Raw genomic sequence first — 288,358 nt, 5'->3', positions numbered from 1 at the left:
GAGAAAAAAAAGAAGAAAAAAAAAAAAGAAGCTAGAGGCAAAGTGTCCTGTTTGAAGTCACACGGATACTTGATGACCAGGTTAAAACTACAGATGGAGTCAATAGACAAGCAGTCCATAGTTCTTCTCACAGAATATATATCTAACATTTCTGTGTGTTTTAGAAATGCTTCTAACAACGTTCTTGTATTAACATTTTACTTTAAGTGTACAATGGTTTTTTATGACATTTTCATACATATGTATCATTATGCTTATGTACATTCACCCCTATGATCACCTTCCCATGTCCCGTCTGCCCTTCCCACTGGACTCTCTTCTCTTCCTAAATAGCCTCTTCTCTGCTTTTTGTGTCTCATACATCTGTGCCACATCTGGGAGAAGATATGCAATGTGTTTTTTCAAGATTCTAACTGAAATGAGAACTTCATTCACTCTTCCTCCAGGATAGAAGGGAAAGCAGGATGGATGACTGAGAGAAATTACTCAGACACTGGTATGGGGAAATACCTTTGCTATGTTTTGGTGTGTTTGTGCAGGACGTGCTGCCTGGAAAGTTGCTAACTGGGAGTGGAACCAGAAGAAGAAAAAAAAGTGTGTTGCAGTCAGCAAAGCTGAAGATCTGATCTAAAGAGTGTTTATCAGACATGGAGATGCAGAATTTGCAGTTTGCCTAACTGGTTTTTAGTCTTGTTTTGGTTCAGTGTGGTGGTCTGAATGAAAATGGTCCCCAGAGGCTCATGAGGAGTGGCACGTTTAGGAGGTGTGGGCTTGATGGAATAGATATGGCCTTGTTGGAGGAAGTGTATCGCTAGGGGTAGGCTTGAGGTTTAAGAAGCTCAGGCCAGGCCCATTGTTCCTCTCTCTTCTTGCTGCCTGCTGACCCAGATGTGGAACTTTTAGCTACTTCTCCAGTACCACATCTACCTGTATGCTGCTATACTTCCCACCATGATGATAAGGGACTAAACCTCTGAACTGCAAGCCAGCCCCACTTAAGTGTTTTCCTTTATAAGAGTTGCTGTGGTCGTGACATATATTCACAGCAATAAAACCCTAAGGCATCCAGTATTTCCCTACTATGCTCTCTTTCCTTCCTTTAGGAATGGTAATGCATATCCTATGGCATTATATGTTGGAAGTATGTGATCTTTTCTATTTTGATTTTATAGGGGATTACAATTAAGAGATTCCCATGTCTCAGAACAGACTTTGGACTTTGAACTTTTAAACAGGGTTGAGAACTTTAGTAGGCTATAGGGACTTTTGAAGTGAGACAAAATGCATTTCTGCATTATGATATGGCTACAAGCCCATGAGGGCCAGGGAGTAAAATGTGGTGGTTTGAATGGAAACAGTCACCATAGGCTCACAGGGAATGACATTATTGATAGGTGTGGCCTTATTGGAGTAGGTATGCCATTGTGGGTGGGCTTTGCAGTTTCAGAAGCCCAAGCCAGGCCCAGTTGTCATTCTGTCTTCCTGCCGCCTGCTGATCAATATATAGAACTCTCAGCTCCTCTCCAGCACCATGCCTTCCTGTATGCCACCATGTTTCTTGCCATGACAATAATGGACTACACCTCTGAACCTGTAAATCAGCCCCAGTTAAGTAACCTGCATGGTTGACAGTATTTTCCAGCTACTGAGTTAACTTCAGATCTGTTGATTTCCTGTCCTCTGATGTGTTGGTGACTGTGGTGAGAAATGATTGAGCATTTCTCCCCAGTTCTATTCAGTAATTTAAGAGCTTTTAATCATCTAGTGGGCATATATACTTACTGGAAATGGCAAATATTACATGTACCAGTGTCTTAGGTTTTCTATTGCTGTGAAGAGACACTATGACCATGACAACTCTTACAAAGAAAAACATTTCATTGGGTGACTTACCGTTTAGAGGATTGGTCAATTATCATCATGTTGGGACATGGTGGCATGCAGGCAGACATGGTGCTGGAGCAGGAACTGAGAGTCCTACATCTTGACTTGAAAGCAACAGGAAGTAGTCTGTCTCACTGGGAGTGGCTTGAGCATATGAGACCTCAAAGCCCACCTCCACAGTGATACACTTCTTCCAATAAGACCACACCTACCCCAACAAGGCCACACCTCCTCATAGTGCCACTCTCTTTGGGGGCTTTTTTCTTTCAAACCACCACAACCAGTGTTCAACTGGATATAACTCATTTTTAAGATTAAGGCACACTGAGTTGTATAGTCTGACACTTGGAGCTGAGAGCATTAATTGCTTTTGTAGCCTGGCCTTGGTGTACTAAAATACTGTACTTAACTACAGCTCAAATAGTGGCAAAGAGAGAGTCATACTTAAAATCTAGATAGCTGCTGCTATGGCACACATTTAAAATAAGAACAGGCCACATATTGCTATCAAGAAAACATGTATAGTTATCTCTTTCCATTGGGACCTTCCACTCTCTATTGGCCTGATGACTTAAGATTTTTGGGACAGATCTTTTGACAAATACCTCATTATGTCTTTGGTGGATGTGTAACAAGATAACAAGAGAAGGGAAGTATGCTGGAAAGAGCTCCTTAGGCTCAGTGGCATCCAGACAGCAAGGTTTCTAGAAGTAGGACACTAAGGAAGACAAAGTTCAAGAGTCATCAGTTCTCAGAGTAAAATCCAAAGCATCCGAAGAGTCCTCCGTGGCTGGGCCAATGTACAAATCACACTGGCTTTCGGCTCCCAGTGCACAGACTGCATTGTGCTTCTCTCACTCTGTGAGATTTGTAAATGACAGTGAACACAGGAAGGGACCTGGAAAATGAAACAGAGAGGGTAAGAGTGAGACACAGCTTCAGTAAAGAATTCTCTCATTTATCTTGCCCTATGTGGCTCATTTCAGTTCCTGGTTTGTTTCCTGTATTTTAAAATAAAAGTGGTAGACTAGCATTTAAAATTATCCTTGTATTTGTGAAGATGTATCACAGAGACAATATTCATGGGATTCCATAAAGAAACTTGTTCATTCATTGCTTCAGTGATTATATAGTGAATACATTGATTGCATAATATATATCATGATTTCCATATGTTTAAGATATGTGATCATGAGAACAGCACTGACCTACCAAGTATCTGTGACCTCATTTGGTCTTAATAATATAAAGAAATGAGTGAGTGATAAGATTGTTTCTCATATTTTTGTTACAAAATTCTGTAAAGGTGATTATTAACAGTATTGCTGCCAGAACTCATGGAGACTATCAGTCATTTGGGGAATATCATCTATACTTATCCCTCATATTTTTATGTAAAGTTTGCTTCTTACCTTATGGCAAGAACTCTCTATTGCCATGTGTGCCTAAATGGATGGTAGTTATTGGTACCAGATAAAGATCACCACCTAGTCCTTCTGCCTAACTTGTGGAATCCAATGGAGTTTGGCTGGCCAAATATCCTGTTCAGAGGGATGTCTTACTATTTAGAAATTGACCCAAGGTAGTTGTATGCTGTATGTTGACCCAAGGTAGTTGTATGTACTTGGTGCTACTGTGACTAAGAGCAACATCTTAAAGGAAGAAATCCTTATTATGGCTCATGGATTTAGAGAGGTTTCAGTCCATCATGGTAGAGCAAGTATGGTGGGGGAAGCATATGGCAGAAGAGCCTCACAGCACCACTCCAGTATATCAGAGAACAAGGGCAGAACCAGGGACAAGTACAACCTTCAAAGGTCCACCCCAAGTACCTGCTTTTTCTTATTAGGTCTAACCTTCCAAAGGCTGTATGATCTCCCAAAGCAGTGCCACCAGTGAAAATATATTTCATGATGTAGAAGGTAACATTTCAGATTCCAAGCACAACAGAAGTAGTGGACGCGTAGAGGTGTGGCCTCTGGGGCATGTATAGGATCTTCTCCCTGTCCTGCATCCAGGACTGTGGTTCCTTGTATTTTCTGTCTAAAGCTCCTCTACTTCTAAATTTTTCTTCAGTTATAGTTGGTGTCAACTCAAGGGATAAAAGATTTTAAGGTTCACATGACTGTTCCCTCCCCAAATAAGCTATGGCAATTTACCTTGAAATTTTTATGTCTACCTAACTTTAGAAATAAAATAGATGCTGCAAAAAGACGAACAGGAAATTGATGGAGACAGTGAGTGGGACTAATAATGAAAGCATGAGATTAGTTCTGCATATACCATTAGCACAGGGTGCTTCAGTTTATAAAACAAGTGGGTAGAGACAGAAGACAAACTGTCTTTGCCAGACTCCTGTACAGGAATTACTAATAGACCATGGTGGATGTGAGGTTTTAAAACTTAGGGCACCTAAGTACAGAGTTTGAATTCTGACCTGTGATTCTTGCAGAGGGGACTTTTGTCCTATCCTTTATCGCCAAAATGAGTCATCTGTCCTTCCTAAGTGTGTTTGATTCATTGGTTATTTAATATCATTTACTAAAAAACAAATTGTTCTAGAATGGCATTTTGTATTGATTTTTCAGTGTAAAAGACAGTGCTATTTATTCATGGACAGCATGGGCAAACAATATTTACTTTCACATTATTTATTTCTGACTTTTCTCTATCTTTTTAAAGTTTGAGAAGGATTTGTGCTGCCTGAGAGTGGAATCAGGTAGTTGTCATCCTCATGTGAATAGCAAACCCTCCTTTTATGGATCTTCTCAGAATAATAATATCAAAAGAAAAGCACATTTACAAAGCACTACATATGAGGTGGTCATTCTGACCACTGTGACTTAGCTTGTTATGACAACAGCTCTGTGAATTTGGCATGATTTTAATCTAAAGCTTACGAGATGAATGAGTAAAATGTGGAAAGATCAAGAGGTCCTTTCACTGTCAGTCTCTAAGTAATGTTAGTTAGGTTCAATTTCTCCCAAAACTATGCTCTAACACACTGGTGGTCAGTGCCCGCCTATTACTTCACACTTTTGTGAGTGCGAATAGTGATTAATTTGGCTGTAGGAAACTTCATTGTAAATGTGACTGCTCATTTCTAGGGACCAGTGTTGTTCTTTCCTTTAGCAATTTCATACAGGAATACAATATATCTTATTCCTATCTGAACTAATCCCTTCTTTCAGCCTTCCCAAAACCCTAATCCTTCATTCCCACCTTCATGTCCTCATTGTTTTCATAAGTTCCTGAGTCCAGGACATGCTGTCAGAAGGTTCATGGGTGTGAGAAAATCCAAACAGTCTGGGCAACATGCAGGAGCCACACTGCAGAAAAAAAATTACTCTCTCCTCCTTAGCAGTCATTATTTGTCAATAGCTCTGAAGCTTAGGGTAGTGTCTCATTAGCTTCTCTGTCCTTACTAAATGGCTGATGGTTTTGATAAATGTAGGGCTCTAGCAGCTGCTCTGAGTTCATGAGTCCAATGGCCATGCCATGTCCTGAAGAGAGCTCTTCACAGCATCCTTTGCATCTTCCAACTCATACATTCTTTCTGTCCCCTCTTGTTTCCTATTCCCTGGACCTTTCAGGAGTTCATATAAATATCCTATTTAGGGCTAAACACTCAACAGTTATTTATGCTCAGCACTTTGAGCTGTTGTAAGTCTTAGGTGCAAAGCTTTCTTATTGCAGGCCCAGGGAGCCAGCCCCAGACTGCACCAGGGCTCAAAGAGAATGCTCAATGTAACAAAACTAGACTTTTTTCTGTCTGGGGGATTTCTAGGGGAAGGGGAAAACTCATACATACTCTTGGTGGCTACTTGTCTTTATTTAGCCTTGACTAGTCAGAATTTATTTCCACAATTTGAGGTCAGGGATTGGTGCAAGGAATTAATCATTTGCCAGCTAGTAATAATTGGACTGTCTTTGTATTTACAACCTAGCCAGATAGTACACCTGTATGACCTTGCTTGAATAAAATTGGGAATGCTTATCTAAAAAAAAAACAAACCATTAGCAAGGTACCTGGTCTAATCTAAAGCTCTTTTGAAGCTTTGTTTCTGCTAAGAATGTACAAAAAGCCTGTTACTGTAATTCTCAGGATAAAGATGAAAAGATTTTGAGCCAGTCTGGCTCCTGGACTCAAATGTTTTCCTAAATCATAAATCTAAGCTGTGATTAAAGCAGCTCTTTAGTAGAACTAAATAGGACCTGACTATGTAAAAAATTATTCAGCATTATTACTGAAAATCCATAGATATAAATATGCCCAGTAGATCAAAATTTATTCATGAGATAAACACACTACAATACAGGCAGTGGGAGACCCCCCCACACCATATACATAGTAGCAGCAAGCATGCAGGGACACAACAGAAGCAAAATACATTCTGGAGTCTGGATTCTTGCAAGCCTTGCCTGAGTGAGACATATCCACCAGAGAGATATTTTTCTGGTGGGCTGACACCCGAACTTCAATTGCCATCTGCTGCACCTCTGATATGGGCATTGCTACCAGCACTTTCTAATGACTGTTCTCGCTTTAACAATCTATGGTTAGAGGGAACAGAGAGAGCAGGGATCTTTTAAAGGCCTGCCCCTCCCTCCTGCAGCTTCACTGCACAGAGTGACATCAAAGGATAAGCCCTATACGAGGTTACCACTGGAAATTCATGAGGCATAGTGTGAGAAGGGGTCTGAAAAGCTCTGTAGAAAATGCCTGATTTTTCCTTATACTGCTTTCTCCTAGATTTTTCACTATGTGACCCATGATCAGTTATAGTACTTACTAAAGAATACTAATGACCAGTAATACATACCTTTACCTAGCCACTTGATAGGAAGTGTAGAGCCAGAAAGCACATGGGGAAAACTAGTGTTTTAATTTCTCTAGTGTTGCTTTTATTTATAGACAAGGTAATTCATGCCAGTTACACATCTGGCCTACATATGCCACTATAGCATTTTAAAAATGATGGCTATATTGTGATATAATCATATACCAAAAATTCTTCATTTATTTGCTTATTTAGTTACTTATTTTGAGCCAAGGTCTCACTATGTAGCCCTATATGGCTGAAACTGGCTTTGTAGAGTAGGCTGACCTTGAACTTATATAGATCTGCCTGCCTTTGTCTCCCAAATACTGGGATTAAGGATGTGTGCAACCACATCCAGCCCCAAGTTCATTTATTCATATCCTATCTCTCTCTCTCTTTTATTAAAATACTGAGTTTGTTTTACACATATACTTTTGTCTCCCCATAACTTCCAAGTCTGACCATTGCTATTACTGCATCATATCATGATATTCTTCTATATGTACCTAAAACCAAGAAAAAAGTGGAGTTCCATTCTTGAACACTAAACAGGCATTTAGACAGCACATTCTTGGCTATGGAACCTGTACAATATTTATCAAACACAGTATGGAAAGGTCTTACTTATGTAATAAAAAGAAGCATCTCTGATGATGGTTTATATACCAGTCAATGGTATAATGATAAGCCTTTAGGGCTTGGTTTAATATTGTGTACATTTAGTACATTTAGAATAATAGCAATAAATTTTCCCCTAAGGCCTATGACATGTTGATTCATAGAATATTGGCCTGATAGTGGTGCCAGATATAGATTGGGGCTTAGATCCTGTGGTGATATTTGTAATTTAAGAAATAAAGCTTGTCTGAAGATCAGAAGACAGCCAGCCACAAAGTTAAACATAGAGGTCAGGCAGTGGTGGCACATACCTTTAATACTAGCACTCGGGAGGCAGAGATCCATCTGGATCTCTGTGAGTTCAAGGCCACACTGGGCTACATGAGGTTGATCCAGTCTAGGAGAGAAACAGAGCCAGACAGTGGTGGCACAACTTTAACCCCAGTATTTGGGAAGAACACACACCATTAATCCCAGCACTAGGAAGGCTGAGGTTAGGAAGTGAAATGGCTGGGCAAAGAAAGGAATGTAAGCTCTGAGGAGATAGGAACTAGAGCCTGTTGGCTGAGGATTCAGAGGCATTCAGTCTGAGGATTTGTGGAGACAGAATCTTGTCTCCCTTAAGCCTGAGGATTCAGTAGTGGTGAGAAGTTTCTCTAGTGGCTTATTCATCTGTCCTTCTGATCTTTCAGCATTTATCTGGCTCTGGTTTTTATTAAAGGACCATTTAGAATTCATGCAACAAGTTCAATCAAAAAGTGGTTGGTTACTTCCATGATACCTGTGCCACTGCTGTACCAGTGGGCATGTCGTGCTAGGCCAGTCATTACTGTAGCTTGCAGAGTTCATGATTAGGTATGACTGCTGATTATTCTTTTCCTCTGGTAGTATACACAGAACCTTCCAGCACTATGAAGGCTAGCCACTAGAGATAAGGTTTCAAGGTCAGTGCCATCTTGATTCTCCATGATCTGTGGTTCAAATATGCCATATCTCCAGCAATATAAAGTCTTGCTGTCAAGTTCTAGATGGTAACCAATAGCATTGGCAATAGCCTGTTATGGTTTGAGGGAGGGAGTACCTCATTTGACAAGGATTCCAAAAGAGGAAGAAAACCCATAGCTGGCACTGAGAATCTGGTTTGCTGGGGGTGTTACTGCTGTTATAACTCCATTAAAACTCTTTACACATACACACACTTATACATATATATGGAAGCTTCCACAGTAGTAGATTTCCACATGACGTTTTGAAAGGTCTGTTATTTCTCTCTAACCCACATTCTTTCCTTTACCCTGCCCTCTGCCCCTCTGATCCCTCATCATCGTTTAGCCTTACTCTTCTATTATCCATTTACCTTTTATACCAGTGATCTTCCATTCATCCCCTGGACCCTTTAGCAATCCTTTGACCTGTAAAGAAATTTCTAAATGGTCTTAATAAGTAAAAAACATGGAGCCAGAAATTTGAGTTAAAGCCCAAGAGAAAGATCAGCTGACTAGGACAAACCATGAGCTAACATCACCTCACCAACTCTGCAGCTTCCAAAGAGAGTGACTTCCTGTCTACCCAGGCTTACATGCTTTGCTGTTCTGCCATCTGATTTGCTCTCTGTCTAGCTACATTACTTCCTCTTCCTGGCCATCTCTAAACTTCCTGTCTGTATAGGCCTCCAGAACTCTATGGTTGGTACTGGGATTAAAAGCATGTGTCACCATGCTTGGCTCTGTTCCGTAGTGTGGCCTTGAGCACACAGAGATACTGCCTGGTAAGTGATAGGATTAAGGGCATGTGCTACTGCTGCTGCCTGACTTCTTTATTTACTTAAAATGGCTTGCTATTTCCTCTGATCTCCAGGACAACTTTATTTATTAAAGCACAAATAAAATATTACCACATTTCAGCACAAATAAAATATTACCATGCTGACCTCTATGGATATTCCAATGAAACACAACTATCTGAAGATTCAAAGTTAACATCCACAGATGAGAGAAAACATTTGATGTTTGTCTCTCTGGGTCTGGATTACCTCACTAAGAATGATTATTTTCAGCTCCATCTATTTATCTGCAAATTTATTTTTCAAATAATATTCCATTATGTAAACATGCCTCATTTTCATTGTCTATTCATCAGCTGATGGACATCTAAGCTGTTTCTATTTCATGGCTATTATGAATATAGCGACAATGAACATGGATGAGCAAGTATCTGTATTGCAGGAAACAGAGTCATTTGGCTACATACCAATGTATGGAATAGCTGAATCATGTGGTAGATCTAATTTTAGCTTTATGTTGAACCTCCACATTGACTGTCATATTGCCTACACCAGTTTTCACTTCCTCCAGCAGTGAATTCATGTTCCCCTCCCACCAGATTCAAATCAAACTGAAAGAAATAGCTGAGAAACATTTAAAGAAATGTTCAATACCTTCAGTCATCGGGGAAATGCAAATTAGAATTACTTACAGTTTTATCTCACTCAAGTTAGAAGGTCAGATAAAATATGATGACCAATGCTGCTGTGGACATGTTTTTTATTCTTCTGAATACCATTAGGAGTAAATTTTATGGGCCATGTGGCAACATGATTTTTACTGTTTGTAGAGATGCCAAACTGTTTTCCAAAATGACTACAGTATTTCACCCCCCAACCTGTAGGATAAGAATTCGAGTGTTTGCACATTTACCCAGTGCCTCTACTGTTGATGCCCACTCTTACCTACTTCTCTTTTCCCTTGTGCCATTGATTTGCATATCCCAAAAAACTAATGACTTTAAGCACCCTTCACGCATCCTGTACTTGTTTTCTTATAACTTTTTTTTTTGAAGGAAGGTCTACTCAAATTGTCTTCAGATATTAGGAATTATGATGTCTTTTATGCTTGGCTTGTAAAATATGTATGTGTGTGCATACACCCGTGTGCATGCACATGCATATGTTTCTGTGTGTACATGATGAGAATTCCTTACCATGACCTGTAAAGATTCTCGGTTCTTCACTTTCATATCCTTGAAGATATTTTTGAAGACAGATTTCAGCTTTGAAATTTTGCTGAAGGTGCTCTGCCTCTTGTACTTTTTATTTCATAGAAAAGAAAGTTACTTATTTTGAGGTCACAAATGTTTATGCTTTCTGCTATGGGATTAATAACTTTACATCTTTGATAACTTTAATGCATGTCTAAGATCAATTTTTAATTAATTTTTATATATGGGGTGAGGTAAGACCCAGTTTTGTTCTTTTACATACAGTTATCCAAATATTTCAAATAGTTATTAAAGCACACTTTCTAAATAGATTTGTATTTATTTCCTAAGACTACCATATCAAAATGACCCAAAATATATGACTTACCATCACAGAAGTATGCCCTTCTGCAGTTCCAGAAGTTAGAAGTCTTGGAGGAAGTATACTCCTTGAGATTCTTAGAACCACTTATTCCAGAGTTCATTTTCCATGAGTACTTGTCTCTACCTGTGAGGACACCATCATACCCAAGAGCCCACTGTATACTGGCATGTCTTTCATATGGAGTAATTACATGTTCCATGACACAACTTGCAAATAAGCTAACATTACAAGTATTGTGTCAGGATATCAACATGTACTGTTTTAGGGTACACAGTTCAACCATTAATTGTCCTTACTCTAGCTTTCCACATTTTGTGTTATTGCCGAAGAAGAAGAGACACTCCCAAGAATATTAAATATTCTAGTATCAAATCTAAATTAAAGCTAGTTATCATATTTCATTTAAGTCATCTAAGTCATTTATGGGTGATCCTCATGATGGGACTTATTTCTGGTACAAAATTCCTCTCCAGCTGTAAGTACGTTAAATCAGGCCAAACATTCTTGGCTTTTGAAGTAGAATGATAATGGTGGTTGAGGGTAGGCATTCCAATTCAGAATATCGAGAAAAGGAAAAGGTGTCATGTAACCAGTTTTGAAGCCTATCACAGGGTAAATGAAAGGATGCTAACATCTGAGAATGACCATTCAGCTGCAGGGGTGGTATCCTTCCCTCTTGACTCATGAGGTGACAGTCCTACCCTCTCCACCCAGGAGACCCCTTCATAAAGGATGCTTTGGTTCTTCTCTTGGAACAGTTATTCATTCATTTCATGCTGACTCTTTCAGGCCAGCAGCATTTCTGCTACCATACAAACCTAAGACACTTGGATGTTGTTTAAGCAATGCATGAGTTGAAGCCATTATGCAAAAAAGTTCTCTGCATACTCTCTCAGGTACCCACATGTTTCCTTCTGGCCTCACCTGAGATTCCTAAGACACACCCTGGTCCTAGATTACATTCTCTGGTAAAAATTTCCCAATCATCAAGTATTGTTCCTACTCACCTAACAATGTATCCTTAGTTTATCTCTTCCCTCTCATGTTGTGCGCTGAGCAGAAAGGAGACAGAGATCAGATTCACCTCAGTTTGTTTAGATCTCTCTACTAAACTTTCAAATTCATCATGTTACAAATTCCACTGTCTCCTCCACAGAAAAGCATGATGCTGCCAAATCCTTTGTTATTTTATAATAAAGATAACCTTTCTTTTGGTGTTCCATAATTTGTATACCTGTCTAAGATACAACGAAGAGCATTTTAAATAGTCATGTTTTCTAGGATGATAAATGCTTCTAGGTTATCTCTTTGTGTTTGGCTTTCAAATCTGACTAATGTTTCTAGGTATAGATATTTTTATGTCCTTGCTTCAAAATCAGGGTCACACACCACATGGATCCTAAGCTGTCCTTGAATTCATGATAGCACTGACTCTGCCTCCTCAATACTGGAATTACAGGTGTGCCTTCATGTCTGAATTAGGTGTGGATATTTTTGAGTTCTACTTAGAGTTCATTGAGTATATGTGCGTGCATGCATGCGTGCGTGCGTGCGTGCGTGCGTGCATGTGTGTGCGTGTATGTGTGCGTGCACATGCTTTATTGAGTTTTTCAAAATAATTTTGGGAAAAGTTTTTATCATATTTTTTTTAATTGTTTGAAGATGTCAAACAGTGTGTTTTGATCATCTCTAGCTCCCCAACTTCTCTCAGCTTGACCCCCACCTCCCTACTCACCCAACTTCACATTCTGCTTCCCACTCCTCTCTCACTAAATCCAATTTGTGTTGCCTCACTACTCCCCAGTGTGGGGCCGGCCCTCAAGCATGGACAGCCTACCAAGGTTGCATGCTTAAGGAAAACCGATTCTTCTCCCAGCCGCTATCAAATACCAACAACTCCTCAGGTAGTGATGGGGCTTTGTGCCCACCTCCTCTTGTCCACGATGAGACTTGAGCTACCTGGGTTTTATGCTTGCTGTTATGGTCTCTGTGGGTTCATATGTTCAGTTGCCAGATTGTATCTGGAAATTCTTGTTTCTTTATGGTCATCCACCCCTTCTGGCTCTCACTGTCTTTCCATGCCTTTTGCTGTGAAGACCCTTCAGCTTTGAGGGTAGGTGTGTGACATAGACATTCATTTAGGGCTGAGAATTCTAAGATCTCTCTGCACCTTGTTTAGCTGTAGGTCACTGTTAACCACCAAATAATGCAAATATAAGTTTCTCTACTGAGGATTAAAAAATGTATTAATCTATGCATAAATTGATAAGTCATTAGGAGTCAGTTTAATATGTATATTTATCATCATAGGAGTAGCTTCCCCATTTGGGCCTAGAACCTGTCTAATCACAGCTTCTTGGCTGATAATGATTTCAGGTATGGTGTGGAACTTAAAATCCAATCAGAAAGTAGCAGGAAGAGTTGCATTTTTTTTTTTTTTTTTGCCCATGGGGTCCCATCGACCTTCCTTCAAATTACTCCTGTAAATACTGTTTCTAGCATCTACGATCTTCTTCACTTTTGACTCTGTACCTCTAAATATGCCCAATATCCCACAGATTAATTTTCTTCTTTCTTCAGGTCCTCAAGTTGAGTATTGTCTTAGTTAGTTTTTTATTACTGTGAAGAGACACCATGACCTTGGCAACTCCTATAAATGAAAACACTTAATTGAGGTCACTCACTCAGTTTCAGAGCTTCAATCCATTACCATCATGGTGGGAAGCATGGTGATGTGTAGACAGACTTGGTGCTGGAGCTGAGAGTCCTACATCTTGACTCAGAGGCAACAGGAAGTCAACTGACTCACTGGATGGTATTCTGAGCATAGGAAACCTCAAAGCTCACCTCTACAGTGACATATTTCCTCCAACAAGGTCGTACAAACTCCAATAAAGCCACACCTCCTAAAAGTGGCACTCTCTATGAGCTTATTAGGGCCAAATGCATTCAAACTACCAAAGTATTAAATGAACCTAGCTGTCTACTGCCTTTCCTTTTTCTTCTATTTTGCCTGCTTTAATTTTCTTTTACACCAGGCTGGCAATTCTTTTCTTTAATCTCAGTTACATTTTGACCCATAGGATTTCTGTTTGGTTGTCTTAAAATGTCTTCTCTCTTTTGACCCTGTTACATATGGGTAGTATAGTATCCTTGAGCCATTTTGTTATCCCTGTTTGGTTCACTGGCTATATGAGCTGATGTAGAGACTTGGTTCAATAAGTCCAAGTAGCTGCTTCCTTAGAGATATTTCCTATTTTCTACATTTTCTTTTTTTTTCCATTTCATGTGTTTGTTGTTAAAAAAACCTGACAATTAATAATATCATGTGACAAACCCAGAGACTAAATTTCCCTCTTCCCATCTTAGAGCATGCTGCTTCATTGTTTTTATTATAATTTTTTCAGTCTTGTTTTATGGTTAGGCTTACTTTGTATGTAAATATATGAATTTTGGTTTTTTTCTTGTTATGAATATTTTTGTTTTTAATGGGGATAGCACTCAGTTCATAGACCACTTTAGGTAATATAGCCATTTTCACTATATTAATTCTGACCAGCAAGCATGAGAGATATTTCCATCTTTTAGAGATCTTTTACTTCTTTAGTTAGGTTTATTCGTAGACATTGTATGTTTTGAAGCCATTTTGTATTGTATTACCTTGCAGACAGTGTTTATCAGATTAAAGTGAATGGGTGGGTCTTAAAGTCTTTTAGAATGGGATCATTCTACTAGTAAATAGGGATAAGTAGATTTCTTCCTTTCCCATTTATATCCCTCCCTCCCTTCCTTCCCTCCTTCCTTCCTTTTGTCATACTGCTCTAGCTAAGAGTTTAAGTTTGCTAAACAGTCATTATTATATTGAGTGATAGTCCTATTTCTAGTTTTTTGGGGGAGGGAACTTTTATTATGAAGAAATATTAATAAAAAATCTTTTTCTGGATCTATTCAGATGACCATGTGATTTTTGTACTAAAGTCTACTTGTGGTATGTTTATGATGCATATGTGTATATCTAACCATCTTTGCATCCCTGGAATGAAATGGACCTGGTGATGGTGTATGGTCTTAATGTGTTCTCACATTTGATTTTCAAGAATTTTTGGGGTGTACTTTTTTCATTTTATCCTTATTCAGTTTTGATATCAAGGTAGTGATGATTGCTTTTGTAGAGGGACTTTCCTTCTCTGTTTTATGAAGTATATGAGAAGACCTGGCCTTAGTTCTTTTTTTTTTTTTTTTTTTTTTTTAAGACTGATGGAGTATCAGCACAGGGTCTCTCACACCTGGGCTTTTCTCTGTAGGGAGACTTCAGTACTGCTTCAGTGTTACTGCTTGTTATGGATGTGTTAAATGATTTATGCCTTTGATTTAATTTTGGTAGCTGTTATGTGAATGTGAAATGGAATTTATCTTCTAAATTTCTCAGTGTTTCAGAATATAAATTTTTCAGAGTGATCCTCCTGCATTTCATTGAAACTTTATGTAACCTTCCCTTTTATCTGTAATTATATTGTGGCTTCTCTTTGCTTTGGTTAGGTTGTATGAGAGTTTGTTGACATGGTTTATTTCTCCAATTCTTTGATTTTTTAAAAATCTTCATTTTGTTAATTTCTGCTGTGACATTTCTGGACATCTATTGCTTGAGGAATAAAATTACTTTAATTTTTTTCTAAGACCTTGGAAATTATCGTTATTTTAAATATTTGAGATACTTTTAATCTAAGTGGCATAAGGCATGCCTTACCTGTGTTCCAAACATTCTAGTAAGTTGTGTTCTCATTGTTTTTTTTTTTAATTTTTCTGGAGCTAAGGACTGAACCCAGGGCCTTGCACTTGCTAGGCAAGTGCTCTATCACTGAGCTAAATCCCCAACCCCTATGTTCTAATTTTTATATGATTCCAGGACTTTAAAATTTTCCTCCTTATTGCTTTTTATGATTTACTTATCATTCAAGAGTATATTATTTGGTATATAATTCAATCTATAAATATTTATGCATTTTCTGTTTCTCTGGTTATTGACCTAATGGTGTTATACTGTGGGTTGATAAGATATAAAAAATTACTTGAGATTCTTGGTTAAGACTTGATTTGTGAGCTGTGACAGTATATGTTTTGTGGAAGTATTCAATGAGTGCTGAAAGCATTTGTTGGGTATATATTCTGTCAAGTCCACTTGATTAGTGCTATAGTTTTACTTTGAAATTTCTTTGATTTTTTTTTTAGGATGCTGTATTTGTCTATATAAAGCTGAGAATGGGACAATTATTGTATTGGAATCTGTCTGACTTTTCATGTATTATGTTGGGAGCACCAACATTCAGTGTTTATACATTTGCAATTATTAAATTTCTTTATGGATTGTTCCCTTTACTAATGTCATTATCATTTTAATCTGTTTTGACTAACTTCTGTTTAGAGCTTAATTTATCTAATATCAGAATAGCTATACCTTTGGGTTTGGGTTTCCATTTACTTGGTAAATTGGTATCCTATGAATTTCAGTCTCTGGGATTTGAAAATGAGGTGTGTTTCTTGGAGATAACAAGCAGCTAGATGTGCTTTTTTCAACATATTTATCACTCTTGTCTTTTTTGTTGCTGAGTTCAGGCCTTTCTTTGGGAGAGGGGTATTGTTGACATGCTGAGATAGTCTACTAATTTTTGTTGTTTTTCTGGTTGGGTAGACTTTTGTTGTTTATCTCTTATGAGTATTTGGGCTTCCTAGATTCCTCTTGAAACATAATGGATTCCTTTTACCTTTTTTTTCTGTTCCATTCCTTCTTGAAATTTACATTTACTTGCTGACATGCCTGAGCCTTTCTTTCTTCTTTCTCTCTACATAGAACTGCACATCCTCTGCCTGCTGACATGGTAATCATGAATACCTTAGTCTGTTCTTCAATCAAAAGTTCTTTATTTTCTGTTAACTCTAACACATAGCTTTGCTAGATCCAGCCATCTTAGTCTGCTGTTATTTACAGTGAGGGGTGGAGACTGCTCTCTTTTCCAATTGTTCTACTAAATTCTGAGATCTGATTTGCAACCTCAACTAATCATCATGGCCATGGGAATACAGTGCTCTGATTGACCAAGTCTCTGTCTCAGGTCCTGCCCTGGAGATGAAGGGAACATAATTCATGTTGGAATCATATAAACAAAAGGAAAAAAAATATATTCTGGTCTTTAAATGAAATGATAGATATTCACTCTCTGTTACAAATATCATGATCTATTTTGCTTATCACTACAGCATGTTCCAAAAACCACAGCCTTCTCTATATATAATAATACTATATTTTAAATGCTTGATTTACATACACATACATAGTTGTATTAACAAGGCAGTTAAATTTTGTTAAATATTGATATGCATATTTTTGTATCATTATCAAATGATACTATAACATCTTTGATTTATTGAATCCTTGTAATGTGCAATCTACTGTTTTCTAGTGAGGATCTTAGGTGCTAACATTTGCTTTGGTTTTACACTAAGTTTGTGTTATACCTGGTCATTGCCACTTGACCTTCTGACCTGATTTTACCTGTGCTTCATTCATTCCAATGTGTCCTGTTAATAATTCCATTTTGATGAAAGAAAAATATTTCCTGAATGTGAAGCTTGCTTTCTCCTTGTTTCATCCCTTCATATTCTTAGTGCCATCACAATGATACATTTTAGGCTTTATTCCTCATCTATCTCCTATGTTGTGCAGCTTAAATTATAAAGAAATCATTCTTATTAGAGAAGTTGCTACTAAATTTTCTTTGAAAACTATTACTGTACAGTTTTTGGTTTTTTTGACTGGGAGGTACACAGTCAACACTCTGTGAAATGACTTAGCACAAACTTTGGTGGTCATGTCCTTTGTAGTGTGAATTATAAATGGGAGTCCTTGTTTATTGTAAAGTGTGAAACACTGAATCTTGACATTCTCTGTAGAGGGCAAAAAGGCCTTGTGCACATAGATGAGCACTGGAGAATCCAGGAGGGTTCAACACACAACTTACCTCTTCAATGAAATGAGGTGCTTGGCTGTTTTTCTGGAAGGCCAGGGGGAAAAATGTAGATTACAATCTGATGATCCTTTGCTATCTGATGAGACAGGCTCTGCCCATATCTTCCAGCATCATGTTTTACTTATCTCAGACACTGAAGACTTGAGCATTATTTGTAGGCCATAAAACTCATCCTCGTGAGAGATGTCATTTGTACTTTCCAACAGCCTGAGTGACATCTATGTTACCCTGGAGCCATGCATCATGTTTATCTCAGGCAATCTCCCTAGACTCTAAATCTTGGGCACTATCTCTGAGTCAATGGTACCCATTCTTGTGAATGAAGTAAAATGTACTTTGTAAAAAATCTCAGTGGAAACATGTCTTAAGCTTTGGTGTACTCACAAAGCTAAGTTAATTGTTATCTGAATACTTTTTTTCCCAAAAATTGTGCTGTGTTTAAATATGGCTAAAGTAAAGTGATCTTGGTCAGACTTCAAGAAGTCTTGGCCCAGGACTGGTTACCCAAATGGGCTGATTGAGTTTCCTTCTCACCTCACTCTTAGTATCTTTCCCTGCCTGCCATAAAGCCTGCTGACCCCCCCCCGCCATAATTCCCTATATCTAGGATAATACATTTATATTTCAAAATGGTAGTTTATTACTAGACTATCATTAGATTTGAGCCTGACAGTTTAATTGTCCACTGTCTCTGAAAGTAGAAAAGTTCAGTGTGAGATGCTGCTTTTCTAAAGATGATATTTTTATTAAAAATTATTCAGAGACTCCTGCGGTCTAGGGAAGCATTAAAGGTTAATGTCAATAGTGAACCTCGTCTTTCTAATGTGTTTGGGGTAGCATAAATAACTCTCATTCCAAGTTAATTTACATACCCGTTACATGGTTTATTGTTATATATATTTATATCCTCTAAAGACATCAGGATTCAAAACAATAAGGAAACAGACTTAAGGAATACAAACTGACATGAGTTGAATTATACATTCTCCACTAAAAGTAGTTTGAAGTTCTAATTCTCGAGACCCAAGAGTGTGCTTTTGTTGTGAATAGGGGTATTGTAGATGTAATGAATTTACACTAAGGTTAAGCTCGTGTAGTGTGGACTTAAAAGCCGGCATGCAGCTGCAAGCGAAGGAGACCACAGATTTCTGACAAACAGGCATTAAGAAGTGTCAAGGATTACACTAAAAATTTCAGAAGGAACACGACCCTGTCAGCACCTTGATCTTCTAACCTCTAGAACTAAGAGAAAATAAATTGCTTTAGATCTAAGCTACTTACTTTGGGGACCCTGTTACAGGAGCTGTATTAAAGGAATGTAAAAAGGTTTGTTTATTGTTTACTAAGGGATTTCATTATTGTACCTTACTGGTATCTGAAAATTTATGTCTACTCTTTACACATTTCTAACTACAAATAAAATTGACCACTGGTTTACCAAGACCCACGATATATTGTTATTTGCATTGAACACTCAATTACTTTTCAGGGAGATTCAGGGATGGAAAAAACACATTTATAAATGCCCACAGAATTGTTAGAGGTGCTCATTATTTCTTCTTGTAAAAACAGACTTCATCCTGGTATCATACTTTTCGTCTTAACTATTTTATTTTAAATATACCCGGTGGTGTGGTCTACTAGTGATAAATATTTTATGCTTTATGAGCAGCTTTTTATTTTATCTTCATTTTTGAAAGATACTTCCATGGGTTATAGACTTAGGCTGAAATTTCTTATTCTGTCTGGATCTATACATATGTATGTGAGTTTAAATACTTAACTTCAGTACCATTTTTTTAAATTTTTATTACCATATACTCATTGTACATAGTACTAATGATCAGTGGGACATTTTTCTTTTATATAGGGTGTGCTGATTAAATCCAGTCTCCTCTTAGAGTCGTCCCATTGATCATAATTATTCTTCAGTCAACTCAGCAAACTTTTGCCTATGAAACAGAACAGGTGGTAATTGCTTTTGTGTGTGTCTATTTTTTTAAAATTTAAAGTCCCCAGTCATCCATTTTTGCTACAAAAATCCCAAAATTCCCTCCTTTATTATATACAGAATGTTATTTAACTATATGTAGTGCATTACAGATGTTCTTTTTTATTCTGTAAGTTAGCTATTGTGAACAGTGCCACAATGGTCATGTGGAGAGTGCAGGCATCACATTTGGAAACTCATTTCAGTTTATTTGGATAAGCACTCACGAATGGGGCAGCAGGGCAATGTTTCCTAGGAACCCCTGCACTGCTTTGCATAATGACGGCAATATGTACTCCTACCACATATGGGCATGGCTTCTTTCCTTTTTCTTTTGTCAGGTTTGCTTTTTGTGCAGTAGCCATCCTAACTGGGGTGAGATACCATCTATCTCATAGTAGTTGTTGTTTTCTCCTCTCTCTCTCTCTCTCTCTCTCTCTCTCTCTCTATATATATATATATATATATATATATATATATATATATATATGAATTTATGTGAGAAAAATTAGAGTCATCAAGTCAGTAATTTCATGAACATTTCCTTTTCATGTTGTAATTGTTATTGGTTATTTGCAAACTGAATTACCTTTCTGCAACTCAGAATAAAATATAGATAAAAAGGTAAGCATTTTTCTGTGTGAATGCATATAAATTAATGCTATAATGCTAATGTATGATACTATTCTTTATTGTTATTGACTTTATTGGCATATAGCCATTGTACAAAGAGATGTTTCATAATGATATTTTCATACAGATATAGCATGTACTTCAATAATATCCTCCCCTACATCTTGTTTTCTCTCCTAGTATTTTATTACCCCCCCATAATCTTGCATCTACTTTTATGTCCTCTATTACTTACTCTGATTTTATATATCTACATATAAAATCTACAATCCATAATGAATATGTGATAATTGTCTTTCTTAATCTGACTTATTTCATTAAGTTAGATGCTTTGCAATTGCATCCAGTTTTCTGCAAATGGAGTAATTTCTTTCTTTATAGCTGAATTAAAATTACCTGAGGACATACATCAGGCTTTCTTTATCCGTTCACCTGCTGATGGACACCCAGACTGATTCCCTAGCTTGGCTATTGTGAGCAGTGCAAACCAAACAGGCGAGTCAGCATTTCTGTAGTGTGCTGATGTAGCATCTGTTGGGTATATACCCAAAAGTATTAGAGATGGGTCACATGGCACACCTTAGTTTTTAAAGGATTCTCCATACTGAGTTCCACAATGCTTTGACTAGTGTACATCCTCTCCAGAAGTTTAGATTCCTTTTCCCTTGCATCTCTGCCAGTAATTTTTTTCTAGTTGTTTTCATAATTATAGCCTTTCTGGCTGGGTTGATGGAGTCTCAATATTGCTTTAATTCACATTGCCCTGATAGCTGAAGATGTTGAAAATTTATTGCAATGATTCATAGTTTGAGAACTATTTTCTCAGCCAATTTATTGATTGGATTATTTGGTTTCTTGGTATGTAGTCTTCTAAATTTTTATGTATTCTGGATATTGCTCTTTTGTCTGATGTGTAGTTAGCAGAGGTTTTCTCCCATTCTGTAGGCTTTCCTTTCACTGTTTTTTTTTTTCTTTGCTGTGTGGAAGCTTTTCAATTTCATGCATTCCTATCTGTGAATTCTTAGTTTTGTTTCCTGAGCTGTTGGAATCATTTTCAGAAGGTCCTAGCCCATGCTGATATTCTTGACATGTTCCCTTTGACAGTTTCAGACTGTGGTGTATTACATTAAGGCCTTTGATCCAGTTAAAATTAATTTTAAACAGGATGAGAAATAGAGAAATTCCTTTATTATTCTACATGTAAATATCCATTTTTGTAGCATCACTTATTGAAGGGGCTGTCTTTTCTCCAATATATGTTTTTGGTATCTTTGTCAAAAAACTCAGGTGGTGGCATCTGTGTGGGCTTTTATCTGTGTCCTTTGTCTACTCCATTTCTCTATAGTTCTGATTTTGTGCCAGTTCCATTCTGTTTATCCTGAAAAAAGATATGGTGATATCCCTAGCATTGACTGTTTTGTTCAAGATTGCTCTGATAGTTGATTGTAATTGTCAACCTGAAACAATGTAGAGTCACCTGGGAAGACAGTCTTCATGAGGGGTTCACTACATCAGGTTGGCTGGCAGGCAGGCCTGTGAGGGATTTTCTTAATTGCATTAATTAAAGACACACACCGAATATGGGTAATCCCATTTTCTGGGCTGGGGCCTGGACTGAATAGCAAGGAAAGAGCAAGCTGAGTATTAGCATTACATGTACGCATTCATTTTCACTCTGCTCTTGAGCATTGGTGTGACTAGATGCTTTAAAGCCTGGTCCTTTTGGCTTCTCCACAATGATGGGCTATAACCTGGAATTGAATTGTTTGGAATTTGGTTAGTTTAATTAAGCATTTGTCAGTTTTGTCTTTTCAAAGAACCAACTTTTTTTTGCCCTGTTTTTAATTACCTGCCGCCCCTCTTCTACTGATTTTGAACTTGGCTTGTATTTGTTTCATAGAGACCTGAGATGCATCATCAAGGTATTTGTGATCTAGCATGCCGGGGGATGTGTGCATGTTGAGGCCAGATGATGACATTGGGACTCTTTCTCAGTCATTCTTCACCTTACATTTTGAGATAGGGTCTTTTACTGAACCCAGAGTTCACTGATTGACTAAACTATCTGTCCGGTAAACTCCAGAGACCATTCCTCCTGTCTTCTCACCCCAAACCCTGGGGTCACAGATGCATGCTGCCATGTCTGGCTTTTGTGTGGGTGCTAGAGATCTGAACTCAGATCCTTGTGCTTGTGTGGTGGACACTTCACTGACTGAGCCACCTCTGCAGCCCCAATATTGTCCTAAGTTTTCCATGTATGCATTTCATAGTTATGAACTTTTATAAGTGTATCCATTATTTTCCCACAGGATCTAATATGTTATGTTTCCAGCCTCCTGCATTGCTCAGAACTCTTCTATTTCACTACTGCTGTTTCTTGATGATAAATTGATAATCCAATAGTGTATTGTTACATTACACCTCCATGAGATTGCATATTTTATGTCAATTTTCTTCAGCTAAATTCTAGTTTTAATTCATTGTGATCAAATAGAATACAGGAAATCATTTGAATTTTATTGTAGTTGTTAAAATTTGTTTTGTGTCCTATAATATGGAGTAATTCAGAGATGTTCCATGAGTTGCTGCAGGGTTTGAGTGGAACTTTCTGTAGATATCTAATGTCACTTCTTGTATCCTTTAGATACTTTAGAACCAGAACCACATGTTTGAAGTTGCCAAGTTCTGCTGCTTGATGGGGCTGGGACTTGGCCCCTGTCCAATTATATTTGCATCAGCTTTCTGTTTTTCGTGATTTCCTTCGATTCTTAAGCTTTTCTTTAATTCCTTTTCACTAGTGAAAAGCTTAGTTGGATGGGGTCTTGCCCTGAGGTCATCATTCCCTTTATTCTACTTAATATCAGGTTTTTCTTTAAACTTTTTATCTTCTTGAGTACTGGACTTACCCTTTTTGGGTTGGTTTGTAATCTCACTGATTTAAAAAAAAAGAGTCAGCAGGAAGGTCAAGGACTTCTTTAGAGTTTGAGAGAAAAACAACTGTATGGGCAAGAGGAAATCCCAGCAGCTACCAGGAGGAGGAGAGGTGGGAGAGAGTCATGACTTTTATATTAATGGTGAGATAAAAGAAACAATGTAAAAAAATATGTGCATAGGAGTGTCCAGCCATAGATCTGAGTTTAGAGGACAGGATACATAAGCAACACAAAAACCAAGTAGTTTTCCATGCCAAAAAAACAAATCAATAAATAATAAGTGTGGTGCCATTCACAATAGTTCTTACCAAATAAAATAAATACAAAAAATACCAAAATAATATAAAACACTGATGGAAAAATGAAGTATTGATATTCAGGGATCTTTTTTAAATGAAAATATGTTGATTGATATGCATTTTTGCATCTATTGAGATGATCATAAGTTTTTCATCATTCATTGCTTTGTGAAGATGGAAAGTCTTACATAATCATTTAGATGTGTCTGGTGAAGTTGATTTGCTAGTATTTTTGTTGGGAATCTTTGCAACTATGTTGTGTGACTGCTGCTAGGGAAGGGACAAGCAAGTATCTATTCACCCAAAATAGAGCACTGTGTACAGACCAAGAGACATTCCCCTCAAGTCTAGCTTAGTGACCAGGTCCACTGGGGCTACCTGAGAGGGTCCAGGGTAACTGCATCATGGAAAAGCCCTTCTTACCATTGGTTATGACTCACAAGCACAAGCACTGTAGCCCTAGAGCTCTCTGCAAGATCTGTAGGCAGCTGCATTAAAAGGCCTTTGCTTCTCCAGCAATTCCTTACTACTTACATAACACCGGGCCCTTTGTATCTTATACTTTCCTAACTTCTGAGTTTTTAAATATCATGGGTTTTGGTCCATCCTTAAGGAGGGAATGTTTTAGTTTGGAGGAAAAAAAAACTATGCTACATGTATTATCTGAAGCACTGATCTGTATTTATTAGTAGGAAGCATATCTTAGTCTTGTTTTTTTATCAGTCTGTATCATTTAATTGAAAAATTTAGTCCATTAACATTCAAGGTTACTCTTGATACATAGAAAATGACACTAAGAGGTTCCTGTTTGATCTGAACATTCCTTGCTCTTCTTCCTCTCTTCTGTGTTTGTGGTTTGATGGTTTATCTACTGATGGGTTTGGTTCTTCTTTGTGTATTTGTTCTTCTAATGAGGTTTAAGTTTTCACATGATTGTGGTTAACTTTATTTCTGGATAATAGAACACCCTAAAGCATGTGTGAATATGTAGCTGATCTAGTGATCATAAATTCCTCAATTTAAAAAAATGTTGAAAAGTCATCATTTCTCCAACAAAGATAAGCTTGTAGTAATTTTGGTTGAGAGTTCAGGACTTGAGCTATATTATTTCCTTCTTTCCTGACCTGCAGGGTTCCCATGGAGAAATTTTCTGTCCATCTGGTGGAGCTGCTATGAAACATGACTTGGTGCTTTTCTACTGTAAAGTTTTAGAAGTCTTTCTTTACCATGTAGATTTTACAATTAGTTTGTGGTATGCTGTGGTGTAGCTCTTTCAGAGTCATGTCAATTTGGGGTCCCATGAGTTTTATGTACTTGGATAATGCATATCTGAAGATTAGGGGAAGGCTTATGCTATTATTTCATTGAGCAGATTTTTTGTAATTCTCACTTTTCTTTTTTGAGTATTTAAAAAATGGGAAATTTGTTCAATTAATCATGTCCCATGGGTCTTGAATGCAGTCTTCATTCTTGTGTTCTTTTGGAATTAACAAATTACCTTTTCCCCAAATTAATTGGTGCCTCTGATGGCTCATATAATTCTACCATTTTGTAGGGAGATCTTTTTAGTAAAGCAAGTTTCCCCTGAAGATGTGTCTTAAGGAGCCTGTTTGTTTTGTAGTATTGGCTTTGTTTCTAGCGGACACTACAGTATCATCTCCTTATCCTATCCCTTCCCTGGCTATGACTAATGCCTTGTCACAGGACACACTGTGGTGGCGCTGAAGATGCCCACTGGAGGCCATGAAACAGTGTCAGACCAGAGGCTCACACAGGTGTTATGCGGACAGCAGTGGGAATGAAGTACTCACTATGTGGCTAGTACCATAAGGGGAGTGGTGGCCGTGAAGATTTTCTTGCACACCTCTGTTGCTTCTTTTCGAGGCCTGTAGAATGAACAGCCATGGCCATGCAGGGAGCTGCAGTGTCTAGCTGGGGATGAAGTGGCAGCCAGTTTTATGTCAATGCCCTTTAAAACATTTGTTTTCTTAAAATTAATTTTAAAACACTGTATAAATGTGTAAAGTTTGTGTGTGTGTGTGTGTGTGTGTGTGTGTGTGTGTGTGTGTGTTACCTGCATCTTAGTCTGTATACCACAGTCATGCTTGGTATCCTAAGACCCCAGAAATGGGAGTGAAATTTATTGGAATTAGAGTTGCAGGTGGTTGTAAGCCACCATGTGGGTGCTGGGAATCAAACCTGGGTCCTCTGGGAGAGCATCTGGTGGCTGTCACCTTTGAGCCATCTCTCTCTGGCCCTATTTAAATATTCTTTTCTTGTCCTCCTCCCTGCAGCAAGCCTCTAGTGATAGAATTACATGTATATTTAGCCACTTGAAATTGAATTCACTACTCCTGTGTTCATTTTTATGGAGCCATTTTTTTTCCTCTGTACTTTCTTTGTATCATTTCTCTTGGTATATTCTTGTTTATCTAACTATTCTCTAATATAGAATTTTCAGATTCTAAATTTGGGTCCCTGTAATAGCTTCTGTGTTACAATTTAACATCCTCTTGAACATATTGAAATTAATTGATTTCCCACCTACCAGGTCTACCAGCTGTGTCGTGTCTGGGTTACTTTCTGCTGATTGATGGCTTTTAATCCTCATAGGGGTTGCATTTTTGTACTTTTCTGTAAGCCTGGAAATTTTAATTTAGCGAGGGGCAGATAAAATGAGATTTATCTTGTTTAGTGCTAGATTTCTTTTATTCTTGGAATTAGTTTTGATCATTGCTCTTGATATGATTTAGTTATTTGGGAAACTCCCGTCTTATGGGTACTACTTTTAGACTTTATTAGACAAGATTTGAGCTACATCTGGGGTTCATCTTTCCCACTGAGGCGCTCCCATCCTGAGTACTTTGCTCAGTGAATAACAGCCCTGCAGACCCTAGCACAGTTGATACCATGTTAGAATCACCATTCTGACCTTCAAACACAGCATGCCTCCCAATAACCACAAAAATGAGAACAAAGACTTAGTCCATAGTTCAAGGAAAGTCCCAGATGTACTAACCTTGCTTTTTGGTTTCTGTTTCTTGCTAACTAAAGTGTGACAGCCAAAACATAGCTTTTGTGCATAAAAGACAAAGGGACATAAGGCTTGGGGCTGCATGATTTGGGCAAGTTCACTGTGCAGCCCTCAGACAGCAATAAAGTCTATCTGTATGTCTGTAAGAGTGTCAATGTCATTGGTGTTCTCTGGTGGACTTACCTCACAGCAAGTAACCCCTAGGGAATGATGCTTTCCATTCCAGTTAATTAGAGCAATAAATATTCCTTTCCCTCAGTAACCTGTAGACAGTTTTAGTTATTGTCATTTTTTGTTTAATCATAGGTTCGGATGCTTTCCTCACATGGATGCATTATTCCTTTCCTTAGGAATACTCCATGTGGACCCTCTACAGACATTCGGAGTGCAATCATTATGTGTGTCTATGTCTCTTTTTTTCCTCTCCCTCCCCTGGCAATGCTGGCTATTCTCTCAATGATGGAGACCAGGGGCCTATGCCTGGTTCCTTATCCCTGTTGCACACAGTTTTAGAAATTCACCCAGGCAGAAAGTACTCTTGCAGAATGAATGCTCCTTGTTTCCCACTTTTCGGGTATAACCATACTAGAGTGACTGATAACTATTTTTTTTTTTAAAAAAAAACTTAAGAAAGTACCTATTTTTTCCAACAGATTAATATATGACCCTTGATATTTCCCTTTGCTTTGTTTTTGACTTAAATCCATGAACTTTTACTCTTCATTTAAGAAGATACTAGTCATAAATAATCACAGTTTCCTAGAGGGTTCTAGTTCCTGTAAGCTGGGGTGATGAAGTGTATGGACTATTCAATGAGGACCACCAAATGGTGTTGGGAACTCTCAAGAGAAAAAATAACAGATCCCAAAACCCCTGGAATGTGATGTATCAGAGCAAATAAGGGAAATCTTTTCATTTCTTCCCAGGTAGCAGAGTATTTTGAATCACATAAATCCTTCTATAGAAACACACCCTAAAAAATGGACTGTTGGAAAGAAAAGCTGTTTATTTTAGTCAAGGGAATAGAAAAATAACCACATAAAAATTAAGCAATGTCATATTGAGGTGATTATGACTTATAACAGATGTGTTCAGGTAAAAGGGTTCCCGTGGGAATGAATTTATAGAGGGAGAAAAATGGTGAAGGAAAGCAAAGAAAAACAAACTCATGCCAGATGAAACAATGTCAGATTCAGAGAAGATGGGGCTTCAAGAATGGATTGTTGTCAGCAATATGTTGGGAATATTAGGGGAAAATTTCACAGCCTGGAAACAGATTCACACCTACTTCCTGAATCCATAGCAACCAGGATTGAACCATAAGGACATCCTCTTCAGGTGGGTCCCTGTACATCCTCACAGTGCTACCTAAATTAGTTATCCAAGTTTGCAAGAAAAGCTACAAGAGGCCAATAATTCTTAAGTTAGGGACTCTGACTTTCTTTTTTTTTTTTAAATTTATTTATTTATTTAATTTTTATTATTATTTTACAACACCATTCAGTTCAACATAATAGCCACAGATTCCCCTGTTCTCCCCCTCTCGCCCCCCCTCCCCCCAGCCCACCCCCTATTCCCACCAAGTTGAACTTGGAAGAGTGGTTTTCTTTCTCTTAGGGTAAGTGAATTCACACTAACATCTTACAGAGTATATTTTTGGTGAATTTCTCTCTCATTGGCAACTAGACAATAATCTTGACCCCTTGGAGTATATAGTATAGCAATTCTTGACCGTTTTATAGATAATCCGAAGCTGAACTGTTGCCACAATAACAGGTTTTTGCATTTCATACAGCTTCGGAATGGCTAGGTCAAAGTGAACAAATGTGCCACGACAGTGTACTATTTCAGTTGAATTGATTTATCATGTCCAAAGAAGAATTCTATGTTTTCATTTCATTCCTTCACTCTTACCCTGGATTCTGTAACTCAGGTAAGGCAGGACTGCTGTTTAGAAGTCTACTTGGGAAAAAAATACTGTATCACTCATTGTACATTTTTCAGAATATATAGTTTAGGTTTCATAACAGCTCTAAGGTTAATGTTATCTCAATTTATGCATGGAGGAATCAAAGCTAACAGAGCTAAAAAAAAATACCTAAGATGAAATGGGGGAGTGCTGGAACTCTGAACACTATATTGTGATAAATGTCTATTGTGTGTTTCCTAGGGTCCACCTCTCTTCCTAGAATGTCCACCAGCCATTCATTTATCGTGTTAGTCACTCTTCTGATAATTAATTCAATCTGAATACTGCCCTTATAAGGACCACATAGATAAATATCAGAGCTTTCTGGGAGTTTGTGTTCTCCACAGTGTCCCAGACTAAGACACAATCACCTTGAACACTCATTCCTTAACTGAAAAGTCTTTCTTGATCTTGGAGTCAAAAGCTTCTGGCACTTAGTCCTTGACCTTAGGCTTACTCACTTGAGACTTTGTGTCTTGGGGACATGACAGAAGGAAAGAATCCAGAGTACACCATGCCGTTTAGCAGTCTGCTCATTGCTGGCATGAAAATGTGCTCATTTCACTGGTGCAAGTTTTGTCTCTTCAGGGTAGCGTCTGGGCAAAATGACAATGCGTGGATGGTTGTCATCACCATCTGCATTTTGCCTTGTAGACAATCTTAGAGTACCACCAGCTGTTCTGTATAACTGTGTGAAACTCCAAGTCCTCCAGGGGAAGAAAAGCATAAGGACACAGCCCTATTTGCTGTGAAGGAAATGCAAGCGTATGGAACCTGGGGGTGGAGAGAAAGGCAGAGAGAGCCCTGCATTTGTTACAGCTAGAGTTTGCTTTTGTGTGCTGGCAAGACAAGAGAAATGTATGCAAATTCAGAACAGAAAGTCATGGAACTTGTATTTGTGTTTGGCCGGTTGAAAAATGCCATCACATCGAGTACTCAAACATCCCACCCACGTTGCAGAAGAGAAGTATAAACACAGCTCTCTAGGGTGCTGGGTATAGCCTGAAAGAGGTACATGTATTTTTAGATTCTAGATTTATCATAAGAAAATCATGATGCACTTGTATGAGTTTAAATATAAAACCAAACTTTCCCACCAAACTTCTAGAAAAATAGATGGCCTTGTTTAGAGAGAGCATTAATACCCTGAAATGCAGGTATTTGAGGGATCAAATTAAGAGTGGGGGCACATATCTTTAAACTTAGTACTTAATAGGTAAAAGCTGAAGATTGGGAGCCCAAGATCACCTAAGCTATGTAAGAGCCTGTCTCAAAAAACACGCAAACCTAAAATCCGGCTCAGCTTTCCTGATAGAAGTTGAAGGATGTAAAACACAGCCATCATTTAACATGCTGTTGCTCTAGGCTTCCCAAGGGCAAATGGCCCTGCAGAGGACACAGAACTGCTGAGGCTTGCTTCAACCCAGGCTTTAGCTATTGAGAAGTTTTTTGGCTTCTGTATCGTGAGTGGGCAGGCTCTGAGAATGCTATTGTACATGGCAAAGGAATCTCCTGAGTTACCCTCATTTGGAAGAAACTCCTCTATAGTCCTTTGGATTATTTCAATGTCTCTGGGCCTTCGTAAGCCTAATAAAAATGTTTTTTTAATTAAATAGGGTCTTATAATTATAAATCTTCAGATTTATATCTGTAATAGAAATTGTCTTGAAATCAACAAAGGTACTAATAGAAGTCTAATCAGTTAATAAGTTGTCATTTTCAGAGGTTCTCATGTTAACTTTACTATTAATTGTACATATGGATAATTAAAGACATTCCCTTTATCTGTTTGTATAGTGCTAGATGATGACAATAAAATAACTTGGGTAGTTGAGATCAAACACCTTCCCTTAGATCATGGCTCTCAGCACATGAACTTGGGTTAACACACTCAAACCTCTTTTGGTCTTTACCCAGTATTAAAGAATTTTTTAAGGCCATAATTCATCTGATATATCTTGCCTCTATTTAGTGATTAACACACATATGATTATGAGTTGAGTATGAAAAGGCATAAGAGTGTCCCAACACCAAAGGAATTACAGGTTTATGAAGTCAGAGACATATTCATTATCTCCACACTCAGAGTTGTATGTTTATTGATTTTTTTTTATCTGAGTGTTCCAATGTCTGAATGAAGTGGGAATAAAACCTCACTCTGTCTTTTAAATTGCCCATAGCATTTTGTTTGTATGTGTGTTAAAGTATTTACATTTGCATTACATTTTTCAGTTAGAGGTAAGTCATGGCTCCTACATGCCAAGATTGTATTTTGACAATAAGCAAAGCATTGCCAGCCACCACCATTTATGAAGAGCTTTGCATGCGTCAAATATTGCATCTCATTTATTTTTTAAATAATGCCATTATATAGATGCTGCAACAGTTATTTCAAATTTGAGATAATGGATGACTAGTGATACTATGTACCCTGACCAAAGTTACAGAGTTAGAAAGAGGAAGCAATGGATTTCAAACTCAGGCCATTAGGCTTCAAGGCACATATACTTAACTTTGTACCAACTGTACAATGCCAGACTGTTTTATTTTCCCTGTGCCTTTACCTCTGGAGTTACCAGAATACTCTGATAAATTCCTGTGCTCATTTAGTTGAATGAAAGTAGAAGTGACTCAGTGGAGTTTTGTGTACCAAAGTCGGTATACAGTAGTCTCATTTGTAATAAAGGGGAGAGGGATGTGCAAGAACACAATTCTGATCTCTTAGAATAATACATTTACTGCAGACTGGGTAATGTATAATGATTAGAAATTTATTGACTCATAGTTCAGGGACTTTGAAATCCAAGATCCAGGAGCTGTAATGTAATGAAGAGGCGTCTTACATCATCCCATGGTGGAAAGACAAGGAAAGGGTGAAAGATACAGTAGCATTAATCCATTCATGAGGGCAATGTCTCCATGACCCAAAGTTGGCATGACATATTCAAGCTATAACACTTAACCTTCCTTCTTAGGGGGAAAAAGCCCTGTATTCTTCTCTGGTTACATAAATCCTTCCAACATCGTCATCCTGTGAGAGTTTTTACTTTTCCGACTCCCCAGTCGTGATCCCAGCCCTAGCTATGATCTTCAAGCCTTTAATCCAGGCATTGGGTTAGGTCTGAGGAATTAACTTAAGTAAACTTAAGGATAAGACTCTTGCTTCTCCCTCTCAGAAGAAGAATTAACCTCTCAAAATTATAATGTTAGAAAACTAATTAATTCTATTTATTCATCTACTTAATCAACTCTCATTCTTTCAACAACTCATTGTTTTGATTTTATACAGTTTCAACCTTCAAGGTGTTCACAGTCAATGACAACCAGCAGGCAACTCAATGATTAATGCAAACACTGGCTGTCCCAGTTTGCCTCAGCTCTGGGATCTCCTACGATGTGGGACTTACCTGGCCCAAACCGGGACAGCCACTGACAGTTGGGACAGTCGGTTATTTGAAACCCGTGACTCAAACTGTAAAGCCAAGGTGACATATCCCAGCAGACAGATGTGGAGCTCAGTCTCATAGTATGCGACTCCACATTGTTTATGAAATTGATGAATCTAAACACAGGGACACATGTGAAGAGAGAGAACGAATACAGCCACAGCCACAGAGCTTTGACCTTTCTGAGTGAACACTAAACTGGCTTTAGAAATGAGCTCCTTTTGTTTTCTAGAGACCCATCTTCCACATCCCACTCTTTTCTGCATCCACAGCCTGATCCCGATTGCAGGGCACGTGGAGCAGAAAGCACTGTAGAATTTTAAGTTGGCTACAATCACCCTGCGGATATCAAAGGATGAAGAACTCTCTGGAGCAGCAAAGCGTGGCTAAGTATGCAACAGCTTCGTTGGCTGAGTGACACTTAGCCACTGGGGATGCCTCTTCGGTATGGTGGAGACAGTACTGAAGCTTTCTCAGTTGACCTGGGCAGGAGCACAGGTTGGAACCTCTGCTGAGGACAGACACTCTCTGTTCCCAAGGAAGAACTTGATCTCTGGAGGCTTGCGATGAAAGACTATTGCAGAACTGCCAGAAAACATAATAATTGCTGTGATTATGATTATGAGCGCCTTATAATTGCTGCTCCATCATGCCAACTATCTTGGGAAGGAAAGAGGAAGGCTTTATAAATAAATGATCACTTAAATATTTAAACAGATGATTATAATATACAACTTGAAATTTGCTGCTTTTATAGACCCTTAAAGGCAAGTGCTACTTACAAGTCTGGGTGATTTGAATAGGCTTCCTAGTTCAGATGTTTGGTAGTCTGAGATATGTATTTGTGTGGAAGGACCTTGTACAAAGTCTGGGTGATAGATAAATGCTGTGGATATCACTCTATATAAATAAAACACTGATGGCCAGTGACCAGGCAGGAAGTATAGGTGGGACAAAGAGAGAGGAGAATTGGGGAAACAGGAAGAAGGGGAGAGAGACACTGCAGCCACCGCCAGGACAAGCAACATGTAAAGACGCCGGTAAGCCACCAGCCACGTGGCAAGGTATAGATTTATAGAAATGGGTTAATTTAAGATATAAGAACAGTTAGCAAGAAGCCTGCCATGGCCATACAGTTTGTAAGCAATATAAGCATCTGAGTGATTATTTTATATGTGGATTGTGGGACTGCGGGCCTTGGTGGAACCTGGAGAGAAGCCCTCCAGCAACAAATGGCGCCCAACGGCTCGAGTTTCCACCTTAAACCTGATAATATTTAATAACCAATTCTAAATAGAGCCAAAACCAGGTTCCTGCTTCATGTCTCATACGAGCAGCTAGACACCACAAAACGCGGGTTTGAACACTGGCGGGTTCCTGGCATTTGCGTTTGACCGGCAGTATGGCAGTAATGAGGTGTCTGCCAGCGGCACATTACGCTGTGTGGTAGATTTAGTTTTTACTAGTAATAAAAAAAAAAAAAAAAGGTTTCCAGGCTACACACTGCTTTGATAAAAGCTTAGACCCACTATTTCTGAGACTTGATGACTCACAGAACTGGCGGAAAATGCCATGTTGGTAAGCTGAAATGGGCGGAGCCAGCAGCCACAGCACCGTTTCAGTCTTAAAATACTACAGTTTAAAGCAATAGCTTCACAATACATAGGCTTCAAAGAGACAAAAAAAGATAAATTAATATAAAAAAGCCACGTAAAGATGAACATTACACAGACAATCTGGATTGTGTTGTCTTTGGGATTTTTCAGGTTTTTTTTTTTTTTTTTTTTTTTTTTGGTTTTTCGAGACAGGGTTTCTCTGTGTAGCTTTGCGCCTTTCCTGGAGCTCACTTGGTAGCCCAGGCTGGCCTCGAACTCACAGAGATCCGCCTGGCTCTGCCTCCCAAGTGCTGGGATTAAAGGCGTGCGCCACCAACGCCCGGCGTCTTTGGGATTTTTAACTACAAAAAAACATTTGATTGAAAAAGATGTTGAATTAAACCAATATGTATATTTTAAAGGTACCTTGACTTAAAAATTTGGATTTAAGGATATGTTGCTTTGGAAAAGAGGTTCTGTTTTTGTTTCCACAGAAAGTCAGAGGCTGTGGATTTGTTCCAGATTAAGATACATCAGGTTTCACCAGCCAAGACCCCCTGAAAAGTCTCTGATGACACCATGGCCCAGATGATCCAACATCCAGAGTGGTTTCAAGGCAACTGGTTCACACAATACAGCCTCACAGACTACCCCATAGACCTAAAATTTTCTTTGCTTCCCCATAAGATACAGTGCCCCCTTCCAGCAGGAAGTAGTAAGAGATGCTACGCCCAAATTCCCAAATATACCAAGCTCTAGAGGTGGCTTTAGAGGTGGAATTGGCTCACTCGCACTCTAAACCCAGACATATTGCTTTAAAAAAATGGTTAAGAGATTCTTGTGTCCCAAATCAGAAGAGCCCTCTGGTGTGGGACAGAGAAAAAACAATATTTTTATTTAAAACAGGTTGATTATAAATGTGATCTCTTTCTAAAAAAGAAAAGGGGATATGAAATAGATATATAGGAGGATATAGAGATGATAAGATAAAAGGGTAGATTAATAAACCTACTTTTAAAGAACAACTTGTTTAAAATGTTTTACATTGGTAGAGATTTTAGTTTATGTTTAAAATGTTTTACATTGGTATAAATTTTAGTTTATTGATACAAACTTGAAGTTAATTTTGTTATACTGAATATATATATTTCTATTTTTGTTTGAGGTATTATGTTTATGTAACTCATTTAAAATTGAAATGGATAATTAAAAATAGATTAATAATTAGTCATCTATGATAATCATATTTGTAGCCATGTTAGTTAAGTCTTCTAGGTATACATAGATATATTTCAGATAGATAGGTAATCTTCAAACACTTCATAGACCTAGAGAATATGGCATTTAAATAACTTAGAATTCTGTTAACATGAGACACAATTGCTCCTGGCTGCACCAATTTGATCCAGAAAGAATGCTGGGCTTCTAAGACATTTCCATTTGGAAGTTTGTCTTCTTGGCACAAAATGGCCTACTGGGCAAAGAACTGCCCATGCCTTCATGGCTGACAGTACAAATACAATGCTGTCATTTCTGGACAAGCGGGACACAAGGAAAGCAACCACTGACCACTGTACTCTGCCAAGACAGGATAAGATGGTCTTTCAAAATTCCTGCTTCTAAAAATGGTCTGTCAGATACTCTAGGCCTGTAGCCAATTTGAATGCACCAGCAATGCTGAGAAACATTAGGTGACTGTCCAGGCTGCCAGCTGTCTTGGTCTACTCTTGCAAGATTCCCAAAAGTTGTTTGCATCCATCTACCATTTCTCAGGTCTTTGATGTGGTTAAAGACTAGATAGTTATAATTTCCTCAGTTATGATAAAAGATAAGTTAGATATAAAACCTTAAACTCACAAATATAAGATAGATAGGACATCTACTTTAATATTGTAACTGTAATTCGTGCTCGATAATTGTTTTGTTATATGTAATTTTACCATGTTAAAGTTAAAACCTTCCTTTTAAAAAAAGAAAAGGGGAAGTGTTGTGAATATCACTCTATATAAATAAAACACTGATGGCCAGTGACCAGGCAGGAAGTATTGGCGGGACAAAGAGAGAGGAGAATTGGGGAAACAGGAAGAAGGGGAGAGAGAGACTGCAGCCACCGCCAGGACAAGCAGGATGTAAAGACGCCGGTAAGCCACCAGCCACGTGGCAAGGTATAGATTTATAGAAATGTGTTAATTTAAGATATAAGAACAGTTATCAAAAAGCCTGCCACGTCCATACAGTTTGTAAGTAATATAAGCGTCTGAGTGATTATTTTATATGTGGATTGTGGGACTGCGGGTCTTGGTGGAACCTGGAGAGAAGCCCTCCAGCAACAGATAAATTAGAAGGTATTTATATAACATAGATATTTAGGTTGCATATTTAAGAAATGTGCTAGAAAATATATTGAATAATGTTCTATCTTTAACCTAGTTCCAACAGAAAATAGCACTTCACAGAGAAACCAAGCCCATTGGAGGAAGAGGGCATTTCCTCATGTCTCAGACCTCCTGTCATATGACAAGACATGTCTAGTAAAATACTATGGAAACATTCCATAAAGCGTAGTTTTAAAAAGACAGAAACAGCCTCTATTTGAGAGGAAAACACAAATTGAAGGCACAAGCTGCATGGTGTGTTCTTAAAATCAGGTACCCACTCCCACTGTCACCTCAAATGATCCAGAGAGAAAGCCAGCTAGGTGAGAGGGAAGAACCTGTGAACTGTTGCTCTGTTTCTGGATGGACATGGTTCAGGCACAGTAAAGCTCTAGCAGGCATGCATAGCCTGTAGCCATGAGCTGCATGCATCCAAGGACATCCATGATTGTGACCCAAATGCAAAATTGCAAACTTATTGAAACTCCATGAAATTAAAGAAAAGCAAATAATAACATAAAAAGAAGAAAACACAACAAGAGAGGGGGAGACTATGTGACAAAGACAATCTGTACTCTGCAGAACCTAAACTATATCCTCCCCTTCCATTTAGAGTCTCTCAACTAAAGCAGATCACAGTGACCACAGACTGCAGCATCCTGACCTGCTACGAGGACCAGTCCACCTGACAGTAGAAGCAGTCTGGTGAGGATTATCATAGAGATGAGGAAGGAAAACCATGTATCAGAGGCTTCTCCTCATAAGATAGGTGAGGCTAAAGATGTTTGTTCTGAAGCCAGACACACTTTGCAGGCATAGGAGGAAGGAAGACTGTTGCTGGAGAGCTTCTCTCCAGGTTCCCCAAGCCCCGCAGTCCCACGATCCAAGTATAAAATAATCACTCAGACGCTTATATCACTTATAAACTATAAGGCCGTGGCAGGCTTCTTGCTAACTGTTCTTTTATCTTAAATTAACCCATTTTTATAAATCTATACCTTGCCACGTGGCTGGTGGCTTACCAGAGTCTCTACATGCTGCTTGTCCTGGCGGTGGCTGCAGTGTCTCCCCCCCCAGCCTTCCGCTTCCCAGAATTCTCCTCTCTCCTTGTCCCACCTACTTCCTGCCTGGCAACCTACTTCCTGCCTGGTCACTGGCCATCAGTGTTTTATTTATATAGAACAATATCCACAGCAGAAGACCATTTGAACAGAGTGCACACGGGGCTGAATTAGCCTAACGATGATCTTTTCAGTCTTATTCAGGTATTTTGTCTTTGGAAATTGCAATGGACTCCAAGGAAAAGGAAAAGTAGTTATGAGCAGCACATCTCTCTTACTTGCAAATGTCTATTGTTTACACTCTGAATTAGTCAGTCTAGTCGAGGTTGTACTGTGGCAACTAAAGAGCCTGGTGGTCTTGTTGGCTTAAAAAAAGCAAAGGTCTATTTCTCTTTTAGTCCCAATTTTTCAAAAGATAAAATATAATTACATAATTTCACCCAAATCCCTTTCATAGCCCCCTCACTCCCTTTCAAATTCATAGCCTGTTTTTCCTTAATTACAGTTAAAGATATAGACAGTTATGTTATATGTATATATAAATGCAACATGCTGAATTTGCTTAATGTTGCTTGTATGTATATGTTTTCAGGGCTGACCATGTGATTCTGGAAAGATTGCAGGAGCCAGAGAACCAAAGGCATATTTCCTACTCATATAACTTACTTCATGTGAATGGGCAGAGGACCGAACTCAGCAACCCTCTTAAAGACCCAGGTAAATGGAGCCTGCATCATTTTGTAGACAGATCAGATGAATCTTATAACCATTGAGGTCATTGCAGAAGGGAAAAATGGATGGTGGGGAAACATTAGCTCATGTTTGTTTATCTTGAGTGAATGTTGAAAGTCCATTAAATAAAGATATCCATCACAGAAAAGCAATTCATATCTGTTTTCAAATCTTAGAAGTTAAGCCTGGGACTCCTGAATGTGGGATGAGTGGGTATGTGATTCTTGTGCTTGCTCTTGGGGATCTTTTCCTTGGGTTGCCTTGTTCAGCCTCAATGTGATGGTTTTTGCTTTATCTTATTATATTTTATTTTGTCATGTTTGTTATCTCTTAGAAGCTTATTCTTTTCTAGTGAGAGACAGAAAGTGAGTGGATCTGGAGGGGAGGTGAGATGAACTAGGAAGAGTAGAGGGAGGGGAAACTATAATCAGGATATACAGTATGAGAAAAGATTATTTTCAATAAAAGGAAAAACTGGAAAAAATAAACCATGACTAAAGAAATTTCCTAACTGGATGATCATGCAACACTTTTATTAAAACAGCAATTGTTATGTTCATAGTAATATGAACTTAATAGTAATAGTTTGAAAATAAAAGTAATCATATAAAAAGTATGTGATGAAACTCAACATTTTTACATGATACAAAAACTTTGTATAGAAGGGAGGGCCTTCAATTTCATACAAACTCATAGAGGGTATCATATCTACAAGGAAGGTAAGAATTTTCTCATAAGATCAGGAATAAGAGAAGTGTTCTTGCTGAAAATCTTAACTGGAGCAATAAGAGGAAAGAAAAATGTCTGTATCAATGGTACAAGATTATATACAGGAAAACATATACCTATTGGAAACAAAAAGAACAGTTAATAAATTAAGGGATTAAAAAATAACGTTTCTATGTGCTGAGAAAGAACTATCCGAAAAACAAGTAATAGCATAAGCATGATTAGGCAGAAATATAATCAAGGAGGTAAATGACACAAGATGGTGCACTGACGATATGACAGACTACACAATGGAGAAACAAGTAAATGGAACAAATAGCCAATATTCACAGGCGTGAAGACATTAATAGTGTTGAAATATCTATACTAATTAAAAAATATGCCACTGTGGTGAGATCCTTATCAGAACAACTCCAGTGATAATTTTCACAAAAAAGGGAATTTTTACACTTCTCATCTAAAGAATTTTAATATCCAAAGGACTCAGGAAGAATGATATACCAAAGATGTCACACACCTAACTTCAAAATATACTACTGAATTGGAGTGACTAACAAAGCATAAACTGCTATGAAAACACAAAGATGGACCCATGGAACAGGTTGGACAGCCTGGAAACCAATCTCTACATTTACATCTGACATAGGTACCCAGACTGTACAATAGAGAAGGAATAATCTCTACAATAAATGATGGTAAGAAAATTTGATCACATATATGAAAGAATAAAGCTGATCTCAAAACATATGCAAAAGTCATTCAAAATTGATTACTGAATTCTAAAATAAGATCTGAAAATATGGTAGTGATATAAGAAAAACTAGGGGAAAATTTTTGACAGTGTTTTGGGCAATGATTTATTAATTATAGGTCCTATGAACAAAGATAGAAAAGGCCAAAGTAGAAAATACGATTAAATCATATTAAAAAGCCAACAGAGAGAATAAAGAGACAATCCCTGGAACAAGAGAAAATGTTTACAAACCACACATCTAATAAGGAGCTAATATCCCAAATACATACTTTCTGGCAGCATGCATACTATTTACTTGGTGAGTCATCTCTCTGGCCCATATATATGTGTGTATGTATGTGTGTATATGTATATATATATATGTGTTAATAAATAACTATTTTCTGATTTTATTACATTTTTTATTTGAATGATTTTATTTTTTTAAAGCTAAAATTAATTTTAAACTTTTACTTCTTTTACTTACTTTTCCCAAATGCACTTTTAAAAAATTTATTTAAATAACATTTTTTCACTCATTCCTAGGAAAACTTACATGAAAGTACTTACATACATCAAAAAATTTGGCCAAGTGGTGGTAGCACATGCCTTTAATCCCAGCACTCGGGAGGCAGAGTCAGGCAGGTCTACCAAGCTAGTTCCAGCACAACTAGAGCTACACAGAGAAACCCTGTCTTCAAAACAAACAAACAGACAAAATTTGAGAGAGCTCAACTTACTGATAAACTTGAAGGCTTTGGAAAAACAAGAGTAAAACAAAACAAAAACCCTAAAAAATATATATGGGAAGAGATAATCAAAGTCAGAATCAAAGATGAAATAAAAATGTAAAAATGATAAAAAGAACCAATGAAACAAAGAATTGGTTCTATGAGAAGATTAATATGATTGACAAACCTTTAGCCAAATTAACCAAAAAATAGAAAAGATCAAAATTGATAAAGTTAGAAATGAAAAAAGGAGATATTGCAATAGACACTGATGAAATTCAGGGAATCATAAGGACATACATTAAAAATTTATATTCCATTTAATTAGAAAACCTAAAAATTTAAACAGACCCATAAGAGCCATTGAGACATAAAATGTATTGAAAACTCATGCAACTAAAAGGACCTAGGGCCAGATGGATTCAGTACAGATTTCTACCACATCATCAAAGAAGAATGAACACCAGTAATCCTCAAATAAGTCTGTAAAACAAAAAAGATCTCAAGTTGTTTTTATGAAGCCATTATCCCTTGATACAAAACAAATAAACAAGCAAACTAAAAAAAGAAACAAAACAAAACAGGTAAAGACATGACATGCCAACAAAAGATCTGAGTAAAACAGAGATACAAATGTTTGGCACAGTATACCTGGGAACTGAACTCAAGGACACATCCAAAAGACTGTCCACCATGATAAAGTAGACTTCATCCTACAGATGCAGAGATGGCTCAATATATGTAAATCAACAAGTGTAATCAACCATAAAGAGATTCAAATACAGAAAGCACAAGACCATCTCATTAGATGTAGAAGAATCTTTAACAAAATCCAATATCCACTCATCATAAGACTCTTGGAGAGTCTACAGACACAGGGAGCCTATTTCAACACTTAAGGCAATATGCAATAACCCCACAGCCAATATTGTGTTAAATGAATAGAAACTCAAGAACAAGGCAAGGATGTTCACCTGATCCAGTCCTGCCCAATATAGTGCTTTAAGCCTTAACTTGAGTAATAAGACAAGAGAAGACAAGATAAAGAGGATGCCAGTAGGAAGAAAGAAGTTAAAGAATCCTTGTTTGTAGATCATATGGTTCAATACATGAAAGACTTTAAAGACTCTACCATAAAATCACAGCTTATAAACACATTCAGCAAAGCAGCCAGAAACAGTAAATACTCAAAAATCAGAAGCATTTCTATAGACCAACAACAGACATACTGAGAACATCTAATGGTTCCTTGTTCATATATAAGAAATTCTTGCATTTTATATGAATCTTATATATTGACATTTCATCAGCTGCTTATTAGTTCAAGAGTATATTGTAATTTTTTATTGTTTTAATAATCATGTATATTCATAGGATTTTCTTTTTTTCTAGGCTACCCAATGCATAGACATAATCATTTGTAGTAGTACTTTATGACATTTTATATTTCTGTGACATCAGTGGCCTTTCATTGATATTTTGTATCTCCCAAATTTTTGTTTGTTTTTTTCCCTAGGTTTTGTTTTCAGTGTAAAAATGAAAGGAAAACCTATAAAAGGAAATATCTATATCATGTTTTTTATAAAAATGTAAACTTGTATTCTACAGAAGACCCAAAGAATTTAAAAACACATGGCAGGGACCGGGGGAGAATATTTGAAATTCTTATAATCATATTAGCTGAAAAAGTACTTGCATCCAGAATATATAGTTCTAAAAGTTAAAGGATAATGAACCCCATTTAGAAATAAATAAGACATCTTAACATAGAGTTTATGGACAAGAGATAAATCAATAAAAACATAGAAATGCTTGATGCCACTCGAGTAAATCCAGATGAAAACCACAATTATGTGTACCTGGATACATGTTGTAATTTCTCTACTTAAAACATAAAAGTGGTGTTATAAAATCTTGCCAAGAATATAGACAGCTCAAACATCACACATTGTTGACAAGAATGAAGGAGGATTTAGCGACTATGCAAAAGCAATCAGGCAGTCTCTTACAAATTTAAACAAAGGCTTATTATGTGGCCCAGCAATCACACTCTTAAGCATTTACCCAAAATAAATGAGAACAGCTCTTACAAAACACTGCATGGAAGTCTGGTCATAATTGTCCTCAACTGGAGCTGAGGATATGCTCAATTATTAATATGCGGGCTCTGCAAACACGAGGACCTGAGTTCAATCCTCAGCACCCACCTAATAGGTCCAGTGTGGCAGCACACACCTCTACTCTCACCGTGAGAGAGGCAGACTCACTGACCAGTCAGAGTAGGCAGATCAGTGAACCCCAGACCTCAATGACAGAGCTGTCTGGGGAAACAAGGTGGATGTCAATACCTGAGGCTGAACTCTAACCTCCACACACATGTGCACATATGTGCATCTGAACATACGCACACACACTCACCCCCAAACTGGAAACAAATGTCTCTATTAACAAGGTTGACTTTCAAATATATATTGAAAAGTTTGGAAAGCTCACAGGAGACATGTCACATGAGTCAATTTCTGTGACTCTCTTAGAAAAATGAAACTCTGCAGTCTAAAAGCAAGTCAGTGCTCTTCAGTGAAAACAGGATAGAGGAATTTTGAGGGTAATTAATTTTTTTCTGTCATGGTGGAAATGGATTATATGACTCTATAGATATGAATTAACAACCATAGAATTATATACAGTGTAGAAGTCCAATTTTACTGCATAAATAATTTAAAATATCTTAAAATGTTATAAAAGAAGTTAGAATAACATCAAAATATTTTCCATGCCATAGGAGGAAAAGAACATTTGGTGCCACTGCTTTCTGAAAAGCCAAGGAAAGCTATTTATTTGTAACAAAAAAATGTGAAATTAAAAGCTCGTAAAATTAATTGCCTCCAGAATAATATCATAAAAACTTGTAAGTAGTTTTTGGCCAAAGGTAATGAGCTCAGACTAAAAGATCTGGAGAGAGAAATCACATGCCCATAAACCACATAGTGGATAAATTATGGGATGGACACTCAATGGGTACAGAGCGATGTTGTGGACTATTAGTTTAAGATGTACTACACATTCGTTTATGCAATGGAATATTTGTTTAATGATGCAAAGATATGTCGCATTTTTATTTTACTTTTAAATTTGCTTATTTTTTATTTACTTATTTTTGTTTCTTTATTAAGAAATTTTTATTCATTTTACATACCTACTACATAACCCCTTCTCTTCTTTCTGCTCCCTGCCCAAACTCTCCTCCAAGCCACACCCCCATTTCCTTCTCCAGAAAGGTAAGACCTCCCATGGGGAGTCAGCAAAGCCTTGTAAAGTCTGTTGAGGCAGGTCCAGTCCCCCTGGCATCAAGGCTGGGTAAAGTATCCCACCATAGGTAATGGGCTCCAAAAAGCCAGCTCATGCCCCAGGGATAGATCCTGATCCTACTGCTGGGGGGCCCTTAAGCAGATAAAGCTACATAAGTGTCTCACTTGTGCAGAAGGCCTAGTCCAGTCCCATGCAGGCTCCACAGATGTTGGTCTAAAGTTCATGAGTTCACACTAGTTCAGTTTGGTTGTCTCTGTAGGTTTCTCCATCATGATCTTGATGCCCTTTACTCATAGAATCCCTCTTTCCTGTCTTTGGATTCCTGGAGCTCAGCCTGGTGCTTGGCTGTGGATTTTTGCACCTACCTCTATCCCTTACTGGATGAAGGCTCTATGATGACAGTTAGGGTATTCACCAATCTGATTACTGGGGTAGGTCAGCTCAGGCACCCTCTCCACTACTGCTAGTAGTATAAGCGGGGGTCATCCTTGTGGATTCCTGGGAACTACCCTAGTACCAGGTTTCTCCCTATCCCCATGATGTCTTCCTTTATCAAGATATCTCTTTCATTGCTCTCCCATTCTGTCCCTACTCCTAAATTGTTGGTGGGAAAGCAAACTTGTACAGCCACTTTTGAAATCAGTATGGCGGTTTCTCAGAAAATTGGGAATCAATCTACCTCAAGACCCAATGATACCAGTCTTAGGCATATAGCCAAGGAATGCCCAATCATACCACAATGACACTTGCTCATCTATGTTCATAGCAGCATTATTTGTAATAGCCAGAACCTGGAAACAATATAGATATCCCTCAACCAAAGAATGGATAAAGAAAATTGGTATACATACACAATGGAGTACTACTCAATAGAAAAAAAACCACCACAACAACAATGACATCATGAAATTTGCAGGCAAATGGATGGAATTAGAAAATATCATCCTGAGTGAGGTAACCCAGACTTATAAAGACAAACATGGTATATACTCACTCATAAGTGGATACTAGATGTAAAGCAAAGAATAACCAGATTACCACCTACAGCTCCAGGGAAGCTAGCTAACAAGGAAGATACCAAGAGGGACTCATGGATCACCCTGGGAAGGAAAAATAGATGACATCTCCTGAGTAAACTGGGGGAGAGGGGGGCAATAGATGGTAAGAGATGGGGGATGAGAACATAAGGGAATAGGATAATCATGTTGCATTCTTTTATGTTGCATTTATTTAACTCTGTAAAGCTGTGTTACTTTGTCTGCCTAAAATACCTGATTGGTCTAATAAAGAGCGGAATGGCTAATAGCTGGGCAGGAGAAAGGATAAGCAGGGCTGCTGGTCATAGAGAATAAATAGAAGGAGAGAGGAGGAGCAAGAATAGGAGAAGGAGGGAGGACACCAGGGTCCAGCCACCCAGCCATACAACCAGCCACAGAGTAAGAAGGAAAATAAGGTATATAGAATAGAGAAAGGTAAAAGCCCAGAGGCAAAAAGTAGATGGGATAATGAAGGAAAGCTGGCTCGAAATAAGTCAAGATAAGGTCAGGCATTCATAAGTAAGAATAAGTCTCCATGTATTTATTTGGGAACTGGGAGGTAGTCCCCCAAAGACTTTAAAAAAAAAACAGAGTGATGTAAACAAAACTTTGCTGTAGTATAGTCAAAAGCCTTGACAAACCTCACAGACACTGCATGATCCCATTTACGGAGTGTCGGCACTAGGTATTTTTGTGTTGCTGTGACCAAAGATGGGGGAAGACTTATTTTCACTCAGCTTCACAGGCTTCAGTCCAGCATTTCTTGCCTTTGTGCATTGGATAAAACAATATGGCAGCAGGGATATGTCATGGAGGATGGCTGTTCATGGCTAGCTAGGGAGCAGAGAACATGACAGACACATCAAATAGATCCAAGGATTCCTAGGACAACAGACTTCCACCAGCTAAACTCTATAACATCCCCCCAAAAAATCGAATAGAAAATAAAATGTGAGTGTGTGGGGGACTGTGTTAAAATTCATTCCCAGCTTGAGAGGGTTTAGAATCACCTAGAAATAATGAAAGGAACTAAAAGAGATTTCACACTCAACTCACAGTAGTGTCTTCTTGTCCAGCTTGTAGTGCTGAAGATCCAGGTCATATGGAACCCCCCAGACCAAGACAGCCTCATCTCAAATCTAGCCACACAATCATACAACCATAACCAAGACAAGAGGCTGCTTACTGCTGGTTCACAGTTTGAGTTTAAACAGGGCGAGAAAAAAAATCTTTATTGAACCCCGACACATAAAAGGGGAGCAAGAAATTTTGCAGTGTGGAAATTCTTTCTTGAGCTAAAATCTGTGCGTAAAGATTCCTCAGCTACACATCGAAAGGTAACTGAGTTATATATCTGCCTTATGAATATTACGCCCCAAAGAAATTTCAAACCTAAAGCTATCTCTTCTACTTATTGACTGACTACATGGCCTTGTCTGTTTCTTCAAATGGTTTGAGCTGAGCTTTCTCACACGTGTAAGGAAAGTCAAGGCAGTAATTTCCATGAGTGAGGGTGATCCGGGTAAGGTGCCCAGCATGTAGTAGATACATAACTAGTTTTGTGTCACATCTCAACAAACCTGAGGGGAATTTTCTGTCAGTGGAATTTCACTTACTAGACTGAGTGCTGTGTAAACTTGTGGGTCCTTTCCTTCCCCTGTTCTTGGCAAGCACCACCTATTATAAAAAAAAAACAAAGCAGGCAGCTGCAACCCACAGGGATGGGAAGGATAATGGCCAGCAATCTTTTGAGTATATTGCGTTGAGGTAATGTATGGACCTACTTCATCCCCTTACTTTTGTGCCCGATGGAATAAAATGTTCAGACCTCTTTTAAGTCCAATTTCCTGAGCACCTAGAAACATCTGTGAACCTGACTAGGGATTCTTGTGACTTCTGAAAGCTTATGGCAAAGGGCCAGGGATTCTGTGGATGCCCACACTGACACAGTACAGTGTTCTTGGTTCTCCACACGCAAATCTTTGCATCATTTCTGGGAAAAGTTTATATCATAATTAAATATACAAAAGTATATTCTTTATAGAATAATTCTAAATTGAATTCTGTAAGCATTAAGATTAATCAGGGGAGATTTAAAAATCAGTGGTTTATTAACAGCTTAATTTTATTTCAACCAACATATACAAATCAGAAAAATTATATTATTTATGGAGTACTATGATGTGTGTTACAATATACATATACATTGTGTAGTGTTCAAGCTGGGGTAAGCATATAAACCTTGGTCATTTGGCATTTTTTTATGGTTGAAACATCTAAATATTTCTTTGTAAATATATAAATGCAGTGTGAAGTGCTATCATCAGCTATGGTAACCCAAGTATACCATAGCACACCAGAAGCTCTTGATCCCATCTGAACATACCTTTCTCCATTGCCCCCACTCTGCCTAGCCTTTGCTAACCCCACGCTGTCGAGTTCTTTATGTTCTACATGAGTAAGCTGAGGCAATGCTACTCTCTCTATAGATTCTATAGAATCTTCATTTCTATCTGTGTCACATATGATAGGATCTCATTGTGCTGTGAGATGTGTCTATGATAGCTTCTTTGTGTTTTTACAATGCCAGTTGCCACATAAGGTAAACGTAGAACTTAGAATCTGATTTGGTTCTAATTCTAGCTCTACTCTATAAAACTCTAATCTGTCCAGGTAATATAACTTTCCTTTATCTGATCACTGGGAATCAATTATACTTAAAAATCCCTAGATATTCATGAAGATGTGTCCCCCACAAAGGTAATCAACATCTCTTCCATAGTCCTTGTGTCACCTATGGAAGGCTTATGCTTTCTTCCTCACTCCAGTGCTCTGAGAAGCTATTCAACAGTGCTCACCTTGAGTTGAGATAGAGAAGCCATGGGTAAAGTGGTAATAGCCTTACCTCATCCTCTTCAACCAGTCCAGACACATACGCATGTCTGGGGCCCATGCTAATGTTCCACTTTGCTCCTGTGCTTTGGCCTTGATACAGGGCTTTACCACTGGGAAGGGCTGTGCACATTCAGTGCATGAGCCCTTGAGAAATGCTAAATAGCAGAGCCATTAATTGCCTCAAGGAATTAGCCGATGCTTGCTTGCTTCTGGGAAAATCAATAGGTTCTTGCCAGGTTTCCGAAATGAAGCAACTGAGCCTTATAGAGCACTGAAGATTAAGAACTGACATTTCTTTGCCCCCGCTGCTTTTGTATCGTTATGTCTCAAAAAAGGAATGAGTACATATTACAGACCCTGGTTCAGAGCAAGACAGGCCAGTGTATTATATTAAAATGAATTTGATTCACTGCATACAGAGACATAGTCACATGCTTTAGTAATTGGAATTCCATTTGTGACATTTAATCTACTGATTTGATGCTGGAAGTAACAGAAACTTTAGCTTTTTTGAAATGTGTGGCTTGAATTGAAAGCACTGGGGCTTTTACAACCTCTGTCAACTTCTTAGTTGTTTTAAAATGCTTGATTCAGTCAATTATTTAGAACACCCACTAGGAAAATAGTTTTAGTGGTCAGCACCATTGTTCAGCTCCCCCATTTCTGGATGTTGAGAGGGTGGTAGATAATTTAGAGCTAAGGAAATACATTTTGTGATATGATGCTGTATCCTCTGCAATGCCCAGAACTCCATTTCCTCACCTAAGACCTTCCATCCTGATAACAAAGTAACTCTGACTCGTTGCCCCCTCTGTTCTGTCCTCAATGCCAGAGTTATGATTTAAACATGATAAGCTCCCCCACCTGTTCCTATGGGTTGCACATCTACGGGTATTCAAGAGGCTGTAGAACTTTTAGGAGGCCAGGTCTCTTAGGTTATAACCTGGCTCTGGTTTGGGTCTGAATTCAATCCCTGATTCCTGACTTGTCCAGATGTGATTATGATTCTGTCACCACACCTTTCCCTCCATGGTAGAGTATATTACCATGAGGGGGGTGGGTGCATCATCATGGTTAAGCATATTACCACAATGGAGTGCATCACCATGATGGAGTGCATCAGCATAGTGAAGTATATGTATTACCATGATAGAGTGCATCACCATGATAGAGAGGCAAATAGAGATTTCTTCCTTAAGCTGTTTCTTGTCAGGTTCTTAGTTACTTTTCTCTTTGCTGTCACCAATATAACCTGAGGGCCCTCTCTTCTCATGCATGCTAATGTTAGGAGAGCAATCACAGATCAAGATGCCATAACACCATGCTTTCCTTTCTAAGTAGAAGTTCTCAGCATTGTTCAGTAGCATTAGTCCCCTGGGTAGTTCTGGGAGGGATTGATCATTTTATATGCCAGTCATATTCTCTTCCATGTATATTTTAGGAGTGAACTGCTCACTATACTCTTGTCAATGGAGCACCCCTGACTTCAGGTGCCAGTTCCATTTACTCTTCATGGTAACACTATCATCAATTAGGGGCTGTCCTTCCACGGGTCAGACAGTGGTCTATGCACAAGGCAGGTGCAATCAAAACCTTTACCACCACTGAGTCAGATTTCTGTCACTCTCACAGGTTTATTACAAGGGCACAAATGATATCATGGCCCTGCCTATTTTGTTTCTTAGATTGACCTGGCTCTCTCCTTGGGATTTTATTACTTGTGAGGTGTCACTGAAAATTACTCATGTCCTTTGATTTCTTGAGATTGCCATGCTTGGCTTTTTATCCACTGAACCACATTCCCCTTTGACAATTCTATTCTTCCTTGTTCTCTAGTAACTCTGTGAGACTTTGGTAGTCACAATGTAAATAGAAATAGGGGATACATTTGTTATGAATAATTGCAAATAGACTTATCAGAGAAGATTTTGCATAATCCTTACTGTGTTATGAGTTAAAGGTTGACTGAATTAGTATTATGACCTCAGGAGGTAGGTCTGGAGAGAAAATTGTAGTCTGAGACCAACACTGAAGACTGGATATATTGAAAAACTGGAATATTAAATATCTAGAGAAGTTTAAAGTCCATTAAAACTTTCTCCTGAATTTTTAATTGTTATTTCTTTGACAATAATATATCTTTATCTATCTATCTATCTATTGACTAAATATCAAATATAGGTGACTAATGAGAGGTTAAGACAAAATTAAATTTTAAGTAGGCAGTGCTAACAGAACAGGGATGAAACTCCTGTGGTATTTTTCTAGAAAATTAACCATTAGTACTTGCTATCATGGTTAGGGTAAATTATGTTCATAGCTGTATGGAGAGGGCTTGGACCTAAGATTCTATTCTATCCTTGAGCACCAATAGTTCTTTTTAAAGGGACACAAGCTTTGCCAAAGAGCAGTATAGCACATGAATGCTATGGAGATGAGTACTTGCAGGTTTAACTTCTGCAGATCAAGTAGGTCGATTTGATGTTTCCAAGGAACCTACATGGAGTTTCTATTAAAAATGTTCCTCATCCTATTTGAGTTCTCAGGGACATTTGTTTTAAATGAGGCATCTTTAGATACCCCTAAAAATCAGTGCAGGCCTAAGATTGCATGGGATCTCAAACAATCACAGACTGGCCTACATAATGCCACAGATTTTCCAGCTGCTTCAGTGATGCTGAGGAATTCAAAATGATTATATGAGTGTTCCATAAAATCAAAGATGACACCAGTTCCTGAGTAAATTGAAAGAGGATACAAATGAACAGCTTGTTGACAAGTACAATACTATACAGGACCTAAATAGACTAGAGGACAAGGAGGAGAAATTCAATGAAGAGACTGAAATAAAGAAAATAGAAAATTGAGAGCAAAATGAAATGAAACCTTCAATTAAGTTAAAGAAAAAACTCACCAATAGCCTCAAGAACAGAGTGGATCAAGGAGAAGACAGACTATCAGAGTTTGAAGACAAAGTAGATGATTAGAACATTCAGACAGCAAAGACAAAACACTCGGAGTTTGACCAGAAAATGTGAGATGTACAGAACTCCATTAAAAGACAGAACTTATGGATCACAATTGAAATACAAGCTAATGGCATGGAAAAGCTCAAATAAAACCATAATAGAAAGTTCTGCAAATCTAGGGTGAGGGGCATCTAAATACAGGAGACCTATAGAATGGCAGACTGAGACAAACTGCACTAGCAACAACCACCACCATCTCCCCAAAACTAGACAAAAACGATGAGACAAGAACCTGCACACATTTTACTGTTTAAACAGGAAGTAAATAAAACAGTTACAAAAGCCACAAGAGAGAAGCACAAAATCACATATAAAGGCAAATCTGTGGTGATATTTGTATGTTAATAAATAAAGTTTGCCTGGAGACCAGAGGTCATAGCCAGCCATAAACAGAAGTCAGGCAGTGTTAGCACATGCCCTTAATCCGATCACATGGCAGGCCGAGTCTCTGTGTGGTCAAGGACACAGCCAAGAGTGGTGACACATGCCTTTAATCCCAGTACCAACCATAGAGACCTGGAGGTCTGCATAGACAGGCATTGACAAGGAAGTGATGTGGCTGGGCTTAGAGCCAATGAGAAGGCAGAACAGCAAGGCAATAAAGTCACAGGTTAGACAGAAAGAAGCTGGTTCAGTTCTCTTGGGAAGCTATGGTGGCGTGGTAAGCTAAGTTTAGTTTGGTGGCTATCACTATCACTCTGATCTCTATGGCTTTAACCCCTATATTTGGCTCTGTATTTCTTATTTAGTAAGACTGTTTAGAAATTCGTCTACACAAATCCATCAAAATAATAACAGAGTCACCAACAGATAGCCTAAAATGCAGGAAACCATAGAATAATGTATTTTAATCTTTGAAACACAACTTTCAATATGGAATACTGTGTCCATCATGAAATATAAAGAAAAACATTATACAATAAACACAAAATAAAGAAACTCATAACCACTGAGCGAGCACTGCATAACACTTGAAAGAATCTCCCATACTAAACAGGTCAGGAAGAGGAATAAACCACAGCAGAACAGTACATTAGCAAGCAAGCATTAAAGAAGTACCAAACACCATAAAATAAACTGTAGTTGGTTGGTTGTTTTTACTCTCAGTTCGTTTGGTGGCCCACCACCCGTTCCCAAATAAATCTCACACATAGGCTTATGCTTAATTATAAGGGCCTGGCTTTAGCTTGGCTTATTTCTAGCCAGCTTTTCTTAACTAATTATTTCATCTACCCTTTGCCTCTGGGTTTTTACCTTTCTCTTACTTCTGTATATCTTACTTTCACTCTTACTCCGTGGCTTACTGTGTGGCTGTGTGGCTGGCCCCTAGCATCCTCCTCTCCTTATTCTCTTGCTCCTTGCTTCTTTTCCTCTCAGATTTCTCCTTCTATGTATTCTCTCTGCCTGCCAGTCCCACCTATCCTTTTTCCTGCCTTACTATTGGCCATTCACGTCTTTGTTAGGTCATCAGATGTTTTAAACACACAAAGTAACACAGCTTCACAGAGTTAAACAAATGCAACATAAAAGAATGCAACACATCTTTTCATCATTATACAAATATTGCACAGAACAAACAAACGTAACACATCTTAAAATAATATTGTACAACAATAAACCCCCTCAAATGATAGGAATTAATACATACCTTTCAATAATAACTATGAATATAAATGACTCAATTCTTCAATTAAGACACAGAAGACCAGATTGAACTTAAAAACCTAGGACTCATCTACTCATCTATAAAATAATAAATAGACAATAAATGAATAAATACTGTACCTCACTGGCCAAGACAAAATAGCTTTCAGGTATGGGAAACCATATTCCCAAGCACACAGAATTAGAAACAGACAGAACAATACTAATAATAAGAAAGAAAAGATTTCAAACCAAAACTAATCAGAGGAGAGATAAGGAAAGTAACTTCATACTGATTAAGAGGATAGTAACAATTCTAAAAATACAGGCATTGAAGTTGGCTCAACTAATCTCATGAAACAAACTGAATGACTGTAGGTAAGGCACAGATTAGCCACAACCCAGGAACAGAAAAAGGCTCTAGGTCCTTTGTCTCATTAGTATATAAGTCATTCAGAGAAGGAGTCAACAAATAGCCATCAGAATTAAATGACACAACAGATCAAATGGACTTTACAGACATTTAGGGAATAGTCTACTTGCCAACTATAGAATACACATTTTTCAGAAACCTATGGAATGTTCTCCAAATGATCCACATTAAAACAAAACAATGAAAATAACTCCTTATATTCCATTTGATCACAATGAAATAAAACCAGACATCAACATCAAGAAAAGCTATACAACACGCACAAACACAAATGTCTGGATCATTGAGGAAACTGGAAGGTAAATTTAGAAATTCCTAGAACTGAATGAAAATGATAGTACAACATACCAGAATCCATAGGACACAATGAGAGCAATTTTAAGAGCAGATTTTATAGCTATAAATGTTTATATTAAAAAGAATTGAGGTGGGAGCTGGAAAAATGGTTCAACAGTTAAGAGCACTTATTGCTCTTGTTGAGGACCCAGGTATGGTTTCCAGCACCCACATGGTGATTTACAACCACAAAACTCCAGTTCTAGGGGACCTGGTACCCTCTTCTGGTCTCTGTGGGTACCAGGCACATATGAGGTATACATACATACATGTAGGAAAAGACTCATACACATGAAATAAAAATCTAAACATCAACAAGTTCTGGTGAAGGTGTAGAGAAAACACAGTTGCTTGGAATGTAAATATGGAGAATATGATGCGTTTTGAAAAACTAAAAACACCTATTTTATGATCCAGTAATACAACTCTGGAATATATATTGAGAGGAAATGAAATTGATATGAGCAAGAGACATCTGCATGCTCCTCCTTAATTGGAGCACTATTCAGTAAAGCCAAGGAATGGGAATAAATTGGAGAGTTCTGCAACCAATGAATGAGTAAAGACAATACAGTGCATATATGTTGGAATAGAATTCAGCAACAAAAAGTGAAACCCTGTCAAGTCTATCAACATGGATGGAACTCTAGCCTGTGGGAACACAGTCCAAGGATGGAGTTGGATGAGAAGAATTCTGAGTGCTTGTGAGAAAACTCCAAGAAGAGGTAAGAGCCTTGTGACCCAAGTTTCTTCAAAACATGGAAATGTTCTTGGAATGTGTTTTCCATGCTCCTGCCAGGTGTAGCGGGTAAGAGTGAGTTTACTTCAGATTATTGATTATTTGCTGTTGTTATTCAATTATGTCTCTATGGAAAAATATGTTTTGGCCATATGTGGCTTATCCTTGTCTTAACCACTGAGCCATGTTTCCAGACAGAGATTTTTTGTTAATTTTATTTTATGTATACGAGTATTTTCCCTGAATGTGTATCTGTGCACCATGTGTGTGCCTGATGCCTGTGGAGGTCTGAAGAGGGTGTCAGATTCCCTGGTACTCTAGTGTCAGATGGTTGTAAGCCACCATGTGTGTGGGTTGAGGGAATTGAACCTGGGTTCTAAGGAAGAGTGGCCATAGCTCCTAACCACTGAGCTATTTTTCGAACCTTGTATACTTTACTCATGTGATTCTGTTTAACCCTCAGAGTATAAATTGTCTGATGATCTGAATAAAGAAGGCCTTTGCATGAAACTCTAGTCTGCCTCAGTTATTGGCTCCATTCTCCCAAGTCCCACTTCCTCTGGAGCAATAAACAGAGCTCAATTTGTTATAAGTGAAATATGACAGGCACCAAAATTTCTACATGGTCTCCCTCATATGTTGAACTGAACAATGTTGGTCTAGACAGTGGTTCTTAACCTGTGGTCTGAGACCCCTTTGGGGTCAAATGACCCATTCACAGGAGTTGCCTAAGACCATCTGAATATCAGATATTTACATTGAAATTCATAACAGTGGCACAATTACAGTATGAAGTAGCAATGAAAAGAATTTTATGGTTGGGGGTCACCACAACATGTAGAACTGTGTTAAGGGGTCACAGCCTTAGGAAGGTTGAGAACCACTAGTCTAGAAAATAAGAATAGAGTGGGACTCTTGAGGACTAAGGGGTGGAGGAGATAAAGGGAACACATGGGAAAGGTTAATGATAAGCATTAAATTATAGCTAAATAATAAGGAGGTATGTGTTGGGCCAGCCACCTCTGAAAACACATTTTATATGTTCTTTTCTCACTGAAATAGAAAGACTGTCAACTCAAAATGGTAGTGAAAAGGAGATACTGGGCAGGAAGGAGAAAAAAAATAGTGAACTAGAGGTTGAGAAATGTGAGCCAAAGGAAAACCTGGGAAACTAAGGAGGCACCTAGTGACAACTGAAAGGAACAATCATGAATGTAAGCAGATGATCCTGGGTCCCACTCTAGCCTTGATAACTCACTGGGGAAGTAGAGTTGAAGATGTCATGGGTTAATGGTGAATGGAGAATGAAGTTGAAATGCCAATAGATTAAAAGTTTGGGAAGCATAAAAATGTGAGGGGTAGTGTCTAGGAAAGATTTGTAAGCCAGAAAGGGAGCATGCCATCTTCGGAGAACTGAAAAGCTCCAAGTGAACTACTCAAGGCTTTGGTCTTATTCATAACGAAAATATCTAACATAGAGAAGTGGGAATGGGACTGAGACTCTGTAGAACATAATTTCAATTTAAGAGGTTAGGAAACTCAGAGGGTAGGACAACAGAACAAGTGGCCTTCCACATAGTTAAAAAAAAAAAAAAGACAATCCAGAGTTATAATAGGGGTTATTTAGTACAAGATGATAGTCTGGGACTGTGAGACTGGGAAAGACAGATTTGAAATGGAGTTATGGTGACAGCTGGATTTAGAAAGAAAAAGAAGAGCCAGAGCTTTGTGTTCAGGGTTAGCTTGTATCAAGGACAGAATTCTAGGGCATACAGAGTTTTGAGAGAGTCAGACAGGAACCCGGCTTTGGGAAAGAATAAGCGCAGCCAGAGGAATTGGAGGAGACCCAACCGGTAGAGATTGTGTAATTTTCTTTCGATATATTTACTCCTTTCCCTTCCAATCATGCCTCCTTTCTATCATGCTCAAGGATGAAGCTTGCTCAAGCCAATAGAATCTTAGCAGGTATGACGCATGCCACATCTAAGCAAAAGCTTTAATTAGCACGCACAGAGTGGCCCTGTTCCTTTTGTTCCCGTCCTCCACTATGAGAACAGCCTGGTCCAGACAGTGTCTAGTCCTTTGTCATGGGTTTCAAAATGGGAAGTCATGTGGAGTCCTGCCAAAGCTGTAGCAAGGACTAAATATTGGTTTGGTAAGCCACTGATTGGGGAGGTTGTTTGCAGCTGTTGCAAAAGTTAACTAATTCTGTGTTTGGAAGGGGGTTATAGGGACAAGACACTAAAAGAAAGAAGCTATAAAACACAGGAATGTCATGTAACATGGGAACTGAAAAGAATGGAAGCTTCAGGTTTGTGAGCATTATGAAATTTCTGGTATGTGTACAAGTTCAGGGTTACTGTGAGCTTGGGAATGACCTATCCATTGGACAAGTACCCTCTCTTTGTTACCCATTCCTTTATTTTCTCATCCTGCTTCTGTATGGAAACAGGAATCAGAATACTGTCCTCACTTAATTACCTGTTCTACATATGGGGTCCTTTGGAGACTCAAGAGATTTTAAGACTAAAAGAAGTTCATAAACCAGGAGCAACATGCTGGTGTGCACACACAATTTACCTAGAAGGAAAGATGGCTAGCACCTTGGCTTCTTCGGCCTTTTTCTAAGTTGACTTTAAAACAGTACAAAATATGAAGGATAAACAACTGTCTACACATAATTCATAGACACATAAAATGGAGTGAGTGCTGAAAGTCATCAAGTAGAACTTACTGTCTTGAATGTCTCTGCATTGTCTCACAGGAAACGCTGTGAGCTCTGGGGTTCATACTCAGGCTCAGCATTTTTACAGGTCTGCAAACTTGGACAGGTGACTTACTTCACTAACCTTAGTTTTCTTTCTTTTTTTTTTAACACAGAAAAAGGATAATATCTTTTACATCTTTACATTATTCAAGTCAAAAATGCTGACGAAGCTCTTGGCTTCCATAAATGCTAATTGTTATTGTACTTACAATGTTACGACTACTATTTCACTTCTTAAATTCCTTTGCACACACAATAGAAATCTAAACTCCTTAACTGGGATTTAGATGTGTTTGAACACAAACTAGGAGACTGCTACTAAAATCAAATTTTAAGGAGGGCTTGGAGTGAAAGGAGATGAGAGATCACATATCTGAGCTGACACTGGATTAAGGAAAGGCAGTTTGGTGTCCCTCTGAGAGAGGAGGTATCCACACAGGTCCAGCTCAGCCAGGTCCAGCTGACTCAGCTCTAATAACACAAACAGAAAACTATGGAGCAGAGAATGCACTGCACATCTGTATTGATTCTACAAAGTACCACTTCTCCAGTTCTTCTCCAGGCAATGGGGGTAAAGCACTGTTCACTTGAAAACCCAATTCACGGAGTCAGGCAGTCTTTCCATTCCTCTAGTGGAACACAGGACTGGGAGAGGACACTAGGTGTTTGCTGCACTCCAGGCACTTGGTCAGCATTCTTGTCATGAATCCTCAAGTTTTCAGAATGACTGTGGCTAGAGCTAGTTGTGTCTCAAATGGGCTCTTAACCAACAGACATCAGTGATGAGAGACTCAAAATGGAAGAACATGGGAAGCCCACTAGAGAATTTTTATGAGTTTCTTTCTGGATACCTGGAGACGATTTTCAGAGATTTAAGAAAAGGTGTTAGGTGTGGCTGAGAGTGAATAGAATGTGCATGTATGTCATTACTGTGTGACTCACTTAATTCCTTGTCTGGTATTATGTGGCATCAAAGGACAGTCTTAGAGCCATATAGTTGCAGCGAGGGCTCATATTTCAAGATCACTCTGCACTCTCCTGGTAATTTGACTAATTCTCAAATGCCCATTCATATTCTCCTTCTCTCTCTCTGCATGTGTGTAAAATCTCACATAACTGCTTTACATCCCTTCACTCATGAGATTCAAAAGCATTTACCCCTGAAAAGGAAGCATTATAATTTCTTTAGTAATGCAGATAATAAAGAAGTTAGTAAAAGAAGGTCCTGGAACAGTAGCAAATGTGCAGAGCTTGACGGCATGAGTTTTAGTTTTTGGAGTTAGGTTTTGAGAGCAGTTGAGAGCAGGAAGGTGGGAAAGAGGCAGAAAGAAGATTGAAGCCATGGACACAAATTTTATCAACTTTACAGCTCAGTTTGGGATCTGTACTAGCTCTCAATTTAATCTAACACAAAAGCACATAATTTTTTTTTTTTGTTGAGCGTATCTGAAGATTGTGGAGAGAGGGAGAGAGGGAGGAAGGGAGAATCAGCACACACAATACTGGCTCCTATACAGGTAAACCATGAACACACTATACAAATCACAAAAATTATATTATTTATGGAGTACTATGATGTGTGTTACAATATACATATACATTGTGTAGTGTTCAAGCTGGGGTAAGCACATAAACCTTGGTCATTTGGCATTTCTTTATGGTTGAAACATCTAAATATTTCTTTGTAAATATATAAATGCAGTGTGAAGTACTATCATCAGCTTTGGTAACCCAAGTATACCATAGCACACCAGAAGCTCTTGATCCCATCTGAACATACCAACCTTTATCCTCTTACATCCAACCTTTCAGGTAAACCATGAACACACTATGTTTACCTGTAATAGAAATTCTCTGGTGGACCTAGATTTGTTTAACCTTGATGTTTGAGGATGCCCTGTATATGAGATTCCTCTTCCAATAAGCTGAGGCCCAGCTGTCAATCATGCCTTCAGAGGTCATCTATTCTAGGTATTCTCTTTCTAGAGAGAAGCCTCATCTATGGTCCCTTCCTAGAGTAGCCATCCAGCGACTAACTAAAACATGCATAGGAGCTACTTTGACTCAACCTAAGCTAGCTGTGATAGAATGTTTTGAGTTAGTTCATGAGCAGCCTATGTGGCAACCAAGGTTGTCATCAGGCCTGCTTTCCTAGCAGTTTGTCCATTGGTCCAATCGTGATCTTTGCCTCATTTGGTGGATTTATCTCAATGACTCCTTAATAAACATCCAGCCATTAGTCAGCTTAGAATATAACTTAACAGAAACAGAATTGCAGATAACAATGGGAAAAGATAGAGAGGGTCACCCATGGAAAGCTTTGTTCTGGAAGAACACACCATTGTTAGTGCAGTGTTTGCTAGAACTCAGTCTACTCCAAACCTCCAGCTCCTCCTCTTAGGAAGACTCAAGATACCTAGAAACACTGCATACCTTACCCAAGCTTGTATGTTCTACGTAAAAATTCAAGTGATTTATTGCCCTCCTGAGGAAATCATACAATTTTATCTTTCACTTCAGGTCAACAGAACTGTTAAACTGTCCATCTCTTTCTCTCACTATTTTTGGGGGTAGGGACTTTGTCTTAAGAAACCTCAGAAAAATACTAGCAATAAATTACAGCCAAGTATATAAGCCCTTAAAATTTTCTTGCTGACATCACCTAATCTTTCACCTAATCTTTTAATTTGTCATTGCTCTGGGAACTCTTGTTTACCTTTTCATTTATATTTTATCATGTTATTGTGTTTCTGCTGCAAATCACTTCACATCCTTTCCTAGGATGAGTCAGAAAATATGCAAATCAGTCATTAAACAAGCAAGTGGAATCAGAATTCAGTATTTCTTGTGCCATAGCATCCTATTAGAAACCCTCACATTATGGTGTATGCCATTATGAGAGTACATCCATCTGATTAGAGAACAAACTGACCAAAACATCCAAGATGTAAATGACATGCAAGGCACCTGTTCATAACTACTGACTGGTATAACTTCTGATTTCCAGACAGGAAATGGTAATGTAATTTATGATCTATAAAACATTTTTAAAGGATAAGCACCTATTTAGCAGATAAAATGTCATCATTCTCCAAAGAACTGTCTCCTACCGTCAGTCCTGACTCATCTGTTATAATTGTGTTTTATAGTTGACAACACTTGGGTTTGAAGGGGTCATAGCTCACAGTTACATGAAGTAGGGAACAGCAGCACCAGCCTTCTGGGAGGATTTTTTCCATTAAATTCTTTATTGAATGTAGAACAACAGCTTCAATATAAGATTTCAGGGTTTTCTTACAGGATTACAGATAAATGTTCTGTCTTTTCCTGTTTATTTTGTCATGGTAATTTTGTCATGCACTGCATAGAGTTACCATTATTACTCAATACCTGATAATAGTGTTTTTTTCCTCATTGCTCTTGCTTTTCAGAATGTTTCTGTCCACTCATTTTATTGATATCTTCAAATGAGTTAAGTTACAGTTGCTTTATCTAATTGCAGGAACAAAATCCTGTAGGTATGCACAGTGAAAGCATGTTAGAGATAGAGATTGATTTTGGAGGAATTACACGTTCTGATATTTCATATTATTATTTCCACTTGCCTTCGACTGATTTTGCCCTTCTAAAAGGAGTTCAATTTTCATTCTATAGGATTAATACATTTCTTGTTTTTCAGTTAATTTCTCTGGGCTTCTCAGAGCATTTCCTGTCATCTCTCATTAGCAACAAATATACATCCTCTTTAAATTATCTACTCAGAGATGTCATCGTGCTAGAGATGAAAGAGGAAACTGTGGTAGTGACAGAAACTGTCACCAGAGGGAAGAAACAGCCAGTAGAACAGGAAACAAATCTAGGCCACTCATATATCATATACAGGTTGGATATCTAAAATACATAAAGAACTGTAAAATTCAAATGACAAAACCCAAGTCAATGTAATCAATAAGTAGGCATGTTGTTAGGAATTTGAGGCAACTGATCACATGCCACCTGTAGTCAAGAAGCAGAGAGACATGAATGCTGATGTTCCATGTGCTTCCTCGCTTGTCTAAGATGCTAGCCCACAGAATGGGGATGTCCACATTTAGCATGTGTTTTCCCACCTCAGCTAACCCATTCTAGGAGCACCCTCACAGACATGCTCAGAACTTTGTCTACCAGGTGAGTCTAGATCTTATCAGATTGACAATATTAACCATCACAGAAGAGGACCAGCAAGAGAGGAGATGGGAAGGTGAAGAGGGTCCTTAGGGAGGGGATAAGTAAGCACAAAAATAGTTTCATATATGTATGAAGATGCCATGGTCAATTACATTATTTCCAATGCTAACTTAAAGTAATTAAAAAAAAAAAGCCAGCCAGTGCTATCCTATATTCCTTGCTGTGACTAGCTTCATTTTGTTCCTATTCTTTTATACTGGGGATCGAACCTAGGGCCTTGTACTTGTTAAGTGAGCACTGTACCACTAAGCTACATTCCTAGCCTTTGTGTTTTTAAATACACTGAAATTCTCCAAATTAGCACCTTGCCTCTGCTGTTTCCTTTCCTGGTGATGCTCTCTCATGAAGGGTTATCTTACTGCCATCTTCTTGTCATTTAGGTGTCAGCTTAAGCACAATGTCTCTAGACAGTCTTCCTGTATGAACCCGGGAAGGACTGTCTGGAGACATTGTGCTTATAACTTCTTCTAACTCCTGACATTTTAAAAATAGATCTGATCATAGTGGTTTTTATGTAATAACGTACTGATAAATCTCGCTAGTGTCTAGGAAACTCCAGTTTGTTAGATGTCAATGACAGTTGTTCCTTTTATCTCTTGTGAATTTGTCTTCATCTCTGATTCCTGATGTCACATCTGGCTACCGTCTCCTCGATTTAGTGCAGTCTAAGCCTCCCGAGATGTCAGGGCTTCCCTGGCTTACAGGAAGAGATAGAAGCTGCTGTGCAAAGCCCTAGTGAAGCTGCCCAGTCTTCCTGCCTGGAGTCTGATGTTGTTTGGATGCAGGAGAAATGAGTGAATGCACACGCGGAAAGTGTATGTCAACGTTCCCCACAGGCAGGTGTTCAGTGTTAGAACTGAAGACTTTTCTGTTATTTTCATATTCTTTGAGCCATTCCATATATTAATTCTGAATTACATAGGAATATACTCAAGTAATAGTTGCAGTTCACATTTTGATATGCTTGTCTTCATTTTAGCACCTTTCATTTCTATATTCATGGTGTTTTGAGGATTTGATGAAGAATATTTTGCTTTTCCATCTTTATTCAAATATTTGTCATTGTTATTATAGTTACAAAATGTTCAATGCATTTGTTAGCTTCCTGGAGGGACTGGTTCTGTATATGGATCAAGTCTTGTGACCAATCCTTTGGTCATTAGGAACTCTTGAGACTCTCATAGGGTGGGTTGTTGGCATATGGTGTGATAGTGGCCTGTGTTGTGGAGCAGAGCCATGTTATCATTCTCAGTTCTTAAATTCCAGCCTCAGTACCAAATTACACAGGGAGATTGACATAAAATTTCTGATACGCTATTCAGAGAAACACTTGGAAAGGCTCTACTGAAGATTCCACCTGTTTTCTGCAAAACTTTGGGAAAGCATATAAACTCATCAGAACCTTAGATTATCTTTGTCTAATGAAGAGTTTCTATGTAAATTTCATAGAACTGGAGGAATTATTTATATGCAGGTCTACTCACAAACTTAAAGTACTGAAGAGTGATATTTTTAATGACAATATTCAAGTTACCTTAAATCTGTCAAGAAACAAACCAGGATATGTTTAAACCCACTATCATGGACACATAGAGTTCTACAGAACATCATCTTCTAATAGGGTCAGAGACACTTCATACATTGTTGTCTCAGATCTAGTTCTGTTAGGAAAAAAACAACATATACAATTTGAATAAATGAAGCAGAGTACCTCCTAGGTGCCTTGTAATGTGTGAGGAAATGTTATAGAGTTAAGTCACGGGGTCAGTGAGTGAGGATTGAAGTCATAGAGGAGGAGAGTCCAGGGAACAGAAGTGATAGTGGAGTCTTCAGGTCTTGAGGGCCATGAAGGCTAAGTCTGAATGCAGGTTTCAACAGGATGTCAGAGTCCAAACAGAATCTGGAACCAGTTCCACCATGCACCCGTTGCCTCCAGAGTTAGCAGATCACAAGCAAACACACAGAACTGGGCAAGGAAGGGCCGAGTTGGAACTGGGAAGGTGCCACCATCTCAGGTGCGCCTGGCCGATCAACTGCTTCCAGACTTTTCTAGGTTGAATTTGTTTCCCATGTACACTGTAACAACCATAGACTGAATGAATTAAAACAAAATGAATTTATTACCTGTGATTGTCAAACATCCAAAGTTGGTCTAAGCAGGCTAAAATCATGGTGCTGGAAGAAGTGGTTCCTTCTGGAGGCTGCACATTCTTCAGCCTCACATATTTTAGAACTTTTTTCTATTGCCTTACTAAAACTATATATATCATCTTCCTAACCCCTACTCAGCCTCTACCATTCTACTCCATGTTTATATGAAGTTGGATTTAAAAGAATAATTCACATGATATCATGTGGGATTTCTTTCTGTGCCTAGTTTATTTCACTTAAAATAATTATCTTCATTTCCATCCATGCTTTTACAAGTGACAGTTAATGGTCACTTTGGCTGGTTCTATTTCTGGGCTATTATACAGAAGACTCCATTAGATAGCAGTATGTAGCTTGAGTTTTTCTGCCTTGCCCACAGTCAGGACAAATCTTTGTCACCCGCCAATCCCACAGCCGCTCAGACCCAACCAAGTAAACACAGAGACTTATATTGCATACAAACTGTATGGCCGTGGCAGGCTTCTTGCTAACTGTTCTTATAGCTTAAATTAATCCATTTCCATAAATCTATACCTTGCCACGTGGCTGGTGGCTTACCGGCATCTTCACATGCTGCTGGTCATGGCGGTGGCTGCAGTGTCTCTCTCCTCCACCTTCTGCTTCCCAGAATTCTCCTCTCTCCTTGTCCCACCTACTTCCTGCCTGGCCACTGGCCAACCAGTGTTTTATTTATTGACCAATCAGAGCAATTTGACATATAGACCGTCCCACAGCAGCAGTAGAATGTTCGAATGCATGTATAAGAGTCTTGAGTATGCATGAGATATTATCTGGCATAGAGCAGATGTTAAGCTAAAAACAAGCCTTAATACTTGAAGACAGAAATAATTTCAAATATCTTTTCTAACTACAATGGTATGCAACTAGAAAATAAATGTCAGGAGATATTCTGGAATATTAATTGTTATATGAAAATTCCAAATCCCTGTTAATTTTTTAAGGGGGCAGATAAACCAATTTACTTGTTTCTCAAGGTTTGAGAAAGGAAGATTGGCTAAGGGAGTCAGAAAAAAAAAGAATCCATTGCTCTTACTCAGATTCCTTCAGAAACCTCCTTGACAGATGGTCTTCTGATCCTTTCTAACAGAAGCTGATAGTTGAGTATTTCATTTCCTATCATGAGACCCGCAAAAAATAAAAACAGACTCTAAAAGGCACTGAGCAATTTCTGGCAACAGATGCTGCACTAGGTATATTTAGTAGGTGGATTTGTTTTTCATGTTGTCTTGTTAAATGTGGTGTTGTTGTTAATACCACCCGTGAGTTTCAATAACGGATACTGGCTATGCCAGTTTGACTAAAGACAGAACAAAGAATACTTAATGTGTTGCTACAGCAATGGATTCTCCTGAAAGAAGAAACCGAGAATAGATAGCAAGGTTTTTCTTCCACTACTGTATTCTCATTTGCTATGCACTCGTTTCTTTCATCCCATTGTGCCGGCCTTATTTGTTTACTGGTCATGACATGAAGCTTTAATTGCAGGGTGGCTGGCTGTGTCTATATCAAAGAGCCATAAAAACAGACCTCGGAGCAATCAGCCAGAAACTGCTTTCTGCGGTGATGGCCAGTAAAGCAAAACACAGGTGCTAAGCAATTACCTGGTGAGTAAGATCAATGTAGACAGCTAAACCAGATAATGTACTCTCTGTTCCCCAGTCTTCCTTTCCATTTATAGACCAGAATCACCAGTGAAAGCTGAAAAGTTTGGCTCGATGTTATTCTTCCTGCTTGTGTGCTGGCCAGGCCCACGCACACCCATATATCTGCCTTTGTTATATTTACTATGACACATCTCAGCATTAATGCCCAAAGGGGTCTTTTAGTCAGGAGCAGCTGAGTATTTTGACTGTAAACTATTTAGGATTTGTCAAAATTACTATTAAACATGCAATAGAACATTCCATCAGAACACCTATTACAGCTAAGTCCCCAAACTGAATAAAAGGAGGAATGAGACCATCGGTCAGATAGCCAGTAGCAATGGAAGTCAACTTGCTGTTATGGGATAGGTTTTTTGTTTATTTGTTTTTTTAATACTACAAAGATGTATTGTTCTCATTGCTTTAAGAAAGAGCGAATGGCCAATAGCCAGGCAGGAAGAGGTTAGATGGATGGGACTTGCAGACAGAGAAAAAGAGAACATGGGGATGAAGAAGGGCAGAGTTGTGAGGAGACTTGGAGAGAAGCAAGATGAACTTGCCATGATGAAAAAAGGTACTGACATATGGTAGAATGTAAATAAGAAATATGGGTTAATTTAAGATGTAAGAGCTAGTTAGTAAAAAGCCTAAGCTCTTGACCAAACATGTATCATTAATAATAAGTCTGTGTGTGGTTATTTGGGAACTGACTGGCAGGACAGAAGAGTTTGCCTACAACTCACAGCAAACCAAGATGGTAAAACATTTAGAGAAGGAGAGCAGTGTGGAATGGGAAGACTGTTAGTGAAACAATTATTGCCTAGAGTATCAAGAAAGAAGAAAACATGAGGGGACATTGGGCAAATGACTTACAGAGGCTTGGGCTTACTGAAAGGGGAAATGGGTATTATATTCTGTTTCCTTATTAGCCTCTCAAAGTACTGCCTACTGCTGGGGGATGTCTTTCTGTACGCTGTGAATATATGTTTTTCCCATTGGTTAATAAATAAGCTCCTTTGGCCTATGGCAAGGCAGGCAAGAAAGAGAAAAGCAGAGGCAGGAGAGACACCAGCTTGCTGCCCCAAGGAGCAACATGCCAGCAGACCGGTAACACCACAGAACACATGGCAAAACACAGATTAATAGCAATGGGTTAATTTAAGATAAAAGAACTAGCTAGCAAGAGGCCTGCCATAGGCCATACAGTTTGTAAATAATATTAAGCCTCTGAGTGATTATTTTATAAGCAGCTATGGGACTGCAGGGCCGGGCAGGACCAGAGAAACCCTTCCAGCTACATCCTACACTTACACTGTCACCTGGCGCCCAACGTGTTGGCAAGAGTTTCCACCTAAAACTTGAGAGAAAAGATTCTAAAATGGAACTAAAAACAGCTTCTTAATTGTCTCTCTCAAATGAGCAGCAGCTGCGGGTTTGAGTTACTGGCGGGTTCCTGGCGTGTGCGCTTGACCTGCAGTATGGCGGGAATGAGGCCTCTGCAAATGGAACATTAAGCTGCGTGGCGGATTTAGCCTTTGCTAGTACAAAAAAAAAAAAAAAAGAGGTTTCTGGGCTACACGCTGCTTGGATAAAAGTGTAGACCCACTATTTCTGAGACTTGATGGCTCCCAGAGCTGGTAGAAAACGTACCACCGCCAAGTTGGGAAATTGAAGGGGGCAGAGCCAGCAGCCACAGAGCCGTTTCAGGCTTAGAAGGCTACAGTTTAAAGCAATAAGTTCGCAATAAGACAGATTCAGATGGAACAAGACTTTAAATGCTTTACAATGTGTGTAAAAATGTACATAGGCTTGGAAGATAGACAGTTATATAAAGAAATAGAAAGTTTAAAAAAATTAAGTCTTTAAAGAGAAAGTAAAAGTTATAAAAAATAAGCCACATAAAGATGGCTATCACACAGAGAATCTGGATTATGTTCTCTTTGATATTTGTAGCTGAAGAAAAACATTTGATTGCAAAGGCTGTTGAGTTATGCCAAAATGTATACTTTAAAGGTACCTTGACTTCAAAATTTAGATGTAAGGATATGTTGCTTTGGAAAAGAGGCTCTGTTTTTGTCTCTACAGAAAGCCAGAGGCTATGGATTTGTTCCAGATTAAGATACATCAGGTTTGACCAGCCAAGACCCCCTGAAAGGTCTCCGATGACACCATGGCCCAGATGATCCAACATCCAGAATCTTTTCAAGGCAACTGGCTCAGACGATACAGTCTCACGGACTACTCCATGAACCTAAAATTTTCTTTGTATCCCCATAAGATACTGCACCCCCCTCCAGCAGGAAGTAGTAAGAGAAGCTACGCCCAAATTCCCAAATATACCAAGCTGGCTTTAAAGATGTGTAAAAGTTAAAACCTTCCTTTTTTTTAAAAAAAAAAAAAAAGGGGGAAGTGCTGTGGGATGTTCTGTATGTCCTGTGGGAGCCCTTCTTGGGTTCTTTGTGGCGTTACCCAGCAGGTCCGCATAGAGGATGATTAGGACCATGGGCCTGAGTGCAGGTGTCTGAGATGGTCTGCACTTGGCTGTGCTGGGGGATGGTCTGTATGTCAAGTTCTGATTGATCAATAAATAAAACCTGATCGGCTGTGGCTAGGCAGGAAGGATAGGCGGGACTAACAGAGAGGAGAAATAAAAGGACAGGAAGGCAGAAGGACTGATGGCCAGCCGCCACCATGACCAGCAGCATGTGAAGATGCCGGTAAGCCACCAGCCACGTGGTAAGGTATAGATTTATGGAAATGGACTAATTTAAGCTATAAGCACAGTTAGCAAGAAGCCTGCCACGGCCATACAATTTGTAAGCAATATAAGTCTCTGTGTTTACTTGGTTGGGTCTGAGCGGCTGTGGGACTGGCAGGTGACAAAGATTTGTCCTGACTGTGGGCAAGGCGGAAAACTCTAGCAACAGTCACCTAAGCAGAACCTGGTGGGGAGCATCAGGGAGAATGTCATAGGACATAGACAATGCAGTTAAAGGAGCTTGTGGGGAGCATAACTGCAGGTCCTCAGTTGCACCTCACACTGGAGATAGGTAGGAGTGAAACATTCTCTTGTGGAAGTCAACACTCCAACAGAGCCAAGATATCCTTCTAGACCTCAAGTAGTGGGTAGTTGTTAGACTCAGTCATAAGCTTCTCCTTGTCACTGGGCAAGATGAAGCTCTTAGATGAGAATGAAGTGATATTGAAATTCAAAGAGAAAACCAATAATATATGTACAGGCCCTCATCACAAAACTCTAAACTAAGAATAGGACTAACTCTAGGGAATTAAGCAAACACATTTGAATTAATATTTGAAATAATATAACTGGGTCTCCTCAAACACCTGAAAATGACAAAGAAAGCTTTGGACTTGGTACAACATACCTTAAGGTGTTTACTTAGCAGGCAAATGGAATAGGAGGAGTCAATAGAACACTAAGAAGTGCTGGCCAGGTACAGTAGTTTCAATGAGAATGGCATCCATGAGTTCATATGTTTGAAGCTTTGGTTCCCAGTTGGTAGAACCATTTGGAAAGTATTAGGAAGTGTGAACTTGTTGGAGGAGATGTGTCATTGCAGATGACTTTGACATTTCAAAAGCCCATACCAGGCCCAGTCTCATTCAATTTCTGTCTCCTCTTGGTTGATTATATATAAGCTCATGGCTACTGTTCCAGCACCATGTTTGCCTGCCACCACACTTTCCACCATGATGGTCATGGACTAACCCTCTGAAACTGTAAGCAAGATGCCAATTAAATGCTTTCTGATATAAGTTGCCTTGGTTATGGTGTCTCTTCATAGCAATAGAACAGAAACTAAGATATCAATGTTCTCCAGAAAATGATATAGGTGTGTACAAATTTAATACTATATGACCAAATATATATGTATATATCATCTAAAGTATACATTTGTGTGTCACATCTAAATGTAACAGAAACATTTAGGCTAGTGTATGATTAAAGTCAAGCTGACATAAAATTAAGCATAAGAGTTATATTGGAAAAACAAAGATACCTTAAAACCAACCTTTGAGCTGTGATTACTTTACAAACTAGTCATACTTCTGAAATGAGAAGTAAAAAAAAATGAAAAGACTCAAAATATCAGCTCTTTGAGTTGTTCCCTTTAGTTGTGCTTATTAGCACATATAGTTTGTCTATTTGTATATTCATGAAACAAAAAGTATAACGAATAATTATATTTTTTTCATGTGACTATCTCCTTAAGAAACGTGAAGCTACAGGAAACTGTGGCAATACAGAAACTCTTAGTTGTTTTATGTTTCCATGAGCACAACTGAACACACTTGGATGTAGGGTAAAGCACCAGGAGTGGGGGAATAGGTTGCTACAGGTCACTGCAAACCTAGAAATTTTGTGATGGAGATGATGGTGGTGATGGTGATGATGATGGTGGTGGTGGTGGTGCTGATGAGGACAGGATGAGGAGGAGGAAGGAGAATGGGAAGAAGAAAGGAGGTAGAGGAAACAGCAACAACAGACTGACAAACAGTAATAAGAAAAGACTACTTGAACGAACTCAGTTCCAGTAGGGTTTCAATAATGAATAAAGAGCCCCAAATAGCAGAAGACTTTTAATCCTAATACTGAGAGAAAAACACCTAATTAAATAGTGGACATATTTTTATGACTCCAGTGTATCTATGAGGACAGCAGTATATGAGAGCACAAGTGTGTGTGTGTGTGTGTGTGTGTGTGTGTGTGTGTGTGTGTGTGTGTGTGTGTAGCTGAGAAAAAGAAGCACAGCTGACAGGCTAGTCAGATAGTTGCTCTAAGCTGGTAGCCTGCCTCTTATGAACTTAGATCGAGACACCCTTTATAAGCACTCTTGCCAATAAAAGCTTTAGTGATCACCTGCCTGCCTATCATCTTTATAACCACCAATGTCCAAGTGCCATCCCATTCTATGTGAATGTAATATCTTCTTTGTTCATAGGCTTTAGTAACTATTGAAAAAATGGTTACTTGCAAAGCAGTCCCTATATCTGTAGATCCCAGAGTCCAAATTTAGTGAACTGTTAAATAATTCCTAAATTTATCTATCACATGGGAGAATGAACACGTTATTTCTTTAAATCAAAGACCATTCCACAAGGAGGCTGTGTCAAAATTGTCTTTTCTCAATGTATTTTCACCAAAGCATACCATTACTCTATCATTCCAAAATCATTCTGGAGCTTCTATTATGCAGCTAACAATCATTAAGCAGATAGCAACAACAGAACATAAAGCAGACTCATAACTGATTCAATTAAAGCAGTATTTAAAATATATTTCATATTTAAAACCAAACATTCAGAGATGTATCACCAGTAACATTGTCTGACCACCTCTTTTTTGTATTGGGTAAGTAATAGAAAGAATTTCAGGTTTTGTCTTCCTAGAGAAAAGTTCAGATGAGTTGCAAACATCTTATAGGTATTGATTAACTTCTTGTACCTATTTCATTGAGAATAAAATCAGTAAGACTTAGTGAGTATGAGTGTGTGTGTGTGTGTGTGTGTGTGTGTGTGTGTGTGTGTGTCTGTGTCTGTGTCTGTCTGTCTGTCTGTCTGTGTATATGTAAACCATTCATGGGTATGTAAACCATCTGTGTGCAGGTGCGTGCTGAAGACAGTAGTGGAAATTAGATTTTCTGGAGGTAGAGTTGCAAGTAGTTGTGAGATGCCCAATATGGGGTAAGAATCCAACTCAGGTTCTTGGGAAGAGAAGCAAATGAGCCATCTTTCCTGTCCCAGTTGTGAAGAAAATTTGTTTGGGTGAGGAAGAGGCATAAAAGATGAAAGAAAAGTGAGCTGAGAGAAAGGACTTAAAATATTGTTTGAAGTGAGTATCCCACTATGCCACAGAAATACAGTAACAGGATAAAGTACGACATGTAAACCACAAGAACAGTGGGAGTTTGAAGAGAAAGACTGTGGTAGTTTGCATGAAAACAGCCTCCATGGGCTCATATATCTGAAGGTTTGGTCCTCACTTGGTAGAACTGTCCAACTTGTGCACAAGGATGTAAGCTCTCAGCTATGGCACCAGTATCACGCCTGTCTGCCATGATGCTCCCTACTGTGATGGTCATGGACTCTAACCCTCTGGAGCTACAAGCCTCAATGAACTCTTTCTTCTATAAGTTACCCAGGTCATGGTGTTTCTTCACAGCAACAGAAAAATAACAAAGACAGAGAGCCATACCAGATAAGAATGGGAAAGAATTCACGAAAGAGTCACGAAGCCTGAATTGGGATTTGTAAGCTAAAACAGAAGAAAGATACAGGATGAGAGACAAGGGCTAGAATTCCAAGCAGGGTCAAGTATCATAGCACAATGGTGAACAGGTGACTGGGATGGCAGCCTTGTTGTCAGACAAAATGTGCCTTGGCTAATTGAAGGTTCCTGCCTGAAAAAAAGGAGAAGAGTAGGTTTGCTGGATGGTGTGAATGTTAAACTGAGACTCTGGTTCCTTACAGAAGGAAAACAGCTGGCAGTGAATAGTGGCTCATGCACCCAGAAACAGAAATTGCTTTTAAGACTGCCTGATTCATGCAGTTGCAAAGGATCTGGGCAGCATGAGTCACCCTGACACTGCATGATCTGGGGACATGCTCACCAGCTTGGAATCAGAAGGTATGGACTCCCAGCTTGCTTACAAGCTGTGTGATCTTAAGAAAACTATATAACCCAAGCAAGCACCTGCCTCCTGAAAGGAGGTATGAGCTCTTCTGTTGACAGGGAAAAAGAACATGTTAAAGCCATCTGTATGACTGAGTGCTATGCAAATGCCAAGGTGTTCTTTTTGGGTTGCCTGTTTGCACCACATTACTATCAGAAAGAATTTGAGACATCTTACAAGTGTATAAAGGATAGAAAGATAAAATAAACATAGAACAAAAATGGAAGTTTCTTATACTCTATCACTCACGATGTGCTTTGACTGTGGCATGCACATGTGTGTGTGTGTGTGTGTGTGTGTGTGTGTGTGTGTGTGTGTGACTTTATAATAACAAAAGGGAGGAGATTTAGAAGTTCATAAAGCAATAATAAAGCAGAATATAAACCCACTATGTGCTCTCTACTGCAAAGATTTAGTTCTCATTACATCATATTGCTTTTCAGAACCATAGAAAATTCAAAGACAGACAGGAATGAAAAGAAAGTGGTATCAGGTATGGCATCCTGTATGCTTGCTATCAGCAAAGTACAAATTAGACTGAGTTTCATACAGAAAAGAGAATATGATCAGTTACATGATTTATAGTGGAAAGATAAAATTAAACAGATTGCTGAAGAAAAGTAGGTTTGTTTTTTTCTAATAATAACCCTAGAAAGGAATGTCTCCCAGGGGTGGTTTCTCACCACTTTCAATATAGTGTACATCTTTATCACCAATGTCCTTATTATAGACATGGTGAGGGATATCAGACATTGCATTATTATTAGTGCATATGTAACAGAATGTTAAAGTTAGTTCTAACCAAGATAGAAGTGCAGTGGCCTAGAATTTCAAAATCTAGATTAGTATGTACACATATGCCATCGCCTTCAATTCTCAGCCAGATCAATTACATAAACACTCGGCAGAGTACAAGACATATGGATGGGTCTGTTGGGAAGGGTGGTTGTAATGCTGGATGCCACCTCCAATCCACCAGATGGGCTAGGTTGCTAAGGTCCTGGTAGAATGATGTCACCTCCTCTACCTTAGGCCTACTGAGAAAGTGGTATTTAGTGTAATCAGGTACATCCTTATGTGACCTTTTCTCTCTAGGACTTTGATTAAAAAAAAAATAAAAACCTATGAGGAAGAAAAATCACATTTGCTGTGTTCCATCAAGGTGGCAGTCAGAACAGAAATGGTGGTGAATTGAAATCACAACAAAACATCAGAATAAAACCAGCCACTCCAGTGAAGGACAGTCTAGGAGCCCAGAATCCTTCACATCACTTTCAGGAATTAAAGAGGAAAAAGGTACAGGGACCTGGCCAGAGTGACAGTAGTGACTCATGTTCTAAAGCTCTGTCTGCTTGTTGCCAAAGTCTAAGTGGAAGATGGTGTTCTGAGTGACCAGGAGAGCCTTGGGGAAGACACCAGATGATGCCTGGCCAGGCAGAGCTGTGCGATGGGGACTTGGCTGAGAAGATGCTAGGGCACAACTGTGTACTGGGAGAGGTTGCTTTCCACATACCCCTCTCAAGGAGGGATTTTAAGCAGGTCATAAGCACTTCTTGCTTACTATGTAATGGGCTCGAGCTCCTGATAGGGGAGAAGACAGCACATGTTTCAATTCTAAATGGAGAACATCCAAGTAAAGAGAAGGACCATGTGTCAAAGGACCAGCACTGCTTTACAGTCTTCCCTTAGAAGGTCTGTGTGATGGTTTCTTCTAGAGAGGACCTCGGGGCCTTCAAAAAATGTGTATTTCAAGTGTTAGGTAAGCTGGGGCACACTAGAATTTGTAGAGTTTATTTGAACAAAAAATAATTCATGAATTAGGGTGCTCAGAACTGAAAAGGGTTCAGGCACTCCTCTGAAGAAACATAGGTATGTTTTACAAAAAGAATGTGGAAGCTATAGAGAGAAAATTCCTGGTGCACTCCAGGTTTAAGTTTGCCTTATTTGCTCTATTCCTCTGGAAAGGAAAGTCCCCAGTCGCAATTATAAGTTTGCTGGCTGCCTTTGCTAGGTGGAAGTTTGGTTCTCTTTTTATTTAATGTAAGCATTTACATGGAATAGTCTAAGTTAAGTGTACCTTATGTTTGCAAGTCAAAATTAAGGTCATCTGTGAGGCTGAAATGGTGTTGTCTACTCTAGGCTTCCTTAAGTTTGGTTTTCAGCTTAATTTTATTTAACACACACAATCAGGCCTAGCTTATTCGGAGAGGCTCTGTTCTTGACTGAGGAAGTTCTTTTCTCTGACATGGGAAAAAGAGAGATACCACTATGAGCTCATATGAAGGTCTCAAGCAGTGCCCTTTGGCATTCCTTCAAGAGTCTCTAGAGTTCCCAGCTTTCATTTTCCCCCTTAGAATGCAGGGTCTGCATCTTCCTTTATAGGTTATAGAATCCTGTTCTTGATTTTCCATTCACTTCTGCAAAGCCTTCACTGTGATTATTTTGACCTTTGTAATGGTTAGTAATTGAATTGTTGGCTGGTATGTTTCCATTAATGTCTGCCGTGGAAAGCAGAGCATTCTGCGGGGCCAAATGAGACCTGAGAGCCCCAGGAAAGCAGCACTCTGAAACTCATTAATTTGTCTCTCAATTTTAAGTCTTCTGCTCTTTTTGCTGAGCTAGGAAGAAAAAGAAGAACTTCTGTGAAAGGCACTCAGCGCTGTGTTATCCAGGGCCACAGGCAGGAACCATGCCAGAGCTGTCTGCGAATTCCTTCACTTCGGCCCAACTTGAATGCCGAGTTTGCATGAGCTACCCCATATTTTCAGGAGACTGCTCTTCTAATGTGGTCTTCCCCTAATCCAGACTTCCTGGACACTGGGTATTCTGCCCATCTCCTGATCTCTTTCTTACCCCGAGTTAGTGGCTTACTAACAAAATTCATCACCAATCAAACAACCCTCTTTCATCCTGGCCTATACTTGAGAGGACACTATAATTCTTAAGAAGGTAGGTTTTAATCACGGCCAAGTGCCACTCACGTACTAACACTAGGACTCTTTCTGTGTCATTCTTTGTCTCCCCCTACCCCCCAGGGACACCAAGGACTTTACCTTCTTGCTTTCCTGAGTCACGCTATCAAAACAATCAAAGGAAAGCCAGTGAAGTCTTACTATAGAGAAGCCATGGGGCGATTGCTGTTGAATAAGCAGCAAATTCTGGAAGGTAGGTCACCTTGTTCTTTACCCAGGGAAAGAATTTAAAATGTCCTGCTTTCCTAGATTCTCTTTTGACTATACAAAGCCTATATTAGATATCCTGTATTAGCTATGTATTTGGGTAATGTGACAAAATACTTGTCAGAATCAATTTAAGAAATGAAAGATGTATTCTGGACCATGGTTTAGGGCATGCAGCCAAAAGGAAGACATGACAACTGGGGCCCATCCTTGGTGGCTGGAGCTTGGAGCATTCTTGTTTTATTTTAGACCAGGAAGCAAAGGAAGAGAAAGTCCCCCAGTGCTGACCTATGATTCTGCTTCTTCCCTATACCCTATGCCCAAAAGATTCCACAATTTGCCAAAGCAGTGGCATTCAGCGATTCAGCGGGAGGCTAAGGGTTCTAATACATGAGCCTCTGGGGGATATTTCATAGACAAAGTGCTCAGAGAAATTTTGTGAGACTGAAAATGAGACAACAGAATAGACACCTGGAAGTTCAGGTTGTTTCTAATGAAAAAGTTGGGATAGGAATTCCTTCCTTAATCCTTAGGCATGTTTGTTTGTTTGGTGTGGGCATTGGAACTCAGGGCCTCACATGTGCTACACTGGTGCCCTACCATTGAGCTACATCCCTAGCACAAAGTTACTGAATTGGTAGCCCCGTGCTTAATTCTCTACATCATTTCTTTACATTGTATTTGCAGGTTAATACTTATGTCTCATTATTATGATGGATTAAAATAAAAACAAAAATCATCCCCCACACATATTATTTCATCACACAAATTAAAATAAGGGATACACATAAATTGAAACAAGAGTTAAAAGCACAAAATACTTAGGTATAATCTGGTAACTTTTTCCTTAATTTTTCATGGTTCTTATTAATTACTGCTAAATTTAACTGTAGTCTTCTGTATCCCAATTTTTAAAAGGAACATTTACATTTCTCAGGTGATTAACAAATGTTCGCTGGTGTTCCCATTTGCTTGCTGCAGCTTGCTTAGCTGGAGCTTACTTCGTCTCAAAAGCTCTGCCCCCATCCTTAACTGCCTGCTTTAAATTTAGCAAAAAGAAAACATTAAGTTCATCTTCAATGTTCTCAGTCTCTCAAGGCACCGATTTCCCACCTACCTGTGCATCATCAGCCCTCTGAGGAAAGTCCCTGCTCAACCTCCCCAGATCCTCAGTGCCAGCATGCCTGATGAGGCAACAAGCCACAAACAGAGACAGGTAAACAGACTGTGATCATGTCTGGAAAGGAGACTCTCCTTGGCAGCATCCTCCCGGTTCTCGGAACAAACATGCACATTGAGCATTTAACATGAATTTAGTGATTATAATCGGTGTGTATGAGAATCACGGAGGGACTAATGAAAACAGAGGAGCAAGCTGAATCCCAGAGATACCGATCCCAGAGCTCCCTGGAAAAGCAAGGGGTAGCACTGGACGGTGCTAGGCATATCATTCTAATGCCAGTGCTCTGAATGAACCTCAGAAACACAGAGCATTTTACACTTTGATTTTTCTCTACTAGTAAATGATGCGGAATGCATTTGTGTAGATATCAGACATCAGAACTATTAAGAAGGACTAAATAGTACAGTAGGTACTGATGGAAAAGTGGAGCTGCTCCTATCAGGCTTTCACATGTTTCTCCTGTAACTTCTCTGAGCATTATTGTTATGTAAGATAGTTTCTAATTAGCTTTTAGTAATATAGACTTGTGTTTTTAACTTTTCCTGTTCTCTGTCTTTCCTCCCCCATCTTTCCTTGTTATGATATGAGAGGTCGCAGAATGCCAGCACTCCTGTTAGGTAACTCCATGCATACTTGGATTAATATTCATTGAAAACAATAAAAACACAACATTAGTCCACACATACTAAAAAAATGAGGTTTTATTCCTTAATCCTTAATTCTACTTGCCAGTGTCAATTGATAGACTTTGTATAGATTTATTATGTATGCATATTTAGTATTACTAATCAAGGAGATAAGAGGAACTTGGGAGAAACAGGAACTATTAGAAGACAAAGGGACTATTGGATGAAAGAATCCAACTGTCCAAAATATCCTCCTGGGATGATCCAGGAGAGTCTTCCATTGTCACTGGTTGTCTTGGGGATACACGCAGTGCACTTAGCATCTGCTGGTCTTGTCTCTGGGATGGGGCTGTGTGCTGTGGACATCACTCTGTATGCTGTGAATGTGTTGCTCTGATTGGTTAATAAATAAAGTGCTGATTGGCCAGGAGCCAGGCAGGAAGTATAGGCAGGATAAACCGAGAAAGGAATTCTGGGAAGAGGAAGGCTGAGTCAGGAGTCCCCAGCCAGACACAGAGGAAGCAAGATGTGAAGGCAGAACTGAGAAAAGGTACCAAGCCATGTGGCTAAACATAAATAAGAATTATGGGTTAGTTTAAGTGTAAGAGCTAGTCAGTAATAAGTCTGAGCTAATGGTTGAACAATTTTAATTAATGTAAGTTTCTGAGTGATTATTTTATAAGTGGCTGTGGGGTCCTTGGTGCTGGGTGAGCACAGGAAAACCTTCAGCTACAGCTGTGAAATGATCTTTGCTTTAATACAGGGTGACAAGCCAGTGACAAGAGACTGTCTGCTTCCTCAAAGACTGCTTCTTGAATCACTCTATTTAACCCCACTTTACACTGCTAAATATACCAAGAATATCAACCAGTGCCATGTCAAGCTATATCTTTTGGCTAAATATATTGTATAAAACAAGTACTTTAGTAACAGAAAAAGTTAGGAATTTTTGTATTTTGAAATTAATTAGAACAATTGACAGATTTTTTTTCTTATAATTTAGGCAGGTCTACAAACACTCCCAATGTGCATTGTGATGTCTTTCCTAAAGGAGACATGCCACAGTGGGCTGAAAGACATCCTGTGCTGTGTCTCACTCATGGTGGCCCCAAATTAGTAATTTCTTCATTAATTCTATTATTCACAATGATCATAATACTCTTTAACATTTTAAAATTAATTATGTGTATGTATGTGTGTCTGTGTATGGGTATGTGTACCTGAGTATAGTACCCACATAAGCCAGAAGTAGATGTCAGATCCCCTGAAAGTAGAGTTACAGGCAACTGTGAGTCTGAATGTTGGAAACCAAACTTGGGTCCAATCCAAGAGCAATATACACTCTTAACTGCTGAGCCTTTTCCCCAGCCCTGACATTATCAAAATGTTTTATTTGAGGGTTTTATACTTTTGTAAACCAACTGTTCCCTCAGCCTAAGGAAAGCCTTGTTCTAGCTGTTTCTCAAAGAAAGTCTGAGAAGCTACTTGTGAAATTCATCATCTCTAAAAATTATCCAGAATTCATTGATCATGATCTTTTTAGATGGGGCCCAGGAATCTGCATGTGTATTACATTTTCCAGATTCAGGCACTATTGAAAATTCTGTGCTGAGCACACTATCTTCTGTTCCACACATGGCTGCTTTCTCCAACCCATTTTACTGGAACGTTCTCTCAATACCTATTTGTAGTGGTTTAAATGAGAACAGCTCCTATAAACATATATGTCTGAATACTTGGTCTCCAGTTAGTGGAATTATTTGTGAAAGAGTATGAGGTGTGGCCTTGTTGGAGGAGGTGTGTCACTTGGAATGGGCCTTAAGATTTCCAATGACTGCCACCATTTCCAGTGTTCTCTTTTTGTCTGTTTCCGTTTCTCTCTCTCTCTCTCTCTCTCTCTCTCTCTCTCTCTCTCTCTCTCTCTCTTTCTTCCCTCCTACCATCTCTTTCTCTCCGTGTGTGTGTGTGTGTGTGTGTGTGTGTGTGTGTGTGCGTGTGTTCCTCTTAGTTGCAGTTTAAGATGTGAGCTCTCAGCTGTTCCTGCAACCATACCTCCACACCACCATCATTGACTCTCTGAAACCATTAGCCCCATTAAATGCTATCTTTTATAAGTTGCCTCAGTCATGGTGTTTAAGCACAGAAATAGAAAAGGAACTAATATATCATTACTTAAAAATTCTGTGGTAAATACTTATGCCAAAATGAAGGTAAGTGTGAAGCTACCCATAATGTCCTCATTCTTGTTCCCCCACAATAATACATTTAGAATGCCCAGCACCATGAAACAGTAACCCCTCTTGGCTCCCTCCAGAATCTCATCATTGTAGATTAATTTGCCCATTTTAAAACAAATTGAACCATCTGTCCGACTCTGACCCTGGCTTCTCCTTTGGCTCATCAAATATCTCCTATGGACGGAGAGTCCCCAAGTGCTGGGGTTACTTCTTTGCACCTCTTTTCCTCTGACTTTGCCCATTTGTCCCAGCTACTTTGACTTCCAACTTTTATTTCTTTGGCTGCAATCCTTCCCAGCAGTTCTGCTAGTTCTCTTTCATTTTCACTGCAACACCTCTGTCTGATTTTCTTCTCTCACTCCAGGACGTGAGGCACAAAGACCATCAAAGGACATGCAGCTCAAGAAATATTAGCTTTCTTCTCTTTGGTTCCCTGATTTCCTAAGTCTTAGCTGGACCAGTTTTGCTAACTCCAGCTCTCTGCTCTTAAAACAGATAGGCCAGTGGGCTTTTTAAGAAAAAAACTATCTGAATCTTGTCATTGCTATGGATGCCAACTTTTGATATAACTATTTCATCACAGTCTTAAACACAGACAAATATGTAGGTTAATAGTACCAAAATAAAATCATAAATAAAATACTAATGGCTATGATTCTGTAGTTCAAAACATAAGACCAGTCATTTAGTTATTAGTTTATCTATTGCTACATCACAAAATAAGTGATTTAAAACAAATACAATGATTTATCTTGTCTCCCAAATCTGTAAGTTGGGGGAGCACTTGGAAGGGACCATTCGTCTCTGCCACATGCAGCATCAGGTAAGAAAATTTGAAGCATGAGTGTGATTGAGTGGTAGGGAACTGGCCATTCACATTTGGAAGATACTTACTGGCTGTTGACTAGAACTACAGATGGGCCAATGGAGAGATTGGCCGATTTATCCTACCAGGATTTATTCTTGGGGCTATCTTATCAAGGATAGTGACTGTGTTCTATGAGTACTCTATAAGATGAGAAATATAGGCCACTAGTTTTTGAAGGTATAGGCACCAAAACTGGCATAGCATCCCTTCAGCTATAGGTTTCCATGTTCAAGGACAGGGCCCACAGAGCCCATGCCCTCAAATGGACTATTAAAGATTTTAGAGTCATGTTTTAAATTTTCTATATCAGTATGCAATCCTAAATATTCCAGGGCTCTTAGGTGCTGGGAATATAATCATGAATAATGTAATCAAGTTTCTTCCCTTAAAGTGGAGACAAAATAAAATGGGGAAGTGGGAAAATTTGGAAGGACGTCTCTAATTGGAGACAGGATAGGGAGATGAAGAAAGAAAGAGAGGAGGGACAAATGAGAGTATTTTAAAAATCCCTAAGGAACCATATCATTTTATTAAATGATTTACTTAAAATCATATATAGTACATATTAAATATATGTACACACATATCTTAAATGAAATTATACCACTTGGTTGACAATGCTCTCCACAAGAGCTATAGATTATCTAACATGAACCAAGCAGAAACCTACTTTTGAGTTGTAGGTCAGGGTGGTCCAAACAAATCCCAAAACAATATAGCCTACTGCTGTTGTGTTTGGTTGCCCCCCAGAAGCCCCTATTCCTAAAGATACCACAGATTTCAGGCATGGGACTTGCAAGACTGGAACTGGATCTGACCTGAAAGGCTACTTCTTGAGGTCGATCATTCGTAGTATCAGATGGGGCTACACAAGTAGCCAATAGTCATATCCAGCTATGATGCCCATGAATCCCAATGATGACAAGCATGGCAAGAGGTTCCTAAAGGTGCACTTATAGTACTCATATTTTGGCAATGGCCAATAGCTGTCTAATAGTACTTAAGGGGAATCATGCTGTATACTGGAAACCTAGACAACCATCTAGGGGTAGGGAAGTCTCTTAGTGGAGAACCTACTACTCCCACTTTACTTGACCAACATAATTCCTAACTACATTCTAAAAACCCATTCTTATACCCACAGGTAAGTGCAGCTCTCACCCCGCAAGAAAGAAGTTTCCCTTTGCAGCAGATAAAGATCATTACAGAATGCTACAACTGGTCAAAATGTACAGATCTACTGATCATGGGGTGCTCAGCACCAGTGAATACATCTAAAACACAGCTCCTCCATCCAAGGCTGAAGGAACATTATAGAATAGGAGCTAGAAAGATTTTAAGAGTCAGAGGACAAGGAAATCTACTGTGAGGTTATGTCTCCTAGAAATGACAGGGAAGGTCACAATGCCTCATCAATATTGCTGCCTAAATAAACCTGGAATACTAATAATACTAATAGACATACTGACATAGAAGAGGGAAACCTCACAGAACTGTACCCGTAGACATACAAAGGTGACTGAAAGTGAGAGAGAATGAGTCTTTCCCAGAGATGAACTCCATAATTGGTTATACAATACCAAGTGGTCAGCCTAGAAATCATATGTACACAAGCAACACTAAGTGAACTCTGTGTGTTATATTTGTATATATGCTTGGGGTGTGTTTGTGTGTGTGTGCGGGGGGGGGGGTAAGACTTGGTTGTACTATCTTAAAGGTTTTATTAAGGAATTAGGGGTTTATTTTGTGCCTTGTGGGATGATATGGGTAGGTTTTAGGCAGAAGAGTAAAGGATTCTTGCTTGTGCTTTTAAAAGATCATTCTAGTTACTGTGTAGATTAAATAAAAGCTGAGCATGAACTTGAGAGACAATAACTAAGTTGTTGCACCCAGAATCCTTTCTGAAGGCAAGGCATGGGCTGACTAGGAGAAGGAATGTACACTCTGACAAAAACAGGGAATAAAACTGTTCACAATTTTTATTTCAGCAACAAAATGGATTGTAGCAACTTTCAGTAAGATGGAAAAGGGGAAGGAAGGGAAGGCAAGAGGAAGTACAATTTCCGAGTTACCAAATATTAATTTAAACTTCCTATCAAGAACCCATATACTTCAAAAGTAAATGGGTACATAAGCATAAAGAATTTAGAGAGAAGTCAATAGCAGTATTAATTTGGGAGTTCTTAACGTATAAATGTTAATATAATTGCACTGGATAAGAATATAGGGTAGTATACATAGAAAAGAGGGAAAAATAAACATCATAAACGTTTTTTAGTTCAATAAAGAACAATTAATTTAGGGGCCAGTGAAATGGTTCAGTGGGTAAGGGTTCTTGCCACCAAGCCTGATGACCTGAGTTTGATCCCTGGAACTCACATGTTAGAGGGGGAGAACTGACTCACAAGCTGTCCTCAGACCTCCACACATGTACAAGCATGTGTGTACATACACATGTAAACACACCCACAATGAATAAATGTTAAAAATCTATTTTAGATCACAGTGGTACTTTGAGAATCTTCAAAGGAAAGACTCCAGATGATGTAAATACTATAGATTCTCAAAACAGGTGACTGTTTATTCTCTTTAACTGGTAAGAGAAACAGGCAGAAAAGATTACTAAGCTGCACATGAGCAAAAACAAAGAGTGCTGTAAGAGTTGACATCACAGAGCAAAAGTGTCCCTTCCATTTTAGTAGTCTCTGTCTCTTGCATATTTATTCGAACAAAGTAGGAAGCTTACCAAGATAGACCATTTCTGGGGAATTTAGCCTTCTACCTTGACTGGAATGCCTACTATGTCATTAATTTACTCTATAACATACACTTATAAAATAGTATCTATTTCTTCCACCTCAGTAATATACAACTCAGAAAGGGGAATGAAAGGTCTAGTAAGTATCCCCCCAAATAATCAGCTTAAGGTATAATCAAGAAACTCAGAACAAATCATGATACCATGTCACCTTCAGTTCATTGGAATAAATAAAAGTATGTTATTTTCTGGTGATCACGGGGAAACAGAAAGCAGACATGTTTGTGGGAGTGAACCTGATTTAACCATAGCGAAAACAAAAGCACAGTATTTCATATAACCAGAAATATACACCCCATCCTTCACCAATCCCACTGTTGGAGGCATCCTCTAAAAGACATTTTCACACACACACACACACACACACACACACACACACACACACACACAGAAAGAATGTTCAAGGCAGCATTACTCATAATCAAACAAACTGGAAACAACATAATTGTGCTGATGAAAACAGTTGCAGACACTGGTGAGATGGCTCAGCAGTTACAGGCTCAGCTCACAACCCAAACAGATGCATGAAATGTGGAATATCCAAGTGACAGAGGAAGAGGCACACTGAGAGAAGGAGAGAGTACCAACATATGGATTTGAAAAGTATAACTTTGTATTAAAAACACAGGAGACAGGGAGTTATACATAATTTAACATTTGTTAAAATAAATGTATAACACATTAGTGTGTAGATATCTATAGAAATATAAAGACACTACTCATGAACGCAACAATATTCAGACTCAATCTACCATAGGAGATGCCCCTCTGAAGGCAGTTGTGAACATATAAAGCACTTAAGCTCATTTCATTCATTTGCAAAAGTAAAGATCATATGGACATTGAATGGAACATATAGGAAGGTTGACTGCATCTATGTTCAATATTATTGATATTTTCCTTTATGTTCTGTTTCTTCAAAAGCAAAGGAAAAGGAGAAGATAGATGAAGACAAGAACACGACCAAACAAACATTTCTGTGCATTAACAAGTTACAAATGCTGAAAAATTAAAATCTAGTTAATTGGGGCTCTGTGTTTTAGAAATTGAGTTCCAAATTCATTTTTACTTCATTTCCATTCCCCTTTGTTTTACAATTCAAAGCACCTTTAAATCTAAATGTACTTATCTACTAAAAAACATGTTTAATTCATTAAAATGAAAATTAACATGTATACCACAGAGACTGTTTGAGAATAAAGCTTGGGAAAGAATTTTGATGATATAAGTACCTTACTGGGATGGCTTTCTTTTATCTTAATGTAATGTTTTCCTTTCTCTGGTTGACAACTTTTAAGTGTGTAACTGTAAAATTTATCAAAGATAATAGTCCAAATAAGGGACAGTACACCACCTCAATTCCCTGGTCCATAGGCATCATACGATCCAGGTATTTGAAGATAACTTTCACTGCCTCAAATCCTGTACATATCAGCATCCCAAAAACCTCCAGGAAGAAGATAGACTGACTCAATTAAATGTCTCCAAAGGCTAGGGAAACTGAGAGGCACATGTGTGTTTTGAAGAATCTTCCTTTTTTTTAAATTTTCCTCCTTTTCCCCCTTGGTCTCAGGAAATAGAGTATTGCTAAGCCAAATAGTCTACAAGACCACCATTCATGTAAGGTATGTCCTCTCAAAGCACCAAAGCAGAATAGCAAACCCAAATGGCTTCTGACCTCCCACTACAGTTTATAGTCTGGGAGAGATGAAACTTCAGACTCCATCTGGTCTGTCAGTGCAGAGAAGCCATGTTGACCAGCACCATGTCATGTAGAGCCACTCAGAGTCAGTCACTTGGCCTGTGGGAATTCACTCTGATTTGGTCCAGAAATACAGGTGCAGAGGAGAGGAGGGACAATGGCAGAGAGGGATGTAGGGAGGGAAGAAGGGAGGGAACGAGGGAAGAATGGAAGAGGAGAGGAAGAAGGCTGACAAAAGGGAGGGAGGGAGGAAGGGAGAGAGTGTAGCATGAATCCTAATTGGTCTTAATATAATAAAAACCCAGAGCCTGATATAGGGGTAAATGCTGAAAGATCAGAGAGAAAAGAACAAACCACAGCCACTTCTCACCTCACTATTCCTCAGGCAAAAGGACTGAGCTCCTGTCTCCTCCCCCCTTATATTTCTTTCTCTGTCTCAACCTCCCTAGTGCTGGGATTAAAGGTAGGTGTGCCTCCCAAACACTGGGAGCAAAGGCATGGGATTAAAGGTAATGGGATTAAAGGTGTGTGCCACCACTGCCCGGCTTCTACAGCTAACTAGTGGCTGGCTTTGCCCTCTGATCTTCTGTTTATTTGTTAGAGCATACACAAAATATCATCACAAAGGATGGAAAAGGATAAAAAGAAGGAAAGAAAGAGAGCGAGCTTTGATTGCTTTCTGAAAGAGATGCCAAAGAGGGGAAATCCTTACATTCCTGACTCTGCCAACCATGAGTTTGTATAGCAGTCAGAATTGAATCCTGAAGTGTGACATATGGCCATGGGTAAAATAGGAGGTTTAGCAGAGACAAGGCCAGGCTTCACATACAGTTTGTTTGCACAAGAGGAAAGAATGGTAGTCCCTCTGCTCCACCTCATAATACTGCAGAAATATAATTCCCCTGACGTGTACAGCTTCCTGTAATGGAAATCTTGCTGTTCCCCCAGAACATCATTGAACCCCTCACCTCAAATATTGCAAAACTACAGCTTCCCTCAGGACACTCAGAGGTCAAGGTGCTCTCAGTAAAAGGGTTCTGAACTTTTATCTTAGAAGGCACCTAAGGAAGCAATGTCCAAGTGTTAGAAGACTAGGTTCCTGATTTTAACACCTCAGAGTCATAGCCACCCTTCTGGCTTTACATATCTTTTGTTTGTTATCGTGAGGAAATTAACTCAAATTTCTGTTCTCACTCCTCTTTAAACTAAGGAGAAGCACAAGCTGGCTTGCTGTCTCCCACCCTTAACAAGCTGACTATCTTGTATTGCTGTGCATATGCATATATGAAAATAAAAATATGCACATGTATGTGCATTTCTGTGTGCATACATGCAGAAGCATGTGTATAGGCATTTGAGTATGTGTGTTTTTCTTATATGTCCATGTTCCATGTTTTCGTGTCTGTGTGATGATGTTTTTTTAGCAAGAATTAGATGCTACTGTGGAATGCAGAGTTATAATAATCATCTAGTTTACTTAACATGATGAGCCTTAGACTCGCTCCAGGGGCCTTCTAGGTAGATGCTGGTTATGGCTATTCTCCCTACAACTGCAAATGCCTCCTGGGAGGACATCTAATATATGTTGTGCTCACTGAAGTCTCATTGACTTAAGGGAAATTGGTTGTGCTGGAAAACATGGAAGAGCCGTAACTAGGGAAACTAAATTCTATAGAAATTAGAGTTAATACTTGCATATTATAGCTTATTAATTTCCTTCCACTTAGCTTAATTCATTTATTCAAAACAATTATATCCTTACATTAAAGGAAAAATAATACCCCTCTTATGTAAGAGAAAATGAATATCTAGAAATAAATTATTTCCTTAACTCTGTACAGTTATAGGTAGCAAGACAACCAAGTCCTAGCCAGTGGCATTCAAGCCATGAATGATATTAAGATAATGGTCCTCCATTGTAGCAGAGGGACATAGAAGAAAGTGACGCTAACCACAGGAAGATCTTGTACTGTGTGCATTTTTTTTTTTTTTTGATAAATGGAGGCCTTACTGCATAGTCTATTTGGACTTTCAGCTTTTAACATAAAAGTCACAAAACCACCAGTGGATCATTGCAAACTCTATGCTGTTCCAAACTGTAGAGGTTTAGATGTGGGCCTTTAGAATAGGTAGGTTTTGAGAAGTGTTCTGTGAATGCAAGTTGATATACCTTGCAGGACACAAGACAAGTCTGACTAGGGGACTGCCAATAGAGAAAAGTTTGGACTATAGTAACAAATGACTTGGATATCCCCATACCTCTCTATACAGAGACTTGTTTCTCCCTAGCGTGGTATCCCTATTACTCTGTTCCTGAGAGCTATTGCAGATTGTCACCTACCTGATGTGACTGTGGGTAGACAGTCATAATCTGGGATATGATGGGTCTCATGGAAGAAGATTAAAGGGAAATGAATCTACAACTGCTCTTCCAACTTGTCCTTGGAAACAAGTATGCAATTATTGTCACTGTTCATTGATCAGAGAAGGACCTGGGAGCCAAGTCTTGTGTGGGTGGTAGGTACAAATCTCACTTAAGAAGGAACAGAGAACATTTATGAAAACTATCCATGATTGTTTTCAGAATTGCAATTTTTTCTTGTCGTTATTTACCCTGTTTTATCACCTACATTTGCCTATATAGCAGTATTTTTAAAAAAAAAAAAACAACAGATGGAAAATAAAAAGATAGCCATTTTCCATATGGTAGAATATTATTTATCAGAACCATTAGCCCATCCAGTACTGTTACCCAAAAGGAATGAATAATCTTTGAAATTATATCTGATGCTGAAGCTGCATGAGCCCTCACCACGATTGAGGGCTGGGGTACCAAACACAACTTGGCAGCAGAAACTGGCATTCATGGGACAATTGCCCAGTGAGCTCTGCCAGTTGTACATTTAGTTCATTTACTCCCCATACCAAGCAGTAAGAGCAGCTCTTATCCTGTCTATGCAGGATCAAGGAGTGAAAGTGTAAGACCCAGTGTGAAATGCCACAGCATCAGAATGTCTATTCGAACTGTTCAGACCTTCATTGAGACGTGGAAACTTCAGGTCTGGTTAACTTTGCCATGTGATGTTTTTATTTAAAAAGGTCTTTCTATTCAAGTTTTAATAAATTTTAAAGGGGATTTTATGCAACATATTTCAAGACCATAGGGGTAGTGAATGTCAGACATGACAAAATTCAGATTACCAAATTGAAAGACATGTTTTTTATATTACACTATATTTTAATTTCAAAGAACAGTACCAAAACTGCTGCCTTTGAATAATATCAGAAAGAAAATCTCCATTCTATTGGCACACTTGTACTTTAAGATTTCTAATTATTCTTGTCTCCAATCTACATTATTACTTTCTAATCATATAACTTTAACACAAATATTATTTATCATCCATCCATGTACACAAATTTCTAAACAGTTTTATTAAATAAGAAACACAGAGGCAATAGTGAAAGAGATCAGAGAACTAGCAAAGAGCCACAACCACCTCGCCACCATCGCTTCCCCAGAGAGAGCTTCTTCCTGTGTGACTTGTGTTTTTATTGTTTTCTGGTTCTGCCTTCTCATTGGCTCTAAGCCCAGTCACATGACTTCCTCGTCACTGCCTGTCTATACAGACCTCTAGGCCTCTATGGTTGATACTGGGATTAAAGGCATGTGTCACCATGCTTGGCTGTGTCCTTAAATACACAGAGACTCTGCCTGCCATGTGATCGGGATTAAGGGCGTGTGCTACCACTGCCTGACTTTTGTTCCTGGCTCTCTATAACCTCTGATCTCCAGGCAAACTTTATTTATTAACATACAAATAAAATCACATTTCAGCACAATGAAAATATCACCACACACCCATTCCTATGGAGATGGATTTTAAACCAAGTAAGAAAAGAACATATTTAAAAGCTCAGTACTTGCAACTAATGGAGCTATAACTGGGAATTGTCACATACATATGGTCAGTCTGCAGGGTCTATAAGTGGAGAGATATCTAAAAGTTCTGCATGCTTCATGCCTCCCTCTGTTAAAAAAGTATTCTTTCATGTTATAACTTCTTAAGAATATTTCCTCTGTGTGTACCAGCATACAGAGGCCCAAATAAAAAGCCTGTGGAGTTTTCTCGTTAATCATCAACAGCAGATGTCCAAGAAGGCTTCCTAAACAGAGAGTATATGTACATTCCTGGTCAATAAAGCATTAAACAAGGACAAGATACTAGCTTGACAATGAACAGTCCTAATTATCTATAACCCTCAAAAAGAAACACAGTATAGAATATTTTCAAATGGAAGTTTTAATCACCCTGAGCTAATCTTGACACATCCTCAGGCATGGCCAACTGGTAAGCTGGACCTTCTGGCCAGTGCGGGACTCAAAGTGGACATAAGGGGCAGCCTCCACTGTAACAACAGGCCAATATACTGGTAATAGGAATAGCAATGTCTAATAATTGTAATTTGTAAGTGTTAAGTATGTGTTAACTGATTTAGCTTTCAAAATGACTATATGGCATATTATTATTATTATTAAAAAAGGAAATGAAGGCTCAAGGGTGTTAAATAGCATCTCCAAGGTTTGAAGTCTACTTTCAACAACACTATTACACTGTGTCTGAAAAGGAGGTGGATTTGTACCTTTTGGGAGTGAAGAGGAAAATGAGGTAATGGTTTTGCACTGGTTGCTAGAGGTTTGATGCAGAAGCAGGTGTGGGACACCAGTTCATGCAAGAATATGCCTTTAAATACTATTTTAAATTACTTTAAAAAAGTAAATTAAATACATTTAAGTACTACTTTCCAGACATATTAAATAGTCTTTCTATGCTTCTGTATTTAAAAATATATATACACAGATGCTGGTATCATTACTAAAACATAAGTTCATTTCATTCAAATCATCTTTACAATTAAAAATTTTTTTGAAAACAAAGCATCATCCTATCATGACATGCACTTAACAGCTGTGTCTTGTCTTGAATGCTTATTTTTGGATATGAATATGCTATTTTTAAATGAAACAAGGAGTAAATAAAAATAAATCACAGTTTTCAGGATATCCAGTAACTTATAACAGTTACCAAACAAAAAAAAAGTCTCATACCTCAAAGCTTTGGAAAGATAAGACCCCTTACGTTTGGGGGCCCTGAACTGTTTCTGTCATCAGTTGCCATACTGGGTGATGCTACTGGCCTACTCGTAGATTGTAATGTGTAAGAGTTTGAGCGCTACATATGGAATATGTATAGATTTAACCTTCATATATTTGTGTGATAGAAATGGTCTTTTTTAAAATACAAAGACCATAAAATGCAGGTTGTAATACTAGACCCCCACTGGCATAGAGAAGTATTAACTGGGTACTGACCTTGATTTCTGTACAGCTTTGATATCTGTCTCTGAGATGCAGCTTCCTTACTTATGGACATGCTAACACAGAGCTGGGTAGGGATGTAAGCCATTTAGAATTACATAATGAGCCACGGATGGTATGTGAACATTTGGAAGGAAGCATGACTTTCTAGATATAGTTAACCAAATAATCTCAGTCAGTCTGCATACAGTATGTCAACTTGGAACAGGTCCTAATGCAGACTCCTCAGTCTAACACCGAGTTAATTTTCCCCTGCCTATTTCTGTTTTCTTCTTAAGTACAGTTATGTCAGGCAGGATGACTTCAGTATGAACTTGACATTCTCCTATTAAGTCAGCAAAGTAATTAGGGAAAAAAAATCACATACCAAAAATATCAGTATATAGATGGAAGGGGTAATATTTCAAGAATCTCCTTGTCAAGCTACAGGTCATCGCCTCAGCTAGAGTAAGTAAAAAACACTGCAGTGGTTCCTTCTAATATCCATGTGGTCACCTTCAGCCCAGGGTCCCAGAGGCCTGACACTCAACACAGAAACAAAAGCACATACTGATCTTTGTAAATTAAGACTGATCTGAGGCTACCTGTCACTGGCAAGTGTCTCCTAAAGCAAAGAATTTAAATACTAAACTTGTCTTAGAGTTCATGAAATTCTCAGGCAAACCACAGGAAATTTTAAAGCATTAATTGCTTTGTTGTATTCTGATTGTATTCTTTTTAATTCTTTTGAATGTTAAACTTGTTTGACAATTCCTGACACATTCTGTAATACATTCTGATGGTTGTTGCCTCTATCCCCTCCCATTCCCCTCCCTTCCATTTCCACCTCCCTTTTCCTACTAACCTCTTCCCCCATTCATACCTTTCTCTTTTGTGCCCCTTTAGGTTTGTGTAGGGCACTCTGTGGCCACAGGTAGCTGGTAGGTACACCGAGTAAAACTGAAATAAAACTCCTTTCCCCCAGAGTCCATCAGCAATAAGGGACAGGGTCCTGGGAGGCCCTCTGCTACCCATGGCTAACTGTTGAGGGGCCTATCTTAAGTAGGCTCAGTGCAAGTAATTACAGTTGCTTTAAGTTCCGGATTACACTGATTGTGTCATGTCTAGAAGCTAGAATTCTGATATCCTTTTCTAGTTTCTGGCTTTTGTGTACTTTTCAGTCCCTCCTTCTTCAATGTTACCTGAGCCTTAGAGGGGTAGCTGAGAACTGAGTCCTCATCTGTCACTTATTTGTAGCATCTTGGACAGCTATAAGTCCACATTCCCTGCCATTCTCTGTGAAACAGAAGCATCTCTGATTAGGGTTGAGAGCAACGTTGTCTAGAGGTATAACTATAGAAATCTAAAAGGTAGATTGGCATTATATTCATTTAACTAAACATCAGTAATATTTTTCTTAATAAAGCTTTATGTCTTTCCAAGATCTTGTTTTTAAAGTCAGGCTTACATATCTGGGTACCAGATCACTTCTGTACTGCCAGCCTTAAATACAACCAGAGAGTGGCTGGTTACCAACATTATAGCTGTGCAATCATTTCCCACATAGACATATCTTGCCTGGCAAGTTAGTGTTGTAGTTTGTATAATTCATTACTAGGTAAGGCTGTTGGTGCCTTTATTCTCCCAATAGCCTACACAGCAACTTTTGTACTTTGAAAGCTAGCCAGCAGGGAGAAAGTTTCCAGATAAGTCTTGGGTTGATTCTTATATATCTTATAATCATGTTATGCATCATGTTCTGCAACAGGGCCTTATCCTATAGTTCTAGTGGACAACCAAGTAGAAAGACAAGCATCCATATTATTTTGAGGGTGTCTGGAGCCTGCATGGCTAATGACCCTTATGGAGGTATCTCACGCCTGGCACTGGGGATTTCGCCACATTCTTGCATGCACTTTCACACTTCACTTCACTTTCTCTCTGAAATAACGCCCTAGGCAATGCGGGACAGTTATTACACTCTTCATCACCCGCATCCGATTACATATGGAGAATTAATACCCACATAGGCTTAGTATTATTTTCTCAAGTAGGAGGAAAATACGCATTGGGATATTTCTAAATTTGCAAATCCAAAGAAATGGTTTTCCATATCTTTATCTGACTTCCTTTCCCTTTCCTTATCTTTCTTTTTTGAAAAAAAAAATACACAATATATTCTAATCACAGTTTTTCCTTTCCCAAAACTACCCAGATTCTCACTACCTCCTAAACCACCAACTCCCCTTCTTTCTCTCTCCCTCTTTAGGAAAAAAAAAAAAAACAAAGAAAAAAGAAACAAATAATTTTTAAATGAAGAAATGCACATACTTTTTAAAAAAGAATACACACACACACACACACACACACACACACACACACACACACACACACACACACACCACAAACTCAGATACCGTAATATAGAAACAAAAGACCAGTTAGACAAAAAATGCCAAAACAAGAGCCAGGCAGTGGTGGCACATGCCTTTAATCCCAGCACTCTGAAAGCAGAGGCAGGCAGATCTCTGTGAGTTCGAGGCCAGCCTAGGCTACAGGGTGAATTCCAGGAAAGGTGCAAAGCTACACAGAGAAACCCTGTCTCAATAAAAAAAAATGCCCAAACAAGCAATATGAAACAAAAAGTTTCCAAAGATACCATTCATTTTGTGTTGGCCCTCTACTGATGGGCATAGGGGATGCCCTTAAGTGTGGTTTATATACCAGTAAAATTCTATTAGTGAAACCTAAGTTGTCAATTGCAGACAGCTTCTTGGTAGGGGTGGGTACCCGTGTCCACTTCCGCCCTTTCAGCACTCAGATCCTGTCTGGTTTGAACCCATGCATGCTGCCACAGCCTCTGTGAGTTGACATATGGCACAAAGATTGCTGTTTAGCATCTTGCTGCTTTTAGGAGCAGCACAATCTAGCCATACTGGGTACTTTCTTTTAAACTCTTATTTTTAAATTTCTTTAATTGGGTTAGAAGATAGGTTTCCATATGGCTGTTTCATAGCCTTCCTTCTGTTTTTGCTAACCCTTCCCCACCACCTGCTCTCTCATCCTCCTCATGCCTCTAACCCCATCCCAGTATAACCCTTTCCTCCCACATGCTCCTTCTTCATCCTTTAATTTCACCTATGTTCCTTTATCCCCTAACCCTTAAGCACCCTCCCCAAGTGACCGCTTTCTAGTTGCATGGCTTCTATGAGTCCTTTAAGTTAAATATATATATAAAAAAACAACAACTAAGAGTCAAAGCCAGGATCTACACATGAAAGAGAACATGTGGCATCTTTCTTTTCAGCCTGAGTGACTCAGTATAATTTTTCCCAGCTTCATTTATTTACCTGCCAACTTCATTTCCCCTTACTATTGACTAAAATTCCATTGTGGATGTGTTCTGTATATTCATTACCCTTTCCTCTGTTGATGGGTGTCTATGCCGATTCTGGTTCCTAACTGTCATGAATAAAGCATCATTGACGATGGCTGTGCAACTGGCTCTTTAGTAAGATGTAGATTCATTTGGCTACATGCACAGTGTGGCATAGCTAAGTCATATTGTAGTTTTATTTCTAGTCCTTTGGAGGATCTTCCAGATTGATTTCCATAGTATCTGTGCTAGTTTATCCCTGTCCCCACAACCATGTTAATGTTTACATTATCATCTGTCTTCTCGATGATGGACAGTCTGACTGCAGTGAGATACATTTTAAGGTAATTTTAATCTACATTTCCTTGATGATGTTTTTATTAGCATGTCTCTATCATAACTTGAAATCAGGAATGGTGACATTTCCTATTCTCTCCTTTTTTGTTTGAGATTGCTTGGCTATTCTTAGTGTTCTGTGCTTTCATACAATATTTTTTATTGTTTCTTTTATTTTTTTAGATTATTACATAATCACATCATTTCCTGTTTCCTTTCCTCCCTCCAAGTCCTGCTATACACCCATCCATGCTCTCTTTCAAATTCATGGACCCTTTTTCATTTATGTTGTTGCAGGAATATGTGTATATGTATACAGATATATATTCCTAAATACAACCTGCTCTGTTTTGTATAATGTCATACATTATACAATGTTGTGTATAATGTTACTTGTATATATTTTGTCAGGGCTTGACATTTGACATTGGATAATGAATTGGTGTACTCTTCCCTAGGATAAAGACTATTTCTCCTGCTCTCAGAACTCCTTAGTTGCCTGTAGTTCTTTGCGTAGGGTTGAGGCCTCATAGTCTCCATCCTCCCCACTTTTGCTCCCCATACAAATTTTAAGTTTGTTTTCTGTTGCTGTGAAAAACATACTTAGAATTTTGATTGTGGTTGCATTGAATTTGCAGATTGCTTTTGGTTAGGGTGGTCATTTTATAATATCAGTTTTTCCAATCTATAAATATAGATGATCTCCCTGTCTTCCAATGTCTCCCTCAATTTCTTCAGCATCTTTAATCTTTTACTGTAGAAATCTTTCATTTCCATGCCTAGGTGACTTGCCTCCCAAGTATTTCAGGTTTAAAAGCTCTCATAGATGGGATTGCTCCCCTGATTGTTCTTAATATACTTGTCACTGGTATATAAGATGGCTGGTGTGTGTGTGTGTGTGTGTGTGTGTGTGTGTGTGTGTGTGTGTGTGTGTGTACACACGCACATGCATGTGTGCATGTGTGTTAATTTTTCATTCTAACACTGCTGGAAATTGTTTATTAATTAAAAGACTTTTAGTGGAGTCTCTAGGGTCTCTTATGTACAAAATCTCATCAATGGCAAATACTTTGATATCTTCCTTTTGAAGATACTGAGATCAAGATACTTTGATATCTTCTTTTTCTATTTGCATCTCTTTGTTTTGTTTTGTTTATCACTCCAGTTAAGGCTTCAATCACTAAATTCAATAAACATGGAAAGAGTGGACACCCTTGTCTTATCCTTGGACTTGCCAAAATACCCTAGTTTTATTCCATTTTGTATGATGTTAGCTGTAGGTTTGCCATGGCCTTTGTAAGGCTGGAGTATATTCCCTCTGACCCTAGTTTCTCCAAGACTTTTTATCATGAAAGGATGTTGAATTTTTGTCAAATACTTTTTATGAATCTATTGAGATGATCATGTGAGTTCTGATTTTTAGTACATTTGTGTGATGGATTACATGTATGTATATATGTATGTGTGTGTGTATATATATATATATATATATATATATATATATATATATAGAGAGAGAGAGAGAGAGAGAGAGAGAGAGAGAGAATCATCTTTATAGCTCTATAATGAAATAAACTTGGTCATGAGGAATGATCTCTTTGATGAGATCTTGAATTCAATTTTCATTTTATTGAGATTTTCTGCCTCTGTGCTCTCACCAGCGAGACCTCTCTGAAATTTCCTTTTGTTATTGTTTCTTTTTTTTTTTAATGTGCACTGGTGTTTTGCCTGCCTGCATCTCTGTGTGAGGGTGTCAGATCTTGGAGTTACAGACATTTGTTAGCCATGTGGGTGCTCGGGATTGAACCCAGGTCCTCTGGAAGAGCAGTCAGTGCTCTTAAGTACTTTCTCTCTCTTTTTTCTTTCCTTCCTGCCTTCCTACCTTCATTCTTTTCTTTCTTTCTCTTCTTTTTTCTTTCTTTCTTTCCTTTTTTCCTTCCTTCTTTTTTCTTTTGTATCAGGGTACTACTATTTCCATAAAAAAGTTTAAGTAACTTCTGTTCTTTTAAATTTTATCTTATAGTATTAGCATTAGTTAGTTATTCTTTGAAGGTGTGATAGAATTCTGTAGTTAATCTACCAACTCCTGTTTTTGAAGATTTTTTTAATTATAGCTTCAATGCCATTTTATAGATGTGTTTAAATTATCTACTCATTTTAGTTTAATTTTAGTAGGTCATATATATTTGTAAATTTACTATTTTTTTTACACTTTCCAATTTAGATAAATCTGAGTTTTCAAAGCATGTACTTACCATTTTCTGAATTTTACCCTTATTTGTAATAATGCTTCCTTTTTAATCTCTAAGTTAAAAAATAGTTCAATATGGCTAAGGATTTGTCAATCTTATTCTTTCAAAGAACCAATTCTTTATTTCACTGATCCTTTGTATTTTTTAAGTTTTCTATTTTGGGGACTAGAGAGATGTTAATAGCACTTGCTGTTTTTTCCAGAGGGCCTAGCTTCAATCCCCAACACCCGCTTGCTAATCATCTGTAGCCCCAGTTCCATGGGATACAATGCCTTCCTTTAGCCTCAGCAGGTAGGCATGTGGTGCACAGACATACATGCAGGAAAATCAACCATACACGCAAACTTCCTTAGAATGTATGATTTTCTATTTTATTTATTTCTGCCCTTATCTTAATTATTTCTCCCTATCTACTTCTTCAGAGTTTTGTTTGTTCATATTTTTCAAGGCTTTAGTTGGATCATTAAATCATCTATTTGGGAATACTCAATGTTTTGACATAGGCATTAGGGCCATAAACTTCCTCTTAGAGCTGCCTTCATTGTATCTCATTTCTTTAGTATCTCGTGGTTAGTTTTTGTTGTTGTTGTTTTTGTTTTCAGTTCCAAGATTTAAAAATGTTCCTTCTTGATTTCTTCATTAACCCAATTATCATTCAGTAGTCAATTGTTTAGTTTCTGTGAACTTGTGTACTTTTTGCTATTACTATTGCTGGTGATATCCAGCTTTATTCTATAGTGGTCAGATAGAATACAGGGCTTTTTTTTCAATTTTCCTCAATTTATTAAGACGTGTTTTTTATCTTGATATGTAATTGATTTTGGAGAAAGTTTCACCAAATGCTGAAAAAAATGTGTATTCTTTAGTGTTTAGATGGCATATTCTGTAGATGTCTATTAAGGCCACTCAATTTATGGTGTCATTTATCTCTAGTGTTTCTGTATTTATTTTTTCCAGATGATCTGTCGGTTGGTGAGAGTAGGGTGCTGAGGTCAACCACTCTGTGTTGGAGTTGACCTGTAACTTTAAATCTATTAGCGTGCGTTTCATGAAATTGGGAGGACCTGTATTTGGTGCCTGTTTAGGACTTTTGCCCTCTCATTGGCTTGCCCTCTAAGTATGAAGTGATGTCCGTTAGCACTTCTGACGACACTGAGTCTGAAGTCTATATTATCAGACATTAGAATAGCTATGCAGTCCTGTTTCCTAGTTTCATTTGTTTCATTTGCTTTTATTACCTTTCCCCACCTCTTTTTCTCTAACTTAGTATTGATACTTCACAGTGAAATGGGTTTCTTGGAGGGGTCATATTTTCTAATACAGTCTGCTAGTCTGTGGGTTTTTGTCTGTTTATTTGTGTTTTTTTTTTTTTTTAGAAATTGAGATCATCAATATTCATAGATATTATTTACAGATTTGTGTTGATTTTGTCGATTTTGCGTTGTTTCCTTTGAGCCCTTTGGTAACATCACCATCCATGGCCTCATTTTTACCTTTCTCTTTAGTCTGAAGAAGTTCTCTTAGTATCCTTTGTAGACCTGGATTGAGGCTCATAAATTCTTTCCATTTGTTTTTATGGTGAAAGTTGTTATTTCTCCTTATAAGAGAAAGATTTGCTAGGTAAAATAATCTGAGTTGTCAGTAGTGATCTTTCAGAATTTTGAATACATTTTCTGGCTTGAAAGGCTTAAAAGAGTAATCAGCTATAAGTCTGAGGGCCTACCTTTACATGTAAACTGGCTCTTCTCTCTTGATGCTTTTAATATCCTTGTTTTTAGTTCATCTTTTTACTCTCACATGTCATCGAGATTTTCTTTTCTGGTTCTCTGTACTTGGTGTTCTTTTTGCCTGCTCTACTTGGATGGGTTTCTCTTCCTCTAGATTTAGATAGTTCCTTCTGTGTTTTTATTGAATCTGTTTCTTATGTCTATGACCTGGATTTATACTTCTATGCCCACAATCCATTAAGGTGGTCTTTTCATGTTATCTCAACGATCCTGCATGTTCCCTTTATATGTTTTTGAACATTTATCATTTGATTTGATTGAATTATCCAATTCCTCTACCCTCTTTTCACATACTGGGCACCTACCCTGGTGTGTGCACAAGTGATATATATAGAGGTAGGATATGTCGAGGCAGTTGTCCTCTGATCTCCACACTTTGCACAAACTATATTACAGATAGCACTAATCCTGAGCTTCTAGGACATATTACATGTTACTTTTCTTTAAATTTAAATGCTATGCTTATTTCAAATAAGTGCAGATATTTCACAATGAGAATCATACTCACTGCCTGTATTTTCAGCTCCATTACTCTGCTATTTTCTAAAGCTATTTATTTCAAATTTCTTTTCCTTTCATTGAAAATAGCATTTTTCTCACATAACATATCCAGATTAGTTCCCCTCCCTCTATTCCTTCCAGCCCTTCTCTATGTCCCTTCTCAGCTGGATCTATCCCATTTCTGTCTCTCCTTAGAAGATAAACAGGCTTATGTGAGATAATAATAAAATAAAATAAGATAAAAACAAAAACATACTAGAATTGGACAAAACAAACAATAGAAGGAAAATAGCACAAAAAAACAGAGACTCAATCATTTGTACACTCAGAAATTCAATATAAACACTAAACTAGAAGCCACAATGTATATGTGAAAAGCTTGTAGGATAAAACTGAAAAGATTTTATGTATATTAAAAATTATTATATATATGCACATATATTAAAAATGATAAGATAAAATTTAATTAGAAGAAAGACTCCTGACACAACCTTATGAGACAAGGAACCTCCAAATTCTCATTTTAACTAAGAAAACGTAATTGTGGCAGTAAGTTCCATGTATTACACATACAAGAAACAATGATAGCTCATGGAGGAATTTCTATCAGTGAGAATTCTAGGACTAGAATGGAACACTAAGAGACTCCTGATAAAATCTGGTGATCAGGTCAGCCATTACTCATATCCAATACCTCTACCCTGATAATAAAACCAGATCAACAACAAAAAAAATTCTCCCTGTTGAAAATGCAAAAGATACTAATAAAATACTTACCTATGAAATTCAAGAACAGATCAATGGCTGAAGAGAGAGCTCAGCAGTTAAGAATTCATACTGGCCTTGCAGAGGACCTGAATTTAATACCCAAAACTCATGTCCAGTGGTTCACTCCTGCCTTTAACTCCTGCTCCAGGGTGTCTGACACTTTTCCTGGCCTCTGTGAGTATCTGCACTCATGCATGCATGTGTGTGTGTGCATGCACACACACTTAAAAATAAAATCTTTAAACTAAAAGCAAAATTCATCAAAAACATAAGTCTATTTACCATGATTGAGTTGACTTTATTCTATGGGACATCAGCATAGTTCAGCATACACAAATCAACAAATGTAAGATAGCACATAAATGAATTTAAGAACTATGAATTACAGGATCATCTAAATAGATAAAGGTCTTTGACAGAGTTCAACATCCCCTCAAATGATAAAATCTCTAAGAAGACTTGGAACAAAATGAATGTATCTCAATATAAGAAAGTCTATTTATACCAAATGGAGGAAAAACTCAAATCATTTCTATAAGATGAGGAATAAGGCAAGTTGTTCACTGTGTCCATTCCTATCAATACAGGAAGTCTTATCTAAGGCAATGAGAAGAGAAGGAAATGAAAAGAAAGACATGTGCAGGCAGTCATAGCTGCTGTAAATTCAAGAGGGCAACAGCCACGCCCAGAACCAGAATCCTACAGTACTTTTTCTCAGAACCAGAATCCTACAGTACTTCTTCTCACGGTTCCTAAGTTCAGATGTGTGAGTGCATGTTCAGATACATATGTTCATATGCATATTTGTTCATCAACACACACACACACACACACACACACACACACACACACACACACACACACCTTCATCTCCTTTCTGCTGCCTAAACTTCATAGTGTCTCAGATGCTATCTATGTAAGCTGCTGGGGTAGAATTGTCAACAGACCACTGACATCCAGGGAAGATGTGTCTGCTGGTAGTAGCAAGTTTGTTATAAGGGTTACTGGTTGATTTCTTATCAGATCCAAGGCCTAGTACACAAAAGAATTCACTTCTCCCAGAGCTGGGGAAATCATGACTCCTACCTGAGAATCTCTTGCTATTGTTATGTCAAGTACACATGATATGACCATCAAATTATCTTCTAAGTAATTGTGTTTATGCTCACAGATTAGCGCTGATATTAGTTTTGATCAGTTTCATTTTGTTGCAGTCAACAGTAACTGCAGAGACTCATAACTGATAAAACTATAGAGAATAAAATTGGCCACCAATTGAGGGTTACCTGCGTAGAAGACCCACAAGACTGGGCTTGCCAACATCCTGCCAGGGAGTAAGGAGGGGGTCCTGAGGCCTCACCCTTCCCTGAAGACTTTATAGGCAATTAATGGTTGCTTGGGAAGGAAGAGACATTTCCTTCAGTGGTGTAACCAATGGTAAAGTGCCCATGAGCCTTTAAAGAATAGTTCACTCATGGCCTATGCAGCTCTAATTAAAATCATGGGACACAAAGAAATAGACATGGAGGTACAAGGGACAAATGGGAATGGGGAAGAGAACATCAGGAATGCAGGGCATAAAAGAAGGTGAAGGTAGATGAACATGTTGAAAATACATCATAGACATGTATGAAATGTCATAGTGAAACCATTAGTATAGTATATGCTAATAACAAAATGTAAAAATCCGAAATCTACTTAGTTAGGAAAGTGAAGCAAAAGTCAAAGGGATTTTAACTCATTAATTTCCTTTTAAGACAACAGCCCAAGGAGTCATATGCCTACTATAAATGCACATATAATAATAAAATAAAATAAAATAAAATAAAATAAAATATAATTAATATAATATAATATAATATAATTAATATAATATAATATAATTAATATAATATATTCTATATAATAATAGTTCTGCCTCATTACGAGTTCCTTCTGGTCCTTCTAAGGTATTTCCCACTCCCTTGTTCCAGATGAACCACCTCAAAATGTCAGTCACATGATAGGTGCGTTAACATTATAGGCTGCTTGGAGGGAATTACTAGATAAAGTAGGGCCCATTTTGACAAATAGTCTATACTCTGGACACTTTTAAAAGATACTCTTAAGATATAGCTACTTTCCCTTTGTATATTTATTTTGTATCTTATATTACAGTTTACTTGGACAAGTTTCAGCCATTTATCTCATCGATAATTGTACTAACTGTGGGAAAATGGTAAAAAGGGAGAGAAGATAAGTAAAAATAGCAGCATTATTGGTAATAGCCAGAACCTGGAAACAACCTAGATGCTCCTCAACTGAAGGATGGATAAAGAAAATGTGGTACATATACACAATGAAGTACTATTCAGCCATAAAAAGAATGACATCAGCTGGGCAGCAGTGGCGCACACCTTTAATCCCAGCACTCAGAAGGCAGAGCCAGGTGGATCTCTGTGAGTCTGAGGCCAGCCTAGTGTACAGAGTGAGATCCAGGACACGCACCAAAACTACATAAAGAAACCCTGTCTCCCCCAAAAAAAAAAAATCATGAAATTTGCAGGCAAATGGATAGAACTAGAAAATATCAAATATCATCCTGAGTGAGATAACCCAGACTCAGGACAAACATGAACCTTCATATAGTAACTGATGGAAGCAGATGTAGAGATCCACAGCCAAGCACCAGGCTGAGCTCCAGGAGTCAATTCAAAGAGAGGGAAGAGGGATTCTATGAGCAAGAGGCATCAAGATCCTGATGGGGAAACCTACAGAGACAACCAAACCAAGCTAGTGGGAACTCATGAACTTTAGACCAACATCTGTGGAGCCTGCATGGGACTGCACTAGGCCCTCTGTACAAATGAGACATTTATGTAGCTTGGTCTGTTTAAGGGGCCCTGGCAGTAGGATCGGGATCTATCCCTGGTGCATGGCTTTTTGGAGCTCATTACCTATGGTGGGACACTTTGCATAGCCTTGATGCAGGGGGAGGGACTTGAACCTGCCTTTACTGAATGTACTAGGCTCTGCTGACTCCCAGTAGGAGGTCATACCTTGTTGGAGGAGGGAATGGGATGTGGGTTGTGGGGGAGTGGAGGAGTGGGAGGAGGGAAGAGAGGGGGATCTGTGGTTGGTATATAAAATGATACAAAATTCCTTAATAATAAATAAATAAATAAATAAATAAATAAATAAATAAATAAATAAATAAATAAATAAATAAATAAATGAGGGAGAAGAACAGAGAGAGTGGGGAGAAAAGGAGACAGGATAATTGGATCTTGAACTTGAGACCTGTGAACAGAAACTGCTACTAGGAAGCAAGGTAGCTCCTATACACAGCACAGAAGCCAAGTGTACTGCATGGAGTATAGGACTGAGGCTTCACAGGACTTCCTTGTTCCCCACAGTACCTCAGCAGTGACTCCCAACAAGTTTGTTTGGGATGCCCAGTATCCTTTCTGCTTGTTAGTCTGGCTTCTTGTTGCAAACAAGAGAGTTTAATCAACACAAGGGAGATAAGAGAAATGTATCTTTCCTATAAATATGGCAATTACCAGAGTGGATTCCCAGCTCCATCCTATCATTCACTACCATTAGGTTCTCCTTGATATTATAAAGAAAAAATATTTTATTATTGTTATTATAATTTCATTGCTACTTTAAGTATTGAATGGTAATATTTACTGTTACAGAGCACTTTGAAGTTTACTCAAAGACCTTCAGCTTTAGTTATTGAGTAAAACATATAAACTCTACTATCAACTAAGTATACATAAGTGTTTCAATGATGGGATCCAGAATAAAATTTAAGCTTGATCTAAGAGGACACAAAGATATAACTGAGGTAATAATTTCTCTAATTTCTAAATTGTCTTCCTCACTCAATATGTTTTCCTCTTTTATCAAAACCATCAACAAAACCTGAAGGCATCATCTTATCTAGTTGGTTTTAAAGGAGATTCTATGGAATACTGAATGAAGAAGAAATTGTTTTACCAGGTAAAGAATCTCTAACACCAGCCTGACCACCCTCTATTCCAACACTCTATCATGATAATGACATTTTACTGGAAACATTTAAGATAACACTTGAAAGGGTTCAGGCTTAGGAATCTAAGTCTGACTGATGTGAAGCATCTGAAATGAAGATAGAAACATAATTAATAAAAGAGGAAGTCATAATAGGAAAGCTGGACATGGTACCTTACACCCTACTTAGACCCCTAATGAATATCCAGCCATACAAAGTTGTGGTGATTTGAAAGAAAATAGCCCCCAAAGGAAATGGCACTATTAGAAGGTATGGCCTTGTTTGAGTAGGTGTGGCCTTGTTGGAGGAAATGTGTCACAATGGAGGCAGACTTTGAGGTCTCATACATGCTCAAAATACTGCCCAGGATCTCAAACCACTTTCTGTTGCCTGCAAGTCAAGATATAAGAACTCTCAGCTCCTTCTCTATCACCATGTTTGCCTGCATGCTGCCTTGCATTATTGCATGACAATAATGCACTAAACTTCTGAAAATGTAAGCCACCCCAATTAAATGTTTTTCCTTTATAAGAGTTGCTGTCGTCATGGTGTCTCTTCACAGCAATAGAAACCCTAACTAAGACAGAAGTCAAGAGAAAATGAAGGCGAAATCCTGGTCCCACATGTACTACAGTAGCTACTAGATGAAAGCATTTCCCCTCCCTCCCTCCCTCCCTCCCTCCCTCCTTCCCTCCCTTCCTCCCTTCCTTTCCTTCCTTCCTTCCTTTCCATAATCTGGCCTCCAGATTAAGGCTTTTGGACAGGTTAAAGTCAGGTCAAAACTGCTGCTCCCATAGCCACATTATAATACTATCATGTATTTACCTGTATTCAATTATTTATCCCTTAGAAATAGGGCTACTTAAGCCAAGGTCAAGATTACACTTACCAGTACCTTTGTTGGCTCTACTGATGATTCCTAACAGGAACAATCTGATTTAATGTTCGAATATATGACTTATATCAAGCAGCTCGCTGATAGTTCACATTTGGATCTTAGACCATTTCCACAGGTATGTCTCAAGTATGACATGTCTTGATGCTGCTAGGCTTAATGAAAGCCCTGTTAAATATTCATGAGTCATTGAGCTGTCTCCTGGCCTCTTAATTATATTTTTTCTTAACTGGCCTAAGTATCAGGATGTCTGTTAAGAGCTTTGAAAAATATTCTCTTCCTATGACATTGAGTTTTGCAGAGTAAAATGATGCATTGAGTGTTTCTTTTGATCTGTGTCTTTTCTATACATTACAAACAAGTTCCTAACTGCTGGGAAAATTAACTGGGAGACAGGAGAGGTACTCTTAAGCAATTAGAGATATTGTTAATTGCTAAAAAGGAGATATCCCATTCAAGTAAGACAAGCTGGAAATCAAATTTAATCCAAGAACTGAGCCAAAAACTTGGGCTTAACAATCTTGAGAATAAAGCATTGAGTACCAACTGATTAAAATTAATTAGCTAACAGATATCTTTGGTTCATTAATGATTCTAGAACAATCAATAAGATACCAGCATAAAGAAACCTTGTTCTGGAAAGCGCATATCAAGGAAGTAATTAAAAGATAGCTTCTCATGTTTAAATTAGATTCATATTCACAGATCATCCACATTGTGACTCAGGACTCAAAAGAAACAAGAAGCAAATCTAGAAGATCCAAACATTGTGAAAGAAATGATAGATAATATAGCATTTATCTATGGGTCCATAGAACTAAGGATTAGTAAACAAGTAGAAAAGGCAGTGACAGCATATTCTAGATGGAAGGACTGACATAATGGCTTTGATAGCTAAAAGTCTGAGAAATATTTGGAATGTGGCATAATTGTGAGCCAATAGATATTAGTGAAGACAGAAAAGAGTTCAGGTCAAATTTGCAGAACATCATCATGACTAGAGTCTAGACTGATAGCCTTTTGATAAGGTATTAGACTTTTTCAATGGGGCTCTGTAATCAAAACTATGGCTCTAAAAGTAGCTGGGGGCAGTATGGACAAACTGGAGGGGAAACTTTGGTCTTTGCCAAAATCTAAAAGCTTTGTGAAATGGTGTTTTATTACAAATCATTTTCTGTTGAAAAATATTGCATACAATATATTCTGAACACAGTTTCCCTTTCCCCAATTCCTTCCAGATCCTCCCCATGTCCCTACCCATTCAACTCTATACCCTTTACAAAACAGACAAATAAAAAATGGTAAACAAACCAGAATAAAAAGAAAAGCAAAATAAATACATACTTGAAATCCATAGAAACAAAAAAATTGAAGCTATAATATAGAAGCAAAAGATCAATAAGGCAAAAAAAAAGTTCAAACAAAGCAATTGAAGATGAAAGGGTCTACAAAAATACTATTGAGTTCCTTTTATGTTGATCATCTATTGCTGAGCTTGGAGGCTACCCTTAAGTATGGTTAATGAACCCAATGAGACTCCATTTAGAGAAAACTAATTTTTACTTTGCAATTGGATGTCAGTTGGAGATAACTTCTTGGTTAGGGATTGGAACCCATGTCCACTTCACCCTCTCATAACTGAGACCCTGTCTGACTTGAACCTGTGCAGGCAGTGTGTGTGCTACCACTATTTCTGTGAGTTGTTATGTTTGCCAGTGCTAGTGTGTCTGGAAGATAATGCTTCCCTGTAAATGAAGGCAGAGGTTTTCTGTCCTGACTGCTTGGTCCCAAATAAACACACAAAAGCTTGTATTAATTACAAAATGCTCGCTGATAGCTCAGGCTTATTACTAACTAGCTCTTACATTTAAATTAACCTATTTCTATTAATCTATGTATTGCCACATGATCCATGGCTTTGCTGGTTTTCTGGCATCTTGCTTCTTGGGTGGCTCACTTGCATCTCTTGGCTCAGTCCTTCTTCATCCCAGTTAGATTGTCCTGCCTAACTTTATACTGCCTTGCAATTGGCCAAACAGCTTTATTATTAACCAATGAAAGCAATACATTTTCACAGAGTACAGAAGGATCATCCCACAGCTTCCCTAGTATCATCCATCCCCTCTGGCTCTTAGAATCTTTCTGCCTACTCTTCTGCATAGCTCACTGAGCCCTAGTGAGAGGGGTTTAAATGTAATGTAATGAAGACATTACATTTAGGACTGAGTGCTTTAAAGTCTCCCATTATCTGAGCATTGTACAGTTGTGGGTCCCTCTGTAAGTTCCCATCTACTGCAAGAGAAGCTTTTTTGATAATGGCTGAATGAGGCACTGATCTGTCAGTATATCAAAATGACCACAGAAGTAATTTCATTGGTATGTTGCTATATTCCTTTACCCGAACAATAATGTTTTGGTTTCCCCCCAGGCATATAACTTATACAGTCTCAGGTTCTTGGCTATCTGAGCAGTGCCAGGTATGGATGCCTGAAGATCAGAGAGACAAAGGAACAAGCCACAGCTACCATCTCTTACCTCACCAACTCCTCAGCCTGAAAAAGCCCCTAGTTCCTGTCTCCTCATGCCTTCTGTACCTTTCTCTGCCCAGCCAGCACTTCCTAGGATTAACGGCATGTGTGCTTCCTAAGCAAAGGCATAAGATCTCAAGTGCTGGGATTAAAGATGTGTGCTACCACTGCCTGGCTGTTCTTGCCTAGACTGAATCAATCTCATGTAGTCCAGGGTGGCTTTGAACTTACAGAGATCCAGATGGATCTCTGCCTCTAGAGTGCTAGGATTAAAGGTGTGTGCAACCACTGCCTGGACCCCTATGTTTAATCTAATGGCTTGTTCTGTTCTCTGATCTTCAGGCAAATTTTATTAGGTTCCACAATATATCACCACACATGGGTTTCAGCCTACGAAGTGGGCTTTAAATCTAATCAGAGAGTGACTGGTGACTTCCACAACATCTGTGTCACTGCTGTGCCAGCATGCTCTGCAGGCAGGTCACTGCTGTGGATTGCACTGTTTGGAGCTGAATCTGTGGTTACCTTTCTCCTCTGATAGCATGCGGACTATTCCGTGAAGGTATTCCAGAACCATGAGCACTCTTCAGTAGGGGTGCTCAACCTTCTCATGGTTAGTAAGGTATGTAAGTGTTGCCTTCAGCAACAAGGCCTTACCTTAGCTGATTAATTTACCCAGTAGATCTAAATGCAGCCTTTAACAGTGTAGAAGTATCCAGCTGGAATATTCAGCACTCTTGGCAGAACAGAATATATTCATTTAGTTTATCTTTTGTTCCACCTGGATTAAAATGATTAGTGTTTCATTTAGCCTGAGCTTCATGAATGGTCTAACTTATTTACATTTACACCAAAGGCCTATTTGGCTTGCCATGATCTAAATTCTATACTTTCCCCAGGGGAAAATGTATGTTGATAGTTTAAATATATTGTTCACAGCGAGCATAGACTCTAATAAATAGAAGCTGCAGAACAAATACTTTTGGTTATTTAAATTTCATAACTAAAATCATTGCATTTATTTTATAACATACTGTATCTTCACACATAATAAGAGTTATGTAGGTATAGGTCTATAAAATTACTTTTTAATTAAAAAAAAAGATAGTCTACTTTGACCAGCAGGGGGGAAATGAGTTTTTTTTTCCCTACTAATCTTCAATTTTAGATTGGTGACAAGTTTTATAATGAGACTGAATGTAATAATGAGCCTGCAAATACAACATGGAAGGTTGCTGACTGACATGTGAAGCTTTTGAATTTTGAAAGAATTTGCTTGTCTTTTCCACTTACAGTTTTTCAATTAAATAATAAAATGTTTTCTTGGATTGTGATGTGTTAAAAAGGATGATTTCCAATATCTGCAGGTGTGTGTGTGTGTGTGTGTGTGTGTGTGTGTGTGTGTGTGTGTGTGAGTTTCACATCCAAGTTCAGGTTTTGCTATACTAGTACATCTTGGAGAATTAACCTCACAGAGGGGATGGCACACTTGATGGGGAAAAGTACAGTAGAAACTGATGGCCAGTCCCTGTCTGACATCAAAGGTGGAATTTTTTCATCTCATCCTCAGGAGTCTGTCTCTCGGGAAAAAGGAAAAGAAAATGCAATCAGAATTTACTGTGGTGGTCTATAGCACAGTAGAGTAACTGTAGACTACAATAGCTTATGATGAATTTCAAAATAACCTGAAGGGCCTCAAAACTCTCAACACATAGGAATGATTATGTTTGTAAGGATGCAGATACATATTACAAAACACTGGTCATCCAGATGACTATAAATAAGCTTACAGTACTTATTTAGCTCATCTCCAGTATGAACTGAAATTTAAATATTCTTCTGCATTTTCGTGGATCACTGATTTACAAAAAAAAAAAAGTTTTAATAAACTCTGTGCTTGAACTATTCAATGTTCTTAGTTCCCTTATGGTTCTAGAGTCACATAAACAGTTAAGTTGTTCTTGGCCTCTTATTGTTTGTTTGTTTCTGTGTTTGTGTGTGCATGTGCATGCTGTGGCATACATGTGGAGCTTAGAAGACAGCTAGCAATTGGTTCTCTTCATTCATCATGTGGGTTCTAGGGATTGAATTCAGGTGGTTAGTTAGACACGGAGGTGTAGTTGAAGTTTTCCTGTGTCCTGCCTTGCCCACAATCAGGACAAATCTCTCACCTGCCAATCCTGCTGCAGCTTAGACCCAAATAAACACACACAGGCTTATATTATTTTTAAACTAGGGCCACAGCAGGCTTCTTGCTAGCCAGTTTTATCTTAATTAACCCATTTCTATAAATCTCTAAGTTGCCACATGACTTACCAGTTGGCTGGCATGTTGTTCCTTCAGGGTGGCTGGCATCTGCTTTGCTCTGTCTTTCTCCTCCTTCTCTGTTTGAATCCTGCCCACCTCTAAACTGCCTTGCCATAGGCTAAATGGCTTTATTTATCAACCAATCAGAGCAACATATTTTCATAGCATACAGAAAGACATTCTCCCATCGTGGAGGCAAGTGACTTTACTCACTGAACCATCCTACCAGACCTGAATTTCTTTCTGATTCAGTCTTCTGGATCAACACCTAGACAAAAGCCCCTCAGGATCATATCCTCAAACACATGTACTGATATTCTCAGGACCAAATTTCCAAGTTAAGTTCTTCCTGAGACGTCTTGAAATTACTTGGAAGAAAAATGGTCACCCTCTATGCTTCAATTCTCCTTTTTCAGGGCCAACAACCTACATCAGGATCAATTAGATGATTATGAATTGTTAGAATATGGGCCATAACAGCATAGAAGTTCTCACATCTCCTTCTTGAAACCAGGAGAAATGAGGAAGAAATGAGAAAAATTAAACTGGAACTAAGACAGTTTGTGTTAGATCATATATTCCAGATTAAGATATTTGTTCATTTTTAAAGGGTGAAAGACTAGCAGGTTGTAGGGAAGGATACAAGTTTGCTTATGAATTTGCTTTGGAGATGATATAAAATAATTTGGCTTGTATTTTAGAAAAGTAAAACTGGAAGAATTTTTCTGATTCATGGGTAGCCAACTAATATTATCACTCTGTGGTCATTATAAGCACAGCCAAATATTTTCTATATTATAAAAATGTGATTGAAATGCTTTCCACAGAGGAGTAATCATCCCAGTCTTGCTGTGGGATGTCTTTCTGTATGCTGCAAATATATGTTGCTCTGATTGGTTGATAAATAAAGTTCTATTGGCCTATGGCAAGGCAGCTTAGAGGCAGGTGGGAAATCCAAGCAGAGATACAGAGAGAAGGAAGGAGAGAGAGAAGCAAGTCACCACAGAAGGAGCAGCAAGATGCCAGCAGACTGTAATGCCATGGCCATGTGGCAGCTTACAGATTAACAGAAATGGGTTAAGTTATAAGAGCTAGCTAGCAAGAAGTCTGCCATAGGTCATGCCATTGGTAATTAATTAATATTAAGCCTCTGAATGATTATTTTATAAGAGGCTGTGGGACTGCGGGTGAGAGAGATTTGTCCTAACCACAGGCTGGGAGGGACACAGGAAATCTTCCAGCTACACAGTCTTGATGCCCTATGTTCTAAGAATTTCACCATGAGCATTTTTATCTCTGAAAATGACAAATAACCTATAGATATAAACATCAATATGAGAATGATGTAAATGATAAGAGAGGAGGGTGCACTGTAAGGAAGGCCATATAGATATATGAGAGCCAACAAAAAAACGGGAGTGGTGACCCTTCCCACTCCTTGGTACTTTCTAGTGACTGAAACATGTGGTCTCAGGCCGAGTGGCTTATTCTTGCTTCTCACAATATATCTTGTGCAGCAGAACTCAAATCATCTTTACTTCATCTTTAGAAAGTAAAGGATGGTGGAGATAACAGAAAAGGAGAAAGGTCAATTATGCGTTTGCTTTTTTGTTTTCTGTGTTACGGGAGAAAAATAGTAACAGTCCACATATATCATCAAAACATTTTCAGGGTTGCAGAGAAATTATTTTCTTTGTTTGAACTTCATTTGGACTATTTCTAGAACTAGCATGTTACCAGCATCGATATGACTATAAAAGCTTAACTCAAACAATGGGCCAGGAGGGAAGTCTGACTAGTTTATGGGAATGGAGGAACTTCAGTCTCACCACTATTGAAATACCCAGTCTAGTAACAAGCTTGACTGTTTATTGTAGGGTAGTTAGCAGCACTCTTGACTGCTAATTTTTACATGCCACTCTCAACCTCCTTTCTCAATGAATGATAATAGTCAAAAGAATTTCCAGGTTAGGGATTTAGCTTAGTGGTAGAGCGTTTGCCTAGCAAGCACAAGGCCCTGGGTTTGGTTCTCAGCTCTAAGGGAAAAAAAAATTCCAGACATAACCAGATATCCCAAAGAACAAAATGCTCCATGACTGAGAACCTGTGTGTTTTACACGTCTCCTTCAGAGGGAGATTTCACCTAGAACTGAGAAGCCAAGAAATGCTTCAGAAAATGTCAGCTGGAGAATGGACTACATTAGAACAGGGACCTTCTGCCTTCTACACTGAGTGCCTTCTACATGCTTTCCCCGAGTTCTTGCAACAATGCTCAGTAGTTACTCCCTGAATAAATGAGCAACACATCTCAAGATGTCAGGGATCACATACAAATACAAAGTTGTTAGCAAGGCTGTTACTGCCACATGTAAATACTTTGAAAAAAAATCTGATGCCGAATCTGGGTGTGATGGCTCATATCTGTCATCCTAACTACTCAGGTGACTTATGAAGGAGAATCTTCAGTTCAAGGCCTGCCTAGGCTAAATAGGGAGTTCAAGGCCACATTGTAGAACTTAGGGGTGCCTTATTTCAAAAGGCTATGGGTTTGGATTGTACTTCTGTGACGAAGCACCCACCTTACATATACAGGGCCTGTGTTTCAAGCCTCAACTTAAGCTAACACACACACACACACACACACACACACACACACACACCAATTATGCACAGAGACAAACTAATTAGAAGTTTAAATTGATAAAAGCATCTTCAAGCAAAGTTTCAAGAGTAAAGTTTCAGTAATCTTATATTGAAAAGCTAGGCAATGCCCATTAATCTTCAAATACCCATAGACTGCTAAAGAATAGGGTAAATCACTAGCTCCTCTTTCTTGACCCTAAAGGATCTGTCCCTATACTCAGACAATGATTGACAAATAATGTACGGAGATAAAAGAAACCCAATGAGTTTCTTTACTTATAAAGGCTCACCCACATACAGCCTTTACACCATTCCAGCATTAGTAATAAATTAAGGGAAGTAGGATGTCCAAAATATAGTACTTAAAAAAAAATTGGCCTTTTGGAAATTTTCTTTTGTTCTTTTGCTTGTTTACTTAGAGACAGGGTCTTTGCTACAATACAAGCTGACTTTGAAACTGTAATCCTCGGTGCTACCTCCCAACTTCTGGGATTGCAAGTGTGTGTCACCATCTCTGACTTAATTTTTTGTTGAAAAAAAATCAAGTTGTCTGTCCCTATGACTTAGATTGTTGTCTATGTGAAATATTATGATACCACTGAAGTAAAGGTTAAAGTAACATATAAAGCTGCCATGGGGTACATCTGGTATTCAGATATATTTATAGACATGAAGGCTTTTTGTAATTTTCTTCTTTGTAAAGAAAGAAAAACGTAACAGTTTAAAATGAACTACTTCTTTCTTGGAAGTTGTTTCCAATCTTGAATTTCTCAATTAATTGCATACATTTCCTTTAGATGAATGTCCTTCCAATAGTTTGGAATGAATGTTGTAGTTCAAACATACATGTAGTTCAGTTCAAATGTATAGTTTTAGATATTGTAAATTATGGTATTATACTCTTCAAGGCAACAACACTGAATCAGATAAACTATGAAGTATCCAGAATAAATTCTAACATGAGATTGGTGTTATAAAACCAAAGTTTATTAGTATATCTAGCTAATATTTGTAGGTGCCCCTGTCTATGCCAATTTACTTTTATATGCTCAGAAGGTATCATGAAGAAAGAAGACAATTCTTGCTTCCTTTTGCCAAAATTCTAAACTAAAGCAAACAGCTTGCAACCAGATTAGATAGTACAGAATAGGCATGGAGGGCACAGGCATGAAAAGCCTCACTGTGGGTAGACAGGGAAACTGTAAGATGGCCTAGGAAAATATGCTGGAGCAGTGGGTATCTTAGAAGAGATACAGCTGTGAACTGATTTTTACATGCTTCTTCAGGCAGAACACATTTGGGGATTCAGAGGGCATTAGTGCTAAGGTGAGATGATGCATGGCATGCATAAGTATAACAAGAAGGCTATGAGGCTGGAGCAGAAACAGGAAAGCAAAAGATGTTGTGGATAAAACCACACAGGGATGATTCAGGGGAAGAATTGATCATTTAGGGACAAGTAGGACACTGGAAAGCATTTGATTTTTCGTTCAAGCAAAATCTTGGAGTCATTGAATAGCCTTGAGCAAAGTAACTTAATTTAAATCAAGAAGTAATCTATCTATATGTTTCTATGTTGAAGAAAGTGGATTGGGGGGGGTGCATGTGCATGTGCGTGTGCGTGTGCATGTGTGTGTATACAGAGACAAGAAGACCAGTTAGGTTTTATAGTGATCCAACTGATAGGTGATGTAGGAATTTTGTTTTATGATGATAATCTTTTATTTTCTTCTGTGGTAGTGGAGAAAGCAAAAAAAAATGAATAAAGACAGTCTTGAGAAAGGTTGCTTGGTTCTGATGGCTGAGTGTGATGAATTTGTGTTTTTCTGGGAGGGAGAATTATTTGAAAAGTGTCCCTTTCAGTCATGCTTGGATGATGAATCACACAGCACATCTTACATGCCTCAGTGCTACTATTTCCAAGTTAGAAAACACAAAAATAAATGAATGAATAAGCAATTTCTCAAGTTTTTCATATACTTCAGTGTGCTAGGTAAAACAAATACACATTTCACAGGAAAGGAGATGTATTAGTTTTCCCACTCCTGATACCAATTTCTATATTACTTTACTGTTGCTGTGATAAAATATCATAAAATCAACTTAAGAAAGAAAGGTTTTATTATGGTTTCCAAATCCTGAAGAATAAAGTCAATCATGGCAGGAAAAGCATGGCAACATGAGCAGGAAGCTAGCTGACCATATTTTCACCGCCACACCGGAAGTAGAGAGGGAGAAACACAAAGAATAAAGCTGGAAAAGCTCAAAGCCTGCCCCTAGTAACACACTTCCACCATTGATGTTCCAGCTCCTAAAGGTTTCATAACTTCTCCTTACAGCCAACTGGAACCAAGTGTTCTTAAATACATGAGCCTATGAGACAATTTCCCACTCAAGCTATCATAGGAAACAAACTGAGACTTGAACATTTTCCTCATGGATACACAACCAGTAAGGGTGGGCTGGTTGGAACAGTGATACCCTGACTCCAGGGCCTTATAAATTTCTGCCTGTCATTCAAAATACTTAAATGCAAATGAGTAAAAACTGTTTAGTTTAGGAGTGTTGCCTCCTTTGTTTGCAAACAAAGATCAAGAGAAGTAAACAGCATCATAGAACTCTATGTGTCTCCTCTATTTGTAAAGAAACACAGATTTCTTCAGGAGGGAGAAGGGTCCCAAAAGACTAGCTGAGAAAAGGAGGAGTTAAGTCTTTAGATCCACAAGTCAGAGTTTTGGGCAGCGTCTGGAGGGTGAGTGGATTGCCACCTGTACTCAAGTGAGTGCAATATTAGCAGTTCCCAGGATGGGCGCTTTCATTAATCACCACTCATAGACTCAGCCCCTACCAAAATGCAAAAACACCGTATGAAGAATTTTTACCTTTAGTTTGTTAGCTCCTATTGTATAGCAGACACTTTTTAAGGTGTTAGGGATAAAAATAAAGTCACATTAGTAACCTATCTCTAAATGTTTCTGGAAATATTTTCTCATGTATATTTTTAATAAAATTTTTGGAAGAAGTATGATTTTTTGAGTTTACTTTTTCTTCTGTCTTGTGCAGCATGGCAGAGAAGAGGCACTAAGGGTTTTGTTTTTGTTTTGTTTTCTAATAACATGCTTTCTAATATCTTTTGTTAGGAATATGACTATGTGGTGAGTATACAAACAACACACAGTATGACTACTATTTGCCCTGGCAAAGCACAATAGGATTCAAGTTGTTTAACCCACAAAAGGACATGACTGTCACTGCCCAGTTCCTGATAATACATTTCCATCTAGATTCTCCCACCTAAGCTTCTCAATGCCTACTGTCATCAATAACGTTTGCAAGCGATGGCATCTGGAAATGAAAAGCCATAGAGACATCAGTTAACACACACAGGAGAGTTAATGAAAATATACTGTCACAGAAACCAAAAATTAGAGTGCACAAAGATTTGTGTTAGAAGTTGACTTCATCTAAAAAGCAATTTCCTTTTTACTTTCATTTACTACCCTTGAAGTTTGCCAAAATTTCAGGGGCCTAGGTCAAGGGTCTGGGTGTTAACTGATTATTTGGTTCAGTTTCAGACTCACTCATAAAGTATCTATTATGATCCAAGAACTTCTGCACACATTCCAACTATTCACTCTCAAACCATGCTTTACATGAAAGGATACTTAAATTTTCCATGTTCAACTCCATGTTTGCATCCTACTTTCCTACCTGAAATTGACAAGACAATCAAAACCTGCTGAGATTATATGAAATAAGACACCGTGTCTTGCCACAGTCTTGTTACAGCACATGAGCCACATGTCCCTCAATTTTATTAGTGACTGCCTTTCCAGTGTCCACCAAGTGATCCAGTAGACTCACAGGTGGCAATAACAAAGATCAAGCTGGCAATGGGCAAAGTATTGCTATTATTACTGAAGACCATTTAACCAGATGACTAATCATTAAAAGTACACCAGTGCCAATAGTAAGCAATAGAAAGCATCTATATAATCTCTCTTAGCTTCTCTCTTTTTGAGAAAGGAGCACAAGTACTAATATTTCCTTATTTTTCACAACTGAAGAATTTCAAGTTTCTTTAATAACAAAATGAGGAACCAATAACTTGATTGGATACCCTATTAGAAGACTGGAAGAAAATATCCTTGTTTCCTTTAAAGTGTAATATCTTTATATATTGGGCTTTGAACTATGATATAATAGTAAATTTCTTTGCCTAAGCCCTCCCCCACAGTTAAGGCTTCTGGGAGTTTAGTGAACATTACAATTTCCACTTGAACCATATGAATGAAGGATGACAATCTCTTCATGCTTATTTGCGGGAAAAGGCTACAGAAGTTATGCTTGATTCTAAGTAGAATATCTCATACTATCTCCTTTCAAATTACCAGTATTAGCTATCAAAAGATGGCAATTTATTTTCTAATCCAGTTTTAGTCTCCCTGAGTATTAAAAGAAAAGTTTTCCCACAAATATAAAGAGTGCTTAGCCACTGAGAATGAAAGCAGCGTTACATTTTGACTCTATGCTTAACCAGTGTTCTTGTACAACCAGCTAAGAAAAATAGAACACTAAAGATCCTCTTTCTACTAAGGGCAATTATGCATTTACTATCAACTAAAATGAGTAGGTCTCTGACACTTGTGCCTGATTTGGGGACTCTTTCCCTGCTGTTGGGTAGCTTTGTTCAACTTCAAAATGATGGTTTCTGCTTTATGTTATTACATTTTATTTTGTCATGTTGGGCTGTTATCTCTTAGAAGCCTGTTTGGTTCTGGAGGGGAGGGCAAGTGGGGAGGAAATGGGAGGAGTAGAGGGAGGGGAAACTATAATCAGGATGTATTATGTGAGAAAATAATCTGTTTTCAATAAAAGTGAGGGGAAAGAACATGCAAATGACACAAAGCAAAGAAACACCACTAAAGGTACTGGGGATGCAGCTTAGTGGCCAAGTGCTTACCCAGCACATCCAAGGCCCTCGCATCCATTCCTCCCACTTCTCTAATTTACAGGACAATGTCTCATGGGCAAGAAAAGGGGTAATATTGGATAGTTACTGGTATAGTACTAGGAGACTAACTCGTATTTAGATAAATATTTTATTTAGATAAAAATGGTCCCAGGTCCCCAGTAAGAGACTCCTTCCCTCTCTTTGTACCACAACCTCTGAGCATGTGTGTGAAGGAGAGATAAGGAGCTCTAGAAAGGGGTATGGGGGGTGAATCAGGAAGGGGGATGTGAGGACAGTATAGAGTAAGAGGGAGGAAAGAGAGATAATAACACTAGGGATATTTGAAAAATCCCTAAGAAAACATTATTTTATGTTTACTTTAATTGTATAATACATTACAGATATATGTAATGCATTGTGTGTGTGTATGCATGTGTGTGTGTGCTCGTGTGTGTGCTCGTGTGTGTGTGTGTGTGTGTGTGTGTGTGTGTGTGTGTGTGTGTGTAGGTGTAATTTACATGAAGCTACACATTACTTGTAGCAATAATGCTTCTTCCAAGTACCATACACTATCTAACAAAAACCTCGGTTCCAGGTATGGGAAATGTCCCTTGTAGTTGCTAACCAAGATAATCCAAGAAACTCCCAAAATATTATATGTTATTATCTTTGCCTTTGGTTGCCTCCAAGACTTTGAAGGTAATACCCTCTTGGTGAAGACTTCACATGCTTTAGACACAGAACTTGGAAGAATTAAGAGATAACTAACCTACAAGTCTTCTCACTAAGGACTAGTTTTCATAGTATCTGTCAGTTAATCAATAGTCCTACCTAGCTGTAAACTAAAACAAAGACCAGCACAGCAAAATACCCCCAAAGGTGTAATAGTAGCACTTAGATCTTGGAAGAAAGCAACAGCCATCTGATTGGATATAAGACCTGTGAAATAGGAAAGAGTCCGTGTCTGCTACTATAAACCCAGCAAACTACCCACCACTGGCAAGTTCACTCACCCTAGAAAAGAACCACTATTTCCACTTTCCTAAACCAGTATAATTTCTAACTGCATTCTAAATACTTATCCTTATACCCACATATAAGTGTAGCTCTCATTCCTCATCAAAGACTTTTATTTTTGCAGCATGTGGAGACCAATACAGAAATCTGCAACCGCTCAAAATATAGGGAACAAATGACCATGAGCTGTCCAATGCCAACTGATACATCGATAACAAAACCCTTATACCTAAGGCTCAGGGAACATCAAATAAAGAGGGATGGAAACATTTTAAGAGCCAGAGGAAGGATGTTTACAGTGGAATGATATCTTCTATATATGACATGGAAGCTATACCCATGGAATCTAAAAAAATACAACCACCTTAAAAAAAAAGACTCACACAGTAACAACATGCCAATGTGGGTGAAGAAAATATCAAAAGCCCTCCCCCTAGATGATTCACTCTAGGCAAGTAATGGATGCTGAGAGAGGAAGAATCAGTATTCTGCAAGAATGCACCCCCTGATGTTATTCATTCTCAAGTGGTCAACCCAAAACACATATACATAAAAGAACACCACTTTGGATCATGAATCTGACAGGAAGTATGGGTGTGTGGTGTTTTGAATGAGAATGGTCCATTTTGTGGAACTCTCTGGGAAGGATTAGGAAGTGTGGTCTTGTTAAAGGATGTGTGTTAGTGAGGTGGGCTTTTAGGTTTCAAAAGCCTGTGTCATACCTATTTAGCTGTCTCTCTGCCTCCTGTTTGTAGATAAGGATGTAAACTCTAAGCTTACAAATTAAGTGCTTTCTTTTATAAGTTGTCTTGGTCATGGCATTTTGTCACAGCAATTGAAAAGTGACTAAGACAGGGCATGGGAGGAGTTTGTGGGCAAGCGGAAGCAATTGAAATAATATACAGCTGCATGAAATTCTTAAGAAAATTAAAATTTTAAATTAAAAACATACTCATTAGTAAGCTGACAGCCATTGTTCTGAGTAAATTAGGATGCCAAGAATTGATTAACAAGCTGGCATGGAAGTATTACCCAAACTGCTAGAGTAGAAAGGAAACTTGGTAAAAATCAAAGTCTATAAACATCCTGAAGCAGGTGCAGCAATAGACTACACAGCCTGAGGAAACCTGTAGGACAGAAATCACATCACCGAATTATCCACATGAAAAGGTGTAAGCAAACAGAGTTTTGGAAGTTGTAAGGAACTGTGAGACAGAAGAGTAAACGAGCAATCAGAGCTCTGCTGGTACAAGAGATGTCAGTGAGTGAAAAAGATAGAGTGCATGCTAGTCTTGCGGGGACCTAAATCCAGAACCTGGCCCCCTGTGAGGTGGCTCACAACGTCCTGTAACTCCAGCACCAGGGCATCCAACTTCCTTTTCTAGGTTCCTGGCACCCTTACACTCCACATGTATTCACACAGACATATACCGTGAATGCAATTAAAAATAAAATAAACCTTAGCTTTCTGTTAAGTAGCTTTTAAGAGTCATTTTTTAAATGAATAAGAAAAAGAAATGGTAATACAGAAAAATATAAATGATGATAAATTATATGGAATATTGTCCTAGAGGTTCCAGACATGCAGAATTCTATTAAAACAATGTCATATATATATATAGATATATATATAGAGATATAAAATTAAGCCAAGAAGCTAAGCAATTAAGAAGAAATGGATAAATTCCTTAAAAGCTACAATGCACAATATATTCTAGGAATCTTAACGTGAAGGAATGTGTTCTGGTATATTTTATGAGTTCAGCATTATGCTGGCATCAAGCCTGGACAAGGTAGTTTAAGAAGAGAAAACTAAATCTTAAGAATCTTTTTTTAATAAAACTTTTTGTTGATACTATAGAAAATACTCAGATATAAAAATTAATGTTATAAATTAGTAAGCTGGAAATAATTTCTGACTAAATTTTCTTTCCTCCAGGAAAAAAAAAAAAGAGAAAACTACAGGCACACACCCTCCTGAACAGAAATACAAGATTCCTTAACAAATTATGAGCAAGTTGGTTGGATCTGAAAAAAAAAATGATATGCCACCATGATCAAGAAGGGTTTGTCCTAAGTATGCAAAATTATTAAAAAAATTAATTAGTATGTTTACACGTTAACAAGGGTAAAAATAAATCAGTTAAATAGCTAAAGCAAAACATTTATAAAACTCAACATCCATTTGTGACTAATAAACATACTAATTAATTTAAAAGAAACTATGTATTTTTAGGTGTGAGAGAGACAGAGATGAAGACAGAGATAAACCACTCATTTAAAAAAAATGGGCTGGGCCTTTACCCTGAGCTTCCCAAACATAATATTACAGAATGGTACTTATTCACAATCATGGAAGTAGAATTTAATATCACAGTGAATTATATACACTTATCAGGATGGTTATAATTAAAAACTAACAGTTAATATTTCCACTGTACAAATTAGGACCCTATACAACATAAATACATATCCAAAAAGGTTTTAGTCTCCTTGCCAATCACCCAGTAATATTTCCAGAAGGTACACAGATATTCCCCAAAAGCATGTACACATTTTCAATTAATATGAAACTTACAATAGCCTTGTGGTGGCTTTAATCTGAACACAGCCTGGCTGTAGGTGCAAATGCACAGTGCCGTACTTATAGAATAAAAATGACACAGCAATGGGGAAGGAGGAGCTATTGATGGTGATGGATGATTTCACTAATAGACACTGAGCAAGGGACAGCACAGAGCGGCACAGTGCACAGTTCCATTCCTATGAAGTTTAGCCACAGGCCAAAATAACGGATGATGAGAGAAGAGAGAGTGGGATCTGCTTTTGCTGGACAGAAGCTGGATGGAGTCAGTGCACAGTGCGTTGCCTCGGGTGCTCTCAATGTTCCATTTTGTCTGGGAGGGGGTGGCAGTGGCAGGAATAGATTCACTGAATACTCACTCTAGCCGTTTCCCATTATTATACTTTCTCGCACACATGTCCTGCCTGGCAAAGCCTGACCTTCTTTTAGGGAATGTCAGGGCAGCTGGGGGAAGGACATAACAAAGGCACCCATTTGGTTTCTTCCACCCCAGTCAAGAGAGATGCTGGAATATAGATTTAGGAGCATTGTACCTCAATCCTTGGAAGCATGTTCAGAATTTCTTTCCCAGAAGTTAAAGCGTGTGCTGGTATCAAGAGCACACTTGTTTGGCTGGTTCACATTTCTTACTCTGAGAAAGTAATAATAACAACTAAGGAGAGTGTGAGGGCCAAAATCAGTCCTTAGTCTGATTATTCATACTGTGAGCATGCTCCTACATAGAAAATCTCTGACAACCCTTGTGTCCTGCCCACCCTAGAGAGCTCTCTTCGGGCTCTTGAAAGATCCAATTTACTTTCTTATTTTCTCCCCCCATTCCCACTCCAGGTTTCTGCAAGAAATCTTCATATCCTTCCCTGCTATTGTAGGAGACAGTTCTTCCTTTTGCTAAAGCATTCTATCAGTGTTTAAAAATTAAGCAGATCTTATTAACGTAAAGCTTGTGAAGACTGACATGTACAAAGCTATAAATATTTAGAGTGCATAACCTGAGAAACCTGGACCTGCATACCTATGGAAGCATTTTTAATACATTATAACCCTATGCATTACCTAATATCCTTTCTCACCATCTTTATTCATTATACTTCTAAAGTAGCAAGAACATAACAAAAATCTGCCTCCATGGCAAAATTGTAACTGGAGGCATTCTGTAGCATTGTAGGTCTCTAGAGGCCAATCCTCTTACATAGTTGAAACTGTACCTCCATGACTCATATGTCTCCATTTCCTTCTGCCCTATAGTCCTTGGCAACCATCATTCTACTCTCTGCTTCTAGGAGTTTGCTTTTATATTTTTTATATTTTTCCTGTGAGTGGCATTAAAGTAAAGCCTATCCTTTTGTGAAATTACCATTTGAAAAAAAAAGGTTTGGGTATTATTGTCTGTTTTACAGAAGAGAGGAAGCAAGAGGTTGAAACCGGTTTGTGGAATTTTTATTTTGGTTATAGTTGATCGACCTGGTAATGCTAAATGTCCTCTACCTGCTGTTCTGTGAGTGGAGACCAAGTTCAATAGTAAGAACATCTCTGGATAGAAGATGCCTTTTCTCTTCTTTCTCCTTCCCTGCCTCCTCTTTTCTCCTTCTCATTTGATTTCCTTCTTCCTGGCTTGCCAAGGAAACGAATGTCTAATTCAGACTCTCATATATCTCTGAGTAAATCAAGGAATTGAATGGCCAAAGAAATAAATTTGAGCAAGTGTCGTGTTTGCAGGCTATTCATCTGATTTTGAGGTGAGGCCTGGGGTCCTGTAATAAGGATGTGAAGGATTTGCTTTATTCATAACTGAATTGGAAAAGAAGAGATTCAATTCAATTATCTGAAGAATCCATTAGCTGATTAATGGTTTCATCGGGGTTCCCAGAAAAGTTTGGCTTGAATGTTTTTGTAGACTGTGGTTCAGTTTAGAAGAGACCACAGGAGAGGAGTGACCTGCGGAAATGTATGTTGTAATCAGAATGTATCATTCTGTGGTGAGTCAACATCCCAGAGTCATAAATTGAAGTCATAAATTGTCTTCCTTGAGCAACAAGGTATCTCAAAAATGTAAGTCTTTGCTTCAAAAGCTGAAGGACTGAATTCCCAAAGAATTTCTGTAAGTTATATGCTTCGAGAATAAGGAAGTGATTGGTGGATGAAGGTCCACTAAGATGGAAGCATTCACATCATAAACCCAGTACAAGTTTATATATGCTGTTTATTACAGGTTCAAATCATAGTTCATACCTAAAGATGCCATTCGTAACCCTTTGGCGCATGCAGCCATTCTCCTTTGCTGCCCTTTCTCATGGTTGCTGTCTGTCTGCCTCCACTAGAATGAAAGTTCATTCAGCTGGATCAGTAGGAACTCAGCTTTCCTTGAGTCTCAGCAACTTCCAGTAGGATCCAGCAGACATGAGTTATTTAATTCTTTCTTAAATGTCTAACATGCCAACTAATTACTGGACATGCTCATGGTGATGCCTGTAAATGTGCTTTTTGTTTTGTTTTGTTTTGTTTTGTTTTGTTTTGAGTAAGGGTTTCTCTGTGTAGTTTTGGTGATTGTCCTGGATCTCACTCTGTAGACCAGGCTGCCCTTGAACTCACAGAGATCTGCCTGGCTCTGCCCCCCCCCCAGCCCAGTGATGGGATTAAAGGTGTGCACCACCGCTGCGCAGTCTATAAATGTGCATTTTAAAGACCCAAAAGAGAGCTCATCAGGTGAAAGAACTTGCTGTCAAGCCTGAAAACCCAAGTTAAATCCCTGGAATCCACAAAACTCCCTCTGACCTTCATACCAAGTTCTGAGTTTCTATGAAGGGACAGTGTCACACTCCGGGAATGTTTTGCTTTGTTACTTTTGATAAGTACATTTTGGATACCTGAAGTTCTAAGCCAAAGAATTAAAGTAACCTAAAATTCTTAGTCCCTTCATTACTATCCACTGTTCTTGGAGACTCCTCAGGTGGCCCCCATATTTTCTAATTGAGTATGTACCAAGTAAATTTTCCACATACCTGTTCACACTGTATATTGCTTTGTCATTCATCTTTTTCAAATTCTTAGAATACTTTAACAGTCATTTGTTTGTGTTATCATCATCCCAGGTACTACACAAACCATCATCACATCTTTCTATGTGACAGATAAGTACATTGTGATAGATACCTGGAAGATCCACACTGTGGGAACTAAAATAAGAACCTTCTAAAATAGCAGTTCTCAATCTGTGGGTCACAACCCCTTTGGGGCATTGAATAACGCTTTCACATGGGTGACCTAAGACCATCTACATATCAGATGTTTACATTATGATTCATATCAGTAGCAAAATTATAGCTATGAAGTAGCATCAAACAATTTTATGGCTGTGGGGTGACCAGAACATGAGGAACTATATTAAGGGGTTGCAGAATTAGGAAGGTTGAGACCCACTGTTAAAATGTCCACATCCCAGTCTTACACAGGAAAAAAATTCTGAAGATGTGATTAAATGAAGCCTTTTGAGATGCAGATAGTATCCCTGTTGACTCAACTGCAATGACCAGAGTTCCCACTTGCAAGAAGCAGAAGAGTCAGAGTCAGAGGAGTGGACAGAACAGAAGCAAAGGCTGAAGTGATACAGGACCATGAGCCAGGCTGGAATGGCAGAAGACCAGATTCCACTCTTGACCCTCCAGATGTCAGCTTAGGAAAAACTCACTTCAGACTTTCAACCTTCACAACTAATGTGTGTGGCTGAAAGTTGCCAAGCTGGCCATAAGTTGTCATCATAGTAACAAGAAACCCATTCAGAAACATGATATAAAGCCCTTTATCAACACACATACAGAATAATGGGTCCTTGTCCTTTAATTATGACCATTCCCATATAGTTAGTTTAGGGCCCTGCATGTTTCCTATGCTCTCCCTACAGCTTTCCACATATCCCTTAAGAGGAGGTTATCTAGGTCTTCACCCTTATATCAATTACTGTGCTGTTGTTGCAATAAAATGACAAAAAGTAACTTAGAGCATGAAGAGTTTACTTTGGCTTGTGATTCCAGAGAGGCATATCATGGTACATCATGGCAAGGAATCATGGCAACAAGAGGAAGATATGGCGACAGGAGGGGGAAGCTGAAGGCTCACATCCCAACTATGAGCATGAAGCAGACAACAAGCTAGAAGGGGCTTGAGGTTTTTAATATTAAAGCTCATCCACAGTGCTGTCCTTTCCCCAGCAAGAATTTACCACCTACACCTCCCCCAAAGAGTGCCACCACCTGGGGACCAAGTATTCAAATGCCCAAGACTATGGGGGACATTTCTCATTCAAACCACTACAGCCCTTCATTCTCAGCTAGTGACTTTTTTTTTATTGTTATTTCACAACTTAGCAGATGAAAACACCTCCTGATTCTCTATGTCTAATTTTATATCCTCCATGGACCTGTGAAATTAATTTCCTTATAAAGCTACTTGACCATGGAGTGAGAGTCTCAGAGTATTATAGGCTATCAAACAACTATCAAAGCAAGTCAGCCGAATTTCACATCTGTATAGAAATGTTCACCTTCTCCGCATTCCCACAGCACATGGCTGATGTGTCAGAACTGCACAAACAAAATACATAGGTTTTAAATGCCAAATGAATATATACTACCTTATATTAATGTCTATCCCAGGTTTTAACGAGGCTTCTTACATGTTATCTACTCACTTTCAGGCAAAGGCTGATGGGAGGTTGAGATTTATTTACAAGCTACCAATGTCTCCACTCTGGGGATGAGGAGCTTGTGGGCAACATTCACAAACTGTGATTGCACAATTTGTATGTGACATGATCACCAATTAAAAAAAAAAAGCATCTGAAATCTGCTCCACCATTCATAACACCTCTTCTGTCCTCTGAAGTGGACGAGGTGGAGACAAATGCTCATAGTATAAAGAAGAAATCCAGGTCACAGGTCTTGGGACACCATCATTCTCTTGGGAGAAAAAGACAAAGTGGACAATCAGAAGTGAATGGGGCTTGGGGCCAAGAGGGAGACAGGCCGAGTAGGAATGGAGCCATCAGAAGACTGAACAATGCTGAGTGGACATGGGAAAGAAACCAGCTGGAAAGGCAAAAGGTATAATGAGTTGCTACTGCTGCCAAGTTAGTGTGACATTGAAGTGGACCGAGTGAGTAACTGACAGACGAAACTTTCTTCCAGGAAAAGAACGCATGTCTCAAACCTACCGGTAACAATACCCAAGGGTAGCAGGTTCTAACAGACGACTAAGTGCATTCATACCTATCTACACCATGGCAAGTCAAGTTTAAGAGGGAAAAAAATATTCTCCCTAACGTGCATCAACCAAAACCTATCAAAATGCCAATACACACTGTGATAGTAAAAATTCACATAGAAATATAATGGACACAGAACAGAGAACACTTCTGTTTGAAAAGCAATAAATTTGGGGTATTAATTTTCAATTTCAGTTTGTTATAAAGCTATGGAATTTAAACAGTATGCTGCTGGCATAAGAATGGGTATATAGATCAATACAATAACACTGAGAATCCAGAAACAAATGCCTATTTTTCTTCAAATGTGTCAAAGCAATTTGTTGGGACAATGGATACTCTTTTCAATAGACAGTACTAGGATAATTACACATCCAAATGCAAACAGATTAACTTGGATTCTTACTTTACACCATACACATAAATGCTATTTCAAGTTATCAAAGGCTCGAATATAATAGATAATCAGGAAGATTTTTTTTGAGAAGAGGAGATCAGTTTATGATCCTGAGATCAATATATTTGATGTGCCATCAAAACACAATCCTAACATGGAAATAAAATGATAAAATGGACTTTGCCTCATACTGTTACAGGCACTTAGACCCCCAAACCCACCATACCAGTTCCCTGTATTACATAGACACTGATTAAGGAAAATGGATTTATTTACAGTTTGATGAAAGGGATGGAATCTACCCACCATTCCTTGACTACCTTTCAACATACTCAAAGTCATGAAGCAGGAAAGAATACATACAAATTTAATCATGAGACAGGCTAACTTATCCCTTACTAGGGACAAGAGGATCTAGGCACTAGATTGTGTCCAGGACAGTATTTTAGTTAAACCCCAGGGCACAGAGGAAAACGCAATCTTGAAGAAGCCCCATTTAGAAGGGAAAAAGGCAGAGTTTATGGATGTAGGATCGTTACCTATCTGGTACTGGTAGAGTTCTTTGTAGGTAAGTCCACTGAAGAGTGGAAATCTTTTAAATTTCTTCTTACACTGACTTCAACCTCTAGAGTCCTACTTTTCTATTAGACATACTATCTTTGCCAGTGAAATGGGGTGATGTTCTCTGAGAGCCAAGGAGAAAAGGATAAGATTCTAAATAAGGTGAAGCTTGCAGACAAGCCACTGAAGAGGATGAGGGAGGAGGATCTCAAGTTCAAGGCCATTCTGGGCTCCACCTTTAAGCCAGACACTGTCAGCAAACGCCTATCATCTTAGCACTTGATAAGCTGAGGCAGGAGAAATGCCATTACTTGATACCAGCATGGGCTACAAAATAAGTACCAGGCTAGCCAATGGCACATTACAATATCCCATCTCAAAACACCCAACCCAAATAATGGAAAATAGTATCTTGTGGCATGAAGATAGCTCAGCAGTTAAAAGTGCTTACTGTATTATCTTGATTATCTGAGTTCAATCCGGAGAGCCCAAATAATGTGGAAGGAGAGAATTGACTCCGTAAGGCTGTTCAGTGTCTCCACACAGTAGCTCTGACACATGCATGTGTCCCCCTCCCCTTACTCCACTACATACACAAAAAATGGTAACAAACAAATTTAAATCAAAGAATACCTTTTCTCCCATGTTTAGCATAGGATCGTGATCACAGTAACTCAGAGTACATGTACTTGAACTATTCAATAATATCCAACAAAGACACAGTATCCATTGAGTGGACAGAAGCCTCCTATGTCAGTAAACCTACTAGGCATCTCCTACTCTACTTGGGTTCGTTAAGCAGTAGCAAAATATTGCAAATAACAGTGGCTTAATATGACATAAGTTTATTATCTTACACTTCTAATGGGCCCCACTGTACTGACATCAAAGCATCACCAAAGGCTGGGGACGGGAATATATTTCCTTGTCTCTCCCAGCTTTTAGAAGCTACCTACCATGATTGGCCCATGGCCCATCCTCTGGATTCAACTCCAGCAGTGTGCACTTTCAAATTCTCTCTCATCTCTCTGATTCTTCTGATTCCCTCTAATAAGAACTTTGCTCATCACATGGGGTCCAGCTATATAATCCAGGAAAATCATTCCATGTCAAATACTTATTTTAGTTGAGTTTTCAAAGCACTTTTGTGATGTAAGCTAGCAAATTTACAAACTGCAGGGATTAGAATCCAGGCATTTCTGGGAGGTTCTTTTTTCAGCCTACTAGGGTAAATAATAACATTACTAAACAGTATTAATTTTGAAGTTACACACTTGTATTAATCAGATATGTGTAATAATATTTTGATACAGACAATCCAATCCATTTTGTAAGATTTTGTAATTTGAAGGAAGTTTGGGGTATGTGTATTAATTACTTTACTGTTGCTGTGATAAAAATCCATGACCAAACACAATTTAAAGGTGAGTTTATTAGAGCTTATGATTTCAAAATGCTGAGCCTATCACAGTACAAAAGTATGACAGCAAGTGGCAGACAGGCAGGAAGCTGAAAGTTCTTATCTTCAAAAACAAAACACAAAGCGAAGCGAGTGAACTGGAAGTAAATCGAGGTTAGATAATCTTAAAGCTTGCCCCAGAGACATACTCCTGCCTGCAAGGCTACACCACTTAAATCTCCCCAAACATGGCCACCAACTAGATGTCAAGTGTTCAAATACCTAAACCTATGGGGGACATTTCCCATTCAAACTACTGTGCTGCACATGCATGGGAAGACTGTTAGATCTGAAGGCTGATTTTGCATTTTTACTTTGATAATAAGTGACTAAAAATACCACTAAATGCAAATTACAGATGTAGGGATCATGGTGTGAACAGACTATCACATTTCCAGCTTGGAGAAAGGAGTGTGCTTTTGGATAATTGTAGGACGCCAGCTGGTGAAGTGTTTACAGTGATGTTATATATTTATTTTTTGGTTTTCTTAAACATCTGTTCTCTTCCAGCAGGTCTTTGTGTTAGAATACTTTAATTTTCTCTTGAGTTCTCAAAATAATCATTCATGTCATACTTTTGAAATTTCTTCTTCTTCTCCTCCACTAAGTTTTATTTTAAATCTCGATGCTGCATTTTGTGACTCTCTAATCTGATAGCACAAGAACGCTTTGATCACCTTTTCCCCAGGTTAGCAATTTCATAGTGTCTTAGTGGGAAAACACTATCCATCTTGCACAAGTGACAAATCTCAAGGTTTAAGAAGTGTGATGCAGTCAACATCTGGTATCTAACTCTATACTTAAGGGTAATTGCTCCCCAAGGAAAAATAAATTCATCTATTGATTTTTATTTATACCTTTGCTTTGCTCTAAGAGAGATTTACGAAGGTTGGTGTTGGTGTTGTTGTTCATTTGAAAACACAAATGAACAAGATGACTTGAATGAATATAAATATCTCAGTAGCATCTTCAAACTTGCTAAAATTCTCCCATCTTAAAGTCAAAAGGCTTCTAGGGCTCACTGGAACCATATTTTGGACCTAGGGGACTACAACCTATTTCAAAGGTGGACTGGAATTGGCATGCCCACACTGGTTAATCCTGTAGAGTGCTTACCTGGACACATGCCTGGGACTGTGTGGACTCTGTCCACTGCTCTAAAATCTGCTACATGTCCAGCTGGACCCCATCACACTTGGTGTTTAGGGTGGAATACCTGTGCTGGGGGAGGCCTGTCTAGAAGAGGGCAATCACTCATGATTCAAGGTTAAATATGAGCTCAAGATGGAGTGCTTGAAGGCATTTTCTTGGTTAGTATGGTTATGTGGAGTAGCTCTGTGGTTCTCCCTTCATTACACAGGACATCCCTGAGAGAGAAAGAAGGAGGAGGAAAAAGAGGAGGAGAAAATTTCTCCATCCTCCCAATTCTTTCACATTTTTGTTGTCCTGCTTCAAGGTAGCCCTTAAGGTGTGGGTGGGAGGTCTGCCCTCACTAGGGATCAATGCTGGCCTGGACATTTGCTACTCATAAATTGGAGTCAGTTACTTAATTTCCCTTCCCTGGTTTCCCCATCTGAAAAATACAGAATCACCAAGGATTGCTACAAGCATTCCTGAGACAGAGCATGCAGGTTATTTGGAATAACTCCTGGTACACAGCAGAGATGAACTAAATCTCAGTTCTTTTCATTTTCTCTTTGTTTAATTTTATCTTGCGTCTAGTTTGTTTCCCATTAGAAATCAGCTCCCTGAAGAAAATGATTCTTCCTTCCTCCACACAAAGCAGTCTTTCAGTATCTGTTTGTACCATGGAACGGCAGTTCTATCTATACTCATAAATTAGCACGGACTGGACTAAGCAGGAATGTGTGCTGGTCCCCACGGCTGATGGGAACGGACCCCATGGACAGAGGTACTGCCCATCTGGTGATGTTATCTTACTGGCAGCCGCTCCCTACACTTCCCTTGCTTAATGAGTTTTCACTAATTATACCTGAAGAAATTTTTCCCTAGCTGTTATTTCACTAATTGACACAGAACTCTGTCCTAAGCAAAACAAAGTAGGGTTTGGTGAAGCTGCGATATAATTAAGGTTTTGCTTGAACAGCTTGTGACCAGAAGCAGAACACTTACAGAGGATACAGAATTCCATATTACCACACATAAATGGCAAGTACCAAAAAAGCCGGGTGGGTTAACTTGTCAGTTATCAAGTTATTAATAGTTGGTTTCTAAAGTCAACAGAAAATTGGAAACACACTTGAAAATTTGAAACAAATGAAAAAATAAAAAATAATTAAAAAAAATATTAACTGCTCCCCAGAAAGAAAAACTTTATCTGGATGATAGCTTCAGTATATGATGCCTTTGGGGACTTTTCCTCTGCTGTATAAGTTGGAATGGTATCAAATGTGGCGGTTCATTTGGTGGTGGTGCTTTACTAACGGGCTTTCGGCCTTTGAGACAAAACATTATTATTACTAGAAGTCATCAGCATGCAGCTTCCAGTAATGTATCTAATGTACCCTAGGGCATACTGGTTATAACTATTGTTTGACAGCATGCACACATGTAGATATGTATGTGAGGTCATATAACAATTTGGGAGAGTCAGTTTTCCCTTTCCACTTTTGTGCAGGTTCCAGGGATTGAACTCAGGTCTCCCAGCTTGTACAACAAGCACCTGTACCCACTGAGCCTTCTCATCTGTCTGAGGCATATTGCTTATATAGAAAAGAGTTACAGGATCATGTTCTTTTTTTTTTTTAATCATTTGTGAGTCTGGAACTCATGGACCTATAATAATTGCAATGGTCATTTGTAAATTTTTCTTACTGTTCCCTTTATATTTTTATATCTAACTTAATACCGATAGAATATCTGTAAATATGATTTCCATATTGCAGGTAACAAGATAGAGGTTCAGTGGCTTCCTTTAAAACACACAGCTCACAAGAGGTCTATTCCTCTTAGAGGCTCAAATCCATGTCTTATCAACTTCAGGATCTTACTCTTCAAATGCTTCAGAGATCCCAACTACCCTGATTTTACTCTATGGATCCGAACCCCTCTGTACTTCTCATATATTTTCTTTACTTTCAGTCCCATATCTTAATATTTTACAGGAACATCAGAGTGAGTGGAATAACCTAAGTTTTATAAAAGGATGGTAAGTATGATGATATGGTAAAACCTCAGTAATACCAGCGTCAGCTCAGAACACTCAAAGGTGATTTGGAGAACATAAATGCTTTGTTCTCACAGTAACTGAATCTTGATGGGTGACAGAAAAGTTCCATCTAACATATTCAGTGTGACAGCTATTTGCCACCTTGTTATTGTGTTAAGATACAATCCTATCTTTCTCATCTCAAAATAGATCAATAAGTATAGCCTTATTTCTTATTTTTCTAATAAAATATTGATATCTAAAATCAGTATTTAAAGGAACCTAAAAGCTCATGAATGGTCTTCTAAATTTTGTATTTGATCTTAACAAAAAGCCTTACAAAAAATCTTAATTCATTTTTTAAAGGTGAGAATCAGAAGAGTCACAACATGTCCAAGATCGTAGAGACAGCAGACTGGGATGTTCATGTGTACCTCTATCAGATGAACACAGTCACATTATAACCCCTATTCATATTATTGTATTCATCACTTATGGAAGAAATAAGGCTAAAAGTCTGCATAGTTCCCGAGAGTCACACTCTTTCCCTAAACAAATCACACTAGAGAATGGGTACTGGCAGGAAATCAAAGTAAAACCTGGTGTTAAGTGGTAAGCAGGGAGGTTAGGGTATTTGTGAGCAGAGAACATGGACTTGGGTAAGGAACAGTCATTGGACAGGTTCCCAGGAATGAGCTGCATCATTCACTTGCAGATGAGTCGTCTTGCAGAAATGACTCCTTTGCAGATTACAGGAACCCTGCTTGGATTACTTGGTAGAGTTAATTCCTTCCCTAGGCTAACTTGTCGGGATTGATTCAAGCACTCAAAAATGAGAATGAGACTTGTACCACGAGACACTTGAACGGTCTTTGTTGGAGTGAGCCTTTCTTCATTGGCACACTGTCATAGTGAATGTGCTTGCTGGCTAATTGCATGTGTGCCCTCAAATACTGATAGATTCTCAGCACAAGGACATCAGCAGAATGAACTTTGCAGTTTCTCCTTTAATTCCACAAAAGAGAATCATTGCCCAGTGATAAAAGGATGGGAAAAGATGAGATTTAGAGCATTTTCCCTTCACTTCTACCCAGCTTTGTTTTGTGGGTTTCTTTATGAGTAGTGCCTGCTGGCAATCTTCCTTCAAGGCTGTGATTCCCACTGGGATATATGGACACTCTTTCCTCCCACTGCCCCACCAGCCTCAGACTTAGTAATAGCTTCCTGGGGTTGTTTGTCTCTGATGAAGGAACATTTACCCCTCTAGCTTGTTCACACCTCTGTTGCTAGTACTTCATTAAAGTCTTCTTTCTGCTAGGACCCCAGCTGAGAGAGTGACTCAACACTGTTATCTCTGCTTTCTATTTTATTTTAAAGACATGGGATCATGTTGTTCATGTGAAGAGATCCAATATCTTTTGTGATATTTAGCAAAACAATTCAGTCTGACTCCAAGTGTAGTCTTCTAGAAGCCAAGAAATGTAAAGGTTGACCTTTCCACCAGTGTTATGTGTATATTGCATCTGCCTTGCAGTTCAGCACTGAAAATTAACATATTAATTTAAATATATAAATAATGTTAAGATTTTGCTTAGTCATAGATAGAGATGGGATTTGTAAGTGCATCTGTTAGACTCCACGTCTGACCTGAGCTGCCCCTGTGTAACCCACAACCCTACTCTAATGTGAATTCTTTTCCTTGCTTTTGCTTCCCACAGGTAGGCATTTCCTCGTGGCCTCAACATCAACTCTCCCTCTGGTGTCTTTCCTCTTTCCCAACATCCAAACCCAGCAGCTTTTCTGTGTCCTGTTTGTGCATTTCATGAGTCCAGAAGCTCAGGGATTCTAATTTGATATCCTACCAGTTAGTTGTGAAGGCATAAGCTATCCAAGGAAGGTGTCAGTTTGGCTCCTGTCGACAGTGACTCAGATGCACTTTCCTATTTCATCTACCATGTTCTCTTTCCATGGTGGTTTATAATTTAAATATGCCTAGACACTAAAAAGACCCTTGTTTATCCCTCCTTCTCTTTCTCCTACTTCACACATTCTCAATAGTGACCCATTTCCTATGCTGTGCTCCCCCTGTGCCCTTGGCTATTCCTCAGGCAAGCCAGGCAGTCTGTTTCTCGCTTTCTCTGCCTCCCACCTTCTAGGTATTATTTTCTTCACAGAATCAGAAGAACATTCTTCAAATACACATGGAACATTCTTCAATAGAGATGACATTAGATTATAAGAGCAGTCTTGAGAAAGTCAAGAGGACCAAAATCATAACAAGTATCTTTTATGAAAATGTACTAAAACTGGGAAAATCATCAGAAAGAAAACTAGAATGTTGATAGGTGTGTGGAAATGAACCATCACAACCTGGAACAGCCAATGAGTCTGAGAGGAAGTCAAAAGGGAAACTTGGAAATATCCTAGAAAAGCAAAATGAAAACATACCAGACCAGAACTTATGGGCTACAGCAAAAGCAGTTCTAAGAAAGACAATCATCTAAGGTTTTTCAAAAGGCCTTGAGTGTAAGTTGTCCCTCTCCATACATCCTTCTTCCCTACCCTTTCATTCCTCTCCATTTAATCCTCCTAATCTAGTTTCTCCATTATTTCTTTATAATGCTATACTTGGAAGATCCCTCCTCCCCACTGGGTTCCGTATTAGCTAACTAACCTCTGTGGTTGTTTAGACTGAAACACATGTATCTAAAAATCCCCATATAAAAGAAACATGCAATGTTTGTCCCTTTGAGTCTATGTCACTTCACTCAGTATTACTGTTCCTAGTTCTATTCTAAAATATATACATACAGTAAAAGGAATTTAAATGAAGTTTCCATATAGTAGGGAGCATGATAACCCAACTGGTCATCTTATGCCACCAAGTAAAATCTTCAGTGCCAGAATGAGTTCTATTTTATTGAGCCAAATTGAGCCAAAGGGGTACCAAAAAACTCCCCAAACATTAGTGGACATTGCCAAGTCTATCAGTTATTCTCCACAATCTGAAAGTAAGGCCCTACTTCTGAAGACACTACTTAACCTATGTCATCAAACATGGAGACATTGTGCTGGTATCCAGCTGGAAGCTAATGATGCAGGACAGCACTATGAACTCTACCAGAGAAGAAAAGTAATCATCAGTCATCCCATAGCTGCAAATCCTGAGAACCACAACAGAGACCTGCCTATAAAATACACTGGTGTGATAGTAGCACAAACACAGGAGTAAACAACCACTTCATTAGATTTAAGGTCTACTCCATGAGATGGAACCTACACCTGACACTGTTCAAGGGGCCAATAACCAGAGATTAGATAGTTCATGAACCTTAGGGGAAAACCTACCACTGTTGTTCTGCTAAAGGAATATAGCAAAAAAGGGATCCTAATAACATGCTGCTCTACCAATGGATCAGTGCCCATCTCAACTCTCATCAGAGAAATTATCATCTTCTTGTGGTAGATGATGATGAACACAGAAACCCACAACTGGACAATGTGCAGAAAGTGAAGACTTCAGTGCACTCAATCCTAAATGGGATGTCTTCATCAAATCCTCAATGCTCAGGGGTCTCTGCAGAATAGGAAGTGGAAAGATTTTAAGATCTAGAGGTGATAGATGACACCAAGGAAACATTGTTTTCTGAACACAACAGGGATGATACAAATATGAACTCATAGAGACTGTGACAGCATATACAAGACCTGCACGAGTTCACACCAGGCAAAATCCCAGCATGGAGAATGGGATGCACACAATGTTCTACTGATAGGAAACAGAAAATCAGTCTTCTCCAAGGAAGAGACACTGTGTATATAAACCATACTCCAGGCCAAGCCCCATGCCCAAAGGTGGCTGGCCAACACAAAATACACTCCATGTTTTTTTGGTTTGGTTTTGCATTATTTATTTATTTATTTATTTAATTTTTTACTTTTTTCCTTTTATTTTACTTTACAATACCATTCAGTTCTACATAACAGCCACAGATTCCCTTGTTCTCCCCCTTCCTGCCCCCTCCCCTTCCCCCAAGCCCACCCCCCATTCCCACCTCCTCCAGGGCAAAGGCTCCCCCAAGGACTGAGATCAACCTGGTAGATTCAGTCCAGGCAGGTCCAGTCCCCTCCTCCCAGATTGAGCCAAGCGTCCCTGCATAAGTCCCAGGTTTCAAACAGCCAACTCATGCAATGAGCACAGGACCTGGTACCACTGCCTAGATGCCTCCCAAACAGATCAAGCCAATCAACTGTCTCACCTATTCAGAGGGCCTGATCCAGTTGGGGGCCCCTCAGCCTTTGGTTCATAGTTCATGTGTTTCCATTCATTTGGCTATTTGTCCCTGTGCTTTATTCAACCTTGGTTTCAACAACTCTCGCTCATATAAACCCTCCTCTTTCTCGCTAATTAGACTCCTGGCGTTTCACCTGGGGCCTAGCCATGGATCTCTGCATCCAGATTCCTCAGTCCTTGGATGGGGTTTCTGGCACAGCTATTAGGGTGATTGGCCATCCCAAAATTGTATTAGTTTTATTTGATTTTTACTATTGTTTTGATTTTTATTATTTTGAGAGGAAGAGAGAAAAAGAACATGAGGTTGGGTGGGTATGTTGGGAAGGATCTAGGAAGAATTGAGGGAGGGAAAAAAATAATAGAAAAGATGAGATTGACTTTTTTTTTTAAAGAAAAATTGAATAAAATCTTTACCCAAATAAGGAAAATGAAGACTGAAAAAATAAAATGAGACACTAAAAATGATACCATGAAAATACAAATGAATTTAAGAAAATACTGTGAAAAATTAAATGTTAAAAAATTAGGTAACTTGGAAGAAATTAACAAATTCCAAGAACCACATGATTTATTAAGACTGATTCAAAAAAATAGAGAAAATTGAAACAGACAACAATAAACAAACAGATTGAATGACTAGTGAGAAGGATAAAATAAAAGTAAGGCCAGTACCTCAGGCATTAACAGTGAGGTCTACAAGATATTTAAAGAAAAATCAAATATCAGATCTCTAAAAGACTCTCATAAAAGAGGAGGGGACTTAATATCTCCAGGTATGAGATTTATGAGACTGCTTAGGGAACATATATATTCTGGGCTCTATATTGTGCTCCATTGGTTCTCTAACTATGGACTAGGACATACGTAGTAGCAGAAATAAATATGTAATTATATGTAATCCAAAATGTGTTTGGAGCCTCAAAAACCCCTGAATGACCAAATCTATCCTAAGAAGATCAAAGTTGCAAATTCCTCATTAACAGACTTCAAAATACAGTATAGGGCTGTAATAATTTAACCCACATGGTACTGAAATATATATATATATATATATATGATTATATATGTGCATATATATATATATCAGAGCTGATTAAACTTTTTACAATTATAATTCTTCTCATCTGAGAATTTTTTAAATATCCAGTGTACAAAGGTATGTAAAATGTAAAACAGGTATATAAATCAAACATTTGTTGACCATAAATCATAAACCAGATAATTCTAAATTTTGGTATAATTTTACCATTTGTTATTAAGTTAAATGTGCATATTAATGATATAGGTGTGCTTGTTTTTTACATAAAAAATTAAATCTTAGCTTGATCTTTGATACTACAATATTGCATTCTTCAACCTTTTTCAGATTTGACTGATTTTTTTTATTCATAGCAGTCAATGCTGAAACTGCTTCATTGCATAAATATGCAGTATAAACCAAGAGAAATAGGTTTAGAGCCATTTCAGAAATTGTTGAGAATTCTGTCATAATCTCAAATCAAAATTCATTCAATGATTTTAATGAAACTCACAGTGAGCAGCTCAAATGTTGTAGCAATAGTTTGAAGCTTGCATGCTGAGGAAGGATGACAGGAAGATCCTGAAAGTATCTGTTTTGCATAATTAAACCATTATGTTTTCCTAAGAGAACCAAATTTTGTTGGATAGTAAAAATACTGCAGTTCATAATATGAATAATCTCAAATCCCAGCAGAGTCATCTCAAGTGGTATTCACTGGCACCACATAGCTTGATGCATAAACAATTCAAAGGGTGCTTTGAATTATTGTGTGTTCAGTCCGAAGGCTGCAAAGAGGTCACTGCCCAAAACACCTCAGATTCATTACACATTTGATTTTGAATTAATGTGTGTTTATTCTGTGTTCAGAAACCTTTTACTGCTGCCAATATCTGTCAATTCATTGACTTGGGCCACTGTACAGCATCTTGCCCCATAGTTTATGAACCAATGGAATGCAGTGGAGGGCCTAGAAAAAAATATCAATGACACTGAGGTTAACAGAACACACCGTGAGGAAACACAATCTCTGGATAGTCACATGAAGAGGAATAAAATTCTGAACATGAATTCAAAATCAATTCAAGATGTATTACAGATTAAACATAAGGCTTGGAGGTTTGAAACATCTAGAAGAAAATAAATGTTCCTAGACACTGATTTGGCAAAGCACCAGCAACAGAACCAAAAGTGAGAACATATCAGGATAGTAAACTCAAAAGCTTTTATACAGCCAACTAAAAATCAGAGTGAAAAATAATTTATGCAATGGCAGGAGCTATATGTAAGCCATGTACATATAAGGGGATAACATACAAAATATATAAGGAACTCAATAGCAAGAAAAGAACTGAGCCTATTGTAAAAGGGGGCAAGAATCTATATAGGTATTTCTCAAAAGAAGATATACAAATGGCCAAGTATGTGAAAAATTATCAACATCAACTTTGTGACTTGAATAAGAGTGGCCCACTCCAGGCTCATATATTTGAATGCTTAGACATCAGGGAGTGGCACTGCTTGAGAAGGAATAGGAAATGTGGCCTTGTTGGAATAGGTGTGGCTTTGTGCAAAGAAGTGAATCACTGGAGGTGGGCTATGAGGTTTACCAGCCAGGCCCGGTGACTCGCTGGTGCCTGTGGACTAGGATGTAGAACTCTCAGCTACTTCTCAAGTACCACATCTGCTGTGTAGCTTGCTTCCATCATGATAATAGAGTCTGAAATTGTTAGCAAGCCCCAATTAAATGCTTTATTTTATAAAAGTTGACTTGGCCACGGGTGTCTCTTCACAGCAGGAGAATGGTGACTAAGATAATCACTAATCATTAGAGAAGTACAAATTAAAAGAACAGTGAGATATTAGCCTATACTTGTAGAATTATAAAGATGAAAGGTAACTAGAGTGGGAAAAAAATGATCCTTTCCATACTGTTACTGGGAAAGCAGATTTATAGAATGGTAAAAGAAAATCATGTGACCATTCCTCAAAAAGTTAAAAATAAAGTTACCATATAATTCAGCAATCTTGAAATAAGGAATCTATATGAAGGAAATGAAATCAATAAATTGATAGATTAAAACACTCATGTTTACTGAAGCATTTTTCACAATATACAAGACATGAAGTCAACTTAAGTGTTCAAGAAATGAAAGTCAAGATAATGTCATACACACACACACACACACACACACACACACGCATGCATACACGTGTACATGTATGTATACACATACTATTTAACTATAAAAAAAGAAGGAAATTCTATCCTTTTGGAAATGAGCGATGGAATAGGAGAACATCATATTAAATGAAATAGTCCTCTTAGAAGGACAAAAGTCCATGACTTATTTGTATGTAGAATATAGAAAACTCAAACTTTTAGAACTTTTAGAAAAGAGTAAAACAGTCATTTGAGAAGTTGGGAAGGGTGGAGAGATTTGGTGGACATTGATCAAAGGACCCAAAATTCCAGTTCAATAAGAGAAGTAAATTCAAACATTTTATTATATACTGTGGTTATTATACTTAGTGACATCATGGTGTACACTTTAAGATTGCTTTTAAAAAGCAAGTAGACAGATGTTTAAGCTTATTTAGTAAAAAGTACATGAGATAATATATCCTAAATAGCTTGATATAGCCATCTTACAATATATACAAATACTAAAATAGCCTATTGCTCATTATAAATATATAGTATTTCACTTATCAATTAAAAAATGTTCTTCTGCTGGGATCTTGAAGGACACTACAGTGGTATAAAGGGCTGAAAGATAAAGAACTATGATGTGTTTGAGGGGCTGAGATTAGTCCTGACCAATAACAAAAAAAAAATATGGAGATCAGACCTACAATCCAGATAAGTGAACTCTACAAACAGTGGAAAGGATTTTGAAACAGATCTTTCCCCTACTAAGTCTGTCCATGAGGACCAAGCACTAGCTGATGCCCAGCTGCCTTCAGGAGATCTTACCTGAGCTGTGCCCTGCCTAGTCATTCAGAAAATATTAGGGACACCTTTTTTTCCAGGAATGTGCTGGAACATCTCTGTTTAACTCCTGGATTCCTATATTCTGTCTTCCCCAGCCTTTCTAACATATGAGCTGCCAGGGCTAGAAGATTTCTAGGGAGAATCCCACAACACCCTGGAATTCACTCAGGAAATAATTGAGCGGAAATAAAAGAAACTACTGCTCCAGTAGTTTCAAAAATATATCAAACTAGGCTACGAAGACATGACAGGAGGCAAGACACACATGGATGGAGAGATGGCTGTAGTAGACAAGGCTCTGCAGATGGGCACAAAAGTATGGTGCAGTGTAGTAGAAAACCAGAGGCTACGGCTATTTTAGCTAAGGTTATCTTAGCTTCAGGTTTTATACCAGTGTCTTGCAGTTAATAGTCCTGACAAAGAACTGCCTTAACCACTTCCTGAGTGAGCCACAACACGAGGAACACAAGATATTTGCTAAAGAATTTCCCCTGTGGGCATGAGTAAACCAGCACTTTAGAAGAGAACACCTAACAAGGAAATGCTTTATTGTCCTGTCTGTAAGCCTTATTAGGGACACGGTAAAGTTCCCAAGTGTCCAGCACAGCTATCCAATTACCATATCTGTTATTTTAGTCTGTTATTTCAGTCAGATTTTCCCACTGGATAGTACTGGTAAACATAAACCCAAATGGAAAGTTTATAGCTGCAAATGCCTGAATTAAAAATTAGAGAAATTTCAAATAAAGAGCCTAATAATGCACTTAAGGGTCTTACAGAACAAGACCAATCCAAACTGAAATGCAATAGATAACAAGAAATAAGATTAGAGAAGATATTAAAAATCACACAGTCAACAAAAGAGTCAGTTCTCTCTAAACAAGACTGAAAACCCCCAGTGAAATTAGCCTAAAAAATAGAGATTTAAATCAACAGAATTGGTAATAAAAGAGATGTTACCATAGACACCAATGAAATACAGAAGAATATTAGAGAATATTTTTGAAAACTTGTATACAAAAAAGTAGAAAAATTGAGAGGAAATGTGTGAATTCTTAAACACACATGACTTAAGCCATTACACTAAGAAGATATAAATAGTGTAAACAGGCTCAAAGTGAGAACCAAGATTAAGTTTCTCCACAAAGCAAAGCCAAGAGCATGGCAGCTTCACTGCTGAATTCTACCTAATTTTTAGGCAAAGGATTAACCTATTTCTGGAATTCTTCCCTAAGACAGAAAAGGAAGAAAGCTCACTAAATTAATTCATTCCACAAAGGTAGAATGACTCTAATACCCAAACCAGATAAAATGCAACTAAAACAGAAGGCAACAGACAAATTTCTCCAAAAAAAATGTAGACTCAAAAAGACCCAACTACATACTTGCAAACCAAATTAAGATCTTATATTAAGAACATCATGATCAAGTTGGCTTTATCACAAGGATTTAAGTTTGGTTTAAGATTCACACATCAATAAATGTAATACAACATGAATGGACACAAGGGTAGATGCAGAAAAGGCATCTATCAAGGTTCAACTTCATCAAACCTGGAAAAAACATAAAAATAAAGAACACGCCCCAGCATAACACAAGCCACATATGCCAAACCTCTAGCAAATGTTTTATTAAGTGGGAAACCCAACTCAGAACTGCCTTTCAGAATCAGATGAAGGCACATAACTCTGCTAGTTTTATTCAACTGTGCTCCAGTATTAATGAAAGCAAAACAGTGGCAGGAAAAGTTTTAAAAGGGTATGATAGTAAAGGAAAAGACAGATGACATGATCCTTAAAAGTCTAAAGATTCCAGAAAAAAATTAAAATGCTTTAGAGATGAAAAACACTTTTAGCAAACTCAAGCACACAAAATCAATATAAAAATAGCAGTCTCTTTTGCATATGCCAATAACAGATTTGATGAGAAAGAAATTAGAATAATTTTTTCATTCACAATAGCATCAAAAAATATCTGGGAATAAATATAACTAAGGAAAAACATTTTCTACAATGAAAACTTAAAGACATTAGGAAATAAATTGAATATGACACCAGAAAGATATGCCACATTCATGGATCAGCAGAATTACATAGTTATATTACTGAAAGTAGCCTGCAGATTCTACACAATTCCCACCAAAATTCCAATAACATTCTTTACAGAACTAGAAAAAAATCCTGAAATTTATTTTTAAACATATAAACCCACAAATAACTAAAGCCATTCCAGGCTGAAAGAACATTGCTAGATATCCTAGAACATCTGACCATAAATTACACTACATTACTTTAGTAGCCCAAACAGCATGCTACTGGCACCCAAATAGATACATAAGCCAATAGAATAGGAAAGAAAACTCAGAAATAAACCTACCCACTTACATCAACCTAATTTTTGACAGTTAAAGGTATCAAAATGTCTTGGGGGAAAAAACAGAGTGTTAACAGCTGTTCCTGAAAAAATTGGATGTCTAAGATATAAGAAAATAAAACTCGATCCATCCCTCTCATCTTGCACAAAAGTCAATTCAAAATGGAGCAAAGACCTGAAAGTTTGCAACTGTTGGAGGCAAACATCTGAAAAGACACTAAAGACCCAGCTGCAGCTGGGAACATGGAAAGGACTCCTGGAGTACAGGAAGGAAAACCAAGGGTTATCAAATGGAATGAAATGCTCTGTGAAGCCTAGAAAAAGGTCAACTGAGTGAAGAGATAACACACAGAATGGGAGAAAATGAGATGGGGAGTCAATATATATGAAGAACCACAAAACTTAAAACACCAAAAAGGCAAATATTTTAATCAATAAATAGACTAATGATCTTAACAGACAGTTCTTAAAAAGAGAAACATAGGTGGACAAATACTTGGAAAAGTGTTCGGTATCATGGCCCTTGGGAAAATGAAAATTAAAACTCATTTGAAATTCTATCTCATCTTAGTTAGAATGGCCATCACCATGAAAGCAAGTGACAATAAATGATGAGGATATGGGAAGAAAGGAACCCTTACATGTTTCTGGTAGGGATGTAAACCTATACAGTTACTATGAAAATCAGTTATGATTTCATGATGGGAGGAGGGGTAGGAGGGTGGGTGAATTGATCATGTGACCTAGCTATACCACTTGGATATATGCAAGAGATTCCAAATCAACATACCACAGAGGCACCAGCACACACATGCTATTTACTGCAGTATTCACAGTATCTGGAAATGGAACCAGCCTAGACATCTATCACCACACAGAATGAATAAAGAATTCATGGCCCAAGTTCACAATGGAACCTTAGTCAGCCAAGAATACAAAGGAAATCAGAACAGTTGCAAGAAGATGGTAGAACTGGATATTATTGTGATAAGGAAAATAAGGTAGACTCAGAAGAACAAACATCGTGTGCTCTCTCTCACCCATGGTGTTTTAGGTGTGTGTGTGTGTGTGTGTGTGTGTGTGTGTGTGTGTGTGTGTGTGTGTGTGTTATGTTAAGTGTGTTCACATGTGCGTGCAGGTGTGCATTGTGCATATATAGGTATGTGTATGCATGTGGAGGCCAGAGATCACCAGCACCTGTCTACCTCAATTACTCTCCACCTCACTCTTTGAGACAATCTCTCACTGAAAGAGAATCTCAACATTTCCTGGCTGGCTAATGAGCATCATGGATCTGCCTCTCTCTCTTCTCCATACCCCATCCTCTGTGCTAGAGTTAAAGATGAGTGTCATAGAACCCAGTGTTACGTGTGTGCCAGACAGCCCACCTTAGGTACTCATGTTTGCATGACGTGTACTTTACTAATTAAGAGATCTTAAATTTGAAAAAATTTAAAAAATGACAATATAAACCTTTAAAAAGAATATAGGCTATATATTATGCTCATACTCTTCTGGTTGGAATGTAAGTGGCACAATCATTTGGGGGAAAAAGCATTTTCTTATAGTGTTAAACCTGCTGATGTATTACAACCTAGCACTTCCACTCCTAAACATTTACCCAAGAGAAAGACACCTTATTGCCATAGTGAAATTGGAATATGACTTTCCTTACATAACCGATCATTCAAAATAATTACAATTCTATCCACAGGAAATGTATGAGCAAGCTATGCTATCATACTGAAATTCTACTTACCAATAAATAGGAAAAATAATTAATGAAACTACACGGATACATTTCCAAAATACTATATTGAGCTCACGAAATCATAATAAAACAGTTAATGGATTTGATGTACACCAACTCCAAGAACAAGTCAGTTTAATCCAAGTGATAACCATACACCCAATGGTTAACTCTGGAACATGTGGGAAGGGGATAAGTTGAGTCTTAGATGTTAACCTATTGTCCCAGTTGGCTGATGGCTATAGTCATCAGGCTATTTATATAAGATCCATGGAAAAATCCAAAATAACAACAAGGATTTTATTTATTTAAAAATGTTAAAATTTTTAAAAATTATTATTAATTGTCACTGAATTATCTATTGACAGAAAATAAGAAGTACAGAAGAACCAGTATAATGCCAGTCAACCACACACTGGCATTGTGAGCTAAGCTGCTCTGTACTATTGTCAGTGGTATGCTGGTCTGAGTGTTTGGTATTTTTCCGTGAATCCATATACTGAAATCCCAACCCCCAAAGTGACAGTGTTAGGAGACTCTGTGAATGAGAGATCTCTCACCTCTCCTACCAAGAAGGACACAGAGAAAAAGAACTAGAAAAAAACATATAGGCAGAACCTCACTAGATACCAAACTTCTTGTGTCTTGATCTTGAACTTCAGGCTTTGAAAGGTGTGAAAAGGGAAATTTTGTTGTTTTTAGATTACCCAGTTTATGAAATTTTGTTACAGGTGCCTGAATCAAAATTTAATATATGTTAATGAGCAATCACAGTAGTAGCAGAAAAAAAGAAATTATTCTGTTTCTCATTCTAGAAATATTAGATTATATATATGTACCTTAGATTTTTGCAGCAATGTGGTTCTTATTTATTTTAATGTATTCAGTATCTTTAAAAGTTATCAAATGATACATCATTAAAATGTACATTCAAGGTTTGCTCATTAGCAGAGTGTTAGTTGTGAATGAGTTCTGATGATCACAAATAACATATTTATATATGTATATGCTACAGTATGTGTTAACTAGTCTATAAAATATATGATAATAAAATGTGATGCATAATATAAATGTTATATGCATCATATGTACTTACATATGTGTGAAATACATATAAATACAAATATATATAAACTGTTTTAAACTAAAGTTTAATGCAGTTGAAGTTTTAAAAAAGCGACTGTATTTAAGTCCTTACTAATTAATGAAACATTCTACTAGATTTCAACATTTTATATCATATGAAGCCAGGATTTTCAATTTAATCAGTCTTAAAACTTTATTTGCATTTTTATATTTGTTTATAATTTTTGGCTACATAGAGTTAAGAAGAAAATAGCGATTTATATTTTGTAAATTTACATGATAGTGCAATTAACATAATCCCAGTGTTTCCTAAAATAATCTTGGAGTCCCTTAGGTCATTCAAATATAAAAAACACTGTGTGTTTCTATTATCTATTTAGCTTTCTATCTATCTATCATATATCAACTATCTATCCACCTATCTACAATCTACCTTATCTCTATTGCATATGTATGTATATATAGGTTCTACATAAACACATAGACACACACACATATAATATATATAAAATACACATATGAGGGTTGGAGATTTAGCTTAGTGGTAGAGCACTTGCCTAGCAAATGCAAGGCCCTGTGTTCAATCCTCAGCTCCAAAAAAAAAAAAAATACACATACATAGTATGTAAAATGGCTTTAAATGTTGGAAATGAAAAGAATATAAAATAGCACACCAATCCCAGTGGTGACCACTGCTAAGAATCTTCTCTTTCTAGGTATCATTTATGACTTTTCCAATTTTGAGCACTCCACACTATGAACATTCTTGCTCAATTTCTTTTTGTTTAGCATATTTGGCCTATCATTGTGCTTATGTTGTAAAGTACTAAGAAATAAATTTTCATTTTAACAACATATTAAATATACGCTTATTTATACAGTATATGTGTTGTTTAATGCTCAAATTGGGGAAAGAATACAAACACACAAATTCATTGCCTCAGGATAAAAGCATTCAACATCCTATCCCTAGGTTTTTCTGAAATGCATTATCTATTATCTTACCCACATTCATCTTACTATGGAATATAACACCAGAATTTATTTCTCCTATCTGAGCATAACTTAGTAGAGATTGGCCAATCTCTTCCCATAAGGAACATGATTATAATTGTCATTTGATCCACCATGACATAAAGTTATTTTATAGGTTCATTCTATTAATAAAATGCTGAACTATGTGACCACACTATATACAAATAGTTGTTGTAATTCTCAAGTCAACTAGAATCTTTTCAGTCTATTAAAAGCACAGCCCATTTTCCCTTTTCAGAACAATCAGAATGTAGCAACCCTTTGTAGTTATTGGAAGACAAAGCCAGTAAAGAGATCACGGTTGACATGGTGGCTCACAACCATCTCTAACTCCAGTTCCAGGGGATCTGATGCCTTTTGGGGGCTCCATGGGTGCACCATGCACATGATGCACAAACAAACATTCATGCAAAACACACACATAAAATGAAAATATGCAATCCTACCTGATGTTTTTTCCAAACTGACTAGAAATGACCAATCACCAAATGTTTCTTGAGCATTTACTATAACCCAGCCCCTGTACAAGGCTCCCCTTTAGGTAGTGAACAAATAGCATTATAGAGACTTTTGCAAAGTGTTCAAACTCATGGCCAAGGCTAAGCTAAACACAGATCACATTAGTAAGTCTGTTCATATGAAAAGAAAGGAAATCAATTCTAGAATACAAACGAGGGAGAGGAAACTATCTAGAGAAATGCCACTGAAGTGGAACTTGAAAGGCTGCAACAGAGCTGACAGTAGACCATGCCGATGACAAGGGGAAGGAATAGCTGTCATGGGACCAAATGATTCCATCTACACACAACTTTCACAGACTGTAAAATTGATTCATCAGGGCTCTGGGTGCTGAGTGTGGACACTCATAATTAAGATATGGTTGTCATCATTTAGACAGTGCAGCCAGATATGGTAAGCACCATCCCCTGATCATCACCTCTATTATGTCTGCAGTCCTTCAGCTACCAGCACACTTTTACTGTTGACAATATATGCAGATTCTCTTCTGTTGCACACAGCCATGCCCAGGACACAGCATTCTTCCACACATGTGAGGTGGGCCAGTAAGTCACCAAATCACAGACATTATGTTTTGTCTTATTCCAAACAAAGGTTTCAGCATTTCTAGCCAGGATAGCTACTGGATAGAGATGTCTTCAATCTGGGAAAGTGGCATCTGGGGTTTTAAGTACATCTACTCTGCTTGAAACAGAGGGAGTCATGTACCATCACTCCTACAGAGAAAATGCTCCCTGTGATGGAGTCCTATTTACCCACATGGAAGCCAAGCTATCAAGTACAGCATAATAAAACCTTCTAGGGGTGTGATTAATATGAATAGAGCTGTATAGAAAAACAAAGTCTATTTTAATACTATGCCAATGGGTAAAATTCACCTTAACACCACCAAGTTATTGTCCTCTAAGCAGGCACAAGGAAATTGTACTCTATTCTCCATAAAGCCAACAAAAGAAGACTATTTCTCTGAATTCCAGAATTACAAATAAAGGCAGAGTTGACCTGTTTCTCTAGCTTTGGACTCATCCATCTTGACAGAGAGGAACAGCACTGGAGCTGGGGGTATGAAAATCAAAAGTGCAAGATGGCCCTAGTTGAATACATCAGCATTATCTTGCTGGACCTGAACCTGCAGCCTTTTTAAGGAAACAAAAACACAGATTATTCCCACGTATGGGCCCCAGAGACTCAGTGCTCTGTGCCTATTCTGAGGGGAGCCGTAGATAAAAGATTAAGATGCTTGGGCCATGGTTTTCACTGAGGAGATTATGCTGTACTTTCTATTTTATGCCTGAAATGATGAGCCAAAGAAATGAACTAATATGATGGCTATTGTTTCAATGCTGGCAAAATGTTTATATTTTTCTATAGCATCATTAAAATGTGGGTAATTGCCACATCTTTCTCAGCTCATGAATTTTCTCATACAAATTGTCTTAAAAAGTTTAATGGCCTTATCAGCAACCTCCTTGTCTCTGAAAGGATATAAGCAGATTAATAAACATTCTTTATTTCCTTCTAAGCCCTTTAGAAGGAAAGTGTGCACCAAGGATGCAAGTGCTGTGGGTTTACATGAGTAATTGCAAAAATGAGATGATAAACTGGGACAAAGATAACTTGGCTTTGAACATTTTATTAAATCATATCCCAGCTCTTAGAGTTTTTTAGTTGACTATGCTGTGTTGATAGAAGTATGACGATCTTCTCATGCGTGAAAAATGCCAGTGGATTATAAGGGCCCAAAACACCAGAGTAAACTGTTCATTAACCTGTTAAATTACATAGCCACAAACAGGCCAAGATATTAGACTGAAGTGTTGTACTTTAGCTCCTGTGCGTCACAGGGGATTATGTACTAAGTACCACAATTTAGAAACACATCCCTATATCACAGAATCCCTGGCTTAATCTCAATGACAGAAAAGAAAGGATATTACTGACTTACTTCACATAGAACTAAAGTCAACAATCCTCCCCTCCCCTCCTCCTAGAACTTCTGCAGAGAGCACTGGTTTTGCTTGCTCAGCCTACCCTGTTCTGGCATTAGCATTGTGAGTTCTCTAGGGATAAGTACCACTTTGCATTCAATGTTGATGGAACTATAATTATCTTTTTCGCTTACTGGATGTAAGCATGGGGCATAAGCCTCCACTTACTGAGAAAGACAGTTGAGAGACATGCTCTTCCAAACAGCCTGGTCATGTGTCCTTTCTGTAACGTCACTCTGCTCCTCTGTTCAAGGCCTCCCTCAGCTGTGTAGGGAGACCCTGTCTCAAAACACTCAGCACCACAGAGTGAGGTACAGCTCAATGTACTTCCTTGACTGGCACACTGAAGGGCCTGGGTTCAAACGCCAGCACTGTGAAGGGAGCTGGCTAGATTTTGTTTAAATTAAAAAGAACCTGTTTCTGTGGCTTACAAAGCCCACAGACATATCAAAGCATAAGCCTGTACTATAGGCAGGGCCTTTGCATGGAAAAACACAGGGCAGCCCAAGTAACTTTGGAAACACAGAAGAGAATGAAAGCAATGTTTGAGCTAAAGTACTTGGCTAGATCCAAGGAAGCTTCAACAGAAAAGGAAGGGAGCCTGAAAGACAGTGTAGGTACATGCTTTGCCACAGGAATCAACAGCCTGACTTTAATTTATTTGTTTCACAAGTACAATCACTGGAGATCCAAGAGTGGATATTTACAGAATGTGTGAAAAGCTGACCCGGAATTCAGATGTCAAATTCAGTTCTGCTGATGCTGGCACCCTATTCCACATTCACTGTTCTTTTTCTTTCATTCTTTTTAGACTATTAACATGTATAAATATACAGCTGCTGCAATAATAATTACACTGCTTAAGTAATGGTTATGTATTTCCCAAAAGCTGAGCTTGAGAATGAATACAAGGAGAGATGGCCCTCTGCACTTGGTGTGCATCTCCTAGGCCTCTGGACCACTGCAATCTCTTCACTTTCACCTTCCTACTGAAACTCCATCTCACATCTTTAAATTTTATCAATGTTACATCTTTCCAAAGAAGAACAAATGGACCAGTATAGAAAAGCACACCTGTGATTCCAGCATTCAGGGACTGAGGTAAAATCTGCAGTTCAAGGTTTATCTGAGCTACACACACACACACACACACACACACACACACACACACACACACACACGCACACGCACACGCACACGCACACGCGCGCGTGCGCACGCGCGCACACACACACACAAGAGAGGGAGAGAGAGAGAGAGAGAGGGAGGGAGGGAGGGAGGGAGGGAGGGAGGGAGGGAGGGAGGGAGAGAGAGAGAGAGAGAGAGAGAGAGAGAGAGAGAGAGAGAGAGAGAGAGAGAGAGAGAGAGAGATCTTCAAGGGCATCAGTTCAAACCTTTGCATCACAAAATAGGGATGAATTATTAGCCTTGTCTTCAGGCAGGGAAGCCAGTTCACTCCTGTGGATGGAGCCAAGCTCAGTGTCAAAGAAGGGAGAAACAACATTTCTTTTAGTGTTGTAGCTGAATTTCAAATGAAATGTAGACAGTAAATGTGTGCTTCTAAGCCAAATCCAGCTTTCTAGCATTATTTCAAGTTTTCTAAGAAAAATAAAGCTATTCTTCAATAAAATGCTAAAAAAATATACCTTTATGATCATACAGGCTATATGGTTTCTCACAAGCCACTTATTTTTCAAATCTACTGACCTCAAATTCCAGCTACATAATAAAGATCATTGAAAATCAAACCTAGTAATTCTCTAGTACATATGAATTCTAACTATTGGATAGGAAACTTTCAGAACCAAAACACAACTTTGAAAACTACAGACATAATTTCCTTCTTTAAACTCTCACATCTACTGAGAGATAAATTGTTATTTTTCCAATCAATTTCTCTTTGTATTGACCTTCTTTAAAATATAACTCTAAACTTACATTTTAAAAAATTTCTTAGAGTTAGAAATGGAATAAAGGCAAATGGTGGCTTGAGAAGTATATGACAAGGCATAATTAATCAGCATTTTATCAAGGGCCTTGAGGAACTTGGTGGGAAGAGTTGAGATGTCAGTATATGCTTCCTGCCCACCTGAGTGTGGACCCCGTCTAAGGAGGACCATGAAGAAAAAGGCAGAACTCTCCTGAGGCAAATCTCATTCACTTGCTCAACTGCAGACATGTCATTCTAGAAGGAACATAGGCAGAGCACTAGGCAGCAACACATCTTAGTGAAGAACCAAATACATCAAGTATCCAAACTTGATTCCGCAGCTGGCTTGATGCATGATCTTAGACAAATGATTTCATTTCCACAGCTGTAAGATTCTGAGGGCCCATTTCTGATGGTGTGCAGAATGAAACACTCACCATTCCAACTACAAGGCAGGGTATACATTTAATATGGAATTAAATATACATTTTAAATATTGTATAAAAAGCATTGTGCTGTTGGCTAAGTAAGAGGTCTTTCTTTGAGATGGGAAAATAAAGTCAAGTAACATTCTCCACAGAGTTGAATGAACCTTAAATTTTACCTTTAATGCTACAAAGATTCTAGAAAGTAGAGAAGTCAGAGATCCCCCCATGTGATGAATTTCTTTGGCTTTGATTATTGTTTTCCAGGTTTATCAGTGGATAGGTAATATTTAATTTTCTGGATTATATATGTATATATGTATATATGTATGTATATATAATCCTCATACATTTCAGATGTGCCCACTTTTGACTTTACAGATTTTCCCCTATTCTGGAGGTTGCCTCATTACTATATGATGCTTTGTGTTCATCGGATACAGGTTTGCCAAAGCCAGCACAGTTGTAGTTGGCACAGCGACCTAGAAAAGAGGGCAATGGTATACACAGACACAGGACTCTGGTCTCATTCAGGAGTAAATATTTTTTGTTTATCCCCAGCTGCTTATATAGCATTTATTTGGCCAGTAAAAACAGCACTGATAACAAGGCTTGAACAAACAGTCTTTGTGAACTTTTGTCCCTTCCCCAATTTCCATCCCCTGTGTATCCCTGCTGTTATGGTCTCATTTGCACCAACGGACAATCCTCCTAGACATCATCTCATGTTTACAGTGCTCTGCAGTCAGGTAGCCACCTCTCCATCAGGGTTTGTGCCTGAGAAAGAAATCCCAGACCATCTGGACCCTAAGACGATTTGTGGAATGTTTTCCCCTTTTCTGTCACATATTATATTTTAAAAAACAACTTCTTAATCTAAGACCACAAACCTCTGTTTTGTCCTGAGAATTTTAAGTTTCATGGTGATTTTTGAATTACGTTTTATTTAAAAAAAAAAAGTGTTCAACGGGGATTCAAAAACCATCCCTTTGCATAAGAACATCCCGTCGCTTCAGAAGCAAGCCTACTCCTTCCAACTTGTATAGTCTTGACAACTTGGGTGGAAGCAATTAACTATAAATAAAAGGGTTTACTTCTAAACTCTAACTTGTATTTTTTGATCAATGTGTCTGTGTTGGACCAGCACCACACCATCATGATTAGTACTGTCAGTATGGAAACTGCAAAGTATAAATCCAACTTTGATTTATGTTTTCCTCACTTGCTTTTAACTCTCCTAGATCACTTGTATTCAGTGGGTTCTAGTGCACTATATACACAGGTAAAGAGGCTGTAAGAGTTCTGAAAAGTACCAGATTCATCCTAAAGATTAGAGGAGCAATCCCACCTTTACACTACTGACTGCGCTGCATGAACGCAAAGCTCTGGAACAGTGCTTCTCAACCTGTGGGTTGTGACCCCTTTGAGAGTCAAATACCCTTTCACGGGGTCACCTTAGACCATTGGAAAACATAGATGTTTACAATTCAGAGTAGTAGGAAAATTACAGTTATGAAGCAGAAATGAGAATAATTTTATGGTCGAGGGATCTCCACAACATGAGGAAGTGTATTAAAAGGCCCCAGCACTAGGAAGGTTGAGGACCACTGCTCTAGAAGTACAGATGCCCTTTGTCTTCCTTCAATGGTACATAGTAACTGAAAGCTCATCTTCTTCGTGATGAATCGTGCACGGAATTGTTTCCTAAGCTCTACTTTGCAGTTATTCATTGATCATCCATAAAATGCAGCTGGAGTTTGTGTGTATATTTCTTATTTCTTACCCTTGCTCAATCTATTAAAACCATTTTATCTGGTATCTACAGGATTTTGCACAGACAAGATCATTCCACCTGCAGGAAATATCAGTGTTGCCTTTTCCTTTCCCATTTGGATGCTTTTCCCTTCTTTTACTTGTCTAGCAAGGGCCTTTACTTAATACTGAATAGAATTCATGAGAAGCACCTTTGTCTTGCTGGTGGTATTGGAGAAGACATTTCAGTGACTCACCAACAAATACATTAGCTCTGGATGTCCCATTAAGGACTGAGCATCCTGCAGTCACACATTCTCAGTGTTCTGACTAGCTGTGAATCTCGGCACTAATTGCTGTTCCCTGCAAACAGAACTTCTCTGAGCAAAGCTGAGAGCAGAAGTCCATAGGTATAAATGTACATAGTTAGGAGTCACTGTGACTGAAATGCATGTATTGTACATGCATATGTATGAAAAATTCAAAGTATATACATAAATATTTATCCAGTTATGTGCTTTACATAGGCATCTCTAGTCAGTTGAATAAAGTTCTTTGTTCTTCTTGGTTTCATCATGAGAGACATTGGTATTACCAAAAAAAATTGTCTCTGCAAATAATCCTGTGGTTTCTGTTACATATTTTATAAATGCAGAATACTGTTTTGCTTTTCCCATGAGGTTTTACTTTATTTCTAAATCACTTTATTAAGGAATGATTGATATATAAAAATGTAAACACATTTAGTATGAACATCTCAAATTTGAAGATAAGTTTGTATATTTGAAGATGTACACTACATTGTCACCTCCACTAGGGCAGTCAGCATGACTCATTTCCCAGGTACCTCCTACCTACTTATTAGCTACTGTTTTCTGTGCTTGGTAGGAACACTGAAGCTAAAAGCTAGTGTTTTTGGTGAATTTAAGTATACAATACTATATGGTTGACTTTAAGTTTTATGTTATATAGCAGGTGACCAGAATTTATATATCTGGAGTAACCAAAGCACAGTACCTACCAATAGCTCCATCTCTAGCTTCTTCCCCTCCCTCTAACTGTTGGCAACTATCACTCTACAGAGTTCCTGTGCCTATCTCAGACCCCATGTGTAAATGAGACCATCCTGCATTTGTATGTGTTAGGCACATGACATAATAAAATGGGAGATGGTGCTTGGCTTTATGTTGAATTATCATCAAACCTGCATTCCTACAAGAAACCATCATATTTACCTGTTCCTGGATTTAGTTTAGTTTAGGGCCAGGGTAACCATTTTCAAAAGGGTAACAGCCTAGTTTATTTTGTTTTGCTAGAGTTGTATTTGGTTTTGGTATTAGGAAAATTCTGAATTCATTGAATGAATGAGGATCTATTTCCTTTATCAGTGTTTGAAGAGTTGTATAGTACTGGTGTCCATTCTCCAACATAGAGGAACTGATTAGCCCAGCCATGAGGATAGGATTGTCTTTGTGGGAGCTGCTACAAATACTAGAAAAATCATTTTAATAGATCTGTTTAAATTTTCTAATTCTTTTTTAGTCAGTTTAGGATTTTTTTTGTCATTCTAGGAAATTTTCTATGTCATCTATGTTATATAAGTTATTAATGTAAAATTATTAATAATAATCTTGTAATTCTCCATAGAACTATAAGGCCATTTGTAGTAATGTCAGCTTGCATCCCTTCTTTTAGCAAATTTGAGTCTTTATTGCTCAGTATGAGTTATTCCAAATGAAAATTTTGTCAATTTTGTCCATTTTTTTAAAATGACTTATATTTTTGGTGTGGGGAAGTTTCATGGTGTGGTTAAGGCTGGCCTTAATCTTGTGATTCTCCTGTCTCATTGTTAGTGAGGCAATTACAAGTATGCACCACCATATCTTCTTCCAACTTCTGTTTTTCTGAATTCATTGTTTTTCAGTATTCCATGTATTTCCACTTTAATATTTTTTTTTCAGTTAACTCTTGACTTAGCTTGTTTTTCCATGAATTAGGAAAATCATGTTTTCATTTTCATCCATCTCAAAGTAATTTCTAATTTGCTTCTTTGTGGTGAATTGGCTGTTCCCTTTTAATTTCATTCAGTGATGGGAAGAAATCCTACCAGGATAGTCTCTAGCATGACGGTCTCTAAAGATGGCTTTACAGTTTCCCGTGAGATCTGGCCTGAGCACTTCATGTGAATTCAAGAGGAACATCCTGTACTAAAGGATGCAGTCATCCATCTAAAGCTGTTGGCTCCAGATGGTGGGTAGTACGATTCCTGTCTTCTGTGTCCTTTGCTTATCTTCTCTTTAACTGCTCTAGTCATTATTGATGAGTACTGAAGCATGTAAACACCACTGCTAATCATTCTTCTGCATCATCTTGTGGTACATATAAATTTTGCTTCATATCTTTTGAAACTATTTAGTTAGGTGTACAGGTAATTATAATTTTTCCCCTTTATTTTTGTCTCTGGTGTTGGGAATCAAACCCAGGCTAGGCAAACGTCTCCCATTTAACTACATCCTTTGTTCTGAATTTTTATTTTTTATTTTAAAATGTCTTTATTTGTTCCTACTATCATGCTTGTCTTAATAGCTGTTTTTTCTGAAATTGATGTAATTTCTTTTGGTTATAGTCTTCATAGTGTAACGACCTGTTAGTTTCTGATTTTGTGTATTTGAGTCTAACATCTTTCCCCTACACACACCATATGGTTGCTCCTTTATCCACTCTATCGATATGTGCGTTTTTTCACAGGAGTAATCTATACAGAAGGTAACTGTTAGTATGCCAGGATGGACGCTGACACTTTACTATTTGTTTTCACCCCTTTTGGCATTTTTTATTCTTTCACTACTACTTCATTTTCAAGAGAAACGTATTGTTCTTTTAGTTGCAGAGCCTTTAATGACTGAGCCATCTCAGCCCATGGAGTTGATAAGCAATTTTTTTCATTTATCTTTTGAAACATAGTCTCACTATGTAGTCCTAGCTGGCCTGGAATTTACTATGTAGACCAGGCTGGCTTCAAATTCACAGGGGTCTGCCTGTCTCTGCCTCAAGTGCTGGGATTAAAAGTTTGTAGTGGCATACCTAGCTACATAAGGCAAAAATGGAAGAATGGAACAGAAAAGGTTAAATTGGTATCTGGCAGGAGAGACAGGTTAGAGAAGTGAGTAAAAAGAGTTATACAAAACACCAAAGACCTTTCAACATTCATGTGGAAACCTACTATTGTAGAAACTTCTTGAAATATGCACATGCATACACATAAAAGGAGTTAAACTAGAGTTACCCTATAGCAGGATAGCAATGCCACTACCAAACATCACAGCCTAATAAAATAAAATAAGGCCTAGGGCCAGAAATTATCTCTTTTTGAGTTGTTGGCCAGTGACTTCCCAAAGACACATAAGCATTATAGGTTATCACTATTGCTCTTGGTTACTCTCCAGAATTTGATTGATGTTAAACCTAAATTGGTAAGACTTCATGCTGAGTCACAGATCATGGAGAAATCAAGCTGCACTGACCTAGACACCTCATTCCTATAGGCTGGCTTTCATGGTGCTGGAAGCACTATGCATGCTACCAGAGTAGAAAGGAAACTGAACCCTGCTGTGAACCATGCAAGCTATAATAATGAGTAACCAAACAACATCTACCCACTGGTGCAATAGTGACATCATAAACATAACTAACCACTTCAGTGACATCATAGACGTAGCTAACCACCTTCAGTGACATCATAGACGTAGCTAACCACTTTAATGACATCATAGACATAATTAACCACTTCAGTGACATCATAGATGTAGCTAACCACTTCAGTGACATCATAGACGTAACTAACCACTTTAGTGACATCATAGACATAATTAACCACTTCAGTGACATCATAGATGTAGCTAACCACTTCAGTGACATCATAGACGTAACTAACCACTTTAGTGACATCAGAGACATAACTAACCACTTCAGTGACATCATAGACGTAGCTAACCACCTTCAGTGACATCATAGACGTAGCTAACCACTTTAGTGACATCAGAGACATAACTAACCACTTCAGTGACATCAGAGACTTAACTAACCACCCACTTTCTTTTTGGATTTAAGTCCAAATTCACAAAAGGAAGCCCATACCGGCCACCAAAATTGAGTCAAGAACCTATAGCTAGACAAATGGGCACTAGGGGAGAACCTATTAGCATTATTCTGTTAAATAAACATAAGTATTAAACAGACTCCTAGAGACTTACCATCATACTCATAGATTAATGTACCTCTTAGTTCTCATTAGAGAAGCTTTATTTTGTAATAAACGGTGACTCACACAAAGACCCACAACTAGCCAAGGTACAGAGAATAAAAAGTGGCAGAATGCCCCAAATAGAACATGCATACTCCACCTCCATGTTCTCAAGGTTCAGGGATCATTATGTACAGGGACAGAAAGAGTGTAGAAGCCAACCACTGTGGGTGATTATGTGGAAACAGTGTCTTCTGGACATAGCAGGACAGCCACATATACAAACTCATGACAGTTGTGATATCATCTGTAAGATCTGTGCAAGCCCAGGCCAGACCAAACATCAACATGGAGAGAGTAGGTGGACATGACATCCTACCTCTAGCTGGGGATCCACTGGCAGTTGATTGATAGCTGCTGGGAGAGAGAGAATCACATTTCCCTGAGAGTGTAGTCACTGGTAAATTGACAACACTCTAGTAGAAGGTTGATAGCAGCTGTGGGGAGAGAGAGAATCAGATTTCCCTGAGTATAGTCATTTGTAAGTTGACAATACTCTAGTAGAAGGTCATATACACATCTAAGAATATTTGGGCAACACAAATTGGTCCGGATTTATGACAAAATAACACAAAGTCAGGTGGGTAGGGAAGAAGGGTGGATCTGGGAATATGATTAAATATATGTTCTATGAAACTTTCAAAGAACTAATATTTTTAAAATAAACATTTCTCAATATGTATTATGTAGTATACTATTTTATTTTTCTTATGTCTTTCATTTATACTTTTTAATAATGTTAATGGCTGAGATAGCAATGTCTTCATTTTCAAATATTTAGTTCAAATTAAATCAATGTGATATTAATTGAGCAATGTGCTGCTGATATTTTACAACTTTCTATCTCTGCCCTTTCCCCTCCTTGTGCTATTATATTTCCATTTAAATTAAAGCTATATATGTTGTATGCCCAGGAACACATAATATTTCTACAATTACTTTTAAATCAGACAAAACAAAAATACACTGCCTATATTTTTTTTTTTACTTTACTGGTGTAGTTACAATTCCTATACTGTATTTTTATACACATTTAAATTACTCTTTAATGGTCTTTCATTTCACCCTTAAATCCCCCTTTGTAGTATCCACAGTATCTATAAAATTCCTTTACTATTTTCAGACATGTGTGGAAGTAGTGAACCCTGCTTTGTTAATCTGGTAATTTTTTGCTTTTCTTTATTTTATAGGGGTACTGTCATTGGATACCGAATTATCAGCTGCCTAGCCTATTTGGTAATCTCAAGGCCAAAGAAGTATCTCAATAAACAAAGTAGACAGTGCCTCAGATTGACCCCTCAGGTCATCTTTTTGCCTCCATATACATCTACACACACACACACACACACACACACACACACACACACACACACTATTGATTGTAAATTCTTTTTTTAAAAATGTGGCACAATTATGGCCCTTTCATCTTGGTCACTAAAAACTTGCATCCTAGGATTTTTCATCTTAGAGGATGAGTGTTCTCAGGCATGCTGACTTCCTGTGTCTGCTCTAAGTACCTGGAGACATTATCTGATTTATTCCTGGTTTTGTTTCCCTCCATTTTGATGACAACAATTGGATTCTATTGCTATAGAGCTAAATATTAAGCATCCTTTATTCCACTGTTTTTATTATAGACTAATAATCACTATTAATTAGAAGCATTTCCCATCTGGAAGCTGTCTCTTCTATAGTAAAACAGCTAAACCACTAAGTTTAGTATCTTTTGAAATTTTAGAAGTTATACCCTCAGAATACAAAGTAACCGGAAAATAATCCTTTACATAGCAAACATACAAAATGGTTTGGTATGGTATACTAAAGAATGACTTGTATTTTATTTAAGTTTTCTAATTATTTAACAAATAAAACAATCTAAACCTTTGCCATCTCTATCTATGTAGTTTGGTAGCAAAGTAGGGTCCCCAGAAAGCCATCATGATGAAACAACAGTCTACTATTGTTCCCTCAGAAACCATTCCTGAGAACTAACTGCTCCTGATAAGTTCTTCAGGGGAATGAACTGCAATTTTGATGACAGTGGCTTCGTTCTGTTCTTTCTGGAAGTCTACTATGCACAGAGGAGGTATTCTCACACCTTTTTGAAATCCTGTCTCCTTTGCATACCTCTGGTTCATCCTGGAGCTTCTTTCTCTTCCCTTCTTCATGTCTCTGCCTTTTCTCATCTTCAATTCTTTGATTCACAGCTTTTCATTGGCATATATTCCTGCTATGTCCTGAGTAATCTTGTGTAGCTTTTATGATTTGAATTACTACCTATCTGTGGGTGGGACCCAAAAGGTACATTATCTACTTAACCCTCCTCCAGAGCACTTCAGGATCCTATATACAAATGTATCTTGAATGTCCCATAACAATCTCAAATTCAATGTATCCCAAACTACGTTCAGTTCTCTATCTCAACTCATTTTCTTCCAGATGGCTCTATTTCAGGACAACCATCACTTAACTAGTACTTCAAGCTCCATGCTTAAGGTCATCTATAATTTCCATCTTTTCACCTTATATACCACATCATTATTTGGCCAATTTGGCCTCATCTGCAAGTCTCAAAACACCTCTTTCAACTCAAACTTGACCCCATTCATAAACCATATTATAGACCATCATCTCTTGTCTAAATGTAACGTTGATCTCATACTTCCTTTCCTGCTTTATTACCTCTTCTAAGCTTCCAGAAGAGCCTGTAACACATGATTCTCCTCCCACATTTTGCCATCCCCCACAGAGAAGCAAATTTCCCCTGCTGTGCATTTGTCTGCCTTCCTACTTTTCCTTTCTTCTTCTGTGTGTGTGCACGCATGCATGCGCATGTGCATGCATAAGAGAATATGAGAGAAATCCATATATGCATATGTGCACATATATGCAAGGTATGAGAAGTCATGCGTGCATGTAATTCCTAAGCATGTAAATTCCCAGTGTCTTTCCCAGTTGCCTCTCCATTTTATTTTTCTCAGACAAGGTGAGACTCAGTTACCTTCTCATTGCTGTGATGAAGCTTCCTAACAAACGCAACTTAATGGAAAGGGGGCTTGCTTTGTGTTACAGTTCTAGTGGGGGGCACAGCACATCATAGTGGTTAAAACCCAGCACTGGACAGTGAAAGCATAACGGAAGAGCAAGATGTCAGCTGGTCACATTGGGAACACACTCAAGAATTGGAGAGTGAATAGGAAGTAGGTCATAGAGCTTCAAGGCCCACCCCCAGAGACCCACCTCTTCCACTAAGGTGCCTAAAATTTTCACAGCTTTTCCAAACAGCTCTAACAGCTGTGAACTGAGTGTTGAAGCACAAAGCCAATGGAGGATATCGCACATTCAAATCACAACAGGGTTTCTCACTCAATCCTATTTCAGTTAGTCTGGTTGTCAGCATGCCTCTAGAATCTTCCTGTCTCCACCTTCCCCAGTGCTGGGTTACAAGCATATGTTGCCATGCTTGGCCTTTACTTGAGTGTTGACAAACTCAAGGTCTCATGCTTGAATAGCAAACAATGGCCACTAAACCACTTCCTCAGTCTCCAACCTTCTTTGTCATGTGAATGGCATGTATACTCTGAGCTCTCCATGCTGACTTTGTCCCTGGGAGAAGCTAAAATATGTCATTAAATTCAGTGGGCTAACCCTTCTCTACCTCTTTTACATTCTGTTAAATTATCTGTGAAAATGCCCTACTCTGACACTAGCTAGTGTTAAGCTCTAGTCCTCTGGGTTCCTACAAATAAGTGTCTTGTATCCTGCCTTCCATGACAAACACAGAAGCCATTTCCCCTCTCTCCATTTTTTTCGACTTTGAGGGCAGTGGTTGCATAACCCTCCCATTTGTACTTTTGGTACCCAGCATATGTTAAGTTCTCAGTAATTATTTACTAAAAAGAATATTGGTTCTGGATTCTACCATATTAAGCATATTCTCCTCCACAAGATAGCATTTCTTTTTCCATCTGAGTACAATTTTCCATCCTAAAACTTGTAAAAATAAATGATCTTACCATAGTCAAAAGAAGATAGTCATAATACCAGTTGCAGTTTATTTACTAGATGCTGAGCAATGAGCTAAGAACTTTGCAAGCATCTTCTCATTAACCCTAAAATGCTATAACATGGTTTCTGTTGTTACCCTCACCTTATTTATACAGGGTTAGAATCTTAGATAGATTAAATTTCCCAAAATCAGATAATAAAAAGGAAGTGAGTTACAGTGTGAAACCACATCATTGGACTCTAAGATCTCTTCAGGAATTAAAAATAAAACAGAGCCTGAGTGACTGAATAGGAGTTCATGAGACACCATAAAGGTCTTTGGAGAACAGACTTTGTGTTTTAAGCCTTAAAGAATAAATAGATTAATATTTAAATTTGTATAGGTATTTAATAATTGTATGTATGTCTCTCCATTTGGGATTCTAATGCCAGTGCACATCAAGATGTCACCAAATGATCTAATGTTATCTGCCAACATTATCGTGCTTATTCATTCACCAAGCACTTATGTGACATCTATTTTGTACATGAAAAGACTTAAATAATGAGCCGCTCCTTCTCTGTGTTTATAGTGTACAGGAAGGGACAATACTCTCACTAAAATGATGATATAGCATATGGTGAATGCTGCATCTAGATATCGACAGAGTTCAAAGTGGGTACCTACAACCAGTAGGAGTGCCAGAGGAAGCTACCTGGAAGACGACCAAAGTGAGCAGGATGCTTAGACAAACCTCATTGCTCTTAGAATTTAAGATTTTCTATTATATCACTTACAGATCTTTACATAGTCATGTCAAATGATTGCTTAATTGCAATGTAATGTTTCTTTTATATTTCTTGTTTAACTATTCTATTTTTATTTTAACATAAAAATCAATAAGAAAGAGTTCAGTGAGGCCCATTTTTCAAACCTCTGATATCTAAACATGAGTGAGATATAATTCCCACAATGAAGATACTAAAACACATAAACAAACCAAAAGACTCTCTTAATTAATTAGTAATCATTAAACAGTTTGTAGGGTGTGAGAACAAGCCTATATAAACCTGAAGCATCCCAGATTGGGAATAAGCCTAAGGAGAGTTCCATGTAGGAGCCAACAGTTGGGTCGAGTAGGAGGACACCAGAGAGAAGGAATATTCTAGAAAGAGGAGGTGGAATATGCAAAATCATGAAGGTGAGAAACATCACAGAGTTAAATAGGAAAAAAAGGCGTGTGGTGGCAATTCCAGGAGGTGTTGTATTTAGGAGAATTTAAAGCACACAAATATAAAATAGCAAGGAATTAGGCTGCATTGTAGGGGAAGCATAGATCTGAAAGGGTTTTATAAATCATAAGGTCATCCTTAAGTAGCAAGCAACCTTCATGCATCATTAACTTGAAGTAATAAAAGTTCATTACTTATGGCATATACCAGCCCTGGGTCCATTGTAGCTCTGCTCAAGGTATCTTCTTCACTCTAGGATCCAGGAGGAATAGCACTTCCCATATAGGGCACTGCTTATGTGAGAATAAAAAGCTAAGGCAGAACTACAATACAGCCCACAAACCTATTGCCTCAGTGTGGTAGGTAGCACCTCTGTTCTCAGCTTATTTGCCAAAGCAAGTCACCACTTGAGGCCTGATGGCAATGGGTAGGTAGCAGGGAAGTCTACTTCTATCTCAGGACAGAAAGACAAGTTGTCACAAACAAAAATAAACTATACCACATCGCCTTGGAAGCACAGACATTAAGCTGTGGCTGGTGAATGGCCAGTAAAGTGTTTAAAATGTTCTAGCTAACTTTGCATCATAGACATGACAGATTAATTTCTATGTGAGGGCCTAGTCCGGAAAGAGTGCAAAGGCCAGACGCAAGTATATAAACATTCATCACTAGGGCATTTTGTAGTTGGAAGATTTCCTGTGTCCTACATGGCCCGAGGTAGGGACAAATCTCTCCCACTAGCTTCTCACACACTGACTGTGCATCCTAACTTTAGTGTTTGCAATGTCTACAGATGAAGGTATGCAACCAGGCACGCAGTGATGGGCAACTACTCCATCCCAAGAACGTAAAATTTCAACCACATTTCTAAAAAACAGAGTGACAGTCTGAACTAAATTTTAAAGTCTGAGATGATACTGGCGAGATGTGAGAGGAAAGGAGGAGACATTCAAAATTAAATGAGCTATGAGGGACCATGGAGGTATTAACTATTTTAAAGAAAATGTTACGTTATCCCTAATTTAACAGTTACTCAACTCTATCTAGGCAATGAACCTTATAGAGCAACACTGCTAACTTCTAAGACAAGGGTATTCAATTTATTTTTCTGTCACTGTGATGAAACACTATGACCAAAGCAACTGAGCTCATGGTTTCAGAGGAAGATACCATAAGGGTGGGAGAAACATGGCAGCAAGCAAGTGTAGCAGGGAGCTGATACACCACATCTTCACACACAAACACAAGCAGAAAGGGCCTACTAGAAGAGAGGTAAGGCTATAACATTCAAAGCCTGCCCCCAGTGGCATGCTTCTCCAACAAGGATGCACCTCTTAAAAGTTTCATGACATCCCTAAACAGCAAAACCAACTATGGACCAAGTTTTCAAATACTTGAACCTATGGGGACATTTCTCATTAAGCTACCATACAAGGATATATATATACACACATATATATGTGTGTGTGCACAAGTATATAATATTGAAGTCTGAGATATTAGCTAGGTCTATAAGAAAGGCTGTTTCAAAACAAATGATGTATGAATAAAAGCATTGGTATGTCTATTATATGTATGTATACATATACATGTATGCATATAAATATGTGCACACATACAAAAGGTGGCAGATAGCAACTAAATGAAGACTGAAGGGGAAGAGAGAGAGGGAAACAGAGAATGATGAGAACCCACACCTAGGCTGTAGCTAAGTTTGAGTCTAGATACAGATCAAACATTTCTTTCCAATACCATTATTTTAAAATTTTCTGGTTAGATTTTTCTTTCTTCTTTAAATACACAGCCTTTAAGTGAATTTTAACATTTTTCTTGGATTTGTCAAATTCATTTCTGCTTCACTGTATTGAGATTGGAAACTATTATTTGTATATTTTCTGCTTGGTCACTTAACACATTTTGTGATGTGATTATTTTATAAATGTGCCATATACACTTGAAAACAAGATGTTGGAAATTTATTGTGAGGCTCGGCCTGGTATTTGGCTGTGGATCTCTGCATCTGCTTCCATCAGTTACTGGATGGAGGCTCATGTTTGTCCTTCTGAGTCTGTGTTACCTCACTCAAGATGATATTTTCTAGTTTCATCCATTTGTCTGCAAATGTCATGATGTCATTGTTTTTTTTACTGCTGAGTGGTACTTGTGTATATGTACCTCATTTTCTTAATCCATTCTTCAGTTGAGGGGCATCTAGGTTGTTTCCAGGTTCTGATCTCATTGATCAGGTTCTCGCTGTTACTAATAATGCTGCTATGCATAGTTGAGCATGCAGGAGTCCAGTCGAAGAGACAGAAAAGGGATTCTATGAACAAGGGGCATCAAGATCGTGACAGGGAAACCTACAGAGACAACCAAACCAAACTAGTGAGAACTCGTGAAATTTCTGCTTCATTGTATTGAGATTGGAAACTATCTCCACGGAACTGGACTAGGCCTTCTGCATAAGCAAGACAGCTGTGTAGCTTGATCTGCTTGAGGGGCCCCCTGGCAGTAGGATCAGGATACATCCCTGGTACATGAGCTGGCTTTTTGGAGCCCATACCTATGGTGGGACACCTTGTACAGCCTTGAGGCAGGGGGAAGGGCTTAAACCTGCCTCTACTGAATGTACCAGGCTCTGCTGACTCCACATGGGAGGCCTTACCTTCTTGTAGGAGAGAATGGGGTGGGGGGTTGAGGGAAAAGGCTCAAGGGGAGGGAGGAGGGAAGAGGGGTATCTGTGATTGGTATGTAAAACGAATAAAAATTTTCTTAATTAAAAAAAGGAAATTTATCGTGAACCAAGTTTGCTTAGACTAGTTAATTAAAGCATGCTACTATTCTAGACTGCAGGTTAGGCTAGAACATCATCAAATTCAAGATTGTAAGGGTCGTTGATGGGGTAATTATTACTTGGTCTTGATGTTAGAAATCACGTATCTCCATTTTATTCAATGGTTTTTAACTAGAATTCCATTTTGCCTGATAATAAAATCCTCACCCCCTATTTTCAAAATAGGCTAGTTTTGCCTATTTTTTTAAAAAAATTGTCATATTTTTACTTCTGTCTCCTGTACATAGTATACGTAAACCTGCTTTGATTAAAGGAGTCAAACTGGGTGTCATTCTCAGGAGTTCCCTTTATCCAGACACCCCTGCCTTATTCCCATCACTATTAGACCCCAGGACCAACCCAGAAACAAGCCTATTGCTATGAAGGCAGAATCCAGTGAAGTCAGTAGATGATGCCATAGCACAGTAAAAGGCATGTGTAAACGAGCGGTCCATATCACAAACAGAGCAGGGGTGCGGGGGTGGGGTGGGGAGAGCATTTGGACCAGCCTTGCTCTTTTACAACAACCTTCTTGCAAGAATTCCTGAAGGAATTAATTGAGAAATGCCTCCCATACGAAATAACCTAAGCCTCTCACTGAAGCCCTATACCCCAAGATGCTACGTTACTTACCAACACCCTTTCAGTGAACGACTCAATCCTAACGTACATGTCAGGGGCATGAACCCTTCTTAGACCATAGCTCGCTTTCATCATTTCAAACATTCAACGTTCTCTGTGGCCTGGCCTCTTTATCTCTCTACCATTCCTGCCCTGCTCTGTTACCATAAGGACTTGTGTGTTTTGAATCAATATTCAATATCTAGGGTCTAGTCTATTTTTAAGCAAGTCCTCTACAAACATTTATCAAGTTGGAAAATAGTGAATTATATATGAAGAAACAGCCTCTGAGAATTTACATAGCTTTCCCTGAGCACTAAAACTCTGAGGTTATCATACTATATTTCAGCTCTAGTGGAATCTTAAAAGGATTTTTGAGAATGTTTCATTACCTATCCATAAAGGTTAAAATAAAATCAAACACTGTATTATTCTCCAAGCCCCAGCTGGATACTTCTGAGAGAGTCTATCCAGTTCTTTAGTGTTCATTGTATGGATTTCCATCCTCCTAAGGTAGCTACATATAGGCTGGGGTAACTATGCTCACCCCTGCCCTGCCGCTGGTGCATGAACAAAGCCTCAGACTGGAAGCCATCCTCTGAAGCCGCCACCCCTGTGTGTTCACCAATACCCACCACTGGATTACTCAGTCTACCCAGAACCCACTGATCCTAAGAAAGTATCAAGGAAGACCCGCTCCACGAAATTTAGCATCAATGTGAAAAATATTGCTGTATGTGACCATAAGAGCTTCTTTAATGGAGGCAGAGACGTTAAAAAAAAAAATTCTCAAAACAAACTGGTATTTTAAAAAAGACTCCATCTTTTTTAGAACAGGAAGTAGGACAGAAAAAAAATGTAAAGGAAGTTAAAAGAGCAGACTTCCAAATGATTTATCATCTTGAAGGGAAAGGAAAAAAAAAATGTCCCTGGGAACAACTTTCTCAATATAAGAAGTGTAGATATTCTTGGCCTAATTCCTGTCTAGCACATCTTTGCACTGTTCCTCTCTCTGCCACACCTCCCCCAGCCCCTATGCTAAGGAGTGCTCATTTGCATAATTAAACTGCTTGACAGGGATGCTGAGGGAGAAGGTAGTCACTGAGCCAAGTGCTCTTCAAATGCCATCCTTACCCACATCCCCCTAGACAAGAGAATTTGCTAGGATGGGGGAAGCTGTGTGCTGGTATTCAAAATGCCTGTGACACATTTCATCAAATCAAAAGTTTATCACGGGGAGACTGGCCCGCAGACAGAAAAAGGATGGCACACAGTCAAGCGAGAAATGTACGGGTGAAGGAGAACTGAAATGGGGAATTTTAATGTTTTGAGCGGCTTCTGGTACCGGCTGAGGCTGTCTACGACAGGACACAGACAGTGGACACCAGATACCATATTAACCAAATTATCTTTAGGTTTCTTCCAAGATGCCTTCAAATGTTCTAGTGTTTGATGATTTATCTCTAAATACACACACTTGTGAGATTTTTTTTTCTACCTCAAAGCACTGAGGAGTAAGACTATGGATGAATGATACTGATTAAGGAGAAACTTCAGGGGGGAAAATGTGGGACCTCAGTTTGGTGAGGTTTCACATTAAATATCTCTGTAACCCCCATTGAGGCTTCTGTAATGGTCACGCCTACAAGGTGGGGCTGAGAGAGGACGCTGAAGACCTGAGATCCGGATGTGCAGGCTCTCTTGGTTCCTGGACCCTGCTCTCTGTAGCTAGACCGAACAGAGTTCTCCAGAGAACACTGCCGGACTGCGCCACACCTTCCCCAGACCCTGTAGCCTATCCTTTCACTTGTAAGTTACCCCACAAAATAAACCTCACTTTTAACTACGTGGAGTGGCCTTAATAATTTCACCAATACCACAGTGACACACTTCCTCCAACAAGACCACACCTACAAGGCCATACCTCCTAATAGTGCCACTCACTATGAGCCAAGCACTCAAACTCATGAGTCTATGGGGCCATTCCTATTCAAACCACCACAGGAAGAGATCAAGAACTTTGCCTTAGGCTAACTCAGTGAATGTTTTAGTCCCTTCACATTTAACTCTTAATGATGTTAACCATGAAAACTGGTTAAAGCATTAACAAATAAGACATGTGGATTTTGGTATGTCTTTTTTTTTAAGATTTATTTATTTATTATGTATACAGAAGAGGGTGCCAGATCTCATTGCAGATGGTTGTGAGCCACCATGTGGGTGCTGGGAATTGAACTCAGGTCCTCTGGAAGAGCATTCAGTGCTCTTAACCTCTGAGCATCTCTCCAGCCCCCTGGTATGTCTTAACTAATGACTGGATTTGGGTTTTAGCCAGAACACAGGGCAAAAGGGTATTCCTTCTTCCAAATTACCTAGCCTTATCTTACAGCACAGATCCAACCTTAAGTACATTCTGTATCTCTCCAAGCAATGTTTGTCAAGCAATGGTCTTCACACACCTTCCATGGTGGGCTCTAACATTAGTAGTGCTGCCTAGCATTGGCTTTAAGACCCATGGGCATGAGTTAAGCTAATGCTTCTCTTGAACAATGTTACATGACAGCAGATGTCTGGTCTGACTAGCTAATGCCTATTATATTGGTATATTCCCAATACCTAAATCGAGGTCTACTATATGGTCAGCACTGAATGAATATCTACTCAACACATAGATGACTGATAAAACAACAAGCTGAATTGGAACACTCAAACCAGAATGGGCCCTAGAGAAATCCAGGATGGTTAATGATGCTAATGACTAAACAACCAAGTGGCTAAGACTTAGGACATGATCATGAGAGTTTATCCATCCAATAACTACTTCTTGACTACCTAATAGAACCTATGTTCTCAGACTCTGGCAATTAAAATACACAGTAAACATTTATTCAAACAGAACTTACCTTCTGGAGTGGCATCACCACACACCTAGAATAAGGTGAAGACATAGAGTCTAGGAATAGAGAAATGGTACCAAAAAAAATTCTACTGGGATGAAGTTGCTCTGTTTTGAATGTGGTGCTCAGCAGGGATCTCCCTGATTTGAGAAATGAATGACGTCAGGAAGAGAACACTGGGGAGGATTGTTGGATATGATTGTACTCAAGCACACAGGCCTATCAGAGAAATTAAACACTGTTATGGTATGAAGGGCCTTCCGGGGTTTCAGGCCTATAGGAAAATCAGCCTGCATGTCTCCATTGGTTCACTTCTTTATTCATTATTTCATAAGCATCTGGCTAAGTGGACACAAGGATCAATCATGTACTGGCATACAAAAATGCCATTCTCCTTTTTATTTTTCCTGTCACCCCCCTTTCATAAGGAGTAGCAAAACTCACTGATATCCAGGAAGCATCTGAGGTTATGGTCCACATGATTTCTGGATTATTTAAAGCACCTTGGAAGACTGAATTACTTCTCTCACTGACGATGCTTTCCATTTTCACTCTCAGGTCCCATCCATGAGATTTGTCACCACAGCAAGCACACTGGGCAGCCTCATACAACTCATTATGCCACATTCTTCTAAGGCTTTACTAGAGGCAAGGATGTAGTACTAAAAGATTTAGAAGCAAATGCCATAGAATTCTGACTTCCAGGTGGAATCCCTGGGGTCTTCTCCTATAAGTGTGGTGCATGTGGCTAAGGTTAAATTTAGAACTAGTTAAATTATGGGCAAATCATAAAGCTATTAGTTTTCAGTAAGCAAAGAGGAGAAGTCACTTTAAAGTACCTTCACTGGGGTTTTGAGCCTTCATCACCAAGTTATAAATCACTAGTAACTGCTTTTCGTTGTTATTTTAGCTAAAAATCAGAATTTGGCCCTGCAGAGAAACATTACACTGCCACATAGAAGATGTACCCCACTTCACTCTTTTGCTTAAAGCTCCACACCTCAGTCAGGTTTACTCTGGCTCCCATTTCCATCTCTAGTTCACAGTGGATTGCCAACATTCTGCACTCTCAGCCTCCTGGAGCCTTCGTCACTGATTGCAGCTGCTCTCAACACTACACTAAACTGGAAAAAAGTGGCATTCTGTGCACGCCCATCCTATTCATCTAGCTCAGGTGTGTGAACTGAAATAAATGTGTCAACTGATCACCCCTGAATGTGTAGCTCCTGCCAATACATCTCACTTTGCACTTGGTAGTTCTGCTTAAAAAATCTAGTAGATATCCCAAACTTCATGGATTCCATACAAGGCACTTCTTGGGAAATCCATCCAGTTATATACCCACCATCAGGAGGGATGCATTCCTGATTCAAGACTTTTGCTTACATTCTGCATGCAAGCATGACCCAGTGGACTGGCTTAAAAAGTTAACTTACAAAATGACTGACGTTTCGACCCTAACATGCTGCTTGCTAGGGCTTTATTTGCATAATGTACAAAATAAGGTGAGTGGGAGGGTTGGGTCAGCATGGGAATGTTTGAGAACTTACTTCCACAGAAGTGGAAGTGAAAATTGTGATGCTCAGGAATAGGGACCACACAAAAGAACTCAGCGAGGAAGCGGTGGACCTTGAAGGGTCAGGAAGCAGAGATGTTTAGTGTCAAATAGAAAGCATTCTGAATCACTAGTGACAGGAAAACTTTCACATTACAGCTGCATCAGCTTCAGACAGGAAGTCAGTGACGCCATTCCTAATGGGAAAACAGCAAAAGGAATTAGGCCATTCAGGACTAATAAAAGGGAGCAAAGATAATCAAACTACCTAAAGTAAGGGTGAGGAGAGTTACGGAGAGGGCAGACTCTGACATAGGAAAGCAGAAGGTGTGTGTTCTATGGTGGAGACAGATAGGATCCAATCAGAAAGAAAGTGGTTCCTTAATGTCAGAGATGAGCAGAAAGTTCTACTTACATAAGAGAATTGTTGAAAGAAATCTTTTCTGTTTTGATCAGGACTTTTGGATTGTAATAAAGGTTTACTAAATCTGGCTTCAAGATACAAATGACATCAAAACCCCCAAACAGTAAAAACACCCATGTATTTGCACTAGGGTCCACAGTGGATATAGAAAGTGGAGTTCTTATATGAAATGCATGTCATGAGTAGTTCCTAAATAAGTGCTTCCTGTCTTCATATTAAAAACACCACTGAAGTTTATGCTTAGGATAGCCAAGGCAGTGCAGTTGGATGAAGATAAAGATAAAGATACTACAGTGTAGTCTGAGTATACTCACATTTTAAAATGCTTATTGTAGAATTAGAAGTGGGTGTCTGGATACTATAGCATTACAGAAATGGAAATATCTGCCAGTCATAGACTTCTACAAGTGTAGGTGTGCTGATGAAGAAACTGCCAATAGAAAAAAAAAAAACCTGAATTGGTGTCTACCTATATTTGTATTATTGATTTATTAGAAAGTGAATACTAATCAATGAGAAAACCCATTAAACCCGACTCCCTAAAACAGAAAATCATTAATGCTACATTAGACATGATTCAAGTAAAATACTACCACCTCTTTTGACTAGACCCTGACTAAAAATGTAGTCTTTCCATGCACAAGAACATGACATAGGCCATGAAAAAGCTTTAAATATGTCTTGACAACATGACTGAAAATATATTTTAAAAAATGTTCTCACGCCGGGCGGTGGTGGCGCACGCCTTTAATCCCAGCACTCGGGAGGCAGAGGCAGGCGGATCTCTGTGAGTTCGAGGCCAGCCTGGGCTACCAAGTGAGTTCCAGGAAAGGCGCAAAGCTACACAGAGAAACCCTGTCTCGAAAAAACCAAAAAAAAAAAAAAAATGTTCTCCTGAGTCATGAGAACCATCTGATGATGCTAAGTCTAATCATTTCACATCAATCTCAGAGTACATATTGACCCCAAGCAAAATAGAACAGGCAGAGAGTTAAGCTGAAAAGGCCAGCGTGGTAGAGGATTCTTTTACATGTAAACTCTTCCAAGTGTCTACTTCTCAGCTCTTGAGTTGAGAAATTCCTTAATGTTTGAGTTAAAGGGGATTAAAAGAAAACAAAACAAAAACATGACTATGTAAATTGCTAAGCAATGTGTGTTCATCATATTGGATAAACTCTTAGAGAAATGAAGGGGGGAAAGGTATAGTCACTAACATTGTTAACTATAAAGTAAGATCCTTCCCCAGAACTGTTCTTATTTGCCTTTGAGCATCAAGTGCTTTCAGATTTCTTCCAGAGGATGTGGAGTCAGTGTTTCTCCATCTTAGATTGAGTCCACATGTAAAATCCCAAAGTGCAACAGAGAAGCAAAGCCTTTCTGGTACAGAATTCAGAACTTCATTCAGTCAGTCAAGAAATAACCTGCTAATTAATGCACACATTCTTATCAGCTGCCCCTTCTTCAAAAAGTCCACAGAGGAAAAATGATTCCAACAGAAACTAAAGAGAGTAATACTCTCTCTACAATTTCAAAGGAGCCTAGCCTGGAGTGTGTCTCAGTGGGTAGAGCAATCTCTAGATTATTCAAGGCTCCAGGTTATATCACTAGGTCAGCACGCACGCACGCACACATGCACACACGCACGCGCACTTTTGTGCAGGATTAGCTGGGTCTAAATTTAATATGCAAAAAGAAGGACATACTTATCTCTTATCACTTAAATGTGAAATGTCCTCCCCTGGCTCATCTGTTTCAATGGCTGTCCCCAGGTAGCAGTGCTGTTCAAAAAGGCTAGTGTGTAACTGGCAGAAGTTGGTCACTTGAAACATCAGTCTGCACTACCTACTTTCTAGTCCATGGTCACACGAGGCACTTTGAGGCTTCCTTTGGCTAAATGAACATTGTCATGTCTTCTCTTCCATGACAGACTAAAATCCCCATGAACCTGTGACCCACAAGAAACCTTCCCTCACCAAAGCTGTGCGGTCAGGTACTCTGTCATAGAAAGTGTTTAAAGAAGGTAGTTAGTACAGATGCATGGAATTATGCTTTACAGTTCCTGAAAATATAGTCATTTTAGCCACCTCACTTTAATTTCAATTATGTATGAAGGTTATAACGCATTTTATTGGATCATTGGCAGTGTCTCTCAATAGAAATCTTCCAAGGACACCTGGATACACGTACTCAGCAGCCTATTCACATGCTTTTTTGCAAGTGACAATGGAACTTCATTTGCAGTAAAGCAGATACATGTTTTTGTTGTGAAAGGAAGCCTGTGACTTTAGTTCAGGCGGACCTTACTGCTGAATGTTCAGAACCCATTAGAAGGCTAAGATGGAGTGGAAATGGGAGGGACTCGGGACCATCTCATGGGCTCTGTAGTGCAGAGTTCCATTTCCCGCTAGAAGTGGAGACAAAGACCCTGCCCACTGGGACCTGCAAACATTTTCTGCTTCTACATCAAAACCTGAGTTGATGTTGGAGCCCTTTTGTCCATTTCAACTCTGAAAGCAATTTGACTGATCTTGTAATTTAGAGAAAGCCTATAAAGGCACATAATCACAAACAATTCCCTGGAGAGAAAGACGGAGTTACCATTAACCTAAGGTTTTCCCAAGTTTGGAAGCTCCAGCCAGGGCTCTGCAGCAGCCGTGTCCTAACAATGAATTAAAACTGACAGCACAGGAAGTGGTTGTCTAGTCCTTAGGAATTGTGGAATTAATGTGCACACATGTGCTTGAGGCAGGCAGGGGAAAGTGCATGACAGGAACGCACAAGTGCAAGTGCATATCTCATGCTGGGAAACTGAAACCACACTGGCTTGGGTTTGACCTTCACAGGACTCATAGTAAGCATGCAGCTATTTGACTGGACAGAACAGGACGCTCAGATCTGAGCCTCTAAGTTTAGTTACTGCCATGGGTATGATCAGGAATAGGAAAAGGAGTAGACAGGCAGATGGTGGAGCAATACCTCTTCCACAGGTGGAAGTATTGTTTCCTTCTAGCATTATACCTGGTAAGGACCACTCAGACAGATCCCTCAATCAATTGACATTGCTGTGTTCTGGAAAACCTAGGGGCAGTTCAGCTGGGAATGTGAGTCAGGTAAGGCTGCTGTGCTATTGCCCCATCATCATGAAAGCAAGCAGTTCATGAGGACTCATGAGGCCTAAGTAAGATGTGCTCAGCAGCACCCCCAAAGATTCAGAGAGCAAGGAAAACAGCAAAAAGAAAAGGGGAGAGGAGGGAAGGAGATGGGGGAGAGGAAGGAGACAGAGGGGGAGGGGAGAGGAGAGAGGAGAGGAGAAGAGAGGAAAAGAAAAGAAAAGAAAAGAAAAGAAAAGAAAAGAAAAGAAAAAAGAAAAGAAAAGAAAAGAAAGACTGTAAGTTTACACTGAGTGTGCAGGGCTGATTGTGGGTACTGCTGGCCATCCAAAGTTGAGAAGTACTCAGGTCCTGGGAGCTACAGCAGGGAGTATTTCCTCACAGTGACAAAGGCTGAGCCATCCCCAGGTCCTACATCTCACAGATGGAGTCAGCCTCAAAGATCAGTAAGTGCAAACTGCTCAGTCAGGTAGTAACTGTCTTAGCCCTTCACTCTGACTCCCTGCCTGGGTTTAAACCTTAAAATGTCATAACAAAGGCAAAGAAGATGAACAGGATTATATTAAGCTAAGAGGCTTCTGCCCAGCAAAGAACAACAGATGACGAGACAGCTTCAAAATGTGATTGAAAAAATGCAAAGTATTCATCTGAAAAAGGATTAGTAGACACAATATGTGAGGAATACAAAAGTTCAATAATGAAATTCAAACAATGTAACTTAAAATGGGCAAAGAACACAAATAGATACTTCTCAAAAGAAGAAAGTTCAAGAGTCAAGAAATTTTTATGAAAAATACTTTCAACATCTTAGCTGTCGAGGTAATGCCATTCTAAACTACCAGGATGTGTTACCAAAGCCCAAGTAATGAAATCCAAAACTGTAGTAAGGTATCACCTAAGCCCAGTTAGAACAGTTACTGAAGAAAAGACAAAATGCACAGATGCTGCTGAGAACGTGGAGAAAAAGGAAACCTCATCTGCTGCAGAAGAGAAAGAAAACTAGTAAAGCCATACATTATCTAGGGTCCTCAAACATCATACAAGTAGACCTGCTTTGTGAACCCATAATGCCATGCTTTGGTTTGTGTCCAAAGCAAATGATAACAGCATTCGCCTATGCTTTTTACACACTGTTCATAAGAGCTAAGATATGGAATGGAATATATCTGCCCACCAATGGATGAACGTGTAAATGTGCCATACATACATGAGGGAATGTTATTAAGCTATAAAAATGAATATTTTATCATCTACTGCAAAATGGATGGAACTGGAAGGAATAATGTTAAATGAAAAAGCAAAAAAAGATGGTCACTACATTTACTGTTTCATGATTATTAAATAGCCCTGGTCATGAAGTGTAATAATGCTTTTTAGAGGCTGAGAGGTACAGAAGACAGATAAATTAGGTAACCTATACTAAAGACCAAAGCACAATAAGATAGAAATTATTCCTAGTGTCCTATAGCACAGTGGGTGATATAATTCACAATAACATATTTTTAATAAATGAAATAATTCAAAGCCCCCAAAACAAAGAGTAATAATGAGATAAAAGCATTGATTGATTACCATCATCTGACCAATACATATGTAAGTATTGGCATTTCACAATGCACCTCATAAATATGTACATTTAGGTTAATTGTAAACATTTGAAGAGATGCATATGTTAAATATCACAATTTGCTCATTACATACTATATACATGTATTATACTATTATCCAAGTTTTTCATGATTAGAATAGTTAATGAAGGGCTGAAGAGATGAGAAGGGTGAAATGCTTGTTGGGCCAACATGACAATGTGAGTTCAGATCCCCAGCATCCACACGAAGGCTGGGGGTGGAAAAACAACCTGGAACTCTAGAAATGTCTAGATTTTGCTGGAAAACCAGTTCCCACTTCAGTCAGAGACCCTATCTCACAAAATACTATGTAGAGCAATTGAGAGAGGCTCCGAATACCAACCTCTGGTCTCCACACATAATGCACAGGCAACCACACCTGCATCCATTGTATATACCACACACAGAGAAGGAAAGAGTTAATAACATAAAAAAAGCCAGCATGTTGGGAGGAGACAGCAGGAAAATAACCCTACCTTTTAGGGTCACAATCAGTAATGCTACCTGAAGAAAGGAGGTGAGCTTGTAGTGTTATATTTGGGCATTCATTCACTCAAAAATCGCTGTGTTCTTATATGAGCCAGAAACTCTTATGTGAGTTTCCAAATCTATAACTGGGGGAAAATGAAAATAAACAAGTTTTTTTGAGTATATTGCTAAAAACTCATGAGTTTTTCTTGCAAAGTGTTCTTAATCTGAACTAATCACCTGAGAGACCACTCTACAATGTATGTCTTTAGATTTATTCCTTGGTATCTCAATCTGTTAGTTTGTAGGGGAGTCTTAGCACATACAAATGTAAAAGTCCACAGGTAACTTTGATGCTCACTTCAGTGTAAACTACTCACTAATATAAATCCATGGATTACAAATCAATAACAAGTCATTCAAACAAAACCAATATGAATCAGGGAAGGGGCACACAGACTTTGGGTTAAAAACAAAACTCAGGATAAAAGCCCTGGGCTCAGAGAACAGGATGAAGTGTCCAGTCTGTGGAGACCCATAACAGGCGTGAGAAGCAGAGGAAGCAAGGATCAAACCAGAGCTGACTCAAGGCATGGCATACAGGTACAGAGAGCCATGCAAGAAGGCTATAGACATAGGACTGACTGGCCAAGAGGAGAATAAGGATAGATCCTAGTAAAAGATCAAAAGAATATCTCAGCAGTCTTAGGATTTAGTCCTCTCTTGAGCACCATACACCTTCTACTGCAAGGATAAAGGTGAAGAAAGAGAGAGGGGGGGGGAGGGAGGGAGGGAGGGAGGGAGGGAGGGAGGGAGGAAGGAAGGAAGGAAGGAAGGAAGGAAGGAAGGAAGGAAGGAAGGAAGGAAGGAAGGAAGGAAGGAAGGGACAGGCAGCCACAACCAACAAAGTGCTCCAGATGCATACGTCCCTACACAGAAATAAAACCAATAGAAAAAGCCATGACAACAATCCCTTTCCAAAAATTATTAATTTCATACTAACAAGCCTCAATGAGAATGACATGGGAAAACTTACAAAGAATTCAAAAGAACTGATAATATTCCAAGAAAACAAAAACAAAGAAATGAATGAGATGAGGGAATTCATTTAAAACACGGAAATAAATTTCAGTAATGAAATAGAATTGCTGAAGAAAGCCCAACTGAAATGATGCTGGGAATGAAAAACTCAATAAGCCAAGTAAAACTCTCAGTGGAAAGCATCACCAAGAGAATGGGCCATGCGGAAAACAATTATCAGGACTGGAGGACAAAGGACAGGAATCGGCACACTCAGTAAAGATCAATGAGAAATTTTAAAAGATGTATGAATGGAATGGAATATGGGGAGCTTTTTCAGCACCATGAGAAAACTAAACCTTTGAATTTGGGGCATAAAGGGGAGAGAAGAATACCTTGCTAAAGGCACAGGGAATGTTTTCAATAAAATCATAGAAGAAAACTTCCCAAATCCAAGAAAAAACATGCCAGTTCAGGTACAAGATGCCTGCAGAACACCAAACAGACAAGACTGAAAAAGAAACTCCCGAGGACACATTATAGTCAAAACCCTGAAAACACAAGCTAAGGAAAGGGTATTGAAAGCCACAAGAGCCAAAGGTCAAGTCACTTTTAAGGGGTGGGGATCAGAATTAACACCCAGCTACTTAATAGAAACTTTTTAAAGCCAGGGGAGCCTGGAAGGACATATTTAAAGTTCTAAAATACCACACTTGCCAACACATACTACCATGGTCAGGAAATTATCTATTAGATTTGAAGAAGACAGACTGGAGATATGGAGCCAAGGTTAAAAGTACTGGTTGCTTGTAAAGATCATCTGGGTGTGGTTCCAGCACCCACAAGTCAGCTCATATCCATCTGTAACTCCAGTTCCAGGGTATCTAACATTTTTTTCTGGCCTCTGGAAGGTATTGCACACACATGGTTCATGTCCATACACGAAGGAAATACACTGACACATATAGAGCTAAACAAAAAATTTTAATGAAATTGAAGGATAAATAAAAGCTGTCCACAATGAAAACAGATTACAGGAATTTGTGACCACTAAGTTAGCCAGATAAAAAGATAATGGAAGGAATTCTTCAGACTAAAAAGAAAATGCATATACTAAAGGGGCTAAATAAACAATAACAGATCAGTAAATGAAAAGATGTCTAGGAAAACATCAAACAAATAAATGATAAAAGGAGTACATCTAATATTTGAGCCAGAATTAATTTAAAAATAGATTGGTCTCATAATTTATATTTATTTTGTTCATATGAATCAATGATTTTAATTAGAGTCACTGGCAGAAGCACAGAAAAGGGGTTATTTACAGTTATTTACAGGAGCATGAGCAACTTACAAGGGGCTACAATACTGCTTCTCTTAGTAACCACTATCTGTCTGCAAGCCCTCGGGGAGAGGCGGGGCCTTCCCACTTCATGACAGGAGATTGACAGGACCAATCTTGGGCAAGCCTTTCATACATAATCACAGGTGGTGAGAAATCAAAAATGCAGTTGTCATATTATGCTTAGAAGACAACTTTCCTCATAATCCTGACCCTTCCTGTGGCTCTTTGTTGCACGAATCTTAAATGATCTTTTAGTAAGGAAAAAAAAAAAAAAAACAAAAACCTGGAGCCAGATATTGGGGTAAGTACTGTAAGATCAGAGAGACAAAGGAACAAGCCACTAGAGAAACTTCTCACCACTACTGAATCCTCAGGCCGAAAGGGAAGCGAGATCCTGTCTCCACGAATCCTCAGACTTTGAGCCTCTGAGTCCTCCACTGAAAGGGACCTTTGTTCCTGTCTCCTCAAACCTTGTATGCCTTTCTCGGCCCAGCCATTTCACTTCCTTTCTAGTGCTGAGATTAATGGTGCGTGTGCTTCCCAAATACTGGAAGCAAAGGCATGAAATCTCAAGTGCTGGGATTAAAGGCATGTGACTCCCAAGCACTGGGATTAAAGGTGAGTGCCACCACTGCCTGGCTGTTTCTCTTCTAGACTAAATCAATCTCATGTAGTCCAGGGTGACTTTGAACTCAGAGAGATCTCTGCCTCCTAAGTGCTAGGATTAAAGGTGCGTGCCACCACTGCCTGGCCTCTATGTTTAACCTAGTGGCTGGCTCTGTCCTCTGATCCTCAGGCAAGCTTTATGTGATACACAATATATCACCATTGCTCATTCTTTCCGTGGCCTCTTGATGCTCCCTGAGCCTTGCAGAGATGATGTAAAACTCCCCTGTAGGGCTGAGCATTCCACAGTTCTTTATTCTCAGTGCTGTGACTGGTTATAAGTCTCTGCAGGAACCACTGTTCACTGCAAACAGAAGCTTCTCAGACTCAAGCTGTTTTCAGCTGTATTAATATTAACATTTCTTGTACTTGGTGAGGATTAGAAGCAGATGCTAGAAAGGGCAATTTATATGCCAAGGTTGGGAGCAGGAAGAGGCTGAAGGAGGTAATGCTGGGCTGTTGGTTTCAAAGAAGTAGGGGGACACTCAAGAATGAGAACACAATTGTACTCATGTATAAAGACTAATTTCCCCAGTGATGCAGAGAACGTACAGTTATGAGGTACCTGAAGATCCCAAACACTTAAAATCTTCCAGTTCTCTATAAAGAAACTTCTTAAAGTGTTTGCAACTTTAAAACAACCAACCAAAGTTCAGAGTTGTCTAGGTATCATCATCATTTGTTTTCAGCTCAACAGCTAAGAAGTCAGGAAGGACCAAATTCTGGGAACTCAGAGATGTTAACTTTTCCCACATCTAGCAAGCACCTGTCTTCAAGCTGAAGACAGTTATGCAAATGAGAAAATTAGCATAATTTAACAATCCCAAATGTTACTCAGGTTGTAAGAGTTGCCTGATGCTGGCATTTACAATTAGAAACTCAGGAAATAATCAGATCAAAATGAATCTCATTTCATATAAGCCCAAAGAAATCCAATGAGGAGAACTCTCAGAGCTCATTTGCTGTCCAATATGTCTGTCCATAATACTTATAAAAGTGTTTCAGGGCTTTGCTAGTCACAGCTCTGGCTTCTGAGGATGAAGCATTTGGTTTGAGCTCTGGACCCAAAGAGGAACCAGATGAACTTGGGGTAAAATTACTTGACTTCTAATTACCTGTCTGGTAGCCTGTATAAAACTAGAATATTATCAGCTACACTACACATCTTGAGAATTTATCTTAAGAATGCATGGCCTAAAATATCTGAAATTATAATGTGAACTACAGGCAACTAAGCTTTCTTTCTGAATGAAATTCAAACTTGTATTCATAATACAATGATTTCATGATTTTTATACTCAAATACATAGTTTTTGCACAGCAAAAATAGACTACAATGAAAAATTTTAGAGAGTATTAGTAACCTATATATAATTTCTGATTATAAGAATGTTCTCTTACAGTAATCTAAGGATTATGCATTTGTCACAAAAACATAGACAAGTGATGGAAGTTTTATATAGTTTTAAGAGGTTTATAAAGGATATATTTCATGAGAAAGGATTTTTAGTTACTGAGCTATAATCCAAAGGTTATTTGTAATATTCTTAGCTCTTTATGTTTAAAAGAACTAGAACTTCTTAAAATATTATACCTACTCCAGCAAAATTCACAAATAGACTAACTATAGCTAAGGTCACCCTCATAGATTCCTGTGAGTGAGTTTCCATTGTACTAGGTTCCTACCTTGCCCCCCAAATGTCCTTCAATTCGTATTGTCTCTCCCAGTACTTTCTCCCTCATCCTCGCCCCACCTGATCCCTCCTTCCTTTCTCAGTCTTCCTTCCTGCCCCAGTCCACCTTTATTTTAGGAATAAAGCAGCTATGAACATAGTTGAGCAAATGTCCTTGTGATATGATGGAGCATCCTTTGGCTATATGCCCAGGAGTGGTATAGCTGGGTTTTGAGTACTGAGAAACTGAAATGCTGATTTCCAAAGTGACTACATGCTTTGCTTCCCACCTCACTATCAATGGAGGAGTATTCCCCTTGCTCCACATCCTCTCCAGCATAAGCTGTCACTTGTGTCTTTGAACTTAGCCATTCTGATTGGTCTAAGATGAAATCTCAGAGTCACTTTGATTTGCATTTCCCTGATGGCTAAGGATATTGAACATTTCTTTAAATGTTTGATAATTTGTGATTCCTCTGTTGAGAATTCTGTTTAGATCTGTACCCCATTTTTTAATTGGATTATTTGTTTTGTTGATGTCTAGTTTCTTGAGTTCTTTATATATTTTAGAAATTAGCCCTCTGTGAGATGTGGAGTTGGTGAAAATCTTTCCATTTCATAGGCTGGTATTTTGTTCTATTGACAGTGTCCTTTGCCTTACAGAGGATTTTCAGTTTCATCAGGAAGCCTGCATGGCTCTGGTCTAGGCTCTCTGCATATATAATATAGTTGTTTAACTTGGTCTTCTTGTGGAACTCTTAACAGTGGGAACAGCTGCTGTCTCTGAATCTGTTGCCTGATTTTGAGACCCTTTTCCTCCTACTGGATTGCCTCATCCAGCCTTAATATGAGGGGAGTTGCTTAGTTTTATTGTAACTTGATATGCCATGTCTTGGTTGATGTCCTTGGGAGGCCTGCCCTTTTCTGAAGGGAAACAAAGTGAAAAAATGGATCTGGGGAAGAAAAGAGATAGCGGGGGTAGGGACTGGGAAGAGAGGCAGGAAGGGACACTGGTATCATGATATATATAAGAAAAGAATTTAAAAAGATTAACTTTAAATAGCAAAGATTTAATGTTATATCAAAATGACTTTGTTTTCCATGAAACTGGGCACCTATTAACAAAGTAAAGGCTCATTTAAATGTCTACTTTGGATTGGAATCTTTAAAGTACCGCTTTAAAGCTTAGTTAAAGCTATTACCTGTGTGAGATACATTTGTACATTATTTATTAAGTCTATTTATGGTCATTGGTACTGTTTTCTAACTCCTAAGAGGTATACAACTTCAAAGATTCTAAATTCTGCTTCTCAAATGAAGGCTAATTTAATGTACAAAGTCCTCCAGGGAACTGTGAAACTCATTATTACTTTATCTTTGTGTGTTTATAATCCTCTGGGCTCAAGGCTTCTACAAGTACTCAGCTTATAAATGCTTTGCCAATCTGTGCCATCCAAGCTAACATTGTTGGCGCAGTCTTGTAAACTGCTAAACATTCTTTGGCTTTGTTTGGTCATTTTCTCATTAACCTGCACAACTGCTACTGTTTATATGTTTTAGAATCACAGCTTTTAACAACCACAACAATATTTTGAGAAACTAAAACTGAATTCCAGGTAAACTCAACCTAAGAGTACCTTCCTTCTAAACTTTTCAGCTTACATTTGGCCCTTAAAAGACCTATGGGACACTACCTCCCCTAACTTCCTGGTGCCAACCACTGTCAGGAGATCAGATATGGCCAGAGAGAATAAAGCCTCATTCCAGTAAGGAGGAGTAATGCAAACTTAATAGATGACCAGGGCTAGTGTCTGACACTTTGGGTTGTAGCTAGAGTTTTCCTGCCTTGCCCACAGTCAGGACAAATCTTTGTCACCCGCCAGTCCCACAGCCGCTCAGACCCAACCAAGTAAACACAGAGACTTATATTGCCTACAAACTGTATGGCCATGGCAGGCTTCTTGCTAACTGTTCTTACAGCTTAAATTAATCCATTTCCACAAATCTATACCTTGTCATGTGGCTGGTGGCTTACCGGCGTCTTCACATGCTGCTGGTCATGGCGGCGGCTGGCAGTGTCTCTCTGCCTCAGCCTTCTGTTTCCCAGAATTCTCCTCTCTCCTTGTCCCACCTACTTCCTGCCTGGCCACCTACTTCCTGCCTGGCCATTGGCCAATCAGTGTTTTATTTATTGACCAATCAGAACAATTTGACATACAGACCATCCCACAGCATTGGGTCCCAGTTTAATTCACAGAGAAGCCCCCAGGAGAGCACCAGGACTTCTCCTGTTGAGTGCAATCATTTTGCAAGAGTTCCTTGAAGACATCTGGACCTAGTTTCTCCCTCCCATGCTGTCACTCAAACCTCAACTTGGGCATTGCAAGTAGGTTCTAGAGTCTTGGGAAGTTTGCAGATACCTCTTGAGAGAATCTAGCTGTATCAATGGGATGGGGTCTATCAACACAGAAGAGAATCTCCTTCTAGCTCTAGACATCTGGGTAATACTGTATGAGAGAGGAACAGGCCTGAGACCCGGAAAACAGCCTACCATGTCCTTCCTTTTGTTGTGTTCTGTGCACACAGTGTACAAGGGATGAGGTGGCAGCAGCAGCAGAGGAAGGTGGCCCACGGACCTTATTTCCTATTTCCAGAGCAGCAGCAGAATGGTTGGCCACACCATCACTGGAAGCATCAAAAGACTCAGAATAACCAAGAAAGACTGACACCTGAGCATCAATTCCTAATGCACCTGTGTCATAGGATCTACAGTAGCAGGCACCTTCCCCTCTCTCACAGAAGCAGAGCCAGTTGCTCAGTGTAAGCTGAGATGCTCCATGCCTTCAGATGGAGCTAGCACCTCTGCAGATGGTAGTCAGTTCAGTTCTCTGCCAACGTCTTTAGGCAAGGTAGACAGTGAGGAGCTATACCTAGCCATGGATCACAACTTGATCTCATTTTATTGCTTTGAGAGTCATATGAGCCACCTTGTTCAGTGGTATCTTTCTGTGTCTCCAGAGAATGGTAACCAGCTCTTCTAAGTATAGCATCCTTGGCTTGGGGGATCTGGCCAATGATATCACTGGAGATGGTGCCTAAGTATCTGGTAACCTAACATGGCCCTAGATTGGGAGTTTGTGCCACTTCTGAAGTTGTCAAATATTTTTCTGTTTTACTCTAAAAGATAATCTATGTTTTTGACTTTATAACCAGTTATCAGTCACACATGACAATGGAATTGCTTGAGCAATTCTTCCCTGATTGTAAAATCAGGGGAAGGGTTCTGTCCAAATGATTATTAAGTGTTTGCAACTCATCATTCGTAAATTTGTCCTGTGGTTTTCCTTTTCCACAGTTTGTTCCTTTTACATTATGATCTTTTCAAACAAAGGACTTACACTATACCCCAAAATTATGGCTGAATAAGTTATTCAGCCATAAGGAATGAATAACTTCACTTTCCATTTTTAGGAAAATAAAAGTGAAGATCATCACGATCAGGGAAATGTCAGGCTTGGGAAGACAAATATCATATTTTTGTCTAATATGCAGACTTTTTGGCAGTCATGCCAAAACCAGTCTCTGGCTTTTCTGAGTTCAAAAGTCTAAATGGAAGATTGTCATTTCTTTAAGACAGACACTATAGAAGACATTCTGGTTTCTATTCTTGCCATTCAGGACACTCATCTTAGACGTTCCTGATTTTCCCCACCTTTATTGACTGTGGATCCCTCTTTTCTGTTATTCTAGCCCTCCCCCTTCTCAGTGCTACCTCTCATTTCTGACCCTGACATGATGATATTGGCAACTTACCTTTCAGAAACATCTTCCTTTAGTCTTGGATCCCAGGACTGCTGCTCAGCACCAGCAAATCCAGAAGTTACCCTTCCTAAGATTTACCTCCCAAAGAGGAAGAAAATATATTCCTTTCTCTCACTTCCCTACTCCCAAGACCATTTCCTGGGGGCTGGCAGTGTGACAGTCCTGTAAGATGAGCATATATATGTAAAAGAGCTGGTTCACCCAACTCAAGGTCCATAAATGGGATCTTTGTGGAGAGACACAGTCTTCAGTTCCATGGGGCTGCACTCACTACTATATTGGGACTTGCTTCCCAAAGCTTTGGGAATGGGGCACAACTGACCACTTTCCTACAGCCAGGGAAAAATGCAGCCCACTGTCCTATACTCCAACCCGCGTAGTAAGGAGCTTGATCTCCTTGCCAAAGCGAGCATTACAGAAGAGCTTAGATGAAGCTGAGATTTTTTTTTTCCCCTCTCACTTTAAGGCAAAGACACAGAGTCATACCAATTGTTGTAATACACAGGACAAATCCATAGCAGACTTCTCAAAGTCCTGCACAGTAACGTTTTAAATATTCGCACGAGATAGAATGAAAACCAAAACATCCAGCCACTGTGGATGCCTCTTCCCAGCACTGCTCCCTTAGCAGTCTTGGCAGCTTACAAAGCAGTATGTGAACATCTGGCTTATGTGACTTGCCATTATGCAATGAACATCCTTCTTACAGCATTGTAATTTTCTGTGTCTCCATGCTGGCTTCCAACCAGATACATCTGCAGGAGGTTTCTACTGGGGTGAGTAGGGAGTGTTGTGTTGCTAGCATGGATGGCATTAGAACAGTCTAGTTAATGAGGTGTTAATCCCAGACAGGTGGATACAACCACAGCTGTAGCATCCTCAGGAGGTCACTTCCGAAGCATAGCATTCATTGCTGCTTTTGAAAGCCTAGCTTAGGGAATATTTCTCTAGCTCTCCCAGCCAATTCCTGAGCTACTTAATGTGCACTTAATAAATTCCCTTTTGAACATGATAAAACAGGCTCACAGAGATAAGCAACTGCCCAATAGCCATGAAGACAGTGAAGATGAGATGAAATGGAACAAATATGCCATCTTCATAAGATGCAGTGTGTAGAGATAACTGGTCTCACTCTTCCCTTCCCTTCTTGCATAATATACTGTCTTATTACTGACTTTGGCTTCTTCATTCCAGGTGAGCACCTACAGATTACTTGGGTATCAAAGTATAATTCCTGAAGAGGTTTTTCAGGGACTTCCAGTGGGTACCTTCATCGCAAATATCTAAGTGCTATGAACATGCTCTCAACTGACTCACCATGGCCATCAGTGACTCACTGGCTCCTCCAATGGTGGACTATGCACTTTGTGACTCTGAGTCACTTTAAACTGAGCAAGTGCCACTAGACAGAAACCTAAAGGTTTTTGTCAGATGGAAGCACACTACTATGTATCAGGGTAGGGTAATGCTTATGACTCATTAGAAAGCCCAAGAGGTATCCTGAAGGGACACTGTGTTCCGTTTTCTGTTCCTGTGTTGTGTTCTTGCATGCCTTTAGCGTCCTTTGACCCAGACATATTAATGACAGAAAGGCAGGTGGGCTCATCAAGGAAATGCATTGGGAATTTGAGAGGAAAGGAATTCAATAGATGGACAAAAGCAGATTCCACATTAAAGTACATTCTGAATGGTGAGGCCTTTGTTAAGTGTATGGATCAAGTGTTTAATCCTAGTTTAACATATTCCATAGAGCAATGTGTTCAGAGAATATGAGCTTTGTGGCTTCATGAGGGATATCGTTGGAGCAAAGCTTCGGCAAACAGTCATTACAACTCACAGAAACATTTCCAAGCTATCAGTGTCTTTTCACTGCCTATGTTTCATACTCTCCAATCACCATGAAATCTAACATTTTAATGGTGGCTCTGAAAACAGTGTATACTCACTTTCTTCTCACCTGCCTCAGTGGACATGTAATGTATATGCATTTATCTTTGTCCCAGTGTGACTGTAAGTATCACTGGATGCTATCGTGTTCTTCAGTATTTTACACCCAGTCTTGAAGAAGGTTGTCAGTTATAAGTTTTGAGATATGAGTTGTATCTATGTGCAAAGTCATGCAAACCAAAACTAGTATCTGTGCAAAACATTGACTTTATGAATTAACAATTTCCAGGTAAGTGATAGGAGAATTTTTATTTTAAATTAAATCTTACTCCAAGACTCTAATTCCCAATATCTAAACTAAGTCTATGGCTGCCTTCTTTGTAAAAGGTTATAATTTCAAACTTTGCAAAATTTACTAATTTTAGCATCAATGGAAACAGTGAAGCATCATGACAAAAATACAAGTCACACTTTTAAATGATTGTGACTGGTAGTTGTAGTCCTATACTCTCCATGCATTCCTATAGACTTCTAGTCACAACGATGACAAAAAGGTACTTCACACAGGTGGTGTTATAGATTTGAAAAGTCTAACAGCTTGTCTTAAAATCTCAAGGTATTTCTCAATATTTAAGGTTCTAAAACACAAGTAAATTGTATTTCTAGATTGAATACTACTGTAGTTGTCCTGGAGAAATGAAAATATTCTGAAAAGATGTTTGTCCCTTCAGTTCTTAGACCATGAAAAAATGGACCCCAGGTATTTGAAACTATCACAAGAGATTCGTGCATGCTGGGGAAGGAAAATGTTTGAGCCATGATGCTAATCAAAGAGAGGTCTGATCTTCTAGAAAGAAATTCCACAACCTGCATTAAGGATAAACCCAGTCAAGAAAAACAATGTGCAGGAAAGACTTGGACCCAGGAGCCAAGACAATGATGTGTCAGTCATGCATAGGTCCACACACTAACCAGAAATGCTTAGTCCTACATCCCTCTTGCCATGTCATTGTCCTCAAAATGGACCTTTTTATTTGCTCATCTTCCAAATGTAATCAATCATGTTGACTAAATTTCCTTTCTCTAGTTTTCACTAATGGATGACTTGTCTCTTTAATTGGTCTATTGAGAAATTTATTTTGCCCAGCCTTTAACCACATATAAACATAAAAATTAAACAGATAGCTCTACTATATGTACCAAGGTATAGATATAGGTATATGTTGTTTCTACTAAATATTTATGTAGTATTACATAATTAATGACTCTTCAGAAGCCATACCACAGACAGATATCTAAGCAGTTCTCAGCACTTGAGGTGGCTTATGGATGACGAACTCTTACTTTCTTGTACATTCATATGCAAGCAACATTTACACAGTGGAAGTTATGTGGAAGTACTACAATTTTCCTAACCAGGTACTGCCTCAGATAGTTCACATACGTGTAATGGCTCCAGCAGGGATGCTGTAAGAATTACCTTGAACTGGGTAGTTTAAACAAATAGCTTAAACAACTTCTCTTAATACTCATTTAAAATGTATTATCTCTAAGACTTAAATATGAGCACACTCCCATGGAGAGCATATTGACAACACATGCTGAAAGACAGAGGGTCTCATGCCCAACAGGTTCAACTTTTTCCAGTTGATTAGAAAATAATAAATGTGAACACTTAAAACTATACAAATTTCTGGAAAGCTTAGAGATTGTCTAAATTTGGGGAACAACCAAGGTCAACTGCAAATAATAGACTAATTAGAGGGTGAAAGAGGCAGGAGCCATTCAGTACTGACTCAGAATAGGACTGGAGGTGTGTGGCCCACCAGGAAGACGTAAACACTGTCTGGTATGCTTGGTGGCATATATACCAGGGACACACCAGGTGAAGTAGGCTCAGCACAGCTGACTAGGACAAGCCCCCACTGCCGTTGGCCTATCTCTCTAGTACCTGGGTTTCAAACTATGAATGAAGATTATATTTCTGTGAACAAGTTTGCAATCTATGAGTACATATGAAGAAATGCTTATCCATAAGATAGAATAAAGCAGCATTTGGCCCAGAATTTCAGTCCAGTCCCAATCAGCAAGTCATTATTATTTGTTTCAATGGAAGTCAAAAAGATTACATTTGGAAGGCCCTCATGTGAGTACAATATATCCAACCTGTGCATACATACATTCTTTCTGCTACCACAGATAAATTCTTTCTTGAGCTATCTTTAGTAGAGACATATATTTTCATGTTAGAGATTTTTTTTTACTTTAAATTGGATTTAAGCCAGCAGTTTCTTGAGAAGACTGACATTCATAAAGGATTGAAATGATCAAGGGACCCATTTGTCTTAGTTGTTGCAAAAGAATATATGAGATGTATCAGAGATGAAGACCTAAGCAGAAATGCATAGTCCATGAAATAAGCTTGTCTCTTAGCAACCCAGGTGGTATTTTGCTGTAGGCAAAAAAACATTTATGATGGAAAGTTCAGAAACCACTTGGTGCCCTGTCCTTGTAAAATGTGCACTGGTTTTTGGCAACATAAACACATATTTTGACAAGAGGGATTAGCATTTCAAAACATGAATTTTATGCAGTCATTCAGTCTATAACACGTAGATTTCAATATAAGCACACACATGCAGAATTTATTAAGCTGATGATGACAAGCTAGGTATTTCAGGGGTTATGAAGATTTATAACACCAAACCTTTTGCTCATTTCCTTTAGGATTCTGTTAGTTCTCAACATCTTTAAAGCTGAAGTGGGTCCGACCCTAACTCACTTGCTTACCTTACCCCACCTGCTTTTGGCAACATTAGGCATAATTTTATTCACAGCTTTTAAATCAGTAAATCTCTAAGCTCTCCCAAGAGATATAACTGTTGTTGCTTGAATGTTTTCTCAAGGAATTCAATTCCTTTAAAGCTTGCAATGTCACACAAACCAGATAAAAGAAGCCCTGGCCCCAATTTATTTGGACATAGACATTTATCCTTGGCCAACTCACCACGACTATAAAAGGACTAAATCTTGGTCCACATTCGCAGATCTAGACAAATGTGCAGGGGTGAGTGGGGCAGAGTAAAGTTCATCCTCTGCTGGGGAAGTGGATTTTTACCCTGGTTCTTAGTCACCCCCTTTATACAAGGCCCCCTGAAAATCTGATGAAAAATAATCCAGCTCTAGCTCAAGGTTTTTCCTGTTTTTAGTGATGCCTGATTGAGCCACAAATTAACTCCCAAAATATACAAGACAGTTTGTCATGTACCCTCAAGAGTCTACAGGCAACTGCAGTTCCCAAGCCTAGTAAAGGATGCCCCACATCTTCAAATGATGAAAAGTCACCACATGCTAGAGACTACTAAGGAGAGCCATGAGCTCACTTTTCCTTTCATTCTTCTCAGGCATGAGTATGGTTTTGGAGAAGAATAACAATAACAATTGAAAGGATTAGAAGAGTAAAGGAGAAGGAGGAGGAGCGACAGAGACAAGGAGGCAGTGGAGGTGGAGATAAACACAACCATAGTGACAAATCCCTCATGGAATTCATAATTCATTCCAAACCCAATTTTATCAGTCTTGTTTTTAATCAAACAATTCAGGATCTATCATCAGTCCAACTCCTTCCTAGTAAGCAAAGGCTAACTAACAGAGCAAAAATAATCATAATGATCAGCAGATAATTAAGCAAAAGTATCTAGATTGCAGGTTCTTAGGAAACACTGTCAAAAGATACCAACCAAAAAAAAAAACCCTTCAAATCCTGTGACTCACAAGCCTTTGAATTTTTTGTCTCAGTTCAAAGGACTTAATGCTTCCTCCTTAGTGTGCATCCTCTCTTCCCTTCACGAGCATCTGTTGTCCTTGACTCTCAAGAGCTAGCTTTGATTGGCAGGACCATCTTTATTTGCCTTTCTCATTGTCAACAGAGATGTAGGTCAAAGGTGGCACCATATTTTCATATTTCAAAAGGAGCACCAGCCTAAGAGTCAAAAGATTTAGGCCGATCACTTACCTAAGTGGCCTTGGGAAAACCCCACGGTTTCTCGAAATCCTGTTTGATTCCTCTTCTGTGATGTTTTACATTCCATTATGCTAAATTTGCTTATCATTTCAGATATGCAAAAGCAAATGTCTACTTAATGGTGTCATGGGGTATTTTGGAAAACAGGTAAAATGATGAGATACACAGAAAATCTCAAACAAATTAGGTGAGCCCAATATCATATATACATATGTTAAATGGTTTGGCTAATAGTAAGCAAACTAACTCTTTACCTATGTTTATATTTTGCCTATATCTGCCTGACATAACTACCTTCTTTTATATTCCATTGTCTTTACTGTGCTAGACCTACGGGTGGGATTCTAAGACACCTTTGTGCATTTGAAAATCAATCAGTTGAATGTAAATGTAAATGTCATTGTGAAGAATAATTACAAATGTTCATAAAAATGTTATCTCATGGACTCAGCAACAAAGAGATCCCTTTAAATTATAATTTCTTCCATTAGTATCTATCTACCCTTATATATTAAATTAATAAAAAGGGGGAAATCCTCCCCCATGTCATCAAAACATAGTTTAAAAGATACAAAAAATGTGAATTAAATGCTTATATTTTGGAAGCAAACAAAGGCTGAGAATGTTTGTTGGTAGTGATAATGAGATCAAATGCCACTCTTCTGGCCCTGCCTACTGCTCATGCTGTCAGATGTACGCAGTCTTCAAGAAGGATGGGGCACAGAGTCACACAAGGAAGGAGACAAACCACGGTTGTACAGTAGGCCACAGAATTTTATTTCTTCTGGGCCAGTCCTCTCTGAAATTTATTATTTCTACCAGCCATGTCCCTTCCTTTCATTGATTCCTCTTGGCAATGAAGAAGTCCATGGCTCCCAGGGCAGCAGCCATGGCTCTAAGGCTAATGAATGCATCCCTGGAGAGAGAGGGTAAGCTAGGCACCGCCTGACATTTCAATGAGCTGAGAGAGTGTCCTCAACATCTAACATTCAAATCATGGATAAATGTCTACATTTGCATTGCAAACGCTGTCAGTTAAGTCCAGGCTGGGGTGGGCCAGAGTCAACTCAACATTTCATTTTCCCCTAATGACACTGTTTTAAAAATACAAGGGAACATTTATATTTTTTGGTTGTAAGCCTAGCTTTTAACAGCCCTCTCTCTGGAGTGATGTCTCAGCAGTTAAGAGCACTGGCCAGTCCTCCAAAGGACAGGAGTTCAATTCCTAGCACCCACATAGCAGTACATAACTGTCTGTAACTCCAGTTCAAGGCAATCTGGCATCCTCACACAGATATACAGGCAGGCAAAACCCCAATGTATATAAAAAAGCTTTAAAAATTATATAATATATATGTAATATTAAAAGTGTATGTGTATATATATATGGGGAAAAATAAACTGTTAGAGAATAGATGGACATCCCAGCCTACACACACACACACACACACACACACACACACACACACACACACACACACACAGCATGCACACTTATATAAACATACATATAGAATATTGCCCAAGATGTTAAAAATAGTTAGGCTCTTCTGGTTGATCCTACAGGCTGTTCAAGCATTTGTGTAATGAAATATTAGAAGATTTCTGTGTGTTTTGAAGTCAAACTGTATCTGTTTTGTTTTGTTTGGTTTTTCAAGACAGGGTTTCTCTGTGTAGCTTTGCGCCTTTCCTAGAACTCACTTGGTAGACCAAGCTGGCCTCGAACTCACAGAGATCCGCCTGGCTCTGCCTCCTGAGTGCTGGGATTAAAGGTGTGCGCCACCACCGCCCGGCAAATTCTTCACAAGCATCATGTCTTAGCCTGACTGGAAGGAACATTTTCCAAATGAAGAATATTAATAATATATACAGAGTAAAATTCACCCTTTAAACATGCTTGACTACGAGATTTGAAAATGTTTGAATTATGCAGCCATTGTCTCAGTCAAGAGGCAAAGCCTTTCCATCATCACCAAATGTTCATGTCTCATAGTCAAAAACCTTTGTATAACTCACAGATTCTAATACCTTCCAATCCACTCTAAGCAGCTTCATTGAATGAACAGTGGTAGCTCTGCCTTTTCTCTGTCTTTCACTTGGCCCTTTTTACCACTTAAGAAGAGGAACCTGTGGTTTCCAGAGAAAGCCTTAAATCTGATATGTGTGAGTTTTCACATTTGACAAAGGTCAATGCATCCTTCTTTATAGACTCATTGAATTTTGATATCTTACCTGAAAACGTATTTCCTGGCCCAAGTTCACAAGTTCACAAAGATTTTTTTGTTGTTGTTGAATATTCTTTTATTTCCCCCAAGACAGGGTTTCTCTGTGTAGCTTTTCACCTTTCCTGGAATTCACTCTGTAGCCCAGGCTAGCCTCAAACTCACAGAGATCTGCCTGCCTCTGCGTCGCAAGTGCTGGGATTAAAGGCATGCATCAATCACCACCGACCAGCTCTCTTGAATATTCTTGAAGTTTTCTACTTTTACATTTAAATCCTCTTTGAGGAATTAATTCTAGTGCATCATATAAGGTATGGTTTACCTGCCCATCTTTCATCCCCTGCACGTGGAATTATGTTTATACTGTTTTTTAAAGGCATTCCTAATGTGTTTGCATTTAAAGTTATTTATCTCATAGCTGAGCCCTCAGATGTATCTACTACTTATCTCTTTTAGGAGAACCAAGCCTTATTTTGGAAAATAATACATAGACTAAATCAGTTAACATAAACCTTTTTAACTTTGGAAGATTTGAAAGTAATTTACATACATTTTGAAAAGCTGTGGCTATGCAATGGATCTGACACCATCCCTTAATAATCCAGGTAACAAGAAAATGAACCAAAAGTACTTTGATTAGTGATTATATACTTAGACACTCCACCCTGGCCATGGATGCACCACTGGGCTGCAATTAGTGGAATCCAGTAGAATTCCAACATCTCATCAGTGAGAAGATGAATACAAAGCTCACTGTTACCACGTTCTTAATTAGAGAAGGAAATAAAGAAATGTCACACAGCTTTAGCTACTAAAATAAGCCATCCAATGAGCTAATATGCATATATATGATTTATGTAGATCCTATGAAAAAAGTATGAAAAATACTGAAATAGTTTCTTCTTTCTTGCCTCTCCTTTTCCACTTCTCTCTTTTTTTTATCCTAATAGATTAAGGAGAACTTGGTTTTAAGCTTATATAACTCACTCTCTACCAACCAAAGTTTACAAAGTCCCCCTCAATTTGCCCTACATGTTTACTTTCATTTTGCCAAGCAGCAACGGTCATTTACAATGTGCTCATGCTTTATCATTCAAATCATCCCTCCAAGAACATTTTTCCAGAACCTAGTCAAAAATAACATCTTCTGAAATACATGCCTGCTACAATAAATCTGAGCAAGAACTTACAGCTGGAAGCCCACAGGTCCTAGAGGTGAACCTATTAGAAACATTCTTGTTGTAGGTGAACCTATAGCAAATATTCTTATCAAACTGCCTTCTAAGTACTTATCTTTATATCCATAGACTAACACAGCTCTCAGTCCTCATTAGAGAAGCTTATTTGGGAGTGAATAGATGGCTATTAATGCAGAAGCTCACAACTAGTCAACATGCAAATAATAAATACCTGCAGAACGCTTAGCCACAAATGAGAACATCTCTATCAGTGCCCTCCAAGCTTAGAAAACGTTGTAGGTAAGGATCAGAATGTTTGTAAGAGCCAGATGTCAGGAAGGACTGGAGCAAAATGATGTCTTCTAGACATGACAAGGTCACTGAACTCATGAACTTATAGCAGCTGTGGTTGCCTGTACAAGGCCTGCACAAGATCGAGCCAGTCTACATTCTCACATGAAATTGGGATAGGTTCATGAGCAACTCCCCATCCCTATTACTGAGAAGCTATTGACAGCTGATATCTACTAGGGAAGGAAAGTCAGTTTTCTTTAGAGTTGTGGTCCCTGTTAAGTCAACCATGCTTCAGTGGACGGTCCTACCTCCATGCATATCTGGGAAGCCCTATTTGAACTCATTGGGTTATTTAAAGGGGAGGGCATGGGGATGGGAGTGAGGGGTAGACAGTGGATTCAAGTGGAATTGGGGCCAAAAGTAGGGGTGAATTGATAAAAATACATTGTAGGTACATATGAAAATATCAAAGAATAAAAATATTATATTAAAAATAATGCCTTCCCAATGTATGACCTGATTTACTTCATTTGTATAATGTTATATATTTATGGATCAGTATCTACATATCATCATCCAGATCTCAATCTCCATTTTCATTCCATATTTTAATTTTTATCATTTACTTTCTAAAAGGGTTTTAGGGTACGTGTAAAGGTCAACAAACATTTTGTAACAATTGGTTCTCTCCTTCCACTAAGTTGGTTCCACAGGCTGAACTCAGATTGACAGGATTGGCAGCAATTGATCACTAAGCTATTGGAATATCTCACTTCAATAAGTCTCAGGGGACCACTTTTACCTCTGGTGCTGTGTGTCACAACACCTGGCACATAGCATTTGTCAACTTGAACTGAAAGCTAAAAATGTTGAAATTTTAAAATGTCTCCCCACTTCCTTCCCCCTACTAATCAAGTACACTAGTGCTTGAGCCTAGTGATTATTAGATGTGCTGAATCAAGCGAAGGCTAGACATACTCAAATTATCCGTCTGTCTGTGTGTCTGTCTGTCTATCTATCTATCTATCTATCTATCTATCTATCTCACTATAATTCACATTGCAAAATGATTGTACTTGAATTATCTTAGATGCACAGAGAGTGCTTGTGATTTGGGCTGCTGTAAAGCTCATCATTTGGGGGCCTGTGGGTAGTATTTCAATGACATGTGTAATAGATTTCTTCCTGTTCCACTTCTGTCCTTCTCTGTGAACACATGCGGGTTACCTGGAATGCCTTGCAAAACAGAAGCAATAACATAGTCCTGGTAGCCTAGCAACTTGTTGAAGACATTATGTGATAATGCTGGGGAGTGCTTTCTGCTTTTAGATGGAGAAGGGCTTTAAAAAAAACAAGCCATTACTGGTATTTTTGAGCAATTGGAGCAGGATTCTATTGCCTAACATTTTTCACTAGTTCTATAATTCTCTGAAAAGCATTAATTACCCATGCCTGGAAATATTTTTTATAATGTATATACATGACAACTTCAATTAACTAACAATATAGCCTTCAACTACCCAGCATTTTTTCAAACAGAGAAGGAGCATACCCTTCTCAATACAATTAAAATAATACCAATTGGGGGGAGCTGGCCTAGAGAAATGGCACTGGCTGCTCTTCCAGAGTACCTGAGTTCGATTCCCAGCATTCACATAGTGGCTCACAACTACATGTAACATTTCTAGATGATCCAGGACCCTCTTCTGGCCCCTGTGGGCACCAATCACACATGTGTTATACAGGCATACATACACACAAAATACTGATACACATAAAATAAATGATTTTAGAAAACAATGCCAAGTTAAAGCTTGTGATATGTTACAAACTCTTCTAAATGTCTTATAAACAATTCTTCAGTTATCGGTTTCCCTGGGAAAGTCTCATCAGTCCCATTGGATGGATGAAAAAGATAATATTGGGAGAATACAAGAAAACTGAAGTTAATTCAGCAATTGTACTCACAAGTGCAGACAACACGATCCAGGACCCAGATCATTAACCAAACCAAAGCACCCCAACCATTCACCACTTTGACATATTCAGTCAAAGAGTCAAATGACGGAAATGGCACAAGGTAAACAAACCAAACCTCTTCCTCTTCAGTTGATGACATCAGTAAATAAACTTGTCCTGGGATTCTCAGCTTTATGGCTGGATGACACATTCACCTTACTCAAGGGGAAGGGGTAGAGGCCACAGCTGCAGTCCTAGAGGGCCTATCAGGCCAGGAAGACCTACTTGCCATATGAAGTCTAGGTGGGAAAGCAGACAACACTCTCGTCATTATCCGGAAAGGGAAGGACCACATGCTGCTTGGGTATGGTTAATGATAACCTGACACCTGGTTCTATCACAGGTTCTGCCTTGGGATTATGACGCCGCGCATCTCTGACTCACTTCCGGCTTCTCTCAGCCTATTCTTAACAAGGAAAAGAGGTGACAATCGTCTGCGTGTTCACAAGTCACTCCAGATTTAACTTGTGAAATTTTAAGGTTCTTAAGCTAGTAAAGAGAATATCACAAAGTTAAAGGAGCTGGAATTTAGCAAAGATTTTGAATAGGATATTCTGCTTTATTATGTGACTAGGGAGGTCTTATTAATGAAAAATAAGTTTAATGGAGTCTTAAAAGGAATCTGTTTGTTGTTGTTGTTGTTGTTGTTGTTGTTAGAGATGTCTTCCCCATGACCTTCAATGGCTTTTATCAGTAATCTGGATGAGAGTATATATAGCATACATGGCTAATTGGCAGATTCTGAGACTCAAGTATTATATGAAATCTGAACAACAGCATCAGAAACCAATGACATTGTCAAGCTGGATTTAAATTAACAAAAAATAACCAGGCATGACTAACTCTCTGGGACCCAGAATTTCCTAAGAGATAAAGTGCAATTTAATATGGAAACTACCTCTCTGAAAATCAGAACTATTTTGAAAGTATATTAAATTTTATATGTATAGTATAGTCTTCCCTAGGGAAGAGTACACCAATTGGGTATCCAATACCAAACTTTCAGCCCTGAAAGCATACATAGAAGTAATATTATACAGACTGAGCAGCTTGTATTTTTGTATTCAGAAACATATAAGTGTGTATATATACATATATATAAATAAATGCATGTAACAAAAATTAATAGAAACCATGGATGTGAAAGGAAGCAAGGAAGGGTACATGGTAGGTTTGAAGGGATGAAAGGGAATGAAGAAATGATGTAATTATGATATGAAGAAATAATTTTTAAAATATTTAATAAGGAGATAATCAAATCAATTCATAGCCTAGGAAGTTATATGTTAGGCACTTTGTTATATAAATGGTTTTTGCTTATTACTGGGATATTAAATGATATATGATTTTATAAGAATGCTTTCTATATTCATATTCATTCAAATACGTCATTGAAAAAACACAGTATATTAAGCTCTCCCTATCTCAGTAAGTTTCTTTAAAGAATCTATTCAAATAGAAGAACCAGCTGATAGATAGCATTGTCAGACTGCATGAAGCCAAGACCAGGAACCCAAACTGTAGTTATTTGCCAGATAATATCAGCAATGCCTGCACGTGATGTTTAAGCTTGTACATTTATCTAGGACAGAGCATTTAATGAAGAGACCACCCAAGGGAACCCAGAGGTCAGGGTAACACAGAGGCCAGGGAAACCCAGAGGTCAGAAGGACCTTTGTTTGCTGTGGTTTGAGATTCAATTAATGTAGAAGTGTTTCTTTTGTGCATAAGTCCTATTTTTAGTTTTTAAATCAGTCTATATATCACTATAAAATGTTGTAAAATTTCAGTGATCAAATTAGCTTTCTTGATTTCAATATCTCATGGTCCACAGATTTCTTTTTCTTGTTTATTTTTAATTATGGCCATCTAAATTCTCAAGAGGTTTTGTTGTTTTGATTTAATTTAGAAGTTGTTGGCTTTTTCATATATAAATCAAACACCACAGAGAGTTTTATTATATGTGCTGTGAATACTGTATTTTTTCATAACTTGGGAAACATTGTGTTTAAAATGACAAGAGTAGACTCCTGTTAATACATTGGAACTGACATAAAAAAGACACTATAAACATATACACTTGAACCATGGTTAGTAATGCCACACATTTTCAAAGATTCTAAAACCAGTACCAAATGAGAAAAATAAATTGATAAATTGATTTTTTTGGAGTTATAGTATAGTTGTAGTTATTATTAGTGTGTTACCTTCCAATACATAAAATGCAAGCATTTCAACACAATATGGTACAATAAATCTGCATGTGACAATGACACAGACAGAGATCCATACATAGAAAGACATGTCTAGACTGGACCAACAGGCAACTAACTATCCCTGGTGGAGTCACACTGTCAAAGGCTGAACAGGCTAGAATGGAGCCCCAAGGCTCGGCTTTACTCTCTTATAGTAAAGAAAATGGAAAATGTTCCCCTATGCACTGGAGATGATATAAGTTGAGGAGAACCATGAGAGTTGAAGTTGCTGCTTATTTCTAGGTGAGCACCACAGTCTTCAGCTACAGAGAATTCCCATTTTGCATATCCATGCTCAGCTATCACAGTTGACTAAAAGAAACCCAAGAGCCTTAAAAATATGAAGAGGATTGTGTTCTGTGATTGTTTTTTTTCCTGTTATGTACTTAGTATAACCTCAGGCAGAAGCCTCAAAGCTCAGTTATGAGACCTGGAATTTGTTTGGGGCCACAAAGGTCTAGCAATAAATACTTGCCTGTTTGTTTAATCTAGACATGTCTTTCTGTGTGTGGCTATGTGCCTACATCATTGTTATGTGCTGATTTATTGCACTGTATTGCTGGGCTTTGGGGTCCCCAAATTAAATATCTAGAGACAGATATAAAACTGATACATGGAAATAGATAGAAACTAAGAAGTAAGAGGATAAAGATTTTTTTTTTTTTTTTTTGGTTTTTCGAGACAGGGTTTCTCTGTGTAGCTTTGCGCCTTTCCTGGAGCTCACTTGGTAGCCCAGGCTGGCCTCGAACTCACAGAGATCCGCCTGGCTCTGCCTCCCGAGTGCTGGGATTAAAGGCGTGCGCCACCAACGCCCGGCTGAGGATAAAGATTTATAGTAGAGCCTTCACAGGAAAAAGATGAAGTAAATCAGAGAGAAGAAAAGAACATGAAAAGGGACAATAAACAGAAGATTGTATGTTTTCAAAGCAATGACAACAATGTAATATTAAGAAATTTTATGGAAGGAAATAGCAAAAAGATAATCAACTTTCAAAACGGAAAATATTCAGTTGAAATACATTTTAAAGAGCACTTATACAAAGACAATTTGGTCATTATCTTTAGATGGTCTAAAAGATACATGAAAGAAAAAAGGGAGATGAAATAGGAATTATAAATCATTAAGTATAAATTGTAGTGTGTGTGTCTCTCTCTCTGTGTATGTGTGTGTGTGTAGTATTTGTAATAAGAATTTAATATGTAGAGTAAAATGAGATTGGAAGAGGGACAGCATTGAAAGATAGCACAAAAAACCTATCAACATAGGAAGAAAAGAACGTATCAATATTTAACTATGAAAACATCTAAATCCAATGGATTACATTTTCTGTACATTCCCAAGGACAAGAAATGAAAAAAAAACAGACATGTGCATTCAATTTAAGAAGACTTCTCAGTAGGACAGCATCTGGATGCTACCTGTGTGTGTCAGGACAGGAAAAGTCAATACTCTTCCAAAGAGAGAGGGGAACATGTGGTGATATTGTGTTCCTCAAAATATTGTGTACCCTAATAAACTTATCTGGGGTCAGAGAACAGAACAGTCACTAGATAGAGGTCAGAAAATGGTGGTACACACACCTTTAATCCTATCACTTGGGAGGCAGAGATCCATCCAGATCTCTGTGAGTTTAGAGCCATACTGAAAACAGCCAGGCATGGTGACACACGCCTCTAATCCCAGGAAGTGATGGCAGAAAGCAGAAAGGTATATAAGGCATGAGGACCAGGAACTAGCCTGGTTAAGCTTTCAGGCTTTTGAGAAGCAGTTCAGCTGAGATTTATTCTGCATGAGAACTCAGAGGCTTCCAGTCTGAGGAAACAGGATCAGCTGAGGAATTGGCAAGGTGAGGAAGCTGTGGCTTGTTCTGCTTCTCTGATCTTCCAGCGTTGACCCAAGTACCTGGCTCCAGGTTTGTTTTTATTAATAAGACTCTCTAAGATTCATGCTACAGGAACACATTGTAATTGACCCCCATAAGCTCATAGGAAATGAAAGTGTGGCTTTGTTGGAGTAGGTGTGGCTTTGTGGAGGAAGTGTGTCACTGTGGTGGGGGGCTTTGAGGTCTCACGTATGCTCGAGCCACGCCCAGTGTCTCAATTCACTTCCTCTTGCCTACCGATCAAAGATGTAGGACTCTCAGCACCATGCCTGCCTGCATGCCACCATGTTTTCTGCCATGATGATAAGGAAATAAGTCTCTGAAACTGTAAACCACCCCATGAAATGTTTTTTTTTTTTTTATAAGAGTTGCCATGGTCATAGTGTTTCTTCCCAACAGTAGAAACCCTAAGTAAGACAGCAACCCATTAATGAAGGAATAAGACAGCTGAAAAGTAAGAAGAATGGAAGGGCAAAGTACTCTGATGAAAACCAAGCCAGATGTAGTCCTACTCATAGAGCTTCCTGGCAAGGGGTGATATTAGTTTGAATTGCCAAACTGACAGAATCTAGAACTGCTTGGAAGACTGAACTCTGGCATGCCCGTGCGTGATCATATTGACTGCATGGACTGAAGTAGGAAAGCCAACCCACTGTGGTTCTGTCATTCCCTTGCTGGGACCCTGGATTATACATGTATGAGAAAGGGCGCTAACCAGCAAAAGGCATCCATCTCCCCATCTTCTTGAGTGCAAATGCAATGTAACTAGCTGCTTCCAAATCCCACTGTCTTGACTTCCCCACCATACCCTTGCCCTTGAACTGAGAGCCAGAATAAATCCTGTTTCCCCAAAGTTCCTCTCATCATGGTATTTTAGCAAAACACTAGGAAAAGAAAGCAAGATGCAAAGAAAGGAAGAAAAGCAGCTAAAACAGAAGAGGTGACTGTGGTGAGGAAGGATGAGTGGTCTTTTCTACAGGACCAGCTCATGGGTGTCAAAGGTGTCAAACGCAGGTATAGGTCCTACTGAGACTCTGCCAAGTTGGGTTGGTTGTGGAGAGGAATCCCCCACCAGCTCAGAGAGTTATGGCTAATCATCATCTTGATGTAGATAATCTATTGTTTAAAAATGGAGCTCTCCTGGATTCCTAAGAACAAGGAGCAGCCACAAATCAGAGAAACTAAATTCAACCACAGTGCCAGGGTGAGATACAGACCTGAGAGTCAATTGTGAAGAGTAGGAAGGCTGATGGTGACCAACCAAGGAAGTGTAGGCTGTGGGATGCTTGGTCAGTCTCTGACCCATATAGGGATGGTAGCCCTCTCATAGTGTATGTACACTTGGTGCCTTGGTACCAACCTCATCTACTGAGAATAACTCTGGAGTTTGATAGTCATAAACATGAGGACAGGGGATAGATCAAACCTTGGAATTACCTATCTGTCCCAAAGTTCAGTACTACTTCAGTAGTACAGAGCCCAAGAACCAAGCTCTAAAGACCAGGTGACATCTATAGTCATATCCCTCTAGCAGGGTCACTAATGTTGTACTGGTTGGTTTTGTGGGTCAACTAGACACAAGCTAGAGTCATCAGAGAGGAAGGAGCCTCAGTTGAGGAAATGGCTCCATGAAATCCAGCTGTAGGGCATCTTCTCAATTAGTGATCAATAAGGGAAGGCCCACCCCATGGTGGGTAGTGCCATCCCTGGAATGGGGGTCCTGGGTTCTATAAGAAAACAGGCTGAACAAGCAAGGGGAAGCAAGACAGTAAGCAGTGCCCCTCCATGGCCTCTGCATCAGCTCCTGCCCCCAGGTTCCTGCCCTGTCCTGACTTCCTTTGGTGATGAACAGCAATGAGGAAGTGTAAGCCAAATAAATCCTTTCCTCTCCAACTTGCATTTTTGGTCAAGGTGTTTTGTTGCAACAATAGAAACCCTAAGACAAATGCTTAGTGGATTTTTAATGTACTAATTCAGGCCCAGATGTATCGAACCCAAAGCTGTAGTTGCTTACTCTAATCCCAAAGTGCTTGGAAAATACCTCAGGGGTAAAGCATTAGCCACCTGGGGGATGTGACTGGGCAGTCGCAGGAAGGTGGGAGACTGTCCAGTCAACAGAGTTAAGTGTATCCAGCAGAGGCCCCTAACATGCAGACTAAGACAGTTGTAGTGAATGTCCAAGATGTGGCTAACAGAGGATCCTTAGCAACATAAGTCACACCAAAGATTCCGACTGTGCCTGACTCACACTACTTTTTCTATTCCCCAATTTTCAAAGACTCCAAAATGAAACCACTCCAATACCGTTCTAGTAAACAGAGGATCGCACCAGGATTGTAGGTGACCACAAAGAGACTCCTCAAACTTTCAAGTAATGATGTATCCTTATTTTATTTTTCTTATTTTGCCCCTTGTAGTTTACCTTTTAACCTTTTACTGAGCTTTTGGTAGTATATTTAACTGACTACATTAAAAATACAGATACACACACACACACTCATTTTCATAAATTTAACTGTATACACCTTGCCTTGTTGGGCAATTTTTGACCCACTGTTTCACCCTTTTCTCTCTTTCTGCTATGCTTTCTGCTAATCTTTTATCATAAGGATTTCTGGAATTCTTTATGTTACTTTTATTTGGCCTTTTCAACATTTATCTAATTTTGATTATGACTTTCTCATTATTGGGAGAAGTGTCCACTCTTCTCTTTCTATCCTTTTTTTTTAACCTTATTTCTCTGTTTTCCCCCTTTACATGGCCCTTTACTATCAGAGAGGAAAACTATTCCTGACACAGCCACACCAGAAAAAAATAAAATAATCCTTTCATTAGTTGTAAAAGATTTGGAAATAGACTACCTTCAGAATTATAGTGAAAAATAAAAATTAGCATAACTGATTAATCAAGAGTAAGAATAAAGTGGGAGGCATACGAACACTAAAAAAGGATAACCATTCACAGATTTGCACTAGAGATCTGAAACTACAAGAAACAATGGTTTAAAATATGAATAAACACCCACACACATAAAGACAGCACTAACTGGGCTCAGTGAGTTCTATCAAAATCAAAAGACTGAGCTGAGCAAGGATTGTGTTGGGAAGCAGGTAAAGTCGGAAAGAAGTGGGTGGGTATAATCAAGATATACTGTATAATGTATGAATTCTGAAAGAATAAAACATGATATTTTAAAAAATGATAGCGAGGCATGGTGGTGCTCATTTTTAATCCCTGCATTCAAGAGGCCAAGGCAGATAGCTCTCTGTGAATTCAAGCCCAGTCTAGTCTACATAGTGAGCTCCAGGCTACCCAGAGTCATATGATCAGACTGATTCAGGAAAAAAAAAGAAAGAAAAAAAAACAACAAAAAACTTGGTAATTTTAATACTCATATTCTTATTTTGAAAAAAAAATAAGCAAAATAAAATATTTTATTACAAAAAATGATAACCATTTCAAAATACAACACAGGAAAACATGTCACTGTTTGATATAAAATATTAAAATACTTAAGTTCAGGAAAGACATGCAAAACTAGATAAAGTGAGACTCCATAGTTAACTGGAAATTCAAACTGAGTAAATGTGGTTTCACTAGAAATATTTATAACTTAAATGTTCACATTGCGAGTAAAAGGATTTTTTAAAGTATCAGTAACTTAAACAATTTTTTAAATATTTATAACATGAATTTCTGTAAAATTTAAGAAACCGAAATAACTTGTGCTTCCAGACAGAATGCCTGTTTGTTGGGTGCTGTTTGAAATGTTTATCATTAGCACTGGAGTGAGCTGCAGTTTTTCATTTAATGGTTTTGGGGTTTTGTTTTTTGGTTTGTTTTCGTTGTTGTTGTTGGTTTTTTTGTTTTTTGTTTTTTGTAAGATATTTTTGTGGCGTTGTAAGGTGAATTTGTAAAAAGGATTTGGAAAATTTTCTTGCTTGTTTATGTTACAAAATATCATAAGGTGGTCAGAAGATGAAAGGATTATGTGAAGTCATATGTGAAATTCTTTCTCTGGGGGAAGCCAGGCAGTTCAGCAAATTGGCTCTGTTTATGACAATTAACTCTAATATGTTTTCTAAATGGGTAGCTATTTCACAAACACACTGACTGTGTGGCTTTGGAAAAGACGGATTTTCCTGGAATGGCATCCTTAACAGTAGAGGAGACAGACATAGGAAGTTGGTCTTTGTTACAGCACCCAGCCATGGCACACAGTTAGCTCAGTATTGAACTAAAGTCACAGATGATAAATTAATGTTTACCAAACCTGTGACTAGACTGATTCATAAACTATAGACTTATTTACTGTATACAAGTGAAGTCCATACAGATGGAAGCAAACTGAGACTTCATTTTGGCTGCATGAGAAACTTGCCCTTCCAGGTAGACTATTTACAGTAACATGTACTTGCTTATCCCAAGGTCAGTATCTATCCTCTACATTAGCCCTGCATTTTTGTTTAGTTCAGACTTCACTTCACCTCAAATGGTAGTCTCATACTTCATCAACTTTTCATTAGGTAACAGGAAGCAGGTTTCTATGGAAACAATTGTAGTTCCATGTAATCTGAATGATATCATATTCCACCTTCTGATATTTATCATCTGACACCCGAATTAGCTGTTCTGCATTTAGCTGTGTTCTATAGAAACTTGGGCATTTCTCTAAATCATTCAACAAATAATGATTACATTTTCAGATGCCTCCAGATGGAAACTCACTTTGTAGAATGTTCCATGTCCTACGGTAAGTGACCTTTGGGGCTGGTTTTGGTTCCACCACTCTCATAAGCATAGGATTTAAAAAACCTGATATGCTCACTGTAAGCTTTAAAGTAAATGGTTGCTTGCCATTCTAGACACGGAAGGGATTCCTTCTGTGTAGGCTTATGAATTTAAAATCCATCGCAGTCTTTAAAAGAGAGAAAAACCTACAGAGAACTAGAATTCATATTATCCCATCTCTCTCTTTTCACATCAGTTATTTCATTTTATATTCATGTAAATATACCCCACAGATAAGTTAAAAGATAAACAAATTTTGCAAAACTATATCCTATTAAAATACTGTTGCTTTGAGAAGCTTGCATGATGGTTTAGATGAGTCCATTAGTGTGAGCCTTGTTCATCTTTCTAAATACCTATAAAATGCTTTATATATGTTACTTGCTTACCTGATAGCATCGCTTTCCCAGAAAAATGAGAGCAGAGCTCTCTCACTTATGAGAAAAAGGAAAAATACAGTGAAGACATTTTGTACCTTGTGGAGGGCCAATTAAATTGGAGAACTATCTGGAAGTTAAATGTCTTTTGTGATTCTTTCCTAGCGCTTATTGTATGTAGCTCAAGAGAAGGCCAGCTCACAGGTGGAGCTTCCTGTCTGAGACCCACTGGGGTTTTGGTTTCTTTTTTCAAAGACTCTCTGAACTTTTATTAGTAAGACACTGAACACCAGAAAAAGATGCCTTACCCAATGCAGTTTTCTCTAATGTAATTTCTCAGGGTAACAAGACTGTAACGTAGGTGATAGCAGATGACTTGTTTCCATATTTTTTAAGGGCTGTAATGATCTGAGAGACATGGGTGAGTTAGAGAAGTAGGAAGTACACAAATGAAGTCCAGACTCCTGTAAATGAGGTGTGACTCTTGTTTTACAGGGGTTGATCCAGCTTATAAGATGCACAGTAGAGATGGGATGTGTATGTGAAAGTTTTAAATAGGCTTGAATAAATCAGATGGTCCTCTATAAGTTTCCCTTTGAAACTTAAGGATTTTTTCTCTTGGAAGTGCTTTAAATGTTCATACTGGCCCAGAATAAAATAGAAACGTTAAGATAGAAAGAAACAGAATGGAAACAATGAATGTGGTAATAGGTGTTGCACTCTGGAATTAAATCCACTTTCTACTGCAACATCTTCAGTTTCCAATTTGGATTCCTTTAGTAACTTAGATATCTGGGCTCTGCTTTCAAAATCTCCAATACACACTGGTGATTTTCCATATGAATTTATTTTTAAGATGTTAAATATCTGAAACATTTGGACAAATGCTACCAATGCCTATGTTGTTATTTTACACATTGATAACACAAAAGTTGGTCGCATATCAGACACAGATAAATTCTTTAGAAAGAAAAATGACAGGACATGGTGAGGGCCTTGATTTTTCCCTCCAAAGAAACATACAAACATACATTTAAAAAAACAAGCATGTAATATGGTTGTCATCATTTTCATTCAAATTTTCCTATACTTCTTTTATAGGTATATAAACTTTACACAGATAAGTAAATACTGCATGTGACCTCATACGATATTGTTTCACTAAATACCATGTTTTTAAGAATAAGCAAATTGCAGTGTGTGGTATTTCTTCTCCTTGCCATGCCATATCCCATCTTCTGATTATATTGTACTCATGTATAACATTCTCCTCTAAGTGAATACACATTTATTTGTGAAGTTCACAGTCGCTAAAATTCTATGAATATTATTAGATATGTTTCCCTGGCCTCATGCATCTGAGTGTTGTTAGGATGGGATTCTACAAAGAGTAATAGTTGAGTTGCTGGGATGTATCTTTAATTCAGCAAACATGTCCATGTTGCTCTTCAAAAGTCACTGTAGCTCTCTTCTACTAGAAATATATGATGGTTTTAGTTCCTGAACTAAATTATTCTCCCTATCATTTAGTGATCTAAACATTATATTCCCATTATATCAATGTGAAATGACTATTGATAAGGTTGTAAATTACATTCCTTCATTGCTAAGCATGCTATCACAGAGATCATGGAAAGGACAACTGTTTATAGTTTGACAGTTAAAGTTAGAAGGTAGATTCACACATACAGAATCTGCAGGGAGTGAAGACCAACTATATTTATAAACTTTATCAATGTGAAATTACTTTGTCTCTAGGTATGAATATTTTTATAGTTCATATTTCATTAGAACAGCGGTGAATTATGTTATTCAGATTACCAATAACAAAAAGTGAACTCTGAGCCAAAATATTACTTGGTTCAAATAACCAAACCGTAAGAGTGGGTAAAAGACATCAATTGAGAAAACACTTTTGTTAGAACTCCGCTCTATTATTGTGTTTATCCATTTGTTCAAATCAGATTTACCTCAGGTGGCCAAGGACACAGCTGTACTCTGCTCAGAGCTCACATTACATTGCCAGATATTCCAAAGAGGAAAGACACTTTTAACCACATTTTAAGCCGAAGAAACATTAAAGAACTTTGGTGGTTCAGGGATGACCTTGTGTTGGCACCTGGAGTTCATAGAGTCAAGGTTTAGTACCACAAAGTAGGAAACTCAATTCTGGCACCTTCAAGAAGGTTTCTGCCCTCTACTCAAATTCATTGCACATGTTAAGCAGGAAAAAAAAGATATTATTCACATGATATTCTCAGTATTTAACAAGGAACCTTAATGCAATATTTAAGATTTATTAAATAAATAGGGACTTGTAGCAGGAATCTTAAAAGTTCTTAATAATAAAATCAAACCCGAGGCCAGTTATTGGGGTGAATACTGGAAGGTCAGAGAGACAGAACAAGCCACAGCTATCTCACCTTGCCGGATCCTCAGCTGGTCCTGTTTCCTCAGACTGGAAGTCTCTGAGTCCTCATCCAGAATGAATCTCAGCTGAACTGTGTTGCTCCATAGCCTGAAAGCTTAACCAGCCAAATCCAAATTCTTCTAGTTTCTGGTCCTCACGCCTTATATATCTTTCTGCTTTCTACCACCACTCCCTGGGATTAAAGGCTGGCTTTCTGGGATTAAAGGCGTGTGCTACCACTGCCTAACTAGTGGCTTGTCTGTTCTCTGACCCCAGATAAGTTTATTAAGGTACACAATATTTTGGGGAACACAATACCACCACAGGGACTATTAGTTTGTAGCTCTGTAATGTTACCCAGATCTTTGCCAGCAATAAGTTCCATCACTTTCATCCAAATTCTAGATAATAACAAGGAATATCTTCGATTGACAAAATAAACTTACAAGCAAATCATGTGGGAATCAAAATACATATTTTAGAAAAAAACCTTCTAAATGTCACATCATGCATTTGGGAAGACGTATCCTTTAAACAACTGAAAAAAAATGATACTTTATGTGGAATGGAGAAAGAGCACAACAGAATATAAGGCAACATCCCAGTCACTTTAGCTATGTAAAGCATTCCAAGATGTTGACAGTGACTCATATTTGAAATCCTAGCACTTAGAAAGCTAAGGCAGGAGAACTATTCCAAGATTTCAGCCAACCTGGGTTACCCAGTAATTTCAGTCCAGCATGTAATACAGAGCAAGACCCTTATCTCCAGAAACATAAAAGAAAAAGAAAATTATTCCAATAGAATTAAGAAAAGAGAACTTTCCTGTTTTATGTGCTTCTTATTCAATCCATCCTTGGACTTGTTAGGTCTATTTGTAGTCAGATTAGCAAATTATTTTTGGAATCATCAAGTTCAGAATCCAGTTCCCTATGGATGTAACCAACTGTTTTATTAAATAAGAAACACAGAAATAATGCAAAAGAGAAAGCCGAGAGGTCAGAGCTCAGAGCCAAAATCTCACCCTTCCGCCTGCGGTGTCCCAGCTTCCCGAATGAGGGCTTCTTTTCCTGTCTGTTAGTCTATTTAAAGAGACAGAACAAGCCACAGCTATCTCACCTCACCAGTTCCTCAGCTGGTCTTGTTTCCTCAGACTGGAAGCTTCTGTGTCCTCATCCCAATAGCTCTCAGCTGAACTGTGTTGCTCCAAAGCCTGAAAGCTTAACCAGCCAAATGCTTCTAGTTTCTGGTCCTCACGCCTTATATATCTTTTTGCTTTCTACCACCACTCCCTGGGATTAAAGGCTGGCTTTCTGGGATTAAAGGCGTGTGCCACCACCGCCACACTCTTGCTATGGCTCTAATAGCTCTGACCCCCGGACAACTTTATTTATTAACATACAATCAAAATCATATTTCAGTATAATTAGATTACCACCACATTTCCCCTTTTCTATTTTAATAAAAAAAGCAAAAGGTTATGACTAACAAAAGAAAAACTATACACAAAAGTACAATAACTATATACAATATATACAAATAATAAATACCTAAACAGGTATTTGACAAGTCAGAGAAAATAATTCCATTATCTATCCTATTTTGGTAATTCCAAGATGTATCTAATGCACTTTCTATCCTAATTAATTTTTCAACTATAAGTAACTAATCTTCAACCATAACTAACTAATCTTCAACTCCCTCAGAGACCCAAGAAGGAAATAATATTAGCTAACAAAAATAAAAAACAGGAAGTGCATACAAGCAACTTCCAAAAAATTTGTAAGTTGACAGAAACAGCCAGCTGCCTGGGCAGTCACCTGAGGTTTCTCCACAGTGTTGGGGCATCATCTTCAGCCTATAGGCTTAGTGTATCTGACAGACTCATTTGTGAAGTAGGTTGTACACAAGGTCAACAGTTCAATCTCACATTGGGTGAGAGCAGTCCATGTACCAGAAACACCTGAATTCCACTAGTGTCCTGTCATGATTCAGGATTTTAATTTCTGGAAATTGTTGACAGTTTTTTAATTCAGCTGTCCATTCTTCTTGGCTGTGTATATATGGCTTCATCTCAGCATCCTCTTCTTCTCCACATCCCTCTATTAAATGCCAGTCTACTTTTGAGAGGCATGAGCTTTCAGCTGCTGTTCCATTGTACAACAGAATCCATCGGCCCTCTGCCTGTTAAGCTGCCTTCGAAGAAAAGGGCACCGTACCTTTTCCGGATGCGAAGGCCACTTCAGGGATGGGGCCATATTGTCCTGGCCTCAGAAGATGCCTTTTGATAAAGCCATAACCACACTTGTTTTGGCAAGAATCAGTAGTCCCTTGTTTCGTGATCTGTCTGTCCATTTTGTCCTGTTGATTCGAGGATACTTTGTTGTCCAGTGGCTAACTTTTGCCAGAATGAAAGTTGACTCCATATGCAGTTTCTTCAATGCCCATATTTTCTCTAAAGTAGATTGGTACTGCCAGGAGCCGACATGTCTCAAAAAAGAAAAATTTTCTAAGTTATTAAAACATTTTAAATGCCATATTCTGTAGATCTCTGAAGGGTTTGAAGATGACCTGTCTAAAACATCTCTGCTCAATTTTTTAAAACATATCTAATATGACTACAAGTTCTATGATAATGTCTAACTACTAGCTTTCATTTCTTTATATCCTAATAGTTGATAATAATAACATTCAAGGATCAGAAATTTGCATTACATTGTTAAATGGATGGAATAAATACAATTAGAAATATACATATAGCATTTTCTAACAATATCAGTTTCAAATTTGTGTACAATATAAAACAATTCAATCCAATGTAAAGTATTTAAAACTAGTAATTGTCTTTTTCTTTTCTTTCTTTCTCTTTTTTTTTTTTTTTTTTTAAACAAGAACCTTAAATCTAATCTCCTTTGCTTAGCCTTTTTCCTAACCCTTGACAATAACTTGTAACCAACCCCCCTAAATACTGAAAATTATCCCAGACCCAAAACCCATTAAAAAGACCAAAAAACCAGCCGCCCCACACCACCTCTTTGGGAATGTGGGCGTCGTATTCTTAAAATTGCTTCCTGCTGGGTATGGGCGAAGTTTTCTTTATCCTGAAAGAAAAATTTTAGGTTAATTGTCAAATTCTAGGAGAGGTAACTATATCCTTCATTATCCAGTCTGTGTATAATGCCAAAGTTGAGGGTTTATCTCAAGTCCTTATTCAAGTAGTCTTTGAGACTGGATCATCTCAGCTAGTCATCTCAAATTTGCTCTGAGCACCTTGTAGTTCAAAGCTGATCTATGGATGATGTTTGTCAGCTTAATGATATTATTATTGTCCACGTGGAATTGTTGTTGTTGTGGGGCCCCATCTTCTTTCTGGAGACTTCAGTTGATGTTAGGCCTGGCCATGATTTCCTGCAGAAAACTGATAAGAGACTCGAACACAAAAACATATATATGCAGCTAGCCTTTTTTCTAGAATTAGTTAGTACTCTATGTGACCATTCATATCTTAACAAAGTTTAAAATGTATATATATATATTAATCTTGTAAATTTTGATATAAAATTTATACTTTGAGAAAAGTTTAAAGAATCAGAATAGAATCAAAGAGTTGAGATTAGTAATAGAATAGTCCCTTAATTAATTTTGCTTTTGTCCTGTACCATAGCAGAAGATGGCTCTTATTCTGGCATGATACAGGGAGTTTGCATTTTCCTTTTAACAACATGCTTGATTTTAAAGAAGGAGAGAGCCATTCTCCAACTCCAAAGTCAGCTTTAAATTTTAATTGAACTGGGACTATTAGAAAACCAAGAGTGTTAAATCTTTAGAGAAAAGCAGAAACAAACATTTAGGAAGACATAAAATTTTTTTTAGATAATATATACCCATACACCGTTTCACTCTGTTTCTTGGGATAGATGATTTGTCCCTTTTCTTCAGTTGTCTCATTTGTCCAGTGTTCTTCAGATTCCTTAACCTTCATTCTCCTAAAAGACAAAAACAAAAACCTTTCCCCAAGACTAATTTTGGGGATGTTCCTTTTTGGCAAGTTATTATCTGATGAAATGAAAAGGCATGTTTTATTGATACAAGTTAGTTTAAATTGGATGTTCATGCTGGTTGATGAACTATCACCTCCTCTAATTAAGAGGTCTCTCTTGTTCAAATCGAACCTTTATCAATTTTGATGGTACCCACAGCTTATCTTCTCCTGTAGAAACAAAAGCAAAACCACGTCCCCAATGTAATACATACCCTGGTTTCCATTCTGAGGTCAGCACATCCTTAAAGTATATAGGCTGATTTAATTCTGTAGTTTTTTCTATTATCCAATGTCTCTCTGCAGCTGTTGTTCCTTTCTCATTGGCATTCAGAAAATTCAAAGTTAGAAGAGCATTATGCAGTCTATTTCTGGGGGTTTTTGTTACCCATTTCTGTTTATTTAGCATATCCTTTAGAGTTCTGTTTGATCTTTCTATAACTGCTTGACCTGTAGGATTATGTGGTATGCCTGTAATATGTTTTATATTGTAATAAGCAAAAAACTGTTTCATTTTAACAGAGACATATGATGAAGCATTATCAGTTTTGATTTGTGCAGGTATACCCATGATGGCCATAACTTCTAGCAAATGAGTGATTACAGAATCAGCTTTTTCAGAACTCAAAGCAGTTGCCCATTGAAATCCTGAATAAGTATCGATAGTGTGGTGTACATATTTCAGTTTTCCAAATTCTGCAAAGTGAAACACGTCCATCTGCCAGATTTCATTTCTCTGAGTACCCTTTGGGTTACATCCTGCTGGTAATGGCGTCTGATTATAGAAGGAACAAGTAGGACATTTCTTTACTATTTCTTTGGCTTGTTGCCAGGTTATGGAAAAATCCTTTTTTAAACCTTTACTATTAACGTGATGTTTTTTATGAAATTCTGAGGCCTCCAGCACATTTCCTATCAATAATTTATCAATCTCATCATTGCCTTGTGCTAGAGGGCCTGGCAGACCAGTATGGGATCGAATGTGAGTTATATATAAAGGATGATTCCTTTTCCTGATTGTATCTTGTAATTGAATAAATAATGAAGTTAATTCTGAAGTATCAGGGATAAATTCTGCAGTCTCAATATGTAACACCACTCTTTCAGCATACTGAGAGTCAGTTACTATGTTTAGGGGTTCTGAAAAATCTATTAATACCAACAGAATAGCATACAATTCTGATTTTTGAACTGAATTATATGGACTTTCAACCACTTTACTTAAATTTTCTGATTTGTATCCTGCCTTTCCTTCTTTATTGGCATCTGTATAAAATGTACGAACTCCAGATATGGGTTTTTGCCGTACAATTCGAGGCAAAATCCAATCAGCTCTCTTTATAAGATCAATTCTATTGCTTTTGGGATATTTGCTGTTAATTTCTCCCAAAAAATTACTGCAAGCTCTTTGCCATGGTTCACTTTCTATCCATAATTTTTCAATGTCCTCCTTAGTTAATGGTACGACAATTTCTGCTGGGTCTATGCCTGCTAATTGACGAAGTCTCAATTTTCCTTTGTAAATCAAGTCAGAGATTTTTTCCACATAAGTTTTTAATTTTTTATTTGGTTTATTTGGTAAAAATATCCATTCCAATATAATATCTTCCCTCTGCATTAATATTCCAGTAGGAGAACGCCTAGAAGGTAAAATAACCAAAATGCAATCCAGCTTTGGATCAATACGATCCACGTGTCCTTCATGCACTTTCTTTTCTACCAAGGCTAATTCTTTCTCAGCTTCAGGTGATAATTTTCTTGGACTATTTAAGTCCTTGTCACCTTCTAAAGTTTTAAACAAATTAGTCAGTTCATCATTTTTTACCCCAACAATAGTTCGTAAATGAGAAATATCTCCAAATAATCTTTGAAAGTCATTAAGAGTCTGTAGTCTATCTCTCCGAATTTGCACCTTTTGGGGTCTAATTTTTTGTAGCTCTATTTTATATCCTAAATAATTAATAGAATCTCCTCTTTGTATCTTTTCAGGAGCAATTTGTAATCCCCAGCAAGGCAAAATTTTCTTTACTTCTTCAAATATTATTTCTAAAGTATCTGTATTTGAGTTAGCTAGTAAAATATCGTCCATATAATGATAAATTATAGATTTAGGAAATTTTTTACGTATCACTTCCAATGGCTGTTGTACAAAGTATTGGCACAGAGTTGGGCTATTCAACATTCCCTGTGGGAGGACCCTCCATTGAAATCTTTTAACCGGTTGAGAATTATTATAAGTAGGCACTGTAAAAGCAAATCTTTCTCTGTCTTTTTCTTGTAAGGGTATTGAAAAGAAACAGTCTTTTAAATCAATAACTATGAGAGGCCATCCTTTTGGTAACAGAGTAGGCAACGGCATCCCTGATTGTAGAGAGCCCATTGGCTGAATTACTTTGTTAACCGCTCTAAGGTCTGTTACCATTCTCCATTTGCCAGATTTCTTTTTAACAACAAAGACAGGAGAATTCCAGGGGCTACTTGATTTTTCAATATGCTGAGCATTTAACTGTTCTTCTACTAGCTCTTCTAAAGCCTGGAGTTTCTCTGTTGTTAAAGGCCATTGTTGGACCCATACAGGCTTGTCTGTTAACCATTTTAAAGGTAGAGCTATTGGTGTCTTTGGAAGATCATCAGTTACTGTGCCCTGTTCTTGTATAATATGGATAGCTGGTGACCACTCATTAGAACAATATCTTCTAATATTTCTCTCAGTAACATGTGTTAGGTTATGATTTGTTTCTGAGATTGGAGGGATGTTAATCTGAGTATCCCATTGTTGTAACAAGTCTCGACCCCACAGGTTCATAGTTATGTTAGCCACATATGGTTTTAATTTTCCTCTCTGTCCTTCTGGACCTATACATTCGAGCCATCTTGCACTCTGTTTCACCTGAGATAATGTCCCAATTCCTAACAGTTGAACGTTTACCTCCTGAAGAGGCCAAGTTGGATGCCAAAATTCTGGTGCAATTATGGTAACGTCCGCACCTGTGTCTACCAGACCAGACAACAAAACACCATTTATTTTTATCATTAATTTTGGTCTTTGTTCATTAATAGAAGTTTGCCAAAAAATTTTCTTTATGTTTTCTCCTGAATTTTCTATTCTCTCTGTTTCATCAACCTGACCAGCGTGATTTATTCCAATAGGCATTTGGTTATTTAATCGCTCTCCAGAGCAGGCATTTCCTCTATAGCTGCAGGAAAGGTTTGAACTGGATTTGCACTGGGGGCCTGCACGAGGCCCCTCTGGGAGTTTCCCGAAGACTGAGGCAAAGGATTACCCTGTCTGTCCTTTGTTGATCTACATTCGTTGGTCCAGTGTTTTCCCTTACCACATCTTCTGCATACTCCAGAAGGAAGGGGCATTCTGTTGCCCTTGTTCCTTGAATAAACATTGCTTCCAGGAATGACCTGTTTACAGTCCCTTTTAAAATGTCCTTGCTTTCCACACCCAAAACATCTAACATTCCTCAAACCTTTTGAAATTACTTCTCCTACCCACGTATCATCATGCTCATCAACCTCAACATTAATTGTTTCTCTAATCCAATCTTCCATAGGTGCAGATCTTGCCCTTAATGGCCTGATTATTCTTTTGCATGCTGCATTCGCATTCTCAAAGGCCAAAGATTCAATTATTGCCTTACCAGCTTCTGAATCCGAGACCGTTCTCTTTACCGCTGAAGCCAGTCTTTGTAAAAAATCTGTAAAAGACTCTTTTGGGCCTTGCCTCACCTTTGTAAATGACTCAGATTTTTTTCCTGGTTCCTCAACTCTGTCCCATGCATTCAAAGCTGCCGTTCGACATAAAATTAGGGTTTGGACATCATATAAACATTGTGTTTGTACTGAAGCATATTGACCTTCTCCCATAAGCTGATCCTGGCAAACTTGTATTCCTTTATCCCTCCATTGTTTTTCTATATTTTTAGCCTCCTCCTTAAACCAAGTCAGAAATTGAAGTCTCTGGCTGGGTTCCAGAACACCTTGTGCAAGGTCCCGCCAGTCCTGTGGTATTATCCTATTATATGTTGACCAAGTGTTTAACATTTGCTTTACATATGGGGAATGCATGCCATAAGATACTATTGCCTCCTTAAACCTTTTTAAATCCAACATTTCAATTGGAGCCCAATTATTTTGTGTAGCCATCATTTGATCAGGCACCTGCTGTACAGTTACAGGATAAATTAAGGGTGACTGTGTGAAAACAGGCTTTCTTTCTACAACCTTATGATCCCAATTTGAAACAACTTCACTGTTAATTGGATAAATTAAGGGTGTCTGTGTGAAAACAGGCTTTCTTTCTACAACCTTATGATCCCAATTTGAAACAACTTCACTGTTAATTGGATAAATTAAGGGTGTCTGTGTGAAAACAGGCTTTCTTTCTACAACCTTATGATCGCGACTTGAAACAACATCTTCTAAAGTTGTTATCCTGGCACTTAAATTGACTATCTTTTTAAATATTAAAATGTGGATTAGCATAGTGATAAGGTGCATAATTCCACCAATACTAATATTATATAGTTGTTCCATTGTCAGACTGCCTAATATTTCGAACAAAAACCAATTTTCTTCCAATGTACACATAAAGCCCATTTTTTTTTTAAATGTGGAAAAAAATTGTCTTTTAAATAGTTTCCTTTATGACTTACCAAATCTGCGTAGAACAGTAGAAATCCCAGTGAATTAAATCTGCGTAGAACAGTAGAAATCCGAGGGGATATTCAAAACAACCACCTAGTGTCCCAGGTGTAAATCCAAAGAGAAAGAGAGAGAGAGAGAGAGAGAGAGAGAGAGAGAGAGAGAGAGAGAGAACAAGAAGGCGTAGCTGGCTAAAGTTTAAATGCAGCCACGTTTTCCCTCTTGTGCCGAGTCAAGGCTTGGGTCTGGCTTCCTTAAACTTTGACCACTTGCGTTGACTTTACAGGCAGGGCCCTGTTCGGCAGGGCAGGTCTGAGTTGTTTGTAGCACCGGCTTTAAGCAAGTTGCTCACAGACCTAGGCCCGGGCCAGAAGCTGCCGCTCGAACGAGGAAGCTGGCAGCTCGGACTAGGTAACCGGCAGCTCGAACTAGGAAGCCGGCCGCCCGGTCTGCCGCCCTTGCGGGAAAGCGGACCCGCCGCCAAGCCAAGTGGTTTTCAATGGATTCTTGTCACGTTGGGCGCCAGATATGGATGTAACCAACTGTTTTATTAAATAAGAAACACAGAAATAATGCAAAAGAGAAAGCCGAGAGGTCAGAGCTCAGAGCCAAAATCTCACCCTTCCGCCTGCGGTGTCCCAGCTTCCCGAATGAGGGCTTCTTTTCCTGTCTGTTAGTCTATTTAAAGAGACAGAACAAGCCACAGCTATCTCACCTCACCAGTTCCTCAGCTGGTCTTGTTTCCTCAGACTGGAAGCTTCTGTGTCCTCATCCCAATAGCTCTCAGCTGAACTGTGTTGCTCCAAAGCCTGAAAGCTTAACCAGCCAAATGCTTCTAGTTTCTGGTCCTCACGCCTTATATATCTTTTTGCTTTCTACCACCACTCCCTGGGATTAAAGGCTGGCTTTCTGGGATTAAAGGCGTGTGCCACCACCGCCACACTCTTGCTATGGCTCTAATAGCTCTGACCCCCGGACAACTTTATTTATTAACATACAATCAAAATCATATTTCAGTATAATTAGATTACCACCACAGTTCCCTTCTCCAGCTACTGGTTTATAAACACCCAGGGAAAATAGACTATTAATGACGGATACTATTCTTGTCTAACAGAGATAGTCAAGAAATGTATTACAAATTTGTACAGCTATTAATTGCTTTCACATTATCACTGCTTCCCACATTAGAGAAAATGATTAAACACTAGAAATGTATGCAGCAGTGTTGTGACTCCTAAATACTCCCAGGTACTATCACATTGTTCTTATTGTCAATGAGAAGCCTGGGTATTGTTCCTCTTTTATTTGAGATTAGACAGCATGACTCAGAAGGCCTTAAAGCCTACCCAAATATACCCTTCAAGGACATTCATATGGTTAATCTGTCACTGTAATGATTAGCTTTAAGCAACCAAGCATCCTTTTACTACTTGACTTATCAGTTATTGTTTAACAGCCAGTCTTGTGGTCTTCATTTCAAAAGGAAACAATTCCCAAGAAACCTTTCCCTTTAAAAGTGATAAGTACAGTAAGTATTTGATAGAACAAGGGCATGGAGGGGTTGAATTCTCAGTCCTACATTTGGGGCTGGCAACTGGGGGACATTGTCAAGTTTGCTTAGTTTCTTTAGACCTTATCCATCTCTATTTCTGGGGAAATACTAAGATCTACTTCAAAGGTGACCTCACAACATTGAATAAGATGTGAATATGCTGAATAATTCTAAGTTTTTTATTTATAATTATATGACACAATTCAACTAACTTATGTACCTGATTCAAAATGAGACAAGACAATGCATAAGGACAAATTAATATATCCTTATTAAATCATCATTATCCCCCATTAAGATGGCTCATAAAAAAGTAGTAAGTTATTATATATATGAAAAAACATATTTTCCCAATATCACATATTTGACCCCTGTAAAGACAGATACACAGCTCTGGGGAAGGAAGAAAAGCTAAGCTTTATTTTATACACATTGTATTCCAAGCACTGTTATAGGTCTTTGCAGAACTGACTTAACTACATGGGAATTGTTGCTACCAGTTTTACAAAGAAATAAAGGCTCTAGTTTGATAAATTTGTTAATCCCACTTGTCAGTACATGGTTCAAGTCCAGGCCTTACTGTCTTCAAAGGTCTTTATGTTCGACTGCCTTTTGTGACACACACTGATGTGGTGATTCATTGTGTATCAAATAAAGCTTGCCTGAGGATCAGAGGACAGAGCCAGTCACTAGATTAGACATGGAGGTCAGGCAGTGGTGGCACACACCTTTCATCCCAGCACTTGGGAATCACATGTCTTTAATTCCAGCACTTGAGATCTTATGCCTTTGCTTGGGAAGCACACACACCTTTAATCCCAGGAAGTGATGGCTGGGTGGAGAAAGGTGGATAAGGTGTGAGAAGACAGGAACCAAAGGCTTTTCGACAGAATCCTCCCTTTCAGCTGGAGGCTTTTTTGGTTGAAGCCTTTTCAGCTGAGGAAGCTCATTCAGCTAGAGGCCTATCAGTGGAGGCTTTTACAGGCTGAGGAGCTGGCAAGGTGAGATGTGGCAGTGGCTTGTTCCTTTGTGTCTTTGATATTTCAGCATTTACCCCAATATCTGGGACTGGGCAATTTTATTATAAGACCTTTTAACATTCGAGCTACACACTGAGTTGCCTTGGCTCCATTATTTACCCATGATTAAACAAAGGAAACTCACTTTCTACTTGGCTCCAAATAGATATTGGTTTCTTCAACTGTTTGTAAAATGCTGCAACCCCAACCATTAGTGCAGTTTTGAGAGCAGAGTGTCTCAAATTGCTTTCCATGGAAACACAGCCTCACGGATGCTTGACGCATAAAACATCAGCCATTATTTCTCTCCATGGAGATTCAAAGTAGTTTAACAAATTAAGGACGCTGCAGAGTCCTAAACCAAGGCCATTAGTTTCATTTTCTGAAGCTCAGAGTGTCCTGTGATCATGAACTCCCTCCCCTCACCACACAGTTTAGATAACACCCAGGGAACTCACATTCTGCTTTGGGAAGTATCACTGTATAGCCATCTGGGACCACAACTTCAGACAAATCTTGTGCTACTGTACTATTTATTATACAGGACATGAAACTAGATCACACTGTAACAGAGTTTGTGTCAATGTCAAAGAGCAGCTGTATCTTCTTTGATAGGTAGCAAGCGGAGTTCAGTGCTCAAGTTTGCAGTCTTCTGAACATACCAGGTCCTTTTGAGGAATGTTCTGGACCCACATTGAGCCTTGGTTCCCTGAGGGAAGGGACGGTAGAGTTGAGAGTGAGTGAGCTGTTCCAGAGGACAAATGTTTCTCCATCAGCTCACTTAGGGTTATGACAAGGGAAATATTTGAAATGTGAGAAGGTAAATGTGGTTACTGTTGCATCACTTGAGCCCGTCATTTGGTTATCATGAAATATAGGGCTTATTGAATTCTGGGATGTCTGCGAGGCAATCCCATGTGTAGCATGGTGTATAAGGCCTAGGATCCTTGTATAAAAAGAATACTAGATGTTAGGGCTGGTGACAAATTTTCTTATATCTGTCCTCACTTCTCCGATGATGCAGATAGCATTTAATTTCTTATAAAATGTCATTGAAGAAGAAGAAACGTATGAGCCAAGGAAAAATATGAAGAAAGCAACACTGAGCAATCTTTCACAACTCTATTTTGCTTAATTCTGAAACTGCAAATAAAAGAGAGGGGGCCCCTTCGTGACAATAGAAACTGACACCATAAACAACCTGCCTTTGTTGGGGTGAACTATCCTCACTCCATTCTGCCTGTGCCTAAGGGGTTAGCACCAGCTTTAGGGGAAATGATCCCACCTTTTCAGTTCTAAGCTTCCAGGTAGATTTACTAGTGACAAAGGTAGTATTTCATTTGCCAAATATCGCATATATTCAAACACCCCTGTATCCATCTCTGTATTGGTTTTTAACTTAGTGGAGAAAAGTACATAAGCATTATTGCCCATTATGATGGGTAATCACAACAGTCAAATTAAGGGGCTCTAGAATCACTTGAGAGATGAGATTAAGCATTCCTATGAGAGATTATCTTGATAAGGTAAATTGAGTTGGAAAGACCCATCCACTGAGGGTGGCACCATTCCCTGGGATAAGACCCTGACCTGAATATAAGAAAAAAGCGAACTGAATACAATAAATGCCTAACACACACATACACACACACACACACAGAGAGAGAGAGAGAGAGAGAGAGAGAGAGAGAGAGAGAGAGAGAGACAGAGACAGAGACAGAGACAGAGACAGAGACAGAAACAGAGAGGAAAGTGAGAAATGATAAACAAGTACAAATTAACTACTTTGAAAGTTTCACTTTTCTGAAGAAATGTCTCAAAGTTCAGATCTTTGATCAGCTGCTTTCAGATATAGATTTCTGGTTTTGTTTTATTTTGTTTTCACAAATGCAAAACTCTAAGTCTCCTCTTAAATCTGAACCAAACATCCAAGTGAAATCCAAAGGATTCCAAGCAAGCTTTACATGGTATTTATACAGACTAAATGAACTTTAGGCCATATGATTTGTTTTAGGAACTCCAACAGTTCCTACATTCTTTCATTCAGTCATAATTTATAAGCATAACATGTTGACCCTAAGGACTTTAAAGTATCCTGCAAACGTCAAGAAAATATGTTTGCTTTCCTACAAAATTCCAAAATCAATTTCATTTTCAGATATTAAACCTAGTAGAGAAGAATTCATTCCCATATAGTTCAAAATCCAAAACTAATCAAAACTAACACAATTAAGGTATATGATTAAATTCTTAGACTATATTTCAAATATAGATGTTGCAAAGCATTTTGGTGCTTAAGAGGAAGTTTCAGATTGTAAACCCTTTAATGGTTTGATGGCAAAATCATGCCCCTGAGGTGTGATAAAGAATGATTAGGATTACATGATACACAAATGAATCAATGGCTGGAGAGATGGCTCAGTAGTAAAGAGCATTGACTGCTCTTCCACATGACCCAGGTTTGGTTCCTATCACTACCATAGCAGCTCATAACTGCCTATAACTGTAGTTCCAGGGGATCCCTTGTCCTCTTCTGGCCTCTCAGGCACCAGGTACACATGTGGTACACATATAGACATGCAGGCTCTCACACGTGCATAAAAATAAAGTAATTTTTTAAAAAATGAATCCATATAATAGGTCCTCAAGAAATTCAATCGTACTAAGAGAACCTTCATCTTAATTGATAATGCATGTTAAAGAACATAATTTTCAGAGTATGTTAGGAGGCTTGATGGGTTACCATGCAAAGACTGTTGCAATATAAATAATACACCAGGGATACTTGGAGTCCATCTATCTTACCAGGTAGGTGATAGGAGCAAGTAAACCATAGAATTGAAAACACAGCATGGGCTAACCTGTAGCATGAAAGCCATTTCAAGAGGAAAAATTGTAGTTATGACAGTCTACATTTGAAATTACACAAGTTTCAAAAAAAGTCAGGGTTGCACCTCCAGGTGTTAAGAACAAACCAAGCTCAAAGTCAGCAGATGAAAGAAGTATTAATGACTAACACAAAGAGTAATTAAACAAAACCAAAAGAACAAGATGGAGGATCACTGAAACAAAGTTGGTTCTTTACAACAGGAAAGAAGATTGACAATCACCTAGAAAACCAATCCAGGGAAAAACAGGTTTCTACTTAATAAAATTAGAGAATGAAAGAATAAGAGTTACAGAAGAATTATCAGATTCTTTGGTATTTTTTTTTAAAAAATTGAATTCTAATCAATTGGAAAATTTACAATAAGCAAAGAGATTGAAATAGCAATTAAAAGTTTCTCATCTATTAAAAATAAGTCTAGGCCCAGATAGATTCAGGATGGATTCCACCAGGACTTGATGTTTTCTGGGAATTGAACTTGGAGCTATGCAAACTGTCTGAGCTGTATTTCAAGCTATACCAAGGTTTCAGAGAACTAGCATTTATGTACATCAAACTATTTCATTAGACAGAAATGAAAGATTTCTGGCAAGCTTGTATAAAGCCAATGGACACCAAAACTAGGTTGAAAATGACAAAAAAATGAAAATAATGGGCTGAAATCACAAGATCCTCTTAAGAGGCAAGAATAGACTCCAACTTCCCTGGCACACCCCGCAGAGAGTAGAGGCCAAAGGAACCGAGTTGAGCATAGTGAAGGCTGTGTCTGATAAAACTATAGTGAACATTATACAGGAAAAACTTACAACATGACCATTAAGAGATGAAAAACAACAAGAACATCTACTTTCTCCACATTTTTGTAATATAGTCATTCATATCTTAGCTAGAACAATAGGAGAAATGAATAGAAAGGATATAACTAAGAAGAGAAGTAAAAGTACCATCATCATCATCATAGAATATGATCTTGTACATTAGAAACCCAAAATATTCCACTAGAAAATTCATAGAACTGACACTCTCAGTAAAGTAGCAGGATACAAAATTAACATATGAACATCATCAACCTTTTTATATATCAATAAGCATGCTGAGATAGAAATCAAAAACTCAAATCATTTATCCAACATCCGAACACTTCTAATATTATGAGCAGGCAGTTCCCAAAAGATAAGTACAAATGGTCAATTAACATGAAAAAAAAAATGTTCAACATCCTTCAATTTTAAAGAAATTAAAATTAAAAACACATTACAATTTCATCTGATCTCATAGTAGCTATCATTGAGAAACAAAAGCACAATAGTGAGGATACAGGGGTTGTGAAGAGATGATAGGATGAAGAACCCTTCCATACTGCTGATCAGAAAGCCTGACAAAGACCTGCAGGCCTTGATGTTTACCTTTCTGGGTTTGCTCTTGCTATGGTCCAACCTTTTGTTGCTATTTCTTCATTCCTCTGGTTTGGAGTGGGAATGCTTGTTCTGTACTACTGATTATTAGAGAGACTAGGTGGGTTAGTGTGTTTAAATATATGATACACTACAGAAATCTCATTATGAAATCCAAAACAGCAGATTATGACTATATGCCAATAAACAAAGAAAATTTCAGTATTAGTATCTATATATATTGTTTAATAGTATCTCCTTTTCTCAGCTTTGACTCAGCATAGTATTAATAACAACAATATAGATTTGTATCCCAGGCATCTCCATGGTGCCCTATTCTATACTTATATTTCTTCTGAATTATCTTTAAACCTTAAATTTCAAGGGGCATGGCCTGTATCTCAGGTGCTACATCATCCAGAACTCGCTCTTGGGGAAAAACTGCATGTAGGATCTGAATATGGATGGACCCTAATCAGATTACTACTCATCCTCCCATCTTGATGCTAGGCCATCACAACACATGTGTAGAAGGACTTGTTACTTACCTACAGAATGTTCAGGTCTTAGAGTTCACTCATTATCCAGAGTCCCTTCGAAGACTTCACCTAAGCTCCATAGAGAGGGCTCTGTCTTGAATTCCTTTCATGTTGACTCAACTGAAGGTCAAAGCTCTTCCATCTGAAAGAAGGAAAGCCATTAGCCTCTATTGTCCAGTCTGTCTCTTTCTCAGGTGGGGGCGGGGAATGCTCCATCCAGGTGCAACTCCTCTAAAGCACAGCAATGACCAGCAGGGCAAGATATCCCTAAATGTGCAGTGCGTGGCACTCATATGTTGGTGGTAACTACAGCTATCTAACAGGACATAAGACCCACTCAGAAGGAGGAAATTCATGCCTGACACTACAAACTGAGACAACTTTCCAGGGCTAGCAAGGCCATGGAACTTAGAAAAGAATCTACGACCACCATTTTGCTAGCCTTATATAATTCCTTACGGCATTTTAAATTTTATCCTTGTACCCACAGATAAACATAGTTACCACCCCTCATTAAGCAAGCTTTTCTTTATAGTAAATGGAGAACATGACAGAAAAAAAATGCAATTGGGCACAATGCAGAGATTAACAGATGGTGGGGAGCCCAGACCCAAAGGAGGCATCTACATCACAGCTCCTATACCTGTAATTCAGGGAACATTGAGGGAGAGGAGGCAGAGGATTGTAAGAGCCAGAGTACTAATATGTCTGCTGGGATGAAATCTCTCCTGGAAATGGCTTCATAAATAAGACCAGAACAATGGCAATATTAATAGACATGCTAATACAGAAGGGGGGAAATCTCACAGGGTTATACCTCTAGACAAAGAACTATAGGCTGCATATGACTGATGGAAGAGGAAGGATTAGCCTCTCCCAGGAATGAGAGCCCTTATTGGTTATTCAATACAAAGCAGTCAACCCTGAAACCATATGCACACCAAAATATACTCAGTGGGTTGTATTTACATATTTGTGAATACACATATATTTATGAATAATAATCAAAGAAAAGGAGGCCATCAGTTTGAGAGGAGACAGGGAAATAGGAGGGTCTGAAGGGAGAAAAAGGAAGAGTGAACATTATATAATTCTATTTTAATTAATATGCGTAAAATTTTGAAAGAATGATAACTATATGAGAAAATACTGACTCGAAGATACTAATCCTATAAAAACCTGTTAATGTTTCAACACACACATACACACATACATTCAAAATAACCATTTCCTCCATTAAACATGCCCACAGGAGCAAAATCAGGGCCCTGCAAATGTTTCTCCCAGCAAGATCATTCCCCTTTCAAAAGCAGCAGGAGTAGCAGCTCCCAGCCCCTCCAGCTGCACCGTTGGCAGCTCCGTCATTATTCAGCAAGTACGTGTTACCAGAAACCTTCTGTCGTAGGTTCTGGAGGGATTTGGGTTTTAATCTGCATCTGTGTATATTTCAATAAAGCAATCAAACTCCAATTAGACAATTCCCAGGCTCAGATTGAACAGGTAGATGCTCTTACAGTGTGCAATGTATTGCCTACCCAAGAGTGGGACTTTATTGAATAACTATGGCCCCACTTGACCAATGTGCTGTAAATCACACAGGCTATGATTTCAAAGGACCCAAGTTCAAAGTCCTATCTGAAACTGAGTAACCTGAGGTGATCACTCAACCTCCCCAAAACTACGTGTAAGACAAATTAGTCATAAGAGAAAAAAAAAATCCACAGCTAGGTGGATTACAACAGAGAGCCTCAAAATCAACCCATGCAGATATACAAGAGGGGCCTGGTCTTTGAAAATAGGACAATAGAAAAAGGAAAGTCTGTCTTTTCAAAAGACCACACTGAACAAATAAGCCAGCTAGGTGCAGACAACTAGAAATGGACAGAGACCTTATGCCATACACGCAAATTAACTCTGAAAGCATCACATGGCTATACTTAAAACACAAAACTATAAAACATTGGGAAGACAACACAGAAAACTTGAGAGACAGCAAGAATTACATTGAGCCTTACATAATATAACCACAGGGTTATAACAGTTTGCTAAAAGTAGATGCTTGCTCCATGAATTACATCATTAAGAGAATGAAAGGAAAAATTACAGACCAGAAGAAAAAGTTTTAAAAAGTCTGATAAAGTAATTGTATCCAAAATATAATATTGAGAGCTGCTGATAGCCAAAGGCCACAAGTATACAGACGGGGCCAACTAGTATTCAAAAGGTCAATTTATCAGAACCAAGTGTTCTGGGAGAGGACAAAGTCATCACACAAGGCATGTTGGAGTTGCTGCCTTTTGAATGAATTGGCTGTTTCTTGTTGTAAACTTTTTATGCAATTACACTATGATATCTCCCCATTACCATGCATTTTCATAAAATGTATATATGTAATCTTATGACTACAGCTCAATCTTATGGGCACATATATCTGTGGGTGGTCAGGGAGATGACTCTTTCATTTAGTTGTATAAGTTTGATATATAGAAGATATACTAGGATATGCTTCATAGCCAAATCTATTGTTCCATGAGACTGTAGACACTTAAAGCCTGCTTTGTTGTTTTTTTCTCAGACTAACACAGAAATTAATAATCTCTCCTCAGTCTAACACAAACTGCACGCATTTAGCTCATTTTTACCTCAGAGCAAGTTCAAATTAGACGAAAGGCCTTTGCATATAGAGCATAAGTTTAAAACTCTACAGTCATGCACAAGGTCAGAGTCACAGGTATCCCACCAAGATTACTAACACAAAACACCCTAAGAAAAGCCTGTCAATTCTTCACTTCCCAAGTCTGCTGATGAAAAGCTATGTCTGAGAGTTTGTCACACTGGGCACTGCACACCCTCCCTCTGGTCCTGAGACCATGGAATCTTGCATTACTATGGTAATGATTCTGCTCCTTATGGTCTAGTGTAGGAATATGCTATGACCTTGAGGGTTTTGAAACTTTTCTCAGGATTGCAAGGAGTCTCTTGTTAGAAATGTATGAATAGTCAGGCAAGAGAAGAGTTAAGAATGAGAGCTGAAAAGAAGCTGTAGATTTAGAAAAACAGTAAAAGGGAGAACAGCCTAGAGATCAGAAGCTTACTTGGAACAATAAGTGATGGACTGAAAGAGCATGGTGTGGATAGATTTATTGATATACTCTCAGATAAGAAGATTTATTCATAGATAAGTAGTTTCCCCAGCCAATTGTAGTGTCTTCCCTGGACTCTGGAAGGATGTTCTTCAGGGCAGGCACCAGAAAAGCTTTCATTAATATAAAATTAGACATAATGAAATTTCAGTTGCAATGATATGTTTAATGAGATTACAAGTATAGAGGTTCTGATATAAAATGGAACTCAATAATGGTTTGCTTACTTTGAAAACAAATGTAAAAGGCTACAGTGTAGATACATAACGGCATATATCTGTGTATAGATGATGGATTTCCCAAGTCCCTCATACTCAAGCTCACAAAAAAAAGGCTTCCTGGTGATAATCTTCATGCATATTTTCTTCATGTCCATTCATCTAGCCGTTATTTCTTAGGGAAGGAAGCAGTCCAAAAGGATTTCCATTTCACAACATGTCTGATTCTTTGTCTCCTCTAAGACTGAATTAATAATGAGTCACACTTTCTGAGAAAGAAGAGAATAGTAATCATAAGTACTGAAGAAAGGGACATTTAAAATTACACATAAAATCATATATCAAACTGTTCTGGAACTTGTTACTCATAAAGCAGAAACTTGTTGGAAAAATCAGACAAGGAATGAAAAGATCAACTTGTAAAAATCCCAACAGTATCTGGTCACAATTTTCATAAGCAAAAAATAATCAAAGTGCACAATGTTTAAATCCTAAATGATATAAATTATCATCATATTGTGTTTTAGCATGTTTTAACTCCCTGAGCAATCAGTTATGGGGAAATTTTTATTAATATCTCAGTTTTTCAGTAAGATGGATTTGGAAGACTCTATTGTTTCCCATCAACACAAATGACTGAACTACATCAATAAACTCAGCATATGCTACACCAACTCTTCTCCATCACAGATCTAAATGTTAGTTTAGAGTCAGCTCCAGACACATCAGAGCTCACTGATATGTCTAGCCCTTCTCTTCCTTGATGAAATATAAATATTAATGGCTGAAAAGACTTTTCCTCACATTCTATCTGACCTCTAGGGGAGCCCAGAGGACAGAACCAGAGGGCATGAGAAAAAGCAGAAACCACAATCTGATGGGGAGAACAACACAGAGCTGTGGATTATGTTGTTGGGAAGCTTTCTCTTTGGTTGGAACATTTATTACATCCTGGGAACTAAAAAAAACACATAAATTTAACAATTTTTAAAATGGAAATATTTTTATCAAAGAAAATGCTTGCTCTACCTTGAAGTTAGAAAATGAAATTCAGAAATTCACCTAAACTAAAGCTGTGGGCAAAATGCACATGGTACCCACAGAGGCTCTGTGGATTTGATTTGAAGGATGAGCAAACTTTCCAAACAGATCTAGTGACAGTCTGGTTAGGTCCCAAAGCAAGAGGGACTGCAAGGGAGAGCTCTGTAGACCATCCTGGCAGAGCAACGGAGCAGGAATCAAAGGAAAATAGGTAACGACAGGAAGTATGGCAGGAAAACAGGAGCTAAAACAGAGGCCACTTTGGAAAAAAAAAAAAAAGAACACTGAAAAGTTTTAGAAAAAGATTTAGCTAGAGGGCAGAGCAGTTTGAGTGAAAATGGTCCCATAGACTCATAGGGACTGGCACTATTAGGTGTGTCCTTGTTGGAGTAGTGTGTCACTGGTGGTAGACTCTGAGGTCTCAGATGCTGTGTGGCACTCTCCAGTGTGGCACTTTCTTCCTGCTGTCTGCTGATCCAGATGTAGAACTCTCAGCTGCCTCTTCAGCACCATGTCTGCCTACAGACCACCATGCTTCCCGCCATGATGACATTGGATAAACTTCTGATGTGTAAGCCAACCCTAATGAAATGTTTTTCTTTATAAAAGTTGCTGTGATCATGGTCTCTCTTCACAGCAACAGAAACCCAAACTAAGACAAAGGGTCTGTTGGCATTGTGCTCTTTCTTAAGCAATGTGCTCAAAGCATCCTCATTTACAGCTCCATGATGCACACAGGTGATCTCTGATTTCTGCCTCTTCCTAACAACAGAATTAAGGACCATCTGACTTTCAGCAATCAACCACTGTGAGAAGTAATTGAACATCCATTACTGTAGCTTAGAAAAAAAGAGATATGGATGTGGCCAAAAATGATGGAGGCTGGTACCTAAAGGGGTGAACTTTATATCAAAGATGTACACCTTCTGATCTTTTGTCCCAAATCACCTCCATATTGTGAATCACAGCTTTTATCCTGGGTAGGAAAAATTCAAAGGTTTGAAAGCAGGGTAGAAATAGAACTTTCTTTTCAAAACTTTGGTTAACATTCTGGGTCTCCATCCTAAGTGGATTTATTCTTTTTTCCTGCTACTATTTCCTCCCATTCATGAATTTCCTCCCAGAAGAATTAGTTTGAACTATGTCATCTTTTCTACCAAATGACTATGGGAAGGGATTCTATCAATACAAGCAGCTTCTTACCCAGCTTGGCGGTAAGGCATTCTTCTTCACTTGGCTACCCTCACACCATACAAAGCACACTCCATATGCTGAGGTACAGTAACCTGTAGGCTGCAGCTTGCTTTTGCACTACAGATTTTTCAATGCAATCGCAAGTAACACTTTATTTATAGATGTGAAAAGGCGCTTAAAACCCAATTACATAGTTGGAAAATGCATATCTCTAAGCAGATGTTGAAGAATTAGGAAGAAATTGAGTGTATATTTACAGAAACTCATAGGATTACTGAAAAGACTTATTTCAACATTCCCCGAGCAGTTCCTTTGGTTGTGACACTAGACTGCATTGGCCTCTGAGCCTAATACACACTTGCACAGCCTAATACACACTTACACAGCCTGAAGAAGAATGCAGATGTGGTCCCTATGTGTTTGTTCCTCCTGTTTCCTTATGGGCCTGATCATGTGGTTAGTGACAAATGTTTCTTTGCCCAGGAATGATCTGACACACAAAATTCCTTTCTGAAAGTATTTCTTGAGCCGTTCTTTATTGGTGGTAGATATAAAAAGATTGTCCTTTCACTATGGACAACTGTGGCTTTATATGATTGTATTATCCACAAACTACAGCAATTTCTCATGTTACATGCTCAAAAGAACCATATTAAAAATCTCACTGACCCTGGGAAATCCTTAGTCAATCTCATATACTTTGTGAGTCGAGAGAGGAGCAGCATGAATAACAGAAATTCATCTCAGAGTTAAGGCCCTTAACTACCCCCTATGAGCTAGCCAAACATAAATAAACCATTCATCAATACAGCAACGTTCTAAGTCTGTTTCTCTTTCATGATAGAATCATTGTTAAATCATAAAAGCTAAGAGCCTACAGAACCCTGACAATATTTTTAATAAGAACATTTCACACAAAGAAAGATTCTTATTCTACTTTGCTGTTAAAAACACCCTTCTTTAAGAACTCCTGGGCTTAATAAAAAAACAATTTCTTTGAAACTTGTGTCTTTAACTTTAATATTGTATTAATGTGAGTTTTAGCTTTTAATACACTTGGCACAACTGAAAACACTTCCAATAATAAAAACACATGTATTATTTAGTCCCAGCTGCATAAACCGTGAATTTTTTATATTCACCCTTTACTTCATAATGTAAATAATCATCCTAGCATTTTTAAAGATGCCAGGAGTTTGTACTTGTTTGGAAGCTCTTCTGGATTGGCATACCTTTTATCTTTTCAGAATCTTCAACAACCTCAAAGAATTTACAATTTTCTCATAGATAAGAATGAGAATGCTGAGTTCCTAAGTCCTGGCCTACCTCTTTCCCCCAATTCTGCCATATTAAAAAAATCATTCACTTATCGTTTTTTCATTGGTTTTTGTTTGTTTGTTTGTTGTTCAGTTTTTGAGCCACTCAGTCCAATTAATGATGCCCACAGGCACACAGGTGTGTGGTCATCCACTGGGGCAGAGCAACCTACTAGAGGCTACTTCCTCAGAGAAAAGTGGTTCTTCCTCCACTAACAGCTGTCAGCTGCCAGCAATGCTTCAGCTATAGGTAGAGCCTCAGGAGTTCCTTGCCTATCCCTCCAGGAATTTTCAACTGGCTGGATCTTCTGAGGGTCTTGTAAAGGTGGCCATAGTCATTGTGAGCTCATATGTGCAACAACCATGCCACTTCCAGAAATGACCATCTCATGACAATCTTCTCCATCATCCAGCTCTGACATTCATTCTTTCTGCCTCCTCTTCTGGGATGTCCTGAGTCTTGGTGGTGGTGAGGGGTGGTAATTATGCCAGTTTTGTTTTTGTTTGTTTAGTCTGGTGCCCTCTTTTCTCCTCTGCCTTCCTCCCTATCAGAACCTTATTAAGACTCCCAGGAGAATACCTGGTATGACTCATTTTGGGTGAGCGGAATGGCAGTTCTGTCTTATCTTGTTTCGTACAAATCAACTGTAGTTGTCAAATATGGGCAAAGAACCACTAGAGGAAGAGACATCCACAGGACACCAGTGTCACTTTGCAGTTTCACTTATAAGGCCCCAATATTTAGTTTTTGGAGAAGAGGGAATGATGGTCCCACTGAAACTTATGGATCAAATAAATCAATGTGGGGAGAGGTTCCAGAGTCCCTCTGATCTCAGTTGTTCACCCACTTTTTTGATGGGGTAAGGTATTTCTCTCTAGGCTTAATGGCTGTGATCCAACAATCTGGCTTTTTAGCAAACCCTTGTTATTCTAAATCTTTCAACTTACTTTGCATTCTTTAGTTAAAGGCTCCTGCCCCTCATGCATTTCTAGATTCTATTTCTACCTTTTTGATTTTTTACAACTGCATCTCCTGATGGTACACTTCAAAAGAGATGAATATACACATTGCCCCATTTGTAAACTCCAGCATATAACATGCAACACAATGTTAAAACTGTGTGGTTAACCATGTGGTGGTTTGCCACCATCTCCCTATTCCAGACGAGGATGTCCAACGGGAGAAGTGGTGTTAGTTAAGGTCACATGGGAGACAGTCAGTAGTCAGTGACATTTTACTTCACCTTCCAGGAGTTTCCAATCACTTCTCACTTGACTGGACCTTCATGTGGCTAGACAGAAAAGACTTGAGAATAACAGATGACCAAGTCAAGGCCACATAGAGCCATGCAAGAGAGGGATGTCTTTCTAAGGAGATGGTTGCCTGGGTCAGGCCAACCTCCTACTCAGAAAAATTTGCCACAGACAGTTTTATTTCAGGGATGGGGAACAGAAACAAACTGTCGTCCTGTCTTTGGGAGGCTAAGGGCCAACTGTTTACTATATGCATACTGTTTTCTAGTTAAAAGATGTGGGAGGGAAAGTCAGTATGAGATCATCAGCATCTCTCAGGAACTCACTGCATTGCGGAATAAAGTAGCACAAATCCATGATACTAGAGAATGGCAGGACGACAGGATGCTGGGAGGAAAAACCAATTTGCTTCTTTGCTTCAAAGATTCTTCTTGTCTTTACACAGGAGGTGAGATTTAAGACAAATACTAAGGGATTTGATAAATTATCCCAAAAGAGAAGTGAAGTGTTTCTGCTGGAACTCAACTCCAGGTCCTATACTCAAAACATGAAACTACACCGTGAATTCTGGGAGACACCAACTGTGTGGTCATTAAGTTAGACAGACAGGAGAAATGCAGTAGATAAGGCTGAAACAAGGTGGGGACAGAACTGTGAAAGGAGTAGAAGTCTGTGATGAGAAGTGTGAATTTGATTCTCTAAGTTAGAGGGAAGAAGTTATTCGAGGCTACATGGTAGCGTGCTCTACATTTTGCTATCCAAAATCATAATGTAAGAAATATAGAAGAGAGATGAACTCCAAAGCCCAAGCAAAAACAAATAAAACCCTTAATTGTGATATAAGTAATGAAGGAGGAGAACAGCAACAGATCCAAACAATAAATATGGGAGTGCCTAATTACGCTGACTTCTAAGCTCTGAGGCTTTCTCTAGAATGACACTAAAATTAGTCACTCTAGGTATCAGAGGCATAAAGAGGACATCAGAGTTCTTAAAAGATAACATTGTCAGTCACTGGTAAGAGCTATGAATCTATCTCTTATTCTGGGCCCATGTGATGGATGGTGACAGACTAGAGAGAGAGCAGAAACAGACTATGGGCAGAGAAGGAGGACATTTACATGTAAGTCAAAGGATATAAACATTTTAACAATCTACCCTATAATTTCACAGACTCATTCTCCAAAGAGGGTTTGGAAACCATTGGCGCTTTTAAGCTGAATTTCACGGTGATGAGACACATGTGTACATAACATGTTTCCAAAGCATCCTAAACTCTAATGGGAAAAACAATACATTCCCCTAGATTGCATCAATCATAGTCCATGAGATCTCCACACCCATCAAACCAGAGGGAAAATAAGCTAGTAGACATGAAAGACTAGACACAAATAAAGGCCAACTGTTTGAACTCACTATTCAAGGTCAAGATCAACAAGTTGACATGGACAATTTTGGAGCAATCACAAGCAAGGAATTGAGTAAAGGAAACAGCAGTTAGTGTTGAAAGAAAACCTGTGTCTACTTTGCCTTCCGTCCTTGTCCAATTTGCATACGTTTCCTATGAGGAGTCAACAAAGCATGGCATATCAAGTTGAGGCAGGACCAAGCCCCTCCCCACTGCTCAAGGCTGAGCAAGGTATCCCTCCATAGGGAATAGGCTCCAAAAAGCCAGTTCATGCACTAGGGATAAAACCTGGTCCCACCGCTAGGAGCCCCACAGACTGCCCAAGCCATACAACTGTCACCCACATTCATAGGGCTTAGTTCAGACCCATGCAGGTTCCCCAGCTCTCAGTCCAGAGTGAGTGAGCTCCCACTAGCTCAGGTTGGCTGTCTCTGTGGGTTTCCCATGATGATCTTCACCCCTTACTTGCTCATATAATCCCTCCTCCCTCTTTTCAACAGGACTCAAGGAGCTCAGCCCAGTGCTTAGCTGTGGATCTCTGCATTTGGTTTCTATCAGTTACTGGATGAAGGTTCTTTGATGACAATTAGGGTAGTCATGGATCTGATTACAGGAGAAGGCCAATTCAGGCACCCTCTCCACTATTGCTTAGAGTCTTAGCTGGGGTTGTACTTATAGATTCCTGGAAATTTCCCTAGCATCAGGTTTCTCCCTAACCCCATAATGGTTCCCTCTATCAAGATATCTCAAAAATTGGGCTTCTGGATTCTTAAACCCCATAACAGGTAAATGGAAATCTTTCTGGTCCTATTCTCTTGGTAATCAATCCTCAACCCTTCTTCTTCTCTCTCTACCTCTGATCACTGTTCAGAATGTCAATACCATCTTCTGAAGGTAGTCATCAACTGTAAAGGGTCTTGAATGCTTGTCTGCTGTACTGAGGACTCTGACCTCAGCATCTGGTAACCTTCAAGATTTCTGTTGTCTAATACTGGGCTCTACAGTACATCTGCCACAACTTCTTTATAAAACCTTTTTACTCACATCTGAGTAAGAAAAAGATCTCTCCTATGCAGCCTATAGTTTGATCTGGATAGGCAATTCCTCAGGGCCATCAATCTAAAAACACATCAAGATTTAACAGTATTCTCTAGACAATCTAAAAATAATGGAACTGCAGGAGTCTGAATTATAAGGGAATTACATACAGGGCCCTTCCTGATCTTGACTCTCAGCACAACCCTTGCTTTATCTTTAGGAGTCCGAGATACAGGAAACCAGGCTCATCTCCTCAGAAATGACAGAGAGAAACTTGGAGCTCAGAGTCCTGTAGAAGAAGAAAAGGAGCTGTATGCATAAGCCTGTTGCCAAGCCTACAACCCCAGTCCCTTGGTGAACTCTTTTATTAGCCACTGTAAATGGCATGCCAGTAAAGGTTTTCCAAGGAGAAGACGGCCACTCAAGAGAACATAGGACTCCCATGAATTATTAAATCCTTGGTCGTCACTTCACTCTAATCAGTCACCTTTAAACAAAGGCTGTAACATTTACAAACCACTGTGTGATGTGCACGGAACACTGTGTGCCTATTTACAGCTGCAAATTACCTTGAGAGGGGAGAGAAATCCCCTCTCACATTAAAATGCTCAGAAGCAATTAGCTGCCATGTGCTATAATCTAAGGAAAATCATAAAGGAAAAATAAGAATTATGATCAAATTAAGTCAAACTTCATTTTACCTAGTAGTAGATCTGTATGTACATACACAAAAATGTATTAGTAGACAAATTGTATGATTCCTAGACTCATAGCTTTATATGATTTAAATGTGTGGTGTTTAAAATACCTATTTCTCAAGATCGTAACGGCCCACTAAAGAGAAGGCATGATTGAGATACATTTTAATAAATTTTAATTTACTTGTATGCTAATCACCAGACAAAAATTTGGTTAATACCAGTATCCTTTTGGTCTATCATATTAAATATCTGCAATTTTTAACCGGAATGCTCTCTTTCTGCAGCACACATTTCTTTTTTCTTTTTTTTTTTTCCGTCTGTAATACCAAGATCTGTGCAGAAGAGAAAATCCTGTTAAGTCCATCTGACCAGAGCCTTGATCCATTCCACAACTGCTCATATTACCTGAAAGACAGGAAAGGCCCTGAGCTACCTGTTACAATCCTTCACCTGCTTCAACGCTAAGCTGCCATCATTGTTTCCAAATCTTGTCTGATGCCACCATACCCACAGGACTGATGCTTAGCTTTGTGGGAATACTTAAGTCATTCTACCTTGCATGAAAAACACATAGATTTTCTTCAGACATGCAACTGCATACATTAGTACAAACTGGACATTTAAACTTCCCATATGAATACACCAAGCTTAGAACTCCAAACCTAGTATATTTCAGGGAATGTAGAAATCGCTCCATATTTGGAGTGACATATTAATATCCTATCCTCTACCCTAGCCTTCCATTAGTTAATCTTTTAACTTTTGTTTTCTTAATGTTTTGTTAACATACAACCAAATGCTTTGCATGGTGACATTTTCATACATTCATACCATTATAGTTTGTCCTTATTCAATGTCTCTGCTACTACCTTCCCATATCACCTCTCATCTCTTGCTTCTCCCCTTCCTTCATCCAATAGTTTTCCACATTGGCTTTCACGACATATATATTCTCTCTTTTCATGCCTTCTCATCCCCCTTTCTTTAGAATTCCACCTCTCCTCTCAAAGTCCCTTTTCCATTTTCATGTTCTACTTATGTATGTACACACATATATGCAAGTTTGTCCTTCTGAGTCTGACTCAATTCACTTAGTATAATGACTCCAATTCTGCTCATTGTCCTGCAAATGTCATCATTTTAGAGCTGAACAAATAATTTGTATCTGTGGACCACATATCCAGGTCACAACTTCTTCAGCAGCATCTACAGAGCAATACACTGGGCCGTAACACTTGCTATGTGGTGGTTTAAATAACAATGGACACAAAGGCTCATATATTTGAATGCTTGCTCATCAGGGAGTAGCACTACTTAGGAGAGATTGGAAGGTTGTTGGAGGAATCAGTGTAGCAGGGAGTAGGGGGTGAGCTTTGGGGTTTCTAAAGCCTAAGCCAGCCCAAGTGTCTGTCTGTCTGTCTGTCTGTCTGTCTGTCTGTCTGTCTGTCTGTCTCTCTCTCTCTCTCTCTCTCTCTCTCTCTCTCTCTCTCTCTCTCTCTCTCTCTCTCTCTTCCTGCTGCCTACAGATCCAGCTGTGGAAGCCCTAAATGACTTTTCCAGCACCATGTCTGCCTGGTGCCGCCATGCTCCCCATCATGATGATAATGGACTAAACCTCTGAAACTGTAAGCTAGCCCCAATTAAATGCTTCCTTTTCTAGCAGTTGCTGTAGTCATGGTGTCTCTTTACAGCAATGGAACACTGACTAAGACATGCCATTAAGTCCAAATGCAGCCACTATGGCTCAACAAGGTCCTGGGAAGTTTCTTCAGGTAAAGACCTTAACAAGACAAACAGGACACCTGCCTTATGGTGTTTACAGTCTACCTGGGAGACAGACACTAAGTAAACAAGTAAATGTCAATGTGATTGCAGTCTCAAATGAGATGAGGGAACAGGAAATGACTCTAAGTGGAAATTGGGGAGGGCTCACTTCAGAATGAGTCCTCAGGGAAAATCTCTTATTATTCACACTGATGCTCAAGAGATGAGCAATAGCTGTTACGGTAAAGGCAAGAGTCCTTCCCACACAGAAATAGAGGCTTGGGAAGAACAGAGAATGTGCAGGCACTGAAAGCCAGTCAGACGCTGAGGGAATGGCACCTAAGATTTGAGCCATGCTTCCCGTCTGCCATGGAAACAGGACATCTGACAAATGCTGCATGGGCTTCCCTGCAGAGAGTGAGGGCATTAGAGGAGTGGAGCCCATGCTGGGCTACTACAGTAACCCACACTAACAGTAGGGTGCATGAAGAAGAGCGGGGGCGGGGGGGGGGGGGAGCTGGGGAAATGACTCTGAGCTTCAGCGCATGTGCTGGCCATGCAGAGGACCCAAGTTGGATTCCTAGCAACCACACTGAGTGGCTCGCAACCACCTGTGTAACTCCAGATCCAGATCTGGCACTGCTGGCCTCAATAGGCACACACACATAATTCAAAACAATAAAAGTAAGTTGTAAAAGAAAGGTGGACAGCGTTAGGGTATATTTTGAAAAAAGAAATGTCTTAAGAATATGGTGATTAGCCGGGCGTTGGTGGCGCACGCCTTTAATCCCAGCACTTGGGAGGCAGAGCCAGGCGGATCTCTGTGAGTTCGAGGCCAGCTTGGGCTACCAAGTGAGCTCCAGGAAAGGCGCAAAGCTACACAGAGAAACCCTGTCTCAAAAAACCAAAAAAAAAAAAAAAAAAAAAGAATATGGTGATGAAATAAGTTTGTAAGATAAAGGAAAAGGAAGAAACAAAACTGCTTCTTAAGAGTCCAGTTTCACAAGGGGCTGAGAGGATATGCCACGCACTAAAAGGAAAAAATATGAAGCTTCACACAGACAATGTATTCCAATATTTGTTTGTTTAATGAAATTAACTAGTAAATATGGTTTTGAATATATTTGAATAAGATTCACATATGTCATAACAAGAATCTCTTGAGGATCCTATTAACATGGCAGCTGTAGTGGATTGCCAGTCATCTCGATTTCGAGAGGACTTAGGGAGTCAATGATAGCATCTAGAAAGGAGAGTGCCATGGACCAGGAAAAGCCAAAGGGAATGCTTCCTAAGGGTTCTCATGTCTCTGCTGACATTGTCTTTGCTGGACCATCCTGCAGTGCTATGAAACAGAAAGTGAGTTTAGTTAACATCATATCCCAGCTACCAGGCACACAGGAGAGTCTACCCAAGGATGTCTGGGGCCCAAACAAGGAACCACATGTGTCCTTGGTGCTTTCATCCTTCTGTCCTGTTTATTACAAGGTAAGTGAAATATAAGACGGATGGTAGAACAATAGTCCTGGGAGCTAGAAGTCAACAAAGCTGTAGTCTCAGTGTTCTACGGAAGAATTGTTCAAAATGGCGAAGTATATCCCATGAAATCATATGTGAAAGGAAATACGCTATTTTCTTTCTTTCTTTTTTCTCTCTTTCTTTCTTTTTTCTTTTTTTTTTTTTTTTTTTGGTTTTTCAAGACAGGGTTTCTCTGTGTAGCTTTGCGCCTTTCCTGGATCTTGCTCTAGGTGTTGTGTTGTATGCTCCAATTTAACTACCTATGTGAACCTGGAAAACAAAGCTATCCTCATAGGCGATGTCTATTCCCTTCAGGAATGATAGCTCAAGATGCCAAAACTAAGTACTTGTTTTAAAATCTCTATAATGTGGTTTCTAAGGCAAATAGTATATTGATTGAACATATATAAAGGAATATATCTATAAATACATTCCTTCACATGCAGTGGGACTATAATAAGCTGACAGTATAATAACCATGAGACATCAGTACTGTCCAAGGAAACAGTTCATACACTGAGTTTTTTCAGACTCCATTAAGCAGGAAAATTGTAATGATAACAACAAGAAGATTGTATGTGAGGACTGGGGACATCTTAACAACAAAGATGCTGTCAGCAAGGAAGCCGATAGGCAGGGACATCAGAGAGCAGAGGAGACATCAGGGGCTTTGGAGACGATTTAAGTCCAGATGTAAAAATCTGGAGGAAACATTTACAGTGATACTCAGATGCTTGCATTTTCAAATACGTTATCAAAAAGCCAAGGAATTTTAAAAGCAATGGGTGAAACTTTCAACTGAAAAAGTTATGACCAGAGTTTTCGAAATTATAATCTATCAGGTTAGTGAAAAGGAAAACTTACAAATAACACAGAAAAAAAAAGAATGTTGTATTTGTGAATATATCTTTATGTCAGAAAATTAACTGACAAAAATGTAAATGATATTCCTACTTAGCAGAATTAGCTGGGAAGTCCTAAATGATATCTACAGCATCTAAAATGGAACAATGGAGACAGAGCTCGGTTGCTAGAGTACTTGCCTCTCACGCAGGAAGTGGGGTTCGATGCTCAGTACAATAAACTGGGTGTGGCAGTGCATGTCTGTATCACAGTACTCAGGAGGTGGAGGAAGGACTATCGCAAGTTCAAGACCAGCCTGGGCCAAAAATTGGAAAGAAAAGACATTAGCTGAAGCAGAAAAGAAAGCAGGCACCGGGTGACAATGGAGAAAACGAGAATGGTTGATAATGAAGAAATGTCCCATTGTCTGCCATCAGGGCAAGGGAAAAAATGATTCTTTCACCATGATTTTAACGTAAATGGGCAAAAGAAAGAAAGTCAAGTCAGAAAGACAACTGTGTTTTCTGTAATTTTAGGGTCTTATGCTGTACACAGATACAGATACAGGTACACACATACAAACCCACATACACAAATACCTAAAAGACATGAAAGTAGAAACAAGAATGTCTGAGAGGGCAAAGGTGGATGAAAGAATGGGGAAAAGGGGACCATGGTCAAAGGGCCTGATATACTTGCTCAGAATGTCTCGATAAAACCCATTACTATGTACAATAAGTAGATAGCAATAAAAATGACATATCAATTTCAGCTTTTTTAAAGATCATAGGATTCTGGTGAGAATGGAAACATTCCAAGTAGTATGAAGAGGAAGATATGGAGAAGAACACGAGAGTAGTTCTTGACAAAACATGCTTCCATGTCCCATGGCTCAGTAGCCTCATGGTGGCAGGTACAGCCTTAGAGACTCTCTCATGTCCCTTAAGGAGGGACATGGACAGAAACTAATAAATATAAAGATGCTCTAGAGTAAGAAAAATGCCAATTAAGAGCAGTTATCTTAGTTAGATCTGTTCCTTGAATGAAATACCACGACCAAAAGCAGTTTGGAGAGAAAAGGGTCTATTTCATCTTCCAGCTCTCAGGTCACCCTCTATCCCTGAGGGAAGACAGGAAAGGAGCTCAAGGCGGAAATCACTGCAGAGGCCATGGAGGACTGCGGCACACTGGCTTGCTTCCCAAGGCTTGCTCAATCTGCCTTCTTATACTATCCAGGACCACCAGTCAGGGGCACCACTCAGTGGGCGTGGTCTTCCCACATCAATCACTAATCAGAAAATGTTCTACACATTTGCCTACAGGCAATGTGATGGTGGCATTTTCTCAATTGACATTCCCCCTTCCAAATGACTCTACTTTGTGTCAAGTTGACAAAAAACTCAGAATAGCAAGACAGGTACAAAACAGCTTTACTTGCAGCAATGAGGAAGATTGCCATCTGTGTTTGTTTTGTTATGGTGGGTATTTTTTGCCTTTTTTGTAATCTTTTTTTGTTTGTTTGTTTGCCTGAGTTTCAGAACAAACAGTAATCTCTTTTGATAAAAGAAAAAGACAAATATGAACCAACTAACGGCTCACTCGGCCCACCAAAAGATGAAACATGCACATCCCAGAGCCCTCCCCAGCTTGTTGGATGTGAAGGCTTCTAAGGACTGGACATTCCACAGCCTGGATCCTGCTACATCATTTCAACGGCTCTCAGCTGACACTGAGTCACTCCCACAGTGAATTCCTATAAAAGGCAACAGAGCACTCTGTCTTCTGCACAGTCCGCTCTTTCATCTGTTAATAGTTTCTTTTTAAGAGTGCCACTGAAATTTACATTCCTTTGTGCAGAAACCACAGCTGGTGTTATTTGGCATGTTCCAAATTCCATCCCTTGAGAACAGATACCAGACAGGCTCCTATTAAGTGCTTGTTAACTAAAGGGACATAGCAAATGCATAGGTAAAGTTTGTCCTATTACCTTTTAAAATGCCACTGCCTCCTCTGTCAAATCGCTGCCCCAAATAAAAATTATAACAGAAAGTCCTATAGACATACTGAAACCGAAGATTCGGTGAAGGACCAAAGGAGACAAGGCTATAAGCAGCTATGATGATAATAAAGAAAAAGACAGACATGCCCCTCACTCTAAGACAGCAGAGAGCATCCCTCATTTCAGAGCACACTGTTCCAAGATAGAAAGGGATGGAAGGGATGGGGAGGAGAGAAGGAAGAGAGGCCATTGCCAAGTCAGTCTGCTCCACTTAAAACCAAAATCACATGTATATTCATGCTTATCTCCATATGTGCATATCATACCCACACACATGCATAGCACATTCAGCTGACATGCAGTACTCCTCTCATTTCATAAGCCAACTTGAGCACCGGGTTTATTTGTAATATTTAATTTAATGCTGTTTGTCACTAAGTTGCTTCACAAAGCATCACATTTTAGAATATGACTATGGTTCTAAATTTTTGCTTTTGAGTTACTCTATTAAAAATAACATTTTTTTTGCAACATACTTTTTACCCCCTTCAATTACCCAGAGTTCTTGGTACGGTGGCTTGAAAGCTCTGGACAAAAGCCCTGGCATCATTTGCAAAGGAGTGAGCACGAGAGGAGCACTTGGCTTGATTTCCCCATTCTTCCACTTGCCTTCCGATGGCAACTGTGAAATTTGTACTGAATGAATTGAGCAGCTGTCTGGTTTGATTGCAGCTTCAGAGACTCTGTGCCTCTGACCTCCGCTGAATTGCTGCTTTATTGCTATTTGCAGCAACTGTTCCCCAGTAAATCACAACTTCTGTCCCTATGGCAACCACATATACCTGAGATGATACTGCCTCTTTTTCTGCCAGCAGAGAAACACAGTGATGAGAGGAAATAATCAATCTGCCTAGTGACCTTTTCTGCTTTATTATGCCTTGATCTCACTCGATGCTGGGCATTTTCAATTAGGGATCTCCATACTGAACCCGGCAGCTGCGTGCACAAACATGTTTCTTCAGCAGGTGTAAATGAAAGACAGACATGCAAATTACTTGACCCTTCCAGAAGGTTCCTTCTGTGTAGGAGCTGAAGAATGCTTGTCGCGCATGCACAACACAAGAAGAGAATTCTATGGCCAGGCATAATTTCTGAAAATGCTATATAAAAAAATAAGACATCTACTTTTGCCGTGGCTCTCCATCATCTCTCAGTTGTTTCAAGTTCCCCTCTCTAGATCAGTACATAAGAGAATGTTATTCTTAGCTAGAAATACCTAATGACTTATGCAGAAATTCTACAGCCTTAAATTCCACCAGGACTTTGCAAATTAGAACTTGGGGGGAATGATAATATTACACATGAATGACTTTCCATCTGAATGTTAAATTTCAAAGCCACTGCAGAAAGACCCTGTTAGAAAAGAACCCCCCCCCTCTCCCTCTCTCCCCCTTCATCCCTTCCCCTTGCCCACACACACTTACATACACACATGCGCGCGCGCGCACGCACACACACCTTAGTAGATACTACTCTAGAACTCTGTACAAGAGACAAGATGCTGAAAAAAATGAAGAAAACAGAATTTTGCCTCCTAAGGAAGAAAATTAAGAGGTCCCAAACATGGAGAACAGTACTGGTGAAGTTTCAGTGTAATCACTACCGCAGACCACCTTTTTATTTTAGATGATCTTACAAAAGATATGAAACAATGTCATTTTTCCTCTATGATTCCATTGTGTTTGGAAAAATATGTACAAATATACAATTCCCAATGGGTAAAACTTTTAAAATTTCAATGTAGTACATTACTATTAGAGTATTCATTGATTTAAAATAGGGAAAAAAGTTCCTTGTGTATTAAAATATAATAGAGGGAGGAAGAAGAGAGAAAGAAGAGGTAGTAGGATAGTGTTCCTACTTTACCATCCTTGGAATTCTGGGACATGAAGCTAAAAGCAAACCATTGGAGCTCCTTTTTGTATAATAGATCTCTCAGGGGAAAGTTGTGAAGAAAATTTAAAGCCTAGAAATAGGTGCTTGGATTCTAAGAGTTAAGACACATACATACATGCATACATACACACATAAAGGCATGATTTCTGGAAAACTTAAAGGAAGCATAAGAAGAAAAATAGCAGGCACATAAGATGTTAGAACAGAACCAGATTCCTGGAAAGATAAAATATGAAGTGGACTACCTGCCCTTGCTTGGTATTAAGCAGCCTTTGAGTACCTGGTGTACTCATTCCCTGCATCAGAAGCACAGGAATGCATTTCTCCACTTCTTTGAGTTCCATTGTTCCAAAACAAGTTGACAGGCTGGAACATGGGAAGAGGTGGGGGGAGGGAAAATACAAATGGGGACCATATAAGGGTTCAAGATAACAGAGTATTATTGATCCAACCAGGAACCTGAGCTGCAAGGGGTCAGCAGGGCAGACAGAAGGAGCCAGGGTGTTGGGGCCAGCCATCTAGAAGCAAATGGCATAACCAGCATACCTGGAAGGCTCCTCTGACCACAATTTCCAGATAGACCTATATAGAATCAAAGAATGCCCACTCTTCAATATTTAGAACTTAGCGGTTTTGCACATTTTGTCTCCAATTCTCGACTCCTTCCTCTATGTACAGCCCCAAACAGGCTATTCCTCCATGATAATCAACTAATCAACAGTACTTTCTCTGACTCCCTCACCCCTCTCACTTAGCCATCCTTCTCTGGCTAGTACCTGTCATATAGTCCAAAGACTCAAGTCACATTGCCTTTTTCTGCATCAGCCACAGTTAGCCTTGAGTACATGCAATTCTCCAAGCACCGCAGTCAAGGAGGTACCTCTGTATTTGATTTTACCACTATAGGCCTACATGAAAAACATGAACAAGGTTGACATACAAATGAGATTTACCTCAGTTGCCACTACCTATAGCCATCATCTACTCCCACTGCAAAACCAATAAAAGTAACAAGTCATCCAGTATCACACCTCCAAAATGAAAAACAGAGCCATAAGGCAAAATCGGCAATGATACTCTTTCATCTTTCCCTTCACATTTCAGCATGATGTGTTCAAGAGAATGGATGAGCTATATTGCCCACTTGTTAGATTTACTCTGTCAAGTAAAATTAATTATACTAGTGTTTTTTTACTGCCTCCCTCCCATGGTCACCAGAAACATGCTTCTTTTGAGCATCTGGCTGCTCTAATCCCAAAGTCTCAACTTAGAAGAACATGGATTTAATCTAGCATCTTAGATTGCCTTGCAGATATAGCACAGGAATGCAAACACATACAATAAGCAAGCATACATACATACAACACACACACACACACACACACACACACACACACACACCACATAATACTACTACAAAGACATGTGTCACCCAATGGAATGAGGCAAATAACAGGATGTGTAGAAGTTTTTCTTAGTATTTCTAAAAATGCCTGAAGAAATCATATTAGTTAGTTATGATATATAAAAGTATATTATATACATATGCATATAGTTTATATGAAATTATGCCACTTGGAATGATAATGCTCTCCCCAAGATCCATAGACTGTCTAACAAAAATTCCAGTGCCAGACATAAGAAACTTCCTTTCAAGTTGTTGGTCAGGGAAGTCCAAGAGACTCCCCAGACAACATAGGCTATTGCTGTTGCCCTTGGTTGCCTCCCATATGTTGGAGGTAAGTCACATTGCTGAAGACATCTGCACTCTAAACTCAGGGCTTGGAGAATAGATCTGGATTTGACCCAAAAGTCTACTCCCTGAAGACTAGCCATAATGCCAAAAGGTGCTGTATGAGCAGCCAAGGGATAAACCATTTAGCAGTCTTACCTGGCTGTAACACCTGTGAACAATAACATTGGTCATCACAGCAAGACAGCCCTAAAAGTACAATAGTGGCACTAACATCTTGTAGCTAACCAACAGTTGTCTATTTAGACTCAAGTCCCACATAATCAAATTAAAAAAAAAAAATCCCATGACTAGTACTAGAAAATCCATGTTGAGTGAGACCATAGATTTTAGAGGAGAATCTACTACTGCCATTTTCCTAAGCCAGGATAATTGCTAACTGCATTCTTACTACTTATCTTAATATCCACAGATAAGTGTAGCTCTCTTCCTCATCAAAGAGGCTTCCTACCCTAACAGGGACCATTATAGAAAGCCCCAAACTGGTCAGAATGCAGAAAATGACTGTAGGGTGAAGCCCCAATTGATGCATCTATAATACAACTTCTAATCTAAGGGTCAGAGATTATGGAAGGGAGGGTAGAACGATTCTAAGAGCCAGAGGACCAGGAAGTCTGCTGTGATATTGTGTATTTTGCATATGACAGGAAATCTATACCCAAGAAATCTCAACAAAATGGCTGCTTAAGACCTACACAAAGACAACACAAGTCGGCATGCCAGTGTAGATGGGGGAAATTGCATAGGGCCCTAGCCGTGGATGAAGAGCTACAGGCAACTGAAGAGTATAGAGAGAGGGAGGATTAGTCTTCCCCAGAGATGAGCACCCTAGTTATCCAGTCACAAATGGTCACCCCTAAAAAGATATACAGACATGCAATATTAAATGGGCTCAGCAAGTTTCAGTGATATATTTCTTCACTTAGATACATGTATGTAACAATAATAAATAATAAAAGGCCATGAATTTGAAAGGGAGCAAGATGGGGGAGGATGATACAAATTATATTTTAATTAAATTTAAAATTACCCAAAATTCCATTTTCAATGCTATTTGTTTAAATAATTATTTTAGCTCATTCAAACTGCATCCAATTAGCTAATCCAAGGTCAGCTATAAAATGTGTGTTTTTGTTGAGAGTCAGGCTCCCCACTTTGTGCTCAGCACCCCTCATTTGATTCCTCAGCATGTTGTAATTCTCTATTGTCCTGACTGTGGCTCTGATTGATAACTTCAGGGACATCTACATTAACTCTCATAGTGTCTCCTGAGGAACAGATTTTAATGGCCATTTTCCCTTGAGTAGGCTTTAAAGTACTTCCCATGAACATACCGTTTCAGACATTCCTATACTGGAACATTAGTTAACCACAGTCTAGTTGACTCTTGGGCAAAAGCTCTTAATATATAACATTTCTTTTAATAGGAGGTTTATTTTAAAACAAAAATTATTGCTCAAGGATAAGGGGCCCATTTTCCTGTCACAGTTAACACTTTAGCAGTCTTTGGGGTGTAAGGAAATGATGGAATTTAAATTATTAGAAAAGCTTTTATAGCTACCACCTACACACGTACAGGGGTATTTTTATGCAGGCTTCCCTCTGGTTTACTTATTAAGGTGTTTGACTTCCCCAAGGCTAGTGTTCTTTATAGCAATCCGCTTGGTTTACACATTTGTTTTGAAGTTTCTGTCATAAAGAGACCGTATTTCTGATACTCCACTGCACCTAAGAAGCCAAGCAGCTCCGTTTGGTGACTGAACCCCAGCTTGAAAAAAGACAAGCTCCACTTTCAAACATGAACCTGGTAAAGTTTGTACGCTAGCCTCAGCTTTCAGCTTTCAAAGGGATATTGATGGCATACCCAGAAGGCTTTGAAAGCCCTATGGTACAGGTACAGCCTTCCATCAGTCTCTCGGTGGCCTCAAGAAGTCATTTTTGCCAAGGACTGATTGGACTTTATAAAAACAAGAAGAAAAGAATCAAACACACAAAAATACCCACTTGTAGACTTGTCTTTGCAAACTTAAGGGTAAAGGTCTGAGACTGATTTGCGTTTTGGGATTATTCTTGTCTGTCAGATTCAATTCTGTCTGAAGTGGTTTTCATAAAAAGAGTCGCCTTTATTGTTGTTGAGATATGTCAGCTACTCAAGACTGGCTGAAAACAATATAACAGATTTTCCAGGATTCTCACTGCCTGTTTCAAGCATCAGAATACAGTATCTTTCCCTGGAATCCACAGGATTTTTAACCCAAGGCAGAAAAACAGTTCAGTCACATAGAATTTCTCAGTTGTAAATGCTGGTTTCCCAAGTGGTACTGGGATGGACAGCTCTACTGTGGCTCACTGAATATATTTTAAATATTCTGTGAGTATCATGGAATGTTAGAAATATGCTGCAATAGGAAATCAGGATGCTCAGAACTGAAGGTAAGTGCGTGTTCACACACTTTTCCATCCCACCCACCCACCCCCACCCACCCTCTGTTGTGTGATTTTAGCAATTCTCAAACCAATAAGACACAATACCTCATCCTTATATAATCATTTCTGAAAATGTTGACCATTGGGATAAATGATGTACTGTCTTCAAGAAACATGAATTTTAAATAAAATTTCATTGGAGTGATAGAGTGTATTAATTAAATATGTGATGCTTGGAATTCCAGTTAGAGTTTTAGTAATGCCCCAGCTATTGTGTGACACTGGCTAAGTTGTTTAATCTCTATTTTGGTACAAAGCACTACCACCAGAGAGCTCTAGGGATTATACAAAACTGCTAAAGTAGCCAATAGAATTCTGTACCATAGGGCATGCTTAGCAGGTGGGCTTATTACCCTAAACATTGACTTTATCACTATAAGTTCAATAACACACACATCACAAAAGACTCAAAATTTGCTTAGTATGGTGGCCTACTTTGCTTTCTACTGCTGCAACAAAGACCATGACTAAAAGCAATTGGAGAAGGAGAGCGTTCATTTCATTTCACAGCTTACAGTCCTTTGTGAAGTTAGGGCAGGAATCAGCAGACAAGAACTGAAGCAGAGACCGGAGAGGAAAACTGCTCACTGCTGTGGCTCACTCATCTCGCCTTTTAATACCTCCCAGGACCACCCAACCCCTTAGAGGGTGCACCATCACAGTGGGCTCAACCCTCCCACATCAATCATTAATGAAGACAATGTTCTATACACTTGCCTACAGGCCAGTCTGATAGCAGCATTTTCTCAAGTCCCTTCTTCCAGGATGATCCTAGCATGTGTCAAGTTCACAAAAACATAACCAGAATATGTGAGCAGAACCAAACTTCTACCACGGAAAGAAATTTACCTTCTCCCATATGGAAACTTGGATTTAAATGAAAAGTAGAGAAGCGCCCTCAAAGATGTTTGTGTAGAAACATGGAATTCTGTTACAAGTTCCCCAATCCACTTTGAAATCACACAACGTAAGTGTAACATTATACTTGTGCCAACTTCAGCTTTGGGAATCAGCAGGGACCAGACCTGAAGAACCACTAAAGGTGTCTGCTGCAAGGGCTCCTGGTCTTGATATCTCAATAAACACTTGACACTTTGCTATCACAGAAGGTAGTGGTTTTCACTCATAGAACCAGAGTCTTTTTTGTATTCAATTCTGTCTGACGAGTATTAGAAATGAGAACTCATTAAAAGAGAATAAAAATATTTTTGCTGTGTGCATTGGCTCTAAGATTGTTAAACTAGCCTCTAACCATGCAAGAATTGGGACTAAGAATCCAACCAGGCTTGCATCCCACAGGAATAGTATGTCCAGAAAGATTTCTAATGGGTCTTTTACATAGCCATTGGTTTATAAGATTCTCACTACAATGTGTCTAAGAGATAGGAGTATAGATCCCTAGCTTAGAAATTTTGTTGATCTGCTTACTAAAATTTCTGCTCTTATTTAGAGCAGACAGAATTTCACTGAAGTTAGAATACATGATGTAGGAATTATTGTGTGCATTCCTTATCAATGAATAATTATGTAATAATTATTTCCATATGTAGAGACTTCCACTGGGTGTTTGTTTTCAAAACCCTAGAGCAAGGCTGTGAGAAGTAGAAAGACACCAAAAACTATCTAGAGCTGTGGGACTGCATTCTCCAAATCCAGTTCACGAGTAGCCTCTGCCACCCACTGTTTTCATTTTAATCCTCCCATTCAATAGTCAAGAGTGGCCACAAGAACCAGCCAGCCTCAGGTGCAGATGCCTGTTTATTAGAATGAAGCCTGATAGCTACATGGCTTAGTGAGTTCGAGTTCAAGGCCCCCACTTACTAGCCTATAATAACTATCAACTTAATGTACCTTCCTGAATGTCTGAGGTCCTACATCAGAGAAATGGCATTTAAAGAGTATCAGCTTCATAGATGAATGCACCATTTATGGTGGTTTGAATGAGAATGTTCCCCCTCACCCCATAGGCTCACATATTTGATGTTTGGTTCCCAGTTGAACTGTTTATGAAGGATTAGGAGGTGTGGCCTTGTTGGAGGAGGTGTATCACTGAAGGGTCAGCTTTGAGCCTTCAAAAGCCCATGCAGGGCCCATTTACATTTATATTCATATTCATTTTTCCCCCTGCCTCTCTGTCTATGAATCAGGATGTAAGCTCTCAGCTACTCCTTCTGAGCCCTGCTTGCCTGCCTGTTGCCATGTTTCCCACCATGATGATCACTGACTGACTCTCTAAAATAGTATGCAAGTCTTGAATCAAATGCTGTCTTTTATCAGTTGCATTTGATCATGGTGTCTCTTCACAATAATTAAGACATCAATAAAATTAAACCCATGAGAACTTACAGATTTTGCCTTTACTGTGTAAGGGACTATTATGAAGTCTCCAAAAATCCCACCAGAGACTTAATTTGGTTGGTGATGATGTTGGCATCTCCCAACTGTACAGTAAAGGCTGTTTAATGGCCATTGTGTCCATTTTACTTGTGCCTGGAAAGCTCATGTAGGATTCTATTTGATCTAGTCATGGATTTGTGGAGTGTGTCATGTAGATACACAGTGTGTCTCTCCAACCCAGATATTAGGCACATCAAAAAGTCCTACTTCCTCCTTGGTAGAGACACAGCCAACTCCTCCCTTTCCTAAATCTCCCTTTCCTGATCCTCTTGAGGTTCTCTTCAGATGGTCTCAGTCGTTACTTCGGGGCATATGTACAACTTTAATAGGTGATCATTTTAGCCTAATTTTCATTCCATATTTCCAATAGAAAATTTATTCTTATTAAAACAGGTGATTTACGGAAGAAATGTATATACATAGAAAAAATTAATAGTACAAGAAGTCAGTAGAGTAAGATTAAGCAATCATCGAACCATGTACTTAATATTCAAGGGTTATTGCTACATTTGCTTTCATTTACTTGAAAAGGAAAAGAGAACATTCATTGTGCTTCATAAATATCCTGGAGAGAAGTAAACCTCTAGACATTCCACTGAGACAGATAGTAATAATGTCCCCTTTTATTTGTAGGTATGAAAGTTGAGTTCTGAGAGGTTACTCTGGACAAGCACATGATCCATAAGGGACAGAGTTCTCATTTTAACTTTGATCATAAATGTCTAGCTGTGAACCACATTACAAACAGATGTCATTCCCAGATGTCTGCTCTCAACCATCTTCCTCCAGTTTTAACTAACCTCTCCGTGGGTAGATAAATTGTCCCCTCTCTCATCATGATTAAATGTAGTAGGATATTTTAAGGTGTGTTACTTTTGTTTATGTTACATTTGTTTAACTCTGCGAAGCTGTGTTACTGTGCCTGTGTAAAACACCTGATGGTCTTAGAACCGGCCAATAGCAAAGCAGGAGACAGAATAGGCAGGGCTGACAGGCAGAGAGCATATATAGAAGGAGAAAACTAGGAGGAGAGAAATAAGATCTAGGAGCCAGAGAAGGAGGAGAACTCCAGGGGCCAGCCACCCAGCTATACAGCAAGCCACAGAGTAAGAGTAAGATTTACAGAAGTTAGAGAATGGGAAAAGCCCAGAGGCAAAAGGTAGATGGGATAATTTAAGATAAAGAAAGTTGACTAGGAACTAAGCCAAGCTAAGGCCTGGCATTCATAAGTAATAATAAGCCTCCATGTGCGATTTATTTGGGAGCTTGGTGGTGGGCCCCTCAAAAAAAAGACCAAAGACCAACCAACAATAATTAAGGCATAAGATAAAAGTATACCATTCACCATGGCTTCTAGCTCAGACTCTCAACCTGTGAGCAACAGCCAGGATGCTTCCCAAAATGGTACACTCAGGATGATGGCAATGTAATCTACCCCAAGCTTTTTCTGCTATAGTCCCTCCCATTAAGACTAAGACAAACCCACAAGCCCATGGAAAAAGCAAGCCCTGTGTTCTAAAAAAAAAAAAAAAAAAAAAAAATACCCCACTGCTGAACGAGCATGCACTACTGTTCTGTATGCTGAAGAAAGCTGTTGAAAGTATGCATGAAGACTGTCAGGTTTTCAAAGTATAACCATAAAAATGCACATTTGATGTGTGCCAGAGAGAAATCAATGCACAAGGCCATGGGAGCTGTAAATAAAGACACATTGTGAATGACCAGCTCTTTATATGTCCTTTTTGAGAATGAATTATACATCAGCTTCTAAAGTAATTAACTAGGTCATCCTAGACATTTTAAATACAATGAGTCCTTCAAACTCTGCCATGTTGGAATTGTGAGAAACAGTAGAATGTGTTGGTATCAGGCTCTTGAATACGTGGATGGTCTAGGCTTACAGTATGAAGCTGCAGAATTGTATTAAGTTCTACAAATACCTTGAGTTATTTCCTTTGTGTTCATTAATATGTCAAAAGCGAAACACATAAAGGATGAATGTGATGTGAGTACTTATAATCCCAGCTCTGGGGCTCAGTGGCCACCCAGCCTATTTAGCCTACTTCTGAACTCCAGAGTAGTGATAGCACCCATCTCAAAAATAAGGTGGATGGCATTGGAAAGGTGACATTCCAGGTCAACCAAACACATACTCATTCACCTGCATAAACATGACCATGCACCTACACACACACACACACAAGAGAAATAAAGTACAGAATATATCAACTCATACAAAAATCAAATACAGAAAAATATAAGGAATGGAAAACCAACCTGTACACTTACTAAAGGGGTTGGTTCAAAATGTAACCATTTAATATTTCTCAACTAGTAATCTCTGTTGAGATTTCATAATTCCTCTTCTGCTTCAGACCTCATCTTTAATTCATTCAAGATGACTCATTTTTTTTTACACAGTTGTGTGTGCAGATCATGAATGAGGTCCTAAAAGGTAACAATCTCATGAAAGTCAAGGCTAAGCCAAAATATCAAGCTGGAATAATGCCTGCCTTCAGCATCTTTCTATCTTCATTTTCTTGGCAGGGGAAGCAATATGCTAAATATTTATTTGCTGAATGAATAAATCAATGAATGACATTTTCAATCCAAGGACGAATAGACTGGATACAAATAGAAGTAGATTGTGGAAGCACCAAGGCAAAACATAAATACAGCCAGTGGAAGTTTTCAGAGGTCATGTCCAAGTGCTTCCCAAGACATGTATGAGGAGTATACCAATTAGAACAGCATATGCAGAGGTCAGGTGGAAAGATATGGTGCTCTGAAGTACATACAGAAAGTCAGCTAATGAACTGGGGAGATTGTGAAGCACATATGAAGCCCATAGGGCTGTGATTATTAGAAGAACAGTATTTCTATAGGAAGAGTCCATGTGATATTCTCTCGTCTCTTGAGGTTCAGCAAATTTCTTTGTTGGGGGGAAAGAGCTACAATTCAAGTCTTCAGTAACAACAAGCTACATCATTCAGAATACCACCTCTCCTACAACTAAGCTGACAAGGATATAAGACATTCTTGTTTAAATGAAAACTTAATTGATAATCAATGTGTATATTCTTGAGGTTCAATGTGATGCCTGGATCCTCATATATATTGTACAAAGATTCAAGCAAACTAATTTATATCCATTGCTCCTTCTACTTATTTTATTTGCCAAGAGGCAAAAAATCTCGTATTTTTTAGCAATTTGAAATGTTCTGTATGCATTCACTATGGTCACTATGCTCTGTAATAGCTAAATGAAACATGTTTATTCCTCTGGACTAACTCAAACTTTTGACCTATATCTTTCCTTTCCTCACTTCCTCTCCCTGACACTGATAAAAAAATAATCTCTCTAATCTGATTCTATGGAACTAATTTTAGCTACTAGTAAAAATACAGTATTTATCCTTGTGTGCCTGGTTTACTTCACTTAGTATAAAGCTCACTAGGTCCAACCATACTGTTGCCTGACAGGTATCAGTTTTTTCATAACATCTAGAATTAAAAACAATTGAGGGCTCTGCAAAAAAGCCACCCATGGTAAAGTGTCATAGCTCTTAGGAAGGCTCCTTCTGAGAGGTGCCCTGGGCCTAAGGAAGCCACCCATTAGTTGGTTCTACTCTAAAAGCTGCTCAAGGGATCATTTGTCAAAGCTACTCATGAGAGACTCTGAAAAGACACTTATGGGATGCCGGGTGGTAGTATGCAGTGAAAGGATGCCAGGAGATGCCAGCAATGGAGAAGCCCTATCTCTACCGGCCAGTGAACCCTTTTAGAGCTGGGCGCTGTCAAAATCAAATGATTTTCAGAAAACCAAGCGAAGTCTTCCCAGAAAATGCAGCAGAATCGGAATGAGAACACCCTTTCCACCCCTCCCCCTATAGTTAGCACCCTCTGCAGACAGTGTGACAATCCTGCCACCAGACATAGGACAGGTGCCAGCTCTCTTATCACTGAGATGGTGATAAAGAAATGTGTCGGGCCAGGCGGTGGTGGCGCACGCCTTTAATCCCAGCACTCAGGAGGCAGAGCCAGGTGGATCTCTGTGAGTTCGAGGCCAGCCTGGTCTCCAAAGCGAGTTCCAGGAAAGGCGCAAAGCTACACAGAGACACCCTGTCTCAAAAAACCAAAAAAGAAGAAGAAGGAGGAGGAGGAGGAGGAGGAGGAGGAGGAGGAGGAGGAGGAGGAGGAGGAGGAGGAGGAGGAGGAGGAGGAGGAGGAGAAGAAGAAGAAGAAGAAGAAGAAGAAGAAGAAGAAGAAGAAGAAGAAGAAGAAGAAGAAGAAATGTGTCGGACTTTTAGAAGCAGCAAGTCAATAACCAGAAGAGACGGTGTTTTCCAAAGGGCCACAGAAATGAAAGCCATTTGAAGATGATTCTGTAACACCGTTGTCTTTTGATGCTAGGAAAAATTTAGTGTTTTTCTAATTTGTAGGATGAAAACAAGGGTCAGCCTTGAATCCATGTACATATAAGAAACATTAAACTGACTCAGCAGTTTGTATTTATATATTTACACATATATATGTGGCAATAATAATTAAAACAACAACAACAAAGGGACCATGACTCTGAGGGAAAAGGGGCTTGGGGTGGAGGGTGAGACAGCTATCGGAGGGGGAAGGCTGGAGTGAGGAGGGAGTAAATTCAATAAAAAATTCTCTAAGTATTTAAGGTGCCTACCTACAGATATATAATAATTATAAGGGATTTAGGGGGAAAAAGGAAAAAAGTTAAAATACAGGGCTAGAAGTATAGGTGAGTGATGGAGCACATATTTACCAGACATGAAGGGCTGAAAGACCCTAGCCCTTCAGGCTTACACCCCCAAGCCTCAGGAAAGGAAAAACTGCAAGCACCAGGAAATGAGAAACTAAAAATCTAGTTCCATGGGCAAACTGACTTAGCCATTGTTCAATCTCCCCTGCAACCATATAACAATGTAAAAAGATTTCTGTTACGAGATGTGCTCAACTGTGACTGGGATAGTTGCAGGTGTTCCAGGAAGGACCACTGTGACCTCTGTGTAAACTCCATTCCTGCCCTGATACCCCCCCTTGAGGTTTCAGGAAGAATGTACCTGTTGACGTAACTGTACCCCCTCTGTGATCACTCTGTACCCAGACCATGATCTTGTGAAATGAAATTGTATGGGAATTGTAATCTTGTGGGTTTTGTGGGTTTTTCCTTTAAAAGCCCCCATGGGGCTGCAGTAAGATGTGGCTCTTGCTCTTAGGAGCAGGGTTTGCCCTTCTATATAGAAGCTTAATAAATCCTCCTGCTATTGCATCAACTGGACTGGAGTCTGGGTTCTTGGGGCGCCCACTCGAGACCCCCAGATTTTGGGGTCCAACAGGGCTAGATATGATCTTCATCACTGTCCTTAATCCAAACAAAGAAATAAAAATCTAAATATGCATAGATTGTAATTGAAGTTTTAAAACCTATGAGTAATACAAACTGATATTCCAATTTAGAGGTGACCTTAAAATTAGGTGAGTTCTTAAGTTAAAGCTGAAAATTAGAGGCTGGAAAAAAATGGCTCAGAGGTTAAGAGGTGTACTACTGTTACAGAGGACTTGGATCCTGTTTCCAGCACAAACACAGCAGATCACAGCTGCCTCTAACTCCAGTTCCAGGGAATCTGACACCCTTTTCTGCCCTCTTTAGGCACCTGCATGCACATGGTGCACATAAACTCACATAGGGACACACAGACATATAAACACACACAGATACACAGACACACAACAAACAAGCAAACAAACGAACAACAACAACAAAAAAAAAACCCAAGTTTGATTCATCTGAGTCATTCAAGAAATACCTCTGGCTTTAACATTTAATGTAACCTTTAACCTTTAATGCAAGGTGCCACTAGATCGACAACACACCTACTTGCAAAGAAAGTGGTCATTTGCTTGAACCTCCTTCACCTTACAGCTTTAACTTTGTCATCCCAGTGGTGGAAGGCCATTACAGAGCCCGTTAGATTGTCTGTCCATCTCAATGAATTTAGTCCTAAGACTAGAGAAGACTCTCATCCTGCAGCCTAGGGCAAGATACACAACTGTGTGCACCCAGCTTTAAAAAGTCCTCACCCAAGGAATTACAAAATCAATTACATGAAAAGATAAACATGGGCATAAAAACAAACACAAAGAAAGATATAGAATCAAAAAATGCAACAGGTAGATGGAGAGTTCTCAGAGTGGAATAAATAGCTAGTGAGAACTAGTAGAAGACAGGACTAGGAAATTGGGTGCATAAAAGTATAAACATTCAAAACAAAACAGTGAGATTAAGTAAAAGGTCAACAGAGCAGCAATGACATTTGGAATAAGACACTTGACACTGAAGTCAGAAAAATGGCAACTGGTGACTGGTTGTATACTTGAAGGAACAATGGCTGAAATAATACTAAACTTGATTTAAAATACTATGAACAAAATGATCCAAAAACAAAATAAATCCCAAGCAGAATAAACTTACATAAAATAATGCCAAATAATATTGTATCCTAAAAACCATCAGTGAGACATTAATGATGACCCAAATTCCTGGGAGATACCATGTTCATGGATTAGAATATTTAAAACATATCCTGAAACTTTTATTAGGATTACATTGTTCATTCAAGTATACAAATGTGTAGCCATCTAGAATAAATCAAGGAGAACTGTAGAAAAAAAAAGGTTAAAGTTGGAGGACTGAAATTTCCTGACTTCAAAACAATACAAACTTGATGAAAAGGATTGCATTTAGGTAAGAGAACATATAAGAAACAAAATAAAAAAATACTAAAACGGAAACATCATCGTCTGTCAGCCTCTTACTAAGATGCTAAGGCAATCCAAAAAAAAGCAATAGTATTTTCCAGAGAAAATTTAGTAACAATAATTAGCTGTAACAATATGAGCCCTGACTTTTGCTCTAACCTTAGTATGAATTATAGATCTAAATCTAAGAGTTAGTTTAAAGTATAATATTCTCACAGGAAAATGCTATATTCATAAATTTTAATAACAATGATTTGGAGGAAGATTTAATATAACATACAATCTTAATAATCAAAAAAATAAGAAACTGATGTCATGAAAATTAAAATATTTGTTTTCAAAAGGCACTATCACAAAAATGAGAACAAAGCCACAGGTAACAAAAAAAAATGAGATGCATGACAGACTCATACAAAATATCTACACACCAAAATAAAAGTCAGGAATATATTCACAAAGGAAATACACAGATAACCACACACCAAATCAAAACCCTAAGAAGATGGGCTGGGTAAATGTCTCAACAATTATGTACTGCTCTTCTTCATAAACACTTAGAATGAAAAATATAATATTCAGATGGAAACCTCTCGGGTAGAACTAACAGCTAATGAGAACTGGCAGAACACAGTATGAATTCATGTCCCAACACCCACTTTAGGCAGCTCATGTGTAAATCCAGCTCCAGGTGATCCAACACCCTCCTCCACACTCCACAGGCACCTGTACCCACATGCACTTACTTACACAAAGACACATATCCACATTTTTAAACAATAAGATTTAAAAATGAAACCCAAAGAAGATACCACATCATGCCTTCAAGGATGAATGAAGCCAGACAGAAAGAGTACACCATCCATTTACATAAAACTCTAGAAATAATACCCATGAATAATGGCATTCAACAGATCAATGACCATCTAGAGTGTTGGAAGAAGGTGGATTGAGAAGGCAGGGGCATGAAAAAAAGAGATGCAACCAAGCATGACCTTGGGGAGATGTGTTTGTACATTGTCTTGATTTTGGTGCTGTTTCTATGGTGTACATGTCAAAATTCATGAAACTATAAACTTTAATATGAAGTTTGTTGTGTAGCATGTATATTATGAACAGCAACAAAACAGGCTAAATGGAATGGCAGTGACTAGAAATGGCCACCCCGAAGGTAAAGCATAATAAAAAAAACCTATAAACATAAACTATAAATGATAAACAGAATAAACCTACAGAAAATAATGTCAGATAACACGTGTTAATCTACAAAGAAGAGCATGTGAATGGTGATGGTGGACAGTACAAGGACTCTCGAGTGGTGTGAGAAGAGCAGAGCTGGTGATCAGGGACAGCACCTGTGGCTTTTTTTTTTTTTAAAGGCATTCCTTAGCTGTGTTTTTATTTTGTTGTTTGTGAGTAGCAGCACACACCTCACTATAATTCCAGTGTTTCCTCTTCACTACACTGCCAGTCCAGAGCTAAATAGACACATCCTCAGAGGACTGACACTGTATAAAATTCAGCAAACATGTCATTTATATGTGGAGAAAGGAAGCACTCAAACCAAGTGTGCCTGTAAGTTATTGCAGGTTACTCGTGACAGAAACTGCACATTACAGCATGTTTAATTTTAACAGGCAAGTGTCAATGTATTCAAAATCATGACATAAATCTTCTCTGGCCTTGGAGACTGTGACAATTATGTGATGTTGTATGCAAAGGGAAAGATTTTAATACAGCATCAATCCTGGGGTACTTTCCCTAGAGATTAAAGCTGTTTTTCTTGGGACAAATACAACAACAAAACACCTATCTGTGATCCAAATTCTCTTCTGCCCTAACTCTAGTTGTTCCTGGCACAACAGCTAATGATCATTTAGCCATGCTTAGTTCTTTGCAAGGCATCTCTACCATTTTGTTCCCTCTTATGCCAGTTCACTGCCTGAGAGGAACTCGGTGCCTGATCCATCTTTCTAGTGTAGCATATGACATCCCACCCTCTCTCCTGACAATCCAGTTGAAAGAGTCAGGTGATATATTTGGCTCTGCCATGAATAGTCTATGTTCTACCTCTCGCCTGGGGTCATGATTCATGGGAGATTTGTGTATTATATGTTTACTAAGAACCTCTCTGTGCATCAGTTTCATATACACACTCCAGGTAAAGAAGGAAAGGAAGATACAGGACAGGAAGAGGAACAGAATAGAAAAAAAATGAAGAAAAATGAAGAAACAGGACTGACCGTGAAGAATCCCTACTAAGTACATGGAGACCTGACCTGGGTTAGGGTATTCATGGCTCAGTGGGACAGGAACAGTCAACTCATCTCTTTGTGCGCCATTCAGTTCCCTACCTGAGGCTTAACTGTTTAATGAAGACCCTAGAATTACTGATTTTTAACAGTGCTGCTACCACTTTAAATTTTTAAAACAAGTGTCAGATTATCTCAGCAAGTATCTGGAAATGGGCAAATGTTGCTACTTAAGATTAGAGGGGAGAGGGAGAGAAGAGAGAGGAGAGAGGGTGGGAGAGATGGAGGGAGGGGGAGAGAGAGAGACACACAGAAAGAGAGACACACACAGAGAGACACAGAGAGAGAGAGAGATCCTCATACAACCAAAAAAGTAAATTCCCAAAATTGCCAATTGCAATGCTGTTACCTCCGAAGGGCAGTCATTCCCCCCATAACCCTCCCCACTGACACACACTCAGCTTCTTGAACTTCTCCTTCTCTTTCTCCTTCAGAGCTGAAGCTGAGAGAAGCCTGGAGAGTCAGAACCATTGTGATGAAGTCACAACTTCTCTTCTCACCAGTTGGACAATCTCAACTTGCTCATTTTCAAAGTACCAATGAGAAGAGCTCATGTTTTCATAGTGTGTCATATGTATCAAGCATTGTTCTAAGATCTCCAGGCCTGAATTTACTCTGGTTCTCACAAGTCTTATAATTACCACCATATTACATGGGAGGAAACAGGCAGATGTCAATGGCAAGGATTATGTCAGCATCATACAACATAGTGTATGCAGGGCTGGACCAATGGCTCAGTGAGTCAAGGGGCCTGCCACCAAGCAAAACAACTTGAGTTCAATCCCCAGGACCCATGTGGTAGAATGACATCCATACATACATTTTGGTACATGGGGAACATACAACACATACACACACACACACACACACACACACACACACTAAATAAAATGTAATCAAAACTTTTAAAGTAAAAATAAGATAAGAAAATTCATTTTTATACTTAAAAATATGTATGCATACATTTAGAGAATACTTCAAAATATATTAACATCAGGCCAAAGACATGATTTAAGTGGGTGAAAGGTACTTGCCAGACAAGTTTAATCCCCAGAAACCATGTAAAGGTGGAAAGAGAGAGCTAATCAAACCAAGTTGTCCTCCAAAAAGTGCAATGTGCACAGTAATAATAAAGGAAAAATTAAAACAGAGTAAGAAGGATGATAGAGAGACATGCCTACCATCAACCTCCACACACACTGACACAAAGTATATTGCCCAACATGTATACACCACATATAGATATACATATATACATACACCAAATAAACAAACTAATATCAAGAGAATGAAAGATAAAACACAGGCTGGGAAAAGGTGTTTGCTAAAGACATGTCTGATAAATGATCATTATTTAAAATATAGATTGGATTCATTTATTATTTATACATTTTTATCTGTGTTTTGCCTGCATGTATGTATACATGCCATGTATGTTTAGTGCCCACTAAGGCCAGAACATAGTGCTGTAGTACTGGGAACTACAGTCTGCCACTTGACATATCTTCTTAAGTGGAATGTTTCAATGATCATATCTCTTCACCATTTTATATGTTAGGTTATTAACTTTGAAATCGTTGAGTTTTAAGACACTGAAGTCTGAGCGCATGGATGAAACTGCAAAGTGAACTGAATTTTCTCATCAAATGTTAAGATTTCTTCTTGGAGGATGTGACAAAGAAGTCAATTTCTCCCTCTTGTATTTTGGTCTTTTTTTTTTTGTGAAGAACCAAACAAGAGACCCATGTATAAAGGTAGCAAACAAGAAAGAGAGAGAGAGAGAGAGAGAAAGAGACAGAGAGACAGGCAGAGAGACAGAGACAGAGAGAAGACATAGACCATAGATGGTCCCAACCCAGCATCCAGAAGCAGAGTGAGTAAGAGTCATGCTAACAGTTTGCCATCATAGGAACCAAAGAGCTTAGGGACCCCTTACAAGTGAGACATTCAAATGCAAAGAGGCTCCCTGGGTACAGCACAGGCAGATAGAAGCCACAAAATCAGTTGAGAATAGTAGGGTAACAGACATGAAAGCATCGTTAGTGCTATCTGCATCACTGAAGACACAGCTCAAGAATCCTTTGCAAAACTGCAAAACTCTCTAGGTTCAAATTTAGCACAGTATATAACCTGTCACCATCCTCCTTAAAGGAGTTAAGTCAAATAAAGTCACAACTTCACCTCCTATTAACTCTGAAATGATTGCTGATGGGTCTGCTGCATTGCGTGGATGACTGGTTCCTTTCTCCAGTCTCAGGAACAGAGAAGTGATCTTATTCCCCCAGCTATATTTAGAAGACAATGACACATGAGCATTCTTGCTCTGCATTTCTTAAACCCGTGGCTCTGCTCTCGGTGTGGGAGAATATACCGTAACCAGAATCATGTCCATTATGAAATGGTTCTTTGCATTTAACCATTAAAAAGGATCTGTGTTCAAATGTCATCATCACTCTGTTTCTTCCTAGGCATATGCCTAGTATGGATTCGGTCATTGTCCCTCCTCCCTGCCCCCCAGCTACGGTGAAAGGAAGTGAAGATTGCTGTGTTCTATTTGGGGCTGGGGTTTTATGGCCACCTTTCACTATCAGGCTTCATTCCCTTGTGGGAAAAGTGACATTTCAATTCAATTAGTATCTATTACACTTTTCCCTGAATAAATGAACACATGGACATATAGACAAATCAAGGAAAACACACTTCTAGAACTGAACAAGAAATAAAAACAAATAAGAATATTATATGAAAATGTGATAATGAAGACATAACAGCATTTAACAAAATGCATACACTCTAGCTGTTTATATGCATTACAGGCCATGGAATCAAGCAGAAGTCATCGCCTGCCTCATTCACTAACATCAAAGTAGAATGAATCACAGAAGGATAGTGACTCCAACAGCAATTTAAGAAGAAATCTGAGTAATAGGGAGCTGACATCTCCATAAACATGGAAAGTATGCACACAGGACTAGGAGCCCATGGTGTGGTCTATCTACTTCAAACAATTAACTTCCACTCTGATCTCTGCCAATTGACATAGTGGAAGCGTTTCTTTGCTCGTTCTAAAGATGAATGCAGTAAACAGATGCCCAGCGGATGGGACTGAAATGTGTCATGTTAAACAATTATCAGCAGCCTCAACTAATGAGACCATTTTCTTCTTTCCATATGTGAGTAGGTTCCTCTAAATATGAGTAGGTTCATTAACAGGTGTTACTAAAACTGAAATTGTCCATATGGTAGAAATGAGAATGAAAAATAAAGATAGGAGATACAAGGAGGAAGAGGAGATGATAAAAATAATGGGATTGCAGAGAATATGAAAGCTCTGGGCCACCTTTATCATCTTGTTATTAAAAAATGAAGAAATACCAAAAAAAAAAAAGAGGAGTGGAAGAAATTAAAACAAGATGAAGTTTTCAGGAAAATGAAAGGAAGGACAAATAGGGGTGAGAAGAAGAAGAAAAAACAGAAGATGATGAAAGGAAAAAAAGGGGGGGCTTTGAAGGACAGAAAAAAAAAACTCTGAAAAGAGTAGACAATCCGTGTTAACGTTCCTTTCAATCCTTCACTGTGCTCAAGATAATCACATGGCAGCTCCCCTGAACAGAACTGCTGGCAGTCAGAAAGGCAAGAAGAAAATTCCAAGAGTAGTTCTCAGAGTGGGGCTGAGCAAAGGCTGTCACCCTGAGTTAGCCTGAGAAGTTTGGTTACCCACCAGTAATAGAGCAGAGACAGAGGCAGGGGTTCCTGAACAGGCTACACTGGCCTTACACAGGTACTGAGGCTGGAGGGTAACTGTGAACTCTCCCCACCCACCCACGGGCTGAGAGGACAGACAGAAGTAAACAGTGAAAGTGACCAAGACTCTGAAGGAGCAGGGACAACCACGTAGCCAGCTTCCTGTGGCCATGCCGGTTCTCAGTCCCCATGTGGTGGAGTGCAGTTAGCATGGGTGACAATAACTGATTCAAACATGGACTCTCGAAATGCTGCCCCTCTAAACCCATGGCCCCACTCAGGGTTCCTGGTCTCTAGGCTCTAAGACCATGTCGCAGAGAAGTCACCATTGCCACGTGGAGCAAGAGAATACAAAATGTATGAGTGTGTTGTGTGTGTTATGTTGAAAAAAAAAAAAAAGCCGACAAACAAAAGCCTGATACATTTCACATTTAAGTCATAATTCCCTTGATCTGAAGAACAATATCTTAAGTCCTTTGAATTTCAAACAAAACTTGGCCACTTTGCCTCACTTTTTTTAAAGATTTTTTTTAATATTTGAAATTATAATATTGGCCACTCTGTCTTTACAAAAGAACTACCTTGGTGTCTTAAATTTTTTATTGCTATGAAGAGACACCATGACCATGGCAATTCTTACAAAGGAAAACATTTGGCTCACTCACAGTCTCAGAGGTTCATTCTTTTGTCATCATGGCAGAACAGGGTGGCATGCATGGCACTGGTAGCTGAAAGTCCTACATCTTCCAGGCAACTGGAATCGATTGAGACACTGGACAGTATCCTGAGCATAGGAATCCTCATTATCTGCCCCCAGTGACACACTTCCTCCAACAAGGCCAAACCCACTCCAACAGAGTCACACCTCCTAATAGTGCCACTCCCTATGAGCTTATGGGGGCCAATTATATTCAAACCACCACACTTGGTCTCACAAGATTCTCTTAGATACCTTTTCAGAGTTGGGTGACAATTGGGCTCCAATAGAGAAGAAATGCCAACAGTGTTGGCAGCGTGCCTACAGTGAGGGGCAGGTCAAGGTTATAAAATTTTTAAATCCTTTGGCCCACAGCCCCTACCTCCCTGTTTAGCAGAACATGTGGAGACAAAACTCTATAGCACTTTCCCTCTGAAAGTCCAGTTTGAGGCAGTTTAAAAAGACCGTCATGTGCTTTTATTTTATTTTATTTTTTTTAGCACATAGAAGAAAGTGATATATCTGGCCAGAAGAGTGTCTGGGGAACTGGATTTGATTACAATTTCCATCAGAAAGTAAGTTGAGGATCCGTGTGTGTGTGTGTGTGTGTGTGTGTGTGTGTGTATGTGTGTCCGTCCATGCCTATAGGCACAACTGCATATCACCATGGTGTGTGTGTGTGTGTGTGTGTGTGTGTGTGTGTGTGTGTGGTGTCAGGATGGAACTCAAGACATTGCTCATATCATGCAAGCACCTACCACCAAGCTGTATCAGTAACTATAAAAATGTATTTGTTGCTTCTCACACTGCAGAAAATGCATTGAAATGCAAAATTATGATGAGTAAGGTAAACTGTAACTTAGGCCTCAAAGTGTGGATATTCATATTCGTTTCTAGCACTTTCCACGTTTCTCTTTGTGGAACACATTCTGGCCAGCTCCTAGAACGTCTGAAAAAGAAGCAGGACCATTTGAATGAATATACACATGAATATGGAGCTGCAAGGTAAATAGATTATTTGTTCTTTTCCAATGTAATTTGATTTTTGTGACCCTATGATATACTGTAAAAGCTCACAAGGAGAATTTTAAACTATTCACTTTTGGAGTGAGAAGTTTTTGCACAGCAACTTGGGTACATTTATGGTTTTTGTTTGTTTTACTCTGTATCCAATTTTGTTTGTTTATTCTGTACCTAAGAATCTATAAATATTGACGTTAGATGAAAATTTCATCTGAAATACCTCAATTTCATAGAGAGCAAGTGGAAACACACTTTAATTAAATCTTTTAAAATCTTTTAAAATCCAGGAAAGGTTGCATAGGCCTATGCTTTGCCGCATAAAGCTCATATTTTGTTTATGTTACTTTTACAAATGTAATTTAAAATACTGATTCTGGACCCTCAGACGTCAACAAAGTTCTTGAGATTTCTGGGATGTCAGACTATGACCTGCTTTTGTGTGACATGTTAAGAAGACTCAAAGACACAAAAAATAAATCTGACTCCAAAGAAGGGAGAAAGCTTTGGGAATCCAGAAAGGTGGTAACAGTTTCCTGGAAACTCCAGCGGGGAAAAAATGGGTCTCCTGGTTGACTTGACCTATTCCAAAGTTATCCGAGTCTTGATTACAATGTTACTTCAATCAGACTGGCTTGTGGGCATCTCTAGAAGGCATTTCCTTGCTTGCTGATTGGTGTAGGAGAGTCCAGCCCACCGTGGGCGGTACCGTCCCTAGACAGCTGTGTAAGAAAGCTGACTGTGCAGGCCATGGAAAGCAAATCAGTGATCAGTCTTTTTATATGCATTCTGCCTCTGCTCCTGCTTAAATCCCTGCCCTACCTTCCCTCAGTGATGAACTATGACCCGGACGTATAAGCAAAAAACTTCTTTCCTCTTCAAGTCGCTTTGGTCACAGTGTGTATCACAGCAACAGAAAGTTAACTGTAATATAATGAGTGGTGTCCCCTGACAGTGGTGTCCTAACAGAGATCTGGATGGGTAGAGCTGTGCTCAACTTTGGTCATTACTTTTCAAGGCAGAGCAACAGAATTCAAAAGCTGCAATGGGAAAAAAAATGTCAACTCATCTACAGAAGCAGACATCCAAATAACAGCAGATGTCATCAGCAACTGAAAAATTCAATTATATATATATTATAATATATATATATATATTATAAATATATAAAATCCTAAATGTGCCAATCAAGATTGCTATATATAACAGAGCTCACTTTTTTATTTTATAATTTAATTTAATTTTACATATCAGCCACAGATTCCCTTGTTCTCCCCCACACACACACTTTTCCCCAGCCCTCTCCTCCAGGGCAAAGACTCCCCTGAGGATTGAGTTCAACCTGGTATACTCAGTGCAGGCAGGTCCAGTCCCCTCCTTCCAAGTGTCCCTGTATAAGACCCAGGTTTCAAACAGCCAACTCATGCATTGAGTACAGGACCCGGTCCCACTGCCTGGATGCCTCCCAAATAGATCAAGCTAATCAACTATCTCACTTATCCAGAGGGCCTGATCCAGTTGGGGGCTCCTCAGCTATTGGTTCATAGTTCATGTGTTTCGATTCATTTGGCTATTTGTCCCTGTGCTTTATAGACTACTGGCAATGGTCGAGAGAAAGCCCAAACTGACCTACTCTGGTGATAGGATGGCCAAACACCCTAATTGTTGTGCTAGAAACCCCATCCAATGACTGAGGGAACCGGATGCAGAGATCCATGGCCAGGCCCCAGGTGGAGCTCCAGGAGTCCAATTGGCGAGAAAGAGGAGGGTTTGTAAGAGCAAGAATTGTTGAGAATAGAGCTAACTTTAAAGATGATAGAGAAATGAGAACAGTTGAAAATACACACTAACAAAGGCAGCTCATCATAAGCAAGACAACATAATAAAAGGCACTTAAACACTAAGAGAAAGAAAAGATAAATCGTGAGAGCTTATTTATGAGAGATATAGATGAACAGAGGAGTGCTTTGAAGGAATAAACCAGCAAAACCCTAATGTTAATAGATAAGGGGAAAAAAGAACAAAGGCTACATCAACCAACCAGAAAAGCCACCATCTACATTACAGAAACACACCATTCATAGTCACCTCAACAGAAATGGCCTCAACTCACCAGGAAGACACACAATCAGGCTGTCTGGTAGAAAACTAGACCCAACTATGCTATCTATCTGTGGAAATGGCACCCACAGAAAGAGATGCAACATTTAGAAGCCAATCTATCATGCAAATGGAAGCCACAAACAAGCTGTGTAACCATTCTGACATCTGATGAAGTATACAGAAAAAAACCCACTTATTCAAATGTGATAAGATGGGCCATTACATATTAATTAAGGGAACCATCATAAAGAAGATATAACAACTGTAAACATATGTGCACAATATATGGGGACTCCAAACTTATTAAACAAAAAGCTTGATGGTTCAGGTGAGTACTGATACAATAACAGAGATTTCAGTACCACACCCCCATATCTATATAGGTCACCCAAAGTGGAAATCAGAAAAAGAAACTTCAGATTTAAGCAACACTATGAATCAAATAGACTTCATAGACATTTATAGACTCATTCCCACAGAAAGGCAATACACATTCTTCTCAGCAACTATCTCTAACATGGTCCACATTCTAGACCACAAAGCAAGTTTTAAGAAATAAAAATAAAGATGCAATCATTTATTTTGCTTACCATGTGATGGTATAACAGAACTATAAACTCAACAGCAAAAAGGTTCTAGAAAATATGTACAAACATGGACAGTGAACAATACACTCTTTAATGACCAGTGGGGTCACTGAAAGAAATCACAGAAAATCGTAACAAATCCTATAATCAAATTAAAATGAATCCACAGTTCACCAGAAATCTGAGGTATACCTAAAGCGTCTCTGAGAGGAAGATCTGTAACCAAGAGCATGCCCATTTATAAATCAGAGAGTACAAAAGGTAGCATAAGATTTGCCTCAAGGAACCAGGAAACAAGCAAGAGCCAGTCAACAAAGTAGCATACAGCAAGAAACAAGAAAGATAAAGCACAAGTTAGTAAGATAGGACTAAAATATTAATATACAGAACAAACTAACAGGTGGGTCTTTAAAAACATATATCAGGATTAGCAGACCCACAGCCAAATTAATGAAAACCCTTAGCCAAAGTAATGAAAACTCTTGGCCAATATAACCAAAGCCCTTAGCCAATGCAACCAAAACCCTTAGCTGATTAAACCAAACCCTTAGCCAATTTAACCAAAAATAAAGAGTGAAGACCAAATTAACAAAATTAAAAATGGGAACAGGGAAGTGACAATATATTCCAATAAAATTCAGACAATCATTAGAGAATAGTTTCAAAACTTATGTTCTCAAAGGCTGAAAAATCTAGACTAAGTAGGTAAATCCTTAGATACATATAACCCACTAAAATTAAATAAAGTGGCCTATAAAAATCTTAAACAAATCCAGAAGCACCAAAGAGACTTTAACAGTAGTAGAGTGTCTCCACCAAAAAAAAAAAAAAGAAAAGAAAAGAAAACAAGACAACAAACAAACAAACAAACAAACAAAAGTAAACCTGAACCAAAGGAGTCAGTGCTAATTCTAGGAAACCTTCCAAAGAGAGCTCATGTCAGTGATCCTCACACTGTTTAATTACAAAGTAAAAGTATCTTTTCTGCTCTGAAAAATTCTGCTGGACAAAGGAACATAAAAAGTTTGATGTTACCATTAAAAGTCATATTGCCACTGATAACATATAAAATCTTCTATGTGCTAATACAGAATATAAAGATGTTAGAGATCTTTTCTTTTTATTCATTTTTCTTTTTTGGCCAGAGAATGTGTTGTCTATAAGAGGACTAAGAGGCAAACTTTTTCTATTGAAATATTTTTGTCTGTTTAATTAAAGTTTTGTTCAAATATCTTTTGCGTTAAGTACTGAATATTTCATCCCACAGAAAGGCAATACACACTCTTCTCAGCAGCTGTCTCTAACATGGTCCACATTCTAGACCACAAAGCAAATATTAAGAAATAAAAATAAAGATGCAATCATTTATTTCTCTTAACATGTGATAGTACAACAGAACTATAAACTCAATAGCAAAAAAGTTCTAGGAAATGTGTACAAACATGGACAGTGAACAATACACTCTTTAATGACCAGTGGGGTCACTGAAAGAAATCACAGGAAATCGTAACAATTCCTATAATCAAATTAAAATGAATGCACAGTTCACCAGAAATCTGAGGTATACCTAAAGCAACTCTGAGAGGAAGAATATGTAACTTCATAAGGTTCAAATGATTATTTATATAATAGTCATTAGCATTCTGTAACTTCAGCTAATGATTTCTTCTGTTGTTCTTCACTGTCAGCAAGTGAAATCTATTGCTTTCAAGATAACATTCTTCTTAAATGCTTATAGTTTTAGCTGCATTTTTTTTCATGTTGGGTTTGCTTAAACTGTATATTTTATATTCAAGCAGATGTTCAAGAAATAAATATTCATACCAAGTTTATGTCACTTGTATTTCCATGCATTACAGATTATTTCAGAAGAGCCTACAGACTTCACTTTCTGATTTAAAAATGTATCCAGAATATGTAAATTGCACTTACACATCTAATAAACACATACATAAAGACATACAGTCATTTTAACAACCTCTGCCCTGTCAATCACCGACAGGCAAATATAACATGATGTGCTCTGGATATGTCCCAGTGTGCAATGTATTTGAATGTGTTGTGCTGATGTGAAAAGATTGGCTGTTCTAGGATGTCATCTACCATCAACTCAATTGTTTTTTGTTTTTTTTTTCAGATGCTCTCCTGTGTCCCATCAGAACAAATGTATATGTCTTTTTCCTCTTAGCAGGCAAGTTTATGCCTCTGTTCAGAGCATGTACTTTTAAATCCAAATTAATGACGCAATGACTTGCTGCTCTGTGTTGTAAGTATATCAATTTATGATATTAAAACTCAACATATGCCGGGCGTTGGTGGCGCACGCCTTTAATCCCAGCACTCGGGAGGCAGAGCCAGGCGGATCTCTGTGAGTTCGAGGCCAGCCTGGGCTACCAAGTGAGCTCCAGGAAAGGCGCAAAGCTACACAGAGAAACCCTGTCTCGAAAAACCAAAAAAAAAAAAAAAAAAAAAAAAAAAAACTCAACATATACCCAAGGGTTTGTTGCTTCTGTTGGCTGAAATATAATATTCTCTCTACTGGCATCATATCCTTTATAATCCTAACTAGAAACTTTGACACTAATTTGGCCCAGGACTATCTGGAGTACTTCCTAACTAGTGTCTCGTTAAGTCTTCTCTCATTATGTCTACACTACACATGACAAAGTTGAGGAGGAAGGAAGGGCTAACGGGTCAAGTGTTGAAGACGCCCCTTAGTCATGTGGCATGATTCCTCCAAATGTAAACCATAACTTCAGAAGCCACCAAAGCATGGTCCTGTCTTGTGTCCCTTCCTTCTCTTTTGGTGTGTTCCTAGCTTTGTTCATGAGGTCACATGTCAGCTCTCCATTACAGTAAGAAAACAGCTGAGACCATCAAAAGGAAGGAATGTGGGTTTGGGGTTTTGAACCTGCAGTCACTGGGATCTTGGGCTCAGGGCCTGTGGCAGCACTGGTACATCATGGCATGTGTTTAACAAGGATGTTTATTAAACAAACAGTGGCTGGGAAACAAAGACGGAGATACTGAGAGGTCAGAGCCCCCATTGCCCTGTCTAGGACATGCCTCCAGTGAACCAACTTCTTTCCACTAGGCCCCAGTAGGTTTCGCTATTTCCCAGGATGGGGAGGACCCAGGCCTTTAAAACATGGGCCTTTGGGAAACATAATAGGTTCAAAGTGAAGTGGATTCTTTACACATTGTCAAAATGTCAAGTCTAGTCTGAAGATTCCACAGCTGGTATAGGAAATGCATTTACATACCTCTGTTAATTTACACTACACACACACTCTTAAAACATACGACACTGGGCTTTCATTTCTTTATGTTTTTTTCCCTCCTCAGGGACCCTACAAAACTGGCCAAGTATTCCTCATTGTTCCTTCTAACAGCAACACTTTTTATATGATCAACTTAAAACATATGGTTTAAACTGAATTTGCATAGAAAGACTAACACATCTTTAAATCATATGTGTTTCAGGATACATTGAAATAAGGAAACAAAGTAAAAAAGAAAAAAGAAAAAACCTTTGGATGCCTCAATGCTCAACCTGTGTTTATTAGTGAGGAGCTTGTTAGAAACACATACTCTCAAGACCATACACCAGATTTGCTGAATCAAATCTACATTTTTTTAAAATCAATTCTCAATCAGTACGCATATATACTGGAGTAACAGAGACAACAGCATGTGGTTGTGACTCCAGTTACATATTTGAGCTACACATTACTCAGCACAAAGACCTTCCAACAACACCCTGGCAGGCAGAACTAAGACCATTGACCTAAGATGACCCTTATTCTACTAGGTCAGAAGACGCATGACCATCATTAGTGCCACTCACTATGAGATATGGGGGCCAGTTACATTCAAACAACTACATTAGGTGAAGGTAGAAAACAAGTCTTTGGCAAGAACATTCACCAATGGGTCACAAATATTCTACTTCAACAAGAAGTCAAAAAAAATTAAGTATTTTGAGAAAATAGTTCTTATGATACCATTCTATTTTAGAAAGCTTACTCTAATGGTAAGTCAGATGCCAAGACAATTCCTCAACCACTGAGCTACACCTTCAATCCTACAGGGAGGAAGTAAGTTGACGGGGTAGGATGGAATGAGTGTAATCAACTTACAGAACAGAGAAATACTGGTGATGATCTGAATCGGCAGTAACAGTTGAGCATTGAGATCTAGAGGGACTCACAGGTGCTTCACAAATAGACTTGTTAGGACTGGGAGATGAACTGAAATATAAAGAAGGAGCGGGTGGGGGGTAACATTTCTGGCAAAGCCCATTTTTCACAAAGCAAGGGCAATTTCTAGATTTGAACATTCAGATGGGATCACAAAGCAAGGGAAATTTCTAGACTCAAACATTCAAATGGGGTTGCAGGAACCCCAGTGAATGAACAGGCAGGTCAGCAGGACTCCAGGAAGAGCAGAAACAGAGGCAATGCCTTTCACAGACACATCTGATGAACAGGGTGGCAACTCATTGAGGATGGGTTGGATTGTTCAACCAAACAATCCAACAAAAGCAGCAAAGGTGTGAGCGCCAGAGAACAAAGGAAAGCGGTAAGATAGCAAAACCTCTCGCTCCTTTCACGACAAAATGAGACTCATATTGAAGAATTTTGTGCAAAAATGCATAGAAATGTTACAGATGTTGACAGCAAATTCATCTCATGGTAGATAAAGATATTGTGTATCACAAGAAAAGACTGAAACTATAAAAAGCAAAAAGTACAGAGATTGAAAGACTTGCCTAAAAGTTAGAAAATAATGTGTTGGAAAAAAAAAACTTGTATGAATAAAGACTGTAACAGTGAAAACAAAGACTAGGAAAATGACAAGGGAAGTGGTAATGAGGACAGGAAATAAACCCACGGTGTACTGTGGTTAACAACAACAACAAAAATCAAGAAAATAAACTGCAGAGGTAAAGATTACGATAATGAGAACGTCTTGTTAACTTGTGCTATGGTACCCCATTTACTGTTTTAGGTCTAGGAAGATTATTAACTTTCATACACTATAAATCAATATAGAAGCTCCAAGAAGAAAATTTAAGAATCTGTTTACGAAGAGTTAAAGATGCTCATACTCACTAACCCCAAAGTTTTATGTTTGTTTGTTTGTTTTTTGTTTTTTGTTTTTTGTTTTGTTTTTTTGTTTTTTTTTAGGATCTACAATTTTATTGGAAAGTTTTACTTGTACATTTTTTATGGTGAGTATATTTTTTCACCTTTTTTTTCTTTTATTTTACAATACTATTCAGTTCTACATAACAGCCACAGATTCCCTTGTTCTCCCCCTTCCTGCCCCCCTCCCCTTCCCCCCAGCCCACTCCCCATTCCCACCACCTCCAGATCAAGGCCACCCCCGAGGACTGACTGAGATCGACCAAAGTTTTATCTTAGAAATTCATCCTAAGTAAATAGGAAGTATGCTTAATGATTTATGATATTCAACAGACACCCAAAAAATTGAAAATAAACTTTAAAAAAGCCCCTAAAATCTAATGGATTAATTAATAATATGGCTATAAACTAAAAACACAGACCATTTAAAATACTATTTTCAAAAGATGTTTAATAATATATCCTGAAAATGATTATCAAAGGCCACTGTTCGTACTGTTTTGTGGTATATTTACTATTATGTTTTATTTTAGAAAAGATACACATGAAATCTAACCCTGTAAAAATCATACACATCTACTGCTCACTGTCATAAAAATGTTTCAGAGCAAAACACCATGAGATACCGACAATACTTGCATCAGGAAGATGAGATATTCGTTTATTTACCTTTTCTTATTGATCTCTGTATTTTCTGATTTTCTACAAGGATCATACATTGCATATTTTAAATAATAAATCCTAATTTTCTTTATCCCCATTCCAAACAAAAAGTAACTTTTCTTTGGGTTACTTTAAAGGATACAAGAGAGCATTTTCAAAGAGAAAATGAACTGATAAAAAGGAACACTAAAGAAAATAATTACAAAAAAAATGAAAATGAAAAAAAAAAAAACATTTTCTATGTGGCTCCCTGAAGCTGGTACTCAAGGCTATCACAACCTCCGGGGTAAGTCAACAGGTTGTCCCAGCTGGTGGGGAGCCCCTCAGGACACTTGTTTGACAAGGCTCTGAGGTTGTTCCTTCTTGTGCCAAGGTCCAAGGTGAAGCATCCAGGACATGTACTGACTGTCCTTAGAAATGCCCTTTGCCAGCTGGCAAAATACTTTAATTCTGTCATTTTAGTAAATGGCGTTGTAGTGACTCATTGTGTGCCAAAGTCAGATTTTATGTTATCTCTTCAGTGGGAAAATCTCAAATAAATTGATTTATACTCTGGGGAAAGAAAATGTAGAATGTTCCAGTTTATCACCAGGAGACAGAACTTTGCCAATGTAAAAATTGCTGAAATACTGTGGAATTAAATGTTTAAACATTTGCTCAACAATGTGATGTTTCTATTTTTCTTGCCAGAAATTGATGCCATGTGTCATCATGTGCTACTTAGAATGTCAGCAACTGACCTTGCCCTTGTGCCGAGATTCTGCACCTGCCACTCCCTCTGATACTTGCATATCACAGACAGGGGAGTGTAGTGTTAGGCCACTAAATCAACCTCCCTTTTAACTATGTGGAGTGGCCTTAATAATTTCACCAATAGGGGAGCCTTAGCAAGCCATCAAATGTCACAAAAGAGGTAGAAAGGATGTCCCGATGTGGACCACACAATCTCCATTCTGCACCACTCAGAAAACCTAAGGACAGGTATACTCAGGCAATAAGCTACTCAGGGACCATCACTGTGTGGGGAATGGGGTTAGAAATGTCTTTAATCTCCACAGTAATTGTGTTATGGGATTTTTAATTTACTAATAAAAGTTTGATGAGTCATGGTCTAGTACTATCCAATTAACAGGTGCAGCATGAAACAACCTGTATATATCATAGGTGGGAAAAACCCCAATGCCTCTAGTTTTCCCAGAAAGCTTGTATCTGTAGATAGTAAGAGCTCATGAACTCACACAAATACACACATTCTCTCTCACACTCTCTCTCTCTCTCTTTCTTTCTCTCTCTCTCTCTCTCTCTCTCTCTCTCTCTCTCTCACACACACACACACACACACTCACACACACACACACACACACACACACACACACACACACACACACTGTAGGCTGTTGATTCAATACCTAGTTATACTTGGTAACTGTTCAATTAATTTAGTGAGTCTCAACCTGCTCTCCTCGTCTCCATTTCCTATTCTATTTCTGCTCTTAGCCATCAAGTGCTGTGGTTTTTCTGCATTAGAGTAAGCACACACGCTGAATCACCATATGCAGAGGATGAGACTTTCCTCTAGAATTCACCCTGGGATAATCAAATGTGTTTCTAATATTTACAGACATCCTTTTGGGGGATTTATTTTACCTTATGTAATTACTTCATTACATTACAGCAAGCTTGACTGGCTGAGACTCACAGGCAACAGCACCTATTCCATGGAAGGGAATACAATGTAGCCAATGTTATCATCTTAAATGTCCTAGCAAAAGTACAAGCATAAAAGGAATTAGACAAAAGCATTTTTTTAATTATTTTTTGAGATGAGTCTCACATAGTCTAAGCTGACCTTGTGCTTCTTATGTAGCCAAGGCTAGCCCTGAATGCCTGATTGTCCTGCCTCCACATCCTGTGTGCTGATATTACATGTTCCTTCCACCATGCCATAGCTGGCAAAAAGCAATTTTAATAGTGGTACTATATCATTTAAACTACCACCACTATTAAAAATATTAAAGAACTATTTTAATTTCTCCTTACTAAGTCCTTAAAAATCTAGCATGTATTTTATCCTCACAGCACATCTCAGTTCAGATGATCTGCATTCCAAGCACAACCACCTCCACATTTGCCCTCTTTTCTTTTCACTCAGTTTCTGCGGGAATGGGCAAATTGTAATTTCCATGATGGATTCATACATAAGTCCAGCATTTCCTCTCCGAATCCTGCTCAGACAATACTCTTTATCTTGCAACATCACATGTCACAGTTGGTAAGACCTCCCAGGACAACCCTGGGTCTCCAATCATTTTTTGACTCTTAGGGACCTGAGGTAGATTTAGAAAGAAAATTAGAAACCATAACCTGAAAAGAAGTAGCAATATATTTTAATAAATTAAAATGGCTTCTCAAAAGTGGCATGACTTTAGACATGCATGATTTTAGCCGGCATTTGATCATATATGGGGCAGAACATGGGGCCCTGTCCAGGGGAGCAGTTGAAGGCTGCCTGGGAAAGGTAGTCATTATCTTCAGGTACATGGCCACTTTAAAGTTACTCATGTTCCAGTGGATAGCGTAACACCCATGCCCAGGTGAACAGCCCTGGTTAAACTCAGTGGGTCACAAAGCAAAAAGAAAAGACATGAAGTAGGACATTTCTCAAAAGACTTATTTTGACATGGTTTAAAGAATGGAATACATACATATACATATCATATACATATAGATACGTACATATACATTTTAGCTTTTTTGAATGTATCATATACATATGTACACATGCATATACATTTCAGCTATTTTGAGATAGTGTATTACTTTGTAGCTTGTGCTGTCCTGGAACTCACTGTAGACTGACAACTTCAAAGTCAGAGATATCTGCCTTTCTCTACCTGAGTGGTGAGATTAAAAGTGTGCGCCACTACATATCTATATAGCAATATATATATATATATATATATATATATATATATATATACTTTTCATGAGGTAATGACACTGTGATGATAATTCCCACACCTGCAGAAGGACCATAGACTACTCAAAAAAAAAACAAAAACAAAAACAAAACAAACAAACAAAAAAAAAAAACCTCCAGTGTCAGACATAAAAAACTTCTTTCAAGTTGTTGGTCCAGAAAGCCCAAGAAACTCACAAATTATTCTATGCTGTTGCTGTTGTCTTAGGTTGCCTCACAGAAACTGGAGGTAAATCTTTACTCCTGAAGATACCATGTACTTCAGACACAAGACCTAAAGGAATCAAGCTGTATCTAACCTGAAAGTCTCCTCCCTAAGGTCTAGCTTTCAAAATATCTGAAGATGCTTGGAAGCTGCCAAGGGAGGAAACCAATGAATAGTTTTACCTAGTGGCAAGTGGAAAGTCAACTGACTGTCACACTGAGGGAAGCTTGAGAAAAAAGACCTCAAAGTCCACCCCCACAGTGACACACTTCCAATAGAAGGTGTGGACCAGATTAAAAGTGTTCCCTCCAGCCTCAAGGTCTGGATTAAAGGTATGTGTCATCCAGCCCCCTCTAGTAAGACCATACTTCCTCTAATAAGGCCACACCTCCTAATAGTGACACTCCCTATGAGTTTATGGGTGCCAAATAAGTTCAAACTACCACAGGTACCCAGGCCCAACTGGCACAGCTACAACACAACCCATACACCTAAGACTGAGAAAATATTGTAGAAGAGAGGTCAAAAAAATTTTTAAGAGCCAGAGGGCCAGAAAGTTGGCTGCAAGATTTTATCTTCTAGATGTGGCAGGGAAGCTCCACCCATCAAATCCCAACAATATGATTGCCTAAACAAGACCTGAACGATGACATCACCAACTGACAAGGCAATATGGATGGGGCCCCACCCCTAGATAAGAACTATTGGGAATCAACAACTACTAAACAGGAAGAATTAGTATTCCCCTTTAAAAAAAAAAAAAAAGAAAAATACAAGCAACACTAAATGGACTCAGATAATATTTTTATTTATTTATCTATTTGGGTATAAGTAATTATTTTTTTTTTTTTTTTTTTTTTTTTTTTTTTTTTTTTGGTTTTTTGAGACAGGGTTTCTCTGTGTAGCTTTGCGCCTTTCCTGGAACTCACTTGGTAGCCCAGGCTGGCCTCGAACTCACAGAGATCCGCCTGGCTCTGCCTCCCGAGTGCTGGGATTAAAGGCGTGCGCCACCACCGCCCGGCTTTTTTTTTTTTTTTTTTTTTTTTTTTTTTATTTTTATTTTTTTTTATAAGTAATTATTTTAAAAAAAACAGAGGCCATGAACTTGAGAAGGAGGGGGAGTTGTGGGAGGGGTCGGAGAGGGAAGAAGGAAGGAGAATGATGTGATTGTATTTTAATTAAAAAAATGAAAAATTTAAAAAGAGGATGGATTCTACATCTAGGTGGAGACTTGCCCTTGTCTTGTCCTTAATGGGTTAATCTAATAACCCATAAATGATTAGGTTATGGGGGATATCAAGGACCTGGCAAGGAGACCACACCTAGACAGGTGAGTTCACCTTGAGACAAAGTGCTTTTCCCTTCCAGAATTCCTGCCTTCTAGTACAGCCTTTGCAATCCAGCAAGTTGCCATGAGGTTTGGCTGTGTTACCCACATTGCTAAAGCCTGATTCAAAAAAAGGGAGTAAATGTTTCTGTTTCCTTGTTTTTTCCTTTAGGACCTTTCTATAGCCTAAGTATGCTTTAAACTCCCTAACCTAACCTCTGCTTTGTGCTACCCTCCTCTTTCCCTAAAGCTCCCTGCCCATTAGTCAGGCAGATGACCATCTCTCAAGCAGTGTGGCTTTTGTTTCTGCTCCTCCTTATTCTTCCCTTCCTGGCAGCTGGGAGATTTAGAGCCTGCCTGCCCAGGAGTTCCCCATCTAAGTTCTAATAAATCACCCTTGGGCATCTCTTTGAGTCTGTTCTTTGTCCTGGAGCTTCTATTCCTGTACATTCTTAAGTTCTTTTATTGATGAAATGAAGAATCTTACTAGAAGAACCTGAATTCCAAGGTAGCCCTGCTGGGACATCCCTAAGGTTTTCAGGACCATTTCTTTCCTGCCTTTTGTTAATTGGCAGAAAAACAAACCCATTCCTGTACCCCTTGATAGCACTGATACAATTGGTCAACAGGCATGTATTTTTAAATGTTCAACATTGTGAACCATGAAAATACAAATTAAAGTCACATTAAAGATTACCTCACACCTGTCACGGTACCACTTATCAAGAACATAAAAGATGGTAAGTGTTGGTGTGGACAAAGGGGAAGCCCTATGCACCTCCAATGAGTATGCAAACTCCTGCCAACATGGAAACCAGCTGGAAGATTCACCCAAATTCAAAATCGGAACCACCACAGGACTCTGGAATGCCCTCTCTGTTATACACTTAAAGAAAACAAAATCAACAGCTCACAGAAATCTGAAAAATCATGACTATTGTCAAATTATTCAGAACCACTGGAATATGGAAATCCTCTTAAGTTTCCATTGACATGAATGGCTAATAAAATGTGATATGAGAATAGTGTTCAGCCTTAATAAAAAAAAATGATATAGTCTTTACAATAGCATTGGTGAATCTGTAGGACACTGTGCTAAGTGAAATAAACTAGATGGGAAGAAAAACTCACATTATCACTTAGAGGTGTAATTATATATTGTGCAGATATAAAAATAGTAAGGTAGAAATGACCTATTAAGCAATGCAATGTCAGTCAGGGAATAAAAAGTGCCATGTGGGACAGCTGATCTAGAGGTCTAATGCATAGCATGAAGACTTCAGTTGATAGACTACATACCAAGGACCCACTTAGAAAGTAGATCTTCTTACCATAGAACAGGAGGATAGATATTTGAGGAATGGACACATTATGATAGCTTGCTTAACTAAACTAATCATGTATATGTGTCTATGTACATGCATATCAAACATGTTATTGTACCTTGATATATGTTGTTAGAAGCTGACTCCTTCATTTCTGTAATCATTCATTATTGATATAAATGTGGGTTAAATAATTCAAAATAACAGCCTCCATCCCTCTTATTATTCAGCTCCCAGACCTGTTTCCAGAATTTTGATGCTTGTACTTGTATTTCTTAAGTGTATAAGATTCATGTTCCTATTATGTAGACTGTTTTTTCAAACCAATAGACCACAAAAACCTTCTGAAAAAAACAGGTCGACTTGATGAGGCTTTCCAAAACTGGCCAATCACAATGACATCAAACATTTTGACAATGTGTTTCTGCTAAATGCAAACAGCAAGAAATTCTTTTGTTTAAGCTTTGCGTGCTTGCAAAGGTCATGAAAGACCTAAATATAGGATTCTCTTTGCTGCAGCTAAGGACCTCTTACTCCCAAGAAGGGGACGTAAGTTAGGCCCAACTGTGAATAAATTTTAGCCTGCAGTATCTCGATATTGGCTCCTAGCTTTCAGCACTATAACATGTAAAAACATAGGAAGGAAACAGGAAGGAGAGAAGACATTGGCAAGCAGAACTATACTTCTGAACAAGATGTAGAAATAGGGATTGTATGTATCTTTTTGCTTGAAAGTGGCCAACCAAAACAAGAAAAGAAAAAAAAAACATGTGTTTTTAAAAAAGAAAGAAAACTATGTAAAACATCATTTGGGAGACTGAACACAGGCAATGAATGACAGTAATCCCAGGGAAATGGCAAACCAATTAGGTGAGCCCTATAATTATTTCAGCTTGTGATCTTCAGAGAACACCCAGACATGAGGGAGGAGGAAAATTCAGGCAGAGCTTGATGGGCACCTGCACTGAGGAAGCAACAGCCAGGGTCTCAACACTGGGGGGAAAGGATGCTCAGAGCAGAGTACCAATAAGAGAACAGCACAGAAAAAGAACTTCACAAATCTGCAAGCATTTCCCATCAGATAAGTAGAATATTGAATGGTTGCCTGTGAATAAACTATCTCAATCTAGAAAAGCAACAATGGAGATTAGAGCAAATGGTGTTATTTGATATTGACAAAGGGCCCAAAGAGTACCTGTTCTTACCACACACACTAAAACACTGGTAATTCATAGAGTATTACCTAGATGAATGCAGAAGAGCCCTGCCTTTGTGGAAAACAATAATTCCACTACTAAATACTGGTCTGGTCACACCTAAGAAATTATTCGAACAAACCCCTCCCCACAAAGTTCTTTTTGCTAACTACATTCTACCTCAGGAAAAATCGCCATAATTTATACAAAAACAAAAATCAATGCTCACCAGGCATCCACAGCAGTAAGGAAAGGAATCCATAATGAGGAGAAAAAGGAACCAGTCTAAACTGGCTTGGAACTCAAATGTTAAAATTACCAAAAAAAGATATTAAAACTGCTGTTATAACCATATTGCAAGCATTCCAAAGTTAAGTTGAAATATGAAAGATATAAAAAAAAGAATCACATAGAAGAAAGCCACAGTGCAGGAGATGAGAAAGAGACTGGGTAAAGTTAATGGAAAATAGGAAACTGCAAAATTAAACCAGGAAAAAAATATAAAAGGACAGGATGTTCCATACGCTATGCAACTTGCTTCAATTAATATTCTTGATGTTGGAGTATCCAAAAGTAACAGAGGGAAAGAGAAAGGGTGCCTGAGGAAAGAATGGATGGAACATTTCCACATTTGCATAAAAACTATAAATCATTAGTTCTAAGATTTCTGACCCATTTCTGATTCCAACTCATTCTAAGCACAAGAAATGTTGAACTATCTAAAAAAAAAAAGGTACAGCATTAGCATAGTCTAACAGAACAAGGTTCAATGATAAGGAAAAAAACTTTAAATCTGTAAATAAAGGACATGTTTTGTAAAGAAAAACAAACATGATAGAATTATGCAGACACTGAGGAATCTCTATAGAACTACACCTGTCACTCTAGAATTTCATACCCAGTCAGAGCACCTTATAAAAACGAGTTTGAAATGAATGTGTTCATGCATAGGAAAATTAAAAGCAAATATAACCAGCAGAACTACACTATAAAATAATGTTGCAAAGTCTTTCTAGGGTTAAAATATTTATTTTATATGCTATTATAGATGATAGTAAATTTCTCATGCTTAAGATATTTGATGAATGTATCTATGTAACTATCACAATAAAGACTAGGCACATGACTATCATGTTGGAAATATTCCCACGATCCTCTGTCACTCTTGCCTCCATATCCCATCTACCTGTCTGTTTTGTCATCACAGATGAGTTTGTGCTGTGGGAGCAAGGGACAGTGGCCTGCTGAGAAGGACCTTTTCATCAGCAAAGCAACTATAAATTCTAACTAGCGACCTATCCTCCCATTCAGAAAGCTATCATCCTCCCATTCAGGATTCTCTTTCGTCTATGGCTAAGTATTTAATAGACTGTCCAAGGAGATTCTACAAGTGAGGAAAACAACTCAAATCTAGATTACTGGGTTCTGATTTTCCAACCTTTGCATCAAGCTGCTCAAATGAATTTATCAGAAATACCTTTGAATTTGTATTTATGTAAAAAAATTCTCTCCCAAACCTAACTTCAAGCATTGAACATCAGTATAATTTCTCACTTCTTATTTTGGACGTTGAAGCTCGCCATGCTAATTTATGCAACAATCTTAACCAGAAGTTTCCATTTCTGATTCAAACTGTGTAGCTAAATCTATTCCGTGTTTCACTGTATTCATTACTCTGTCATAACACGTTAGATACAATCTATTTTATGCCTGTGTGAATCTTTAGTGATTCTTGTATTTTATGGTGCTGAATATTTGATCTACACATGTATTTATAACATCCCTTGATTCCTTGCATATGGGTTTTCTGATTTTGAACTTTTTTACTCTTACCTCCTACTTAACATAACTTAACATTTAGATTTTGCTATTCAGAGAAGCTGATTTATCCCCATAATCTTTCTCTCCCCCTAAGAAATCTGCAAAAGCTCTTCAATTGCTCAAATAACAACTGAAAGCACTTGAACACAGCACTGTTGGCAGCTGTCGACTGCTTCCTACCTGCTCGTGCAGTTTGCCCATCATACTTGAGAGTTAGAACCCATTTATGTTACTTTATTGAGATTCTTAATTTTTAGAAAATGTTAGCAGCATTTTCTGAGCCATCCTGACTTTAAGGTCTTTGAAGACCTATCATTTAATGTCCCTGTACTGACCCATCACCAGCTCAGCACACAGTCTCTAACCCCTCATGGCTCTGTCACTAGGGCCTACACAAGAAAATACTGAAGGATCAGTAGCTGTTGCTCTCTGTTTGGATATCATTATGGCCCCTTGGTGGTTGTGAGGTTCTCACCCCCGCCATGTGAACTTTCTCCTACAAGGTCAAGGTATGCGGTCACCTCTCCAGGTTCTACATGCATTGCAGACACCTCTGACCTCTACTGGCTCTTCCTTAAGCCAGCTTCAGTCTCATAAGCCATTGCCTAAGGTTCCGTGGTCAATAGTTCTTGGTCTTGCTGAGCTAACATCGAGGTGTGACAGGGATGTTTCTTTCTAAATGCTTAGAGAGACCACCTTTCCATTTGTCTTTGCTGGCTTTTGAAGGTCTCAGTCACTATTTCTTACTTTATGGTCCCTTTCTCTATGTTCAGAGCCAGTAAAGGAAGGTCAAGTCTTCCTTCTCCTTAATTCATTCCGAGTCTGCTTCCACCTTCCACATTTATGGGTTTTTAGGATTAGATTGAGCCCATGGGGATCATTCTAGGTAACTCCCTATCTCACCCTCAGTCACATCTGTGAAGTCCACTTCGCCATATAATGGAATGCATTCATAAGCTCCTTGGACCAGTCTTTGAACCTCTTCAGGGACTACTCGGTTTTTTGAAGATATGGTAGATATAAAGTGATTAATAAATGGTATTTTGTGAGTCAAGTTTGTAGAATATAAGGTATAAAATAATTTATACAAAAATATTTTTATAACTAAATATATTATACTCAGGTTTGGAAATAATAAAAAAGGGAAGAACCACCCCGCCACCCAACACCCCATAAAAGATAGAGAAAGATGCTCTGAAATGAGGAAAGGGATTTTGAGAGGGTAAGGAGGGAAACTTCCATGCCTTAGGCTTGGGAAAATCTTGTCCTGTTTGATTTTTGTGCACAGGGAGCTCTATGACTGTTATTTAGATACCATTGTGTTAAAATAGATGTTCAAAATAATATCACTCTACTATAAAATACATGTACCATATACCAAGAAGAGATATCAAAAATATCTCAAAAAAGAAATGAGTGTACTTATATAATGAACCTATAAAACATTATTTGAGAATTTAAAAGACACTTGAAATAAATACATACATATCCTACAAACATGTTTGTGGGAAGAAAAACTAAAATCCTTCCCCAAAAGACCTTCTGTTCAGCAGGCTAGCCCACCAGAATAGTAATACTCATTTGTTGGTGGTTGTTTTCTTACTCTTTGTCTCTTTGGGGGTCTGCCACCCAGCTCCCAAATAAATCACACCAAGGCTTATTCTTAATTATGAATGCCCAGCCTTAGCTTGGTTTTCCCAGCTTTTCTTAACTTTAAATTAACTCATCTGTCTTTTGTCTCTGGGCTTACCTTTCTCTATTTTTGTATACCTTTCTTTCTTACTCCACTGCTGGTTGTATAGCTGGTTGACTGGCCCCTGAGGTCCTCCTCCTCCTCCTGTTCCTAGATCTCTCCTCTCCCAGATTTCTCCTTCTGTTAATTCTTTCTACCTGCCAGCCCCACCCATCCTTTCTCCTGCCTTGCTATTGGCTGTTCAGCTCTTTATCAGACCATCAGGTGTTCTAGACAGGCTCAGTAACACAGCTTCACATAGTTAAACAATTACAACATAAACAAAAGTAACACACCTTAAAATAATATTCCCTAACACACATTTGAAAGCAATCATTGGATAATATCACATACACACACACACACACACACACACACACACACACACACACACACACAACTATCATGATTTCTATTTGTTAAAAAGAAAAGAGCAGCCGGGCGGTGGTGGCGCACGCCTTTAATCCCAGCACTCGGGAGGCAGAGGCAGGCGGATCTCTGTGAGTTCGAGGCCAGCCTGAGCTACCAAGTGAGCTCCAGGAAAGGCGCAAAGCTATGCAGAGAAACCCTGTCTCGAAAAACCAAAAAAAAAAAAAAAAGAAAAAAAAAAGAAAAGAGCAGATAACTAAATACTTATGAAAACACCACAATGTGGACAGCTATTCAATCTTAGCACTACTCAAGGAAGGAATTGTAGATACAACAGAGTTTCCTCACTTCAATGCTATGGGGATTGAGATGAGAAAATGCTTGTAGGGAGGCACAGACACAGCTGTCTTGCATGCTGCAGATACCCAGCAGAATCCATGGCTTCTAGTGCATGGGTAACCTCAGCCCTCTGCCTACCCACCATCCCCGGTTTTAACAAGAAGACACGTATTTAGATGTTAAATGATCTGTGGAGGTCAAAATCAACACAGGTATCCCAGCATAAATATCAACTTGAAAGTTTTCCCGCTTTTTTTTTTTTTTTTTTTTTTTTTGTCTTTTGCTTGTTTATTTTGATTTCTGTTTGGGAACAGGAGGGGGGCCTTTTCGGGGAGGGGGGGTTGTTTGTTCTTGTTTGATTTTAAAAACAGTAAGAGAAAAAAGAATATAAAATTGGGTGAGTAGGAAGGTAGGAAGGAACTGAAAGAAATTGTGGGGGAGAAAACATCATCAAAATATATGGTATGAAAAAATTTCTTCAATTAAAAAGTGTTTGCCCTCCCAGCACCCACATAGCAGCTCACAAACACGTATAACTCCAGATCCAGGGTGCCCAACACTTCCATACAGATATACAAGTAGGCAAAACACCAGTGCACATAAATAAAAAATGTAAAAAGAAGTAGTTCTTCCTACTTCAAATGAAAACAAAGAAAACATGCTCTTGTTTATTTAACAAAGTCTAAGCAACACACTAATAATGAACATTATTAGCAAGACTGGGTTAAAGCCAGGTATGGTGGCTCATACCTGTAATTCCAACGCTTGGGAAGCTGAGGTGGGACTTAATTCCTTGCAAATGGACATGCAGTACCTCTGAGCTCTCTGCTAGCTGGAGTAAGGACAGAGAATCCTGTCTGTTCAGGGTCCCAGCTGAGACACTGGGGCGCACACTGCCATCCCCATGAGCCTCAAGGACTGGGGATGCCTTGGGTCTCCCTGCTAAGAAAGGGTGACTGCATTGAGTTCCGGGTCAGTTTGGGCTACAACAATGAGTTCCAGGCCAGCCAATGTGAGACTTGATCTCAAGGAAGGAAGGTGGGGAGCAGAATTAAAACAACAGTTCTTCTGAAGTGAAGTTCAGTATGTCGGGGGGGTATCAGTGTAGGCCGGAGACTCTGCTCTACCCTGCTGCCTATGGCAGCTGGAATTCTGTAGAGACCTCCACTCTGAAGCCAGGATTCTTCACTTTGCTTCAGAAAAGAATTTTAGGATAAATCTGTAGGAAGCCAAGTTGGAGTTTATTTCAAAGATTTTTAATAGAGGGGAAAGCCTGGGGTTAACATGGAGAAGCTCAGGGGATGGAGAATACACATCTATCGGTGCGTGCGGGCTTCCCAACCTAGGCAGTCACACTTTGTCTATAGCCGTGTGTGTGTGTGTGTGTGTGTGTGTGTGTGTGTGTGTGTGTGTGTGTGTGTGTGTGTGTGTGTTGGAGGCTTCTGAAGTTCTATCTCAAAGGGTTGCTAAGGAACCCATAGACTACAGAGCAGTGCATGGTACACATGAACAGAGCAACAGCAGTCAAGGGCAATTTTAGGTCATAAGAATCACGGGGGAAGCTGAAATGCTTCCTTTTACTGTAAACAAAACTTTATTGTTTCATTTCTGTGGTTCCTAGAAAATTGTACGTTTAGAGAGCAAGAAAAGAAGAAAGGCCTAGAAGATCATACACACTTAGGGTTTAAACCTGTTTCCTTGTTATTGGGGCATTATTATCTTAAAAATACCTACATAGAAAGAATATCGCTTCTATGTAGGCAAACCTTACAGCAAATGTTAATTGGACTGGAATTCTGAATTTTCAACTGATGAGACCTTAACTAGGTTTTGTATGATGGTCTCTTTCTCATATCCCTTTAACTTTTCCCATCTTTCTCCCTGACTCACACACAGTCTCCCTAGAAAGATTTTTTGAAATACATTTAGAAACAAATACATTTTTCTGGCAATTAGACTTTAACACTAGCCTGAGGGAATAAATTGGAGATATGGACAAATACATAAAGATATCAATTTCATTACAGAATTATTGAAAATAATAAAAGTATATAATGTTCAATAATAGGCAAAATAAATTAGGATATAGCTATATAATAGACTATGCAAGCATTAAACAGTACATTTAAAACCTAAGTATTGAAACTGGCTGGAAACACAATGTTAATTTAAAAAGATAAAATGTAACTCTATCTAAATTTCATGCTGTTATACTAATCAGTCATCCACAAATGATTCAGATTCCACACACAGTCTCTGTAAGGGATCGGTAGGAGGTACTGAGACAGTGTACATGAAATACCTAAGATTAGGAAGAAAAAGAAAAACAAAGGGATTTTAAGCAGAATTATTTAGAATTAAACCTGGAATTTGAACTGAATTTCTAAAGCACAAAGGAATGACTGTAGTTATTTTACATTTATTCTTACACTTTCTAACATTGTTTACCTATGTTATATTTCTTTTCTAGTTATTCCAACTACGTTTAAGACGTAGAGTCTTCCTCTGGGTTTTCAGCCTTCACTCACTTTACTTGCTCCACTTTAAAACATGGCTTCTGGGCTGGGTCACACAGCTGCCCACCTGCCAGGAAGTGTGAGTGTGGGAGAGATAAGAGCGACAGAAAGACAAAGCAGTAAGTACTTGTCTTTTTCTCTCCTGTGGAATCTAGATAGATAGATGGCACAAAAGCAGGTGGAGGAAGCTCCAGGGAGGGGAAGTGAACCAGTGTCGGAGGGACTGAACAGAGGTGGGAGGGGCCAATGACCAAAACAGAATGAAATAAAGCATCAATATGTCATCATAAAACCTCTTATTTTGTATGCTACATAAAAGGATTTTTAAAAAAAGGGGACATTTTCCCCAAAGAGAACTTATTGAATAAGTAAAGCATACTTTCTACCTCACAAATATGTATTTGAGTGTTGCTCACAGGCAATTTCTATCTACTTCTCTTTATTCATAATTAACAAGGACTAAACACTGAGTGTGTCTCCCTCTTAGATCACCTCTCTGCCTTTACAACCTTCTTTCAGTGAATTTTTAGTCCTGGTGACCCAGTCCCTATTTTGTCTACTTTTACGTAATTTTATACAGAATTTTCTCACAAGCAATGTTCTGTATATTTCTCTTAAAATCAAGGAAAATTTATCTTTGGCAGTAATTTATCAATTAATTCTAGGGTTCTTCCTAAGCAGCAATTAAGTCCTTCTGCTGCCTGTTGTCAAACTGCAAATACCTGCCATGAGTCCTCCAGAGAGCAAATAATTATTCCCTAAAGGTTTCAAGTGTTTCCCCACTAATAGTGAGGTATCTGTATTTAGTTAAAATGTGAGCCAAAATAACCAGTGAGTATTTAATAGCCCATTTTTATTTCTTCTCTTACTCTTAAAATTCACAAACGGAACTGTCTAGAGACCTGTATCTCTTTTTACCTCCCACATGCATACCCTGGTCAGTTGTCTGGCAAACCCACCCAGGGCTGTTTTTTTATTTTGCTCAGCCGTCAGTATAAACCCTTGAAGAGCACTCCCAGAAGAGAGAAGACAGAAGAAAGACTATTCTTCCTACTTCACCCCACTACTTCTCCCACGCCCTGCATTTAGTCCATTTAACAACTAACCCCGGGTCCCTCCCCACTCTTATAGTTCCCAAAGAGAAGGCAGGCTCAGCTCTCAAGTGTTTTCTCTTTTCCTAAAGAGATTCAGTTTTCAACTGTAGATAACTGTACAATTTCTTCAGGACTAGAGAACATCAAACCTGTGTATTCTGGTTTTGCCAATGAAATCACAAAGGTTTCATAACCAACACTTCATAATAAGATGATCTTTATATTATTTGCTAAAATGATATATATGACTCTTAAATAATAATGCCCATGCCCCTCAAAAGTCCTGACTTTATTGTAAGTCAGCAACTTTCCTGCATGCTGGAACTTTTCTTCAATGGCTGAGCTGTCAGTCTGAGCTAGCATACAAAATGAGCTATTTTTTTGATAGTGGTAAAAATACTGTAGATAAGTAGTTCAAGACAAAAATGAGTATACAAAAACAAAGGTCAGGTCACCTTGTCTCTAGGACACCCATTACATATAGCCACACTAGACACTGAACCAGCAAGAAACAGAAGCATAGCTCAGAGAAGAGCTGTTCTATGAGAGCAGAATCTATGCTACCCTGAAACCTTGACCAAGATGATCATTAGGTGTCTTAGTTAGGGTTTCTGTTGCCGTGAAGGGACACCATGCCCACAGCAGCTCTTAGAAAGGAAAACATTTCATTGGGGTCTTGCTTACAGTTTCAGAGGTTTAGTTCATTATCATCATGGTGGGACATGGCAGCATGCAGGCAGACACAGTGCGAGAGGAGGAACTGAGAGTCCTACATCTTGATCCACAGGCAACAGGAAGTGAACTGAGTGTCACACTGAGCCTGTTCAAAGGAGACCTCAAAGCCCACCCCCACAGTAAAACACTTCCTTCAACAAAGCCACACCTCCCGATAGTGCCACTCTCTATGAGCTTCTGGGGCTAATTACATTCAAACTACCACACTAGGCAAACGTACTTTATAAACTCCAGTACTCTAAAATACCAAAAAGGAACTAATTTTCATCTCTGTATTTATTCTATTTCAAATGCTGTGACCTAGGAATGTATCTCCGTGGTAGGTGGGCTGCCTAGCATGGCCAGGGCTAGGTGCAAACACGTAGGGCTAGGTTCTGAATATGGTGGGTTTGGTGGGACATCCGGTTCCATGCAGTGCGCAGGCTCAAGCCAGATGAAAATCCCCACGTGGAGAAGGGATGTGGGAACAGAATCCCAGCCCTAGCTGAGAAGCTGTTGGGAACTAAGCTCTGTTGGACGGGGAGAGTCAGTTTTCTTTAAGAGTTCTGCCACTGGTAAATCAGCCACACCAATGAAAGGCCATATATTCAAGACTGTGGCTAGTACACATTAGACTTGATGGGTAAAAAGAAAAGAACAAGAAGTTAGGTGGGTAGAGAAGGAGGTGTTGAACTGGAGAAGTGGGGAGGGGGTGAATATGATCCCTAAGACATTGTATAAAACTCTCAAGGGATGAAAAAATCAAAACAAAAATCCTAGGCTGTGAGCATAATGATGTAGAGCAAACATTTAAGCTAAGATTTAGAAATAAATAAAAGTTTACTTCCATGTGGACTTTTAACCTGCAAGCTTTTCTTAATACTGATTTCTTATCTAACCAACCTCATTTTAGTTCCATCTATGATTTTTGCAAACTGTCACTCAGGAGTATTTGTTTCTGAAAGAGTTTAAAAATGAAAGGATGCTAAATGTTTAAAGGCTATAAAAAGTTGATTGCTCCCAGAATTGATGATTTCAGAGTTCTTAATACTTCTCTCCATATCTAAGCCATTAATAAATCATATTAATATTTCTTCCAAGATCTCTATTGATTTCTCTATCTGTGTTTCAATGTGAGAAACCAGCTGGGAGACCAGCTCCCACATTTTACCCCAGGGTGCTCTTGAGGAGTGAGGGATAAGAGATTTAGATAGAAGGATAGAGGGGAGAGAAATAGAAACACAGTAGAGCCTCAGGAGAGCCTGGATCCTTATCCTCTGGCCCCTTCTGTCTCTTCTAAAGGGCTATTTATAGGAATACCAAGGGGTGGAGCAAGAGACCTCCCCGCCAGCAAAGCCAAGTGCAGACCCTTTCCAATCACCTGGTAACTACACATGTGATCAAGCAATCCTCTAATGTAGTCCTGCTGGGTGAAACAAACCCAAATCTCACTATGGAACCTTTATGGGCCTCCCCAATTTCACTTCCACTATGTCCCCTAACATATCCGTTTCACCTGGTTTAATGTAGTACTCACCTAATTAGCTTTTCACACCTACTTCATGACTTCTTCCAACTCATTCTATGTAACATCAGAGCAAACCTTTCTTCTCTTTTTAAGTAGACTGATGATTGATTAATTGATTGATTGTGTGCATGTAAATATATGTGAGCACAAAGAAGTCAAGAGGACAGCTTGCAGGAGTTGGTTTCTTTCTTCCACCATTTGGGTACCAGATCATCAACATCAGGTTGACAGGCTTGGCAGCAAGTGCCTTTACATGCTGAGTCATCTTGCAG

At 38.6% G+C, this 288,358-nt stretch overlaps 1 long non-coding RNA gene across 1 annotated transcript; it reads right to left on the bottom strand.

Annotated features, from left to right (window-relative positions):
* Positions 1-2,385: 2,385 nt before the first annotated feature.
* Positions 2,386-5,653, bottom strand: LOC143267427 (uncharacterized). The gene is made up of 2 exons (XR_013042524.1): positions 3,297-5,653; positions 2,386-2,782 (listed from the first exon to the last, which is right to left on the bottom strand). It is a non-coding gene; the product is annotated as an uncharacterized LOC143267427 (long non-coding RNA).
* Between the last annotated feature and the right edge of the window lie 282,705 nt (positions 5,654-288,358).

The sequence above is a fragment of the Peromyscus maniculatus genome, chromosome 9, assembly GCF_049852395.1.
Source record: "Peromyscus maniculatus bairdii isolate BWxNUB_F1_BW_parent chromosome 9, HU_Pman_BW_mat_3.1, whole genome shotgun sequence".
Lineage (NCBI taxonomy): Eukaryota > Metazoa > Chordata > Mammalia > Rodentia > Cricetidae > Peromyscus > Peromyscus maniculatus.
The sequence above is the reverse complement of the archived record's forward strand: the minus strand, read 5'-3'. Positions and strand labels throughout refer to the sequence as shown.